Source organism: Microcaecilia unicolor, chromosome 6 (genome assembly GCF_901765095.1).
Source record: "Microcaecilia unicolor chromosome 6, aMicUni1.1, whole genome shotgun sequence".
Lineage (NCBI taxonomy): Eukaryota > Metazoa > Chordata > Amphibia > Gymnophiona > Siphonopidae > Microcaecilia > Microcaecilia unicolor.
The window spans coordinates 16,906,979-17,186,491 of NC_044036.1; the positions used below are offsets into that span (position 1 = coordinate 16,906,979).

Below are 279,513 nucleotides of genomic sequence, written 5' to 3' on the forward strand. Positions count from 1 at the left end.
TCTCTCTGCAGTTCAATCACATCTGATTACCACCAAAACACCCTGAGCATTTTATTGGCTCCCACATAGCCAATCACAGGACGCTAACCTCGGCACCAGCGCTTCATAAATACCAGCTGTTTCACAATAAACAGGAAATGAGGGGGTGGCCGATCTTGCCCACATTATCGCGCAGCAGATAAATCTGTGGCTTATTCTTGACTGTGTACATTTGGGGGTTTTTTGACAGTCATCTATTTCTTTAATATCCTTTTGCTTAAATGTCTGCAGAATAGAATCGATTGGCCTAGGTGGAATCCAATGAGATTTAGGTTTTATGAAGGTTCTATCAAAACCTTGTGCCTTTTCTCAAGTTAATTTGAGCGCTAGATCCCAGAATATATTGCTCATGTTAATAAGTCAGTGCTGAGAAAGGACTTTGATAAGGCTGAGTGGGCCCTCCTGCATCACTTATTGGCTCTTAAGGAGTTAGTATTAATTTTAGAAAGTGGATTTCTACTCTGTAGTCCTTGCCAAAAGCCAGAGAAAGGGTGAACGGAGGTTACTCTGATGTGTCTCCATTCTCGAGGGGAATGCATCAAGGATGCCCTTTATTCCCATTATTGTTTGCCCTGGTAATGGAACTGTTGGCAGATAGGATTCGGTCCTATGCAGGCATCAGGGGTTTTCAGGTAGGCCAAGAAGAATTTAAAGTTATCCCTGTTTGTGGATGACATTATTTTGCGGACAGCAAGTGTCCCAAGACCCTGTTTAGTACTTTTGGAAGTGTGCAGGGAATACGGTAAAATATCAGGATTTAAAATGAACGCATCAAAATATGAACTTCTGAATGCAAATCTTCACCCTACAATGGTGCAGGAGCTCATAACTAAGCTTCCTTTTGGGTGGACGAATGATTGAGCATAATATTTGGGAGTGAAATATCTGCAAACTCTCATCAGATTTCTGCATTGAATTTTGTAAAACTATTTGCAAACATTCCAGTTGATCCGTACTGAATTCAGGGGCGTAGCCAGACAACAGATTTTGGGTGGGCCTAGGCAAGGATTGGGTGGGCGTCAAGTGCTCTCCCCTTCACTCACCACCAAAAAAAATCTCAGCTGGTGGGAAATCGCTTCTATCCACCTTAGTCGTCTGCAGCAGGCATACGCTGAAAACTGAGCATGTGCAGGTGCCAGTATCCTGGAGAATAGCGTTTTCATTACCATCAGGGGGAAGTCTTAAGCTGGCGGAGCTTGGGATCCCCACCAGCTACCACTAAACGTTTGCTACTGTTGGGTGGGCCTGAGCCTTAATTGGGTGGGCCCTGGCCCACCCAGGCCCACCTGTGGCTACGCCACTGGTACTGATGGCACTACCTACATCTCTTCAGGTTAGGAAGAATGATGGTCCTTTTTAGATTTTTATTACTTTGTCAGACGTTGCTGATTGCTGTCCCCAATGCCACTTTTGTCTCCTATAGAGGAACGTTTTCTCCTTTATTTGGAAGAAACACCCACCAAGGGTATCTAAGATGGTGATGATGCAGAGACAGGACTTCAATGGGTTGGGAGTCCCAGATTTTAATAAATATTATTGGACTGCTCACATCAGACCTTTATTTCAGTGGTACGAAGATAAACCCAATGTATGGGTTTGCATTAAGAGACGGGATATGTCAGGTCCAGTCAGTGATCTAAGTTACAATGGACACCACTTATTTATACAATTCAACTGCAGCCTGGTAATCTTGATTAATGCATACAATGTTCTTATGTGCTAGAATATGACCACAGTAGCTGGGCCTGAAACAGTTATCTATGGTGGCCCCAATTCGAGCCTTTCTGGTGTTTGCCCCACACTGGGACACTGCATGTACGGCTCAGTGGGAGTTTTATGGATTGTTTAGAGTTGGCCAATTTTGCTCAAAGTGCTCCACTAGTTCTCACATCTGAGAGAAATGTTTGGAGTGCCGTCCTCTGACATTTATTTCTACTTAAAATTACGCCACCTACTTCATGATAAATTGGTTGGGAAATGGGCTGGAGGAAATTAGACTTCTACGGAAGAACTTTTCTATCATGTTGCATCCCAAGAGAAATTGATTTCTAATATTTATACTTTGCTGTTAGGAGGGGAATCTCTCAAATCCAGGTACCAGCAACAATGGCAAATTATTTGGCATATCTCTGCTAATTTTTTATATTATATTGATGGTATCTCCCTCCCACATGTTCTGGCCTCTGTTGGAGGGATTACGGCACTCCAGGCACTTATTTTCACATCTGGTGGGGAGAGCCTTATCTTTAAAATCTTTTTGAAGACCTGATAAAAGTTATATTGTCTCTAGACCCTAAAACTTTTCTGCAGCAGTGGCAGGCCACCTGGGCTTGATATGTCATAGCCTCCAAGCTTCCCAGCCTCACCCCTCGCATCTTCCATTCCCACGTTGGTTCCCTGCAGAAGGAGTGGGGGGGGGGGGGGGGGTCACATCTGTCACGCAGCCACCAGCAACTGACCCCGTCCAGAAACCCGCTTGATGGTGGGCCAAAGGTGCATGTTCAATCGCGTGCATTTCATGAAAAACAGAGGAAAGTGCCATGAATGATGCCACTACGGGGCTTCTATTTCAGACACCCGGTACCACAACTCATTGCCTACCACACCTTGTTGCCTTCACATCACTTCTCTCCTCTTCCCTGCCAAGCATCATCACATCCAAGTTCCATTTCCTACCAAGCTACAGCCAAGCCAGGTCCTGCCAAGCTCTAGTTCCTGCCAGGTTCCAGCCAAGTCACTTCCTGTCAAGCTCCAGTTCCTGCCAAGCTCCAGCCCTGCCGGGTCTTGTCAAGCTCCAGCCAAGCCAGATCCTGCCAAGCTCCAGCTCATCCCAAGCTCCAGCTAAACCAGTTACTGCCAAGCTTCAGTCAAGCCAGTTCCTGCCAAGCTCTAGCCAAATTTCAGTTCCTGCCAAACTCCAGATTCTGCCAAGCTCCAGCCAAGCCAGGTCCTGCCAAGCTTCAGGTCTTGCTAAGCTCCAGCCAAGCCAGATCCTGCAAATCTCCAGCCAAGCCAGGTCCTGTCAAGCTCCAGTTCCTGCCAATCTCCAGCCCTGCCAGATCTTGTCAAGCTCCAGCCAAGCCAGGTTCTGCCAAGCTAGGTCCTGCCAAGCTCCAATTCCTCCCAAGCTTGTGAAGCCAGTAACTGCCAAGCTCCAGTTCCTGCCAAGCTCCAGCCAAACTTCAGACCCTGTCAAGTTCAAGCCAAGCCAGTTCCTGCCAAAATCCAGATTCTGCCAAGCTCCAGCCAATCCAGGTTCAGGGCTTTCAAGATCTAGCAAAGCCAGGTCCTGCCAAGCTTCAGGTCTTGCCAAGCTCCAGCCAAGCCAGGTCCTGCAAATCTTCAGCCAGGCCAGCTCCTGCCAAGCAAAGTTCTGTCAAGCTTCAGGTCTTGGAAAGCTCCAGCCAAGCCAGGTCATACCAATCTCTAGTTCCTGCCAAGCTCCAGCCCTGCCAAGTTCCTTTTCCTGCCAAGCTCCAGCCAAACTTCAGTTCCTGTCAAGTTCAAGCCAAGTCAGTTCCTGCCAAACTCCAGATTCTGCCAAGCTGCAGCCAAGCCAGGTCCTGCCAATCTCTAGTTCCTGCCAAGCTCCAGCCAAGTTCTGCCAAGCTTCAGGTCTTGGGAAGCTCCAGCCAAGCTAGGTCCTGCCAAGCTCCTTCTACATCTTATATATTAAGGGGGTAATTTTATAAAGAAATTTTCAGGCTTATATGCCAGTATACATGAGTAAAATGCTTCTTATAAAATTAATCCCTCCTTCCATGTACAACTACACTTGGTGACACATAGGCCTATATGATCCAGATCTGGATGTGTTCAGAGGATTAGTTTGGGTGGAGTGATAAAAATACACTTGTAAGTTATAAAATGCACACCCAGTATAAAGGCTTCTGTACTTTGATCTATTGTCATGGCAAAGACCACCATACTTATGGAGTGGCTTTCCACTTACAGACCCTCTATACATCAATGGAGAGCACAAATGATATCCCTCTTGTGAACGGAAAGACACGGACTCAAAGATATTTCTTCCTCTATTTTGGGACATGTTGTCACCAATAGTACGCAATCGACTGCTGAATTTTTAATATGTAGAAATTAGTATGTTTTGCCTAGATAAGCTATAACTCAGTAGACTGAAAAGGACAGGGGAGTGGGAGGAGGAAGGTGGGGCACAGGTGTTGGGATGGATATTGGGAGATAGATCTTGGTTTGTTTAAAATGTGTGTTACCTATTAATGCATTGTCTCCTATGTTTCTGTTGAATAAAAATGAATTTAAACTTAAAATGCACTCCTATGCCTTTACTTCAACCAGACCCAGCTGCATTTTAACCATAATTTCATCTGCTTCTGTGGGGAAAATATTAAGAAGACACATGGAGGGGCATAATCAAACGGGGACGACCATCTCTAAGGGTGCCCATCTCTAAGGACGTCCCGGCGAAGGGGAGGGGAAACCGCTATTATCAAAACAAGATGGGCGTCCATCTTTTGTTTCGATAATATAGTCGGGGATGCCCAAATCTCAACATTTAGGTCAACCTTAGAGACGGTCGACCTAAATGATGAGATGGTTGACCTTAGAGATGGTCGTCCTCGGTTTTCGGCGATAATGGAAACCGAGGACACCCATCTGAAAAACGACCAAATCCAAGGCATTGGGTCATGGGAGGAGCCAGCATTCGTAGTGCACTGGTCCCCCTCACATGCCAGGACACCAACCGGGCACCCTAGGGGGCACTGCAGTGGACTTCAGAAATTGCTCTCAGGTGCATAGCTCCATTACCTTCGGTGGGAGGGGGTTGGTGTTCAGTGGGGGAGTAAGGGGAGGTCATCCCCAATTCCCTCCAGTGGTCATCTGGTCAGTTTGGGCACCTTTTTGAAGCTTGGACGTAAAAACAAATGGACCAAGTCGACCAAATGCTCGTCAGGGACACCCTTCTTTTTTCCATTATCGGTTGAGGACGCCCATCTCTTAAGCACGCCCCAGTCCCACCTTCACTACGCACGCCTTTGACACGTCCCCGTGAGCTTTGGTCATCCCCATGACGGACTGCAGTTGAGGACGGCCAAAATCAGCTTTCGATTATGCTGATTTGGGCGACCCTGAGAGAAGGACGCCCATCTCCCGATTTGTGTTGGAAGATGGCCGCCCTTCTTTTTCAAAAATGCCCCTGATAGAGGAGCATTTTCAAAAAAATGTCTAAATCGAGGTGTCCTGGCTCATACAAAAACATCTCTCTCACAACCATTTTCAAACAACAGAAATGTCCAGATTTTCAGTTTGAAAATGGCTGTGAGATGGATGTTTTTGTGCTGAGAACGTACAAAATGAATAGCCATTTTCCAAAATGAAACGTCTAACTTTTGAGCTGCAAAAGACCAGGGAAAGGGGATGGATATCTGGCATCATTTGGAGAAAAATAGCCATATGGATGTCGGGCAGAGCAGAGGGGTAGCCAAGGGACCTGGGTTCAAGTCCATTTTGTTTTGCATTTGTGAGCCCTCCAGGAACATAAAAATACCTACTGAACATACAGCACTTCAATAGTCTTCAAGCTTGCAGATAACTTATATAGGGGCCCTTTTACAATGCCGAGGTAGAGGTACTGCAGCACTGGCATACGGCAATCCTGTTCGATAGCAACAGAACAGGTAAACTGATTGTTTCAGTGGCTACCTCACCAGCATTTCTCAACCGTTAATTATTTATTTATTGCATTTGTATCCCACATTATCCCACCTCTTTGCAGGCTCAATGTGGCTAGTGGATAGTGGAAGATTTTTGAATTTTCCTGTCTCAGCATTTATCTCCCCAACGGAGCTGTTCAAGAAATATTTCTCACAAATTTTGGGTTTCACAAATGATAATTATCCACCAGTGACAAAAGTTTATTATATAAAAGGAAAAAGAGAGATTGAACAATTACCTAACATTTTCCCCGATTTATCACGGGAAACTCAGTTAAGGAGGAAAAAACCTCTGGCCTTTAAGCCCAGAGTTATAGCCCTAGGGGCATCTTTCTTTATTAAGTTCCCATGTAAATGTCTAATTTCTTATGAAACAAATAATTTTCTTTTTACTGACCCCATGAAACTTCAAGAGTTTGTAATTGCTAAAGAAAGTTTGAGAAACCCCCCTGGGGCAGTTAACCAGAACAATGCTGCTGTCTGATTGTATAGTTGGTTTAACCTCTGTTCTAAGATAATTTATTTACCTAATATGATATTGTGTTTAACTCAATTTCTGATTCTTGGATCCTACAGTTTGTGGGCTATGAAAAATGGATTATTTCTTTGTATTTCTTAATTTTTGAAATTACTTAATTTCTAAAGATTTCTCTTATTGCGTTCTTTTGTGAATGTTATAAACTAAAATCAATAAAGAAATAAATAACTAGTATCATGGATAGTGGAAATGAAAGGAGAATTGACATTTAGTGTTACAGAAGTATTTTGGGTCGCATGGTAATGGAAAACATGATAATGATATAACGTAAGGCATTCTTAACATTATTAGATATATGTGGGGATTTCACATGTTTTGGTCTTTGTGGTATGTCCTGTCGAAGAGATGGGTCTTCAGCAGTTTGCGGAAGTTGGTCAGTTCATAGGTCGCTTTTAGATTGCGTGGTAATGCGTTCCAGAATTGCGTGCTCTTATAGGAAAAGGTTGATGCGTGCATTAGTTTATATTTTAGGCCTTTGCAGTTGGGGAAATGAAGATTAAGGAATGTGCGAGATGATCTTTTGGCATTCCTGGGTGGTAGGTCAATCAGGTCAGACATGTAAGCTGGGGCCTCGCCGTGGATGATTTTATGTACTAGGGTACATACTTTGAACGTGATGCGTTCTTTGAGTGGTTGATGGGATGCATGTGGAGGAGTATGAGGGGGGTAAGGGAACGGAAGAGAGGGATGTTTCTAGAGTGGGTGAGGAAAATGGGGTATAAGGGTTGTGTACGGAGTAAAGTGAGATCACTGAGTCCAAGGGAGGAGTATGGCAATTCTTAGTATCACAATTAGTACTACCTTGTAATCGGTATATCCTGTCAGAATGGGGAATCGTTATTTCTTTAACTTGCAAAGCATACACACAATATACACAATGATTGCATCTCTTATGGCCACACTCCTCCACTACCGCATTCACCTGATTGCTACAATGGGTTAACTGCTCTCCCAAATTACTACCTCGTGAAAAAGCAAACCAAGACTTATTATTAAAAACATCATGTATCCCCAATATGGGCCAATGACGGTTTATAAGAATACTAAGAATTGCATAGATGGGATTACATGTCCCTGTGATTTATGGTACATAGGACTTACATCAAGAAAAATCAAAGGATTACTCAACATTTAAGCAATCTGCGCACTAGTCGCATGGAAGCACCTCTAGTGTCTCATTGGTTAGAATCTAAACATAACACACAAGATTTGCGATCTGTGGTTCTTAGTCAAATTAAATCAGACAGGGGAGGTAATATACCTTTGATGCTATTAAGAAAAGAGCAACGGCTAATATTTAAGTGGAACACAGTCCTGCTTATAATCAAAATAGAAAAACACCTATACTGTGACCCAAATCGAGAGATAGACATTTGTCTCACAAAAACGAATAAAGCGGTATAATCGGAAGCCGAATTTGGACGTTTTCAACTGCACTCCGTCGCGGATGCGGACAAAGTTGATGGGGGGCGTGTCGAAGGCGTGGTGAAGGCGGAACTGGGGCGTGGTTATCGGGCGATCAGAGATGGGCGCCTTTCGCCGATAATTGAAAAAAAATATGCGTTTTTAGCGAGAATTTAGGGCACTTTTCCTGGACCCTGTTTTTCCACTAATATGGCCCCAAAAAGTGCCCTAAATGACCAGATGACCACTGGAGGGAATCGGGGATGACCTCCCCTGACTCCCCCAGTGGTCACAAACCCCCTCCCACCACAAAATATGCCGTTTCACAACTTTTTATTTTCACCCTCAAATGTCATACCCACCTCCCTGGCAGCAGTATGCAGGTCACTGGAGCAGTGATTAGGGGGTGCAGTGGACTTCAGGCAGGTGGACCCAGGCCCATCCCCCCCACCTGTTACACTTGTGCTGGTAAATGGGAGCCCTCCAAACCGCCCCCCAAACCCACTGTACCCACATGTAGGTGCCCCCCTTCACCCCTTAGGGCTATAGTAATGGTGTAGACTTGTGGGCAGTGGGTTTTGAGGGGGATTTGGGGGGCTCAACACCCAAGGGAAGGGTGCTATGCACCTGGGAGCTGTTTTACCTTTTTTTTTTTTTGTAAAAGTGCCCCCTAGGGTGCCCGGTTGGTGTCCTGGCATGTGAGGGGGACCAGTGCACTATGAATCCTGGCCCCTCCCACGAATAAATGTCTTGGAGTTATTCGTTTTTGAGCTGGGCACTTTCGGTTTCCATTATCGCTGAAAAACAAAAACGCCCAGCTCAAAAAAAGATAAACGTCCATGTTTTTCGAAAATACGGTTCGGTCCGCCCCTTCACGGACCCGTTCTCGGAGATAAACGCCCATGGAGATAGACGTTTCCGTTCGATTATGCCCCTTAGTGAGTCCTAATGGGCTAAATAAAGAAATAGAGTGGTTAAAGGTGTAAAGTGGTATTTAAACCTCCGGTTTCCTACAGCACAGTATGCGCATGTGTGGGCGTCCTTTGTGACGTTACCACCAGCACATTGGAAGCTGTTGAGTGCCGGACCACCTGGCTGAGCTGGTAGGGATTTCTTACAGTTAGTTTTTAAGATGAAAGATGGGTTTGAAATAATTTGTGAGTGTAATGGTGTTGTCTATTGTAGATACTAGCCGTTGAGCCCGTAAAAACGGGCTGGTATAGAGGTTTTCCTCCCCCGCGGTCACCACCGCTCCCCTCCCCCCCGCAAAGTCGCCACCGCTCCCCCCCCTCGAAGTCGTCGCCGCCGCTACCCCTCCACCTGGTCCGGGCCCTCTCTTCACTTCTGAACTTACAGATCCATTCGCCGAACGCAGCAACGCACATCAGCTGAGCTGCCCCTTCCTTCTCTGCCTGTGTGTGTCCCGCCCTCGCTGACGTTACGTCACAGGAGGGCGGGGCCACAGGCAAAGAAGGAAGGGCTCACTGCAGCTCAGCTGATGTGCGTTGCTTCGTTCGGCGAATGGATCTGTAAGTTCAGAAGGGAAGAGAGGGCCCGGGCCGGGTGGAGGGGTGGCGGCGGCGACTCCGAGTGGGGGGGGGAGCAGTAGCAACGTCGGCGGTGCAGTTTCCCTCTCTGTCCCGCCCCCCCCCCCCCCCCGTCATCACGTATTGACGCGGGGGCGGGACAGAGAGGGAAGTCTCTACTGCGCATTTGCAGTGAGTACGGTCACTCGCCGTTTATATGTTTGATATGACCCCTGAAGACGCTTTGTGAAGCGAAACACGATCGTGTAGGGTCAGAGCTATACAGCCTCAATGGATAAGAGCAAGCTGGTTTAAGGGCGTGGATGTTGCCCGGTAAAATAAGCACAATATGGAACCTTGAATCCAAGATGAGTATGAATGCCTAAAGGGATTGCATTTCAAAGTCAAGGACTGAATTTTGTCACGCTTTGAAAGGATTGTGAAATAGATAAATACGAAGCAACAAAGAAGAAAAGAGAGAAGAGAAACGTGTTTATGAACTGTTAAGAACATTTTTGTTAAAGAGAAAACCGATATAGGATATGAAGAGATAATTGTGTAGGAGGAATTGCAAGATAGTATTTATAAATACCTTTGGGTGTACATGACCATTTGGAGCTATTAAGGTTGTTGCAATAGATGGTTAAGAGATTATGGTTTTATGGTATGAATACATGGTTGAATGGATTGATTGAATGAATGAATGGATATTGGGGATGTTTTAGATGACATATGGTAAATTGTTTATATTAAAAAGACTTGTTAAATAAAGATTTGTTATGCTCATAACAGTTGTTGAAGATTGAGTAGATATGTAGTACAACTATTTATAGATAGGAACTTGAATTAGGGTTGTGTTAATCCATAAAAGGATGATAAGGGGGGAGTATATACCATGGAGCCCGAAATCATGCAACAATTTGTTATTATAGTTCACTATATAAAGCCCGGGATTTTGATACAGATAAGTATGATGAGTTTTTTTCAAGGGTTAAGGATACAGCTGTTGACGAGGGAACAACTGGATACTCTAAATGGGCCTGTGACAGAAAAAGAGATAGGGCTAGGTATTAAAATGCTGAAACTTACTAAAGTGCCGGGACCGGATGGCTTTGAGCCTGAATACTATCATATTCTAAGCGATCTGGTGGCACCACCACTGGGGGCGTGGTTTAAATGGACTAGTGGAGGAGGGATTGACCATACAAAGCAATAAGGCCCATGTAGTGCTTCTGCCAAAACTAGGTAGAGACCCGGCACAGGTGGGTTCATACCGCTCCATATCTTTGTTAAATCAAGATGTCAAGCTACTTGCAGCTATATTGGCCAGACATATAAACCAGGTACTACTGGAGCTGATTCATGAGGACCAAGTAGGCTTTGTCCCAGGTCGCTACGGCTCCATGAATATCATGAGAGCTATGATTGCTATCCAAGAGTGTAAAGGAGAGGGGGGGGGGGCTAGAAGCCATTGTAGGGTTGGCTATGGAAAAGGCTTTTGACAGTATCTCGTGGCCCTACTTATTTGAGACCCTGGGAAGGTTTGGAATATCAGGAGCGGTGGTGTCCTGGATTGAAGCCCTCTACAGACTCCCTATGGCACGGATAATGGTAAATGGGAAACTCACCACTAGGTTTCCGTTGGGGAGGGGTACCAGACAGGGATGTCCCCTCTCTCCACTACTTTTTTATTGAGGATGGCATGAAAGGAGAGAAAATCAAGGCAGCGGGTGTGAACGGTGCGTTCAAGTATCTTGGAGAGGAAGGGTAGGAGGAGATGGGGTGGTAGTTGGAAGGGCAGGTAGGGTCTATTGATGGTTTTTTGAGGAGTGGTGTGAGTGGAGGAGTGGCCTAGTGGTTAGGGTGGTGGACTTTGGTCCTGGGGAACTGAGGAATGGAGTTCGATTCCCGGCACAGGCAGCTCCTTGTGACTCTGGGCAAGTCACTTAACCCTCCATTGCCTACCGCATTGAGCCTGCCATGAGTGGGAAAGCGCGGGGTACAAATGTAACAAAAATAAATAAATAAAAATACAGCATGCTTGAAGGTGTCAGGGACAGTGGAGAGAGAGAGGTTGAGGATATGACAGATGGGGGGGGTGACAGCAGGAGAGATGGTGTTTAGTAAGTTGGTGGGGATGGGATCAGAGGAACAGGTGGTGCATTTCGAGGAGGAGAGAAGGTGGGCGGTTTCCTCTTCGGTGATATCGGGAAAGGAGGAGAAGGAGGCCTGGGTTGGTTGGTTGAGGGAGTGGGTTAAAGGGTGAAGAGGAGGAGGTGGCTCGGTAGTGAATTCGAGGTTGATCTTCTGCACCTTGTCGTGGAAGTAGTCAGCCAGTAATAGAGGAGAGAGTGAGGGGGGGTGGGAGCGGAGGGCACTTTGAGGAGGGAGTTAAGGGTGGTGAAGAGACGACGAGGGTTGGAGCCGAGAGAATTAGTCAATTGGGTGTAATAGTCCTGTTTGGCAAGGAATAGGGAGGACTGGAAAGAGGATAGCTTGAATTTGTAATGAATGAAGTCGGTATGGGTGCGAGATTTCCTACAGAGACGTTCAGCAGATCGGGCGCAGGAGTGACGGTATCGGATGCAAGGGGTCAGCCAGGGCTAGGGATTAGTACGCCTTGTGGGACGGGAGACGAATGGTGCAAGGGTGTCCACAGCAGAGGAGAGAGTGGCATTGTAAGCAGAGACAGCCTTGTCGACAGATTCAGAGGACATGATGGAAGGGAGGAGATTAGAGATACTAGAGGATAAGGTGGAAGGGTCGACAGCCTGGAGATTCCTGAAAGTAGTGGTTAGTGTTGGGCGGGACTGAGGGGGAGGGTGACGGTGTGAAGGTGATCAGGTGGTGATCTGAGAGAGGAAGAGCTGAGACGCAGAAATTGGAAGTTGGGCAGGAAGAGGAGAGGACAAGGTCAAGACAATGGCCCATAATTCTAGGATATAGTTTATCAAGCTCTTCAAAACAAAAACCCTGTTAGTAAGTGTGAAAAAAAGGATACAAATTTGTCTGAATGTTTTCTTCATTCTTTCCTCTGATTTCTGTTAACAGGGACAAGCAAATTCTTGCAAGCAGAGCTGCTTGACTTCCTGTCCCCTGCTCCTGGTAATCTTTCTCATTTCAGTCTGATCACCAAAGGTTTACGAATCAAATTGTTGTCAGTGTAGGCTCACTTTAAAAGGTTATCTGTCTTTGTGCTCACTTGAAGCAATGCTCCCCGGCTGCAATAATGATATCCTACTGAGGGAATGGAGACCAAGATTAATGTGTTTTAAGAACGAAAGGGAAAGCATAACAAAGCAGAAACGCTGGAAGAAGCAAAAGCCTTTGACGTTCTTTCATGTGAGAGAGATGTGGCAGGAGCAGAAGGTTTTTGATCTGATGCATGAAACCAAACGCTTTAGTCAAAAACTCTGCTGTAAAAGTGAACTGATTTCATTCCAGTAATAAAGATTTCAGTGTTGCAATGCTAATGATCATCCAGGGAAAACACAGGCTGCACACCATGCAGCATGTTCCTTTAAGTAAAGTTGCTTTAGCCAAAATGAGAAGGATGCCAAAGTCTATGTGTAACTGATCGCAATGCCTGCCCAATGAAATAACAAGAAAACCCTTCTTTTTGTTGGGGGGGGGGGGGGGGGGGAGGGAAAAGAAGGAAGGCCTGAGGGTCTTTTCTTCAAGCAAAAAGGAAATGAGATAAACTTAGGACGTCTAAAACTGCTTTGGCAATGATCTTCGATCTCATGATTTCTTGGGATAGGTAAGGGTTGGGTATAGGGCGTTGGTGGTCAAGGATGCGGGAGTTCAGGTGTCGAGTGCTGCAAACAACTCAGGTTTTCAGGATACCCGCATCTCAAAAAAGATATAGTGGAATTAGAAAAGGTGCAGAGAAGGGCGACGAAAATGATAAAGGGGATGGGACGACTTCCCTATGAGGAAAGGCTAAAGCAGCTAGGACTCTTCAGCTTGAAGAAAAGGCGACTGAGGGGAGATATGATAGAGGTCTATAAAATAATGAGTGGAGTTAAACGGGTAGATGTGAAGTGTCTGTTCACGCTTTCCAAAAATACTAGGACTAGGGGGCATGTGATGAAACTATAATGTAGTAAATTTAAAACAAATTGGAGAAAATTACTACTACTACTACTACTACTATTTAGCATTTCTATAGCGCTACAAGGCATACGCAGCGCTGTACAAACATAGAAGAAAGACAGTCCCTGCTCAAAGAGCTTACAATCTTTCTTCACTCAACATGTAATTAAACTCTGGAATTTGTTGCCAGAGAATGTGGTAAAGGCGGTTAGCTTAGCAAAGTTTAAAAAAGGTTTGGACAGCTTCCTAAAGGAAAAGTCCATAGACCATTATTAAATGGACTTGGGGAAGATCCACTATTTCTGGGATAAGCAGTATAAAATGTTTTGTACATTTTTGGGATCTTGATGGGTATTTGTGACCTGGATTGGCCACTGTTGGAAACAGGATGCAGGGCTCGATGGACCTTTGGTCTTTCCCAGTATGGCAATACTTATGTACTTATGTAATATGCGTGAAATAGATCTGCATGGATGCTACCTTCATCGTATACAAATCTTTATCATGCATATTCATTAGGGATATCTCGAAAACCTGACCTGCTCGTGGCACCCAAATCCTGAACTCTTGCATCCCTGGCATAGGTGATGCTCACGGCTCCGGGCTTCATTGTCCAGCATACTCTAGTGGCCACCCAACAGCAGCATTATCACAGGTCCTGAATGATTCCATGCCACCTAGGGCAGGTTGCTTCAGTGCAAGTTTTCCCCATTTATGCACAAAGATGTACTTCTGATCTCTCTAGGACAGGGTTTCTCAACTCAGTCCTGGGGACACGCCCAGCCAGTCAGGTTTTCAGGACGCCCACAATGAACATGCATGTGAGAGATGTGTGTACGATCAAGGAGTGCATGCAAATTTGCCTCATAAATATTTATTGTGGGTATCTTAAAAAACTGACTGGCTAAAGAAATCTTTAAATTTAGTATAAGAGAAATTGTTTTCTCTATTTGAGACCAATATTCATCCAGTAATGGGCAATGATATATTAAATGGTCCAAGGGTTCCTATATTGTTGCAGCAGGACCAGCAACGATTGGAAGCATCTTTTGATATCTTAGATAGTTTATATGGTAATAGCAGGAGATTTCGGCATTAACAATACATTATCACCACATATAATTAAACTACTACGTATATTGATCCAAGTGGCTATAAAATTGATATGTCAAAACTGGAAAGATTTTACAAAGTTAACCTACGAAATGTGGTGGAACTCAGTATGTCTAACAGCTAAATACGAAAAAGTAGCAGCAGAGAAATGTGGTTCCTTTATGGCATATAATAAAATTTGGTCTCCGGTGATTAAATATTCATCCAGCTAAGTAATTAATGTACAGGTACTTTTCAAACATTGGCATTAATACTATAACATCTGATATGCATGCATACTTCATACGAATATACATATATGTATATATATATATAGTCAGAGTACATTGACCTTTCTGTTAACTGTTATTGTCATTGGTACTAAATTTACAATATGTTATAAAATCAATAAAATACTGATTGAACTAAAAAAAAAAAAACTGACTGGCTAAGTGTATCCCAAGCAGGGGAGTAGCTACGTGGGGCCACGGGGGCATGGGCCACCACAGATTATGCCCTGGCCCTCTCTACATTTGACCCCCCCCCCCCCCCCCCCCGCCGCCACATCATCAGGTACCTTTTTTGCTGGCGGGAGTCCCCAATCCCCGCCAGCCAGAGTCTTCTTCAGCGCCAGTCGACTCTGGCACGGGGCTACATGCACAGTGCAGGACGTAAGGCGCCAGAAACATATGATCACACAACGAAGGCGCCGGAGTCGACCGGCGCTGAAGAAGACTCTTCGGCTGGCGGGGATTGGGGACCCCTGCCTGCAAACAAGGTACCTGATGCGGCGGCGGGGCAGGAGGTGACGGCAGTGGCGGTGGGGGGGGGTTGCAGTTGTGGCAGCATGGGGGGGTCCAAAGTGGCGGGGGAGGTCGGTGGTGGGGGGAGGCGGCTAAACAGTGCCCCTCACCTCGGGCTCTGGCCCCCCTCCCACCGAGGTCTGGTTACACCCCTGACTGGGTTGAGAACCCCTGATTTAGGAAAAGCAGGACTCCAGCTCCAGGTATGCCATTGGCTATAACCAGGACTACATCAGCCTGGCCTGGGCCATTAGTGCTTAAACTAATCCTCAGCTTCCCCATGACTAGTCTGAGTTTTAGAATATCCCTAATGAATACACATAGTAGATGGCGTGGATGGGCAGACTGGATTTGCATACATTGGATATAAGACTAAATTAACATATGGAAGTATAATCATATTTGCTGGGGATATGTTAATTAACAGAAGCTCAAGGACTGGTGTGAGCACCACTGTCCTAGGTGAGAGACTTGATAACAGTAGATATTACTGTCGTAAATACCTGCAGCCTGTAGCAATCAATCTGAAATGGAAACATTAAGATGAACAAAAGTGATGGAATGTTCTGCATGGCCGGCTTCCATCCTCCCAGCTGGGCACATTCTGTGGAAAGAAATTCCCAAGGATGGTGGTGTGGACTTTGAGCGGTATTGGGGTGAAGTTAATACAGTTGATGTCAGTCAACTGTAAATAAAACAGAATATGGCTGTGAAATTGAGAACTGGATTAAAAAAATGTGATCACATAACCCCACTCCTAGTGGAACACCAGTGACTCATAGAGTTACTTTTCGAATCCTCACATTAGTGCATAAGATTTATCATTCTGGATTCCCTCTATATTTATTTCACCTATTCACACTTTACACTCCAATTAGAAATGTACTATCTTCTCAACAAATCTGCCTCACTATTTCTTCTTGATGTCATCAGGTCTAAACTATTCAGGGGAGAAGTTATCAATGTGGGCTACAATTAAGATAGGTTAGTTTATCACAAGTGCGCTGTAAGCAATGAGACCCTGTGCTAGAATAGCACAACTTGTGGAAGAATAAACCTATCTTCTGATAGCCCACGTTGATAAGTCCTCCCTCCGTGTATTACAGCCCTCCTTGTGGAATGCTCTTCCACTCCGCCCCTACTTGGAAGACTCCTTTGAGAGATTTAACACTGCATTAACCCATTAGTGCCCAATGTTCCCATATTGTTCCCATATTTGTTCCCAAGACCTTCCTTTTTCAGGGCGCTTTTAATTATTAATCTTTTGTTTCTGTGTTTTATTTCTGGTCCTGCCATCTAAAGGAGAACAGTTAGGGAGACACCGCATAAATATTGGTCTCAAGTGTTCTCTATCAATTGAGATTGTATTTCTTTCCCTTTTTTCCCATTTCCTTTTTAATTTGCTAGTACAGATTGTAAAAGCGCTCAGAAAGGTTTCTAATGAGCAGAGCATCAACTATGTAATAAATTTGAAACTTTAAACTTAATTGCATTCTGGAAGTACTTAGTATGAAGCTGAAATGATGAAGTCATTTATTTAATTTTCTTGAGCATCACAAACCTAGAGTCACATATATTGACGATGGGAAGTACAGCACTTGGGAGGAGTTCTCTAGACTTTGTAAAGTGCTGGAGATTTTTCACATTCTCTACAGGTCAGTCTGAAGAGAATCCAATCCATTATTTAATCAAATTGGCCTTGGCCTTTTCTTGCTGCCATTTTCTTTTGTGCATGAAAGAGGAGCAGGACTTAGACGTGATCGTATATGATGATCTTAAGGTGGCCAAACAGGAAGAAAAGGCGATGGTGAAAGCTAGAAGGATGCTTGGGTGCATTGGGAGAGGAATGGCCAGTAGGAAAAAGGAGGTGATGATGCCCCTGTATAAGACTCCGTTGAGACCTCTTTTAGAATATTGTGTACAATTCTGGAGATCGTACCTTCAAAAAGATATAAACAGGATAGAGTCGTTCCAGAGGGGAGCTACTAAAATGATCAGTGTTTTTCATCATAAAGCATACGGGAATAGATTTAAAGATATCAATATGTATGCTTTGGAAGAAAGGTGGGAAAGGGCAGTTGTCATGGTGACACTAAATGCACAGGAGATTAGTTTCAATTGAAAGGAAGCTCTGGAAAAAAAAGGGGGCTGTTGAACTATTGTTCTTCAGTTTTGTTCCTCTGTCCAGAAGTCAAGCCACAGTCCACTTTAGGAGGCCAGCTAAAAATTCAGTCAATAGCCTCTTAGTCTCCACATGATCAGCTCTCTCTCATCCAACCATCATCAGCAGATAGCCCTTCTACCTTCAGAAAGGGATAGATCTAGCTTCAAATCCTTAGATTCACATGCTGCAGGGTCCTTATTAGGGTCTCCCTTTTCAGTCAGGGTGAGGCTGTAACCTCCAACAATCAATCGTCTTTTAGTCCTTGCATCCCTGGGGTAAACAAGTATTCTCCCCTCCCCTTTTGGGCCTAACAGGGTCCTTTCCCACCCTCTCAGGGTTTTTATCAGCAAGTAATGTCCATTGTTCACATTTTTATGCACATAATATGTTAATGACTCAGGGAATAGTACCAATCAAACTCAGAAGAGTTAGTTCCCCCCCCCCCCCCACCACCACCACCACTTCCCACGTAGCCTTTCCTACTAAGCTACAACCTCCCAAACAGGGTCCCAATGTGTACGCTCTAACTAAACATGTGGGCCATGGGACTAACCTCAAACCTAGGTTATCATTTTAGAAGAATGAGTCCTGGTAGATCTCCCTTTGAGGGGGAAGTCAAGGTCTTCATGTGATGGGACATGTACCCCATCATCTCTCTCCACCCTTTTTTTTTAAGGACTATGTTTAACTCAGTCACGTTAGCCCCCTCACAGGACAAGAAGTCGTTAATCAAGTGATCTTTCCCTGCCTGATGCTTCACTGTGAAATCATAGGCCTGTAGGGCTAGATACCAATGTGTTAATCTGGTATTGTTGTTCTTCATGAGGCCTAATCATTTCCATGAGGCATGGTCTATTATTAAGATAAAACGTCTTCCTCAAACATAATATCTTAGGGTCTCTATGGCCTATTTTACTGCCAAACACTCTTTCTCAGTGGTGGAATATCACTGCTTGGTCTCAGTCAGCTTCCTGCTAAGATATAAAAAAGGTTGCTCCTCCTTCCCTATCCCTTGACTCAGTACTGTGCCCATCTCCCAGAGAAGTCCAAATCGGTATAATCAAAACCTGATTTTGAACATCTCCAACTGCAGTCTGTCGTAAGGACGTCCAAATTTGAAGGGGGCGTGTCGGAGGCGTAGTGAAGGCGGGACTTGGGCGTGCCTAACACTTGGACGTTTTTGACCCATAATCGAAAAAACCAAGGACGTCCAACTTGGACGTTTTCACCCGTATGTGTTTTTTTTTTTACAAATAAGGCACAAAAAGGTGCCCGAAATGACCAGATGACAACCAGAGGGAATCGGGGATGACCTCCCATTACTCCCACAGTGGTCACTAACCCCCTCCCACCCTCAAAAAACATCTTTAAAAATATTTCGTCTTTTGTTTCGAAAATCGCCGAAAGTCAAGGACATCCAAATCTAGGGACGTCCAAATTTAATGATGTCCTTGGATTTGGACGTCTCTGACGATATTTTTGAAACGAAAAACGGATGTCCATCTTGTTTCGAAAATACGGTTTTCCCCGCCCCCGGATTTGGACGTTTTACAAAGACGTCCAAATCGCAACTTGGACATTTCTTTCAAAAATGCCCCTCCATGTTACTATCAATAAGTGGCGGTAAGGGCTCAATCCCGAATCGCCGCGCAGTAAGGCTTCACTTGCCGCATGGCCATTGCTATAAAAAATGAAAGACCTACCTTTTACCCGCAGCAGTAAAAGGGGGCCTCAGCGTGCATCAAAAACATGCGCCAATGCCAGCGCAGGCCCCCTTTTGCCGCAGTTTGGTAAAAGGGACCCTTTGTTTTTTAGGCACACATTAGATCATGTAAGTATCGCACGCTTGCAGAAGTACGTAGTCAAGTGAAGTTCCATTTATTCATGCATTTTCCTGTAACCTCTGCTTCCAGTGCAACTGTCATTTTCAATCCAACAAGAATTTCCTTAGTGAATGATTGGTATCCTTGGAAACAGATACCATCTATAGATAAGAATTGCATGCAACTTCCATTTGCTTCATCATATGTTAATATGATTTATGTTAAATAATGTGGTAAAATTACATGTTATTATGTCTTTCCCATTTTTATCCTTATCTTGATTATCATAAATCCTCACAAAAATGTGGCTCACTTATCTATTTATTTTTGTATGTTGTGCCTTTTTTGAATGTTATGCCCATTTTTATAAATGTCATACCTTTTTTTAAATAATATTAACGGTTTTGATTAATTAATTTTATAACATCTATTGTTTATATTCATATGTTTATTATGTCCATTTTGTCTAGACCCTTGACGAAGGGGTTTTTAGCTGAAACACAGACGTGTCAGGTCTGATTAATAAAGTCAAGCTGAGATGCCCCTTTCTTGAAGGTTCCTTCTGCTTTTTGCTAATTGCTTGAACCTAACCTGTAGGCACATAAGTGACCCTGTTACACTAGTTTTCTGTCAATGAAAGAAAGGGGAAAGGGAATGGGACTTATATACTGCCTTTCTGTGGGTTTTCCAACTACATTCAAAGTGGCCTAGTGGTTAGGGTGGTGGACTTTGGTCCTGGGGAACAGAGTTCGATTCCCACTTCAGGCACAGGCAGCTCCTTGTGACTCTGGGCAAGTCACTTAACCCTCCATTGCCCCATGTAAGCCGCATTGAGCCTGCCATGAGTGGGAAAGCGTGAGGTACAAATGTAACAAAAAAAAAATTATACAGGCACTTATTTGTACCTGGGGCAATGGAAGGTTAAGTGACTTGCCCAGAGTCACAAGGAGCTGCAGTGGGAATTGAACTCAGTTCCCCAGGATCAAAGTCCACTGCACTAACCACTAGGCTACCCCTCCACTAGCAATATTCCATGTAGAAGCTTGCCCTTGCAGACAGCAATGCGCGGCTGCGCAGGCTTCTGTTTCTGTGAGTCTGACGTCCTGCACATAAATGCAGGACAACAGACTCATAGAAGCCTGCACGACCGCGTTGCTGATCTGCAAGGGCAGGCTTCTACATGGAATGTTGGAATGTTACTAGTGGAATAGCAATATTCCATCTAGAATCTCCAATAGTAGCAACATTCCATGTTCCACTGCACTAACCACTAGGCTACTCCTCCACTAGCAACATTCCATGGAGAATCTCAAATAGTAGCAACATTCCATCTAGAATCTCAAATAGGGAACTGGGACTTGACATACCACCTTTCTGTAGTTTTTGCAACCTACATTCAAAGTGGTTTACATAGTATATACAGGTACTTATTTATACCTGGGACAATGGAGGGTTAAGTGACTTGCCCAGAGCTGCAGAGCTACAGTGGGAATTGAATCCAGTTCCCCGGGATCAGAGTCCGCTGCACTAACCACTAGGCTACTCCTCCACTATAGGCGTGCTCTATAGGTGTCTATAGGCATGCTCTTCACACCTAAAACTAAGCTCACTTTATAGATTACCCTCTTGGGGGGGGGGGGGGGGGGATTTTATAACACACTGCCTGAATTGTTTTCAGAAACAATAAAGCAAATGGTCCATGATATCCAAGATAGAAACAAAAGAGAAGCAGATCTTATTTTGTTTTTTAAATGTCTTTATTAACTCTAAAACTCCCAGGTGTCAAACAGTGTTGCCCAACATGGCCATGTTTCACCACACGGCTGCGTCAGGGGCAATTAAAACCTGCTGGTGTAAAAACAGTTCCTCAACCTGGGTTCATTTGGAAAAGAGTCAGACAGACTTGGGACGACAGCCCAGCTTATATTTGTGTTGACAGTGTCATACATACAATTTCAAATGACAGAACAAAGAAAACAAAACATAAAAACAGATTTATAGATTGCAAAGCTTTAAAATTTCTGTTATAAACATCACTAAAATGTATAAAACATGAAAACTGCACGAATCTGATTCAAAGCAGTGCTGCCTTCATGACACATGGACAAAACATATATAAGCTGGGCTGTCACAGCAAGTCTGCCTGACTCTTTTCCAAATGAACTCAGGTTGAGGATCTGTTTTTACACCAGCAGGTTTTAATTGCCCCGGACGCAGCCGTGTGGTGAAACATGGCCATGTTGGCAGGGGCGTAGCTACTATGGGGCCACGGGGGCCTGAGCCCCCGTAGATTTGGCCCTGGACCCCCCCTGCCGACGACCCTCTCAACCCTCCCTCCCACCGCCAACCCACCATCGCCATCTGCTACCTTTGCTGGCGGGGGACCCCAACCCCCGCCAGCCGAACTCTTCTTTCTTCGTTTTGTTTCTGAGTCTAGGACGTCAGACTCAGAAACAGAACGAAGGAAGAAGAGGACCTCGGCTGGCGGGGGTTGGGGTCCCCCACCAGCAAAGGTAGGTGACGGCGGGCAGGCGGGGGGGGGGGGTCGAGAGGGTCGTTGGCAGGGGGGGGTCAAAGTTGTTGGTAGTGGTGCTGGCGGCGGCGGGGGATGTTGGTAATGGCGGCGGGAGGGGTCGGCGGCGCCGGGGGGGGGGCTAAAATGTGCCCTGTCACCTCGGGCTCTGGACCCTCCTCCCTCCGAAGTCTGGCTACACCCCTGCATGTTGGGCAACACTGTTTGACACCTGGAAGTTTTAGGGGTCCTTTTACTAAAGTGCACTGAAAAATGGCCTGCGATAGTGTAGACGTGTGTTCTGGGCACGTGCAGAATTATTTTTCAGTGCACCTACAAATATGCCTTATTTTTATTTTTTGTCAAAAATGGACATGCGGCAAAATGAAAATTGCCGCGCATCCATTTTGGGTCTGAGACCTTAACGCCAGCCATTGACCTAGCAGTAAAATTTCATGTGATAACCGGTCAATGATGACCTAAGCACATCAAATGCCACTTGGCATATGTCCGATACGTGCATCCAAAAATAAAAATTATTTTTCGGATGCACGCATTGGACGAGCACCAAAAATGAAATTACCGCAAGAGCCATGCGGCAGCCATGCCGTAACTCCATTTTGGCACGTACGCCTAGACACTTACGCGGCTTAGTAAAAAGGCAACTTAAAGAGTTAATAAAGACTATATTTATTTTCCATTTATAGCCCACCTATTAACTGGGTTGTTCACAATGTACAATACATAATAAAAACACATAAAAATGAAAGTGCACGGCAAATAAAAATTCTCTTAAACTATAAAGTCTCTTCCCTCAGTCAACACCAAAACACGATTGAGCAAATAAATGTGCTTTGAGATGTTTTTTTTAAACACAGTCAACTCTTTGAATAATCGCAATGGTTTCCGAAAATTAAGTATGTTCAGACTTTCCCTTTAAAAATTACCCCAGGGAAAATGCGTGTATACATTAACATCTGCTATTTAATATACGCCTTTGTCCTAATTTATTTTTCTATGCATCTTTCAGAAAGAATGTGTGTCAATACAACCCCACCACCAGGAATGCCTCCTCCCCTAATGCGCATGCATCGTATGCGCACTTTCTGCCGAATTCTACATAGCACCTAGACATGCTGAAATTCAGGCATATTCTATAATAACTAGTAAAAAAAAGGCCCGTTTCTGACACAAATGAAACGGGCGCTAGCAAGGTTTTCCTCGGAGTGCGTATGTTTGAGAGAGTGTATGTGAGAGTGACTGTGTGAGAGAGAGAGTGAATGTGCGAGTGTGTGTGAGAGAGAGTGAGTCTGGGTGAAAGTGTGTCTGTGAGAGAGAGAGTGTGTGTGAGAATAAGAGTGTGTGCAAGTGCGTATGTGAGACACAGTGTGAGAGAGAGAGAGTGTGTGAGACACAAATTCTCTGTGAGACTGAGTGTATGAGACCAAGAGACTGTGTGAGTGACTGTGTGACACACAGAGAGTGAATGTTACTATGAGATACAGTGTGAGGCATAGAGTGTGTGAGAGTGAGAGAGAGAGAGAGAGAGTGTGTGTGTGACAGAGATACCTCCCCCCCCTCTGGTGTCAGGCCCCCCCTCCCTCTCTCCCTCCCTCTCTCTGGTGTCTGAGCATTACTGTGCAGGACGCTGAGCTCTGGCTGTGCTTCAAGGAACTGACCAATCCTATTTAATAGAATGCACCTCCAACATTCTGAAGCCGAGAAACCTCGTGTGGTTGGTCACTTCTGCTTGTGACAAACCCGGAAGTACGTGATGTCAATTCAGGAGATGGATACAGAGAGCAGGAATGCCTCAGCCATGCAGTCAGCTTCAGAATGTTGGAGGTGCGTTTTATTATATAGGACAAGCTAATCAGCATTGATAACCATTTTTCCCTCGAGAGGTCTTTCGCAACCTCATACAGTCCGTCGTTCCATGTCATCTGGATTACTGTAATGGAGTTTATGCTGGATGTAAAGAGCAACTAATTAAGAAACTGCAGACTGCCCAACATACAGCGGCCAGATTGGTTTATGGAAAGTCAAAATTTGAAAGTGCCACGCCCCTCCGAGAGAAACTGCATTGGCTTCCTGTCAAGGAATCGAATCACCTTTAAACTCTGCTCTCTAGTTCACAAAATCCTATATGGTGAGGTACCTGGCTACATGATAGATCTCATCATCCTACCTCTCAGGAATACTTTCAGGCTCTCCCGTTTGTATCTTAACCTTCCTTATCCAAAATGCAACGGCATCAAGTACAAATCCACATGTGCTACATCCTTCTCTTTCATCAGCACTCAGCTTTGGAACTCTTTGCCAAAGACCATAAAAACCATCACCAACCATCTAACTTTCAGGAAATCACTAAAGACCATGTTATTCGGAAATGCTTATCCCATGGCCTCTGCATGTGTCTCCACTGTTGGATGCGCATTAATCTAGAGACATTTTGGACACACTCCCCTTCCCTCTTCCCTCCTGGTTTCCCTACTCCTTCCGTCCATGCCTCCTCTTCCCCATTATCTCTTGTAGGTGTTTCTGCTGTATTAGCTTCATTTTACTGCATTGGCGTCTGCCTCTGTGGTGCGCTGTATGCCACATTGAGCCTGACACTGTTGGGAAACTGTGGGGTACAAATGAGATAATAAATAAATAAATAACAGCAACTAACAAGCAATAATGAGCACTAATTGACAATAATTAGAATTTGCTTGCACAACTCGCTAGGAGTATTCTGTAATGAACTGCACCTAAATTCTACTGCGCGTAGTTCTAAAGGGGCTATAGGCAGGGAAATGGGTGTTCTGTGGGCGTTCCCAAATTTACACGTATAATTATAGAATATGGCCCAATATGCGTAAATCTACACGCAGGGATTGACGACTCATTTTTATTGGTGTAAATAGAGGTGCATAGTTTTAGGCATTGGGCTATCAACTAAGGATAATGGCAGGAACAAATTTAATAGGTCATGGGAAAGACATAGGCAGCAATTCTAGAACTGGGTGCCAAAGTTCGGACACATTGATGCCATCCGCTGAGCGTTAATTCTATATTGGCATCTGTGAACAGTTAAGTCGTGTCTACGACTTGCATAACTGTTGGCACCTAGATGCTGCATTTTAGCGCCAAACTAGGAGACCCGCCCATGGTTACCTATGAGCTAAGTGCCTTGTGTGTGTAAGTTATAGAATAGCGTCTACATGTAAGTACTACTACTACTACTTATCATTTCTATAGCACTACTAGACGTACGCAGCGCTGTACACTTGAACATGAAGAGACAGTCCCTGCTCGACAGAGCTTACAATCTAATTAAGACAGACAAACAGGACAAGTAAGGGATAAGGACAAAAAGTAGCAAGATTTCATGCAGAATCCCAAAGAGTAGCAAGATTCTGGAATCCCAAAGACTACTACTTATAATTTCTATAGTGCTACTAGACGTATGCAGCGCTGTACACTTGAACATGAAGAAACAGTCCCTGCTCGACAGAGCTTACAATCTAATTAGGACAGACAAACAGGACAAGTAAGGGATAAGGACAAAAAGTAGCAAGATTCCATGCAGAATCCCAAAGAGTAGCAAGATTCCGGAATCCCACAGCAGCAAGTCCATAAACCACTACTAAATGGACTTGGGAAAAATCCACAATTCCAGGAATAACATGTATAGAATGTTTGTACGTTTGGGAAGCTTGCCAGATGCCCTTGGCCTGGATTGGCCGCTGTCGTGGACAGGATGCTGGGCTCGATGGACCCTTGGTCTTTTCCCAGTGTGGCATTACTTATGTACTTAGCAAGATTCTGGAATCCCAAAGACTACTACTAGTACTTATAATTTCTATAGTGCTACTAGACGTACGTAGCGCTGTATACTTGAACATGAAGAGACAGTCTCTGCTCGACAGAGCTTACAATCCAATTAGGACAGACAAACAGGACAAACAAGAGATAAGGGAATATTAAAAATGAGGATCATAAAATAAGGGTTCTGAACAAGTGAATAAGGGTTAGTTGAGAGAGGTGGAGACCTCTTCGATACTGGTGCACTCCCACTGAGTTCAATGCTTCAGGTGCCGACGTCAATGGATCTGCCTTTGAGGAGCCAAAAAGTTTCTACTGATGGACCTGCCATGCCCTCAACTGCATTACACAGTATATCCATGTAAGTATCCTACAACGTACGTGCATAGAGGTAAATCCTATAAGCAGCATTTAAAAATCGGCGCCAAAACTTTAACACACTGAGCACTATTCTATAAAAGGTGCAGTTTATGCCCTAAGCGTTATTCTGTAAAGGACGCATACCCAACTTTAGTCTCTGGCAGATGTAAATTCTGGTGCCTACATTAGGCATGGTTCAGCCAAATTCTCTATTTCCATACGTAAAATCTTGTAATGCCCCCTCCCCCCTAGCCATGCTCCTCCCAAAATTTACATGTGTTAGGATTTACACACAGATCATTATAGAATACGATCTGCGCATAAATCCTAATTAAGGCCAATTAACACCAATAAGTGGTGGTTAGAAGCTAATGATTGGCGCTGATTGGCTTGTTGCGTGTGCAAATCGGCTATGTGTACTGATTTGCACACACGATTTTTGTTGTTGGTTATAGAATCTAGGCCTTAGTGCGTAATTTAAAGCACCAAGTTATAGACTGAGGCAGTTAGAAGGGTTCTCATGATGGTTTAAGTAAGAAAACCTATACGCTTGACAATCCAGCATGGTGGTGAACCAGAGAGAATGTCAGCTGGGCAGATTGGATGAATCAGTTGGTTTTTAGCTGCTGTCATCCAGTATGTTAGTATGTAAAAACACAGTAACAAGCAGTTAAGAAGTCCACATGAGTCACAAATGATGCCGTAGGTTTTATGTCTCATAAAGGATATTGTGACAATGAATGATGGAACAGTCTGTTCTAGTTTCCTGAACGTTATCCAAATACACCAGGCTGATATGTAACATAAGCTTATCTGTGTCTGTGTAAAGCCTACTGAGCTGCCAGGCACAATTTGAAGTTATGAATGTGTTCACACCATGCGCTCTCTCAGATCCCGAGCTGGCTCTTTTGTGCTGCCTGTTGGAGATAAGATCCGGGGTGCCAGATGATGGACTGCAAATAGAAAAGCAAATCAAAGCAATTCATTAACAAAACTATGTCGTAAATAAGGGCCATGTGCCTAATTTCAATTGAGGTACAAGCTGCTAATTTGGACTTAACTACCACCCAGAGGGGAAAGGGGTTGGCATAATGTTAGTTTTTCTTGATTGCTAATTCAGTGCCAAGGGAAAACAGAAACCAATGAAAATGCAGGACGCCATTTATACTCACCTGTTTGCACTGCCCCCCCCCCCCCTCAAATACCTGACAGATTAATTGTTAAGCAAAACTGGAAAATTTGTCTTCAAAGAAGGTAAAAGGGAGGGGTAACCTGCACGGAGAAACAAAGAAATGGGGAAGGGAGGTTTTTTTTTATTTTATTTTTTATTTTTTAACACATTTATACCCCACATTTTCCCACTAGTTGCAGGCTCAATGTGGCTTACACAATAACATGGGTAGGCTACAGTTCAGTAATATCATTAAACAATGACATAGTAAAAAATTAATCGTAAACGTATCATCTAAGACAACAAAGATAATAAAAGATAATGGAAAAACATTAGGGTCCATAAATTTTGCTGAACAGATAAGAAAGAAACTAAGTAAAGTCTGGATGGTACGCCTTCTTGAACAGGGTGGTCTTCAATAATTTCCTGAAGTTTAGATGATTCTGAGTTGATTTTAAGAGTTTAGGCAGTGCAGTGGCATAGCAGGGGGGCTGCCACCCGGGGCGGGGTGGTTCGCCATTGCACCCCCCCCCCCGGGTGCAGCACGATGACACCCCCCTCCCCCCCTGACCAGCTCCCGCACCCTACCTGTAAAAAGAATATCGGGAGGCGAGGCGCAGCGCCTTGCGCCTGCCCTGCACGTAAATGAAATGTGGACCGTCGGGCCTTCTCTCGCTCTGTCTGTCCCGCACTTGCGGAAATAGGAAGTTGCGTCAGCGGAGGGCGGGACAGATAGAGCGAGGGAAGACCCGACGGTCCACACTTCTTTTACGTGCAGGGCAGGCGTGAGGCGCTGTGCCTCGCCTCCCGATATTCTTTTTAAAGGTAGGGTGCGGGAGCTGGTCGGGGGGGTGTTGATTCGCTAAGGGGGGGAGCTGGCAGGGAGTACCCCCCCCCCCGAGCTGACACCCGGGGCGGAACGCCCCTCCCGCCCCCCCCCCCCCTTGCTACGCCACTGAGGCAGTGCAATCCATAGCTGAGTTCCTATAAAGGAGAGGCTTGGTGCATAGGTAGATTTGTATTTGAGGCCATTGCAATCTGGATAACGTAAAATTAAATAGGATCGGGAAAGACTGGAACTATTTCTGGGTGGTAGATCTATAAGATTTAACGTGTATCCAGGAACTTCACCATAAATGAGCCTATGAATCAAGGTGCAAATTTTAAAGGGAAGCCAATGTAATTTCTCTCGAAGGGGCTTGGCAGATTCGAATTTAGATTTTCCAAAGATCATTCTCGCTGCTGTATTCTGTGCGGCCTGAAGTTTCTTGATTAGTTGTCCTTTGCAGCCTGCATAGATGCCGTTGCAGTAATCTAAATGGCTTCTTACCATTGATTGTATTAGGTTGTGGAAAACATCTCGAGGAAAGAAAGGTTTTATATGCTTAAGTTTCCACTTTGAGTTATAACCCTAAACAAAATCATGGGGGAGGGGTAACTTTTTTTAGAGTGGCAGTTATAACCTTAAACAATGACATCAAGGGGGGGGTGGAGTAATCTGCATGGCGTGGCGGATACAACTTTAAACAAAGAAATGGGGAATAATAATAATATAGCTCTTATATCCTGATATAAGAGCAGTTCAAAGCAGGTAACAAAAGATAAACATAAACAAGAATAATAAAAATAACACATTTTTCCAAATAATAAAAAAAAGTGTTCAGATTTTTACGAAAACTGTAATATGAAGGGGAAGCACGTACATACAGTAGTTAAGAGAGCTAGGTATGGACTGCCTGATAACAAAACAAACCCTACAATATTTGCTTAAATCTCATGCCTGAAAAGGATGGATAAAACAGGAGATAAGGATCTCTATGTTTAGAAATTCGGTGAAATGAAACTGATCAGTGATTCTATCATTTCTCTTACAAAATCTGTTTTACATTCCTGGTCTCCCCATTCCTCGCCAAACGTGTATATATGCTTGTGATCCAGCCATAAACAAGTTACCTGCTTTGTTTTTCGATACAGCAGACTGGACACAGGATTGTACTCTCAGATGCAGCGTTGAAACCCCTGATGCAGCAGAAGCGAAACGGGGACTCCCTGTTGGGTTGATCAGCTGGTGATATTAGGGACAGCCGAACATTGCAGCGATTAGACTAAAAGCTAAGTTGTTTATGGCTAGATCACCAGTATTGAACTGATATAAACTGTACTAATAGAACTGAAAGCAATTGATTTGAACTACAATCTGTGTTCTATAAGCATATATACGCGTTTTGTTACCCCACCAGTTGACGTAAGTGAGGTGGTCAATATTTATTTATACACACTAAGGAGCATTAAGTGGAGGGGGGGTTTTTTGAGCCAGATGATGGTACGCCTGACTCACGCCTTATAGTCCGAAGTCTTGGGCTGGCTGGGTGGCGTTACTGAGGCTTTTTTTTCTCCACTGTCTGAATGTGTAGTTTTGTGTGGCTGGTTGAGTTACTATGGATCAGGGGCGTAGCCAGTATGGGGCCACGGGGGCCTGGGCCCCCGTAGATTTGCCCCTTGAAGCCCTGCCGATGACCCCCCCCCCCCTCTCCACCTACCCTTGCTGGTGGGGGACCCCAACCCCTGCCAGCCAAGCCGAGGTCCTCTCCTTCCCAATCTCGCGCAAGGCTTCGTTCTAGTCTGACATCCTGCACATACAACGTGCAGGACGTCAGACTAGAACGAAGCCTCGCCAGCAAAGGTAGGCGACGGCGGGAGGAGGGTCACCAGGTCGTTGGCAGGGGGGGGTCGGCAATGGCGGGGGGTGTCAAAGTTGGTGGGGGGGTAGCAATGGCGGGGGGGGGGGGTTCAGCAATGGTGGGGGGGTCAGCGGTGCCGGGGGGGGAGGGCTAAAATGTGCCCCCTCACCTCGGGCTCTGAACCCCCCCTCCTGCCGAAGTCTGGCTACGCCCCTGTTATGGATACTACCATAAAGAAGATTTCCTTAAGAACTGAGGGTCTACTGGTAAAGTTTCCACTTGGCGATGGTTCGTGCTGGCTTTTGAAGCTATTCTATATTTTGTCTAGAAAAGTACAGTGAAAAATCGTGGACACTACAGTAAAAAATCTCAGGGGGAGTGAAAAATTCTGGTCACTCAGTGGATTCTGCTGACAAAAGATTTTAGTGAGCATATGCATACAGAGTAACTGTAAATATTCCTTGATGTAAAAGAAAGAGCAGAGTTACAAGTGCATTGCTTAAAAGCTTCTAATGTGTGATCTCAAGTAAAAAAATTAATAATTCAGCAGAAGAACTGTACAGCGTGAAAACCCTACGCCTCAGCGCTATCTCTAGCACAGCAAATAAAAATTTGTTAAAGTAAATTGCATTGGTTAAAGTGCTTATGGTGTCAGTTTGAGGGGAAATCTGGACTGTTAAAGCAAAAAGCCTGAGAACACTTGCTGCTGGAGAGTTATACAGAAAAACTCACTCTAAGGAAGTTTAGCAAGGTGAAAAAAAATTGCATGGCTTGGAATTTTACTGTGTGAATTTCAGTGACAGACTGGTCTGGTTGAATAAACTGAGAATTGTGGGGCTTGCCACGATCCGCCCAGGCGGAAACAGGAAATTGCGTCAGAGGGGGGCGGATTACGACAGAGAGGGAAAGCTTTGGGGCAGCCGGAGGCAGCTTGTGAGGATGGTTGCTGCGCCGGGGCCCCTCTGAGAAAGGAAATTAATTTTTAAAGAAGACCGCAAGGTGAGGGAAACGGACTGTGGTGGGGAAGGTAATCTTGGGGTCATCTCCGACTCCTCTCTCTCTCCTTCTTTGCACATCAACAGACTGCTAAAAACCTGTTGTTTCTTTCTCTATAATATCACCAAAATTTGTCCTTTCCTTTCTGAGAACACCACCAGAACCCCCCCCCCCCCCCCCCCCCCCCCCCCTTATCCACACTCTTATCACCTCTCGCTTGGACTATTGCAACTTGCATCTCACAGGTCTCCCACTAACCTCTCTCTCTCCCCTTCAATCTGTTCAAAATTCTGCTGCATGACTTATATTCCGCCAGGGTCGTTATGCTCATATTAGCCCTCTCCTCAAGTCACTTCATTGGCTTCCTATCCATTTCCACATACAGTTCAAACTCCTCTTATTGACTTGCAAGTGCCTTCACTCTGCAGCTTCCCAGTACCTCTCCACTCTTATCTCTCCATACACTCCTCTCTAGGAACTCCATTCACTGGGTAAATCTCTCTTATCTGCATCTTTCTCCTCCGTTGCTAACTCCAGGCTCCTTTTATCTTGCTACACCATATGCCTGGAATAGACTGCCCCAGCCGGTACGTCAAGCTCCATCTCTGGCCGTCTTCAAATCTAGGCTAAAAGCCCACCCCTTTGATGCTCCTTTCAACTCCTAACCGTTACTTACTTGTTCAGTACCCATATTTTATCATTCCCACCTTAGTAATTCCCTTACCTCTTATTTGTCCTGTTTGTCTGTCCTAATTACATTGCAATCTCTGTCGAGCAGTGCTGCGTACGTCTAGTAGCGCTATAGAAATGATAAGTAGTAGTAAGAGATGCCTGGACCGCGGTGCCCCCTGGAGATGTGGAGCCCAGGGCATCTGCCCTGTTTGTCCCCCCAAACGCCGGCCTGGTCCTAGCCAACTCCTGTTCCCCTCTTCACCTCCTTAACCTCTTCCTCAATGCTTGCTGTACAGAGAGAGGCTCCCTCACACATCTAATGAACCAGATGTGTGCCCATCACAAAGGGCACATGTGGACTCCAGAAAACCACTCCGCTGTATGTTACGAAAGGTCGAGAGAGGATAGTCCTGGAGGGGACAGGCAGGGGATTGCAGTTGTTCTTCAAGCGCTGCCCAGATGATGGGCATTTTTTTTTCGAAGGCTGGCGTTTACTCTGCACCGCTCAGGGAATTAAATTCTATAAACCCTGTTACTATGGCAGCAGCAGCATGAATGTGGCAGACACACAGACGCTTATGGAGCTCGGTAGGTACCTTAATTTCTGAAAGTGATTTGTTAAACCACCTACTTCTTACAGAGGACATGACAGGGGCTCTATGATCGGCATTCACAGCAGTCTGCGGGAATACTTCCCTTTCAGTCTCCTTGCTGTTTAATGTACCATAACAGCTTACAGTGTCTATTCAACAGAAACCTTCTGAAATGGTTTCATTCTGCTTCTTACCTTAAATGCTTGATATTCTTAAAACAAATCAGCACTTCAAAATATATATTTAGAAAAGTCTGACACAGACACATGTAAGATTCCTTCATTTTTTGATGCAGATATTTTTTTTTGTTACATTTGTACCCCGCGCTTTCCCACTCATGGCAGGCTCAATGCGGCTGACATGGGGCAATGGAGGGTTAAGTGACTTGCCCAGAGTCACAAGGAGCTGCCTGTGCCTGAAGTGGGAATTGAACTCAGTTCCTCAGGACCAAAGTCCACCACCCTAACCACTAGGCCACTCCTCCACTGCTGCTACTATTTGAGATTCTACATGGAATGTTGCTATTCCACTAGAAGTCGGCCCTTGCAGATCACCAATGTGGCCGCGCAGGCTTCTGCTTCTGTGAGTCTGATGTCCTGCACGTACGTGCAGGACGTCAGACTCACAGAAACAGAAGCCTGTGCAGCCTTCTACATGGAATGTTGCTAGTGGAATAGCAACATTCCATGTTGAATCTCCAATAGTAGCAACATTCCATGTAGAATCTCCAATAGTATCTATTTTATTTTTGTTACATTTGTATCCTGCGCTTTCCCACTCAGGGCAGGCTCAATGCGGCTTACATGGGGCAATGGAGGGTTAAGTGACTTGCCCAGAGTCACAAGGAGCTGCCTGTGCCTGAAGTGGGAATTGAACTCAGTTCCTCAGGACCAAAGTCCACCACCCTAACCACTAGGCCACTCCTCCACTCCATTACATTAGTTCTTTCCCCCCATGGATACTAATGTTTTGGAGGCCCCGCCATTGTGAGTTAGGGGCGCTGCGTGTTCATCATCGGGTCAGGCAGATGCCACACAGAACATATAAATTACTCAAGACTGAACAGTGTGAAAGAGGAAACTAAAACCGAGGGGGGTGTGGGGAGGGAATGACCAACATAAAAGGTACTGAAAAAAGTTTGTTTAATTTCTTACGGGCTTACAGGATAACAAATCTTGCCAGGTACTTGCGACCTGCATTGGCCACTGTTGGAAACAGGATGCTGGGCTTGATGGACCTTCGGTCTGTCCCAGCATGGCAATACTTATATACATAAATATTAAAAAATGAAACCTCAAAGTCTCCCAGTAGGGGTACTTACAAAGCTGTCAACCCACTATATCAAACGGAGTATCAGTTCTATCATTGGTTTCTACTAAAAAGTCATGGAGAAAAATGATTGATCCCAATAAATCCCCACATAAATCCCAAGAAAAGTCTACAGCAGGAATTGGCAAAACAAGGCACCCTTGTTGAGGATTTTCGTTAGAAAAAGAGAAATGCAGAAGAAGAATGGTTTAAAATTCAAGAAGGAGAACCGGTCTTGAAGCGATTGGAATTTTCATCCCGCGTGTTCATTTGGTGCCATGGGGGAGTGGAGTGTTCGCCAAAGACTGGTAAGTACATTTTACTTCTCATTGCAATTCTTTGATAATATTTCTTTAGAACCACTTAAATTTAATACTTTCCACGATACAGCCACTGTGGGCTTCTCTTGGGATCTATGTGGGGATTTTATGGAATCAGTCATTTTTCTCCACGCCAAGAGTTTTTGATACTGATCTTTTTTCCTCCTCAACAGCTAGTTGGCTTGGGACATTGTCGTTCTGGACTCCTTTGTGACTCTCTCTGTCCTGTGATATGATGTTCTTCCTTTCCCACTGTATTATATATTTTGTAAACCGCTCTGAAGAGTACTTTACAGCTGGTATATCAAGTATTATTAAACTTGAAACTTGCATTGACTCGCCTATATTTAAGAGTGACCACCTATGCCAGGTCTACGACTGGCATACGTCGGTGCACTTAAGCGTGCCTTGCAGTGCTTGAAACTCACATTGCTCTGTCAGTTACATGCATAAGTTGGTGCCACATCCATGGCCCTCCTGTTCTCCGACCATATGTATTCCCCTCGCACTAATGTGTCATAGAAATTACGCGTTACCTTATTGAATAGTATGTAGTGCATTAGGGGGGGAAGTGGCACTAATTGGCAGGGCTGGCTCAAGGATTTATGGCGTCCTAAGCCAACTTGCTTCAGTGCACCCCCCAGTTCTGGCATTTCTCCCTCACTCACTTGAAACCAGCATCTCTCATTCCCACCATAGTAATTCCCTTATCTCTTATTTGTCCTGTTTGTCTGTCCTAATTAGATTGTAAGCTCTGTCGAGCAGGGACTGTCTGTTCATGTCCAGTGTACAGCGCTGCGTATGTCTAGTAGCGTTATAGAAATGATAAGTAGTGGTAGTCTTTGGGATTCTGGAATCTTGCTGCTCTTTGGGATTCTGCACAGAATGTTGCTAGTCTTTGGGATTCCAGAATGTTGTTACTCTTTGGGATTCCGGAATCTTGCTACTCTTTGTCCTTATCTCTTATTTGTCCTGTTTGTCCTAATTAGATTGTAAGCTCTGTTGAGCAGGGACTGTCTTGTCATGTCCAGTGTACAGCACTGCTTACATCTAGTAGCGCTATAGAAATGATAAGTAGTAGTAGCAGTAGTAGTCTTTTGGATTCCAGAATCTTGCTACTCTTTGGGATTCTGCACAGAATGTTGCTACTGTTTGTCCTTATCCCTTATTTGTCCTGTTTGTCTTGATCTGTCGAGCAGGGGCTGTCTCTTTATGTCCAGTGTACAGCGCTGCGTACATCTGGTAGCGTTATAGAAATGATAAGTAGTAGTAGTATTTCTCACCACTCCCCTGGTCCGATTTCTTTCTTCCTCCCTCTTCCACCACAGCCCTCTACACTTTACCTTGGGTTGCCAGCAGCAGCACCATGGACAGCAGGCAGCTTTGAGTCCACCCCTGAGTTTTCCCTCTGCTCTGTCCTACTGTCACGTTTTCAAAGCTGGAAACTGGGTTTGTGAGCCCTTGGACCACTGCCAAGGAGCGGCAGTGGCAGGCAAAACCACCCCAGGCTAGAGACAGGGCAGATCTCTGACAAACAGTTAGGCTTTACCTGCACCTGGCCACTTTTCACCAAGAGTTGAGCTCCAGGCTTCAGGTGGCCGGCAGGACTTACTGGACAGGGCAGAACTGGATAACAGCTAGGCAGCACAGGGACAGCAAGGCAGGGAAAGGATAGGCTAAAGGACAGGACTGAAAGCTGTGAGCAGCCACTGAAACAGGGAACAAACACAGCTAGACAGGAGACTGAACTGAAAGCTGCAAGCAGCCACTGAAGCAGGGAACAAACACAGATAAACCCAGAACTAGACAAAGACCTACAAACAAGACACAAGACTGGGAAACAAGCAATGCCCTAAACTAAACATAGACTAACTAGAACAGGCAAGACTTCAGGCAAGAACTAGAGCAAGGAAGCAAACTCAGACTGAAGTGCAAAAGCACCAACATACCAGGGCCTTAGACGCAATGCAAAGGCAAAGGCAGAGAGGTTCCAAATGGCTAATAAGCCCAGCAGCAGCTGAGCTTCAACTGCAGCAATCATCAGGCAGCTACGGGTGCAGTGCAGGGTCAAACAAAACAGACAAGTCTGGCAGCCTGGAAGATCCGGACTGGACTGTGTTAAAGTCTGGAATGGGTGATAGTCCATAGCAGCCACCGGTTCTGGCCACCAGAGGGCGAGGGGAGCACAGACGTAACACCTACCTCCTCTGATGCAATTTCCTGTGGGTGGGATGCGGCAGATGGAAGATTCAGGGGGTGGGCTGAAAGCCACCTGCTCTTCGTGCTGCTGCTGCCGGAAACCAAGGTAAAGTGTACAGGACCACGGTGGAAAAAAGGAGCGAGAGAAGGCTTAACCTTTAGACCAGGTGGCGCACTGGGCAGTGATGTCAGAGACTGGGGATTTTGGCTCCCTTTATCACACAGCATCCAGAACCAGTGCCTCACCCAGTCCAGTGGTTAAGCCGGCCCTGCTAACTGGAGGATTCACTTGCGCAAGGTGCGTGCCACTGTAACCACCCAGTTATTAGAAAGGGATCTGGGTGTCGTCGTCGATGATACGCTGAAACCTTCTGCTCAGTGTGCTGCTGCGGCTAGGAAAGCGAATAGAATGTTGGGTGTTATTAGGAAGGGTATGGAGTCCAGGTGTGCGGATGTTATAATGCCGTTGTATCGCTCCATGGTGCGACCGCACCTGGAGTATTGTGTTCAGTACTGGTCTCCGTATCTCAAAAAAGATATAGTAGAATTGGAAAAGGTACAGCGAAGGGCGACGAAAATGATAGTGGGGATGGGACGACTTTCCTATGAAGAGAGGCTGAGAAGGCTAGGGCTTTTCAGCTTGGAGAAGAGATGGCTGAGGGGAGATATGATAGAAGTGTATAAAATAATGAGTGGAATGGATCGGGTGGATGTGAAGCGACTGTTCACGCTATCCAAAAATACTAGGACTAGAGGGCATGAGTTGAAGCTACAGTGTGGTAAATTTAAAACCAATCGGAGAAAATTTTTCTTCACCCAACGTGTAATTAGACTCTGGAATTCGTTGCCGGAGAACGTGGTACGGGCGGTTAGCTTGACGGAGTTTAAAAAGGGGTTAGATAGATTCCTAAAGGACAAGTCCATAGACCGCTATTAAATGGACTTGGAAAAATTCCGCATTTTTAGGTATAACTTGTCTGGAATGTTTTTACGTTTGGGGAGCGTGCCAGGTGCCCTTGACCTGGATTGGCCACTGTCGGTGACAGGATGCTGGGCTAGATGGACCTTTGGTCTTTCCCAGTATGGCACTACTTATGTACTTATGTACTTATGAACTAAAATACCTAAAGGGAAATACTTACTGTACCTGAACGCAACTCATCTTGAACTACTACTGAGGAAGGAGTGAGCTAAATCCACACGTAGGACTAAAAAACAGGCACATCAGTGTTTCGAAACGTGAAGAGTCCGGGCAGTGCTGTTGCGCTTTATACCTGATGCATTTCTTAAGGCTGCAGACACCGGAGCTGGAACATAAGTTGAGAGCAGCGTCTACAGTATTGAGTAACTATTAGATTTTATACTCCGAGGGTAGAAGAGGTTCCCTTCGCCATCACACACCCACTCTGACACTGTCCTTCCTGAATTAACATTCTGGTATAATAGTATGAAAGAGGGATTCTTTAGGGAACTATTTTAAAGCCCCCTCGATCAGGCGAGAAGATGCGAATCACTGAAGCCGCTCAAGTCATAGTAAGACAGTAAGGGCCCTGTTTACTAAGCTGTGCTGTAGGCACACTAACGTTTTAGCACACGCTAAAAAATAGCGTGCGCTAACACTAGAGACACTCATAGAAATATATGGGTGTCTCTAGCATTAGCACGCGCTAAAAACGCTAGCGCACTGTAGTAAACAGAGCCCTAAATGTTGGCAGATAAAGACCTGCACAGTCCATCCAGAGAATGTGGTAAAGGTGGTTAGCTTAGCGGAGTTTTAAAAAGGTTTGGATGGCTTCCTAAAGGAAAAGTCCATAGACCATTATTAAATGGACTTGGGGAAAATCCACTATTTCTGGGATAAGCAGTATAAAATGTTTTGTACTTTTTTGGGGATCTTGCCAGGTATTTGTGACCTGGTTTGGCCACTGTTGGAAACAGGATGCTGGGCTCGATCGACCTTTGGTCTTTCCCAGTATGGCAATACTTATGTACCTGTGATTCTGAATAGAATCTTGCTACTCTTTGGGGTTCTATATGGATTGCTGCTACTCTTTGACATTCTGCATGGAATCTTGTTATTCTTTAGAATTCTAGAGTCTTGCTACTCTTTGGGGTTCTACATAGAATGTTGCTACTATTTAGGTTTCTGCCAGGTACTTGTGACCTGGATTGGCTACTGTTGGAAACAGGATGCTGGGCTTGATGGACCTTTGGTCTTTCCCAGTATGGCAACACTTATGTACTTATGTACAACAAGGTGGTCATATTTGAATCTGGCACTTTGCGCAGGTTCAACGTCTTCATGATTAAACACTGGTATACTTCATCTCTTTCTCTCCTTGACAGCTTTGGGACATAGACCATAGAACTCTGCTCAGCATCAGTCCTACCTCCAACTACTGGAGTTCCCGTCGAAGCCCACTCCCACCTCGATTCTGATTTGTTTATGCGGTTTACGGGACCCAGACCGTAAAAGTGCTTCCCAACCTCTGAAGCTGGCATCCTTCTTTGTTAATTTGTACAGCGCTACGTAACCCTAGTAGCGTTCTAGAAATGTTAAGTAGTAGTAGTAGTAAGCTCACTCCAGTTACAAGGTCTTTTAAGGTTAGCTTTAATTGGATTCCATCTTTTTTCTACATGTCGATCCTCTGTGTTTGTTCCATGCATTCTTGAATTCCGTCACTGTTTTTGTCTTCACAACCTCCCTCAGGAGGGAATTCCAGGCATCCACCACTAGCCGATTAGGTTACTAATAAAAAAACAAAAAGCTAAGTGATGGAGCTCCACTTACCTTGAACCTGTGGGATTCTTAGAGCTGGTTTGGTTTGGTAGCAGTCTGCCTGTGTTCTAAAGCTTTTCTTACTAAACTGTTTGAGGGACTGAGGCTGTTAGAGTCCTAAAACCTTTCTTCTATAACTGTTTTGAGTATATATCTTATCTAACACTTTAAGAGAGAGAAAAAAAAACCACTGTTCTTTCTTTTGCTGAGGGTCTATCCTATTCCTTAATCTAAAATTGTTAGTTTTACAACTTTGGGCTAGAAGGTTTTTCTTTAAATTGTATTGAATTGCTGTGCTGGTGATTTTCTATTCTTTGTGCTGAAATCGTGTGTGTGTGTGTGGGTGGGGGGGGTGTTCTCTGGGGCTGTGCTTTTCTCTACCCAGTGAAGTGAGCCATTTCATTTGCATTAACAGATAGAGTCTACCGGGCACTGCAGGATCTGGTTTTCATTGATTAGTGACTACCATATGGGGGTTTAAATCTCTGAGGATGCGCCTCTCTTTATTATTATCATCATTATATCATTAGGAACATTCTGCTGGTTGTGTTTGTTCTATGAGATTTGTTTACTAGTGAGGTAGGGGATCTTTCACGTTGAGGTTTGGTCTACTCTGATTTGGACATCCTTTTGAAAATACCCTTCTAAGGATACCAGTGTTGAAGAAGTGGAACCCGTACAGATAGATGTAAAAAGACTGTTTTCTGTTGATGGCTCTCTCATTCTCCCTGTCTCCTCAGCTCGAAACCTTGGGGTCATCTTTGACTCTTCTCTCTCCTTCTCTGCTCATATCCAGCAGACCGCCAAGACCTGTCGTTTCTTTCTTTACAACATCCGTAAAATCCGCCCCTTTCTTTCCGAGCACTCTACCAAAACCCTCGTCCACACCCTTGTCACCTCTCGTTTAGACTACTGCAATCTGCTTCTTGCTGGCCTCCCACTTAGTCACCTCTCCCCTCTCCAGTCGGTTCAAAACTCTGCTGCCCGTCTCATCTTCCGCCAGGGTCGCTTTACTCATACTACCCCTCTCCTCAAGACCCTTCACTGGCTCCCTATCCGTTTTCGCATCCTGTTCAAACTTCTTCTACTGACCTATAAATGTATTCACTCTGCTGCTCCCCAGTATCTCTCCACACTCGTCCTTCCCTACACCCCTTCCCGTGCACTCCGCTCCATGGATAAATCCTTCTTATCTGTTCCCTTCTCCACTACTGCCAACTCCAGACTTCGCGCCTTCTGTCTTGCTGCACCCTACGCCTGGAATAAACTTCCTGAGCCCCTACGTCTTGCCCCATCCTTGGCCACCTTTAAATCTAGACTAAAAGCCCACCTCTTTAACATTGCTTTTGACTCGTAACCACTTGTAACCACTCGCCTCCACCTACCCTCCTCTCTTCCTTCCCGTTCACAATTGATTTGATTACTTTATTTATTTTTTGTCTATTAGATTATAAGCTCTTTGAGCAGGGACTGTCATTCTTCTATGTTTGTGCAGCGCTGCGTACGCCTTGTAGCGCTATAGAAATACTAAATAGTAGTAGTAGTAGTAGTAGTAGTGGAAGCGGTGCAAAGAAAAGCTACAAAAATGGTATGGGATTTGCATTGCAAACCGTACGAAGAGAGACTTGCTGACCTGAACATGTATACCTTGGAGGAAAAGAGAAACAGGGGTGACATGATACAGAAGTTCAAATATTTGAAAGGTATTAATCCACAAATGAACCTTTTTCGTAGGCGGGAAGGCGGTAGAACTAGAGGACATGAACTGAGGTTGAAGGGGGGGCAGACTCAGGAATAATGTCAGGAAGTATTTTTTCATGGAGAGGATGGTGGATATGTGGAATGTCCTCCCGCGGGAGGTGATGGAGATGAAAACGGTAATGGAATTCAAACATGCTTGGGATAAACACAAAGGAATCCTGTTTAGAAGGAATGGTTCCGCGGAATCTTAGCGGAGATTGGGTGGCGACGCTGGTAATTGGGAAACAAAATGGGAGTTGGGAAGACTTCTACAGTCTATACCCTGATTGTGACTGATTAGATAGGGATGGGCTGCAGTGTAAATTTTAAGGGGCTTCAACATTAACTTCAGAACTTAGTACAAGAACAGTGCTGGGCAGACTTCTATGGTCTGTGCCCTGAGAAAGGCAAGGACAAATCAAACTCAGGTATACATATAAAGTATCACATACCATGTAAATGAGTTTATCTTGTTGGGCAGACTGGATGGACCGTAAGGTCTTTATCTGCCGTCATTTATATGTTCAACTCTGGCCACCTTGTTAGGCAGACTGGATGGACCATGCAGGTCTTTATCTGCTGACATTTTCTGTGGGCTCAATATTCAGCCGGCGGCAGGCAGTATTTTTGCTGTCCACCACTGACATTAAACCCAAATGTTCAATGCTGGGCAGTTTCCGGCAACTGACATTGAATATCTGGGGATTTTTAAACCGGTTATGCCGAGAATCAGTGTTAACCGGTTAACCTTTTAGCAGTTAAAGATAGGACAGCTATTTCTGCAGTCCTATTTGACCGCCATCTTGTCCAGTTAGGCCCTGAATATCGGCACCTAACCGGATAAGTCACGTGATTTTGCCAGTGCTCTAAGTGCTAACCGTCAATATTCAGCAGAGATAACTGGTTATCTCCCACTGAATATTAGCAGTTAGGTGCCAATATGCTATTTAACCGGTCAGCAGCCATGTCCAGCTGGTTAAATAGCTTTGAATACCTCAAAAAAGATATGACAGAATTAGAAAAGGTTAAAAAAAGAGAGACCAAAATGATAAAGTGGATGGAACTCCTCTCACACTTTTTGGGAGGGGGAGTCACATGGTTTTTTACAGAAATATTAGGCGAAGGGAATTTAGAGATAATTTATAAAACGTGTGACCTCACCTTGAGTATTGCATTCAGTTCTGGTTGCCGTACCTCAAAATAGATACAGCAGAATTAGAAAAGGTTCAAAAAAAGAGCAACCAAAATGATAAAGGGGATAGAACTCCTCTTGTATCAGGAAAGGCTAAAGAGGATAGGGCTCTTCAGCTTGGAAAAGAGACGGATGAGGGGAGATATGATTGAGGTCTACAAAATCCTGAGTGATGTAGAACGAGTAGAAGTAAATCAATTTTTAGTCGTTCCAAAAGTACTAAGACTAGGGGACACTCGAGGAAATTACATGGAAATACTTTTAAAACAAAGAGGAGGAAATATTTTTTCACTCAACGAATAGTTAAGCTCTTGAACTCGTTGCCGGAGGATGTGGTAACAGCGGTTAGCGTATCTGGGTTTAAAAAAGGTTTGGATATATTCCTGGAGGAAAAGTCCATAGTCTGCTATTGAGGCAGACATGGGAAGCAACTGCTTGCCCTGGGATTTGTAGTATGGAGTGTTGCCATGATTTGGGTTTCTGCCAGGTACTTGTGACCTGGCTTGGCCACTGTTTGGAAAACAGGATACTGGACTAGATGGACCACTGGTCAGACCCAGTATGGCTACTCTTATGTTCTTATGGTGGTAACATGCAGAAACTTCCAGAATTACAGTTTAAACATTATAATTCCACTTAACAGGCTGCAGATTGTTCTGAATGCTGCAGCTCGCACACTTTGGGGACTAAAAAGACTTGAGCATGTGCATGTTTTCCCCGTGTTGAAGTGTTTGCATTGGCTGCCAGTGAGATTTCATGTACAATATAAGATTTTGACTTTGATCCACAAACGTATTAAGTGGTAAGATCCCGCAATATTTTGTGGATTCTTTGCTCATTGTATGACCCGCAATGAGATTTACATTACAATTAGAAGTGTCTGTTCGTTGTTTATCAGAAACAAGGAATCATGCTTTTCCAGTAGCTGGGGGGAATTTGTGGAATCACCTCACGGGATATTCAAGACTTTGTACAGATCATTGGCAATTTAAGAAATTGTTGAAAACTTTTTATTTCGTTCAAGTGTTTATTGATGGGTGACGATTAGTCTGTCTTAGCAGCTGTTTCTAATATGTTTATGGTGCTTAAGATTTAAGAGTTTTTATGTTCGTTTAATGTCTGATGGACATGTTTTATATTTTGAATGTTTTTATTGTAACTCATTTTGATTTTAAAGTGAGATAAATGCATAAATGTCAGTGTTCAAGCAACTTATTCAATGATCTGCCCATCCAACGATGACCAGTGTTTCGTGGCCCAAATTACTGGTTAATGCAGCAGCCCCTCCTATTGAGGAGGAAGTAAGCGGTCCTATATTATCTTTCCATTAGGCAGTTAGGACTAAATTCTATATATGTTGACTAAAAAATCGTCACCAAAAAAAAAGCACTTAGCGGTATTCTATAAACTCTGCCTAAAGTTAGGCGTGGTTTATAAGAATACGCTCCTCGGCCGCTCCTGTAACTAAATTGAGCTAAGGCCACTTACGTCAAATAAAAGCGGGCGTAAATGCCCAAACCTAATTTAGGCACAGATAAAGTATAATCTATAACACTGTGCGTAAATTTGAGGAACGTCCACCAACCTGCCCGTGCTCCTCCCATGGCAACGCCCCTTTTTGAGATCCACATGGTAGAATTTATTCAGACTAAATTATAGAATATGCTTTGGGAGTAGTGCGCGTAAATTCTAATTAGTCCCAATTAATATTGATAATTGATTGTTAATACCCAATTATCAGCACTGATTGGCTCGCTAATCAATTATGTTATGAGTGCAAAGTGATTATGCATGACGATTTGCGTGCGTAACTCTAGTCACCGTATACAGTATCTGGGGATTAGCGTGCAGTGCTTTAACTTTTAAATGCCTTCTATACCCACTCTTTGCCCATTCCACCCCCCTCCCCCCCACGATACAAAAAGCTTTTAACGCCCAATTTACTGCATGCTAACTGTGAAAAAACCACAGAACCCCTTAGCATGGCTCTGGGCTGGCAGTTAATTTGGAGTAAATTGGGGTTAAGGGCTTAAGGCAGTTTAGTAAAAAAAAGCCCCATAGTAAACTTTTGAATTAGTCAATCTATATTAGGTAATTGTAAAACATTAGTAAAATAAACCTTTTACAGATTAGCAGAGATCATTCTATTAAAAGGAAAATTTAGAAACCTGAAATTATTATAACAATAGCTACTTTCAACATTATCTGATTTAGACATCAAAAAATATTATCTTTGATCAAAACCTGATTAACTTCCTCCAATTTCACAATCGTCTGTTTCTGCATAACTAAATCTCTAGCATTAGCATTAATCATCTCCTCCTGTGAGGCAGCAGCCTTACTACAGAAATTTCACAATGTGACAACCAACCCACTAATGTTCATTCAAATCTCACCATAGAAACAGAGAAAAATACAGGCAGACAAAAACTATATAGCCTATCCAGTCTGCCCATCATTGCCATCTACTCTCCCTATCACTCCCTTAGAGATCCTACGTACTTGTCCCAAGCTCTTTTGAATTCAGATGCTGTTTTCGTCTCCACCACTTCCACCGCGAGGCTGTTCCACGAATTCACCACCCTTTCCATGAAGAACTATTTCCTCAGGTTCCTCCTGAGTCAATCCCCTTTCTCTTTCATCCTATGCCCCCTTGTTCCAGAGCTTCCTTTCAATTGAAAGATTCTCACCTCCTGTGCATTTATGCCACGTAGGTATTTAAAGGTCTCTGTCCTATCTCCCCTCTCCCGCCTTTCTCCCAAAGTATACAATATTGAGATCTCTAAGTCTATCCCCATACACTTGAGGACCACTGATCATTTTAGTACCTGCCCTCTGGACCGACTCCATCCTGCTTATATCTTTTTGAAGGTGGGAGTCTCCACAATTGTACACAATATTCTAAATGGTGTCTCACCAGAGTCTTATACAGGGGCATCATCACCTCCTTTTTCCTACTGGTCATTCCTATCTCTATGTACCCAAGCATCCTTCTAACTTTTGCCATCGCCTTTCCTACCTGTTTGGCCACCTTAAGCTCATCACATATGGTCACACCCAAGTCCCATTCCTCTTTCATTCCACATTGTTCTAAATTGCAGAGCTCTTTAGGCAGGGTACATGAAAATCCACCTTGACCTATGCAAGCAGAAAAACTTGAAGATTTTTTCAGAAAATGTCCTAGTTGTCTCCATTCTAGAGCCGGAGGGAAGATTCTGGCAATACCTCAGAATCTATAGAACTAGAACAGGGGTTCTAGACCCAGTCCTAGGGACACACCTGGCCAGACAGGTTTTCAGGATATCTGCAGGGGTGACCTGACCATTAGGCCACCTGAGGCGGGAGCCTCAGGCAGCACTCTTCAGGAGCAGCATTCTCAGGGAGTGGCTTCGCAACATTTTACCTCATCACAGTAACGTTCGAAACCCGGCAGCGATTCCCATACGCTGCCCTGCCGTCACCGGCACCCACCTCTTCCCTTTACTGTGGCCGCCTCTCTGAAGTAACTTTCTGTTTTGTCAGTTGCTCAGGCAGCCAGTAAAGGGAAGAGGTGGTTGCCGGCGGCAGCAGGGCAGAATATGGGAATTGCCGCCGGGTTTGGAACATCACCGTAATGAGGTAAAACAACTGGAGGGGGGGGCGGCATCTCGGCCCAGGGGGATGGCATCTCAGCCCGGAGGGGGGCAGTATCTTGGCCTGATGGGGGAGGGGGTGCAGCATGTTAGCTCCGCCTCAGGTGGCATCTTGCATTTGGCCAGCCCTGGATACCTGCAATGAATATGCATGAGATAGATTTGCATAGAATGTAGGAAATGTATGTAAATATATATAAAAAGGAGAACAGTGAGGTTTCTGGAATCCAATGAATTACAAGTCCCTAGGAAGCATGGTTTTACCAGAAGCAGATCTTATCAGACAAATCTGATTAATTTCTTTGACTGAGTGACCAGAGAGTTAGATCAAGGGAAAGTGCTAGATGTGGTGCATCTAGACTTTAGAAAAGCCTTTGACACTGTTCTGCACAGATGACTTTTAAATAAACCGAGTACCCTCAGTATGGGCCTGTAGTGGCTGACTGGGTTAGGAACGGGTTGAGTGGAAGACGACAGAGTGTAGTGGTAAATGGAGCTCATGCTAAGGAAACGGTTGTTACCAGTGGTGTACTACAAAGTTTGGTTCTTGGGCCGGTTCTTTTTAACATTTTTGAAAGCGATATTACTAAAGAGCTGTCTGGTAAAGTTTGCCTCTTTGCGGATGAAACCAAAATCTGCAATGGCGAAGACAACCCTGATGATGTAGATAACATAAGGAGGGACCTAGCGAAGCTGAAAAATGGTCCAGAATTTGTCAGCTAAGATTAAATTCTCAAAATTGTAGGGACATGCAGTTGGGCTGCAAAAACCCAAAGGAGTGGTCCAGTTTCGAGGGTGAAGTACTTCTTTGCATGGAAGAGGAACAGCACTTGGGTGTGATCATATGTGATGATCTTAAGGTAGCCAAATAGAAAACGTGAAGGCAAAAGCCACAAGGATAATTGGGTCCATTGGGAGAAGAATAAGGAGGTGATAATGCCTCTGAATAAGACTCCAGTGAGACCTATTTAGCATATTGTGTTCAATTCTGGAGATGACACCTTCAAAAAGATAAAAACAGAGAGTGGTTACTAAAATGGTCAGTGATCTTTTCCGCTTTCCCCGATACTCTTTAACCTCATGATGATTCCCCTAGCCAGGTCACTAACCAAACATGGCCTTAATCCCTTTATCTACACTGATGACATCACCATATTTATTCCCTTTAAATCCAATTTATCTGAAATCTCCAATAAAATAAATACAGGCACAGCCACCCTAACCTCTTGGGCTAACACTTTCAAGATGAAATTAAACAAAGAGAAAACACAGTGTCTAGTCCTTTCATCTCAATACTCTCCACTCCTCCCGACTACTCTCAGCACCCTAGACGTCAAACTCCCCCTATCTGAAAACCTAAAAATTCTTGGAGTAACGATTGATAACCTTTTATCATTTGAAAACCATGCAAAATCCATCACAAAAAAAATGTTTAACATGATGTGGATTTTGAAACGAGTGAAATCATATCTTCCCTTGGACACCTTCCGGAACCTAGTGCAATCCACAGTACTCACACACGCAGACTACTGCAACAGTGTTTTCTTAGGATGTAAGACCCTAATCCTGAAAAAACTTCAGACTACCCAAAACACAGCAGCCAGACTTATCTTTGGCAAGTCAAAATTCGGTAGCGCAGCACCTCTTCGAGAGAAGCTTCATTGGCTCAGAAAGAATTAATTTTAAAGTCCACACATTGATTCATAAGATAATATATGGAGAATCCCCTGATTACATGAATGACCTCATCGACCTCCCAACCAGAAACAGATCGATGTCTTCTCGTACTTACCTCAATTTACACCTTCCCAACTGCAAAGGTATTAAGTACAACTCCTCCTATGCATCCAGTTTCTCCTTTCTGGGCAGCCAGCATTGGAACGCTCTACCAAGATCCATCCGAACAATCAACGACCATCTACCCTTCAGAAAAACGTTGAAGACCCATCTCTTCAAGAAAGCCTACCCTAATGACCCAACTTAACTTTAAGCCCACCCACGTGATTCCAGTCCTGACGATTACTATACCTTAGAACATATCTCCCAATCTCCTTATGCTCATCCTCAAGCTTTTCTTCTCTATCCTTCTTTTTTTTTTCCTTTTGTTTTTTGAGCTATTGTAAACCACTGAGAGCTGCGAGATAGTCATGGCGGTACAGCAAATTCAAATAAACCATAAACAATAAAGGTGCATAAGAATATAAGAAAATCAATACTGGGTCAGACCAATGGTTCATCTAGCCCAGTATCCTGTTTCCAACAGTGACCAAGCCAGGTCATAAGTACCTATCAGAAACCCAAATAGTGGCAACATTCCATGCTACCAATCCCAGGGCAAGCAGTAGCTTCCCCATGTCTGTCTCAATAACAGACAATGGACTTTTCCTCCAGGAACTTGTCCAAACCCTTTTTTAAACCCATTTACGTTAACTGCTTTTACTACATCCTCTGGCAAAGAGTTCCAGAGCTTAACTCTTTGTTGAATGAAAAAATATTTCCTCCTCTTTGTTTTAAAAGTATTTCCATATAACTTCCTTGAGTGTCCCCTAGTCTTTGTACTTTTGGAAGCAGTAAAAAATCGATTCACTTCTACTAGTTCTACACCACTCAGGATTTTATAGACCTCAATCATATTTATTTATTTATTTATTTATTGCATTTGTATCCCACATTTTCCCACCTTTTTGCGGGTTCAGTGTGGCTTACAATAAGAAATGAATGATGGAAGTACAACTCGTTACAGATTGGTTATGGATTACATTGTGCAGAATTATGCGAGACAATCGAAGTGTCGTTAAGGAGTGCAACAATGGAACACAAACATTGAACATTGGAAGGAGACAATGGGAGCTTGAAGGGCAATATTAAGGCGTAAAGACATATGGTATACATATTTCTGTGAATAAAGGTATAAGTGATGTGGGATTACGGGTATGAGAGTTCAGAAGTGGATTTATAGTGCATTACTAAACAGTAAGTGTGGATTTTATGTGCTTTGGCTCTTTCCGTAAATTTTTTCAAAAAGATGGGTCTTCAATGATCTGCGGAAGGAAGTTTGCTCGTGGATTGTTCTTAAGTTGCGCGGCAGTGTATTCCAAAACTGCGTACTCATGTGAGAAAAGGTTGACGCGTGTAGCGTTTTGTATTTCAAGCCCTTGCAATTGGGGAAGTGGAGGTTGAGGAAGGTTCGGGATGATCTTTTGGCGTTTCTGGGTGGTAAGTCTATTAGCTCAGACATGTAGGCTGGGGCTTCGCCGTGGATGATTTTGTGAACTAATGTGCATACTTTAAAAGTGACGCGTTCCTTGAGTGGAAGCCAGTGCAGTTTCTCTCGTAATGGTTTTGCGCTTTCGTATTTTGGCTTTCCAAAGATGAGTCTGGCTGCCGTATTTTGGGCTGTTTGAAGTTTCCTCAGTGTATGCTCTTTGCAACCTGCATAAAGTGAGTTGCAGTAGTCCAGGTGGCTGAGTACGAGGGATTGCACTAGGCTGCGAAAGACGGATCTTGGGAAGAATGGTCTTATCCTTTTCAATTTCCACATGCAGTAAAACATCTTTTTAGTTGTGTTGTTTGCATGAGTTTCGAGTGTTAGGTGGCGGTCGATAGTGACTCCAAGGATTTTGAGCGTTTCTGAGATTAGAAGGTTTAGGTTTAGTGTGTTTATACCGGTGAATTCCTTTGTGTTGTATTGGGAGGTGAATATCAGGCATTGAGTTTTTTCAGCATTTAATTTCAAACGGAATGCGTCTGCCCATGTGTTCATGATGTGTAGGCTTTTATTGATTTCGTTGAAGATTTCGTTAATGTCTTGTTTGAAAGGGATGTATATTGTCACGTCATCAGCATATATATAAGGGTTGAGGTTATGGTTTGATAGGAGTTTTGCCAGAGGGATCATCATTAGGTTGAAAATGGTTGGTGAAAGAGGTGATCCTTGTGGTACTCCACATTCAGGTGTCCATGCCTTAGATGTGGTTGAATTTGATGTGACTTGATACGAACGTTGGGTTAGGAACCCCTTGAACCAATTTAGGACATTTCCTCCAATGCCGAAGTATTCAAGTATGTGTAATAGGATTCCGTGGTCTACCATATCGAAGGCACTTGACATGTCAAATTGTAGGAGGAGTATATTGTTGCCAGTCGCAATTATTTGTTTAAATTTAGTCATAAGGGTGACTAATACTGTTTCTGTGCTATGGTTCGACCGGAATCCTGATTGGGCATCATGCAATATTGAGTGTTTGTTTAGATAGTTAGTGAGTTGTTTAGTTACCATTCCTTCGGTTATTTTGGTTATTAGTGGTATGGATGCTACTGGCCTGTAATTGGTTAATTCATTTGTGCTTTTCTTTGTATCTTTAGGTATTGGGGTGAGTAAGATTTTTCCTTTTTCTTTTGGGAAAAGTCCGTTTTGTAGCATGAAGTTTACATGGTTCGTTAGGTCTATTTTGAATTGTTGAGGAGCAGATTTCATGAGGTTGTTTGGGCATTTGTCTAGTTTGCAGTGGGATTTGGCATATCTTTTGAGAGTTTCAGAGAAGAGGTCTTCTGATAGTATTTCAAATTCGGTCCAGGTTCTGTCTGCTGGGTGTATTCCTTCTTCTGGATCTAGACATTCTAAGAGTGTGGCATACTCAATAGAGCTAGCGGGTATTTTGAGTTGTAGTTGTGTAATTTTCTCCTTGAAGTATTTCGCAAGGTTGTCAACATCTGGTAGATCTTTGCCACTGTTATCTCCCCTCATGTCTGTTTTCCATATAGGAGGAATTCTATCCCCTTTATCACTTTGGTCGCTTTTCTTTGAACCTTTCCTAATTCTGCTGTATCTTTTTTGAGATACGATGACCAGAACTGAACGCAATACTCAAAGTGAGGTCGCATCATGGAGTGATACAGAGGCATTATAGTATTTTCAATCTTATTTACCATCTCTTTCCTAATAATTCCTAGCATCCTGTTTGCTTTTTTGGCTGCCGCCACACACTGAGAAGATTTCAGCGTGTGGTCTACAATGACACCTAGATCTTTTTCTTGAGTGCTGACCCCCAAGGTGGACCCTAGCAACAGGAAACTATGATTTGGATTATTCTTCCCAATGTGCATCACTTTGCATTTGTCCACATTAAATTTCATCTGCCATTTGCATGTCCAGTCTTCCAATTCCCTAAGGTCTTCCTACAATTTTTCACTGTCCACATGTGCTTTAACAACCTTGAATAATTTTGTGTCATCTACAAATTTAATCGCCTCACTCGTCGTTCCGATTTCCTGATCATTTATAAATATGTTAAACAGCACCGGTCCCAATACAGATCCCTGTGGCATGTCACAATTCACCATCCTCCACTGAGAAAAATGGCCATTTAACCCTACTCTCTGTTTTCTGTCCAATAATCAATTCCTAATTGACAACAGAACATTGCCTCCTATCCCATGACTCTTTAATGTTCTCAACAGTCTCATTTGCGCACCCGGACTTACATCTGCTGAAACCAGTTGTAATTCCCAGTGCCCAAGTTAAGCACATCCCTGGTATTCTATAACATTGCACACAAATTTTAGGAACACCCCTGAACCATACACCTCCTATGGTCATGCTCCCTTTTGGGTTGTACGCTATGGGATTTAGGGTGCACATTGTTATAGAACAGTGCATAGCAAGATGTCCTTCAAATTCAAAATTGGTGTTAATTAGTGCCAGTTACCACCCAATTATTATTAGTAATTAATTTATTTATTTTAGAACATTTATATCCCACATATTCCCAACATAGCAGGCTCTATGTGACTAACAGCAGTTAGAGAAATTACATCATACTAATTCCAGGGCGGAACAGGGAATAAGGACCAACATGGGGGGGGGGGGGGGGGGGGAACAGGGGAAACAAGTGAGGGACAGCGGAGTAAGCTTTGTCACAGAGATAAGTCTTGAGGACTTTCTTGAACAGGGTGTGGTTGTTAGTCTCTTTTAATGAGGATGGTAGAGCATTCCAGTAGCGAGGGCTCACAAAGCAGAACGAGGAGGCAAAGAGCAATTTGTATCTGAGATGCCTGCAGTTAGGATAGTGGAGATTAAGATAAGTGCGAGACGGCTTTATGGAATCTCTAGGAGGGAGGTCAATCAGGCTAAACATATAAACTGGAGCATCTGGAGCATCCCCATATACGATCTTGTGGGTGAGAGCACAGATTTTGAATTCAATACGCTCTTGTATCGGGAGCCAGTGGAGCTTCTCTCTTAGAGGTTTTGCTGCCTCAAACCGAGATTTACCAAATAGTAGTCTCGCCGCCGTGTTTTGTGCCGTCTGGAGTTTCTTAAGGGTGCGTTCTTTGCATCCGATGTAAATCCCATTGCAGTAGTCAAAATGGCTCAACACTAGAGAGTGGATTAGAGTCCGGAAAAGGTCAAACGGAAGGAACTGTTTGATACGTTTGAGCGATCGCATGGAGAGGAACATTCTCTTCGTAATAGCTGATACCTGAAGGTCGAGGGACAGCTGGGAATCCAGAATGACACCAAGGAGCTTCAGTTTATCTGCGATAGCGATGGAGGAGCCCAGAGCAGAAATCGTGCCTGGGATAGATTTAGTGAACTGGGAGGAGAGAATGATGCGTTGGGTTTTTTCCTTGTTTAGCTTGAATTTAAATGCGCTCGCCCAACTGGCCATGATGGCAAAACTGTTCTGTATGGCGTCAGAGATTTCAGTTAAAGAAGATCGGAAGGGAATGTAGATAGTTACATCATCTGCATATATGTGCGGGTGCAGGCCATGGTTGGAAAGGGCCGTAGCAAGTGGAGACATCATAATATTAAATATTAATAGCCAATTTAGGGCTGAATGCAAAGAAGCCCATGGGAATAGAATAGGCCAGTGGTTCCCAAACCTGGTCCTGGAGGAACCCCAGTCAGTCAAGTTTTCAGGGTATGCACAATGAATATTCATGAGAGAGATTTGCATGGACTACCTCCACTGCATGCAAATCTCTCTCATGCAGTGGCGTACCAAGGGCAGGGTGGTGGGGGTGGTTTGCCCCAGGTGCACACTGCTGGAGGGTGCAGAGAGCAGCCGTGTGCCTGTCGGCTCTGCTGGTTCCCTGCTCCCTCTGCCCCGGAACAGGTTACTTCCTGTTCCAGGGCAGAGGGAGCCAGCGGAGCCAACAGGTGCGCGGCTGCTCTCCTCACCCTCCAGCAGCCAAGAATACACCCAGGAGGGGGGGGCTTGATGCGCCGGGGAGGGGGGTGTCATTGCGCTGGGGGGTCATGCTGCACCCTGGGGGGACAGATGCCGCTGCACCGGGGGGGGGGGGGTGCGCAGCGGCAATCCGCCCCGGGTGGCAACCAACCTAGGATCGCCATTGCTCTCATGCATATTCCTTGTGGATATCCTAAAATCCTGACTGGTTGGGGTGCCTCCAGGACCAGGTTTGGGAATCACTGGAATAGGTTTCTTCGCATGTAGCGTTCGGCTCATCAGTATCGCAGCTCTGTAAAAGAAGCCCTTAGCTGGGTACACACCTTGGATTGGCGCCCAAATATCGTGTCCGATTTTGGGTACCACATCTAGAATCCGGGGGTAGGCACACAAATTTCTGTTGTAGAATATTAGCTTAGCTCTTAGATTTTGGGTGTCTATTTTTAGCATCCTTTATAGATCTGCCAACTTTATGCATGTAAACAATGCACACCAGTTTGACTCTGCACACAAAACCTAGACAATAATGTGCATAAATTTGATTAATGTGCATTAATAATGTTTTAGCATATTAATCAAATTTTATTTGTATTCATTTCTGAAACAAACTGAAAAGATGTTTGGAAATTTCAACAAAAAAAATCTGAAAATGGCCTGAATATTTTTCCATGAAGAGATACTATTCTACTGCTGGCCTTACCTGGCTATTTATTTATTTATTTATTTATTCATTCATTCAATCAATCATTCTTATATCCCACATTATCCAAAAAGCAAATTTTCGTTCAATGTGACTTACAATTAAACAATGAGTAACAGTCTACATATAATTAGAATGAGGGTTTTAACATTAACTATTACATAGAGAAACATTTTTTAAAAAGATAAGTTTTTAAAGCTTTTCGGAATAGAAGGTAGGCACTTATGCTTCTGACTGTTTTTTAAAATGTTTTTTAAAAACGATCTGCAGGGAAAAGTGGGAAGTGGACCAATAACTTCAGAGACTGGGACAGTTACATAAGAAACTGATAACGTTTTATTGATGACTCGACACAGATCTGTGTTTCGGCCACAGGCCTGCCTCAGGAGTCTAAAAAAAATATATACATAAAGAATCTTTTATGTAAAACATACATATAATAAAATACTAAACAATATAAAATACAAATCAATAAAACATATAACAGACACTTAAAGAAAGCTACTTTAAAAAGTTAATAATTGTTAAAGTTCAAAACATGAATTAAAACAGTCATAATGTAAATCTAAAATGGTGTATTGATATAAATCTATATAAATAAAACCCCCCCTCAGACGTTCTGAAGCTCAGTCCATCTGTCCTGAACTCCTGTCCTCCTGGTAGGCTAGGCTATTCGGACTACTCACCCTCAGTCTCAGCCTCGCCCATCTGGGCCGTAGGCCACGCCCCATCTGCACATAAAAAGCACCCTCAACGTTCTAAAGCAGCATCCGACAGCATGGATGCGAAGGGGGGGAGAAGAGGGCGGGCCAGGCTGGGACATGGGAGAGAGAGGAGCATGGATGTGAGGGGGGGTCATGGAAGGGAGAGAGGGGACGCTGGAAAAGGATGAATGGAGGCGGCAGGGGACAGAGGAGCATGGATGGGCATGGATTGGGAGGGCAGGACTCAGGGAGAGAGGGAAATTGCTGGATAGGGATGAATGGAGGGGGCAGGGGACAGAGGAGCATGGATGGGCATGGATTGGGAGGGCAGGACTCAGGGAGAGAGGGAAATTGCTGGATAGGGATGAATAGAGGGGACAGATGGGCATGGATGGATATGGATTGCAGGGCAGGGCTCAGGCAGAGAGAGGAATTGCTGGATAGGGATGAATGGAGGGGGCAGGTGACAGAGTAACATGGATGGCCATGGATTGGGAGGGCAGGGCTCAGGGAGAGAGGGGAATTGCTGGAAAGGGATGAATGGAGGGGGCAGGGGACAGAGGAGCATGGATGGGCATGGATTGGGGGGCAGGGCTCAGGGAGAGAGGGGAATTGCTGGATAGGGATGAATGGAGGGGACAGGTGACAGAGGAGCATGGATGGGCATTGATTGGGAGGGCAGGGCTCAGGGAGAGAGGGGAATTGCTGGAAAAGGATGAATGGAGGGGGCAGGGGACAGATGGCCATGGATTGGGAGGGCAGGGCTCACACTCTCTCTCTCATATACAATGTCTTTCTGACTCTCACTCTCACACACTCTGTCTCACACTGTATCACATTCACTCTCTATGTGCCACACAGTCACTCACACACTCGCTTGGTCTCATACACTCACTCTCACAGAGAATCTGTGTCTCACACACACTCTCTCTCTCGCCCACACACACACACTCTCTCTCACACTGTGTCTCACATACACACTTGCACACACTCTCATTCTCACACACACACTCTCACAAACACACTCACACCCAGACTCACTCTCTCTCTCACACACTCACACTTTCACTCTGACTCTCAAACAGTCACTCTCACATACACTCTCCCAAACATACACACTCCGAGGAAAACCTTGCTAGCGCCCGTTTCATTTGTGTCAGAAACGGGCCTTTTTTACTAGTCTGCACATAAAAAGCACCCTCAACGTTCTAAAGCACACTCTGAGGCTTCAACAGTTCGTATGTTCGAAGCTCTGTAACCATTTTTAAGCACACTACATCTCTGCCCCGCCCTGACCTATCAGAGAAGGGAGGAGTGTCACAGCTGCACCGCTCTGACCTATCAAAGGGAACTGAAACAGGAAAAGGGAGGAGCGTCACACCGAATGACGGACTTATCAGAGGGAAGTCAAATAAAAGAAGGGAGGAGCGTCAGAGGCCAAGGGGACGGCCCTATCTACGTCTCATAGGTTTCCTTGCTTACTTTTCAGTGTATTGCAACTGCAGCCACTTAGGTAAGTCTAGCAAGCCTGTCAGCTACTGAATACAGAAAGCAAAAGATAGCATGTGGGAACTTGCTCCATTTTGTTCTCTGGAATGCAGTGATTATTATACAAATGGTCTCTTGCTTTCATTATTTTGGTAGGGGCTGCCTTCATGACTGTCCACAGTCCCCCCAGTCCTGACACCTGACAGGGGGGACCGGGAAGGACACTCACTGTCTCACATAAGCACTCGCACACACTCATTCTCACATACACACACGCTCTCTCACAGACACACTCACACCCACTCTCTGTCACACACACACACTTGCACATTCTCACTCTCACACAGTCACTCTCACAGACATTCTCTCAAACATACACACTCCGCGCAAAACCTTGCTAGCGCCCGTTTCATTTCAGCCAGAAACGGGCCTTTTTTACTAGTGACAAATAAAACATATATACTAGACATTTGCAATGTCAATACATATCGTGTTCTTATGTAACTGTCCCAGTCTCTGAAGTTCTTGGTCCACTTCCCACTTTTCCCTACATTGTTTGATTTCGTGGGACTTCGTTGTCCATCCACTTAGTTTTTAAAAGCAAGGAAGAAAAATCCACCTATCACCAGCCTTTTTTATGAACTCTGTTTCTCTCCCCCTCATTCCTACCCAACATCTCCCATCTCTCTCTCACCCTATCCAGTATATCCTCTCTCTCTCTCTCTCTTTTTCTTCTCTTTCCCAGGACCTCCCTATTCCCTCCTTTTGTCCAGGACATCCTCTCTCTCCCTATTTTTCCCGCTTACGCTGCATCACCCACCATGTCCATAATCTTCCCCCACTTCATGAAATAAAATGACGCCCACTTCTGTGGGATTGATGCACTGCATTTGCCACTTGGAAGACTTTTATTAAGTGAAATTAAAACATAAAAAAATGAACCAGGCTTTAGAGATTCTTTACTTTCCAACAACAGTCAGATCCCTGATAAAAGTATTAAGCTCCCTTTCAACACCTATGTTCACACATTCTTGCAGCTTGCAAAATGCTTTCTCTAGTTTAGTTCTAAGGAGCTTCAGATGAATCTTAAATACACCATTTATTTTGGCTCCAACACCACAGACTTTGATTCATAATGTTGAAAATTCAGAACAGGTCAGATCTTGGATTCAGCAAGGGCAAGTCATCTGTAGATCGTCTTAGGAAAGTCTCTATTTGGAAGGCTTATTCCTTTACTGAGAACTATAGCATTCTATCACTGGATGCTGGAAAGGCTTTTGCCAGAGCTGAGGGCACTTATTTGAACTACATTTTGATTCAATTAGGATTTGGAGAAGTATTTTGTGTAAAGTGGTAGGGTAGCCCTGTTGGTCCACTTTTATAGGTAATAAATAGAAATAAAACAAGACAAAGAAAAGGAAAGAAGATGATACCTTTTTTTTTTTAATTGGACTAACAATACATTTTTTTAAGAGCTTTGGAAGGTAGCACTTCTTCTTCAGAAAAGTATTTCTAAACTGGATTGAAGCATTTATAAATGTCCATTAGTCAAAGGATTATTTGTCAGTAGACCTAAGCGAACTATCCCCAAGGAATGCAAGCCCAGAAACCAGAGGGTACCTACTTTTCCACTTACACAACTGCAAAAACATAATCAACAAAACCATCTATATGGCCGGATTTAGCTACCTTGGCTCCGGGATCTTGGGGTGATAGTATCTGAGGATTTGAAGGCGACGAAACAGTGTGACAAGGCGGTGGCTGTATCTAGAAGGTTGTTGGGCTGTATAGAGAGAGGTGTGACCAGCAGAAGAAAGGGAGTGTTGATGCCCCTGTATAAGTCGTTGGTGAGGCCCCATCTGGAGTATTGTATTCAGTTTTGGAGGCCGTATCTTGCTAAGGATGTAAAAAGAATTGAAGCGGTGCAAAGGAAAGCTACGAGAATGGTATGGGATTTGCATTACAAGACGTATGAGGAGAGACTTGCGGACCTGAACATGTATACCCTGGAGGAAAGGAGAAACAGGGGTGATATGATACAGACGTTCAAATATTTGAAAGGTATTAATCCGCAAACGAATCTTTTCCGGAGATGCGAAGGCGGTAGAACAAGAGGACATGAAATGAGATTGAAGGGGGGCAGACTCAGGAAAAATGTCAGGAAGTACTTTTTCACGGAAAGAGTGGTGGATACTTGGAATGCCCTCCCACGGGAGGTGGTGGAGATGAAAACGGTAACGGAATTCAAACATGCGTGGGATAAACATAAAGGAATCCTGTTCAGAAGGAATGTATCCTTGGGAGCTTAGCCGAGTTTAGGTGGCAGAGCCGGTGGTGGGAAGCGGGGCTAGTGCTGGGCAGACTTATACGGTCTGTGCCAGAGCTGGTGGTGGGAGGCGGGACTGGTAGTTGGGAGGCGGGGATAGTGCTGGCCAGACTTATACGGTCTGTGCCAGAGCTGGTGGTGGGAGGTGGGGCTGGTAGTTGGGAGGCGGGGATAGTGCTGGCCAGACTTATACGGTCTATGCCCAGAAGAGGACAGGTACAAATAAAAAGTAGCACATATGAATCTATCTTGTTGGGCAGACTGTATGGACCATGCAGGTCTTTTTCTGCCGTCATCTACTATGTTACTATGTTAGAAATGGTGGACCTTAATACCCAAAGCCATAAGAAGCATCACTAATTACCTCCAGTTCAGAAAAGACCTGGAAACCTATGTTTCCAAAAAAATTCTATAACTAAATACATAAACCTAAAGCTGACAAAACTACCACAAGAGCCACGTGGTAGCCTCGAGGTAACGCCATTGTGGCCCGCGTTGGGTGCGCATAGACGCTTATGTGGCTTAGTAAAAGGGCCCACAGTGAAGTCTGCTCAATATTGGGAGTGTTAAAGTCCCCACACTGTTGGTACTTAATAGATCATTGCTGTATGCAGATGACCATCCTAATTTTAGAAGACCCCAAAGTGCTGAGAACAACAAATAAATATGTATTCTTCTTTATGGCGCATTTGAGGAAATAAGAGGTGAATGAGACCAAAGCAGAACGCTAAACTGTCTCTGGGAAGACAGATGGGGCACTCCCTCCATAATGTAGAGTTAATTTAGGGAGGTGATGGAGGGGAAAAAAAAAAAAGCTGTGACGGAATTCAAAAAGGCGTGGGATGAACACAGAGGATCTCTAATTAGAAAACGAATGGTATAAAACTTAGAGGTCTGCATGTGTGTTTGCATGTCAAGTGGTGCTCAGATGGCAACTGTGGCTGTATCAACTAACGGTGATGCTGGACTGGCTTGTACGGTCTGAGTCCCGAATATAGAGATCCGGTTGTAGGATGTGCTGGAAAGAGCTTCGACGGAAACGCCAGTAATTTTACAGTCTGTGTCCCGCAAATGAGAAGACAGATTCAGATAGGCTGGAGTGGACTTTGACGGCAACTCCAACGGTTGGAACATAAGGACAGAGCCGGGCGGACTTCTACGGTCTATGTCCCAGGAATAACAAAGAAAGACCATGATCAAGTATATAATCTCACATTCATGGTTGATTTAATCTTGAATTGATAATGAATGAGACTATTGGGCAGACTGGATGGACCATTCAGATCTTTATTTATTTATTCATTCATTCATTCTTGTACCCCACAATTATCCAAAAATGAGTTTCAGTTAGCCGGCTCTGGAAACCCAGAAATTCAATACTGAAGCCTTGACAAGGCCTGGCATTGAATTTCTGGGATGAGAGGAGATATGATTGAGGTCTACAAAATCATGAGTGGTGTAGAACAAGTAGATCGATTTTTTACTCATTTCACACTCGAGGAACTTACATGGAAATAATTTTAAAACAAATAGGATGAAATATTTTTTCACTCAACGAATAGTTAAGCTCTGGAACTCTTTGCCCAACGATGTGGTAACAGTGGTTAGCGTATCTGAGTTTAAAAAAGGTTTGGACAAATTCCCAGAGGAAAAGTCCATAGTCTGCTATTGAGACAGACATGGGAAGCAACTGCTTGCCCTGGGATTTGTAGTATTGAGTGTTGCCACTAGCTTGGCCACTGTTTGGAAAACAGGATGCTGGGCTAGATGGTCTGACCCAGTATGACTACTCTTATGTTCTTATGTAGCAGTCAGCAAAATGCTGAATATTGACCCCATAGGTACTTAATGTAGATACTTACGGAGAGTCTAAGTCAAGACTTTGCAAACCTGTCCTAGGCACCCAATAATTGGCCTGATTTTCAGGAAATCCACAATGAACATGCAGGAGATAAATTTACATTTGTTGGAGTGCCAGCATATACAAATTTATCTCTTGCATATTCATTAGCTTAGTTTAGTTTATTCATATACAGGCTGACATTGATCTGGCGGAGGTCAGCAATTACAAAGGCGCTGACCGCCATGGGCAGAAAATGATCCAGATATTCAATGCTTTGACTAATCCGAGAACCAGCTTTAAATATTTGGGTCTTCAGTGGTTGTAGGAAGTTATCTGGGGGCAAGGGCCCCTGCAGATTTAGCCCTGGCCCCCTGCTTTCACCCCCCCACGCCGCCAACCCCCGCCACATTCGACCCCCTCCCACCGCTGCCAACCCTCCCCTGCCACCGCTGTCAGGTACCTTTGCTGGCGGGGGTCCCCAACCCACGGCAGCCAAAGTCTTCTTCAGCGCCGGTCTCCGGCGCGTTGCTGATCTGGATTCTGTTTCTGTGAGTCCTGACGTCCTGCACGTAACATGCAGGATGTCAGGACTCACAGAAACAGAATCCAGATCAGCAACGCGCCAGAGACAGGCGCTGAAGAAGACTTCAGCTAGCTGGGGTTGGGGACCCCCGCCAGCAAAGGCACCTGGCAGTGGCGGGGGAGGGTTGGCGATGGCGGGAAAGGTGAGGGTCGAAAGGGACGGGGAGGGTGGCGGTGCCGGGAGGGGGTCAAAAGTGGCGGGGGAGTCGGCAGCGCCGGAGGGGGGGCTAAAATGTCCCCCCTCACCTTGGGCTCTGGAGCCCCTTCCCGCCAAAGTCTGGCTAAGCCGCTGTCTGGGGGCAGCCAATAGTCAGAATAAATTTTACCCCAACCCAGTAATACACTTTCCAGAAAGTGTGGGACAGTCGAGACATCAGCTTGGAGGTACTTATTTGTATATGCTATGACAATAGCCAGCTATTACTGGGTTTAGACATTGTATAGGGAATTTCAGTGCCTCAGACATCAGGTTTATTTTTATCAAATATGTATTGGAGAGGGATGAACATCCAGAAAGAACTCCATAACAAAAAGCATACAGGGTACGGCAAAAAAAAGATAACTCCTAAGAGTTTTTTGACATTTTCTCAGCAACCACTTTGAATTTCAATGAGAAATTTTACAAACTTATTTAGTCATCATACTTAAGAATTACTATTAGACAACATTTAATTATTACTAAGCGATTTTTGTGCATTAAAAATATTAAAGCTGAAACACAGTAAAATAAATCATTCAAATGATACAATTAACAATGTCATGTTATGATCATTTCACGTCACACCTCACTGGCTACCGGTTAATCACTGTATCACGTACAAAATTTTACTTCTAACTCATAAGATATTGGCCTCTGGAAAACCATTGTACCTTTTAAGCAATTTAATTCCATATAGTCCCTATAGAACTCTTCAGTCTGCTCAACTAAACCAGCTCATAATCCCGATTTATCGTGCTATAGTTCATGAACATCTCAGACACTTATCGTCTCTGTCCAAGGACCACTCTTCCAAGCTCCCTAAGACTGCAACCATCCCTAGCAAAGTAGATCTTAAAACCTAACTTTTTGACAATGCTTTTCTTTTGACATTTGTTGCATCCAGGATACTCACTGATCTTACAGAGCCCCCACCCCTTCCTTTTGTGTATCCATGAACGTTCCTATCATTATTGCAGTTCTACCCCCTCCTTCAACTCCGTCGTTAGTCTTATGTCTACTTTATTTTAGTCTTTCTAGATTTTAGATCTGAAGGCTGCCATAGGGCAGGATAGAAAATTCTAAATAAACTTGGCAACGTGGAAGCTTTAATGTGAAGAAATGTAGGATGATGCATTTGGGATGCAGAAATCCAAAGCAGCTGTATGCAATAGGAGGCCAGAGGCAAATGGTTATGGTTATGATTATGGGAATGTTGATTTGATATACTGCCTTTCCTGATTCAAAACCAAAGCAGTTTACGATCCAAAATAAAAAAGAATTTGGAAAGAAATGCCTTATTTAATAGTACAAAAGTATTGCCATACTGGGAAAGACCAAAGGTCCATCGAGCCCAGCATCCTGTTTCCAACAGTGGCCTATCCAGGTCACAAATACCTGGCAAGATCCCAAAAATGTACAAAACATTTTATACTGCTTATCCCAGAAATAGTGGATTTTCCCCAAGTCCATTTAATAACGGTCTATGGACTTTTCCTTTTGGAAGCCGTCCAAACCTTTTAAAAATTCCGCTAAGTTAACCACGTTTACCACATTCTCTGGCAACGAATTTCAGAGTTTAATTACATGTTGAGTGAAGAAAGATTTTCTCCGATTTGTTTTAAATTTACTACATTGTAGCTTCATCGCATGCCCCCTAGTCCTAGTATTTTTGGAAAGCGTGAACAGACGCTTCACATCTATGATATGAAAGAAAAGAGAGGAGAGGAAAATAATATCTCAAGAGCATTTATGTACAGGAAGTGAGTATTTTTCAACTGAAGGAGAGCTCTGGAACGAGGGGGCACACGATGAAGTTAAGAGGGAATAGGCTTAGGAGTAATCTAAGAAAATATTATTTCACGGAAAGGGTGGTGGAGGCATGGAATGGCCTCCTGGTGGAGGTTGTCTAGTTGAGGACTGTGTCAGAATTTAAAAAGGCACGGGAAAAGTATGTGGGATCGCTTAAGAAAAGAAAGAGAGTTAGGGGTTACAGAGGATGGGCAGACTGGATGGGTCATTTGGCCTTTATCTGCCGTCATGTTTCTATGGTCCCTCCCTGGGTCTACAGTTGACCAAAAGCACAGATTAGGAAGGATATCACGGGGTGATAGTGTCTGAGGATCTCAAGGTGGTGGGACAATAGGACAAGGCGATGCCGGAAGACCTAAGAGAAGAGACTTGAATATATATACCCTGGAGGAAAAGAGGGATAGGGGAGATATGTTGACAGACTTCCGCAAACGATTAAAGACCTATCTCTTTGAAAAAACATACCGCAAGGATTAAAACATATAAATCCCATATACATCATAATAATGCCTCAAGACATTACCTCACGTACTCCACTTCCCCGTACTCTCTCCCACTCAACAATCTACCCACAGATAAAAACTGTCTACCCATCACTCTCTTGCTATTATTCGATCACCGTAGTAATTCCCCAACGTCATATCCTATAGTTTCTACGCCCCAAAGGTGACCGACACAACTCTGTCTTCCTTAACTATTCACAATGTAAACCATAATCGTAATGTAACAAACTGTAATTCCATTATTTACAATGTATTGTAAGCCACACTGAGCCCGCAAATAGGTGGGAAAATGTGGGATACAAATGCAACTAAAATAAATAAAATAAAAATGATACTGATATTTAAATTCTTGAAAGATGTTAATAAACAAACTGGAGGACATGAAATGAAGCTGGAAGGAGGGATATTTAAAAGCAACGTCAGGAATTCCTTTTTCACAAAAGGGTGGTAGAGGCCTGGAAAGTTCTTCCTCAGGGGGTGGTGGGGAAAACTCAGCGACAGAATTCCAAAAAGGCATGGGATAAACCGAGGACCCCTATGTGGTGAGAGGATGGGATAAAAGTATAAAGTAATTCCACTGAAAGCAAAATTTAATTGACTTTCACACTTTAAAAAAAAGGCAGAGGGGGGGGGGGGGTATCCTGCATGGAGGGGAAGATACAACCCTAGGCAGTGGATGAGCCATGTTGATCTATATCTGTCATCATTTACTAAGTAATTAGAGGATTTAGACTGGAATGGTAACCTTCAAAAAGCCTGTTTAAAAGTGTCACAGATTCCAACCACTACCAAGCACGAGCTTGGTCTGAAATACTCAGCATGGAATTATCATCTCACTCCAAAAGTAATTTCACTTCCATTTACCAAATAGGGCCTGATTCACTTCACTTTATTCCTCATAGACACAGAGACTCAAAGGCTCCAATGAGTCGGGGTCATAATGAACTAAAGCAGAACAAGTGAGAGAGAGAAGTGTTTGATCTGAAATGAATGTAAATGGGAAACGGAGACACCCAATAGCCAGGATACAGCAGAATAACATCAGCCTGATCAACGAGGACTTTGTGGCAGCCTAAAACCATCAAAGCACATGAAAGGAAGCCAAACGTGGTCATGCTTTAATGTTATTTTGCTGATTATAGAGCAGTGAAAAATGAGCTAACAATTACAAAAATTAACGAACCATTCCTGTCCCACACCCCCTAATGAATGCATATGAGGCCATTAAGTATTTCAGAGCAATACAGGATAGGAAATAGTGATGTTTGACTTGCAATTACTGCAAGAAATTTTTAACCACATCCAGGAAAGTGTAGCCTGACCTGACCACCCTGCCCCGATAGCTTTCTCTACCACACCCTTTAACTCAACCTGACCACCCTCCATAGGCGTAGTTTGACTGTTTCATTTGGGGGGGGCAAAGAATGGGCGGAGCATATTAGCATATCATTTGCATATATACATATGCAAATGAATATGCTAATATGGAGGAAGGAAATGAAATTTACAGGCAAAATATCACAGATGCACATTTCAAAAAGCTGACACATTTCAATTAATAAATTATGAATAAAATACTTTTATTTACCTTTGTTGTCTGATCATTTAGTTTTTCTATTCGCTTTGATCCCAGTGTCTTCTGTTTTATGCAGTGTCTTCTTTCTAGTAGGCTTCCCTCTGCTCCCCACCCTCCCAGTCCCATCCATCTCTTGCTCCTTCCCTCTGCTCCCCACCCCTCCCAGTCCCATCCATCTTCTGTTCCTTCCCTCTGCTCACCATCCCTCCGTCCCATCCATCTTCTGCTCCTTCCCTCTGCTGTGCCTCACCTCTCCCAATCCCATCCATCTCCTGGTCCATCCCTCTGCTCCCCAGCCCTCGCAGTCCCATCCATCTCTTGCTCCTTCCCTCTGCTCCCCACCCCTCCCAGTCCCATCCATCTTCTGTTCCTTCCCTCTGCTCACCATCCCTCCGTCCCATCCATCTTCTGCTCCTTCCCTCTGCTGTGCCTGACCTCTCCCAATCCCATCCATCTCCTGGTCCATCCCTCTGCTCCCCACCCCTCGCAGTCCCATCCATCTCTTGCTCCTTCCCTCTGCTCACCTCCTCTCCCAGTCCCATCCATCTCCTGCTCCTTCCCTCTGCTTCCCACCCCACCCAGACCCATCCATCTCCTGCTCCTTCCCTCTGCTTCCCACCCCTCCCAGTCCCATCCATCTTCCCTCTGCTCCCCCCCCCGCGAGGTCCAAGATGGTGACTCCGTTTACCCCCTCTCTTCCTCCCTCCCTCCCTCCGGTGCAGGCAACAATCTTCAGCTTTTTCAGCGTTCCTGGCAGCGGTAGCGATGTACACGCTGCCTTCGGTCTGCCCCGGAAGCCTTCTCTTCAAGTTCCTGTTCCCACCTATGCGGGAACAGGAACTTGAAGAGAAGGCTTCGGGGCAGAGCCAAAGGCAGCGTGTACAACGCTACCGCTGCCAGGAACGCTGGAAAAGACTGCTGCCTGCGCCGGAGGGAGGGAGGAAGAGAGAGGGGCATAGGCGGTCGGTGGCCCAACTGTTTGGGGAGGCTAAAGGGGGCGGGGTTAGGGGTGGAGCCAGGGGCGGAGCTTATAGCCACAATTAACACAGAAAAAAAATAAGTAAAAATAAAATAGTCACAATACCTTTTGTTAAATTTAGATATTAGATATGTATCATATGTCAAAGAATAAAGTGGTTGCTCAAAGCATATACTAACCACAATCGCTCAACTGCAAAACACTATGCACATATTTGTGCAAAAACATACTCAAACCTTACTGTACCATAACACTAGGCAGACCCTAATACACCAATATACTACCCATATAGAAAATGCAGACCGTCAACAATATGAAACAAGGGATCATAATATCACAATTCTCATGTAGAGCCACAAAACACCCTTTTAGGGTGGATAGTGTTCACAATGAGCTCCTTTTATTAACAACTATATATAGATCCTTCAAGAGGTAGTGTGTCATGATTTAGGCTCTAAAACCCTTTCCGATGTTTTGGTGCCACCTCAGTAATGCCAACACACAATCTCTCCACTGCAAAACACTATACACAAACTTGTGCAAAAACACACTCATAACCTTAGCAAACCATAACAGCACTAATTCCAAGGACAGGATGAGCTACAACCTTATGCGTGGAAAAGCAGCACTGTAATTACACCGGGCTCTAAAACACCAGTACACAACCTATTGAAACAAACAAAAAAAAGGGCTGTAAATACTACACACTAGTAGAATACTGCACCTTGATTACACATGAAAAACACATGACACAACAGATATGAAGGCAAAACTGGAAAGTTACCTCAAGAAGTCAGACTCAGCATGCAGCAATACTAGAAAAATTGAAACTTACATGCAAAATATCACAGATGCACATTTCCAAAAGCTGACATATTCCAGTTAATAAATTCTGAATAAAATACTTTTTTCTACCTTTGTTGTCTGATCATTTAGTTTTTCTATTCTTTGGTCCCAGTGTCTTCTTTCCATTTGATATTTTTTCTCTCAACATGTCCACCATCCTCCTGTGTCCTTATGCGTCCTGTCTACCATCTGTAGCCCTGACCTTATCCTTTCTCCAGTTTCAGCATCTGCCCTCAAAGTGTTCCAATCCAGCCCTTAAATTCAGCAATTTCCCCTCCATCCAAATCCAGCATGTCTCCCCTCCATCCATGTGCATGAACTTCCTCTGTCTTTCCTCCCCTCCATCCATGTCCGGCATTTCTCCTCTCTCCCTTCCACTCCATCCGTGTGCATCTCCTTCTTCCCTCCCCTCCATCCATCCATGTCTTTCTCTTCTACCCTTCCATCCAGTGTCATCCCTCTTTCTCTCTCCATCCTTCTACCCATTACCCTCTCCCAATCCTTCCGTCTATTGTCTCCCTCTCCTTCCATCCATTGTCTCCCTCTATCTCCCTTCCTTCTAAACAGTTCTCTCTCTCGACCCTTTTCCATTCAGCATGTCCTCTCTATCCCCATCCTTCCAGTGTCTTTCCTCTTTCCCTCCCTACCCTTACGTTCAGTGTCTTCCCTCTTTCTGCCCCCTCCTTCCAGCATTTTCCCTCTTTCTCCCTCCTTTCATTCAGCATTTCTCCGTCTGACAGCTAGGGTCTGCCCCAGTTTATCCCCAGCAGCTTCTCTCTCTCTCTCCCCATCTTTCCACTAATCTCTCTCTCTCTCCTCTTCCATCCAGCATCTTCTCTCTGGCTCTCCCATGCTCTCTTCCATGTCCCCTCTTTCGCTCCCCATCTCTCTCTGGCTCTCTTCCATGTCCCCTCTTTCGCGCCCCATCTCTCTCTGGCTGTCCCCTGCTCTCTTCCATGTCCCCTCTTTCGCTCCCCATCTCTCTCTGCCTGTCCCCTGCTCTCTTCCATGTCCCCTCTTTCTCTCCCCATCTCTCTCTGACTCTCCCCTGCTCTTTTGCATGTCCCTGGCTCTCCCCTGCACTTTTCCACTTTCTCTCTCTCTCCTCCAGCGTCCTCATGCATCCCACCTTTCTCTTCCCTCCCCTTCTTGCTCCCATCACTCTCACTCCTTTCTCCACCCCCCTTTTCCTATTCCCTGCCATTGCTTTCCTTCCTCCCTCTTCCCCTTAGATGTGGCACCTCACATCCTCCTCTCTCCACCCCCTTTCCCTTTGGTCTAGCAGCTGGCTGGCATGATGCATCGCTCACCCCCCCCCCCCCCGGACTAGTTCGGTATCGCTTTCCCCCTCCGCTCCTGTCATGTCTTTGAACGTCGAGGATTCCTTCCGGTAGCAGCAGAATCGGCAATGATGTAAATCTTAGTTTCTTACCTGTAACGGTAGTTTTCCGTGGACAAAGGATCTTCTAGCCACACCCCTTGAATATACGCCACGATGACGTGCGTGACCCGGCCATCCAATAGCAACGCTTTAAAAAGAAAGCAAAGAATTAGCGGATTCCCGCCCATACATATGGTATAAATACCCTTGACAGCTCAGACCAGTCAGTTTAATAATATAGCTACGACAACCAGGGAGGGTAGGGAGGGATGGTGTGGCTAGAAGATCCTTTGTCCACGGAAAACTACCGTTACAGGTAAGAAACTAAGATTTTTCCATGGACAGGATCTTCTAGCCACACCCCTTGAAGACTCCCAAGCCAACACAGGTAACCAAAACATGCAATCATTAACATGAAGTATAAAGTAAATCCCATGTTGGAGATCTGTTACCTGTGATAGGAGGAGGAGGACAGTTGTCGGTTACATAGCCTCCCGCAGTATTGACAGTCCAAACAATGAATCTGCCCGTGAAGCTGCATCCAAACAGTAATGCTTTGAAAACGTATGCAGAGAGGACCAGGTAGCTGCTTTACAGATATCAATAAGAGGTGCTCTATGTAGAAATGCAGTAGAGGCCGCCATTGAACGTAATTTATGAGCAGTAACATGAGGATGTGATGAATGTTGTTTATAACAAAAATTTATACACTGAGTCACATATGATGATAAAGTTCGTTTTGATATTGGCTGTTGAGCCTTACTATTGTATGATAAAAAAAGCTGTGAAGGTCTATGAGTATTTGATGTACGTTGCAAATAAATGGATAATGCTCTGGTACAATCCAATGTGTGCAACCTACTGTGTTGAACAGATTGATGTGGAGGAGGAAAAAACACTGGTAAAACAATAGATTGATTTATATGAAACGAAGAAACTACCTTTGGCAGAAACTTCGGATGAGGACGTAGTATCGCTTTATCATGTAATACTTGAGTATAAGGACTGTAATATACCAGTGCATGTAATTCCCCAATTCTTCGAGCTGAAGTAATAGCTATAAGAAACAGGGTTTTCCAAGTAAGATATTGAAGGGTTGTTTCTTGAAGAGGTTCAAAAGGAGGTTCCATAAGTTTTTCTAAAACTAAATTCAAATCCCAAACTACTGGAGGTAATTGAATCGGAGGTTTAAGGTTAAATAACCCTTTCAAAAATCGTTTAGTGATGGGATGTGACATGACAGTGCAACCATCAATTGAATCATGAAAAACAGAAATCGCCGCAACATGTACCTTTACTGAAGATGCAGCTAGTTGTGAATTAGATAAAGAAAGGAAATATTCCAATAAGGAAGAAATTGAACAGGACACTGGGTCAAGTTGATGTGCTGTACACCAATGACAAAATCTTCTCCATTTTGAGGCATAAACCATTCGAGTCGAGTGCTTCCTGGAAGCCAACAAGACTGCAAGAACTGGTTGAGAAAAAACTAATGATTGATTTGAAGATACCACGCAGTGAGCTGGAGGTGGTTGAGATTTGGGTGTAGAAGCTGACCATTGTTCTGTGAAAGAAGGTCTGGAACTAGAGGCAGAAATTGTGGTGGTCGGATAGTTAACTGGGTTAGCACAGGAAACCACACCTGTCTCGGCCAATACGGCGCTATTAGAATGAGTGATGATTTGTCTTGGAGAACTTTCTGCAACACTCTTGGAATAAGAGGGATTGGAGGGAATGCATAAAACAGAGAATTTGTCCAACGGATAGCAAATGCGTCCTCTGCTATTCTGTTCTTTGCAGGCCACCTTGAACAAAATCTCTGACATTTGTTGTTCTGTGGGGAGGCAAAAAGATCTACTAGAGGCCAGCCCCACATCTGGAACAGATCGTGAATAATTATGGTCTTCAGTGACCATTCGTGAGGTTGAAGACTCCTGCTTAACACATCTGCAATCTGATTCTCCCGACCTGGTAGATAAATTGCTTGAATCACCGAATTGAGGGAGAGAACTAGGTTCCAGAGTGTGACAGCTTCTTGACATAGATGAAGAGAACCCATACCCCCTTGCTTGTTGATGTAAAACATTGCTACTTGATTGTCTATACGAACTTGTATCACTTGGGATCGAAGAAGATGGTGAAAAGTTTGAATAGCTAATCTGACTGCCCTCAATTCTAGAAGATTGATGGAATAACTCTTCTCTTGAGTGGTCCAGCAGCCTTGTGTCGAGAAGTGGTCGATATGCGCTCCCCATCCCACTTTGGATGCGTCTGTGGTAAGAACTTTTGTTGGAAGAGGTGACTGGAAAGGTGCTCCTACCAAGAGATTGTGTTGATGTGTCCACCAAGAGAGCTGACGTTTGATTCGGGAGGATAGAAGAATCCTTGAAGTAAGTGGATCTTGATACTGAATCCACCTGTTCTTTAAATACCACTGTAAAGGTCTCATGTGCAGACGTGCTAGTGGAAGTACTGCAACTGTTGATGCCATATGACCTAACAGAATGAGAAGAACCCGAGCTGTTATGATTTTCAGTGATTGAAGATAGTGAACTAATTGGATAAGCAATTGAGCTCGAAGGAGCGGTAACTTCGCTAGAGACTCGTATGACACCAGATCCGCTCCGATGAAAGTCAATCTTTGTGTTGGGATCAAATGTGATTTTTTGTAATTGATCACTAAACCTAACTTTTCGAGAAGCACAATGGTAGTTTGTAAATCTTGAAGATTCTGCTGAGAAGACTGTGCTACAATCAGCCAATCGTCGAGATATGGGAAAAGGACAATTCCTTGTCGATGTAATTGAGCTACTGGTGCTATGACACACTTCGAGAACACCCTTGGAGCTGATGTTAGACCAAAAGGCAGAACTTTGTACTGGTAATGTTGCTCTTGACAGACAAACCGAAGAAATCGTCTTGAAGAGGGATGAACAGGAATATGTAGGTAAGCATCCTGTAGGTCTATGGCTGAAAACCATGCTCCCTGATTCAATAGAGGGAGAATGAGTTGTAACGATGTCATTCGAAATCGTTGTTTTGGGAGAAACTTGTTGAGATGCCGGAGATCTAGTATCGCTCTTTGACCTCCATCTTTTTTGGGAATGAGAAAAAATCGGGAGTAAAAGCCCTTGTTTATGTCGTGAGCAGGTACAATCTCTATAGCATTGAGTTGAAGAAGTCTGCATACTTCTTGACGTAATTGAAACAGTTGAGAACTGGGGACATGGAGATGTGTAGATGATCGAAAAGGTGGGGTTTGTGAAAATACCAGACAATAACCATGTTGAACAATCTCCAGAATCCACTTGTCTGTTGTTATTGATCTCCAAGCAGGGAAAAAATGTTGAATCCTGCCCCCCACCGGATGTTGGGTCTGGGAAGGGTCAAAAAGATGGTGTAAGCTTTTGCGTCTGATGTGGTTGAATAGGCTTCTGAGAACGCCTTTCTCTAACCGGTCTAGGATGAAAATTGTATCGGTGATACTGAGATTTAAAATGAGAAGTTGACCGTTGAGGAGGAAAAGATTTCCTTTGAAAAAATCTATTCTTAGTATTAAAATAAGGCAAGCGTTTATAGTTTGATTTTGAAGGTTGTTGTTTATCCTGCTCTAACGTATCTAACGTTGTACAATCCTCTTTAAGACCCTCAATTAACTGTTTTACTTTATCTCCAAACAAAGAATCCCCAAGACAAGGAGCATCAGCTACCTTGTCATGAACATCTTCTCCTAATGCCGACGCTCTTAGCCATGACAAACGTCTGGATGCAATAGAAGTAGCCGCAGTTCTGACCGAAGTGTCAAACTGATCATGAATAGTTCGGATCATTTGTTTAGAACTGTCTTCTAAATTCAGCAGAATTTGCTGAAAAAGTGGCATGTTCTGTTGCTGAATCAATGATTGTAATTTAGATAAGTCTTCCATGATGGTATAAAGGTATTCAATCTGATGGAACATGTGAATCGCAATACGTGCTGACAACATGGAAGACTGAAAAGTTTTCCGTGCTAGAATGTCCATAAATTTCAAATCTTTTGGTGGTGGATGGTTGGTGATATCTTTCTGTAACTTACTTCGTCTCATGGCTGATTTGACTACCAAAGATGCATGAGGAAGTTGCAACTTTTCATGACCCAGAGAATCCTGAACCTTATATTTATTATCTAACGACCTTTGTGTAGGTCTAATTGAATAAGGTGTGGACCAAACTAATTTTTGATGATCTTGAAGCACCTGCGGTATAGGCAAGGCTATTGATTGCTTGACTAAATTTAAATATTTAGTGACAGATCTTTTACCTTCAGAAATCTCCCCTTGAGATGTAAGGGGTATATGCAAAGTAGTCACTAATTTGTGTAAAAATTTTGTATAAGACTCATCTTGAACAGGAAGAGTCTCTTCCTGAGACGTGGAAGGAATAGGTGGAAGCACAGGTAAATCTTGTCCTGTGGTAGTCTTGTGTGAATGATGCGAAGAATCCACTGAAGGAGGTGGTGAATTTACTAATGACTTCACTGACAATTCGTCTTGCACCAAAGGTGAAGGAGAAAAGGCACATAATTGCTGCCTCTGAGGTGAATGAGGTAGAGAAATTGAGTCAGAATGAACTGCAGGCTGCTGTATTTTTTGCTGGTTTTCTAACAACTTCGTTAGCAAATCCACTATTTTCAATTGTGTAGTGGAAGAAGTGGAAGAACGCCCTCTAGAGGAGGCATGAGAAATAGACCGAGTCGATCCCCTGCATCTAACAGAGCGGGAGGGTGATCGAGCCTGCCTTCTGCATCGCTTTTTGTGAGGAGAAGCAGATGAAGAAGAAGAAGAACTGGATTGGACAGTGCTTCTGCCTCGAGGAAAACACTCATATCTTGAGGAATGTCGATGGTGCCGTGCACTAACCTGCCTGGCATCGATCATGGATCCATTGCTCGAAGTCGAGCTGGCTGACCTTTTACGACGTCGAGGGTTGTCATGACGACGTCGAGCATCAGCTGATCTCGAAGATCTATGATGCCGACGTCGATCTCGAGAACTGACCTCGATGTCAGTGACTTCTCTCCTCGAAGTCTGCTGTCCATTTTGTATTGAAACAACCTGATCCCCGGGCACTGAGGCAAGGGGGAGAGCAGGAATGGACGCCTCCTGATCCCCGGGCACTAAGGCAAGGGGGAGAGCAGGGAGAATGGCCACATCCTGAAGCGTTGAAGCTGCTGCTGTTGTGGCCGCCATATGTGGTGAAGCTTTGTCAGAGGAGCTGACCGATCGAGTGTCAGACTGAGGCGCTGTTAGATACTGATGTAGTTTAAACGCCCTAATGTCCAAAGATTTCTGAGACATATTTTTACAAGCAAAACAGGACTTGGTATCGTGATGTTCACCTAAACACCTCAAACATCTAAAATGTGTATCTGTGAGAGATAATTTACGGGGGCATGTAGCGCAAGCCTTAAACCCCGTTTTCTTTTGAGACATAACGTGATAAATTTAAATTAATTGACTGACTAACTGAGTAAATAGAAAAAACCGGGTCGCTGTCAATCGCGGAAAAAATAAAACTGACTGGTCTGAGCTGTCAAGGGTATTTATACCATATGTATGGGCGGGAATCCGCTAATTCTTTGCTTTCTTTTTAAAGCGTTGCTATTGGATGGCCGGGTCACGCACGTCATCGTGGCGTATATTCAAGGGGTGTGGCTAGAAGATCCTGTCCATGGAAAAGCGCTGCTTTCAGCCTGCCCCGGAAGCACTCTCTGTACAGTTTCCCGCGTAGGAAGGACGCTGTCCAGAGAAGGCTTCTGGGGCAGGCTGAAAGCAGCGCTTACATCATTGCCAATTCTGCTACTACCGGAAGGAATCCTCGACGTTCAAAGACATGACAGGAGCGGAGGGGGAGAGCGATACTGCAGTAGTCGGGGGGGGGGGGGGGGGGGGGGGTAATGATCGCGCGGTCCACGGGAGGGAGGGAGGGAGATGTTCAAGGCAGCGGGAGCTGCACCCGGGGTGGTCCAGTCCGGTCCAGTCTGCCCTGCCCTTGCTGCACTTCTGGCTGGGGAGGCTTAGCCTCCCCAAGCCTCTTATACCGGGCGCCTATGGAGAGGGGTAGACGTACACGCTCCTCTCCGTCCGCTTGGCTTCCCTGCCCTCTCTGTCTGCGTCCCGCCCATAGGCGTAGTTTGACTGTTTCATTTGGGGGGGCAAAGAATGGGCGGAGCATATTAGCATATCATTTGCATATATACATATGCAAATGAATATGCTAATATGGAGGAAGGAAATGAAATTTACAGGCAAAATATCACAGATGCACATTTCAAAAAGCTGACACATTTCAATTAATAAATTATGAATAAAATACTTTTATTTACCTTTGTTGTCTGATCATTTAGTTTTTCTATTCGCTTTGATCCCAGTGTCTTCTGTTTTATGCAGTCTTCTTTCCAGTAGGCTTCCCTCTGCTCCCCACCCTCCCAGTCCCATCCATCTCTTGCTCCTTCCCTCTGCTCCCCACCCCTCCCAGTCCCATCCATCTTCTGTTCCTTCCCTCTGCTCACCATCCCTCCGTCCCATCCATCTTCTGCTCCTTCCCTCTGCTGTGCCTGACCTCTCCCAATCCCATCCATCTCCTGGTCCATCCCTCTGCTCCCCACCCCTCGCAGTCCCATCCATCTCTTGCTCCTTCCCTCTGCTCACCTCCTCTCCCAGTCCCATCCATCTCCTGCTCCTTCCCTCTGCTTCCCACCCCACCCAGACCCATCCATCTCCTGCTCCTTCCCTCTGCTTCCCACCCCTCCCAGTCCCATCCATCTTCCCTCTGCTCCCCCCCCCCGCGAGGTCCAAGATGGTGACTCCGTTTACCCCCTCTCTTCCTCCCTCCCTCCCTCCGGTGCAGGCAACAATCTTCAGCTTTTTCAGCGTTCCTGGCAGCGGTAGCGATGTACACGCTGCCTTCGGTCTGCCCCGGAAGCCTTCTCTTCAAGTTCCTGTTCCCACCTATGCGGGAACAGGAACTTGAAGAGAAGGCTTCAGGGCAGAGCCAAAGGCAGCGTGTACAACGCTACCGCTGCCAGGAACGCTGGAAAAGACTGCTGCCTGCGCCGGAGGGAGGGAGGAAGAGAGAGGGGCATAGGCGGTCGGCTTATAGCCACAATTAACACAGAAAAAAAATAAGTAAAAATAAAATAGTCACAATACCTTTTATTAAATTTAGATATTAGATATGTATCATATGTCAAAGAATAAAGTGGTTGCTCAAAGCATATACTAACCACAATCGCTCAACTGCAAAACACTATGCACAAATTTGTGCAAAAACATACTCAAACCTTACTGTACCATAACACTAGGCAGACTCTAATACACCAATATACTACCCATATAGAAAATGCAGACCGTCAACAATATGAAACAAGGGATCATAATATCACAATTCTCATGTAGAGCCACAAAACACCCTTTTAGGGTGGATAGTGTTCACAATGAGCTCCTTTTATTAACAACTATATATAGATCCTTCAAGAGGTAGTGTGTCATGATTTAGGCTCTAAAACCCTTTCCGATGTTTTGGTGCCACCTCAGTAATGCCAACACACAATCTCTCCACTGCAAAACACTATACACAAACTTGTGCAAAAACACACTCATAACCTTAGCAAACCATAACAGCACTAATTCCAAGGACAGGATGAGCTACAACCTTATGTGTGGAAAAGCAGCACTGTAATTACACCGGGCTCTAAAACACCAGTACACAACCTATTGAAACAAAAAAAAAAAGGGCTGTAAATACTACACACTAGTAGAATACTGCACCTTGATTACACATGAAAAACACATGACACAACAGATATGAAGGCAAAACTGGAAAGTTACCTCAAGAAGTCAGACTCAGCATGCAGCAATACTAGAAAAATTGAAACTTACATGCAAAATATCACAGATGCACATTTCCAAAAGCTGACATATTCCAGTTAATAAATTCTGAATAAAATACTTTTTTCTACCTTTGTTGTCTGATCATTTAGTTTTTCTATTCTTTGGTCCCAGTGTCTTCTTTCCATTTGATATTTTTTCTCTCAACATGTCCACCATCCTCCTGTGTCCTTATGCGTCCTGTCTACCATCTGTAGCCCTGTCCTTATCCTTTCTCCAGTTTCAGCATCTGCCCTCAAAGTGTTCCAATCCAGCCCTTAAATTCAGCAATTTCCCCTCCATCCAAATCCAGCATGTCTCCCCTCCCCATGTGCATGAACTTCCTCTGTCTTTCCTCCCCTGCATCCATGTCCGGCATTTCTCCTCTCTTCCCTCCCCTCCATCCATCCATGTCTTTCTCTTCTACCCTTCCATCCAGTGTCATCCCTCTTTCTCTCTCCATCCTTCTACCCATTACCCTCTCCCAATCCTTCCGTCTATTGTCTCCCTCTCCTTCCATCCATTGTCTCCCTCTATCTCCCTTCCTTCTAAACAGTTCTCTCTCTCGACCCTTTTCCATTCAGCATGTCCTCTCTATCCCCATCCTTCCAGTGTCTTTCCTCTTTCCCTCCCTACCCTTACGTTCAGTGTCTTCCCTCTTTCTGCCCCCTCCTTCCAGCATTTTCCCTCTTTCTCCCTCCTTTCATTCAGCATTTCTCTGTCTGACAGCTAGGGTCTGCCCCAGTTTCTCCCCAGCAGCTTCTCTCTCTCTCTCCTCTTCCATCCAGCATCTTCTCTCTGGCTCTCCCCTGCTCTCTTCCATGTCCCCTCTTTCGCTCCCCATCTCTCTCTGGCTCTCCCATGCTCCCTTTCTCTCCCCATCTCTCTCTGACTCTCTCCTGCTCTTTTGCATGTCCCTGGCTCTCCCCTGCACTTTTCCACTTTCTCTCTCTCTCCTCCAGCGTCCTCATGCATCCTACCTTTCTCTTCCCTCCCCTTCTTGCTCCCATCACTCTCACTCCTTTCTCCACCCCCCTTTTCCTATTCCCTGCCATTGCTTTCCTTCCTCCCTCTTCCCCTTAGATGTGGCACCTTCCACCCCCTTTCCCTTTGGTCTAGCAGCTGGCTGGCATGATGCATCGCTCTCCCCCCTCCGCTCCTGTCATGTCTTTGAACGTCGAGGATTCCTTCCGGTAGCAGCAGAATCGGCAATGATGTAAGCGCTGCTTTCAGCCTGCCCCAGAAGCCTTCTCTGGACAGCGTCCTTCCTACGCGGGAAACTGTACAGAGAGTGCTTCCGGGGCAGGCTGAAAGCAGCGCTTACATCATTGCCGATTCTGCTGCTACCGGAAGGAATCCTTGACATTCAAAGACGACGTGACAGGACAGGAGCGGAGGGGGAGGGAGGGAGATGTTCAAGGCAGCGGGAGCTGCACCCGGGGTGGTCCAGTCTGCCCTGCCCTTGCTGCACTTCTGGCTGCCTCCCCAAGCCTCTTATACCGGGCGCCTATGGAGAGGGGTAGACGTACACGCTCCTCTCCGTCCGCTTGGCTTCCCTGCCCTCTCTGTCTGCGTCCCGCCCGAAAGGAAATGACGTCAGAGGAAGGCGGGACGCAGATAGAGAGGGCAGGGAAGGCAAGCGGATGGAGAGGAGCGCGTGCTTGCATGTGCTTTTTTGTTTTTTTTTAACTAATGGCGCGGCGGCGCCTCGCGTCATTTGGGGGGGGCAATGCCCCCCCCAGTCTACGCCTATGCCACCCTCCCTCCCCACTCTGACTTTAAAATGCCCTTTTACTGGCTTCTCTCCTTCCCTAAATCAACCTCGGGGGGGGGGGGGGGGGGGGGGGAGGGTGGCAAAGTCCACTGTAAGCAAAGAAGCCCATTTGGTTAATCTATTTCCACTCCTCCCCTCCCCCCAATCCTCCCCCCGTACAGCTGTTATCTCAGGTCACTCAAAACAAAGCAAGCAAACTTAAAGGTGGAGGAGAAAGAAATAACAATTGAATATCACAAAAACAGCTTCAAAAATTATTGTAGCTGGTAGAAACTGCAATTATAAAGTCTATAGTTTGTGCTCATTTTTCTTCACTTCTTATATATAGATGCCCAGATTTCAGTGAGGCTATCCTGTTTCCTGATGGATTCATCTTAACTGTAGTTGTAATCTGCCTTCAGAACCCTGGTGTTATAAAGATGATAAAATATACTGAAATTAAATGGAAGTAGAATCAAACTCTCCTTTCATTGGGGCACCTGGAATCACATCTTCATCTGTTTTGTAGACGTTTTCCTTTTAGATACACAAAGGGATTATTCTGTTTTGAACGTGTTTCAGGGGCAAGCGGTTTTATAAGTCAAAATAAAAATAACTATCTTGTTTCATGCAGAGATCTCTTTTGTTTAAACATAAATGGACTATAAGGCCCTAATTCAGTCCACTGCTTTTCTTATATTTTGTTCTTGTGATGACTTATACTGTGCCAAAACTGAAAACTCTTATCTCTATCTGGTCAATAATAAAAGGAAAACTATCTGCCCTAAAAAGTTGTTTTGTGGCTCTACATGAGGAATTGTGATATTGAATAAATAAGTGTATGTTTGTGCCCCTAGTCATGCATCCTACACTTATATAATCCTTTCAAGAAATCCAGTTAATTCTTTAATATTAGTAAAGCATAGCCACAGAGGCTTGGTATGGTTGCATTTTAATATGGTAATATTAGGGCCCAGCTAAGAAGCAGGTTATTTTGAGTTAGTCTTCCCTGGACCAAACTTGCTTTCCTTGTGCCATCACTATCCAGCAGGATAGGCAGTGTCGTGGAGGATAAAGGATTGTTTTTTTTAACAATAAAGAGTGACAACGTAGATGCAGCAGCTCATAGGTTTGCTTGCTTTGTTTTGAGAGTACAGCAATGACAGTTGTGTGGGGAAGGGGAAAGTGAGATTGGCCTAATTGGTTTCAACATTTTGATGTCACTTGGTCTCCTGTCTATTAAACATCCTTGGAGCTGCCAGAGGATGGACCGTGGGAGCAGGCCAGGGAGATATGTGGTCCCAAGGAGGATAGGGAACGCTGAAAGAGACAGGGAAGAAGGCTAACATGGGGAGAGAGAAGGGTAAATGCTGGACAGGGAGGAAGGAGGACAGAGAGTCAATACTGAACAGGGAGAGGAGAGGGACATTGGAACACAAAGAGGCAGTGCTTGAAAATGAAGAAAAAGGGGACACAGGGGCACTACTGAAAAGGGGGGGGGGGAAGATAGGGGCTCTACTGAAAAGGAGGAGTATAGGGACACAGAGGGGCACTACTGAAAAGGGGAGGAGGAGATAGGGTCACAGAGGGGCGCCACTGGAAGGGAGAATGGAGATATGGGGACAATGGTGAAAAAGGGGCGAGATGGGGACAAAGAGGTAATGCTGGAAAAGGGAAAAGATGGTAACACAGGGGTAGTACTGGAAAATGGGGGGAAGATGGGGACACAGGGCAATGCTAGAAAAAGGGAGAGATGGGGACACATGGATGGCAGATGCTAGAAAAGGGGGAGATGAGGAGACCAGGTAGGCTTGTGCTGAAAAAAAGGGGGGAGATGGGGACACAGAAATGGCAGATGCTGAACTTGGGGATAGGATAGGGCCAAGGGACACAGAAGAGAGATGCTGGACAGGACAAATAGTGGTGTAGAGGAAAGAAGGATGGTGCACTTGGAGACAGAAGAAATGTCAGATGGACAAAAGACCCTGTAAAGGCAGAAGAAACAGAGAAAAACAGAAAAGAGACAGCGGGACCTAAGTAAATGAGAAAATAAATTGTTCAAACAACAGTAGAGGGGTCCGAGTGCATTTTCTTAAGTCATTTTGGATGTACTGCAGCACAGATTTTGATGGGTAGAATCAGGGACTGCAAATCCCATATGAATTAGGGATGTGAGTTCACACTAGGACTGATTGAAAAATCTCCCTTCTGGAACTGGATCACGTGGCAGCTCTATACACAGCTATTTGATAGTGGGGACATAAAATGAAAGATCAGTGCCAAACAGATGTAGAGAAGGAAAGGAAGAAGACAAGAGGCGAGAGAAGAAATGGAAAGGCCAACCTGGAAAAGAATTTGTAAGGCTGACTCATGGAACATGGAAAAAATAAAAGACTGGGACCAGCAAAATTCCAAGACAACAAAGGTAGAAATTTTTATTTAATACTTTGTAAGGACTGAGATGTACCTGCTTTGTAAACTGTACAGGAGAAAATGCATTTCTGTCTCTTTTTTACCAGCATTGTACTGTTTATAGAGTCTGGCTTCCTTGGACAGAGAGTGGGGGGTGGGGTTCTCTATTTCAATTCTGGGTTTTTTTTGTCGCTCCCTATTCTGTATTAGATTGGTAGAGTAGAATGTTGTCACAATTTGGGTTTCTGCCAGGTGCTTGTGGAAACAGGATACTGGGCTAGATGGACCATTGGTCTGACCCAGTATGGATAATCTTATGTTTATCTAGATGAGGGTCTGTCCATGTTCTGCATGTGTGACTGAGGTGAAGGATTCTGCTAGCATGTAGTGTCTGTGTAGGAATGTGTAACAGTGCAGTTTGTTCCAGTTTCCCAATAGTAGGTATATTGGTGCTCCACAGTCCAGTGTAATATATATAGCACTGTCTTCTGGTAGGTGGGTTAGGGCTGTTATGGTGTGGTAAGTTTTGTGTTCTAGGGCAGTCCTGGAGTACCCCCTTGCCACACAAACAAAAGCCCATCTGATTTAAACAAGGTGTGTAGCAGTGGAAGGAATGTGTGTGCTATTCCTGAATATTTTTACTTTGTAGTTAAGAAGACAGGTTGCCTGCTCTGCCCAGTCCAGGGACCTCTTCTGCGTCCTGCCTCCTGATGTAACTTACTGTTTCCTTGTAGGCAGGACGCAACAGAGACAGCCTGTATTAATCATTGCCCGCCATAGAACCTGAGCAACAACACAGACACTGCTGTCTAGCTGACACCAACCGGCGCCTATTTTATAAAAGTCTGCTCCCCCTGAGATCAAAACCTGGCTATGCCTCTGATTTCTGATTCCAAACTTTAGGTATGGCTTATAAAATACCGCTTAAGTGGGGGGGGGGGGGGGGGTCGGTCGGCGCCGATTTTCTTCGGCCATATTTAGGGACCCTTTTACTAAAGGGTTGGCGCACAGCAATGGCCTTCTCATGCGCCAATCCAGAATTACATAGGAGCCCAGCGGTACTTACCACCCCCCCCCCCCCAGCGTGTACCATTTCTGGAAGTACAGGAATTTTTTTTATTTTTATAGTGCTGGAACTTAACCGGCAGTAATCGGGGCAGTGGTTACCACTGGGTTAGCATGGGAACCCCTACCGCCATCTCAGTGGGTGGGGTTAAGGGCTCCCTACTGCAGTGGCCATGGTAAGTGGTTCACTTCCTGCACGACCATTTCTTTTTGTCAAAACTGGACAGCCTTTTACTCACTGTGGTAAAAGGGAGCCTCAGCACGCATCAAAAACACGTACTGATTCTAGCGCAGGCCCTCTTTTACAGCAGCTTAGTAAAATCTTGGTACAATCCACCGTACTCACCCACGTGGACTACTGCAACAGCATTTTCTTACGCTGTAAGGTCCAAATCCTGAAAAGTCTTCAGACTGCCCAAAACACGGCAGCCAGACTCATTTTTGGTAAACCACGATTTGAGAGTGCAACACCCCTTCGTGAAAAGCTTCATTGGCTCCCTACAAGAGAACGAATAAACTTCAAGGTCCATACATCGATTCACATGATCATCCATGGAGAATCCCCGAGCTACATGATCAAATTGATAGACATACCCACCAGAAACACTTGAAATCCTCTCCAAATTACCTCAACCTGCAGTACCCCAACTGCAAAGGACTCAAGTACAAATCCTCTTATGATTCCAACTTCTCCTTCAAAGGTAGTCAACACTGGAATGCCCTACCCAGACCCATTCGCTCTATCAAAGACTACCTACCTTTCAGGAAAATCGCTGAAACCCATCTATTCAGGAGGCTTATCCAAACGCCACGACCTAACTTTATGTACCCACCTATTCTTCATCTGACCCCTGTGACAATGTCAATGTCTCAGACCACGCCTCCTCCAATTTTTCCCTATGTTTACCCAACCCTATCACCGATTATCTCAATCTAGCCTAAAACTAGCTCCTCCTTCTACCTCTTATACCCTTCTCCCTTATAGTGTTACCTATCCACACATCTCCTTTACTCTGCTAAGCTTAGACTGTATTCTCTCCATTATACTTTTTAATACTACGTAAGCCGCATTGACCTGCTATGAGTGGGAAAGTGCGGGGTACAAATGTAACAAATAAATAAATAAATAAATAAAAGGACTCCTTATAGAATTCACCCCTATCTGCTGTGTGGGCTGTGTATTGTTAAACACATGCCGTTATCTGCAACGGATTTGAGCACATCTGCTTTTGAATATGCAACTCATTCCCTCTGGGCCCAGGCTATTTTTTTTCATCACTCCACAGAAGTAAACATATTATCAATAATTCAGCCGCCGGGCACATTCCTCAATAAATGCCTCACTGAGTTACAGTGATTTAACGTTATAATTTAAAACAAGCGAAAGGCCTTCTTAGCATTTCTCCTTCTGTGAACACATCTTTTCCATCACCTCTTTGCACTAAAGTTTGATTTGCTTTGATGTCAGTTCAAAAGTAGATTTGTTATTCTCATTTCATGGGGAAAAAAAATGAACATTCAGATTGGCTCTTTTTATCATATGAAATGTCACACCGAGGACCTATTATGGGCCTGAAGTACTAAACACGCATTTAAGTTATTGTTAAGTATAATACAATCACTGTTTATTAAGTTCGTCCTTTTCCTGCCCTCTAGGGGGGTAATTGTAGAGTCTGAGCAGCAAAGGCTGATGGAAGAAAGAACGCCACAGACCCCTTAACTCGTTAATGTTGCCCAAAAAAATCGTAAGCGGAAATGTAATTGAATTGCGAGCTAATTAGCGCCAATAATTTGCTTTTAACAACCAATTACTAGCATTAATTAGATTTAATTGCCATTTACGTGTGTAAATGCAGGCATGGGATACATGCCTAAATTTGCACATGATCTATAAAAGGGGCGGATAAACGGAAGGGTCATTGGTGTAACGGGGGCGCGTTCCTAAAATTAACACAGTGGCGTACCAAGGGGGGGCTGTGGGGGCGGTCCGCCCCGGGTGCCGCCACTGGGGGTGCTGCGGCGCGCGCCTGCTGCGAGAGTTCGCTAACTTCTCTCGTTCTCTGTAGCTCCCTCTGCCCCGGAACAGGTTACTTCCTGTTCTGGGGCAGAGGGAGCTGCAGCGAACGAGCAAAGTTAGTAAACTCGCAGCAGGCACGCACTGCGGCACCCCCCCCCAGCGGCATGTACCCGGGGGGGTCTTTCACCGTGGAGGGTCCGCGCTGCATCGGGGGGGACGCTGCACCTGGGGGGCGGGGCACCGCCCTGGGTGTCCGCCCCCCTAGGAACGCCACTGAATTAACATGCATGGTGATAGAATAACCGGGATATGCGCCTAATATAGGCACGAACATTCGCAAATGGCTGCATCTAAAGTTAGGAACAATTCCTGGGCATAAGCGTTATTCTATAAAGTACGCCTAACTTTAAGCGTAGCTTCTAGAATAGCGCTTTTTTGGCACTGATTTTTTTGGTGCCATATATAGAATCTAACAGGGACGGTCTTAGCAAGTGCGGGGCCCTGTGCAGACCCATTCGGCAGAGCCCCATCCTAGTCCCGCCCCACCCTAGCTTCACCCCATTGATAAGATTATTCCATGAACAGCGATTCTCCTCTACCTTGCCCTCCCATCCCATCCGTGTCCAGCTTCCAGTGATTCTCCTCTGCCCTGCCCTCCCATCCATGTCCAGCGATTGTCCTCTGCCCTGCCCTCTTCTCCTTCCTACCGCCCTACCTACTGAATTACGAGGTTATGCACTTAAAATGGTGGGACTAGGAATGTTGGAGAGAGGAAAGGGGTGGAGGGGGAAGGAGGAAAATAAGGGAAAAGGGGAAGAGGGTAATGAAGGAAAAGAGGATGAGGGAAAGGGGGGGAAGGGGAAGTGAACAAATGTAATGATAATAAACATTGCAAAACCAGCATTCACTGAGTAAAAAACATACATTACCACCAACCAAGCAACTCTTTACTCTTCTCCGGTCCATCTCAACTCAGGCTGGAACTCTCTGCCGCGCGGCCCGCCCTTGAGGAAGGAAGTTTGCATCACGTTGCGGGGGTGGGCAGGGCCGCGCGCCGCATCACACTAGTGGAGGCAGAGGAGAGACACACTCACAGTAGACCAGGTCACGGTGGGCGGGCCAAGCAGGCATCAGGAGGACGAGGAGCAACCACTGCGACCATTCACGGCCGGGGTCAGCGGTCAGGTGAGGTGACGTGGCCAGCCAGGAGACCAGGTCCAGGTGTGCGTCGTGGCGCTGGAGTGGGAGCGCTGCAGAAGTCTGGCTCACACACTCACTCACTACTTACTGGCTGGGAGGGTCTGGGACTCGGAGCCGACGCGATGGATGTCGGAGAGCACCCGGAGCGGGACGGAGGAGGCGGAGTTGAGGCGTGCCGTGGGGCCCCTTTGAGCGCGAGGCCCTGTGCGGTCGCACTGGTCGCCCCCTGCCTAAGACCGGCCCTGGAATCTAACTCTGAATGGCTAGGGATGGACATTCCTTTTGCAAATCTGAGGCCTTTTACCAAGCTGCAATAAGCAGTAACGTGTGATTAGTGCAACAAAAAATGGTATACCAGGAGTATGTTTTGTGGTAATCGGTTAGCACAGCTACATTGTCACGCTTGTGACCATTTCCGTGTCTGTGCTCACCTCGCCCTCTGGTGGCCAGACATGGTGGCTGCAATGGACTGTCTGTTTACTGTCACCCGTTCCAGACTTCAGCCCAGTCAGTCCAGATCTTCCGGGCTGCCAGAATTGCTTTCCCTTGTTTGTACCTGAACAGCACCCGTAGTTGCCTTGTGATTGCTGCAGCTGAGCTTTAGCAGCTGATGGGCTTTATTAATCACCTAGAAACTTCTGTGTTTGCCTCTGCATCATCTAAGGTCCCTGGTATGTGGGTGTGCTCTCTGCACTTCTGCCTAGTCCAGGTTTATTCTGAGTTCTTGCCTGGTTCTTGTTTGTTTGTGTGTAGTTAGCTTTTGGTTTTATTGTTTAGTTCCTAGTCTTGTTTCTGGTCTTGCATTTCCTTGTATTGTGTCTGTGTTCTTTATTAGTGGCTGCTTGGCAGCTTTTAGTCCTGACTTCCTCCTGTCTGTGTTTCTGTCTTAGTGGCTGCTGGCAGCTTGTAGTCTTGACTCTGTTGTGTGTTTTCTGCTGGTATCCAGTTCCTGCCCAGTCCGGTAAGTCCTGCCAGCCGCCTGCACCCAGGGGCTCCTGGGGAAGGGTGGGTGAAGTGCAGGTGAGCCTTGCTCCAGACCTGTGTTCCAGTCCAAGTGTGTTGTGTTGACTCTGGCCATGGTAATTTTTCACAATCCTCTTGTGATTTAACAACTTTGAATAACTTTGTGTTGTTAGCAAATTTAATTACCTCACTAGTTACTCCCCCTCCTGCCGCCAAACCCCCCCTGCCGTCACCTACCTTTGCTGGCGGGGGGACCCCAAGCCCCGTCAGCCGAGGTCCTCTTCTTCCTTCATTCCGTTTCTGAGTCTGACGTCCTGCATGTACAACGTGCAGGACGTCAGACTCAGAAACAGAAAGAAGGAAGAAGAGGACATTGGCTAGCGGGTGTTGTAGTCCCCCGCCAGCAAAGGTAGGCGACTGCGGGTTGGCGGCGGAGGGGGGATTGAGACGGTCGTCGGCATGGGGGGGTCTAAGGCCAAATCTACGGGGGCCCAGGCCCCCGTGGCCCCACGTAGCTGCGCCCCTGACTGGAATATCAGCTAAGTGCCAACTAAGCGCCAACTAAGAGTATTCTATAATTGGTGCCTAGTCTAAATCTAGGCACCAATTATAGAATACTCTAGTGGCGCTTATTTCAGCGCTGATTTTTTTTTAGTGCCATAATATCCCCCTTAGTGCACTGAAAATAATCGGTTAACACCGAACTTAAAACTGGCTACTTTGGGAGCGTTTCAGGGTTGGAGTTGGCACTTGACTGGTGAACTGCCGACATTCAGCACTAAACCATCCAGGGTAACCGCATAAATAGGACCAAATTAAAAGTCAGTTCTATCTTTATTTATTTATTTATTGGCATTTGTATCCCACATTTTCCCACCTCTTTGCAGGCTCAATGGGCTTTACAATACATCATGGGTAGTGGAAATAAGAAGAGAATCCTTAACCGGTTAAGTGCAGATATCCACTTAGGGCCCCTTTTACCAAGCTGCGGCAAAAGGGTGCCGGCACTGGGATTGGCGCGTGTTTTACATGCACGCTGAGGCCCCCTTTTGCCATAGCTGATCACAGGGAAGTCTCACCTTCCTGCAGGAAATGGCCGTGCGGCAAGTAAAGCACTTGCCACGCAGCTATTTTGGGGTTGGGGGGAGGGAAGAGCAGTAAGGGCTCCCGTGTTTAACCCGGCGGTAAGTGGGCAGCTCGCGGTACTGCACGATTACTGCCGGGTACAGTTCGGTGCTATAAAAATAAATACATTTGTGTAGCGCCTGAAATGACAGTACGCTAGGGGTGGGAAGTACTGCCGAGCTGCTGCAGTAGCCCACTGTTGGCATTACTGCCATTTAGTAAAAGGAGTCCTTAACTAGGGTTACCATATGTCCGGATTTACCCGGACATGTCCTCTTTTTGAGGACATGTCTGGGCAACCGGGCGGGTTTTGCCAATCTGCCTGTTTGTCCGGATTTCTGGACAAACAGGCAGATTGCTAGCCTCCCCTCCCCTTACTTACTACTGCCCTGGTGGTCTAGTGACCTCTTCCGCCTTAGGGGCAGGAAAGAGCCCCCTCTTTCCTGCCCAGAGCGCTGCCCTGCATGCATCCTTCCTGTTGGTGATCTCGGCGCCAATTCAAAATGGCCGCCGAGAGTTGAAGTGAGCTCGCAAGACTTCAACTCTCGGCGGCATTTTGAATGGGTTTTCTTCCTGTTCCGGGGCAGAGGGAGCATGGAACGAAGAGCTGGACAGGCGCGCGGCACCCCTCCCCCCAGCGGCGTGCACCCGGGGGGGTTCTTTCGCCGGGGGGTCGTGCTGCACCCGGGGTTATTTTCGCCGGGGGGGTTGCGCTGTTCTGGGGGGCGCTGCACCCGGGGGGCGGGGCGCATTGGCGATCCGCCCCAGGGTGTCAGCGCCCCTAGGAACGCCACTGCTCTCACTGATACACACATACAGACACTGTGTATCTCTGTCTTCCGCTTTCTGAAAACTCATTCTGCAGGTTGATAGTACTCATAATACGCCACCGAAAATTATTGATTACCATCAGAGCACATTTCTCCTAACACTTCCCTTAAAAACATTAATGGCAAAAGGTCATTACCTTGCTTGCGCCCGTTTTCATTTCAATGAGAAACGGGCTTTTTTTTTTCACTAGTATCTAATAAAACACACAATTAGAACATGAAAATAACATAGTTATAATACTAATACTAAAGTTATATAACTCCAAAGAGAAAAGTTACTAAACACTTCATTTCTCTGGAGGATCTTTTGCTCTGTCTCGCTTCTTCCTTCTCAATTAGAGGAAAAATGTACCAGCGAGCAGAAAAACGAAATTACAACCTTCGAAAGGTTAAAAGAAAACCTTTCAGACTTGGTGCATTTCAACAAACGGTCCCTGTACTAGTAAACAGTGCACTCTGACCACATCATTTAAATGCATCAGGAGATGGAGATATTTAATGGATTTTATGAGCGTAATTAGGGGCCTTTGATACTCAATCCACAGCAGAATCCCAGTCTTTTCATCTGATAACTAACAACACAATGAGGGCATTTTAATGGCAAATAATTAGAGTGGACACGATTAACACTGAAGCAATGACTAGTCCAGCTATAGAATAGAGATGAGAACTTCCAATGACTTTTATAGTAACAGAACAAGGCAAAATAAGACCAGCATGGACCGTCTAGTTTGGCCAGTAAGATGGCGAGAGTTGTACCTGCCACTCTGTACAGGTTATCCCCCTCTGTGCCTTTGATTAAGGTTGTATCTGCCACTCCATTTCAGGTTACCCCCCTCCCCAGTGCCTTTGAGTAGGCTTGTATATATATTTATTAAAACTGTATATACTCTCTTCTTGGCATCACAAAATGCCAATCAGATGGTGTGCAATCACGAAACATTCTTAAAACCCCGGTTAACATAACTCAAGGAAACAGCAGCACTTTCACTGCTTTCCTAAATCGTAAGCCCAAGTCCTCCACCCTAAGTTCCTCAGGCAACTATTCCGCTCCAAGATAACCTTGCCCAAAATGTTCGCTTTTCTCCATATCTCCTGTCTCATAACAGCTGCATTAGGAAGTGCCATAAGACCTCTATAGGGGGAACCAAAGAGGAAGCATAGGCATATACTTTGCTAATCGAGACGCCATTCTGTTGTATAAGTACATAAGCATCGCCATGCTGGCACAGACCAAGGGTCCATCGAGCCCAGCACCCTGTCACTGACAGCGGCCCAAAAGAACAAGCAATTTGTCCCGCCCATCCTAGAAATACTGTATTATTCCCTCCGCCCCTTTCTGCCTCGCCTCACCCCCATGCGTGGAACAAACTCCCTGAGCCCATACGCCAGGGCCCCCTCCTGCCCATCTTCAAATCATTGCTCAAAGCCCACCTCTTCAATGTCGCCTTCAGCACCTAACCACCACACCTCTACTTAAGAAATCTAGACTGGCATCAACTTGACATTTCGTCCCTTTAGATCGTAAGCTCCTTTGAGCAGGGACCATCCTTCTTTGTTGATTGTACAGCGCTGCGTAACCCTAGTAGCACTCTAGAAATGTTAAGTAGTAGTAGTAGTCGTCCATTCAATAACATTCTATGGCTTTTTTCCTCCAGGAAGCCGTCCAACCCTTATTTGAAGTCCGCTAAGTTAACTGCCTTAACCACCTTTTTCCGGCAGCGAATTCCAGAATTTAACTACGCGTTGATGTGACAAAACTTTCCCTCCGATTCGTTTTAATTTACCACACTGCAGCTTCATCGCATGCCCCCTTGTCCTAGTATGTTTGAAAAGTGTAAACAGACGCTCCACATCTACCTGTTCCATTCCACTCATTATCTTATAGACCTCTATCATATCTCTCCTCAGCCGCCTTTTTCTCCAAGCTGTCACTCCATTCAAGTGCCCCCCTCCCTCCGCCCTAGATGCCTTTTATTAGGAGGCATCTGCCACTCTACTCAGGTTACTCACCCCCCACACCTTTGATTAGGGCTGTATCTGCCACTCCACTCAGTTTACCCCCCACCCCCACCTCCGTGCCTTTGAAATGGAGCTATATCTGGCAATCCATTCAGGTTACTATCTCTGTACTCCCACTCCTGCTTTTATTCAGGGTCGTACCTGCTGCTCAGTGCAGTTCACACTCTTGTATGCCTTTCTTTAGAGTTGTACCTCCCCGCTCCTGTCCATCCTGGGCTGTGAGATACTTTATAAAGAGGAATATGCAGAAAGCAGATGAGAAACATGCTCTGACCCAGCTTGGAATCCTGTTCCGAAGGAATGGATCCTCAGGAGCTTAGTCAAGATCGGGAGGCGGGGCTGGTGGTAGGGAGGTGGGGATAGTGCTGGGCAGACTTGAACGGTCTGTGCCAGAGCCGGTGGTTGAGAGGCGGGGCTGGTGGTTGGGAGGTGAGGATAGTGCTGGGCAGACTTATACGGTCTGTGCCCTGAAAAGGACAGGTACAAATCAAGATAAGGTATACACAAAAGTAGCACATACGATTATCTTGTTGGGCAGACTGGATGGACCATGCAGGTCTTTTTCTGCTGTCATCTACTATGTTACTATGTTAATCAGAACCAGGCTTGACTCAGCTTAATCAGAAACCAGCCTTGACTAGGGCTGTAGCTTTGTAAGCCTTCATTTACAGCACTCAGGGCTCCCACCCATCCCCTATCGGACCCCAGCTTTTAAAAGCCCTCTCCTCTTTCCTTTCTACCTAGCCCAACCTATCAGTATGTTATTATTTCAATTGATGGCTAAGGTGATGTTTGTTTTGTATATTTTTTGTTATGATTAAGCTCTGTTTGATGCTTTAAGAGAATAATGCTCATTATGTTTTAGGTTTATTGATTAAGTATGTTTTATTGCAACCCACCTAGATTTAATTTAATTTTGGCATTTATAGTCTGATTAACCTTTAAGTTGTACGTGGAGAATGAATCCAGATGGAAGATCTTGAATATTGAAACTGGGAAAAAAAAAAAGAAACTCTAAATATCATTATATGAAACAAGAGGAGGAATGTCATTACAGTAACAGACGAGAACTTTGTTACAGATTGAAAGACAAGAGCAGAATATAAATCCATAAAATAAATAAATCCATAATAATCCTACAGCTAGGGAACACAGAGCAAAGCTCCTTTCAGAAGCCACTGTTTGCACCCTGAATCTGGCCTCTACATGGGTCATTTTTTGTACATGTATGTGACACTTATATATGGAAATGACCTCTTTGAAAATACTGACCACAGTTATAGTCCATGCCATGACGTGATTATATGTACCTTGCCAGGAGGCACGTACAGGGGTGGAGTTTGGGTAGAATGTGGGCAGAGTTTGTAAGTATGCCGTAGATTATAAAAATACTAGTAAAAAGGCCCGTTTCTGACACAAATGAAACGGGCGCTAGCAAGGTTTTCCTCGAGTGTGTATGAGAGAGTGTATGTGAGAGAGTGAATGTGCGTGTGTGTGTGTGTGTGTGTGTGTGTGTGTGAGAGAGAGAGAGTGAGTCTGGTGCGAGTGTGTCTGTGAGAGAGAGTGTGTGTGTGTGTGTGATGAGAATGAGAGTGTGTGCAAGTGCGTATGTGAGACAGTGTGCGAGAGATAGAGTGCGTTTCACACAGATACAGTGTGCGCAAGAGAGAGAGTGTGTGTGAGACACAGACTCTGTGAGACAGTGGCGTTCCTAGGGGGGGCTGACACCCAGGGCGGATCACTGATGCACCCCGCCCCCGGGTACAGCGCCCTCCCCCCCCCCCGGATGCAGCACGACCACCCCCCACGAAAGAACCCCCGCCCGGGTGCACGCCGCTTGGGGGGGGTGCTGCACGCGCCTGTCCGTCGTTCGTTCCATGTTCCCTCTGCCCCGGAACAACCTGTTTCGGGCAGAGGGAGCATGGAAACGAACGATGGACAGGTGCACGCAGTACCCCCCCAGCGGCGGCGTGCACACGGGGCAGACCGCCCCCCCTAGAAACGCCACTTCTGTGAGACTGAGTGTAAGAGACCAGAGAGTGTGTGAGTGACTGTGTGACACATAGAGAGTAAATGTGATACAGTGTGAGACATAAGAGTGTGCTGAGAGTGAGAGAGAGGAAAGACATTGACTGTGAGAAAAAGAGAGTGTGTGTGTGACAGAGATACCTCCCCCCCTCTCTGGTGTCAGGCCCCCCTCCCTCCCCTCTCTCTGGTGTCAGCCCCCCTCCCCCCTCTCTCTCTGGTGTCTGAGCTTTACTGTGCAGGACGCTGAGCTCTGGCTGTGCTTCAAGGAACTGACCAATCCTATTTCATAGAATGCACCTCCAACATTCTGAAGCCGAGAAACCTCGTGTGGTTGGTCACTTCTGCTGTGACAAACCCGGAAGTACGTGATGTCAATTCAGGAGATGGATACAGAGAGCAGGAATGCCTCAGCCATGCAGTCAGCTTCAGAATGTTGGAGGTGCGTTCTATTAAATAGGATGCTAATCTGCATGCCTACATGAATAATCTAGAGCAGGGGTTCTCACACCTAGCCGTCAGGTTTTCAGGATACTAAGCCACGTGCGAGGGGCATAATCAAACGGGGGCGCCCATCTCTAAGGGCACCCATCTCCGGGGACGGCCCCGGGAAGGGGCAGAGCCAACTATATTATCGAACAAGATGGGCGTCCATCTTTCATTTTGATAATACGGTACGGGACCACCCAAATCCCAAATTTAGGCCAACCATAGAGATGGCCGCCCTCAGTTTTTTGCCTATAAGGGGAACTGAGGGCGCCATCTCAAAATGACCAAATCCAAGGCATTTGGTCTTGGGACAAGCCGGCATTCGTAGTGCACTGGTCCCCTGATATGCCAGGACACCAACCTGGCCACCCCTAGGGGCACTGCAGTGGACATCACAAATTGCTCCCAGCTGCATAGCTCCCTTACCTTGGGTGCTGAGCTCCCCAAATCCCCCCCCAAAACCCACAACTGTACAACACTACCATAGCCCTAAGGGGTGAAGGGGGGCACCTACATGTCGGAACGGGGGGGTTTGGAGCGGCTCACATTTACTACCACAGGTGTAACAGGTAGGCGGGGGATGGGCCTGGGTCCGCCTGCCTGAAGTGCACTGCACCCACTAAAAACTGCTCCAGGGACCTGCATACTGCTGTCATGGAGCTGGGTATGACAATTTTGAGGCTGGCAAAAATGTTTTTTTTTTACTTTTTTTTAGGGTGGGAGGGGGTTGGTGACCACTGGGGGAGTAATGGGAGGTCATCCCCCATTCCCTACGGCTTGGTCGTGAAAACAATGGACCAAGTAAAGTCAGCCAAATGCTCGTCAGGGACGCCCTTCTTTTTTCCATTATCGGCAGAGGCCGGCCATCTCTTAACCACGCCCCATCCTGCCTTCGGTACACTGCCGACATGCCCCCTTGAACTTTCACAGGCTCCGCGACGGAAAGCAGTTGAGGGCGGCCAAAATCGGCTTTCGATTATGCCGATTTGGCCGGCCCTGAGAGAAGGCCGCCCATCTCCCGATTTGTGTCGGAAGATGGGCGCCGTTCTCTTTCCGAAAATGAGCTGGATAAGCATCTACGCATGCCCAACGCACGCCAAAATGGAGTTACCACCCGGCTACCGCGTGGCTCTTGTGGTAATTTCATTTTTGGTGCGTGTCCAATACACACGTCCGAAAATAATTTTTATTTTCGACACACATATTGGACGCTGGCCAAGTGGCATTTGATGCACGTAGGTCATTACCACCTGGTTATTGATCTAGCAGTAAAGTCTCACACGGTAACCAGATCCATAGTGGACGTGTGGCAATTTTCTTTTCATTTTGGCAAAAATTTTAAAAGGCATTTTTTTTTACACGTGCGCTGAAAAATGATTCTGCACGCACCCAAAACACATGTCTACACTACCGCAGGCCATTTTCAGTGCACCTTAGTAAAAGGGCCCTTATATTGTAAAGATACACAGATATCCATTTGCCCTCTTACATAGTAACATAGTAGATGACGTCAGAAAAAGACCTGCACGGTCCATCCACTCTGCCCAAGATAAACTCATATGTGCTACTTTTTGTGTATACCTGACCTTGATCTGTATCTGCCATTTTCAGGGCACAGACCGTAGAAGTCTGCCCAGTACTAGCCCCGCCTCCCAACCACAAGCCCCGCCTCCCATCACCAGCTCTGAGGATCCATTCCTTCTGAACAGGATTCCTTTGTTTATCCCACACATGTTTAAATTCCATTCTGTTAATCCAGGCACTGTTATAATATTATCCTCTCAATGTTACTGCCAGAGAGTGGCTGCAACTTCATCTCTGGCCCAGAAATCTATCGTTGAAGCATGCATACTGCTCTCCGATAGATTCAGCTGGGTGTATCATGATACACCAATGGGGGAAGTGAGGCACAAGTATTTCCCATGACCCTCACCAGATAATGTCAAACGATGAGGGAAATAACTTATTTTAAAAAAAGCAATTTTCTCTCTCTGAAGCAGGGGAAGGATATATTTTAATTCCATGCATTTCAGCTTGACTAAGTTTAGAGAGTCTGCCATCTGAAAACGTCACCTGCGTTCCTGGCTGTAAGCTTGGAGGCCCTTCTACCTTCCTCCTCTCTTTTCTATATTTCCTGTTTAATTGTTCCAGAGGTGAGGCCAGGAGGGAAAGAAATGGATCAATACCCTTGCTGTGGTATTAAAAAAAAAAGCATAGAAATTGATTTTCTTAGTTTCGAACAGTACCTGTGGCACATCTCACCCCTCCCGCTGATTGCCAAGTAAATTTAATTGATCCCCAAAATCATCCAGCTCTGCTTTTCTGAATAACTAAAAGATTGATCGGAGGGGGAGGGGCTGTGATATTGTCCACGTAATAAATTTTCAGCCTCATGGGACAATGTGGTCCAGTTTGTCAAAAATGACAGCACCAGTCAACCTATTTCTGCGTTTGCAATACTGACAGATTAAAATTAACTTTAATTTAATATTAACTTAAAACTATTTACAGTTTGCACTTTGTCTGTTGAGCATACAAAGCAGATTGCAAGGTTAAAATACAGAGTTACACAATGCATACTGTTGTCAAATAAAATTGAAAAATTAAAACAGACACACAAGAGACCTTCCCCGATTCACTTTTGTCCGCATTCAGACGAGTCTAAGGGTATGTGTGGAACAAAGTAAAATAAACCATATGTCTCTGTTTTTAGATTAATAGGTAGTTTGTTTCATGTAACCCCTGGTTCAAATGTTTGCCTAGGCAGCTGCCTGCCCCGTGGAGTTGAAACTGGGCACATAATCATATTTAGCAGGACCAAGGTCAGGACTGGATCACTCTGGGAAGCTGAACAAACACAGTTCAGGCTTTTAAAACTCTTCACTCAATAACTCAGTATCAACTCCAATATATTTACTCTGAACCAGAATTTACTAAGGGGTGCCAAACAAAATGGCCTGCGCTGTTGTAGGCACATGTATTGAACGTGCACAGGTCCAATTTTCAGCGCACCTGCAAAAACAGGCCTTTTTTTTTTTGGGGGGGGGGGGGGGTCGAAAATGGGCGTGCGGCAAATAAAAATCGGCGCACGTCCATTTTGGGGCTGAGACCTTACCACCACTCACTGACATAGCGGTAAGGTCTCACGCGTTAACCGGGCGGTAATTGTCAGTGCGCGTACGCTGCCGATTACCACCCGGTTAGCGCCACGTGGTAGAAAATAAACAATTTGGTAACTAGGTCTCATTAAAAGTGTTGGTGCAGAACAGGGGCGCAGCGGACCTCAACATTTGGGGGGGTCCGGAGCCCAATGTGGGGGGGGGGCACAGTTTGGTCCGCCTCCCTGCTGCAACCCCCTCCCCGTTGCAACTCCGCGTACCTTGGCTGGTGGGGATCCCCAACCCCCGCCTCTCTCCAGCGTTGTTTCTCTGCACATTGCCTGCCCTGCTTCCCCTCACGTTTTGTACGCGCTCAGTTTTAGTAACTCGAGCTGGTTATCAATAGAAATCAGACAAAATAAAACATGGAAAAGAAAATAAGATACCACCTTTGGACACAACTTAATACGTTTCTTGATTAGCTTTCGAAGGTTGCCCTTCTTATGTGGCAGCAGATAGTATATGTACGTGAGACGTCCAAGCATTACTTTGACAGTCTGGCAGGGTGGGAGGGCGGGGTTGGGTAGGGGGTATGCTCTAGCTGAAAGCCTGCAACACCAGTCATACAAGACAAGCATAAACTTATTCCTAAACATTTGCTCTCATTTGCCTTCAGGGGAACTGAAAAACAATTCTTACAGTGGGGAAACAGACATTGTTTTTGACCTGTGTATAATAAAACCCAGTACCTCTACTCCTATCACCAGATTGCTGTAACGCTCTCTTCGCTAAGCTACTCTAGTTAACAGGGATAGTGACTTCTGAAAAGTGTCTGCAATGCATTTGAGCTCTCTCCCTATCGATGATGCAGACATGTAGTCTGTTCTGTTTTTTCTTTGGTCACCCTTCTCTTCCAAGTGCATTGTGTTATTTTTAGTTTAAATACTGGCACAATGCGTGTATAATGGAAAAGCCTGCGACAGACACAAAAAAAAAAATACTGAAGCTGAAATGGGATGTCACATTATCTTAACTACCCATGAACACAGAAGAAAACATCCAATCAGAAACAAAGAAAATTTACATTACATGTGAATCACAAGTTTGCATTTCAAATCTCTCAGCCTTTGTTCCTCTGTCATGTTCTTTTTATTCCCTTTTAGCAGTCTTTTCCTTTCATTATCTCATTGCTATGCTAATCCTTTCTGTCTACTCTGGTTAATTCAATTGTTTCACCTAACACCTTTTCCATATTCTGTGGGTGAAGAGAAAAATCCTCGCCCTCATGACTTAACTGTCCAAGTAGTATTTCCTTTGAGTCACGGGGGCTCATATTTGCATACATGCGTCACCCCCCAACCTTCCCCCCCTCACCCCACTTTTGTTTTGCAAATGAGAGAACAAGCTCATCCCTTTACATTTTGCTCTAGGCACATCCAGAAGCTTGCTTTTTTTTTTTTTTTAATCCAGTTAAAAATAATAACTGAATTCACAGAACAGGGGAGGGTAGGGGGCAGAGACATTCTTTTGGAAGATAATATTTTCAAAATCCCTTATAATACGCTGTGTTTCAAAAAAAGAAACCCAACTAAACAAAGTTGTTGTTTTTTTTTTGTTACATTTGTACCCCGCGCTTGCCCACTCATGGCAGGCTCAATGCGGCTTAAATGGGGCAATGGAGGGTTAAGTGACTTGCCCAGAGTCACAAGGAGCTGCCTGTGCCTGAAGTGGGAAGCGAACTCAGTTCCTCAGGACCAAAGTCCACCACCCTAACCACTAGGCCACTCCTCCACTGTTGCTACTATTTGAGATTCTACATGGAATGTTGCTATTCCACTAGCAACATTCCATGTAGAAGTCGGCCCTTGCAGATCACCAATGTAGCCGCGCAGGCTTCTACATGGAATGTTGCTAGTGGAATAGCAACATTCCATGTAGAATCTCCAATAGTAGCAACATTCCATGTAGAATCTCCAATAGTATCTATTTTATTTTTGTTACATTTGTACCCCTCGCTTTCCCACTCATGGCAGGCTCAGTGCGGCTTATATGGGGCAATGGAGGGTTAAGTGACTTGCCCAGAGTCACAAGGAGCTGCCTGTGCCTGAAGTGGGAATCAAACTCAGTTCCTCAGGACCAAAGTCCACCACCCGAACCACTATGCCCTAACCACTAGGCCACTCCTCCACTGTTGCTACTATTTGAGATTCTACATGAAATGTTGCTATTCCACTAGCAACATTCCATGTAGAATCTCCAATAGTATCTATTTTCTTTTTGTTACATTTGCACCCCTCGCTTTCCCACTCATGGCAGGCTCAGTGCGGCTTATATGGGGCAATGGAGGGTTAAGTGACTTGCCCAGAGTCACAAGGAGCTGCCTGTGCCTGAAGTGGGAATCAAACTCAGTTCCTCAGGACCAAAGTCCACCACCCGAACCACTATGCCCTAACCACTAGGCCAACTCCTCCACTGTTGCTACTATTTGAGATTCTACATGAAATGTTGCTATTCCACTAGCAACATTCCATGTAGAATCTCCAATATAGCAACATTCCATGTAGAATCTCAAACAGTAGCAACATTCCATGTAGAATCTCCAATAGTATCTATTTTCTTTTTGTTACATTTGCACCCTGCACTTTCCCACTCATGGCAGGCTCAATGCGGCTTACATGGGGCAATGGAGGGTTAAGTGACTTGCCCAGAGTCACAAGGAGCTGCCTGTGCCTGAAGTGGGAATCGAACTCAGTTCCTCAGTTCCCCAGGACCAAAGTCCACCACCCTAACCACTAGGCCACTCCTCCACTTTCTGCATAATTCTGTCAGAACATGACCAATTTCAATAAAACGTGGGATATATCTTCCCGAATAAATTTGCAATACACCTACATTCACACCAGCCATCTCATCTAAACGACATCACCACCACCTAGCGATTATCGTCATGATACACACAGACTCAATTTTGATTTAAACATAAACAGTTACCATGATTTTCAGTAAGGAGAATCTGGTCCTTATTAAAAAATTTTTATCTGAAGAAAAGTTGTGGTTCTCATAGACTGGTTCAAAAGTTCCCAGAAAAGAGGGTAAGTTGAGAATATGTTTTGAAGAAATTGCAAGAAATGGGTTCAACTGATCAAGAGTGGAGGAGTGGCCTAGTGGTTAGGGTGGTGGACTTTGGTCCTGGGGAACTGAGGAACGGAGTTCAATTCCCACTTCAGGCACAGGCAGCTCCTTGTGACTCTGGGCAAGTCACTTAACCCTCCATTGCCCCATGTAAGCCGCACTGAGCCTGCCATGAGTGGGAAAGCGCGGGGTACAAATATAAAAAAAATAAAATAACCAGTCAGGAAGCAGCAGGGCCCGATCACTTCATACCGAAGAAAACATTGCAATGGTGGAAGAACAAGGAAGTGAAGTGATGTCGTTCAGGTGAGGTGGCTGGGGTGAGTACAGGCTTATTGCAAACTAGTAAAAAAGGCCCGTTTCTGACACAAATGAAACGGGCGCCAGCAAGGTTTTCCTCGGAGTGTGTATGTTTGAGAGACTGACTGTGTGTGTGTGAGAGAGAGTGAATGTGCAAGTGTGTGTGAGAGAGAGAGTCTGGTTGCGAGTGTGTCTGTGAGAGAGAGAGAGTGTGTGTGTGTGAGAATGAGAGTGTGTGCAAGTGCGTATGTGAGACACAGTGTGAGAGAGAGAGTGTGTGTTTCACACAGATACAGTGTGTGCGAGAGAGAGAGAGTGTGTGTGAGACACAGACTCTCTGTGAGACTATGAGACCAAGAGAGTGTATGAGTGACTGTGTGACACATAGAGAGTGAATGTGATACAGTGTGAGCATAGGCGCCCCATATAAGAGGCTTGGGGAAGCTAAGCCTCCCCAGCCCAATCGTGGACTTCCGACTTCCCTCACAAGCGCAGCGCTTTTGCGAGGCAGCTCTGGCTCTCCCTCCTTCCTTCCTTGGTTCCCGCTCTGGCTCCCCGATCAGCAGGCACCCCCCCTCCCCCCGCCCACGCGTTTTAACCTTTACTCTCCGACGTGGCAGCGATGTCAATCAATGAAAAAGGCACAACAGACTCGCTTCCAGCTTCTCTCTTCACACAGTGTCCCGCCCTCGCGGGAACAGGAAATGCATCATCGCTGACGCTGAAGGCGGGACACTGTGTGAAGAGAGAAGCTGGAAGCGAGCCTGTTGTGCCTTCTTCATTAATTGACATAGTTGCCACGTCGGAGAGTAAAGGTTAAAACGCGGGGGGGGGGGGGGGCTGCTGATCGGGGAGCCAGAGCGGAAACCAAGGAAGGAAGGAGGGAGAGCCAGAGCTGCCTCGCAAAAGCGCTGCAGCTTGCCACAGAGAGTAAAAGGGTTGGGGGGGGGAGAAAGGAACAGAGAGGAGGGCTGTTGGGGATCTGAGGGAGGCAGGGGGAATCGCTGGATGTGGAGAGAAGGCGACGGCAGGGGGAGAGAACAGACTGCTGTAGAGGAGAGGAGGGGAGAGAATTGCTGGGCATAGATGGAGGGGGCAGGGGAGAGAGGAAATTTTCTGGAGATGGATGGAGGAGAGGGCAGGGGATAACGGAGAGTTCCTGGACATGGATGGATGGATGGATGGAGGGGAGGGCAAGGGAGAGAGGAGAATTCTGGACATGGATGGATGAATGGGGACAGGGGAGAGAGGAAATTTGCAGGATATGGGTGGATGGAGGAGATGGCAGGGGTGAATGGAGAGTTCCTGAATATGGATGAAAGGGAGGGCAGGGGAGAGAGGAGAATTGCTGGGCATAGATGGAGGGGGCAGGGGAGAGAGGAAATTTTCTGGAGATGGATGGAGGAGAGGGCAGGGGAGAACGGAGAGTTCCTGGACATGGATGGATGGATGGATGGAGGAGAAGGCAAGGGAGAGAGGAGAATTCTGGACATGGATGGATGAATGGGGACAGGGGAGAGAGGAAATTTGCAGGATATGGGTGGATGGATGGAGGAGAGGGAAGGGGAGATCACTTCTGCTTGTGACGAACCCAGAAGTACGTGATGTCAATTCAGGAGATGGATACAGAGAGCAGGAATGCCTCAGCCATGCAGTCAGCTTCAGAATGTTGGAGGTGCGTTTTATTATATAGGATTAAGGAATCATGAGATAGGACAGAGATAATGTCCTTCTGAGGATTAAGAATTGGTCATTGGATAGAAAACAGAGGGTAGGGTTAAATGGTCATTTCTGTCAATTGAGAAGGGTGAACAGTGGAGTGCCACAAGGATCTGTACTGGAACCTGTGCTATTTAACATATTTATAAATGACCTAGAAATCAGGATGAGTGAGGTGATTAAATTTGCAGATGACACAAAACTATTCAAAGTTGTTAAAACGCATGTGGATTGTGAAAAATTGCAGAAAGGCCTTAGGAAACTGGAAGACTGGGCATCCAAATGGCAAATGAAATTTAAGGTGGACAAATGCAAAGTCATGCATATTGGGAAGAATAATCCAAATCATAGTAAGAATCGGCACTTAAGAGCAGTGACTATCCTTGGTAGGCTGCCACCTGGGGCGGATTGCCGCTGCGCACCCCCCCCCCCCCCCCCCCGGGTGCAGCAGCGTCTGTCCCCCCCTGCGCAACAACTCCCCCCCCCCCCCCCGGCGCATCAACCCCCCACCTCCCAGGTGCATTCTTAGCTGCTGGGAGCAGCCGCGCAGCTCCGCTGGTTCCCTGCTCCCTCTGTCCCGGAACAGCAAGTAACCTGTTCCGGGGCAGAGGTAGCAGGAAACCAGCGGAGCCAACAAGCGCGCAACTGCTCTTCACGGTTCACCGCTCCAGCAGTGTGCACCCGGGGCGGACCACCACCCCGCCCTCGGTACACCACTGCTCAAGAGAAAGATCTAGGTGTCATTGTAGACAATATGCGGAACTCTTCGGCTCAGTGTGTGGCGGTGGCCAAAAAAGCAAACAGGATTCTAGGAGTGGAGAGAAGTGAAGAGAAGGAAAAGATACCAGAGCGGGGCGGGGGGGGGGGGGGGGGGGGGAAGAGAGATACCATGCCAGACACACAGAACACCCTTGACAGCAGCTTCAGAAGTTGGGAAGACCAACCAAACTGGGCACACCTCAGCACCCGGAGGGCAGGGAAAGAAGGGTAAGAAGTGTTGTACCGTGAAGGAGTGGACAGAAGGGAACAGAAAGATATTGGACAAGGGGGGGGGGGGGGGGAAGAGATACTGTGCCATTCCAGAGACATAGAACACCTTGACAGCAGCTTCAGAAGTTGGAAGACCAACCAAACTGGGCACACCTCAGCACCCGGAGGGCAGGGAAAGAAGGGTAAGAAATGTTGTACCGTGAAGGAGTGGACAGAAGGGAACAGAAAGATATTGGACAAGGAGGGGGGGGGGGGGGAAAGAGATACTGTGCCATTCCAGAGACATAGAACACCTTGACAGCAGCTTCAGACGTTGGGAAGTAAGAACAAATTGGGCAGACTTCTATGGTCTGTGCTCTAAAATTGGCAGGGAGAGATCGAGGTTAAATCATACCAGTGTTTAATCATGAAGAATGTGCCAGGTGCAACTCCGGCCATCTTGTTGGGCAGACTGGATAGACTATGCAGGTGTTTATCTGCCGACATTTACTATGTTACTATGCCATATACACAACGCCTTTAGAAATACCCTTCCCCCCCCTTTGCTCTCTGCCTTAGGGACAAGGCTCCTGAAGCAGGGCTGGTAAAAGCACTGCAATCGGTCCTGCTACTGATGCCACCCTAACATTGTGACACTCCAGGCAGTTTCCTTATTAGTTTTTTCAGCAGCCCGGTGACGTGGCATGTAGAGGATTAGGGCTCTACTCCTAGGTCAGGTGCCCCACTTCCCAGATTGATCAGTGCTGGGAATGTTGCAGTAGCATCACTCATACCCCCAAGAGGAGGGAGGAGGAAGAAAGGTACAGAGACGGTGTAGCCACCCTTGCAACTACCGGCTAGACTTAGTACACTAGTGCAGGATTGCTGGAGGGAGTCGCAGTGCTTGGCTCCACCTGAGGAATGTTGCGACAATGTCCGAATTAAAGTAAAGCGAGAGGAGGAAAATATCTGAATAACTGCAAATGAAAGCTCACAGAACTATAGACCAGTAGAGGACGGAGGTAATGAAGCAGAAAATCTCAGGGAAGAATAAGCTGAAAGTGGGCAATCCAAAAAATAATTACATTTACAGTTATAAAAAAAAATCCAGAAGTCTCCTTTCCATAACATACATTTCATAGAAGTGCTGGCTCCTTTAAAGTAATTCTACCTAGACTGACAGAGTAAGATCTCGGGCTGAGGCTGAGAAAGATGAAGGCGAAGGCTCGGGGGGGGGGGGGGGGGGGGGGCAGCAGCCCCACAGAGCCCACAAGCCTTTGGTTGCCATAGAGCTTAGTTGCCATAGCAGCCAAACACAAGCGGCTTCATTCAGGATGCGCCAAAATGGGCCATCAGGAAGAGAAAGAACCAGGCTCGGAAAATAACTGCTTTGCTGGATTTCAGTGTAAATATTAGGAAAATCAAAAGAGAAAGCATTCCCATTTATCAATCACAGAAACAAGAGGAGTTATCATCAGACAAATGGTCCATCTAGCCCAGTATCCACCATTCAATGCAATGTTTATTTAGATTTTGCTCAGACCTTTTTCAGAAGTAGCTCAAGGTGAGTTACATTCAGGTACTCTGGATATTTCTCTGTCCCAGGAGGGCTCACAATCTAAGTTTGTACCTGAGGCAATGGAAGGTTAAGTGACTTGCCCAAGATCACAAGGAGCAGCAGTAGGATTTGAACCGGCCACCTCTGGATTACAAGACCAGTGCTCTAACCACTAGGCCACTCCTCCTCGCCTTTAAAGGGAACTTTTTGTGATCAGTCTTTCATGGGCAAGTACATGACTTTCCTGGATAAATCCATTGTCAGCCCCCCCCCCCCCCCCCCCCCCCCACAATCACGCATCTCCTTATAAAGGAGCCGACATTTAGCGGGAGAGTTCAAGCCACCCACATTTAGCAAAAATCACAACTAAATCACCCAGAAATGCATCAATCCAATTAGTGGACATAGAGGGGCATAATCGAAGGGGACGCCCAAGTTTTGCTGAGGACATCCTCGCAAAACATCTCGGTGGAGGGGCGGGGGAACCCGTATTATCGAAACAAGATAGATGTCCATCTTTCGTTTCAATAATGCAGTCGGGGACGCCTAAATCTTGACATTTAGGTTGTCCTTAGAGATGGTCGTCCCTAGACTTGGTCGTTTCTGATTTTCAGCAATAATGGAAACTAAGGTCGCCCATCTCAGAAACAACCAAATGCAAGCCCTTTGGTCATGGGAGGAGCCAGCATTCGTAGTGCACTGGTCCCCCCGACATGCCAGGACACCAACCAGGCACCCTAGGGGGCACTGCAGTGGACTTCAGAAAAAGCTCCCAGGTATATAGCTTCCTTACCTTATTTATAGTACATTTCTACCCCACATTTCCCCACGCATGCAGGCACAATGTGGCTAACCTAGGATAAGTAAAAATGACAATACAATAAGAGAAAATGGTAAGAGACAGAGTAGGCAAGGAAGGGGAAAGGGGCATAACAATTGCAGGGGTAAGTAAATGGGACTATTGATCGGTAAGAGTGTGGGGGGAGTAGACCAGACCAAATAGGTGGGTTTTCAGCATCCTCTTGAACAGTTGGTTATCATTTTGCAGTTTTAAGTACTTTGGCAAAACATTCCAATTCTTGGCACAGGAGTATTGGAAAGCCGGTGTGCTGAGCCCCCCAAACCCACTACCCACCACTGTACACCACTAGATAGCCCTTACGGGTGAAGGGGGGCAGCTACATGTGGGTACACAGTGGGTTTGTGGTGGGTTTTGGAGGGCTCACATTTACCACCACAAGTGTAACAGGTAGGGGGGGGATGGGCCTGGGTCCGCCTGCCTGAAGTGCACTGCACCCACTAAAACTGCTCCAGGGACCTGCATACTGCTGTCATGGACCTGAGTATGACATCTGAGGCTGGCAGGACATATTTTGAAAGTTGTTTTTTGAAGGTGGGAGGGGATTAGTGACCACTGGGGGAGTAAGAGGCGGTGATCCCCGGTTCTCTCCGGTGGTCATCTGGTCAGTTCAGGCACATTTTTGTGGCTTGGTCATAAGAAAAACAGGACCAGGTAAAGTCATCCAAGTGCTCGTCAGGGACGCCCTTTTTTTCCATTATGGATCGAGGACGCCCATGTGTTAGGCACGCCCAAGTCCTGCCTTCGCTACGCCTCTGACATGCCCCCATGAACTTTGGTCATCCCCACGACGGAAAAGTTGGGGACGCCCAAAATCAGCTTTCGATTATGCCAATTTGGGCGACCCTGTGAGGATGGCCATCTTCCGATTTGTGTCAAAAGATGGGCGTCCTTCTCTTTCGAAAATAAGCCTGTTAGTGAACTTCACGTCCAACAGACAAATTAGAAGAAAAGCCATACCAGCTCAGACCAATGGTCCACCTAGCCCAGTATCCTGCTTCCAGCAGTGGGCAATTAAGATCACAAGTACCTGGCAGAAGCCCAATTAGTAGCAACATTCCATGCTACCAATCCCAGGACAAGCAGTTGCTTCCCCTTTGTCCATCTCAAAAACAGACTACGGACTTTTCCTCCAGGAACCTGTCCAAACCTTTTTTAAACCCAGATACGCTAACCGCTGTTACCACATTCTCCAGCAGTGAGTTTCAGAGCTGAGGGGAGATATGACTGAGGTCTGAGTGGTGCAGAACAAGTAGAAGTGAATCAATTTTACTCTTTCAAAAAGTACAAAGACTAGGGGACACTCAATGAAGTTACATGGAAACACTTAAAACAAATAGGAGGAAACATTTTCTTACTGAAAGAGTTAAGCTTGGAACTCTTTGCCGGGGGGATGTAATAACAACAGTTAGTGTATCTGGGTTTTTAAAAAGGGGTTGGACAAGTTACTGGAGGAAAAGTCCATTACTATTGAGAGACATGGGGAAGCCACTGCTTACCCCAAGATTGGTAGCGTGGAATGTTGCAACTATTTGGGTTTGTGCCAGGTACTTGCTACCTGGATTGGCCACTGTTGGAAGACAGGATATTGGGCTAGATGGACCATTGGTCTGACCTGGTATGGCTATTCTTATGATTAGTCTACTGGATGTTAAGCTCACTAAGTCCACTAATTGGATTGATTGTCTGTTACATTTCTGGGTGATTTAGTTCTTTCTAGCTGTGAGATTGGGGGCTGACATTGAGTTTATCCAGGAAAGTCATCTACCACCTGCTCATGAAAAGCTAAATCACAAAAAGTTGCCTTTAAAGATACATTCCATCGAACCGTGTGCACGCCTTGGGGCATCTCCTGGGTTGTCATTTTTAGCTCATTAGCCTTGCTAGACCACTTCTTCCTTTTTGACAGGTGTAGTTCCATCTGTGTTGAAGCATGCTTTAGTTACACCGCTACTCAAGAAGCCCCATTTGGATCCTTCCCAAGTATCTAATTTCCATCCTATTCCAATCAGCCATTTTTTGGAAAAAAATCCTTGATCAACTAGTGTTGCATCAATTGACTGGCTTTCTGGAACAAACCAACGTTCTTCATCCATTCCAATCTGGCTTTTGCTCTTTTCACAGTACAGAAACCCTTCTTATATCCCTTTATAATACTCGAGTATCATTAGACCTTTCCTCAGCATTTTAGTTGAACACCATCTTTTTAGGTCTCATCTATTAGAATCTCAGGCACAGTCTCTCAGACTTATTCTGTTCTTTCCAGGGTACTTCAAGTTTCCATTCACCCACCCTCTTCAATATTTTTCTATCTCCTCTCCTGAACAACAAGGTTGCCAACCATATTGTTATGCAGATTATGATTTTCCACCATAGTCCATGTTCCTCTTCTACAGAGCTAGCATTATAAAACTCTTGTCTTGGTGAAATACTCACAATGTAGAATTTTTAACTGAATTTCATGGCAGCTGGCGTTGGGGGTTATTCTGTATGCCAGGTCAAAACCTTTTTGTATCTCAGCTACTGAGACCTCCACCCCCAGCATATCAGACCACTTGTTGGCCAGAGAGACAGTCGTTGCACTGGGCATTTTTGTTTTGCCTAGGTGATTGTGCGTATGTCACCAGGAGTAGAGGAAAGGCAATGGGCCTATGGGAATCAGCAGACTGTGATAAATGTGGAAATCACGAGAGTACACTGGTACATCACTTTCTCGAGTGTAAGGTGTTGCAGTCATTTTGGAGGGGAGTTCTGCAGCATTTGATAGAGGTAATTGGATTCCAAGTGGAATGGAGCTACAAAATATTACTGCTGGGTTTAGACTCCGAGTTGATGGGGCAGGGGATTCCGTTCTTGTGTGGTAGGTTTGTGTTATTATCCCTGGTGCTGGCCAAGAGAGTCATACTAAATCACTGGGTAGATAAAAAGCCACCACCAATTGCCCAATGGTACGCTGCTATGAAGCATATGGCAGTGTGGGAAGGAGGGAAGGAACCAGAGTTGGAGGGTGAAAGGGAGAGATTGTCTGCAGGGCATAAAATTTGGAAAAGAAGCTACGAGTATATCTCAAAGCTAACCAGCACGAGGACACTTGAACAATAACACCAGTTGGGTAATTGGTCATTCCATGTAGTAAGTCTCTGGAGGGAAGGGGGGGGAGGAAATGAAAATTGGTGCAAGAGAATAAGGCAAGTCGTGTTGGCAGCTGAGGTCTCATAGCTAACGTACTATGTTGTATAACCATTTATAGATGGGGGTTTGAGCTGGGAGACCTCTATGTTTGATGTTTGCTGATATGTTTTTGATGTAGTGTATTTTTATTGATACAGTTTGTTCATGGCTACACTTGTGTATTTCTCTTGCCAATAAAGACTATTAACAAAAAAAAAATAAAAAAAAAAAAAACTCTTGTCTTGCTGCTGTATCTACATGGTTAAAGGATTAATGGTTTATTTTTAAATACCCAAAATAAAACCATAACAGATCAGATTCACTAAACAACTGTGATGCTCACCCACAACACTCCGTGAATCAAAAAGCTGGCACTGATACACTAATTAAATTTAGTTAAAGGAAAGGGGGAGGGAAAAAAAACCTCATAGTACTGTGGCCGACCACGGTCTGGTATTTTTAAATACCAAACGTGAAGCAAATGTATTCTCCAATCCCATCTTACCATACTTGCACAAGCTCCTGGTTCCTTATGCCTTCCTGTACTCTCCAGACATCTTCGGATAACTTACTTTGTGTCCCCTCACTGCGAGCTTTACACTTTACTCTCTCAGGAGACTGCTTTTAGTTTTAGGACCTAGAACGTGGAATGATCTCCCCTTCTGCACTCAGAATCGCTATGTCCCAATCAATCATTTAAAAGTTCTTCTAAAAACTCTTTTTTTCTGAAGCTTTTCCTATTTTTCCTTTTCTTTTCCAGCCCATCAGCACCCACAGAATGCATTTATTTTTAATGGTTGTAAACCACCTAGTTGCCTGTATAGGCTTTGCTTACGGTATATCAAGTGTATGGAAATAAATGCTTATTTTCACATTCTCGGTCTTGGTGAGTTAAATCAGCAATTAGAGAACAGGAGGGAGATACTTTTTGGTTAAGATACAATTGGGAAATAGACTTTATACATTAGTCAACAGGTGAAGAGCCAAGCTTTCACCTGCTTCCTGAAGTCGAGAGTCTTGTGTTAAGCAGAGCCTTTCAGGGAGTGCATTCCAGAGTGTGGGGGCTACTCCAGAGAAGGTTTGCTTTAGTTATAACTTTACTATAACTGAACTTCGTAACCTAAAAGCGACCTATGAACTGACCAACTTCCGCAAACTGCTGAAGACCCATCTCTTCGACAAGATATACCACAAAGACCAAAACATGTGAAATCCCCACATATATCTAGTAATGTTAAGAATGCCTTATGTCATTGTCATTTCACTACCATGTATTCCATTACCATGCAACCAAAATACTTCTGTAACACTAAATGTCAATTCTCCTCTCATTTCCAATATCCATGATATATTGTAAGCCACATTGAGCCTGCAAAGAGGTGGGATAATGTGGGATACAAATGCAATAAATAAATAAATAAAAATAAATAACAGTTCCACGGGAGATTTACACCTATATGGTGGACTTGTGCAAAAAGTCAAGGTCTAATGGTCTATGGTGTTAGGCCTACTTCAGTAGACAGCTGAATGTCACTTATTCGACCACCAGGCATGAACCCAGTCAATTACAAATTAGCAACTTAAAGTTACATTGGCAGCAGAATGGAAACAGACCTTTACACCCCCCACCGACTAAAATGCTACAAAAAAAAAAATTTGACTTACGTTTATCAAATGTCACAATTAACTGCTATTATTCAAGACCTGGTTATATTCCGTAACATATGGGATATTTATAAGGAGTGGGAAATTTGCTCCTGAGGTGAGACATTAAGAGATACTTGAACAGGACTTTCAGTGAACTCTAGGGATGCGTTAGTTATACCAACCAATGCCAATTGAAAGAAGGGAGGGGGGTTGGGGAGGGCAGTTAGATAGTTAGCATTTTATTCTTATATTGTGCAAAAACCTCACAATAAGCTGGCAATAACCTGGGATTACAATAAAAAAAATTCCTCCCTTATCAATTCACTGCCCATGACAAATTTCCTAAATATGTCTTCAAATGTTTTCTAAAATCTAGATACCCTTTAGCAGTCAAAACCCACCCTGTAATGTTATTACTCCACCTAGCTTCCTGAAACGCCAATATTTGACATTTTGGTTTTCTCCTGCTTTTCACTGATGGATAAGTAAATGAACGGCAGACTCTCTGCAATCTAAGACATGACAGAAAAACCAAACCACCAAATACAGAAACACTGCCCCTAAAAAGGGACTTATACAATAAACAAAAGAAGCCTTAACGTACACATACAATAAAACAAAGAAGCAAAAAAAAAAAACCATACACACACTGTCATCAGCAGACAATGAGTTAATATAAAGAGCCATAATATGATCAATTTTTTTCTCTTAAAAAAAAAAAAAACAACCCACTGCAAGGCCAAGTTCTAGACTGATGCCTCTTCAGTGACTTAGGACAATTGAAATAAGTTACAATAGTCTAGCAAACTCAAACGCAATAGAGTTTGAACCACAAGACAACACTGCTGTTCTGGAAAATATTTCCAGATGCAACATACCTGTGCATCGACATAAAAGATCTTTGAACCAGCCTGTTCACCTGCGGAACCCATGATAAACTTGAGTCCCTGGAAAGACACCCAACGCATGCAGCAATTTCTCAAAATGGTATTCTTGATGATCGACAGTTGCCTCTTTAGGCCCCGAGGAGCAATCCATCAACAATTTGGTCTTGGTGGTATTTTAACTTCAATTTATAACAACTTGTAAGGCAAGTAATGTTGAAGTTTGCAGACAAATTGTTTCATTGTAACTAATATTTGAAAATTTAATAAACCTTGAAATAAAATGACTTACTTAGAGGAAACTGGAACTAGAGATAAACAAAGCTACAGTACAAGTACTAAACTGCATACTGGTTTAATTTCTCTATAGAAATGGTACAAGGACATCTAAAAACCTTAAAAAATTTAGCAAAGAAGATTGATTTAGATGGCTACTTTTTCTGCCAGAGTTCCTATGAAAGAAAAAAAATTGCCCACTCTCAATATTTATATATACAGCACTCTAATGATTCCCCAGTCTCTAATACTGTATATTATTTCTCATACATAATCATTATTATTTTAGTAGACCTCAGAGGTATTGTTGATGTTAAGCTTTCACTTTGATGTTATTAAACATCTAGAAATCAAACATATGCCTCTCGTCATTGGTCAGATATCAATAACTTTAAAAAAAAAAAAATTTTAACTTTTGAAATGGAAAGGAAAAATCCGTTGTACTTAGCTTTGTATCAACTAAAGCTTCAAGTCTTCAAGACTTCTGCCACTCGTTAACTAGGGCTCCACACCCAAGTCTTTATGACTTCTGCCAGTCATCATCTGGGGCTCCACACCGACACGTGTTTCGCCAACTAGGCTTTATCAAGGCTGAATGCCCCTAGAGAAAAACACTTATGATGTTTATGGCAGAAGTCATAAAGACTTGGGTGTGGAGCCCTAGTTAACGAGTGGCAGAAGTCTTGAAGACTTGAAGCTTTAGTTGATACAAAGCTAAGTACAACGGATTTTTCCTTTCCATTTCAAAAGTTAAAAATTAAAAAAAAAAAAAAAAGTTATTGATATCTGACCAATGACGAGAGGCATATAAGTTTGATTTCTAGATGTTTAATATCAAAGTGAAAGCTTAACATCAACAATACCTCTGAGGTCTACTAAAATAATAATGATTATGTATGAGAAATAATATACAGTATTATTAGTCAGAGACTGATTGAGAAAAAAAATTACAAACATTCAAATACCACTCACAAAAAGGTCCAGTTTAAGATTCTTAGAGGATCGTTTATTTCATTCACAGACATAATTAAAAGAATTCATAAGTGAGGTAAATGCATTTAGTACACAATACTGTATCACATTCAAGAAGACCATGTATATAAAATACCTGAGTTAGACAAAAGCAGCACTCAGCGAGGAATGTTCCCATATATTATTCTCCATTAAAAAAACATGACGACTAATGTTTCGCTTCATATAAAAATTAAATACAACCATTTTCTAAATATTAGTACATCAAGTGTTATATAAAAATACTGAAGTATTTAATTAAAATAAAGCATGCTGAACGTTCACAAACACATTAAACAAGGGCTCATGTCAAATCTCTACCTGGGACTATCAGCTCACAACTAAAGTCACCACAATCTCTTGATCAACAGCAGCACATTTCCAAATTGCATAGCATCAAACTAAAATACAACTTACAATGCTACTATGATTGTATCATTTATTATACCAACATGTCTGGCTGGACCAGTTTAGCACCGACTTAATTAGCTAAAAGAACACGTAAAGTCTCAAAACTCCAGCAATTCTAATGCCTTATAAAAATGTGATCCTTGGGTTTCTCCATATATGCCTGTTATGTAATTGATCCATCTTGTACTCATCTCATTCCACAATACACTTCTACCAGAGACAGATTTTACCCAAAGGTCACAATTTTCAGGTATCCACAGGGGTCTCAAGTTGTGAAGTTACCAAATACTACCTACTATAAAAAAAATAAAAAAAATAAAAAAAAAAAGACACCCACTAATTATAGCAAAATGACCACTGAGGAAATTCACCATTAATACAGATCTATACATAATTTTTTTTTTTTTAAAGCCAGTTAATATGGGTGCTTGATAAAGCTGTACGGGAAGTATCTACTTTTAACCAACTGTGCAAATATAAACTTTAAAAATACTAAATAAACCAGATTACTAGGATGGGACATCAGAAAAAAAAAAAAAAGCTCAAACTTCTTGAAGGTAAAAATATAGAATGACCTTCATTTCTCCTTCTATATTGTTGGCGAAATCTATATTTTAAAGACCTTCTCATCAAAATTAATTCCTTGCTTATGAATTCATAAAGCCGAGAGCCAATTTTATTCCACCTTATAAAATGAATAAAAAACAGGTTTGAACACAAACTCTGATTTAATGCTCTTAAAATGTTCACCTACGTTGTTGAATTTGCTAAAACCAACTGGTTTTCCAACGGTCACAGAATTACACATCTGTTCAAACATTCCCTTGAGATGTAATGGAATACCATAAAGTCTCATGGCCACGAGTGAATAGGAAAAGTTTGTTATCAAAGAGCTCCGTGACTAAACACGGTTGTTGGACTGGATGGCTGGAAGACGCTGTCCGAACTGGCGTGGGTCTTCGCTCTGCGCTTGGCAAGGCGGGACTTGGAAGGTGGAGAAAGCCGCATGGAACTGATAGCGTGGATGATTTTCTCTTGATCTTCATCAAGCTCGCTGTCATGTTGTGAGAGTTGGCGATTCAGGGCCATAACCTCCGCAGCAAAGAGCGTCAGATCCTTTGTACTGCTGTTCCTTTAGAGAAGGAAAGTCAACATTATCTACATGCCCAAGACATCTAAAATGCCACAGTACTAGACCACGTGCCCAAGTGACTGAATTCAAAGGGACGGGGGTGGGGGGAGCTATATTTCTGAAATATTTCCTTGCAGGGAACATCTGCTCATATAATGTCAGACAAACCTGCCTCAAAAACAAATATTTTACAGTCTGTTTAGAAGTTCAGTCTCATGAAACTGAAATGTGCCACAGCTAGCAGGCCACAGTGTCCTCCGAGGACTGGGATGGGAATGGCTGCTGTAGAAACCTATGTACAAACCTGTTCAACACCCTTCCCCTCTTATCCTATCACAAGTCCCAGCTCATTTCCTGCCACTGGCCTCAGCCCTCGTTTAGCCTCCATTTAGCTTCATATATATTCCCCGTCCTTTTTCCTTCCCAGTTACTCCACTTCACCTTCTCACTCCTTCACAGATCTGCCCATTTCCTTTATCTCAGTCTATCACCTCCACATCCTTAAGTTTCACCCATATTCCAACCCCAGTCCACCTTTCTATTCCCCATCTCAAGTACCACAAGCCCATCTAACACAACCCAAGCCAGTTGCCTTGCCTTATTACCACCCCCCCCAAATCAGACTCCTCTCAGCTACTACTCCCATCATCCAAGTCCTCAGCGGATTTCAATGAAAGCTATGGGGTCTACACGTTTTACAAAAAGGTAAGGGATTCTGCTAGCATATTAGTTTCCACATGAGGGTGTATAGCAATCTAACTTGTTCATTTTTTCCAATAGGTGGTGTATTATTCTAAAGTTTTAGTGCTGCATTTTCAAAGGAACAGTTTTTGCTATTTGCGGTCTGTTGGGTAGTACTGTTAAATGGAAGATTTGCTACATAGGTTCTCAGCAGTTTATCTGCAGGGATGTGTTACTTCAAAGTATCAGACAGTGCTGCTGTTAGAGGCAATACTAGAATATTAGAGGCGGGGCTGGTGGTTGGGAGGCGGAGCTAGTGCTGGGCAGACTTATACGGTCTGTGCCCTGAAAAAGAGATACAAATCAAGGTAAGGTATACACAAAAAGTAGCACATATGAGTTTATCTTGTTGGGCAGACTGGATGGACCGTGCAGGTCTTTTTCTGCCGTCATCTACTATGTCACTAGAATTTGAATTTTCCTTTTTTTGTATGGCAAGCTGTGAGGGGTGGGGGTTTACCTTAGATCAGAGTTGGCCAAACAAGGTCTAATGGCCACAACCCAGTCAGGTTTGAGACTTCCCTAATGAATATGCACAAAATGTATTTGCATACAATGGAAGCAAAACATGCAAAATCAATCTTATGCATATTCATTGTGGAAATCTTGAATGTCTGACTGGGTTGTGGCCCTCCAGGACCGATGCTGCCCATCACCATCTTAGATAAAATGAGACAAAACATATTGCCATCTTTTACCCATTGTGGATCTACCATCCCTCCCCCCCAGTCAGTCCCAGATTTTTAAAAGATGGAGAAACTTGTGAAAAATGTCATTTCAATATGTTATTTCCCTTGTATCATTATTAATTAGGGGTGGGCAACGACTACACATTTTACTGCGATTAATCGTGCAATTAAATGTTTTGATTGCACAGTTAAAAATGCATTCATTTTGGCCCGTAAAGTGTAATTCCAGCAAAACGTAACGAACGTCCAAAAGTATCATATGCCTTTACAACCTGTAATACTGAAACTGAAGTGAGAAGGAATACAAGTTTCTGCAACCTGAGAAGAAGTTTGATGCTGAATATACTTGCCATCGATTTTCAAATCTACCGATACAATTGTGGGAAAACGTGTTATGGGAGTGGGTTATAAAAAGATCCCACTTGGGAATGCTATATGACATTCCAGTACCTATGGGTAAAACAGGCATGCATGCAGATCTCAGCAAAGACAGAATTAGTTAGTGATACTTCAGCCACCATCAGATCAGAGAGCTATGCAGACAACAAGACAGCAATAAAGCCTGTCCTACCTTAAAATCTTCAAAGCTATCCAGAAAATCACCACTATTTGCTAGAACGTCATTCAAGTAATGCTCAGTCAGCATTCTCCCTCCCCCTACCCCCCTTTACAGCTGACCTCTGGATTTTTCTTCTTCCCCTGCATGGCAGATAGGTGAGCCGCAGCATGCAGGAAGTTGGGGAAATCTCACAATTTCAAGTCCCACCAGACTTCAAACTTCCTGCACTCTGCGGCTCAAGTATTTGCAGAGCCCAGCCATGCAGGGGAAAACACACTGAGGCAGCAAGGAAGGAGGAAAATCCAGAGCTCAGCTATAAAGGTAAATGTATGTATGTGTGTGTGTGTGGGGGGGGGGGGGGGCAGGTATGCATTAAAATGTTGTGGCGTTTAAATTAACTTGGCACATTAAAAATTAATCTGTTAATCACGTTACCTCTCCACCCCTATTTTTGATAAAATTATGTTTTGGATTATTTTTGTAAAGCCACAGATTGTACTGTAACAGTAGAACAGTGAGAACTGCTGGTTTAAAAAAAAAGTCTTAAGTACTTGCTTTAGGGATGCACAAAAGTGATCCATATTGGCAATACTGCCTCAAGAAGCCATCACAGATACTGAAGGAGTACAATTTTTGGTCTAAATGCCACGGAAATTCACGGATAACAAGGTTTCAAAGCAGACATTACCTCTGAAGAACCAGTGGTGTTGGTAAACCCCTTTCAGGAGCATCCTATAAATTATAGGAAAAATACATATTTTTTTAAAAGTTTAAAAATGAACATTTACATTTGCAAAGCACTGAAATGTGAAGCCAGATTTTTCATGTTGGAATGAAGCCACACAGCCTCTGATAAAGCTTAATGGTTTCCCTGAGGGGCTACTTTGTGCTTAAGTAAACATGTAGCTCACACCAGCCTTACAATCAGGTCCTGGTATAATGAAAGCTGACGTGATCAGATAAGCAGCAATTATGGGACAGAGCTGAAGGCACATATGCACCATGTTCAAAAATCCAGGTGTTTACTGGGTACTTTGTACTCTGAGGACAATTCTTAGTGCTCCAACTCATCTTTGTTAATTGCAGACCATTAAAAATCCATTTTTTATACAGTGGTCATTGCTACAAGGCAAGAATTGTTTCATATCGTATTTACCACAGAGAATGTGGCAAAAGCAGTTATTCAAACCTTTTTTAAACCCTAACTTAGAAGTTCATAAACCATTAAGATGGGAAAATCCACTAGTTATTTCTAGGATAAGCAGCATAAAATCTGTTTTACGCTTTTGGGATATCAGTATCAATTTATTGTTTATATATAGCTGTACCCCCTAACAAGGGTTCACTATGGTTAAAGCAATGAAAATCATTAAAAAAAAAATATATATATATACATATATTACTACTACTACTACTACTATTTAGCATTTCTATAGCGCTACAAGGCATACGCAGTGTAGCACAAACATAGAAGAAAGACAGTCCCTGCTCAAAGAGCTTACAATCTAATAGACAAAAAAAAAGTAAGCAAATCAAATCAATTAATGTGAACGGGAAGGAAGAGAGGAGGGTAGGTGGAGGCGAGTGGTTACAAGTCAAAAGCAATGTTAAAGAGGTGGGCTTTCAGTCTAGATTTAAAGGTGGCCAAGGATGGGGCAAGACATAGGGGCTCAGGAAGTTTACTCCAGGCGTAGGGTGCAGCGAGACAGAAGGCGCGAAGTCTGGAGTTGGCAGTAGTGGAGAAGGGAACGAAGGATTTATCCATGGAGCGGAGTGCACGGGAAGGGGTGTAGGGAAGGACGAGTGTGGAGAGATACTGGGGAGCAGCAGAGTGAGTACATTTACACATACATATACACACACAAGCCCAGCAATTACAGCAATGGAATCTCAAAAGTTTTCAGTTTCTTCCTAAATACAATAAGAAGATTCCAGACACACTATATGACATTTTTTGCACTTGGAGAGCAACGTACCAAAGATAGTTGTAACTCCCGAGTGACCAAATAAAATCTTTTGTTAACTCCAGAGTAAAATAAAGGAGAGGACAGTTATTGTGATACAGAAATTCAATTTACTCCTATTGAATGAAAGATTTAAAAAAAAAAAAAAAAAAATTTACTTAATGGGAGTAAATTGCCCTTCTTTACATATCTCCACAGTGTAATGGATCAGGTAGACAAAGAATGAAAAAAAAAATACTTGTCTACCTGATCCATTACACTGTGGAGGTATGTAAAGAGGGGGTGTAGCCATGGGCGAGTCTGGGCCCATCCAGCAGCAGCGCACCATTAATACTGTTGGTGGGCATCCCCAAAGCGCCACTAAGCTGAAGACACCAGCAGCCAACTGAAGTTGAAGACGGCAGCTGTCAGCATTCCTCCCCAACTTGACATTTCGTCCTTTAGATGGTAAGCTCCTTTGAGCAGGGACTGTCCTTCTTTGTTAAACTGTACAGCGCTGCGTAACCCTAGTAGCGCTCTAGAAATGTTAAGTAGTAGTAGTAGTACTATTAAGGTGTTTTTATGTCAATGTCCCCTTGAAGAATCCCCAGGGAGAGGTATTACCTGAATATGGAAGACAGATGAACTTGAACATTTCAGAAATATTGGAGGGATCTATTACAGAGTCTACTCAGAGGTCTACTTTGGTGGCCTTGTTCGTCTTTGAATAGGGCTTAAATAATGTGAAGAAGTTTTACTTTTGCAATTCACAGGTCCTTTTTCATAGATATAAAGTATGGATTTATCCGTATGTAACAAAAAGCTACACAAGATGACAGAAAAGATTTTCTAGCTTTTAGACAAGATATGTTTAATCTTGGAGCAACTTTTAAATTGGTTGGATTTCTGGCTTGGCAACTGTTGGAAACAGGATACTGGGCTAGATGGATTGGTCTGGCCAAGTATGGCTACTCTTATGTTCTTATGTAGTAAGGCTATAAATTACTTGGAATAAAAGGCAGTTTTCAATATACGCTTATATACAGGAAGGCAATGAATTGAGTGCAAACAAACAAGGAGTGATCTTATCAAACTTTAACCTGAAAATTAAACAAGATGTTATTGATATTAAAGATGGACTTGGGAAAATCCACTTATTTCCAGGATAAGCAGCATAAAAATCTGTTTCTCTTTTGGGATCTTGCCAGGTACTTGTTCGCCACATCCCAGTATGGCAACGCTTATGTGCTTACCTTCTTATGGGTTGTCCCAAAATCCAGTTCTGAACCTCCATATACATTGCTAATATTTTCCTTGGTGTTGAAATTAACCACTGTTCATTCTCCCTTTTCCCCAGATAACAGCAGGCCACTTTCACTTGCAACGCTACCTTTGAATTTTAGGCAATTATCTTCTTACAGTATCGTAAGACACTTTCATATCTTACTCAGGATTTAAGATTTTGGAATTTTTTTTGTTCATGTATTTTCTTCCCAGTTATCTGGTTCTCCATGTGATCCACCTTGGACCATTGAATGGGAGAAGGTGGAATAGAAATGTACAAGATGACAAATATCCTCTTGTTTTTAACTGCTGTAATTACAAGCTAGATAGGAGACCGAGTCAGAGGAAGTGGGTATATCACTGACTACTAGCTATAAACTCATTTTGACTGCATGAGCTATTGAACTGGGACCCACACACACAGAAAAATAAGTGTTATCCATGTGCATATGTTTCCAGACAGTCCAGAAAGACAAGTCTGAACACACCGAAAGACTTCCAAAAAATGTCATGTAGACTATCAAGTACTCACCCCCTGCACCCAGGGATGCTGCAGAACCTGGCTAGCACTCAGCCTTTTTTTGGCATCACGAACAAGCAGCTTCGAGATTAAATCTTTAGCCTCCATAGAGATGCGAGTCCAGTCCTTTTCAGGAAACTCGTACTTGCCTTCCTGGATACTCTCAAATAGCTTGTTCTGTGCAAAAGATTCATGAAAAAGCAGACTACGATGTAACCGACGTCTATATAACCAGGAAAACCCACGACACGCCACGCTGTCATTTGAGCAACATCTGTTACAATGGGAAACACTTCAAAATGAACCTTTTCCAAAGATTTAAATTAAATGGGATAGGATAGGAATGCAGAAATTTATACCGAGGCTTGTGTCTTGAATTGTACATATATTCATCAAACATATAAATGGCAAGAGGCGTACTCACTCGCAAATGCGCAGCAGATACCCTCTCTGTCCCGCCCCGCGTCAATACGTGATGACGGGGGTGTGACAGAGAGGGAACCTGCGCACCTGCGAGTGAGGGAACCGCCGTCGCCACCGCTCCCCCCCCCCCCAGGGTTGCCGCTACCGCTCCCCCCCACCCACCCTCCACCCGGCCCGGGTACCTGGCTTCACTATTCAAAACGCCGGAACGCAGCACACAGCTCATCTGAGCTGCCGTTGGCCTTCCATACCTGCCTGTGTCCCACCCTCGCCGACGTTACGTCACACGAGGGCGGAATACACGCAGAGAAGAAGGAAGGCCGACGGCAGCTCAGATGAGCTGCGTGCTGCGTTCCGGCGGTTTGAATAGTGAAGCCAGGTACCCGGCCCGTGTGGTGGAGGGGACTCCGGGGGGGAGGGGCGGCGGCGACCTATCCGGGGAGGGGGGGCTTTCAAACCCTCCCCCCCCCCCCCCCCCTTCCTTTACTAGCCCGTTTTTACGGGCTCAACGGCTAGTCTTAATATATACTTAGTAAAAGCAGAGATCTGATCGCTTAAGTCCCCCAGGTCTCGGTCTTGTTTTGAACACCAGGAGGCTGATTAAAAGTACCTTGGTCTCCTGTAGTTTACACTTGCTGAAGGGGCAGAATCTTATTTGAATATAAAGACTCCATCTATGTAGGACATATAGGACCCAATTAAAATATCCACTGCATAATTACTTTGTTCCTTTACAATATTATATTCTACCCTTTTTTTGAACAGTACAAGAAGCCGCATAATACTGGAAATTAATGCAGCAGCATGTACTAGAAAGAGAGACACCTGGGGATAAACACAGCTGCGGAACAGCAGCCTTGTGCAAATATAGAAATACCCTGATCCTCAAGAACACAGTCATTTAATGTGTTTCAGTATTTAGATCTAAACACAAACCTTTTCATTGACAGCTCAAAGTGAATTACATTCAGGTACAGCAAGTATTTCCTCGTCCCCAGGTGCCTTACTATCCAAGGGACTAATTTACTAGTATACAACCTCATTAAGGCACATTAACAATTAAGCTCAGTTAATACAATAGGCACATTGAGAATAGAGCCGTCTTAATGCACATTAGTAAACGAAGGCTTATGTCTCTACTTGAGGCAATGAAAAGCAAGGAGCAGATGCAGAAAGCCTCGCAGTACGGCTTGTTTACTGCCCAGCTCTACCGCAAAAAACTACCACTGGAAAACTGCAGCACGATATAAGCAAAGCGTATAACAAAATGTCACCTTTCCTGTCAATGTCACGAGTGGTGACTTGCTCGGGTACAGGAAGGGTGACATTTGAAAAGGTTGCTGTGGTCATCGGCCCCAATCTTCCTCCTTTCCAACGCCCCCATTTCCCCCCCAATACTAAAAAAAAAAAATAAAAAAGTCCTGATAGTCTAGTGACACTCCCCTATTCCAGAGACGTCCCTGGTGAAATGGCACCATTCCCCCACCCCACAGCCCCCAGACCTTAAATGAGGCAAGCAATGCCCACTTGCTCCTGCCTTAGGGGTAGTCATCCTCCAAGGGAATTTGGCAGACTGATGCCGCCTGCTGCATCCTAGGATGCACTGGGTGGTGTCAGATGCCACCATTTTCCAAGATGGCGGTCCAGAGGCAAGAGCAGGTGGGCATTGATCCAAGGTATGCTGGGGGGAGGGGAGGGTCGGAATGGAGTTGCTCGACTACTACAGTATGTTTGAGCCAATGCAAATGAGCAGCAACTAGTGTCCCCCCTTACTGTCAGTGTATGAGCCAATGACCGCTCAAATACTGACAGAATGGGGATATTTTGGCAATGTGCTATGCTGCACGTTTTTAATGCACCGGTAATTTTCATGCCATTTGCTTACTGCATGGTGTCACGGGACACCTAGCACACACCTGGAGGGTCTGTCCCCAGCACTTGCTCAGGCCCACCTGCCCCAGTGCTCTATACCAACACCCTCCTCCACTGACTAGGTCCCACTTGCCTCTGGGAGAGAGTTTCCCATTCTCAAGTTATTCCCCAGTGATTTCTAAGACACTGGGGCCACACTGCCAGGGGTCTCACAGTTCCTAGAAAGTACCCCCCAGACCTAAACCACAAGCCACCAGGATTCTCAGTCAGTCCAGGACAGCAAAGTTAATAAGCTAACAGGTTTATTATCAAAGTGGAACAGTGAACAAGGAAAAAATAAAGGTGAAATCAGAAAGGTAACTGAATAAGGATCAATATTAAAGCTATCTAAACACTTGTCTACCTGGGTAGCACCTGGGGAGTTTCAGGTAAATAACTGCTCACAGATCTTGAACAGGGTCTCAGGGCAGAGATGTTTTACCCTCTGCACTCCCCATCTGAGACTGGGGAAAATCCATTATCTCCTGGCTGGATTTGAACTCTAGGGCCAGAATCCTGAAAGTATCTGTCCAATGGCACTGCAGGTGGCCTTCCCATAGGGCTTAAACTGAAAAGGAAACAGTCTTTTCAGCAACAGAAAACAAACACCACCTGCTGGCCAAACAAGAGAAATACATTGCATGAAAAGACCTACAGTTCACAGGCTTGAAAACCCCGTTTCGCCACAGATGGTCATGGTATTTTTGAGCTAATTTCACAGGAGAAGACACACATTAAGTCATCAGCACGTAGCTCTATTGTATGGCTTTCTGCATCAGCCTCAAGGATCTTAGTAGCCCAGGAGCTGAACAGCAAAGGAAATGAGAATAGAAAGCCCAGGTAGATTTTACAGGTAAAAAGCCACTTGATTACTCTGCTGTTTCTGATCAATTTGATAGATTGAGTGGAGAAGTAACAGTTTGCTGAGGACCAGGGAAGCCAGGGTTCAAATCCTGCTTCTTATGATCTTAAGATACTGTCCTCCATTGCCTCAGGTCCTACTTAGACTGTAAGCCCCGATAGGCAGGTACCTGCAACTCAACTAGACCTCTGCTTGGAAAAGGTGCAGTCTGGGTTTGAATTTTTAACCCCTTAAGTGTTGCTTTAAAGGTTTATCTTATTCCAATATTTGCACCTTAACAGGCACGTGGTCTCCACGGATTAACTATACAACTTGGGGCCAAGCTGGCACTGGAGCATATACTTTGTGAGCATGCCGTGTGCCAACTACCATCTGCAAGGTGTTCTGGACCCTGCTGGTGCTGTTATGGAGAACAGGAAAAGGAAAAAGACTATTTGCTGCTTCCTTTATTATTTAATTTCCTTTCTAGATAGTTAAATGTTTGTCTAGTGGAATGCTATTTCCTGTGACCCCCCCCCCCTCCACCCTGTAATACTGTGGTTTAATTAACTTCCAGTATCCAAGTACGAGGCTTAGATTTAATTTTGAAAAATTCAAACTAAGTTAAACAGAACTTAAAAGTCCTTGCAATGAAGAATAAGTTCTAATAGCCATATTGGCAATGAAGGAAATGGGCGTTTTTGCCGGCTAGTAATTCTGCTGGGCCACCGAGGATATCCAGTAGCTTGTGCGTTCTCGAACACATGAAAAAACCTGCTGTAGTCTAGAAGGATTGTGTGCTGGAAAAAAAGAAAACCACAACCTGCAGAGGCTACAGGGGAGGACCACCTGCTCAGTAGAGGACAATGATTTATTGACCGAGTCAAGTACTTCCTGAAGGAAAGGCCACTGGGTTTGTTGAAAATGTAATTTGAAAGTGTTAAGACATTTGCTCAATTATGATGCAGCAGGCACAAAAATCTTCGAACTGAAGCCGTAAGGACTGGCCCACCCTGCAGAGCAGTTACTAAGCCACTGCTGCGTTTAATTTGCAGATCTCTGCTGCAATTAAGCCGACAGTAACAAGACAAGCATGGGGCATCATAACCCTTTTTCCCTTAGGGGAAAGAAAATCAAGACCAAAAGCTATTTTGGTAATACCGGGACAAGATTTTCCTTTAAAATTCACTCAGCTTCTTGTTAAAAATTCTCAATTTAAAATTTTTTACAGTACCACAAACAAAATAGCTAATTCAATACAAAAGCCCACCAGTGCCAGCCGCATGTTGATTAGGAAGGAGTGAACAACAGAAATAGATATGGACCGAAGGCCACGTCAGCTTCAGTTCCTGGTACTCCATCATAAACCTTTGATCTCTGGCCTGTCCCTCACTTAGGGCCCCTTTTACTAAGCCGCGTAGGCGCCTATGCACACCCAAATGGACTTATCACTCGATAACCGCGTGGCTCTTGCTGTAATTTCATTTTTGGTGAGCGTCTGAAAAATAATTTTTCTTCTCAGACATGCGTAGCGGATGTGCGCCAAGTGGCATCCGACGCACGTAGGTCCTTAGCGCCCAAATTCTTTATCGCTAGGTCTATGGCTGGCTGTAAGGTCAGAGACCCAAAATGGATGTGCAGCAATTTTGAATTTGCCACACATCCATTTTCAGGGGGGGGGGGGGGGGGGGGGGCTTTTTTTTTTTTTTTTTTAAACAGGCATGCTGAAAAATGATTTTCGGCGCACACCCAAAATCTGCGCCTACACTACCGCAAGCCACTTTTCAGCACGCCTTTGTAAAAGGACCCCCCCCCCCCCCCTTAGTGAGCCTCTCAATCTTGAGAAGACAACTAGCAAAAATTACAAAAGCAAGGAAAACAGAATATACCAAAATATGGGACAACTTGTGACCAAAACTAAAGCAAGAGAGAAATTAGCTGCCACCACACAGTCTGGCTGAGGAGCAGATTTCTAACAGGAGGCTGCGCTGCAGTGCTCTGCACGAGGCAGATGATTGATCACCTCTGGTATATAAAAGATCCATCTTGGAGTCAAAGCAGATAAGCTGTAAGGGAAGAAAGAGCTGAACTAGAAAAAAGAAGAAAAAAAAAAAAGGTAGGAACGGGCCATCAAAAAGTTTTAAAACAGCTGAAGGCTAAAAAGTTAGGGGCTCATTAAGCTGGAGATTACAAAAGGGATTTAGCGATTTATAAAAATCAAGAGTACTGGAACATGTAAAAGCGAATGTTTATTTACTCAGACGGAACCAACACATTGCCTAGTCAAGGTAGCAGACAAGCCTCCTGCTGTAGTTCTGGACTGGTGTGCCAAGGGGCGTATCTGGACTTCGGCGGGAGGAGGGGCCAAAGCCAGAGTGAGGTGGCACATTTTAGCCACCACCCCCACACCTTCATCCCTCCCCCACCGCCGTCGCCTACCTTCGCTGGCGGGGGACCCCAACCCCCGCCAGCCGAGGTCCTCTCTTCCGTTGCAGCAAAGCTTCCAGGGCCGTGCCAACACGGTAAGCGGGGTAAGCACCGCAGGGGGGGCGCCGACCTCTGGAGGGCGCCGCCGCGCCATGCTTACCCCAGTTCCCGACAGCAGCTCTTTTATTTAAATTTACCTCCGATGTCGCAGCAGCTGAGCAGCGTCAGTGAAAATGCTGCCGACCTCTCCAGCCTTCCCTTTGCGCTCGTTCGTTCCCTCAGTGTCCCGCCTTCTTCTGACATTATTTCCTTGCGAGGGCGGGACACTGAGGGAACGAACGAGCGCGAAGGGAAGGCTGGAGACGTCAGCAGCGCTTTCACTGACGCTGCTGCCACGATGGAGGTAAATTTAAATTAAATACAAGAAACCAGACTCAAGAGGGCGGGCAGGTGGACATGGGAGGGCAGGGGAGAGAGGAGAATTGCTGGATATGGATGGATGGAAGAGGGAAGGGCAGAGAGAAGCATCGATGGACAAGGATGGACATGGATGGGAGAGCAGGGTCCAGGGAGAGGAGAAAATGCTGGACATGGAGGGGAGGGGAGAGAGGAGAATTGCTGGATATGGATGGAGGGGAGGGAAGGGCAGAGAGGGACAAGGATGGACTTGGATGGAGGGAAAGGGAGAGAGAAGAAATGCTGGGCATGGACGGAGGGGAGGGAAGAGATAGGAAGGAGATGAAATGAGGGAAAAGGGAGAAAACCTGCACATGGATGGAGAAAATAGGCAGAAGCTGGATCCACTGGACAGTCTGCAGAGGACCCAGCTTTTACTTATGGATGTAAGGCAAGAAATGAAGAAGGAAGGAGGAAAGTCAAGAAATAAATGGAAAGGAAGCCCTTGAAAAGGAGTTAAGAGGACAGATAGCAGCAGAATCAGGTACTGGGCCAGCATGATCAAGTCACCAGACAACAAAGGTAGAAAAAAAATCATTTTATTTTCATTTTAGTGTTTGGAATATGTCCACTTTGAGAATTTACATCTGCTATCTTATTTTGCAATGTATAGCAATTTGTTTCTAAGAATATTGCTGACAATTCCTGTAAGTGTAGCAAGTGGTGAGTGATCATTTTCACGGTTAACAATCATAAAAAATTATTTGCGATGAAGTATTTCACAAGAAAGGCTTGTAAGCCTTGCCATGATTGCTATTGAGAATGATATATGTGCCCAGTTAGATATCAAAGATTTAATTACTAATTTCGTAAACATGAAAGCATGAAAAGCTAAGTGGTTGTAAACCCTCTATTTGTTCAGCAATCCCACAAAGATGCACCCCATCTTTCAGCTCCTATTTCCTTTGCATCTTGTGCCACATGGGGGGGGGGGGGGGGGCGCGCCAACTGATAGTCTGCAGGGGGGCACCAGAGACCCTAGGCACGGCCCTGAAAGCTTCCTTCAGTTTCAAATTCTGAGTCTGACGTCCTGCACGTTATTCGTTATTAATACATGATTAAACAAGTCGATAAAATTGTTAACTAAAATTTTACTTGTCAATTTCAACCTCAAGATCTTCCCTTCCCTATTGAGAGTCATAAGTACATAAGTATTGCCATACTGGGACAGACCAAAGGTCCATCAAGCCCAGCATCCCGTTTCCAACAGTTGCCAATCCAGGTCACAAATACCTGGCAAGATCTCAAAAAAAGTACAAAACATTTTATATTGCTTATCCCAGAAATAGTGGATTTTCCCAAAGTCCATTTAATATTGGTCTATGGACTTTTCCTTTAGGAAGCCGTCCAAACCTTTTTTAAACTCTGCTAAGCTAACCATCTTTACCACATTCTCTGGCAACCAATTCCAGAGTTTAATTACACATTGAGTGAAGAAAAACCAATTCGTTTTAAATTTACTACATTGTAGCTTCATCGCATGTCCCCTAGTCCTAGTATTTTTGGAAAGCATAAACAAGACGCTTCACATCTACCCGTTTAATTCCACTCATTTTATAGACCTCTATCATATCTCCTATCATAACTGAATGCAGGCGCTGTGTATGCGATATAAAATATGTTTACTTGACCCTGGTCTGCCATTTGTGACCATCTCTGGGAAAGTGACTAAGTCACCAGAAAAACGGAGGTTTTAATTGTTAGAGCAGTCCAAACACCATCCGTTTATGTGAAAATAAATTTAAAAAAAGAAAAAACAAAAGTTCAAACATGTAACTGACTGCCTATGAATCCACGACATAAAAAATGCCCAATTCTCTCAACATTTTGGATACGAGACTTCACATTTCTGGGACAAAACTCTAGAAGTCTTCCTTCCTGACACTGGCCTTACGTCCCAACTACTGAAGTTGAAAAGTACCACCCCTACATATAACACATTAAAAGTCATGAGGTCATTTCTGTTTTAATACTAGCCTTTTATTCCGGCATCCTCTGTCTATCCCATGCATTTTTGAATTCCATTACTATCTCCACCAGGACACCATTCCAGGCATCCACCACCCTTCTCTGTGAAAAAGAATTGTCTGATGTTACTCCCAAGTCTACCACTTCCCAGTCTCCTGAAAATATTGTTGTATATTAATACTATGCCAGTATTTAAAGGTCTTATCATATCTCTACCCCTCCTTTCTTCTAGGGAATAATATTCAGGTGTTCAAATCTCTGCTCGTATATCTTTTGGTGCAAACACTATTATTCCTAGACAGATTTGAATGCCAGAAGCAACACAGCCTACACAAAAAGCAAAATGGCATCAGAGCCCATGGCCGATTCAATCTGCTCACCAAACCAAACCAAAAAAAAACCCAGCCTACACAACTCCCTCAGATCCTCTGTGCTTGTCCCATAGCATTGCCTATATCCTTCACTGGGAGGATGTTCCATGCATTCACTAACCAACCACTTCTGTAAAGAAAGATTTCCTTAGATTATTCCTGCATCTAACCCCGTTCACCCTCTTTCTATGATCCCTGGTTCGAGCCTCCCTTTCCACTGCAGGCAGCCTATTTATGGAATAATTTATTGCAGGCTGGAGTAATACTGTCAACGGTTACAGCAGTGAGCTGAGAAGCAGTAAAGTCAGCCAGGGTTCAAATCCCTCTATGGGTCCCTTAGGATCTTGGGCAACTCACTTAACCCTCCATTGCTTTTTGCACAGACTAAGCCCTTGGGGACAGAAAATACCTCCCTATACCTAAACATAGCTCACCTTGAGTTACAACTGAAACCACCACCTTTCTGACGAGATTAAGCCAAGGGGGTTTGCAACAAGTATAGCTTAACAAAACGTCTACATTGCGTTAATATCATAACAAGATCAAAATGTCAGCATAGCATAATCGAGGTGGTTAACTGGAGATATGCAAAGTAAATCCTAGTGATGCCCATGACAGGATACAGTATCACATACCAATTAACAGCACAGCACAACATTCATAACAAGTGCACCATACTAAGGAGCAAGAAAGAACATCCACATTAACAGATATGATACTCAATGTCAGCACAATACAAATCAAACACCTTACAAGGCATCACAATGTCTGTACAATACGATGAAATATAACAGGCAGCTGAGAGGACAAGATAAGACAGGATCAGGTGCCTAAACTGAAGACGGATGACATGTACAATTGAATAAGGTTGTGTGGGAACTGGTCTTACCAGTGTGTGACAGGGAACTGCAAATGCAGACTGAGTGGATGCAGGTAGAGGCTGTCACGTATTAGTCACAGTCCCCTGGGAGTGAGTGTGTGGGGGCTACTCCTGAGAAGGCTCACTGGTGGGCATCAGACTGACAATTCCTTTGATGAGGGTACAGACCTGCGTTAACATATGGAAGGAGCTCTCCTAGTTAAGAGGAGAGGGCAGCAGTTTAAGCTGATTAAAATTTGCAGGATCAAAAATAAATCTACTCCCCTTCCCTGCCTCACCAACAGGGTATGTGCTTAAATTAAGTGTCTCCACTGTGCAGTACTCCTGGCCATTTTAGCAGCACCCTCTAGACAAACTACATCTGCTCTAAATCCAGGGCCACTAATCACCTACAGGGCCCCAGGCAAACTTGTGGACGTCTTCCCCTCCTCCCCCATCCCCAGGACTTTCATGAGCTGATCGGCTTGATTGTGCTGTGGCATTCACAGCTGGTACCACGTTGACTGCTGCTACAGGAAGGATTTGTTGGGGACCTGATGCAGGCTCAGAGGCACAGCAGTGACAGAGACTGTGTCGTGGGGGATCAATCTTGGCCCTGTCATCTGATGGTCCAACAGCTCTCCTTTTACTGATGGGCAACTGGGCTCCCCTTTATGAATGGGCCCAAGGAAGCTACCCCTTTTGCCCATTGGTAAAAGTGGCACTGTTTATATCCCTTTGAAGGTTTGGTCTTCAGAACTACATACAGTATAACAGTTTTTTTTTTTTGTTACATTTGTACCCCGCGCTTTCCCCACTCATGGCAGGCTCAATGCGGCTTACATGGGGCAATGGAGGGTTAAGTGACTTGCCCAGAGTCACAAGGAGCTGCCTGTGCCTGAAGTGGGAATCGAACTCAGTTCCTCAGGACCAAAGTCCACCACCCTAACCACTAGGCCACTCCTCCACTGTTGCTACTATTTGAGATTCTACATGGAATGTTGCTATTCCACTAGCAACATTCCATGTAGAAGTTGGCCCTTGCAGATCACCAATGTGGCCGCGCAGGCTTCTGCTTCTGTGAGTCTGACGTCCTGCACGTAGTCAGACTCACAGAAAAAGAAGCCTGCGCAGCCTTCTACATGGAATGTTGCTAGTGGAATAGCAACATTCCATGTAGAATCTCCAATAGTAGCAACATTCCATGTAGAATCTCCAATAGTATCTATTTTATTTTTGTTACATTTGTACCCTGCGCTTTCCCACTCATGGCAGGCTCAATGCGGCTTACATGGGGCAATGGAGGGTTAAGTGACTTGCCCAGAGTCACAAGGAGCGGCCTGTGCCAGGAATCGAACTCAGTTCCTCAGGACCAAAGACCACCACCCTAACCACTAGGCCACTCCTCCACATCCTGCTGGCCATTCCTCTCCTGATGCATACATGTCATTTTCTGGCTTTTGCCATTACCTCTACCCATCTGGAGACTAAAGAGCAAAGAATCACCCCCCCCCCCCCCCCCTCACCAGGTCTTGTTAGTCTTATGTGCAGAACTACTTCGCCTCTATTTGTTTTGCTGAGTTTGAAAGACTATACGAAAAGATAACGGCAGAGCACCGAGTCGTTAATATATACTGTATCCTTTCCCTGAATAGGATGTGGTAAATGGTATACCAACATACTTTTTTCACTTCACTTTGGTTTTAATATTTTTTTTTTAAATATGATCTCTTTAAAAGCAAGAATGTGTCTCCTGGTGTATTTCCACTAATTAATCTGAACCAATTTATTCCTCAGCAACCTGGGGAATCAAGTTGCACAGCATGAAAATGTGGCAGCCGTCAAGCTGCATCTTATGAGCTACCAGCACAGCAGCTAACCAGCAAGTGAAGTTAACAGGGAGGCTCCGTAGCTGTCCATAAATTTACCATACATAAAATGCCCATGCCGTTTCATTAACTAGCTTACAGCATGTGCAAGCAACACGGATCGGCATCACCACCATGAACACGCCAGTTTTACCAGGTACCGTCTATGAGTAATATGGGTAGAGCTCAGTGTAAAGAAATCAGATACAAACCAGCCACCATGAAGAGCTGGAACATGATCTCACAATAGGTAACCAGTAAACATTACTTGGATAAGTGAAAAAAATACTACTCTGTGAAACTTGCTAGTCACAGAAGCAAAAGTTACACTTGAAATTCTAGAATCAGTGTGACAATTGTAAGCGGCCTCATGAAAAAAAAAAAAAAAAAAAAGACTTGAGTAAGATTCCTCAGAGTTACATAACCATGTAGTAGTGGAAGATATTCCTCCGTAAGCAGACCTTTTACAGAGGAATACATGGCAGCCTGTCCTAGTACTGTAGTGGACATCTTTATTTGGTATTATAAAGCCAAGAAATAGGTAAGAGGAAACCTGTGTAAGCAGCAAGGAACATGAAAAAGGTTGGACCCAATGAAACCATCTATAGGGACAGAGGATGGGTCTCGATATACCACCTAATTATGGTTACAAAATTGTTGACATTATATACAGCTACTTATTTGTACCTGGGGCAATGGAGGGTTAAGTGGCTTGACCCGAGTCACAAGGACCTGCAATGGGAATCGAACCCAGTTTGCCAGGATCAAAGCCCGCTACACTAACCTCTAGGTTACTTCTCTATAGTTAACTTGTCAAAGATCAAAGATGTACTATAAACAGGGATTTATTGAACCCTTTATGTACATTACAAAGATGACAGAACTGTGTGGACACTGTGCTAACATCTAAAGACGCATGCAGACTGATGTGTGTTGAGAAAAACATAGAACCAAGAGAAAGGGCAGACAAAATGCAGAGCAAAACAGACTACCCTCCCTCTCCCCCCCCCCCCCCCCCCAGCAAAGTTCTTAATTCAGCAAAAATATGTATGAACAAAATGGAGACTGCAGGAAAACAGAATTGTAGCCCTTGTAGACTTACAAACCAAACAATCACAACAAGGTTGACGAATGAAAGAGCAGCAGATGATGTCCAAACGCCTTTATTGTATCACACAAGACTCGACACGAGTTGTGTTTTGGTCAACAAAGACCTTCCTCAGGAGTGTCTATTTTTTATTTTTGTTACATTTGTACCCCGCGCTTTCCCACTCATGGCAGACTCTAAGCGGCGGGCAATGGAGGGTTAAGTGACTTGCCCAGAATCACAAGGAGCTGCCTGTGCCGGGAATCGAACTCCGTTCCTCAGTTCCCCAGGATCAAAGTCCACCACCCTAACCACTAGGCCACTCCACTCCACTGTTATTAAGCTAAGCTTAATGTTATACAGGTGGTGTTCCTTTTTTCATGTTCCTTGCTACTTACACGGGTTTCCTCTTACCTACTTCTTGGCTTTATAATATCAAATAAAGAGGTCCATTACAGTACTAGGACAGGCTGCCATACATCCATATAAAGACTCCTGAGGAAGACCTTTGTGGCCCAAAACATGACTCGTGTCAAGTCTTGGATGATTGAGGTGTTAGTTCAGACATCATCTACTGCGCTTGTCACCCTTGTTGTGACTGGTTTGCTCTAAATGGAGACCACCCTCGAGAGGCAGAGGTGCAACTTGATCACTGGCAGTCAACTGGTTTCCAGGCTGAAGGTATCCTATACTCTGACAGAGGCAAGCACTTCTGCAAGACATATCGCAAAGGGTCAGAAACCCAGGATGAAATGGGGGGAAACCAATCACACCCTACTGCCAAGGACTAGGCCAGTCCTGGAGCAGCTGGTGGATCTTGTGAAGCAAAACTGATTCGGGGTTATACAGACCTAAAGTACAGAGCAGTGCCAATTGCCCCAAACCTGTTGGATCACAAATATACAATTGATACAGATCGCATGAACTGTTTCTATGTGTGCTGCTTAAAGTCAGAAAGGGCATTATGACTTCTTGCCATAATGAACTGCTTGTGAATTCTGCTTCAACAGGGTCTGACAATTGCAGGGGGAGACTGGGCCTGGGATAGGGATCTTCACTGTACATTTATGCTTTAAGCATTACTCATGAAAAGCCAGCCACCCAATAACCATATCTGCATAAAGTATGCAAACTCAGATGATCAATATTAACTCAGCATTGTAAGGGAGATATGAAGGCAAAAACAGAACTCTGCCTGGGATACGTACAGAGGATCATTAGCTGAAAAGGGAAAGTCAGGTGTCAACCATGTTTATAGTACTGTAAAGAAGCAAATCCATTAGAGTACACACGTCATGCGCTTCTCATCTACCAGCACAAGCATTTTTCCATATATTGGGTCATTTTAGTACATATGTAGCAACATAAACAAAATGGCTTTTATAGGTTAGGCGTAATGCATGTACTTTAACGGTAAGCACTGCCTGGGGTGTGCAGGTGGATATGAAGTACATGCGTGCCTGCACACTATGCTTGTCGTCAACATTGATGCCTGCACTGAAGGCATGGCATTATGCCTGTTCCAGTGGGCATGAGAGTTTCTGGATTCACACTAGCATTTTATGAAGGTCATAAAGACACCACCAACCTCCCTCATTATAAATTGTCCTCATGCTGTCATTAAAAATGTAACACAGACACTTCCTCATAAGAGGTTCACTTGCCTTGTTTGAACTATTGCTTCAAAGACTAAGCAGTTGTTAGAATAAGACCCACAGGAGGTACAAAACCATTAAAAAAAAAAAAAAAAAAGAGAGAGAACACTGGGCAGTTATCCAACACAACATTTACCTGACAGACGCTGCACACTTCTCCTCTGTCCCAGCCGCAGTCGGCCCCACAGTTGCCCACAAAAGGGGGATACCCACTGAGCATAATATAGAGAATGACTCCTAGACTCCAGAGGTCGCAGCGTTTATCGTAGAACGTGGCCTCCTCCGTGAACACTTCCACCACCTCCGGTGCCATATATTCCGCTGAGCCACACTGCGAGACAGATGTCAAATAGGGGAAAGTTTTAAATCGTTCTGAAAGTAGACCGGCCAAGGAATTTATATAGAGGCAATACAGAAGCACAAAACAGACCAATGCTGGAATGGAGGAAGAGGAAAAACAGGCTGTACAAACTGAAAACCTTTGCAATAAAGCATTTACTTATACAAGAGAACCTTGTTCTGTTTCCTATTACTCTCAACCACGGTTTTAATTTGGCATTTGTAGCCTGCTTTGCCTGCAAGCCAGTACGAAGATTACAGACTGAGAAATAAAAACTAAATACAAATACATCAATATGCAAAACGTAAAATCAAAAACAAATATAGAATACTAAAATACTAGATAATTATGATTAATCTTTTCCGCCATAATTAATCTAATTCTATGTTAAATGAAGAACTGTGGGAAAGCAAGGGGTACAAATGTAATAAAAATAAAATAAAAAATAAAAAGATTTGTTGCATTTGTATCCCACATGTTCCCCACCTATTTGCAGGCTCAATGTGGGTTACATAGTACCATGAGGCTATCACCTTTCCGATATGACAAATACAGAGTGATATTATGGTATAATAAAGTGCATGTGTGACAGACACATAAGGGAATAGAAAGGAGGAAGCTTTATGTCCAGTTCGAGTATTAGTATCATTGTGTTGCAGGATTCAGGCATTAAAGTTGGGTCGTTAGGGTATGCCTTTTTGAACAAGATAGTCTTTAGTGATTTCCGGAAGTTTGGTAGGTCATATGTTTTCACGGTGATTGGTAGTGCGTTCCAAAGTTGCGTGCTTATATAGGAGAAACTGGATGCATAGGTTGATTTTGTATTTGAGTCCTTTGCAGCTTGGGTGGTGAAGGTTTAGGTACGAGCGTGTTGATCTTGTTGCGTTTCTGGTTGGTAGGTCTATGAGGTTTAACATGTATCCCGGGGCTTCGCCGTAGATGATTTTATGAACCAGAGTGCAGATTTTGAACACAATACGTTCTTTGATTGGGAGCCAATGCAGTTTTTCTCGTAGGGATTTGGCGCTTTCGAATCTCGTTTTACCAAATATAAGCCTGGCTGCGGTGTTTTGAGCAGTTTGGAGTTTCTTTATGATTATTTCTTTGCATCCCACATAGATCCCATTACAGTAGTCTAGGTGGCTCAGTACCATTGATTGTACCAAGTTGCGAAATATTTTCCTTGGGAAGATAAACAAGTTTCCACATTGAGTGGAACATAATTAAAAAGTCATGCTTTCAAGTTTGCTGAAAATCAGCCCGTTTTAACGCCAAAGGGGCTTGCTGGCCAACAGGGAATGTCCCTGCATTGTGCTGTTCTAAATAAAGGTCTTAATCGGTCCAAATCAATTAGGAGTCAGAATCGGACAATCTGGATACAATAACATATTATAGGAAATAAATCTGAGAAAGATGTGTGCTAAATCCAAGTTATTGCGTCAGGTTATGCAAGATAATTAGGCCCTGTACATCCAAGTGAATTAAAACCAGTAGAGGAGTGGAGTGGAGGAGTGGCCTAGTGGTTAGGGTGGTGGACTTTGGTCCTGGGGAACTGAGGAACTGAGTTCGATTCCCGGCACAGGCAGCTCCTTGTGACTCTAGACAAGTCACTTAACCCTCCATTGCCTGCCGCACAGAGCCTGCCATGAGTGGGAAAGCACGGGGTACAAATGTAACAAAAAAAAATAAATAAATAAAACAAACAGAACTTTGCTCCACTGACAGTCTAACCATGGAGAGGGGAGTAGCCCTTTCCCACCTCCTACTGCCAACTATTGCAGTTGTAGTTTTAACCAGCTGAAAGAGAACTAGTGCCTTTAAGTAGCTCACGGTAAATGATGTTGCAGTGGTCTATGACACTACCAAGACCTAAATAGTTGCCTTAAATCTGATGAAATCATTTTTGTGCAAAGCTAACTAATCAGATTGTTACAGGTCCTCCTGATTGTGCTGACCTGGTCCCCCCAGAATGAAGGCAGAACCAATTCCTGAACTTGGAACCCTTTCCTTAAGGGAAGTATATTACCTACGATAACAAGGCAGCTGCTTGGCACTACTTTCCCCATCAACATTTACATTTATTGGATTTATACTCCACAATCCTCAGAGTACGAACTCAGTTCTTTGTGGCTAACAAAAGTTGGAAATATTGTACAATATAGGTCTATTATTATAGTAGGGGCCCTGGTGCCTAAGGTGAGGATTCCAAGGCTAAGCGGGGCCCGAGGGTGAGGAGGAATGTGTGGTCTAGACTTGGTTGTTAAGGAATGTCTATACAGGCCAGCTTAAACACTAGTGGTGAAGCTGGTAGCTTTCAAATGGTTAGACACTTCCATTTGGTAAAACCCTCAAACAGGCTAATCTGCTAGAAGTGTCCTGTGCAGAACTTTCACATGGGATATAAGTCTGAATATCATTAGCATAGAATAATGAAGCTGTAATAGAAGTGAATTTTAAAGACTGTTTTTTCAACTCTGCTTTGACCAGCAGTGCACTCGCTCATTAAAATGATTGTTTAACTTTGATTGTGTGAAAATAAGTTGGAATGTAGAAGACACGACAAAGCTTTAATTAATTTGATATGTGACTGGAGAGGTGGAGTCTGTTTCGAGTTCAGACTGGCCACCTGGACTGAGAAACATGTGACCACCTTCCCACAGTATGGCTTGTTTACCAAAACAGAGAAATTCTCAAGCATTCTGTAATTTTCTTTAGCTCTGAACATGAGTTCTAAGCCTAATAAAAAAGGGGGGCCTCTTACAGTGAAACTGAAAGCTCATCTATGGATGAACGCATTGCATAAAAACAGACTCCGGTCATGAGACTCTGGCTTCGCTGAAAAAGGGGCTTCTATCAGTTGATTTAAAAAGCCTGGATGATGTATATATAGTGTATGTATATTGCTTTTCCTGGTCTAGAAACTCCTAGCATTGCTTGGATGTAGGGACCGTTGATGTAATGATGGTTTCTTTTCAGTTATATGGCTTAATCATTGTACATATATCTTAATCATTGTGTATTTTAGAACTTCTAATAAAGAGTCTCATTTAACTAATACGAATCCAAAAGAATCCACAGTAATTACTGAGTAGTCTGTCAGTGAGGCAGGCTGTAAAACCAGGTGAGTACAGAAGCCTAATTCAAATTCAAATATATCTCCCCTTTCCCCATGCTTATCAATAAACTGTACACAGGCTCTGAATAGCTTAAGGGGGCCTACTAGGAAGCAAAGAGGGATCAGAGGCCTCAAGGTGGTCAGACTTGTGCGCCCAACTCTTATTGGTCAAAGCATGAGATGAGTACTTAAAAACATCTTTCCGAAATAAGTGAATTATCTATTCACAGTATTTGACTTATGAAAGATAACCCTAAAGACCATAGCTAGCATAGATGCCCTTGATACCACAGCTCATTAGTTTCGATTTTGTGCTCATTCAGCCCCTTTGGAGGAGTAGCCTAGTGGTTAGTGCAATGGACTTTGATCCTAGGGAACTGAGTTCGATTCCCACTGCAGCTCCTTGTGACTCTGGGCAAGTCACTTAACCCTCCATTGCCCCTGGTACAAAATAAGTACCTGAATATATGTAAACCGCTTTGAATGAAGTTGCAAAAAAACCTCAGAAAGGCGGTATATCAAGTCCCATTTCCCTTTGTGTGCATTCTCAACAGAAGAGAGTCTTTAGACACTGTCGTTAAGGTTTATTGGTTATTTTGTTTAATTTTTGACTTGCTGTACCACTTTCCATGAATATCAAAGTGTTTTACAGCCTAAAATATCACCATACAAAATTAGGAAAGCAAAAAGACAAAGAAAAATGCAAACGGCAGAGGGGAAGCAGACTAACACAACCTGTCAACTACCACCACCAAGGGACCAGTAAAAAAAAAAAAAAAAAAAAAAAAGATTGTTTTTAAACCTGTTTTTAGCACACACTTTCTATACTTACACCAAGATCTAAGCTGTTTACAAATGCAATATCATAGAAGAAAATAGACCACCATAAATAGAACTCAACCCCATCCATACAAGGCTCCATTAGCATCTATAAATATTAAATTCCCGATACACATTTGCAGCTACAGATCAAGGCAGTCAAAACCATTCCAAAAGAAAATAATTTTACTTTAGGGCTTGCCAAAAAAAGTACAAAGTACCGGTGAAGTGAGCTGTGGAAAAAGAGGGAATAATGACCTTACTATGAAATAGCAGCACATTCCATAAAAAGAGGGATACGAAAGCAGTAAAATGTCCTGTAGACTCAACTTCAGCATGGGAGGGAGCTGGCAGAGAAAGACTTTTCATTCAATGAATAGTTAAAGCTATGAAACTAGTTACCGGAGGATGTGATAACAGCAGTTTGCTTATCTGGGTTTAAAACCACTGGACCAGGTGAGGCTCTGGCCCAGGGTGCCCACAATTAAGGGCACCAAAATACCCAGCTTCTTACCTCACCTGATCTAGACTCGCCTCCTCTTCCTGCACTTCCAGCACTGCTCCCTCACCTCTCACTTCCCCATGGTCCTGTAAAGTTTATGTCAGTCTCCAGTGACAGCAGTACCACCAGGCATGATAAGTCTGCCTTTGGCCAGCCCCTGGGTCTTCCTCTGCTATGTCCTGCCTCCTCTGATGCAATTTCCTGTAGGAGGATGTAGCAGAGGGAAGACCAAGGGCTGGCCGAAGGCAGACTTATCATATAGCTACTGCTACCATAGGCAACCGATGTAAACTTTAGACTTGCTAGGCACAGAGAAGTGAGGGAGCAGTTCAGGACCTGCAGAAAAGGGGACAAAGGGGGAAAGAGATGCCAAACTCCCAGGGGATGGAGGAGGGCGAGGGCACCAGAAGGGATGGGAAGGGTGGGCGCCATCAAAGCAAGTTGGCTCAGGGCACCACTATCCCTTGAGCTGGCCCTGACTGGCAGCCTAGAATCTTGCTATTTGAATTCTGCCAGATTGCAGAGGTCTGCTCAGCCTGGTCTTATTTACCAGTTACTGAAGTTAGGTAGTCGAGCGTAGTTTTTATTGCTTTTGGCAATGCGTTCCATAGTTGTGCGCTTAGGTAGGAAAAGCTGGTTGCATAGGAGGATTTGTATTTGAGTCCTTTGCTGCTTGGGTAGTGGAGGTTTAGGTATGATCGTGCAGATTTTGTGGTGTTTCTGGTTGGCAGGTCGATGAGGTGTGTCATGTATCCCGGTGACTCGCCGTAAATAAATGGATGGCAAACACACTGGAGGCCTCCAATTTTCCTCTAAACACATTGCATTTTTTAAAAATTTCTCCAAGAAAGTTATTTGAATGCTGAACTGCACCTGTGTAGCTTCTGCAGTCTTTAAAAGCTTCAAGTCGTTTAGAAGGTAGGAATTCTGATAAACTGGCTGCATATTGCTGTTTTCTGTATTTGAAAACATTGGTACCCAAAGTTTTACAAATTTAATTGATGTTGGAAGTGTTGGCTCATCATGGCTGGCGTCCAGCCTGGTATTAAGTTGTCAGAATTGTGTGCGCACTTCAGTTGCTTAGCAACTGGTGCCTGGATTGCAGCATTTATACAAGAGAGCTTGGAACGTTTGTCATCCTATTACTGAAGATCTGGAGGCATAATCACTGAAGCCTTTTATTGCTTTATGTAATTTCTACATTTGACCGAGGTGCACACCGCAGTAGTAATTTTGGAACACGGCACCATGGGTGGGTACCTAGAGGCAGCCACTTAGGTGCTTTTATTAAACAGACAAGCAAAAAAAAACATCTACTTGCCTTTTTTTTCTTTTTTTTTTTAGGCTTTTTTCATTCTGCCTGCCCAGTCCAGATGTGGATTGTTGCTCAGCCATCTGTTGCAGGCGGAGAACACAGTTTCTGTGAAGTCTTCACAAGTATAAGTTGTGCAGTCCTGGAACCTGCCAGTATTCTCTGCCTCCAACAGATGGTTGAAGTGTGGACTGATGCAGCAGGATCCTTGTTGGTTTAGCTCCCTCCGGCACAGATTGAGGTCCATATCCCTAGGAAGGAGCCCCCAGTCCTGATGTGGTATAGGAACAGTCTGCAGATCTTTCCCCTAACTGATCCAAGAGGGAATCCCGTGCCAGCGTTTTATCTCTTGATCTTTAGTTCCAATGGGCAGCGACACCCAGGTGCAGAAAAGTACCACCAACTCTAAGACAGGCGCTTAAGTAGAGAGGCCCGTCGTTTGTCACCCTCAGGCAGGGTTGTGTGGGCTTCTTCTGTTCCTTGCATCTCTTCTCAACCCAAAAGGCTTTAAAAAAAAACCCTGAATAAGCACTAAAGGGAAATGGCCAGAGGGAAGCTTGTGTACAGGCTTTGGGGAAGCCCCTGACAGGATTTCCCGATCTCTGCAGGGGTGTGTATAGGAGTCCTGAGTTCTTTGTGAACACTGTGGTCAGCAGAGAGATGGTATAAGTGTCAGGCTACAGGCACATGGATAGCACTGCTGAAGCCTTTTGACCAGCTGGGGGAGTAAAGACACCACGGAACCAGTGTTTGGGCAGTTACTACTTTTGGGGAGGTTTAGCGTCACTTAAGATAATGACTGTCACCCTCAGTTTTCCCTGCCAGTGGGAATGGCGGCCATGTTTTTTTTGCTGCTACCCGCATGGCCTGCTTGGAGAATTTGAGTGCTGCTATTTAAGGATGTGTTATCAGCTTGGTCAGTGGGGCTTTATAGGGCACCAGCGGCAGCTACTGAAATTATTCAAAATGGCTTGAGAAAGCTTGGATAGAATTCAGCACTGCAGCCAGGATTGGTCTTTTGGTCAGGCCACACAGCATTATAATGGGGCTTGGGTCCATTGTGGCTGAATCTCAAGTGTTGCAGCACTCTAAGTTAACTGTTAGTTTCACTGGGTATGCTCGAGGCTTATCCCACCCTTGTTGGAATAATAGATGCTTGGTTAGAAGAGTTCTTCCCACTGGAAGCCTGCTCCCCAAAATGAGGAGCTATCACCCTTCAGAAGTTAAATCTGCTGTACTGTTTCATTGGAAGAGTTGGCAAACAACTCCAGGTAGAAGTATGAAGTCCGTGACCAAAGATGCTAGACAGATTCCTGCCTGCAGAAAGGAGGTCTTCCCAGGGCTCAACCTTACCACTCCCACTGGGCAGGAATTTGCTGAAAGTCAGCAGCCTCCCCTACCTCACTCCACACTTGAGAACTTGGGGTAGCTATTTTGCCTCCCCAAAATGAATGCCCCAACACCTGTGGTGGCAGCAAGGTGACCACCATTCTTGAGGAATGTGGCTTAGTCTGGAAGGACTCGCAGGACAGGAAACCGGAAGTCTGCAGCCTTTGCATCTGCTGGGTGATCAAGTGGCCAAATATGGATTTGGGGCAGCGTGATCCCTATTTGCTAGACCCAGAAGCTTCTGGAGATCCTGGAGGTGGCATATCTGGAATCTGAGACTGCATTTTTGGTTGTTATGCTGTATGACCAATTCCAAGTTAGTCCTAGGTCTGTAGCCTTTGGTCATGGCTAGATAGCTATGGCTCTGTTTTGGTCCACAGGCTTGACAAGGATATGGCACAGTAAGCTTCCTTGAGAGGAACAAAAAAAAAAAAAAAAAACAGCCAGCCAACTAGGGACAGAAAATACCTGTATAAGATAAGTAAATCACTTTGGTTGTACCATAGAAAGGTGGTATATCAAGTACCGATGACTGTGGGGAAGATCTCAAAAGTTGGTCAAGGATCTGAAGGAGGCAAAGCCTCAGGCTTCTAGAGGCTTGGGAACTACACAGAAAGGATAAAAGGGTCATGGGTTTCATATACCATCTTTGTGGTACAACCAAAGCAGTTTACATATATATTACATACAGAAAACTATAAGCCAGTAAGTTTCAAAGAGAATAAGCTTTTTGTGGTGCCTACATGAGCTGCAATAGAAGCAATGCCTCTGGAAGAGGCCAAGGGAATAAGACACACCCCAATGTACAACAGGTGGGTTGGATGCCTGTAGGAACATACCGCTCATACCTGTTTGCATGCATACGGCCTGCTTTAGTCTGAGACCTAGAAACCAAACTGAGGCCAAGATGCACTAAAGTCGTCATTAGAGCCGTTCCGTACCGAATTCCATAGCGAATCGGTAGGGAACGGCTATGCATCAAGGAAAGGGAATGCAAATGAGCTACTCGTTGCTCACTTGCATTCTCTATTCCTTCTTAAAACAGTCGGAGAATCGGCTGGTCAAGCATGCGCAGAGCAGCAAAGCGTTATGCTGGCTGCTCTGCACATGCCAAATATGCCTCCCTGTGCCACCCGAAGACACCGCGCCGCTCACCCCCCCCCCCCCCAATAATAAAAACAAAAGTGCAGTTGAGGCCGGCCATCGAAAAAAGCCGTCCGTTGTCGCCATCATTCACCTCCTCAATAATAAAAAAACGTCTTTTTTGGCCGTGCTTCACTCAGCTGAGAGACTTGGAAGTCTCTGAGCCAAACTAAACGCGCTGTGATTGGCTCAGAGACTTCCAGGTCTCTCAGCTGAGTGAAGCACGGCCAAAAAAGACTTTTTTTTTAAATTATTATTATTGCGGAGCTGAATGGCGGCGAAAACGCTTTTTTCGATGGCCGGCCTCAACTGCACTTGTTTTAATTATTGCGGCGGGGGGCGGAATGACTTTTATAGCGGTTTTTTTTAAATCAATTTTCAATTCCACGCAGCCCCAACGAGAGGTACAGACCTCTCGTTACAGTTTCCAGCATTAAGGCAATCGGAAAAGCTTAGTGCATCTCATTACAATAGGGTTGCTACACAATTTGCTCATCAACATTCCGTTTTCGTTAGCTGCTACCGCCGTCGTAAAATGGCTTTTAGTGCATGCCAGGGTTTACACTACTTCCTCGTTAATGGCTCGTTAGGTTTAGTGCATCTGGCCCTGAGTGCAACAACCATCCTGTCATGGATTCCTTTGTGCACTGCACCTAGGACACCGACATCATCATCCAATTAAAAGTGGTTTGTGAGAAAACTGTGAGAAGTTTTGAGGTAGAGTTACAGAGCTGAGAAAATCCTAGTTACCACCTCATTAGTGAGTCATCCTGTACCAATCTGATAGCTATCATCATGTGGCCAACTCAGCGGTCCTCATTAGCCAAGGCCTTACCTCATCTACTGTACATGTGCACACCTACTGCAAGCAAGACATCGTGGGCCCAGCTATTCCAGAGAGCTGATCATATTAAAAAAAAGACTCTGGCTGAAAGCTTGGGACAGAGAGAAGAGGGGAGTGAGCAAGCAAGGGAAGGAAGTAGATGTGAAACCAGAGAGACTAGCTACAGAGTTCCCAAGGCTCAGAGACACCTCTCTGATGGGTGCTACTTTACCATCAAACACGTAATTCATCAGAGTACCTTGCATGAACTACAAGGTGCTGTAGTGAGTAAGAACCAGTACTGTGTAGCATCTTAGCTACAACTAAGATTATATCAACAGAAAGGCTGTAGGCATTCTAGCTTCATTGCTGAGTCAGTCTTCCACCAAGAAAAGACCGACACCACGAAGCAGAGGAACCCTATCTACATGACCTTGTGCAGTTGACTATAGCTGATCCAGGAGCCAGCTGTGAAACATTAGCTTGGAGGCCCAGAAGGAGGGGTGAGACCTGCCATGCTGAGGGAGCCAAAGATTCTTCCATGTGAATCCCATAACTTTTGTGAGGACTGTTTTCCTTCCAATGGTCTAGGAGAATAGAAAGTGTTGTTAAGCTCCTAGTGTAATTCAGGACTTCTGGCATGTGGTTCTTAGGCTCTGTCTTAGGGAATACTAGGAATGCATCAGGAATAATTAGTATCACTACCTCACTGTTCTGACAAGTACCGATAAGTTTTGCAACTGCTTTGCCATACCAATATACATATTTTTATATTACTAATAAATTGCAATATACTTCCAAGGTGTAGCACTCCTATTGCCAGCAAAATCTTCATGAGAAACCTTTTGTTTTGGGACCACATAGATCACCCCCAGATCACACCCTTCCTATCTCAGACAGCTTGAAAATCCTTGACGTTACAATGGACTGTAACTTAACACTAGAGAGCCAAGTGGCATCCACAACAAAGAAAATGTTCCACTCAATGTGGAACGCGTGAAGCAATTCTTCCCGAGGGAAACATTTCGCAACCTGATACAATCAATGGTACTACTAAGCCACTTAGATTACTGCAATGGAATTTATGCGGGATGTAAAGAGCAAACCTTAAAGAAACTTCAGACCGCTCAAAACACGGCAGCTAGGCTTCTATTTGGTAAAACACGATTTGAAAGCGCAAAACCCCTCTGCGAAAAACTACACTGGCTCCCAAAGAACGCATCGCCTTCAAAATCTGCACCCTGGTTCACAAAATCATCTACGGAGAAGCCCCGAGTTACATGGCAGACTTGATCGACTTACCAATTAGAACTACATCCGAATCAACACGATCTCATCTAAATCTGAACTACCCAAGCTGCAAAGGACTTAAATACAAAACAACTTACGCATCTAGTTTTTCCTACATAAGCACACAACTGTGGAACGCATTACCAAAAGCCTTGAAAACGATGTACGACCACCTAAACTTCCTGAAAAAAACTAAAAACTAACCTGTTTAAAAAGGCAAACCCTACCGATCTAACATAAATGCCTGATCTCTGCAACACAACCAAACTAAAGCACGTAATGGACATAACACAACTCTTCCGTTCTCCGATTCCCTAATGTGGCTGTACCACATGAACTTGATCTTACCACAACATCACCCTGTATTTGTTCACACCGGAGCCTGCAAAAGGCCTCTCCGGTACTATGTAAGCCACATTGAGCTTACAAATAGGTGATTGCTTCCATGTCTTTTATCACCCCCATTTTCGTTTCCTCTCTCTCTTCTACTGTACCTTTTTCCTATCACACATTGTAGCTCCTTCTAGCTCCTCTGCTACTATATTTCTTACTCCTTTTCTTTTTAGTACTGTACACCACTTAAGATGGTTCCCGATATGTGGTATAGCAAGTTCTAAATAAACTTGAAACTTAAGCAGCCCTTCATGCCCAGTCTTTCAGCCTCTTAAGGTCCTCCTGCAATCATCTGCATACAATTTAACAACTCTGAATAGCGTCATCTGCAAATATCACTTCAGTCACTCATTTCTGGATCATTTATAAATGTTAAAAAAGCACTGGAAGCAAAGCAGAGGAGCCAAGATAGTGACTAAGTACACTGTGCTTGATGCTGCCACAATAAACTCCAACCTTACCTCGGCTAGGTAGTGAGCGAAAAAGGTGCAAGCTGCCTCCTACTTGCCAGCGACTCCTACACTGTGGCAGATGGATACCACCTGTGCACAGTTAGCATCATCTGGATGGGCTGCTGGAGAAGCTGTGAGGAATATTCATGACCTGGGGAGTAGTTTTTCCCATTGGGCCCCACCGGTCCTGCAGTTGAGGGACAGCGCTCCAGAAGGGGAAACATTGCGCTCTGTAGATGTGCGTGGACTGTCTCCGGATTCTCCCTCGTTGTTGCAATTAGTTGAAGCAGCAAAGTTAACCTCGACACCGGAGGAATATGACCGGAATTCAGAAATCAGATATGGATGTTACTGTGCTCTATTTAAACAAGGTAGTGACACTGGATTCCATCTGGCCTGCGCTTGAGGCCCTCACTCTGGCTGTGACTGAACTCTGGAGTCCAGAAATTGGAAGACTATACTGTCTTTTTACCTAGGGCAATGAAGGGTTTAAGTGACTTGCCTAGGGTCACAAGGAGCCTATTCCTTTAGTTGAGCCCACTGTGCTAACCATTACGCTACTCCATCAAAAAATTGCTAACTTTGAAAACGTATTTTTCCCCAGTTAACATCTACCCCAACATTTTTTTTTAATAGGTTCCCAAGAGAGATGTAAATATCCTGAACCTGGTCTATCACCATTGTAGATTTACTATGTCCCTGTTTCCAAGGCCCAGTCTGGTGAGGAAGAATGTTTGCTTGGGGAAACTTAAGATGCAAGTCTACTTGAAAAAATTATTTCAAGAAGCAAGAGCCAGAGCTTTGAAAAACCCGTTGGCTCCATCGAAAAAGCAAGTGAACTGGGGTAGGGCCGCACATGGTCAGTTGCGAATCTTCATAAAAAAAGTCTAAAGCTACTACTACTACTATTTAGCATTTCTATAGCGCTACAAGGCATACGCAGCGCTGCACAAACATAGAAGAAAGACAGTCCCTGCTCAAAGAGCTATGTAATAAAAGTAAGCCAAGTATAGGACAATCAAGCCATTGTGACATCACTGATGAGGTTGGCTCTTATTGGTGGCCTGAGGCATTATGACATCACAATATTAGCTCTGGTTACAAGAGACTACTACTACTACTACTATTTATCACTTCTATAGCACTACAAGGCATACGCAGCGCTGTACACCATACATGAAAAGACAGTCCCTGCTCAAAGAGCTTACAATCTAATAGACAAAAAATACAGTAAGCAAATCAAATCAATTAATGTGTACAGGAAGGAGGAGAGGAGGGTAGGTGGAGGCGAGTGGTTACAAGTGGTTACGAGTCAAAAGCAATGTTAAAGAGGTGGGCTTTCAGTCTAGATTTAAAGGTAGCCAAGGATGGGGCAAGACGTAGGGGCTCAGGAAGTTTATTCCAGGCGTAGGGTGCAGCGAGACAGAAGGCGCGAAGTCTGGAGTTGGCAGTAGTGGAGAAGGGAACAGATAAGAAGGATTTATCCATGGAGCGGAGTGCACGGGAAGGGGTGTATGGAAGGACGAGTGTGGAGAGATACTGGGGAGCAGTAGAGTGAATACATTTATAGGTTAGTAGAAGAAGTTTGAACAGGATGCGAAAACGGATAGGGAGCCAGTGAAGGGTCTTGAGGAGAGGGGTAGTACGAGTAAAGCGACCCTGGCGGAAGATGAGACGGGCAGCAGAGTTTTGAACCGACTGGAGAGGGGAGAGGTGACTAAGTGGGAGGCCAGCAAGAAGCAGATTGCAGTAGTCTAAACGAGAGGTGACAAGGGTGTGGATGAGGGTTTTGGTAGAGTGCTCGGAAAGAAAGGGGCGGATTTTACGGATGTTGTAAAGAAAGAAACGACAGGTCTTGGCGGTCTGCTGGATATGAGCAGAGAAGGAGAGAGAAGAGTCAAAGATGACCCCAAGGTTTCGAGCTGAGGAGACAGGGAGAATGAGAGAGCCATCAACAGAAATAGAAAACGGGGGGAGCGGGGAGGTGGGTTTGGGGGGGGAAAATGAGAAGCTCGGTTTTGGTCATATTTAATTTCAGGTGGTGTTGAGACATCCAGGCAGCAATGTCAGACAAGCACGCTGAAACTTTGGTTTCTGAATAAAAAGCTCCGGTCTGCACTCTGCTGGGTGATGCCACCCATGTGAGGGCTGTATTTTGCTTGTCCTGAGAAATCCTTTTGAAAATTGCTAATCATTTGTTACCACATAATATGCAAACGTGCTGCAGAGCCCATCGCTGAGCTGTTTCAAGAATGGAGAAACTTCCGTAGAAAAATGCAAGTGCTCACCGGCGTTGTTAGCTCAGGGGTTGTTATAGGTGTACATCTGCTGTTCAGCTTCACTCCACTCCCAAGGTCAAAGTCACATATTTTCACTGGTGACATCTGAAAAGAAAATCAAGAACACGGTTACTCAAGTAATGGACTATGTCGAGTCATGTGTGTTCCTGTTTTGGGTATCCATTTGTAGTTCAACACTTAAAAAAACAGCCCCAGAACTCTCCTCACAGCTATTAACATGGCTACGTTTAGCCAAATAGAAGCATTTGGTATGAGTTTCTTATACAAACATATGCTCCTACTAGCATGGTCCTCCATCATACTGAAAGAACATTGGACCCTAGGAATGCTGGGAAGAAAGATGGTGCCTAACTGCTATCATACTGCCTGCCCTGGGGGTTTTGACAGTACACAGAACGCTTTGCCTGTTAGTGAGTTACATCCTTAAAAGCTAAACACCTCCTACAACTCTTGAAGGGGAAAAAAAGGCCACTAATATTCAGTGGAAATGTGAAGTACAATGTAATGCTTTTTAACACTTGCAATAGACAGCCCTAGAAAGTTCTAGGTGTCCCTATGAGAATCTCTGCCCCACTTTGGTTCTGAAAGAAGTACCTGCCCACTATCTATGAACAGCCCATGGCAAAATTATCAAACTGGAACAGACCTGCAGCACAGGGAATTAAGCATAATATAAACAGCTGCATCCTGTCCTGCCCCCGCCCCCCCCCCCCCCCCATCACCACCAGACTCCTTCCCCAACAGAAGAATGCAGGGAGGAATCATGGAAACTAAGTGCAGTATTCCTACACCAGTAACCTACTGAAACAGCCTAGCACAACAAAGCAGAACATGAGGCTTCAAGCTGTCTCGTTAGCTCTTCATTTCATACGTACTTATGCCATCAGTTACATCATCAGACCTAAGCTCTGAACTCCCTTCCCGCCACCCTCTGCCTTAAACAGTCCTATGCCAATTTGTCCATTCTCCCACCAGTGGCGTAGCTACGTGGGGCCTGGACCCCCCTGCCGACAACCCCTCTCGACCCCCCTCCCCCGTCGGCTACCTTTGCTGGCGGGGGACCCCACCATCCGAGGTCCTCTTCTTCCGGCGCAAGGCTTCGTTCTGTTTCTGCGAGTCTGACGTCCTGCAAGTACAACGTGCAGGACATCAGACTCACAGAAATAGAACAAAGCCTTGCGCCGGAAGAGGCCCTCTGCTGGCGGCAGTTGGGGTCCCCCGCCAGCAAAGGTAGCCGACGGCGGGGGGGGGGGGGGTGTCAAAGTTGTTGTTGTTGGTGGTGGTGGTCTGCGGCGGGGGGGGGGGCTAAAATGTGCCCCCTCACCTCGGGCTTTGGACCCCCCCTCCCGCCGAACTCTGGCTACACCCCTGTCTCCCACCCTCTCCCTTTCTTCCCTCTATGCTGCATTTCATGCAGCTCTACTCTAGTTTTACTTTGTATAGTACATCGTAACCATTCACTGGCGTTTTGGTAAATAATTTGTCATCCCTAGATATAAATTCATACAGTAAAGGAAAGGCAGCCTGAGTAATACAGCACTACTTGGAAAGGGAAGGCAAAAAACAGATTCCCAATTTAAGACCCTGAACTTGCAGGATACTTGAAGAAATCAAGAGAAAGAAAAAAAAAACACAAGGGCACAGTAAATCTCCAGCATCAAGTTTCAACACGTCATTTGGTATTTTGAATACACTTACCGTCTCCTCAAACTCACACAATATATTTTCTGGTTTCAGGTCTCTATGAGCAATGCCTAGAATAGTAAGAAAAATGTTTGCAGACAAAAGCTTGGCACGTTACATTTCAACAAATTAATATATCAAATAAGAACTTGTACAACTAATCTACTCACACAGTACCTCAGATAGAAAGTCTTAAATGCCCTTGTACCTTTCACACTCTGCTGTGTAAAATAAAATTCAAAATGCATTAAAGTTTCACCGATCTAAAAAGACTCTACAATTTCAACGTGAAAGAACTAGAAATATTCCAAGAGCGATTATGAAAAAGCCTTGATTACCAAGTGTCTCACAGCCAACTCAAATTAGCTGTTTCCAAACACTGCCTTACTAAGGTCTATAAATTAGAGGCCACCTGTGTCCAAATACCCCTAGACTCAAAATGAAACCGTTGCATGAAATATCTGAAGCAAAGCCTAAAACATGCCAAACAGAGCTGCTGAGAATACTAGGCTAAGTTACTGGAAAGGAACAGATTCAGGGCGAGGATAAGAGCGTTTTAATGCTCAGATATCCTTTAGAGAACTGTCATTCTATCACTACAAGGATTATGCTCACTTTCAAATAGTTATATATGTTATATCCCCAATATTTGACTAATTTTGTTACCTTTTAACTATTTTTCAACATACATTTTACAACATATTATAATTTCAAAATTATAGTAACAAATGCCTTAAACCGCTTCATTAGAGTGTTAGGCACACCCAGGCTGCCCTCTGTATTTGACATGACAAATTCACGTTAGATTAGATAACCCTACGTTATGTTGAAAAATAGTTAAAAGGTAACAAAATTAGTCAAATTAGTGGAAACAGTTTGGCACCAGCAAGATACCATGTCAACCCAAGTCTCCAAAGTCAGTAGCTGTGGAGTTAAGGACCATCACAAAGATGCAAGATTATTTATTGCACTTGTATCCCACATTTTCCCACCTATTTGCAGGCTCAATGTGGCTTACAGAGACCTGTAATGGCATCGCCATTTCAGGGTAGAAGATACATTTGGTATTACAGTGAGCTCAAGGATGACATAGAAAAGATAAGCAAACAATCATAGAAAGGTGTCGTTCAGCGTAAGGTGGAGTGTTGAGGTGTTGTAATGACGCTATGGGTTCTCGTGATAGGCTTTGTTGAACAGATAGGTTTTCAGAGATTTGCTGAAGTTGGAGATTTCATTAGTTTTCAAATTTGTTGGTAGTGCATTCCACATCTTTGTGCTCAGGTAGGAAAAGCTAGTGCGTGTGTTAGTCTGTATTTTAATCCTTTGCAACTCGGGAAGTGTAGGTTGAGAAGTGTGCGGGAAGATCTTTTAGCATTTCTGGAAGGTAAGTCAACGAGGTCTGACATGTAAGTTGGGGCATCTCCGTAGATGATTTTATGGACAATCGTGCAGATCTTGAATGTTGTCCGTTCTTTAACTGAAAGCCAGTGTAGTTTCTCTCTTGGGGATTTTGCACTTTCATATTTTGTTTTTCTAAATACGAGTCTGGCTGCGGTATTTTGGGCTGTTAGGAGTTTCTTGATGTTCTGTTCTGTGCAGCCGGCATAAAGTGCGTTGCAATAGTCCAGGTGACTTAGTACCATTGACTGTACCAAGTTGCAAAAGATGGATCTCTGGAAGAAAGGTTTTACTCTTAAGTTTCCACATGGAGTGGAACATTTTCTTGGTTGTGTTCTTCACGTGGATATTACTCTAAAAGGGCTAGAGAAATGTTGACCATGCTGTCTTTATAGCTTGTGTTTGCATGTTTATACTATGCTCCTGTGAGCTGTACTGCTCAGAGTAACTTTGCTTGTTGCAAGGGTCACGTTAAATCCTTACTCTTACAGGAGTGGTACCTACAAATCATTCCCTCCAGCTTCACTGAAGTCTCCCTGCTTTTACGCCCTAGCTCCGGATTGACCCTAGTGTCAATTCAACACCCCCTCCCTCTGAGGCAGAGATAGCCCACTTTAGACACTGCCTTCCCTCCTTCTGACCCTGAAAGCCAAATTGGCTGAATTATCAGTCAACTAATATCAACAGGCAGGCTCCTCCTCATTGCCCCAGAATCAGTGTAGCACTCTTGATTTTACCTACAATAAGTCTGCTTGCTTGTTTGTAAAAACTGTTGGACAGATGTTTTCATCCTTCTTACACGGCAGAGCTTTTTCCGTATTATCTTCCATCCTTTCCGCTTCACTGTGGAGTCCCCTAGGGTTTCATGCTAGCCACCTGTGCTCTTCAAATTTCTTGTCTGCCAACTGTCCTTGTCCAAAATCATGGTGTCAGCGCCTCATGACGACGACATCTTCCTTTTTCTTATACCGACTCCCATTCTTCTGATCTTGCCCATATGCAATCCTGTTTGGATGCAGCAGCATTATGGTTAAGTAAAAATCGTCTTGTTCTCACTCCAAACTGAAGCCACTAGACTCAAGAGGTCCAATAACGACTCCACTGATTTGCAGGAAAAGTCTGCTCTCGAAGTACATTTCAAATATCAATATCAGAACCTCTCATTTGAGCTACAGATTTCCTCAATGGTGAGGAAATGCTTTTTTTTCCTCTGACAATTTAAGGCAGTATGTTACTTATGGTATGGGAATTGCGTTACAAGATGTATGAGGAGAGACTTGCTGACCTGAACGTGTATACCCTGGAGGAAAGGAGAAACAGGGGTGATATGATACAGACGTTCAACTATTTGAAAGGTATTAATCCGCAAACAAACCTTTTCCGGAGATGGGAAGGCGGTAGAACGAGAGGACATAAAAGGAGATTGAAGGGGGGCAGACTCAGGAAAAATGTCAGGAAGTATTTTTTCAGAGAGAGAGTGGTGGATACTTGGAATGCCCTCCCACGGGAGGTGGTGGAGATGAAAACGGTAACGGAATTCAAAAATGCGTGGGATAAACATAAAGGAATCCTGTTCGGAAGGAATGGATCCTCAGAAGCTTAGCCGAGATTGAGTGGCAGAGCCGGTGGGGGGAGGCAGGGCTAGTACTGGGCAGACTTCTACGGTCTGTGCCCTGAAAATGGCAGATACAAATCAAGGTAAGGTATACACAAAAAGTAGCACATATGAGTTTATCTTGTTGGGCAAACTGGATGAACCGTGCAGGTCTTTTTTCTGCTGTCATCTACTATGTTACTTAGATCAGTCCTCCCATTAGTGCAGGCGTGTCAAACATGCAGCACTGCAGCATCACTTATTCCAGTGTTCCCAAAACATTTGCAGACAGGGTTTGAGCAACTTATGTGGTGTCTGGCTTTTCATATGCCTTGCACCAAAGAGAGCTGGTATGACTTGGGCAGCGATTGATACTCTTGTATTTTGTTCTTTTTTTTACTATGTTCTGCTCACTTTTTTTGTTATGTCTTTAATAAAACAAAAAACATTTGCAGACTTACCAAAACACTGTTAGGATCCTCTGTGATGATTAAAATGTGACCACATTATACCACTTAGTTCAGCATCAATGGTCAAGTTCAATTTAAAACCCTCACCGACTCGAGATACTGCAAAAAGCAGCATCCCTTACCTTTCAGTGAGGACACTGCATTCTTCACATGCTCTAGCCGCTTATTCATCCCACTCGTTTCTCCTGCTCACTGGGATTCCCACTGGGTCCCAGCTCTCTCACACCTTCCTTATGGAATTCACTCCCAAGGGAGTTTGTGCCTTGAATCTTCCTTCAAGTTTAAATCTGCCTTTAAACCCACCTTTTCCATCTGGTTTTCCCTTCTGTAGTTGGCAGTGGACAGCTCTCCATGGCATGAGATCCAAGTTTGTTGCTATCTCTACATTCCATCTTTCTTTCCTATTTATTGATCGCATCTTCTGTTTTGGAAACTGCTTTGCTACATGTAACAAGGAAAGACAGTATAGTAGACTCTTTACTTATCTGACGTCCTGGATTATCCAACGTACCTCGGTGGATGTCACAGCAGAGTCACAGAGATGCACACAGGTTTCTTTCTTGGCACTCAGTATATAAAATAATGAGTGGAGTGGAACAGGTGGATGTGAAGCGTCTGTTCACGCTTTCCAAAAATACTAGGACTAGGGGGCATGCGATGAAACTACAGTGTAGTAAATTTAAAACAAATCGGAGAAAATGTTTCTTCACCCAACGCATAATTAAACTCTGGAATTCGTTGCCGGAGAACGTGGTGAAGGCGGTTAGCTTAGCAGAGTTTAAAAAGGGGTTAGACGGTTTCCTAAAGGACAGTCCATAAACCACTACTAAACGGACTTGGGAAAAATCCACAATTCCAGGAATAACACGTATAGAATATTTGTACGTTTGGGAAGCTTGCCAGGTGCCCTTGGCCTGGATTGGCCGCTGTCGTGGACAGGATGCTGGGCTCGATGGACCCTTGGTCTTTTCCCAATGTGGCATTACTTATGTAGTTAAAAAGGCAGAAGTGCTAGGTAAGATTCATGAGCACAATAAGTTTTAAACTTTCTGCTTCCTCTTTTCGAAAGATGTATTCAATATACCTTTTCTCTCATCCACTTTGTCGGTCCCGTTTACATCAGACAATCGAGTCTGTATATCACATTTAATAAACAGTATAAACCATGTTAATCTGGTTCACCTTATATCTAATACAGCTAATGTACGACTGTTCATGATTTCACCAACATGGCCTCTGTGGAAAAGTGGCAAGAGGGCACACGTAGCTTTTCAGGCGTGGCTGCCACAAGGCATTGCAAACATTTTAGGGGACACTACACACGCGGAAGTGTTTTGTGGCCCGAGGAGACCAAAGTGGAAATTTCCGTATCAACGTTAAGCAAGCTAAGTGTAAGACCAAACGACCTAACACTATCCACTTTAGTAAAGCATATTGTGGGAATGCTTTGCAGATATACAGGAAGGCTTGTGAAGATGGATGGTATAAAATGCAAGCAGAAAAAAAAAAAAAAAACTATTTTGTCCGCCACAGACCTAAGACTGGGGAAAAGGTGCACCTTTTAGCAGAACAATAATCATCAGCATGAAACAAAAGCAACAATGGAGCAGTTCCACGGGGTGAAATGTCAAAGTCCAGGCTTGAATCCAGTAGAAAATGTGGCAAAGATCTGACGATGGACGTCACCTTGAAAGAGCTTGAGCTATTCTGTCAAGAATGGGCACAAACTGCACCATCCCACTGTGCAAAACTCATAGGCACTTTGCTTAAATAACAGCTGTTACTGCAACAAAAGGAATTTTCACCAAGTGTTCAGTCGAGTCTGAAGACATTTTATTCTTACTTTTTGAATATTTCTATAATTTCACATTGACGTGTAGATCAGTGAAAAATGCTTGTTTTAATGCACTTTTTTTTTTAATCACAGAAAAACATACAAGGATGTGATTTTCAGACTCCAGAGGAAATTGGAGAGTCTTGGGATAGGAGGTAGTGTTCTATTGTGGATTAAAAACAGGTTAAAAGATAGAAAACAGAGAGTAGGGTTAAATGGTCAGGATTCTCAACGGAGAAGGGTAGTTAGTGGGGTTCCCCAGGGGTCTGTGCTGGGACCGCTGCTTTTTAACATATTTATAAATGACCTAGAGATGGGAGTAACTAGTGAGGTAATTACATTTGCTGGGGGCATGCAATGAAGCTACAATGTAGTAAATTTAAAACAAAATCGGAGAAAATTCTTCACTCCACGTGTAATTAAACTCTGGAATTAACTAAGCTAACCGCCTTTAGCACATTCTCTGGCAAAAAGGTTTGGACGGCTTCCTAAAGGAAAAGTCCACAGACCATTACTAAATGAACTTGGGGAAAATCCACTATTTCTGGGATCAGCAGTATAAAACGTTTTGTACTTTTTGGGGATCTTGCCAGGTATTTGTGACCTGGATTGGCCACTGTTGGAAACAGGATGCTGGGCTTGATCGACCTTTGGTCTGTCCCAGTATGGCAACACTTATGTACTTGGGATTCTGAATGGAATCTTGCTACTCTTTGGGGTTCTACATGGAATGTTGCTACACTTTGAAATCCTGCATGGAATCTTGTTATTCTTTAGAATTCTAGAATCTTGCTACTCTTTGGGGTTCTACATGGAATGTTGCTACTATTTGGGTTTCTGCCAGGTACTTGTGACCTGGATTGGCCACTGTTGGAAACAGGATGCTGGACTCGATGGACCTTTGGTCTTTCCCAGTATGGCAACACTTATGTACTTGGGATTCTGAATGGAATCTTGCTACTCTTTGGGGTTCTACATGGAATGTTGCTACACTTTGAAATCCTGCATGGAATCTTGTTATTCTTTAGAATTCTAGAATCTTGCTACTCTTTGGGGTTCTACATAGAATGTTGCTACTATTTAGGTTTCTGCCAGGTACTTGTGGATACTGGATTAGCCACTGTTAGAAGCAGGATGCTGGGCTTGATGGACCTTTGGTCTGTCCCAATATGGCAATACTTATGTACGACTTGCAAAGCACTGGCTGTTACAGCTTTAAAGATAATGGCTTCAGAATTCCTTATTATTCAGCTGGTCTCCTCTTGTGCCCCTTTCTGATCGCATTAGAAAACAATTCTAGAGCAGATAGGGAAAACCACAATTTGAAATTCATCCATATTTAGTATATGCAAAAGCCATAAAAAGCCAGTTAAGACTGTCCCTAAATTTGGAAAAAGGACAATCCTGAACATACTTAATCCTAGAAGAGACTAATACCAGATAAAGTACGTTTGCAGGGAATACATTGCTCACACCAACTATACGGACTTTAAACATCCCCAGAACGGGACTGGTTACTCTAAAATTAAAGCTGATCTCTTAGCATGAGAGAGAGAGAAAAATTAGGCCAACAACATTTATGGGATCACAAATCTCCCAGGAAAATGAGCTCCTATTACCAGACATCTACAACCTTTAAGACGAAAGGTGCATATGCCAATTACACCAGATATCATAGTAACATAGTAGATGACGGCAGAAAAAGACCTGCATGGTCCATCCAGTCTGCCCAAGACAAACTCATATGTGTATACCTTACCTTGAATTTGTACCTGTCCTTTTCAGGGCACAGACCATATAAGTCTGCCCAGCAGTATTTCCCGCCTCCCAACCACCAGTCCCGCCTCCCATCACCGGCTCTGGTACAGACCGTATAAGTCTGCCCTCCCCTATCCTCGCCTCCCAACCACCACCCCCCTCTTCCCCCCAACTGCTCCGCCACCCAATTTCAGCTAAGCTTCTGAGGATCCATTCCTTCTGCACAGGATTCCTCTATGCATATCCCACGCATGTTTGAACTCCGTTACCGTTTTCATCTCCACCACCTCCCACCAACAGGGCCAGCATCTTGCACGGTGTTAGATGTATAAGTGTACAGACTCTCATCTTTATCACCCTGAAACACAGAATACTCACTTCAAACTACATTAAGGCTGAAAAAGAAATCTTCGACCGTTTAGTTCCTGCAAAAATACCTTTTGTATGAAGAAAATCCAAAGCAGAAGCAATGTCCTTAACCACTTTGCTGGCCTCTTTTTCATTGAAGTGTTTCCTCCTTTGTATATGAGCCAGGATGGAACCTATGGCAAAAGAAAGGGAGATCTAGCTGGCAACTATCAAAATGCAGCTTCTCAGTGTTACTACTGATGGTGTAAGTAGCTAGATAGTGTCTAATCTGTCTGATCCCAGCATGCAGGGTATAAAGTGCAAAATAACTCAACAGAACCAGAGACTAGTCACCTGTAATAAATGTAAATGTTCAAGATCCTCTTATTTAAAGAGCACCTTCGCCTTCGGAGTGTATGTGATTTTTCAATCATATGGAACAACTTATGCAGCATTCATGCAGTCAGAACAAGAAGCTTTACACGCATGCTTCAGATAAGTGATCCTTTATGTTTTGATAGTAACTGCCTACGAGTGGAGGAGTGGCCTAGTGGTTAGGGTGGTGGACTTTGGTCCTGGGGAACTGAGGAACTGAGTTGGATTCCCACTTCAGGCACAGGCAGCTCCTTGTGACTCTGGGCAAGTCACTTAACCCTCCATTGCCCCATGTAAGCCGCATTGAGCCTGCCATGAGTGGGAAAGCGCGGGGTACAAATGTAACAAAAATAGATACCATTGGAGATTCTACATGGAATGTTGCTACTATTGGAGATTCTACATGGAATGTTGCTATTCCACTAGCAACATTCCATGTAGAAGGCTGCGCAGGCTTCTGTTTCTGTGAGTCTGACGTACGTGCAGGACGTCAGACTCACAGAAGCAGAAGCCTGCGCGGCCACACTGGTGATCTGCAAGGGCCGACTTCTACATGGAATGTTGTTAGTGGAATAGCAACATTCCATGTAGAATCTCAAATAGTAGCAACAGTGGAGGAGTGGCCTAGTGGTTAGGGTGGTGGACTTTGGTCCTGGGGAACTGAGGAACCGAGTTCGATTCCCACTTCAGGCACAGGCAGCTCCTTGTGACTCTGGGCAAGTCACTTAACCCTCCATTGCCCGCCGCATTGAGCCTGCCATGAGTGGGGAAAGCACGGGGTACAAATGTAACAAAAATAAAAATAAAATAAAATATTAGTATATACAGAGTGAGATACAAGTTACACGTGAAAGGCAACGATTATGCATGTATGACTGGTTGGGTGTATATATATATATATAAAAAAAAAAAATTTTTTTTTTAATTTTGACAATAGATTATACCAGTCTGATAGCACTTTTAGTGGATATTTTCAATTTAATAAAATAAAAGCATTAGAGCAACCCGATGAATGAGGTGCTACACCACTAAGCCACAGAACATTCTGTGTATTAAATTTAGTGGGAATATCTGAAGGTGCTCTTTAAATAAGAGGATCTTGAACATTTACATTTATTACAGGCGACTAGTCTCTGGTTCTGTTGAGTTACTTTGGATATTTTTACCAGAAGTATATGGATACATTGTGATTATACGACTCTGTGGGTATAAAGTGCAAACATTACCTGACCTAACCACCAGGAAGGCAGCAAATATGAGAAAAAAAAGCACAACTGTCACAGCAAAATATAGGGTCGAATATGTTAACCAGCAAAACTGGCACATTTGACACTAGTTCAAGATTGTACAAAAACCATGGTGAACATCCCGATACCTAGACTAGCACAGTAAGAGCATCAGTTCATGTGTGCACCAGCTAAGTGTGATGCAAATTAAAAAAGGCTGCCAGGAGTTTTTCGATTATATTACCAAAAGAAACTCAACCAAAATGACAACTTGGTTTTGGGGATTAAAGCCTCAAGTGAGCTTCCAAAAGCACCAGAATAAGAACAGATGCAAATATGCTTTCTACACAATGAAAGACCCAACTTAGGAAAACCGAGCAAAAAAAAAAAAGCATGCCATTTGTCAGTAACCAAGTTAACAAATTAGCTTAAGTAGTAATTTGGAAACCAAAGGAGAGACATCTGGTTTCACAGAAACCCACATTAACTTACCTGTAGCAGGTGTTCTGTGGACAGCAGGATAGGCAACATCTGGAACATATGTAGGAAATCCTTTCTAGCGGCCTTTGAAAGGCCCTCCCATACATGTGTGCAACTTCCATTTTGAGATGTTGTTGTGTGGGACATCCTCAATCTTTGTAGAAGACAACTATTGGGAAACAACTCCTAGCAGGTTATGTGAGGGCTTGTATCCTGCTGTCCAAAGAACACCTGCTTCAAGTAACCGACAACAAATATCAAGTCATACGTAATGGTCTCGGCAGCTACTGTCTGCCTTCAACAGAAGAAAGGAGAAAAATACAAAAGACACCACCAATGAGTGGAAATTAGCCCTATTCGGTTTTGATATTTGGAGGACACAATGGAAGTTAAGAAAATGGGCCGAAAAGGGAAGAAGTTGGAGTCTAAACTTCAATATTTTATTTATTTGGATTTATTTACTGCCTTTTGAAAGAATTCACTCAAGGTGGTTTACAGTAAGAATAAATCAAACATGAGCAATAGACAATTACAGCAGGAAAAAAACAAAATACGAAGTAAGGCATACTACTTACAATGCCAACACAATACCTCTCCCCTCTCCAGTCGGTTCAAAACTCTGCTGCCAGGGTCGCTTTACTCATACTACCCCTCTCCTCAAGTCGCTTCACTGGCTCCCAATCCGTTTTCGCATCCTGTTCAAACTTCTTCTACTAACCTATAAATGTATTCACTCTGCTGCTCCCCAGTATCTCTCCACACTCGTCCTTCCCTACACCCCTTCCCGTGCACTCCGCTCCATGGATAAATCCTTCTTATCTGTTCCCTTCTCCACTACTGCCAACTCCAGACTTCGCGCCTTCTGTCTCGCTGCACCCTACGCCTGGAATAAACTTCCTGAGCCCCTACGTCTTGCCCCATCCTTGGCCACCTTTAAATCTAGACTGAAAGCCCACCTCTTTAACATTGCTTTTGACTCGTAACCACTTGTAACCACTCGCCTCCACCTACCCTCCTCTCTTCCTTCCCGTTCACATTAATTGATTTGATTTGCTTACTTTATTTCTTGTCTATTAGATTGTAAGCTCTTTGAGCAGGGACTGTCTTTCTTCTATGTTTGTGCAGCGCTGTGTATGCCTTGTAGCGCTATAGAAATGCTAAATAGTAGTAGTAGTAGCAGGGTACAAGCAAAGATGGAACATATAGATGGGTTTGAGTAAAAGGAATTAGAAAATAAGGTGACTAATTTATCCAGAGCGGAGCACAAACACACAGAATAAAAAGCACAATCACAAACATACAATAAAAAAAAAAAATACAAATCAGATTACTATGCTGTGTCCTTACAACACTAAAGTCAGATCCTAGGCTGCATCAAAAAAAATGCTATTTTAACAGTTTTTTAAACAGTCCCAAATTCTTCTAGATTCTGAGGGAACCTGGGAACTCATTCTATCGGACCTGCTATAAAGAAAATCCTCCTCCTCGTGCATTCTAATCAGGAGAGTCGGAAATCAGGCACCTTAACGCAGTGCGACCCTCTAAGTGATGTATGAGGCTACCTGTAATACTCCAAAATACTCGTGTAGTGTTTTTGACCCTTGCAAACTAGAACAAGCTGCAGGGTGAATTTTAGAAGAAGTTGTGCACAGACAAAAAAAAAAAAAAAAGATTGCAACCCCCATTCCCTTCCTGTCAGTAAGGAAACAGACATGTTTATGTATTAACGTGTGATTAGTTGGGCAAGCAGAGGGAAAATGGGAATTGAGATTTTTCAAAGAGAGAGAAAACATCATGTGAAAGGAAGCTGTGCATTCATGTTTTCTGCCAATATGGCCAATGCAAAGGTCATGACTTAAGGCAAAATACTTTACAAAAAGCTTAGGCAGCCCTGTGTGAAGATACAACATTAAAAAAAAAAAAAAAACTATGAACGTGTAATGGGTTTTTAAGCCTGTAAAACTATTATTTCTTGACGTGTACTCTAGTTTGGTCAATAGGTGGTACATATTTAGGTTTAAAACTGTTACAGAGCACAGACTGTTCCTTCTTTAGTTAACAAAGATATGAGGTAACCTGCAGTGATGTGGCCAGTTACTTTTAAAACTTGTTGTTCTGGGCTCTGATTGGCCTGGAGCTCAATTAGCTAGGATGTACTGGCTTTTTCTCCAGTCTTAGCCATGGAGAAAAGAGAGAAGGATCTCTTTGCAGAGGCCCTGTGAAAAGTTATTTGATAACTTGTGAGCAGCTATATGCCCTAATCTCCCCAGGTACTATTTAGATATAGTTTAGTGTTACAATTGATCTATATTTGAGTAGAAAAGGTGCAAACAGTAACAGATAACTAAATGTTCTAATTTTTTCATGACAAACATTTTTAGTTTATTGCCTCTGCTTGTCTGGACTAAGAAACCTGGTGGCTTGTGTGTTGGGTCTGCGAGTGCTTTCTGGGAACTGTGGGACCACTGGGAGTGTGGCCTCCAGTAACCTAGAAATCACTGGGGATAACCTGAGAGCGGGAGACTTGCCCAGAGGCAGTTGGGACCTATTCGGTGGAAGGAGGGTGCTAGTGTAGAGCACAAGCGGCAGATGCAAGCGGACTAATAGCTTTAGCTGTAGAAATGCTTGGGGAGGGCTTTCCTCACATGCAAACTTAACATCTGCAAGGACATGCCATCCTGCTTATCCTCTTGAGTACACACCACATCCATGCATTAGTGAACAGTGATTTTCTACACAATCTATTAGAATGGGCCAGACAAGTAGCTTGATGTTAACAGCAGCAGGATAGGAACCAGAGGTCCCAGATTTAAATCCCTCAGCAGCTCCTTGTGGTACTGGACAAGCCAGCCAACCCTCCATTGCTATGGTATGAGCAGGGGTGGTGCTGGCAACCTCATCCCCATCTAGGGCCTGCTACTGAAAAGTCATGTTTGTGGAGTCTTAAGTCATTCTTGGCTTGAAGACAAGGATATAAGAGAGATTAGGGATGTGCAATCACTCAAAATGACATTTCCCATGTTTCATTCCATTTTTAACCTGAAACAGTTCAAACTGAAAAGACAGGAAAAAAACAAAAATTTTGGGTCCGCCATTAAGTCTGCACTATTAAAACAGTGCTCCAATATGAAAAAGACTGAATGAAATTCCATAACGAGACAGGAAAATAAAAATGAGTTTCTGTCCTGCACGCCTCTTATCTATAGATACTCGTAAATAAATCATTAATAAATTGTAACATTGATAGCTCCTTCTGCTTAGTTTCCTGGTCTTAAAAACGGCAGACATCTTTTGAAAAGGAATTGCTTTTCAAGCTTCTAGCCAGCATTACCAAAAAACACAGTGGAAAACTCAATTTAACTAGCTACGAAGGGTCTCAAGGTACAAGTCGAGTAACATTTTGTTTTCTCTGTCAAACAGAAGCATTATGACAAGAAGTAAAATGCTCAAGGCTCTCTGAAATCCTATGAGTAGGCTGCTTCAACCGTACAAAAGCGAGGGAAACTGCAAGTCTGGGAAGATCAAGGAAACGACAATACTATAATGTGCAGTATGGGCTGTATATCCACTTGGGTAACCTAATACTGAAAACACTGGAAAACAGCCGAACAGAAACTCAAAAGGGTCATATAAAAGACAAGTATCAGCAATGTCTTTTTCCTTTCTACTTATCAAATTTATTGGCAAAATAGGAGTGTACCCTCAGAAACCAAGGTCCCTGCCAAGGTCTATCAGAACACTTATCTATATTAGATTTTTGTGCCTGTGATCTTGTCTCTTTCATAGGGTACACTTCCCCCACAAATTTACAAAAAGGACTAATCATGTTGTAACTGATGTTTCAAAACATTACTGAGAATAAAATTTCCCAAGCTACAGCATAGCTTTAAAAAAAAAAAAAAAAAAAACTTAGCTTTTTTATAGCTGGCTTGGTACCCCACATTTCTACTTACTACTTAACATTTCTAGAGCGCTACTAGGGTTACGCAGCGCTGTACAATTTAACAAAGAGAGACAGTCCCTGCTCAAAGAGCTTACAATAGACAAGAGTGAGACAAATATAGGACAATCAAGCCATTGTGACATCACTGATTAGGCTGGCTCTTAGGCATTGGTGGAATGAGGCATTATGACATCACAATCTCAGCTCTGGTTAAATCACTGCTATATGTAATACTACTACTTAACATTTCTAGAGCGCTACTAGGGTTACGCAGCGCTGTACAATTTAACAGAGAGAGAGACAGTTCCTGCTCGAACAGCTTACAATCTAATAGACAAGTGAACGGTCGGTCCGATAGGGGCAGTCAAATTGGGGCAGTCTGGATTCACTGAACGATAAGGGTTAGGTGCCAAACGCAGCATTGAACAGGTGGGCTTTAAGCAAAGACTTGAAGACGGGCAGGGAGGGGGCTTGGCGTAAGGGCTCAGGAATGTTTCAAAACATTACTGAGAATAAAATTTCCCAAGCTTTTTTTTTTATAGCTGGCTTGGTACCCCCCTCCCTGCCCATCTTCAAGTCTTTGCTTAAAGCCCACCTCTTCAATGCTGCGTTCGGCACCTAATTCTTTCAGGAAATCCAGACTGCCCCAATCAGACTGACTGTTCACGTGTCCTTTAGATTGTAAGCTCTTTGAGCAGGGACTGTCCTTCCATGTTAAATTGTACAGCGCTGTGTAACCCTAGTAGCACTTTAGAAATGTTAAGTAGTAGTAGTATTTCAACTGGTGACTTTCAATCTTATTCAACGGGGCCCAGTTTTCCAGTGTTTTCAGTACAAGATCAAGGAAACCCAATGCAAATGATTTAGAATTGAATTTGTAATGTTTTTGATGCCTCACCAACTGATCAGTCTTCAACGAAGCAGAGGGGTAGCAGGAGATATTACAGCCGACATACAACTACACAGCCCAGTGGTTTAAGAGGGGAGCCCTATTCTGCGTCCATCCACCTACCTTTAAATGCCGAAGATGTATCTTTCACATAGGTGCTGCAGACTTGCTCCCTAGACCCTGACTTGGTAAGAACAGCATCGGACTTAATGCAACTGCTAAGCAAGATGGCCCACACCATCACAAGTTTATTAAAAAAAAAAAAAAAAAAAGGTGCAAAGCCTCCCTTGTCTCATATACACATTCCATGTGGGAAGATTATAGCCCTGCTATTAAGCCCAATTCTCCTTCAAGATGTTAAGTGCATATGTCCCAATCAGTCAGTACTGAAAAACTATTCACAAGTAATAGCGTCCTATTTCCATCCATCTTCCCAACTTTGTTTCCAGATATACAAGTGTCTTATAGGCCATCAGATTTGCTCATTGGCTATACTGTACCTCCTCGCAATTTCTCAAAGACGAGATAAAACCTTCTGTCATCTTCGAAAAATTCTATCAATTCCAGAATGTTCCTTGAGAAAAAAGAAAAGGCAAAATTTTAAAAAAAGGGACAAAAACTAGTCTACATGCTTGTAAGTACACATTTGTGGTAATTTTATCAAGTATTTTCTGCATGTAAAGCAAATTTTACACATGGAAAACATGGATGCTACTTACCTTTGGCTCGGAGGCAACTGCTCTAACCACTAGGCTACAGCTCCTTTTGTCTTGCTGCACCGTATGCCTGGAACAGACTTCCTGAGTCGGTACATCAAACTCCATCTCTGGCTGTATTCAAATCTAGGCTAAAAGCCTGCTTTTAACTCCTAATTCCTTGTCATAGTAACATACTAAATGACGGCAGAAAAAGACCTGCACGGTCCATCCAGTCTGCCCAAGAAGATAAACTCCTATGTGCTACTTTTTGTGTATATCTTACCATGATTTGTACCTGTCCTTTTCAGGGCACAGACCGTGTAACTCTGCCCAGCACTGTCCCCGCCTCCCACCACCGGCTCTGGCACAGACCGTATAAGTCTGCCCAGCACTATCCCCGCCTCCGGCTCTGCCACCAAATCTCGGCTAAGCTCCTTAGGATCCATTCCTTCTGAACAGGATTCCTTTATGTCACCTGTTCAGTATCCATGTCTGTTATCGTTCCCATCATAATTCCCTAATCACCTACCAGTTTTGTCTGTCTTGATTAGATAGTAAGCTCTATTGAGCAGGGACTTGTCTTACACGTTTAGTGTACAGCACTAGTAGTGCCATAGAAAGTGTTCAAGGACAGGAGGAATTGAATCCTCGTAGATGACCTCAGTGACAAAGTCCAGTGCAGGAAACGGTCCCCCAGCAACTCCTCTAGAAGCATTTGGGCTATCTTACCCTGCATGTTTACCATTCCCGCCAGCTGCTGTCGTACAGGACCTCCGTCTATTACTAGCTAAAGCAGAGGGCCATAACCCAGTCAGGTTCTCCAATGAATATACATGCGAATTGAATACAATGGAGGGGGTGGAATATCTTTCATTGATGCTTTTGTAGATGGGGATATTGAAGTTCTGTTTGATGTGATGCGCGCTGTATTCTTGACTTGAGATTCATAAAACTTTTTTTAAAATTGCATACAATGGAGGCAGTGTATGCAAATAATATCCTGCATATTCATTGGGGAAATCCTGAAAACTTGACACTGCAGAAGGTAAGTAGCAAGCCCTGTATAAAATGAACTAAAGGCTGTACATCCAGATGTGTTTTTATTCTATAAGATAAACTCCAAATGCACTAAGGTGATCCTTATTGAGTTGGTCTTGAGATCTGCTTTTGATCAATGTAGAAGGTATTCAAGCAGTTTGTATAGACCATGTGAAGGGATCTACAGCCTCACTTACACATCTGACAACCTCACCCGCACTTAGTAAAATCCTTCCCGGCAAATAGTGTCTGTGCAACTCTAGGGAAGACAATATCAACCTCAACATCCAAGTGCAAGAGCTGAAAACTATGCTGGGATCAATGTGCCCAATTCTTGCATGATCATTGCTGGAAAGCACTCCAGCCTTATAGAACTTCTGATGGAAAGAGACAGAAGTGGGAACCATAGCTGTCTTGGCCAATAAGAGCTACAAATCATGGTTCCTTAAATCTTGCTTTTGAGCTTCAGAATAGTCTTTGCTGTGGGGGTAAAGGAGGATAGATGTACAGAAGAACCTTGCCCCAATGCAGGAGGAAGGCATCCTGAGCTAATCTGCTACAAGACCCTAGTCTGGGGAAAAAATGAGAAACTTTGTTTAACAGCGTTGGAAATATCAAAGGGGAACACTGCTTCCATGAGATCCTGTAGACAATTTCTGTCCACTATCTACTAGTGGGGCCAAAGGACTCAATTCAGTTTGGCTGCCAGGACATTATCTTTGCCCACCAAATATGGGTTCTGAGGTACATCTTAAGGCATTGGTGTCAAGATGTCTTTCAGTCAGGATATATTGAGTATCAGCTGGATCATCCTTCTCAACATGGATGAAGCTGCAGCATAACATCAAGTGAAGCAGCGCTTCATCCATTCATTGAAGGCTACCATTGACAAAGGTATGGGAGCATCATAGTAAGAGTAGCCACATCATCCCGAATATTGGAACCAGGGACTCTGATCTGTGGAGGTTAATCACACCTTCTGATTGCATGGAGGACAACTGGTTCTCATGTTGAGGGTGCTTTGGGGACACTAATAACCTCAGAGCTGTGCTTTGGTAAGAAGCAAAATGTTGAAACCTCAGCCTCCATTGGATGGCCTGCACTGTGTTCCCTCCACTTGGAGATCTAATCCTTCCTCTTCTTCAGGTGGGAATCAGACAATTAACGCTCCCAATGCTGAAGCTTGATGTTGACATCCAGCATCTAATGCAGCTTCTGGACCCATAGAGACTGATGTATCAACATCAAGAAAAGCTTTCCTCCGCGTTTCTATATCAGGAATTCCTCCAACATCTGAGCAGATAATACAAGGAGGTACTCATGGCCAGCTACCAAGCACTGTAGGCACCATGAGTGGGCATCTATGAATATGGTCCTGTTGCACCGGGAACCCTTTGTGAAGTTCCTAGTCTCGGCTGAACATTCTAGGAAGACGTGCTTACTGTAGCTAAGAATTTTCAAGCACCATTATGACCTCATATACAAGTTTCTTTAAATTAGTCCCTATTTTATCAATATGTAACATCTTTGCTTACATCCTATATTAAAATGTTTTACTACATATTGCTGACACTAATGTAGCATACTATGCCATACTTTATATTGTAATATTTATATTTTTACTGCTAATTGTCTATTGCTTATATTTGACTTATTCTTGCTATACACTGCCTTGAGTGAATTCCTTCAAAAAAGGTGGTAAATAAATCCTAATAAAATTTAATTTCATCTGGAAATAGTGAAATCAAGTAACTATGGTAACAACCTGGCCACAAGCTAAAGCCAAAAAAAAGTGTCTTACACTGAGCTGCTTAAAAAATTCAGAAAAAAAAAAAACCTAATGAACTACTGGGTAGGATGTGAAAGACCACGTGACAGCAACAGAACTTAGATATTTCGTAAAAATAAGTTGAGGCAGCTAGGTAACAATGTGGGGGTGGAGGAGTGGCCTAGTGGTTAGGGTGGTGGACTTTGGTCCTGGGGAACTGAGGAACCGAGTTCGATTCGCGGCACAGGCAGCTCCTTGTGACTCTGGGCAAGTCACTTAACCCTCCACTGCCCGCCGCATTGAGCCTGCCATGAGTGGGGAAAGCACGGGGTACAAATGTAACAAAAAAAAAACAAAACAAAACAGGGCCAATCAGTTCTGTGGAAGATTAAACTACATAAGTACATAAGTATTGCCATACCGAGAAAGACCAAAGGTCCATCAAGCCCAGCATCCTGTTTCCAACAGTGACCAATCCAGGTCACAAATACCTGGCAAGATCCCAAAAATGTACAAAACATTTTATACTGCTTAGCCCAGAAAATGAAACTCATTCCAGAACTGGACAAAATCGAACTCTCGATACTTGATTGCTTAATTTACTCCGTCACTAATGAACTTTAATACAATACCATTTTGTATTTCTCAATCCGGAAATGGCAATCGCCATTACGGCATTATGTAAGCCGCATTGAGCCTGCAAATAGGTGGGAAAATGTGGGATACAAATGCAATAAATACATTTTATTTGCATTCACTCTTCCAAACTAATCTCCCCCTCACATCAGAATAAGCTTACAGTAAAAATTTGAGATTTCACCTCCATGTGCCATTCCCTCTCCCAGTACTGGATGATCTACTGTACTGCAAAGCACATTGTAATTGAACAAACAGAAACAGCTTTAAGTCCCTAGAATGCAACTATATCCTTGCAAAGGCTAAACAGCCCATTTCTCTAAACATATTTCCCCAAGGTCTCAGTAGTTAGTGCCAGAAGTAGTAAGCACAAAATTTAAGTTTATCAAGAATAACTATTTGCAGCTTTTGGTCTTAAGCTACAAGCACAGCCAGCTCTATCTCCACACAGTCTTAAAGGACACACAAAACCCAACATCTTACTGTCAGAGCCAGCAGCGTACAAGACTTGAGGTGGCAGAGTCAAGGTGTTAAAGAAGGGACGCTAAGTTTAAGAGCTGGGCTGAGGTCTGCTTCACCTTTGTTTCCTAAATTTAAAAAATGAAGTTTGTTCCTTTACTACCATCCTTCCCAGTTTTGGTTTTTTTGGATGCAAAAAGACCCTGCAACCTTTCCTTAAAAGTAATTGATCAAACAGATCTGAATAAATGAAAATTTGGACTACTGCAATAGTTTGTATTGTTTTGCATTGTCTACCTTGCTGTCCCCATTTACATGTTCTGCAGAATACCGCAGACAGATTTTTTTTTTTTTAAACTAAAAATCAAAAGATAGTCAAGCAACTCCTTGCCTGGTTCAACTGCATTGGCTTCCAGTAAAGGCCAGATTATGTTTTAAGCTAGACTGTCTGGTCTATAAAATATCGGGATGGCTGTAGTCCTGACTATTTAGTAAGATTTGCTTTTCCATCTGCTTCAGTTTTACTTTACATCAGGAATGACCTGTCTTCTCTATTTTCCTTTGTTAGTTTTGCCAATAGAACTTCCTTAAATCAAGCAGTTGTGTTCTTTACCTGTTTCTCTTAAAATGTCAGCAACATATTTGAGCTTTCGTAACCATTTGAAAACTTTTCCGAAATTCTACCTTTTATTTTAGTCAGCTTTCATTTATTAGTTTGTATCCTGCTTTGAACCACTAGTTTGGGAGTTTGCAGGTTTTAAGAATCACAATACTTAGAGAACTTTAAAGAGATTATGTAGCTACTAGTAAAAAAGGCCCGTTTCTGACACAAATGAAACGGGCGCTAGCAAGGTTTTCCTCGGAGTGTGTATGTTTGGGAGAGTGTATGTGAGAGTGACTGTTTGAGAGTCAGAGTGAAAGTGTGAGTGTGTGAGAGAGAGAGTGAGTCTGGGTGTGAGTGTGTTTGTGAGAGAGTGTGTGTGTGAGAATGAGAGTGTGTGCAAGTGTGTATGTGAGACACAGTGTGAGAGAGAGTGTGTGTGTGGGCGAGAGAGAGAGTGTGTGTGAGACACAGATTCTCTGTTTGAGTGAGTGTATGAGACCAAGCGAGTGTGTGAGTGACTGTGTGGCACATAGAGAGTGAATGTGATACAGTGTGAGACAGAGTGTGTGAGAGTGAGAGTCAGAAAGACATTGTATATCAGAGAGAGAGTGTGAGCCGTGCCCTCCCAATCCATGGCCATCTGTCCCCTGGCCCCTCCATTCATCCTTTTCCAGCAATTCCCCTCTCTCCCTGAGCCCTGCCCTCCCAATCAATGCCCATCCATGCTCCTCTGTCCCCTGCCCCCCTCCATTCATCCCTTTCCAGCAATTCCCCTCTCTCCCTGAGCCCTGCCCTCCCAATCCATGGCCATCCATATTTCTCTGTCACCTGGCCCCTCCATTCATCCCTATCCAGCAATTGCCCTCTCTCCCTGAGGCCTGCCCTGCAATCCATATCCATCCATGCCCATCTGTCCCCTCTATTCATCCCTAGCCAGCAATTTCCCTCTCTCCCTGAGTCCTGCCCTCCCAATCCATGGCCACCCATGCTCCTCTGTCCCCTGCCCCCTCCATTCATCCATTTCCAGCAATTCCCCTCTCTCCCTGAGCCCTGCCCTCGCAATCCATACCCATCCATGCTCCTCTATCCCCTGTCGCCTCCATTCATCCTTTTCCAGCAAGTCCCCTCTCTCCCTTCCATCCATGCTCCTCTCTATCCCATGTCCCAGCCTGGCCCGCCCTCTTCTCTCCCCCCCCCCCTTCGCATCCATGCATCGTTTTGTTTTTCTTCTTTTTCAATTTACCTCCGTGGCGTTTCCGGCAGCGAAGCGTCAGGGAAGGAGGCGGCGCTCCCGACGTCTAGCTTTCCCTTCGCTGTGTTCCGCCTTATTTTGAAGGCGGAACACAGCGAAGGGAAGGCTAGACGTCGGGAGCGCCGCCTCCTTCCCTGACGTTTCGCTTCCGGATTTGTTTGTTTTGTCGCGAGGGCGGGGCAGAGACGGCTGGCTGGCTTGAAGGGAGGCTTCACACCACGAATCCACGAACCCTTCAGCCTCAGCCTGGGAGTGACGTCAGATGGCTTCATAGAACGTTGTCCTCATTAGAACGTTCACGGTGCGTTTTATTATATTAGATTTAGTTTATTCAGTATGTCTTCATATAAAGTATGCTTTTTCCTTTTTATTCTTTTAAAGTATCACTTAAAGTATCGCTTATGTTTGAATTAATGTTTTTGCATTTAATTTACAACTATGAAGCTCTTCACAATATTTTAATACTAGGACCCCTGATGTAGGCACTTGCCGAAACATGGCCATGTTGGGTCAACAAAATTTGTTAACCAGTGTGGCTCTAGTGACATTATCCCCTTGGCAGTGTCTGCTGTTTGCTGAAAATGAAAAAGGAACCCATGACTACTAGTCACAGAGCACCTTTCTGTCTAAGAATCACAGAATTAAACCTTTACTGGGGCATACAGCACCAAGGACTTAAGGCTCCCATTGTGCAAATGAGACAAAGGAAAACCAGGCAATTGAAATATCTGAGAAAATGGAAGCTATGAAGCATAAAATACTATAGCTTTTGATTTTTTTTTTTAATTAACGAGGCTCAGGGACAATTAGTAAATGGGTTAGACACTGGCTGAAAAGGGACTATAGGGTCACTATCTTTCTAGGAGACAAACTGCAATTATAAACAGGACCGACATTATGTCGCCTTCTTGTATAAAAGCCCTTTCATAATCAAATCTCATCCGAGTTAAGAGGATAAATACTAGCCCCATTATACATAGTAATAGGCAGGTGCTATATTGCATCCCAGTCTCACGGATGTCAAAGAGAGGATGTCCAACTTAGGTCTTGAATGAGGTATTTGAGACTATTTAATCCCTGCAAATGACCATGGGAACAAGGAGCCTATTTCAAATGTTCTGGATATGATATGGGTCAATTTTTCAGCAGAGATCCAACAGATAGATAGATCAGCCTGGAGTTACGACTGTCAGTGAGTGAAGTGATAAAAGTGGCAGTTTACAGCCATCAGCTGAGGCATCTTCCACCTCCCACCCACCCCCCCCAATCAGTGCAGTTATTGAATTTCTGTACTTATCCATAACCACTAGGATATATCTTAAGAGTGGGCGTTACAGCACAGTGATCTGATAATAATCTGACAAGTGACAGAGGCATTTGATGCCCACTTTAATCCAGGGGAAAGCCTTTGGTGGGATCTAGATGAATGTCCAGTGGCAGAAATAGGCCTCCAACAGCAGCTCTTCAGATCTATGCATCAAGCGCAGTCACCGAGATGTGCATGGCAAGTCACATGATGCACAACCATAGTGCTAATACTGAGCACTTAGCCACTGCTGTGTGTCAGGGACACATGTGCTGCAGATAAATTTATTTGTATCCCACATTTTCCCACCTATTTGCAGGCTCAATGTGGCTTACATAGTACCGTAGTGGCGTTCACCAGTTCCGGTCTGAATACAAAGTGTGCACAAATACAAGGTGCGATTGTGGTAGAGTGGGGATCATATAGAGTAGATACATTGAGGGAACATTAGGTAGGAAGAGGGAGAGTTGAGGTGAATCCATTGCCTTCTTGGTGTTGTGTAGCTGGTACTCTTGTTACGTTGGGTCGGTGGGGTATGCTTTTTAGGAACAGGTTCGTTTTTAGTTTTTTCCGGAACTTTAGGTGGTCGTACGTTGTTTTTACTATTTTTGGTAGTGCGTTTCATTAGTTGTGCGCTTAAGTAGGAGAAGCTGGATGCATATGTTGATTTGTATTTGAGTCCTTTGTTGTTTGGTGGCCCAGTACAATGCTTCTGGTTGTTCAGTGTGACTGCATTGTTAGCCAACGACACCAAGACGTCACTGGCGGAAGAAGAGGGATCACGACGTGCGTCCTCCCTGCCCATTTTCAAGTCCTTACTCAAGGCCCATCTCTTCTCTCTTGCTTTTGGCGCCTACCCACATTCCCCATTCCCGATACATACACTGACTACATAGCTTATTACCTTTAGATTGTAAGCTCTCTTGAGCAGGGACTGTCCTTCCCCTTGTCTAAACTTGTACAGCGCTGCGTAACCCTGGCAGCGCTATAGAAATGCTAAGTAGTAGTAGTAGTAGTCTTTGGGGTTCTACATGGAATGTTGCTACTCTTTGAGATTCTGCATGCAATCTTGTCACTCTTTAGGATTCCAGAACCTTGCTGTTCTTTGGAGTTCTACATGGAATGTTGCTACTATTAGAGATTCTGCATGCAATCTTGTCACTCTTTAGGATTCCAGAACCTTGCTATTCTTTGGGGTTCTACATGGAACGTTGCTATTCTTTAGGATTCCAGAATCTTGCCCATTTTCAAGTCCTTACTCAAAGCCCATCTCTTCTCCCTTGCTTTTGGCGCCTAACCACCTTCCCCACTCATGATACCTACACTGACTACATAGCTTATTACCTTTAGATTGTAAGCTCTCTAGAGCAGGGACTGTCCTTCCCCTTGTCTAAACTTGTACAGCGCTGTGTAACCCTGGCAGCGCTATAGAAATGCTAAGTAGCAGTAGTAGTAGTCTTTGGGGTTCTACATGGAATGTTGCTACTCTTTGAGATTCTGCATGGAATCTTGTCACTCTTTAGGATTCCAGAATCTTGCTATTCTTTGGGGTTCTACATGGAACGTTGCTATTCTTTAGGATTCCAGAATCTTGCCCATTTTCAAGTCCTTACTCAAAGCCCATCTCTTCTCCCTTGCTTTTGGCGCCTAACCACCTTCCCCACTCATGATACCTACCCTGACTACATAGTTTGTTACCTTTAGATTGTAAGCTCTCTTGAGCAGGGACTGTCCTTCCCCATGTTTAAACTTGTACAGCGCTGCGTAACCCTGGCAGCGCTATAGAAATGCTAAGTAGTAGTAGTAGTAGTAGTCTTTGGGGTTCTACATGGAATGTTGCTACTCTTTGAGATTCTGCATGGAATCTTGTCCCTCTTTAGGATTCCAGAATCTTGCTATTCTTTGGGGTTCTACATGGAACGTTGCTATTCTTTAGGATTCCAGAATCTTGCCCATTTTCAAGTCCTTACTCAAAGCCCATCTCTTCTCCCTTGCTTTTGGCGCCTAACCACCTTCCCCACTCATGATACCTACACTGACTACATAGTTTGTTACCTTTAGATTGTAAGCTCTCTTGAGCAGGGACTGTCCTTCCCCATGTTTAAACTTGTACAGCGCTGCGTAACCCTGGCAGCGCTATAGAAATGCTAAGTAGTAGTAGGGATCAATTGTTGCTGTGCTTGTTTCACTGTAGTTACCGCAAGTCGGCTTTAATGACAATAAGGGCAGCAACTCATTCACAGCAGCTCCAGCAAACTGGAGACAGTTCAAGGTCAACAGGGCCTGCATCAGCTCAAGAGGGTACAGGACAAAGACACTGATCTCGACCCACAGAGCAACTCCTGCTTTCTGGTTTTCAGACAGCAGACACTCGACTTGCTCTGGTGCTTTTAGGATTGGACTCACCTGACAACGAAAGACTTTCAAGCCATCACTATAGATACAGCAAAAGTACCACACACGTATTTTTCAAGTAATCTGTTTATTGGAAAAGCTAACCATACAGAGACATCCATTAAGATAGGATACTTACACTTCACCTTCAGACAGAAAAGGTTCTTTTTTTCACTCAGACTGATGAAATTATGGACATTTTACCAGCAGCAGTAATGAACACTAAATCAATCCTAACGATATTAGCAAGTAGGTTATAGCTAAATAGTATAGCAAATTAACCCTTTTGCCTACCAATTGCTATACAAGTTTTGTTGTTATCTTGGGCAAGTCACTTAACCCTCCATTGCCTTAGGAAAAATACCTCTGTATCCGAATGTACACTGCTTTGATAGCTTTTGAGCTTGCAAGCGGTATATAAGAAATTGAAAAATAAGGTAGGCAACAAGACAATGGGACTTCTATACACCACTAGGAGTGGCCTAGTGGTTAGGGTGGTGGACTTTGGGCCTGAGGAACTGAGCTTGATTCCCACTTCAGGCACAGGCAGCTCCTTGTGACTCTGGGCAAGTCACTTAACCCTCCATTGCCCCATGTAAGCCGCATTGAGCCTGCCATGAGTGGGAAAGCGCAGGGTACAAATGTAACAAAAATAAAATAGATACTATTGGACATTCTACATGGAATGTTGCTACTATTGGAGATTCTACATGGAATGTTGCTATTCCACTAGCAACATTCCATGTAGAAGGCTGCGTAGGCTTCTGTTTCTGTGAGTCTGACGTGTCAGACTCACAGAAGCAGAAGCTTGCGCGGCCACATTGGTGATCTGCAAGGGCCGACTTCTACATGGAATGTTGCTAGTGGAATAGCAACATTCCATGTAGAATCTCAAATAGTAGCAACAGTGGAGGAGTGGCCTAGTGGTTAGGGTGGTGGACTTTGGTCCTGGGGAACTGAGTTGGATTCCCACTTCAGGCACAGGCAGCTCCTTGTGACTCTGGGCAAGTCACTTAACCCTCCATTGCCCCATGTAAGCCGCATTGAGCCTGCCATGAGTGGGAAAGCGCAGGGTACAAATGTAACAAAAATAAAATAGATACTATTGGACATTCTACATGGAATGTTGCTACTATTGGAGATTCTACATGGAATGTTGCTATTCCACTAGCAACATTCCATGTAGAAGGCTGCGTAGGCTTCTGTTTCTGTGAGTCTGACGTGTCAGACTCACAGAAGCAGAAGCTTGCGCGGCCACATTGGTGATCTGCAAGGGCCGACTTCTACATGGAATGTTGCTAGTGGAATAGCAACATTCCATGTAGAATCTCAAATAGTAGCAACAGTGGAGGAGTGGCCTAGTGGTTAGGGTGGTGGACTTTGGTCCTGGGGAACTGAGTTGGATTCCCACTTCAGGCACAGGCAGCTCCTTGTGACTCTGGGCAAGTCACTTAACCCTCCATTGCCCCATGTAAGCCGCATTGAGCCTGCCATGAGTGGGAAAGCACAGGGTACAAATGTAACAAAAAAAATAAAATAAAACTGCTAGGACTGAGGAGTTTTACAATATTCCCTGCATAAGCAGCTGATCATAAAGCAACTCCTCCCCTTACACATTAAGCTATTCATCTTTAGCATATCGTGACAAAACTCAAGGGCTGGCCAAAGCACTAGGTGAATAGGCAGTCGCCTAGGGCACACCCTAGCACCACAAGTGAGCAAGCTGACCATCCTCTAATGCTATTCTGCGGCGTGCCCAGTTACCAAGGTACAAAATGCAGTTGGCAGGAGGACATGTATGCCCCCCCCCTCTTCCCCATGTCCACTGTTACTAAGCTGCTGCTGGGTACCCAATATGTCTCTCTAGAGGAGGAAGATATTGACAGGAATGTGGAACTAGCCCTGACTGTGCGTGAGAGCTGCTAACAGTTTTCTATCAAGGGCAGCCTGGAAAGCAGAAGCAGGCAACAAAGCCGAGCCCCAAAACCTCAGGGCAGCCAGTAAGTAGCAGGGAAGAGACAGAAAATGTCTGGAAAAGAGGTGGCTGAGGAGCTGATGGCACCCAAGAGGGAGCTGCCAGGGCCTTCTGCAAATTACAAATTAAATCCATCCCTAATCGAGATACTGGGCAAGCAATCGGGCTGTAATTTGTAATAAACATCTGGATAACTTTTGGGAACAATGCAACTTAATGAACTGAGCGATATGCTTTTTTTGTAATGCATTTTTGGCTCTACTACTGAACTGAATGGTTAGGAAATCGTGTCAAACGAATCTCATTGAATTCTTTGACTGGATGACTGGAGAATTGAATCAAGGACGTGCTATGGACGTAATCTACTTAGATTTCAGCAAAGCTTTAGACACGGTTCCCCACAGGAGGCTCTTGAATAAACTGGACAGGCTGAAGATAGGACCTGAAGTGGTGAACTGGATTAGGAACTGGTTGACGGACAGAAACCAGAGGGTGGTGGTGAATGGAATTCGCTCGGAGGGGAAGGTGAGTAGTGGAGTGCCTCAGGGATCAGTGTTGAGACCAATTCTGTTCAATATATTTGTGAGTGACATTTTCTAAGAGTTAGATGGTAAAGTTTGCCTTTTTGCGGACAATATTAAGATTTGTAACAGAGTGGACACCGGGAAGGGAGTGGAAAACATGAAAAAGGATCTGCGGAAACTAGAAGAATGGTCTAAGGTTTGGCAATTAAAATTCAATGTGAAGAAATGCAAAGTGATGTACTTAGGGAGCAGAAATCCACGGGAGAAGTATGTGCTAGGTGGGGAGAGTCTGATAGTTACGGACGGGGAGAGGGATCTTGGGGTGATAGTATCTGAGGATCTGAAGGTGACGAAACAGTGTGACAAGGTGGTGGCCGTAGCCAGAAGGTTGTTAGGCTGTATAAAGAGAGGTGTGACCAGCAGAAGAAAGGGGGTGTTGATGCCCCTGTATAAGTCGTTGGTGAGGCCCCACCTGGAGTATTGTGTTCAGTTCTGGAGGCCGTACCTTGCTAAGGATGTAAAAAGAATTGAAGCGGTGCAAAGAAAAGCTACGAGAATGGTATGGGATTTGCGTTACAAGACGTATGAGGAAAGACTTGCTGAACTAAACATGTATACTCTGGAGGAAAGGAGAAACAGGGGTGATATGATACCGACGTTCAAATATTTGAAAGGTATTAATCCGCAAACTAACCTTTTCTGTAGATGGGAAGGCGGTAGAACTAGAGGACATGATATGAGAGTGAAGGGGGGCAGACTCAAGAAAAATGTCAGGAAGTATTTTTTCACGGAGAGAGTGGTCGATACTTGGAATGCCCTCCCGCGGGAGGTGGTGGAGATGAAAACAGTAACGGAATTCAAGCATGTGTGGGATAAACATAAAGGAATCCTGTGCAGAAGGAATGGATCCTCAGAAGCTTAGCCGAGATTGGGAGGCGGGGCAGGTGTTTGGGTGGTGGGGCTAGTTCTGGGCAAGACTTCTACGGTCTGTGTCCTGAAAATGGCAGATACAAATCAAGGTAAGGTATACACAAGTAGCAGCACATATGAGTTTATCTTGGGCAGACTAGATGGACTGTGCAGGTCTTTTTCTGCCATCATCTACTATGTTACTATGCCTACAGGAGCGGCTTCTGGGCTTACCAAAGAGCCACTGTAGTCAAAGGAAACTGGGCTCCGACAGCCACACACAAAGAATCAGCCAGCATTTAACTTTACCCAGGTAAATAGTCTATTTTCAAATGGGGTAGGCAAACAGCTTTTGGAAACTATGAGGAAAAAAAAGTTTTGAATACTGAATGGTATGATGCCATTTATCAAAATTGAACTATTCCACAAATTAGCTAAAACTAAAATAAAAAAAAGTTATAGAAACTGTACATACTCCCAATATATAGATAAATCAAGTGACTCAATGTTGTGTTTCAAAAATTTTTTTTTTAATTTTCTGGATTTTCAATTGTTTATTACAAGGAAGAAAAAGCCTCAGCCGTCAAAGGTAATGCCATAGGCTGGGCATAATTAATACGACCCACTTCAATTTCACAAGCCAGGCTCCTTATGACTAAAACCAAACATCGGCTAAAAAAAATCTCCAAAATTATTTTAATTTGAAACTTTAATCCTGATCAATATAAATGTTATTTCCAAAAGTGAATTCAGTCACTGTTCAAAATCTTTACTGCCAATCAATTGTTAAATCAGACAGAATATTTTAAAGAAGCACTTAAGCTTCCGTTCTACACGATCTCAACAAGGACCCGTTTCATCCGCACAGGCTTCTTCAGGGGATACTTCTCTTTAAACAAGAAGCACACTATCGTTCATCTGACATGCCATTTATGCAATTTTACAGAATCGTTCTGGGGCTATGGTGTTGGCATGACCCTGTGTTTAATAATCAGGTTGTGAATGTTATCCTAGTACCAGCCTTGAGCAACACTAGTGCAGCTCTAATAGCTGCTGGTTGTAAACGGTCTCCACATCAAGAAAGGAAGAAAGTTATTTAAAGCAGAGGGAAGAGATTTGATTTTCGCTCTAAATTTCTAGAAATATGTTTAAGTAGAGGAGTGTGGTAGCCGTGTTAGTCCTCTCTTAAGGTTATCAATAGAAATCAAACAAAATAAAACATGGAAAAGAAAATAAGATGATACCTTTTTTATTGGACATAACTTAATACATTTCTTGATTAGCTTTCGGAAATAAGCAAATGTGCTAGCTGACAGTGTATATAAGTGAAAACATTCAAGCATTACTATGACAGTCTGACAGGGTGGGAGGATGGGGGTGGGTAGGAGGTATGCATGGGAACATCAAAGCATATCATTGATATTCTAACAGGATGGGTGTGGATAGGTGAGGGGTGGGGTGATCAACAAAGAAATACAGCTTTATGGTTTATAATGGGCTAGGAACCCCAGATCCTTGTTAAGTCCTTTCTGTTGGGTGTTAAAATATTCAATCATTCTGACTTCAAAGGTCTTACGTTCTTGTATGGTTTTAAAGTTACCTTTATATACACTGTCAGCTAACACATTTGCTTATTTCCGATCTGAGGAAGAAGGGCAACCTTCGAAAGCTAATCAAGAAATGTATTAAGTTATGTCCAATAAAAAAAGGTATCATCTTATTTTCTTTTCCATGTTTTATTTTGTTTGATTTCTATTGATAGAAATATGTTTAAATTTTGCCAACCAAGTCAGCAGGAAAGTGGTCCTATTTAATGCTATCTAGAAATGAAGCAATTCAATCTCTATATACATCCACTAGACTACACTAATCAGCTCAAATGCATACAGTAGGTGCCCAAAGGAAGGCATATCGTCATGCTGCAAGATACGGTTGAAGATTCCCAGAACTTGAGGGTTCAGAACATGGAATGTAAATGAAATGGATTTACAGTCCACCAACTCCCAACAGGGAAGAAAGCGGAGTTCACTCAGAGAAAGAAACAGCAAATAAATTGCAAAACACTTTAAAAGTCTTCAACTCCTTTTGAAAAAGGAGTAAGAACTACTAAGTTTCCAAGCGGATTCAAAATACCACTTGGAGGAGAATCTGTCAAAGCAGTTTACAATTTCAAGAAAATAAGCTACAATAAAAATGGAAAAAGGTAAATCTTGGAGCGGTAGAGGTTAATTTTTTTTCAAAGCACTTACTTACAAAGTTACTTGGAGGGGTATTTTCTCTATGATGTCTAAGTCTGGGGCGTAAATGTGAGAAAAGATCCACCGGCAAGTGGAAAACTCAAGCACCCCACGGTAAAAACAAAAATGTATAAAGAGTGGGAGTACGACCAGATGGCCAGTTGTGGGTGGGCATGGAATTCACCCCCCCCCCCCCCCCACACGTTTGCTCCTCTCTCCACCCCTCCCCTGCCCACAAACCCCAAATATTAAATACTTAAGCTGGCAGGGATCTCCAAACCCTGCCAGCTGAAGATTTCCTCCTCCTCCTCATGCAGCCAGCACTCTTCCAAATGGCAGCCAGCAGCACTTGCTTCAAATTGATGCTGCTGCCCGCAGGCCGTGCATGCTCAGTGCTTTTGCATGTGCGAAAACTGAGCATGTGCAGAAGGGCCAGTCTCAGCCTCAGTTCAAGGCAAGTGCTGCTGGCTGACATTTGGAAGAGTGGGGACAACCCAAGGACAGAAAATCTTCAGCTGGCAAGGTTTGGGGATCCCCACCAGCAAGTGTCACAATTTTTGGTGGGCCTCAGTCCAAAATGGGTGGGCCCCAGCCCACCCAGGCCCACCTGTGGCTACGCCACTGGTCTGAGTCCAACTCTGGACATCCAAAATCAGACTAGCAAAGGTGGTCATTTCTGTAAAAAGGAAAACATTTTTTTTTAAATACTGTTTCCAACTAGGTTTTGTGCTTTTTCCTTTTAGGGGGGGGGGGGGGGGGGGGGGGTTGTGTTTTTACTATTTAAAAAAAAAAAAAAAAAAACAAGTGAAAAACGTAGAAAAATCAAGTCATGTAGGAGGGGCCAGCAGACTGGTCCCCCAGAAATCCTAGGCAAACAATGGGGCGCCCTAGGGGGCAATGCAATACTCTTCAAATAAATGCCCCCATGTACACATCTCACTGTTGCTCCCTTATCTCATCTGCTGAGCCCCCCCCCCCCCCAAAAAAAAAAAAAAAAAAACCATTACAATAGCCCTTATGGGTGAAATGAGAACCTATATGTGGGTAAAGTAGGGTTTGTGTGAGTTTGGGAGGGCTCACACTTTCCACAAGTGTTAACAGGTAGGGGGAGGTATGAGCCTGGGTCCACCTGACTACAATGCACTGCACCCACCACTAGATTACTCTAGGGACCTGATGCTGCTCTGAAAGACCAGAGTATAAACATCTGAGACTGACAGAGGCTGCTAAGTAATGTTTATCAAAAATTTTTTTTGGGGGGGTGGGAGGGGGTTATCCTCGATTACCTCAACTGGTTGTCTGGTCATTTAGGGCATTTTTTGTGCCTTGTTCTAAAAACATGTCTAGCTCAAAAAGTCCAAGCTTTAGTAGTGAACTGTTTTGTTCCATTATGGCTGAAAAACATGCAAGTGTTAGAAAAGCCAAAATCCCGCCCTTAACGCACACCCCCGACATGCCTCCTTGAGATATGGACACACTGCAAATGAACAGCACAGAAAAATGGGTTTCGAAAATACCCATTTGGCTGTTTTTGTGAGAAAAACACCCAAATGCTGCTTTATGCCACTTTTAGACTTTTTCTTTCAAAAACAAGCCCCATAGTAACCTATGGAACTTTAAGACTAAGTGCTTTGAAAATGAGCCCCAAAGGGTAGTATAGTTACCCCTTTGGTAAAGACCACCAGGCATTCACAGCCTGATAAACTGAACTGTTCAAATTTTTCTTTTGTAGTGAACTCCCTATAAAGAAAAAGTAAATTAAACATGTTCTCAAGTGGAGGAGTGGCCTAGTGGTTAGGGTGGTGGACTTTGGTCCTGGGGAACTGAGGAACTGAGCGCTACAAGGCGTACGCAGCGCTGCGTACGCCTTGTAGCGCTATAGAAATGCTAAATAGTAGTAGTAGTAGTAGATTCCCGGCACAGGCAGCTCCTTGTGACTCTGGGCAAGTCACTTAACCCTCCATTGCCCACCGCATTGAGCCTGCCATGAGTGGGAAAGCGCGGGGTACAAATGTAACAAAAATAAATAAAATAGTTCCTCAAGACCGAATATGGGAAATGAGAACAAAATCAACTAAAAATGCTGGACTTGTGCCTTCAAAAAAAGGGTCACACAAACTTGAACAGGCTACCAATACAGTGATTAAAGCACTCTTCCTCCAGCCAGGCTCAAGCTCGTTCCTCTTCCTCTCTAATGTCCCGCCCTCATGGAAACAGGAAATTGCATCTAAGGGAGGTAGGACACTGGAATGGGAGGAGAGGAAGAGGAAGGGGCTTGAGCCTGGCCAGAGGCAGAGTGCTTTAATCAATTCCTCTCAGCAGCTGATGCACACAATTTGGAGGACCCAGGTAGGGAGTGTGGAGGAAAAGCTGGACCTGCCTAGGAGGGAGGGGGAAGGAAGCTGGAGATATAATGGACCTATACGATGGGGAGTGGAATAGAGACATGCTGAAACTGGGATTTAGGGAGGAATGGAGATAGAAGCGGGACCTGCGATATACTACATTCCTCCCAAACTGTAAATACCTCATCTTCCAATGTATACAATTAAGTGTTCCCCACTTCAAGAAGAGTAATTGTCAGTTGATTCAAAATCAGATCTACATAAGTGTCCCAAAATGTTTGTTATGCAAAGATTTTGGAGTAATCCAGATTTAGTGGTACATTGTTAAGTCTGAGTATTATCATCATATAGACTACTTGAAAATATAGACTTGCATGGGAATGGGGTCCACAGGAATCCCTCTGGTGCTGCAGGGTTCCCGTGGGGATGGAAGCTGCACCTGTACCAGCCTCTCACCTACCCAAGTACCAAGTTCTTTGAGTGCCTCCTCCTCCTCCTCGCTTTAACAGCACATCAGCCTTCCAGGCTGATGTGCAGGCCTCAGCTCTGACACAGGCACACGCAGTGCCAGCAAATCAGACGAGTCTCCCATGTGCACACCAGATTGTTCCAACTTATGTCCCTTCAACTGCAGTGCTGTGGCTCGAACCCAGAGAGCCGATCAGACTTTTTTTTTTTTTTTTTTAAAGGTACTATTAAATTCTTGCAGGGATGGGTGGGGACGAGTTAGATTAGTCCCTGTGCAACTCTACTTGAAAGCTTATTCATTTCCAGTTCAGTACAAACTATCTCGTTCTACCCAAGTTGTCATTACTCAGTTCTGAATTCTTTAACTCTTGTACGTCTCTGTCCTTTCCTTACAGAAGCACAAAAAGCAAGATAAATTCAGCAGGCACAGGAAAGCACATACGACATTTTCCCTATGCTTTTCCCGTGTCCCGTTCCCCTTCCTCCAATGTTCATCTACCCCTTGCTCATACCTCTCCTATTCCCCTCACTCTTCCCATCTCTACCTATCTCTTCTATTTTTCTAATACGATTAACCTATATTTTCTCTTTCAATATTCTGTAAGCCGCATTGAACCTGCTTTGAGTGGGAAAGTGCGGGGTACAAATGTAATAATAAATAGAATAAATTACAGCATCAACTTACTTGTTGCCTTGGCACTGGTACAAAGTTTCTACTTCTCTAAACACTCGAAATCGGCTATAGCTGGTTTTCTTCTCAATTATCTATTCAATAAAGTAAGAAAAGGAAAAAAAAAATAAGTGAAACCTGTATTGAGTAGAGAAGTATTTTCATTTAAAAAAAAACAAAAAAAAACTTATGTCAAATCACAGAAGCAATACTGGAGTGCCAAGCCATGAGAAGTTATATAGAAAATGGATGTTTAATTTTAACTTAAAATATATTGATACAACAAAATTGCTTCTGTTAGATAATCTTGACACTTTACAATCGGCCACCATATGTATAAGTTATCTGAAATTAGAATTCTGGGTATACTTATCAATCTAACATTTGATTCCCAGATTAATAGTTTGGTCGGGAAATTTGTTTGAGAAACCAGACCTATACACTTTTTTTTTTTTTAACCAAAAATTTAGACTATTGGTTCAGGCACTTGTGTTGTCGCATTGTTTGCAGGGGCTGTTCTAAGCAGTTGGTGAAGAAATTACAATCAGTGCAGAACACTGCACTTTGATCTTCTTACTGAAAATACGATAGCATCTGTTACTACAAATCATTGCAGTGGTTGCCAGTTGAAGCTAGGACACAAAACAAGCTTTAATGTATCCTTTATTTGGATTGGCCCCAGACTATATGAAAGGACAGGTTATGAGTGGAGGAGTGGCCTAGTGGTTAGAGCGCCGGTCTTGCAATCCAGAGGTGGCCGGTTCAAATCCCACTGTTGCTCCTTGTGATCTTGGGCAAGTCACTTAACCCTCCATTGCCTCAGGTACAAACTTAGATTGTGAGCCCTCCTGGGACAGAGAAATAGCCAGTGTACCTGAATGTAACTCACCTTGAGCTACAGCTGAAAAAGGTGTGAGCAAAATCCAACAAAAATACTGGTTTACTAGTCTTACTGCGGAGAATTAGACATGTGTCAAAGTTTTACAGACTGCAGTCAATTACACGGCTTTTAGGAGAAGGATTAAAACTCTTATTCTACAAGTGTGACTCATCCAGTTCAGGGATACGCCAGTTGGGATGCTTTAATTATGAAAATGATTTTCTTCACCAAGCTCTATTTTAGGTATGTTTATCAGATTATGTAATTCCCAAACTTGTTCTGGTTATCTTTCATTGTAACCTGCTTGGAACTGAATAGGTACAAGCGGGTAAATTATTTTTTATTATTAAATCAATATTTAGCTACATCTGACTAGACGACTGAAGAGAAACTTGTGGGTCTCAAAAAGATACTTACCTGTAGCTGGTGTTCTACGAGGACAGCCATTTACTGTCACATCTGGCCAACTGTCATCCACATCGCCCAATGTGGAGCTTAAGAACATGTACAGCGTCCCCTCCTGCCCACCGTGAGAGCACAGGACCATCAGTACAATAGTATAGCATGCCAAATATAATAATTCCTAGTATACTGTTTGCTTACCACCACACATCTTTTAAGTTCAGAGAGCATAGCCAATCGTTTTCCTGAATCATGGGGAGATGGGTGTGTCCAGGAACGCCATCCTGAACTTTTCTTTGACCAGGAATTCGTTCAGGGCCTTTAGGTCAAGGATGGGACACATGCCCGCTGTTTTCTTGGGCACAAGGAAGTACCTGGAATAGAATCCCAGTCCTTCTTCCCCTGGTGGAACAGCTCAACTGCATGGGCCTCTAGAAGGGCAAGAGTTCCTCTACAAGTACCTGCTTGTGCCGAGAACTGAAGATGCTCTTGGTGAGCAATTTGGTGATGGGTGCCAATGCAGGGCATAAAACAATTTGAAGAACCCACTGGTCAGAAGTTACAAGGGGCCATCTTTCTTGAAAAAAATTTTTTTCAACCTCTCCCGACCAGAAGGTCATCCAGGACTGTTACCTTTACTGTGGCTATGCTCTACTGGAACCAATCAAAAGCTCATCCCCAGCTTTCCCCAGCACGTGGCATCCACCAACCTCTGCTGGACTGCTAGGTCCAAGTCAGAAACAAACACAGCCATGAGAGTCTGCACATCACAATACTCTGGGCAGAGATCCTGGATACCACACCAAAGGTGTCATAGGCATTCCTGGCCAAGAACTTTCTACACACCTTCTGCTGCTTGACCAACTGGCAGATTTGGTCTGCTCCTATGGGAGTCACAAGTTCCTCTAGCATAGGCTCACGTAGAGCTGGTAAGATTGAATACAAGAGATGAGCATAGAGGCTTGATATTTCTTCCACCCAAAAGAATCCAGGGTCTTAGCTTCTCTACCAGGGGGTGCCAAAGTATAGTCCATAGAACTCCTGGCTCTCTTCAGCGTGGATTTCACCGCCAAGGAATGAGGCAACTGAAGCTTGTCAAACCCTGGAGAAGTCTGGATCCAAAACATGGTATACCTTCTTAGGCAAGACAGGGACCAAAAGAGAACCTTTCAGGATATGATGAAAAGGGACCATCACAGCCTCTCTAGGAGGAGATTCGTAGTCCAGGACCTCAAACATCTCATCCCTGGGCTCGTCCTCTGTCTCCAAATGGATGGGAATAGCAGCTTCCATTCCCCTAACAAAACCTGGGAAGGAAAGGCACTCAGATGGAGACTTCTTACTTTCCTTTGGAGGGGAGGGGTCAGCTAGGATATCATAGGACTCCTCCTCCAAGAAGTACCACAGATTCCTCAGACTCCCATGAGCACTCATCTGTGTCGGCAAAACATGGAGGGCAGAGACCGAGCATGCCTTGAAACAGATAAGCTGTCCTTGAGAAGGGAGTCAAGGCGTCTATCCTTACTCCAGCAAAGCTTCCTCCACTGAGGTTGAGGGAGTGCCAACACAGGTGGCTGTCAACACTGGCGTTGGCAGAGGGCCTTGCAGAGCAGCAGCGACATGGCTGGTGAAAGCATCCTAGATGCCAATGAACACTTACTGTAGAAACCCCGTCAAGAGCTCAGATAGCACGACCCTGCACTCAGAGATGCAACTGGGGAAGGCTGGGGTTGTTCAGAGAGACTGTTGAACTGGAGGGGTTGAAATGGGGGCCTTGTCCTGGCTGCATAGAGACACGCACCTCCTGCATGAAGGGGAAGTGTCCTCCCGGCACAAATGGGGACCAAATCCCCTTGGTGTCAGGTCCAATGCCAACTGGTTCCAGGGGCCCTGCACAGCTGTCGGTGTCTAGGCAGATGGAGACCCACTTGATGCACATCCACTCCCAGTGTCAGACTGGCCTCTCAGCCATACAGACTGATGCACCCGACAGTAATACAGATGCAGATGTTTTGGACTTGGCTCCAAAAACTGAGCCCCTCTAGTCAGTTGGGTTCTTTTCTTCATACGAAGGCAAAGAACACAGCTGGAAGGGGTATGTCACCAAATGCCTAACACCCACCTGGGGCTAACCCTGTGGCCACCTAAAAGGTCTGGCTCAGCATACCCTTCACCGCACGTTTTTTCTTGCCTCCAGCCAAGTCTCCCACCCACAAGTTAATTCCCCACTGGTTTCTATGGACACTAGGGCCACAACCTCAGGGGTCCCACAGCTCCTAGAAAAAACACCGACAAACCAAGAACACAAAAAACACCAGGATTCTTAGTCAGTCCAGGGCAACAGAGCTAATAAACTAACAGGTTTATTATCAGAAAAATGGAACAGATGAAAACGGCTAACAGGTTATCAACAGTAAAATGAAACATTTTCTTACTACCCGAGTAGTACCTGGGGAGTTCAGGACAATAACTGCTCACAGATTTTTGAACAGGGTCTCAGTGCAGAGATCCTTACTCTCCACACTCCCTTTCTGAGGCTGGGGAAATCCAGCATATTCTGGCTGGATTTTGAACTTCAGGGCCAATCAGAGCCCAGAGCATTAACACTGAGGGGATATTTGGCCAATAATTGCAGATTACTTTCCCTCAAGGCTCAAGCTGAAAACAAGTCACCTCTACAACAGCTTTAAAGCAGAGGACAGACACCACCTGCTGACGAAACAAGAGAAATGCACTGAGGAAAAATAGGTCATACAGCCACAGGATAAAATCAGACATGTCCCCTGTTTCAACACAGACACCAAGAATGAGCGTCTTTGCCAGCAATGGTCCTATTGCACTTGCTACAGTGCTTAAAGCCCCTGGGAACTTTCAATAACATGGAAGGGAAAACAGCTGTAGCCAAATCAAATGGCTCAATGGTAGCTAAAAAAAAAGGGCAAGCATCGTGGGGGGGGGGGGGGGGGGGGGGGAGGGAAATACCTGACCAGAGCTAAGAGGACCTATAGAGCAGCCCAAAAAATAAAGGAAAAAAGTGGGGGGGGGGGGGGGGGGGACTGTATAGGAAGGAGGAAAGAACTTTTCCTAAGGAGAAAAGAAAAACCCAAAATGGAGGGCACTAACCCCCACCCCCCCCCCATAAATAATGCTCATATACCAGATGCTGAAAGGAGGGCAGGACAATCATGTTCTTTTCTCACTGAAGAGGAGACTGCTGGTCCCGCGCACTTGCGCTGGGTTGGAGGGCACTCAAGCATGCGTGGTGGGGAGCACTGAAGGTGACGTGGATAAGTGTGAGAATATGGCCTGCTTGTCCTTGGAAAATGGAATATACACACCAACACCTTAATTGATGGCAGAATGGTGGGGATGTCCAAGCAGGTCTGCACCAGTGGCACAGCCATGGAAGGGGGCCTGCCCCCCCACCACCAGTTTGGTCTCAAGCCCCCTACAGAACTGCAGCACCCCTTTACCTTTGCTGGCAGGGATACCTAAGCCCTGCCAGCCAAATACAGTGCCCCTGCTCCTCTCCTTCCTGCAAAGGTAGACAGCATGTCATTAGCCACCGACAGGACTTCTCGTGCATGCTTGTCTGCAGGAAGGAAGCAGAGGCACTGTATTTGGCTAGCGGGGACTCTACATCCCTGCCAGCAAAGGTATGTTCGTGCATGGGGGGGGGGGGGGGATGTGTTGCCCTCCAAGTCCACTCCCCAAATTATAGGGCTGGCTATGCCACTGGTCTGCACTGAAGCAGTTGTGTCAATTCTTGCCCCCTAAATCCAACAGATTAAGCATAGACTGAATGGATCCCACAAAGGCCACAACACAGCAAAGCATGAGTGGAAGCAGAATTGGTCTAGGTGTCGCCACAGAGGCAAGAGGAAGTAAAGAATTTCAGGACCATCTTTATTCTCTTGCCCTCTCACAGCACAAGGCACACAAGTTCATAAATCCCTCCCCAATTACAGTGACCCCAGTTCACTTTTTTCCCCACATAAATAAGACACCTATACTTGATTAACATCAATTTGCTTTTCTTGGTTCTGTACATCTTAGCCCTTGCTATGTTTTTATTTTCCTAGGGGGGAGGGTCAGGAAAGGAACAGGTACCATGTGTTCTGCCATTACAGAATTGCATCTTGGCCTCCCCATCCCCTCAGTGATGAATCCCTGGCACTGCCAGGAATACAAAGCCAATGGGCAATACTTAAGTTGTATTAGCTGCAGGTGCTGCCGACACCCATAAGGCTCTAAAGAGCTTTAAGCCTCTGAACAGTTGCTCTTAAAAATGCACAATAAATCCAACATACTCCTGGGCATTATGCAACACAATTACAGGGTCAAATTGGTACTTGTCATAAAATGATCCCTCAGTTATACTGTGGTTTTATTGCTGGCAAGCACCCTTGCTGGTCTTGAAGATTACTGCTATTACAGTAAAATAGCTTCCATTTTTGACTGTGCAACATGGTTTCTCCCCCCCCCCCCCCCCCCCCCAGTAAAACTGGATTGCAGGTGCTTACCAAAATATTAAAATGTATTACTTGCACAAAACCAACAGAATATGCCAACTTCACTTAGGAGCCCGAGCATCCATGTATCGTTACCCCAGGCTTCAGATGCAAATTATGTCCTTTATCTCTGCATGCCATTTGTAGCTTTCAAAAACCACTCTAAACTGAAGTTAAAACTGTGCATAAGGTTTAGGGCAGGCAATTAATCCCCAATATACAATCTTCTGTTACTGATAGTACAAGTTGTCTCAATGGACTCTAGAATCACAGCCCCACCTGAGTTTGGGTTCTGCTGACGGTACCACTTGTGTTACATTTCCTGATGCTAGGCCTCTATAACCTCACTCTTTGCAGTAAGTCCACTGTACCCATCTACTGATTGTACCGTTCAGATTAATTGATTTGATTACTTTATTTATTTTTTGTCTATTAGATTGTAAGCTCTTTGAGCAGGGACTGTCTTTCTTCTATGTTTGTGCAGCGCTGCGTATGCCTTGTAGCGCTATAGAAATGCTAAATAGTAGTAGTAGTAAGACCGTTGTAATTATGGGAGCCAGTAATTAAGTTATTCTGCTGGCATGGGAACTGGTAACTATGGGGAAAGATGGCTGATGCTGCTAGTTGTATAATTTTTATAATTGGATATTTATGTTTACTCTTGTAACCTGCCTTGAGCGTGTATGGTAAAGGTGGACTAGAGCAGCCAAGATCCAGATGGTCAAAAGCTTTAAAAGCACCTATGATCAGAGATAATTGCACGCAAATTTAAGCAAGAAATTCTCTGTGTATCCTGGGATGCACTGGGTGGGCCTTCACACCATATAAGGGACTTCTTGCCAATGCTTTGGGTGGGGGGCAGGGGGGGAGGTTAAGGGGGGGGGGGCTGGAGACCCACCGGATCAACAGCCCCCCCCCCCGAACCTGGGGGGGCGGGGGGTCGTCAGTTCCTGCAGGGGGTTGCTTCACCATTCCTCTCCCAATGGTCTGCAAACCCTAACACCAGCTCCAAGCTGGCGTACAGTTTGCCACAACCAGCGAGCCAATCTTTGGGGATGAATAGATTTAGCATGCATTTGCATGCTACTTGCGCTAAGAGCCCTGTTTTGCATACTAACTGCGTTCAGAGCCCGCAAGTGCGTTGTTTCACACGCTCGGGGGCTCTGATCATGGGGCGGCAGCAGACGCAGGTGCTCGTATGGCGCTAACAGCCTCTAGCACCTGCATTTGCTTCTGATCATCAGCCCACAAAATTCCTCACCTCAGGAGGAAAGGATTAAGGGGACCCTAGGTATGTGCCCAAGTGTTTAGGAGGGGCCTTCCCAGATGTGCCAACTCATTGGCTCCCAAACTATTTTTGTCCTGGTAAGTTAACTGCTGACAAAAGTCAGGGTGGGGCAGGTCCAGAGCAGGCACTGCTCATAGAGGGCTTATCCTCCTTATGCCATGAAGCAAGGATACCATCATCTGAAACCTTCCACCTGATTACGGGGCCCTGTGTGTTTCTAATTACATAGGAAAGCTAACATGAGGAGGCCACTGGTTTTACTCTGAGAATGGTATGTACGGGTATACTATGATGTAGCTGAGGGCTATTGATAATGACTAGTTGTCTATATATGACTAGAAAACCAAGGCTGGGCAAAATAGGAGAAACCAACCAGTGCAATGGTGTACTGCTGATGCCAGAGGAGGTGCATGGTCAACAGGATCTTTGGAGCAGGAATCATGGGGCAGATGAATGTTAAGCTTGGGGGGGGGGGGGGGCGAGGGTACAGGGGAAGGGGGGAGAAAAGGTTTAAAAACTGTTTGATGAGGACAAGAATCACAGTGTTTAATTAGATGTTTATGTTATGTTTACAATGCACTGTAAAACGACTGTGTGCTGTTGTCATGTTGTGGAATCATCAATAAAAATGTTGAAATATATGACTAGAAAACCCAGGGGTGGGTGCATGGGACTACAAGTCCTACACTGATTCAGCCAAGTAGCACAATTAATATGTTCTCTGGGAGGGGCAAGCAATGAGATAATGTGAAAAAGTCCAGGTTTTGCTAGAAATTTACTCTCTCCTTTAAACCAAATGAATTCCAACAAATATTGCAGGTTTTTGTAATCCCAATGTGCAGGGTCCCAATAATATTGCAGTTTCTTTAATGTAATCTCTAATGTTAACACTGCAGGTGAGTTTTCCTCATTAGGGTGTTTGCCCTGCCCAGGGACCTTTGAGGTTCCGTTTTTTAATATATTACATTTATTGCACACAGTCCACTAAACGATGTTTTATAGCAAAAGATGTCTGTGATTGATGGGTTAAAGTGATTTGCCATTAGGCTACACCTCCAAATTCAAAATTTCAAAAATTCATGCCGACCTCCTTTTATTCTGATATTGCTCCAAGACTGCCCCACTTGACAAATTCCTGTTTTATGTCACTTACCTTCCTCCTCAAACTGCCTCGAGAGTCATGACTAAACATTGGAAAAGATGAAATGGTTTTGTAATTATACAAGAGCAGTTTAGATTCTCTCAACTGGCCTGACTTCTTTAACAGGGAAAAACAAAGATGGCAAAATATTAAAGATACACAGGATGGCACCTGACAAAGACTGCTTACCTTCACTGCGTACTCCTTCCCACTCTGCAGACTGACACAGCCTTGAACCTTTGCATATGCCCCCTCTCCAAGCAGCTCTTCGGTCAGCTTGTACAGATCTGCCAAATAATCCCAGAAGTAAACAAACAAATGCAAGCAAAAAATTGGAAGTGGCTTGTTCTATGACCCTCCATAAGCCAATGGCTTATCAAAAGTTACATATTTAGTTAAGGCCTCTCCCCAGGTTTGGAAATAAAACCTCCACTCATCTTGCCCCATCCTTGGCCACCTTTAAATCTAGACTGAAAGCCCACCTCTTTAACATTGCTTTTGACTCGTAACCACTCGCCTCCACCTACCCTCCTCTCCTCCTTCCTGTACACATTAATTGATTTGATTTGCTTACTTTATTTATTTTTTTGTCTATTAGATTGTAAGCTCTTTGAGCAGGGACTGTCTTTCTTCTATGTTTCTGCAGCGCTGCGTACGCCTTGTAGCGCTATAGAAATGCTAAATAGTAGTAGTAGTAGTAAGTGGTGTCGATCTGTACCTGAACATTGAAGTTCCATATTTAAGCATTAATAAATCTGGGTGAAAATAAGCGTGATTTCAAGTTCTTTACCAAACGATTATTGCTCATGACCACTACAATCTGTTATCAAAGTATCCTTTTTGATAAGTTACTTCAGTTCTGCCCTGCAATAGCTCAGTTTATTGATGTTTCACCTACAGCAAAAGGTCCAAGACCAGGCTGAAGAGACATCCTAACTTAGATATTGGTTAGAAGGAAAAGTTTTCGGTTCTTCTGAAAGGATACCATGAAGGTATTTCTGCTACAGCTTAAAGTGATCTGCTTATCCAGCTGCTCACTAGTCACCTAAGAATCCTTTCAGAAGCTGTTCCTGGAAGTAGGGCTCCTGGTACATTTAAAGTACAATAAGCTAAAGCAGCTACTCACTAGTCCATCTCTCTCACACTCCCCCAAGCCCTCATCCACTCAGATCCTGCCACCATTTTCCTTCACCTTTCTAGCTGCAAAGGAACCACCACTTTACTTGCACACAGCAATTTGGCTCACTAAGTTTGAGCCACATGGTACCTGAACTTCCTGCACCATGCCACGCAGTGAGCTGAATTGCTACGGGCAAGTAGGAAACATTTTCTGTGGCAGCACCAAAAAATAAAAGTTGGGAAGGGGGGGGGGGGGGGGGGGGGGGGGGGGAGTTAAAAAAAATCTCAGGTGCCAGCCTGGGATTTGTCAAGCCTTGTGTTAAAGGGAATTAAGTTAGCCCTCCTAATTTACGGCATTCTCTTATCTTTGTGGTTATCATGAAGAGAAGTATATCAACAAATCTGAGACTTCTCCCCTCCCACTCAAAGCATCCAGCATTTCTCTCCGTTTCCCTCCTCTTCCCCCCCCCCCCCCCATCCAGGTGTCCAGCATCTCCTCCTACCACCTGCAAATATCACCATAGAAGCACAAAGGAAAATAAAAATGTGCCTTTGTGAGGGGAAGTACGGTGCTGGCACAGCCAAAACAGCAGCAAAAGAAGTCCTTTAAAAGCTGCTGTGAGGTTGGCCCTTCAGTATCTCACCCCCTCCTACATACTGTCAGAGGAGGGACCTAGCAGGCCTTGCATAGGTGCCAGATCTGAAAGGCCTGCTGTTGTCCATGGCTTTTAAAAGAGTTTCCCCGGCACTGCTGCTTCCCTCCCCCTACCCCCAAGCCTGATGCTGTAGACAGCTACCATGGTAGTCTGCCCTCCGCCTGGTTTTTCAAGAAGGACCCTAACTAGCCTCCCATCATCAGGGTAGGTCATCCACATTCAGCCTATGAGAGCTTACAAATCACTACATACAGGCTGGAATGACAGCAGGCCCGCCGAGAGACTGGGGCGGGCCCAGGCCACCCCCTGTACCCAGCCCCCACTGCCACCCCCCAGGTTGTCGCCACCCCCCCTCCCCCCCCGAGCGGGGCCCGGCGCCACAGTCCCACCCACCTCCGCCATCGGGCCGGGCCCCTTCCACCCGAACCCCCGCCACACAGACGCACTCCTCTCAGCTGATCTTCGCTGTACTCTGCAGGACTTCTGTGCCGGAGGCAGAAGACAGCACTTCTGCAGGCGGGGGTTCGGGTGGAAGGGGCCCGGTGGCGGGTAGGACTGCGGCGCCGGGCCCCCCTTGGAGGCCCAGGCCCCGGGAATTTTGTCCCCCCTGTCCCCCCCTCTCGGCAGCCCTGAATGATAGCATAAAGAGGGGAGAGTGGAGATGCTTCTCACTCCCCCCCCCCCCCCCCCAAGGAATGCTTTATTAGTATCTACATACTGCCAATTGTACCTGGTGTTTTTTTTAGTCAAAGTTCAAACTGACAACTAACGTACTACAGTCAGCTGTAGGCTGGCTCATTCTGAATCAGAAACTAAGATACAGAAACGTAAGCAAGACCAAATTTTAATTTGGAACTACCAACCTTCAAATTTCCCAAAGTTATCTGTAGCTCTGGTTTTCCGTTTTTTCTTTTTCTTCTTATTACTGTCTTCAGTCACAAGTGACTGGGTAATGACCATCTCTGTCAGAGAAACAAAGATTACAAGAAAGCCCCTGTAAGAAATTAATTGCAATGAATTAAACATTTAAGAGACGCAGTGATTGCATTTAATCAAGTCACTAATGGCTTAAGACTGAAGCATACCTTAAACTCCTACCATTACCCCAAATTAGAAAGTGGCTCCCCTGAGTAACTTAGTTAATGGAATGATGTCTGGCAACCCAAATGCTCTTAGAGATGGCACCATGGGGAGTGGTGGGGGGGGGGTGAGACAGTTTTCTGAAAAAGCAGTTACTGGATAATACTTGAATTTATTTAAAGAAACCCTGAGGTAAAAAGGTTCCTTCTCTTTAAAAGTTACAATCCAGGTTACTCTCTTTATGCAATCCTACTATAACAGACCTGATTAGAAGAGTACATCAAGCATCAAATGGGGTAAATGCAGCATGGAAAGATTCATCAAGTGATCAGAGATTAGCTTATGCAGCAATCAGACATGGAGAGATTGCCCTCTATACAGTGAAATGGCCAGATCTGGTTTTCCTGTAGAGCCGTCAATTGCTTGGTAGTGATATAGAGGGCAGACAACTTGGGGGGGGGGGGGGGGGGGGGGGGGTAGGTAGGGAATAAAAACATGACAACAGGTGTCTTCACAAGAATATCATCCAAAGTCTACTGTCTACAACATGCTTTTGCATGAGATTTCTTCCACTGCCAGACATGTCAAACCAGTAAGCACTAACAAGGCACAGATTTTAAAATACTACACTTCAATCTCAAATGTTGTGAAGCTAAATAAAAAGCTGCAATTGATTCTGACATGGTCACAAATCGATAGAAATGTCAACAGTGACTGAACGTTCAATTTTAGGGCACATGTTTAATTCTTTTAGGACAAGTACCTGGTCTATGCTGCATTAATTTTTCAGAAAAGGTTTCACTGGAAAGGATGCTGGTTCTTAATCACAAGGCTTGTGGAATGGAAGTGTTCTGCCTGTAACAAAAAAACAAAAGCGTTCTCTAGAACAGGGGATCTGAAAAACACAAGTTTTAGAGAACGTGGAGGGAGAAGGATGTACACACTTGGCAATGGTGCTCACCTGTAACACGTTTTGCTTAGATAACTGGAATGATAAGGCACTCGTAGGTGACATTCAACAGCACCAAGACAAACACTTCTCCTAGACCTTCGGTGTTTTATCAATTGTCTACAAAAAGACACCTAACAGGTAAGCAATATATTTCTATTTTTTTTAAAACAAGTTTGCTTCCCTGTTTTAACAAGTGTCTTCTGTAGACAAGTGTCATAAAGCACCAAAGGACTAAGTCACACACACAAGTGATATAAAGCACCAAAGGACTAAGTCACACACACAAGTGACTCCCAAGCTTAGGGCTACTGAATTGTCTAAGCCTCTGGAGCAGCCCAGTGTGTCAAATTTAAGAGTTGCTGTTTCAGAAGGACACTGTCCAGTAGCACTAAACCATCCCGTGAAGTCAAGTATTAAGAGGACTAGCTGCCTCGCATCTAATATTGACAGATAAGTTTAAAAAGTTTTCGAGTTGCAATAGCTCCAATTTGATGAGACTTGATTTAGAGCCCAGAGAAATAGCTGCTTGTACACGAGAGGCTAACCCATTTGCCAGAGTTTTTCGTAACTGGTATCAAAAGAAACCGAGTTGAGTTGACTTTCAAGGATACAGCTCTAAGTAAAAGGTTAGAGCCCATTGCCTCTGGGGTAGCCCTTATTCTAGCTTTTCTGCCATGCTCTGCCTCTCTACACAAGCTCACAACAGAAAGGGAAACGTGGATAGGAGAAGAGCCACATGCTTAGAGACCAGATATTTCTCAATGGACAAAGGATGGATTTGGAAATGCCCACCTCCTTGAGGATACACACAATACAAAGTCTGATGGAAGGCTGGTGAGGGTGGGGGGATGTCATTGCTATATACTGGTAAGGGGAGATAGTTGGTGCTCTCCTTCAGCTCATTTGGATTCAAAGTAGCCCTGACTTATGAATTAGTGAAGATCACCAATCTAGAGTATAAAGGGGATTAGACAAAATATAGATTTAGATAAATAAATAAAGTACAAGTTTTTGTACCTGGGACAATGGAGTGTTGTGGCTAGCCCAGAGTTACAAAGATCTGCAGTGGGAATCAACTCTAGTTCCCCAGGTTCTCAGCCCACTGCCCTAACCATTAGGGTACTCCTCCACTCCAAAGGATTTATTAATGAAGGTTAGTAATCTCCCCCTTTAGCATCTGGTATCTTCCTGCTACTGCCCAGACTACCTCACCACCAACACAGGAGCCCCCCCCCCCAAAAAAAAAAAAAGTCAGGGGGGGGAGGCAAAAACAGCTGCAGGAAAGCCTTTTAAAAGCTGCCATGAGGACCCTTTCAGCATTCCAACACACCCTCAAGACCTGCTACATCCCACTCCCTCCTACATGTCAGAAGGGAGGGACCTAGCAGACCATGAGTGAGTATGTGCACTGTAAGAACTCAGAGGAAAGGTATGTTACCAGTGGTGTGCCACAAGATCAGTTCTTGGTCAAGTTCTGCAATATCGCTTACAAAAATTTGTTTTAATGGCTGTCTGGTAAGGTTCGTCTCTCTGCAGATGATTTCAAAGTCTAATGGTATGGAAAACCTGAAGATGGTTCTAGTGAAGTCTAAAGAATGGTGAAGAATTTGGCAGCTAAGATTTAACACTAAAAAAATTGCAGGGTCATGCATTTGGCCTGCATAATCCTAAGGGAGAGGTAAAGGAGGAGGAGGCCATACTTCTGTGCAGGAAAGAGCAGGACGAGTTAATCATACCATGATAACCTTAAGGTGGCCTAACAAGCGGAAAGCTTGACAGCATAGGGAGAGGAATGGCCAGCAGGAAAGAGTTGATGGTGCCTCTATATAAAAGTCTCATGCAACCTCATTTAGAGTACTGTGTGCAATTCTGGAGACCATCTTCACATTAAACAGGATGGAGAAAGATAACTTATAAAGCTGCAGCAACTGAGGCTAAGAAGATCAGAATACACTACAAAACATTTAAAATCTTTAGATCTCTTACGAACTATTTTTAACTCAAACATTTGAAGAATTACAACCTTCAGTTGAGGAGTTGGCTAGATTTTTTTTTTTTTTAAGATAAATATAAGAACTACATTATTACATACAGGTCCTAACATTAGATATGACAATTTGTTATGAAATTGGGACCGAAGTAGATCTTGTTTGATCTGAATTTACTGCAGTTACTTCAAGAGAGGTGGAACCTTAATTATTAAAAACAAAGGTTCGCTGGCAAGTTTTGTATGCTTGATCACTGACCTTCATATTTGCTAAGAAAAGCACCCCCTCTCCCCACACAACTTGGATAACACAGTTAGTAAATGTATTGGCAGAAGGAACATTTCCTTGGGATTCTGGTAGCACAGTTTTGACTCCAATTCCCAAGTCTGGCAATACTAATTTGACCAAAAGCTCGTTTTCGACCAGGCGCCAGTATCCCTTGATTTGCTAAATTAGTAGAATTATTAGCTACAAAACTACAGTACGATATAGATTGTCTTCATGAGTCCCAATTTGGATTTAGAGCAAGGCACAGTACCGAGGCATTACCAGTGAATTTGGTTACTAAAGGTTAAGAACTTGCTTAGTCAAACATCCCCTCAGTTCTATTACAATTTGACATCTTGGGCGCTTTTGATGCCGTTGATCTGTTATTACTAACTAGGTTGAGTGATTTGGGCTTGACTGGCACTGCTTTGGAATAGTTTTAAGGGTTTCCTTGAAAAGAGAGACAATACAGTGTGAGAAAGAATAGGAAACTGTCTAAATCATGGAGCTCTGTATTTGGAGTGCCTTGAGGGCTCCCTTATTTTGCCCTTATCCTATATAATAAAAAGCACCTCCAACGTTCTGAAGCTGACTCCGTGGCAGTGAAAGGTTGAAGAATTCGTGCTGCCTCTAATGATGTATCCATCTCCCGAATTGACATCACGTATTTCTGGGTTCATCACAAACAACACTGACCAACCACAGGATACGAGGCACAACCTCAACGTCTATAGCCTTCCCTTCAACTTCATTCCCTCAGAGTCCTGCCCTCGCGGAAAGAGGAAATGACGTCAGCAGGCGGGACAAAGACGTGGCCACTTCGACGGAGGGAACAAAGTCGAAGGGAAGGCTACAGATGAGCAGGGCTTTCAAAGACACAGCCACTTCGACGGAGGTAAACGGGAGCTAGGAGAATCGCTGGGTGGCTGGAGGGGGGCGGCAGGAGACAAAGGAGATGCTCACACCCAGCGGTCTCACTCTCTCTCTCACATACAGTCACTCTCACACAAACATACACACTCCGAGAAAAACCTTGCTAGCGCCCGTTTCATGTGTGTCAGAAACGGGCCTGTTTTACTAGTTGTTCAATGTTTTTATGAGTTCATTAGGAAATTTTTTAAGTTCTTCATTCTTTTTATGTAGCTTCCTATGTAGATATTTTTATTTTGTTACCACTCTCTACTGAAATATTAGATTTTCAGACCACTATTTCAGACTACTTTCAGAACTCAAAAATGGGCTTCTGCAAATTAGTGTTAAATATAGCAAAACTAGGTTATTATTTTCATAACTGACTAGAATTCCACAAAATTTGACCCTTAAAACTGGGGTGAGTTTGGCTTTCAAAAGAGTTTGGCTTTCAAAAGATCATCAAGAGTATTAGGTTTCACTCTAGATATACAATTAACATTCAAGAATCAAAGTTAATAATTTACGTAAAAGGTGAGATGGCTTAGAGCTATACGTTCCTCATTTTTCCCAGCACAATTTAAACTGCTTGTTCAGGCAACCATCTTGTCGCAGTTGGATTACTTCAACTCTTTGTATGCAGGGATCAATCAGATATATCCAAAAGGCTTCAAATGTTGCAGCATTGTGCTTTAATTTTTAGCAAGAAAGTTTGATCGTGTAACACCACCATTGCTTAGGGAACTGCACTGGTTACTAGTCAACTTGAGGACTGAATATGTTGGTCTGCTTGGTCCGTAAGATTTTTCTAAGGTTCCTGTTCAGCTGATCATGTTTCTTTAATTTCATATCCTACTTCATTACTTTCTATGCGTAAATGTTATGCATTAAATCTAGCTTTTCCTGCAGTTAAGATTCGATCTAAGTGGTATTTTGATAGCTCATTTATTTTTGTTACATTTGTACCCTGCGCTTTCCCACTCATGGCAGGCTCACTGCGGCTTACATGGGGCAATGGAGGGTTAAGTGACTTGCCCAGAGTCACAAGGAACTGCCTGTGCCTGAAGTGGGAATTGAACTCAGTTCCTCAGGACCAAAGTCCACCACCCTAACCACTAGGCCACTCCTCCACTGTTGCTACTATTTGAGATTCTACATGGAATGTTGCTATTCCACTAGCAACATTCCATGTAGAAGTCGGCCCTTGCAGATCACCAATGTGGCCGCGCAGGCTTCTGCTTCTGCGAGTCTGACACAGAAACAGAAGCCTGCGCAGCCTTGTACATGGAATGTGGCTAGTGGAATAGCAACATTCCATGTAGAATCTCCAATAGTATCTATTTTCTTTTTGTTACATTTGTACCCTGCGCTTTCCCACTCATGGCAGGCTCAATGCGGCTTACATGGGGCAATGGAGGGTTAAATGACTTGCCCAGAGTCACAAGGAGCTGCCTGTGCCTGAAGTGGGAATCAAACTCAGTTCCTCAGGACCAAAGTCCACCACCCTAACCACTAGGCCACTCCTCCACTGTTTTATATCAGTCATATGGCATTCCTTCACATTTTTGTGAAATTATAGATTATGCATTATTTAGGAAGCTTTTGAAAACATTGAGAGATATTTTCATGTCTGACATCTCACTATGTAATTGATGTTCTTGTTACTCGCTATGATTCCTAAGGGAAATTAGAAGGTTAGAAATGCCAGGAATAGATTAGAAGGAGTTCATCCAGAGGGCAGCTACTAAAAAAAAAAAAAAAACGTCAGTGTTCATCAATATAAAACATATGGAACAAAGATCTCAATACTTATGCTTTGAAAGTCCAGAGAAGGGAGATATGATAGAGATTTAAATACTTCTGTGTCAAAAGCACAGGTAAATCTTGAAAGGAAGTTCTGGAACGAGGTGGCATAGGATGAAGGTGAAGAGGGGACAGACTTCAGGAGTAATCTAAGGAAAGGGCGGTGGATGCGCAGAAAGGTCTCCCGGTGGAAGTGGAGATAAAGACTACCTAAAATTCAAGAGATCTTATATGCCTGTCTCACCCTAAGAGGAAGGGATAGACAGTACAGTTGGGAAGGCTTGTGGGCCATGTGGTCTGCTATACTTTCTCCCCCCCCAATACTCAGCCAGCGATGGACAACTTTGTCCGCTGCTGGCACTAAAATCGGAAATTCAATGCTGGGTCCTGTGCGAGCTTCAGCGCTGAATTTGGCTTTTGTTTTTAAGCTGTATCATTATTCAGACTTAACTGGCCATGGGCTAGTGCATAAAGAAAGGACAGCTATTTATGCGGTCCTATTTATGTGCTAAATAAGGCTGGTCAGCTCTGAATGGAAAGATATCAAGAAAATATTCAGGGGTAGAACCAGTTTAAATACTACGCAGGCTAATTTAACAAAAACAAAATAAAGATGCAAAGGGAGCCAATGAAGGCTTATCAGAGTCAAAGTGGCTATAGCAAATTTGAAATACAAGTTTACTGGTGGTATTCTGTACAATTTGGAACGTACAACGTAATTTAACTACAAGATGAATAAAGGCTATTTATAGTAATCCAAATGAGGTTAAAAAAAAAAAATAAATAAAAAAGCCTGCACAAAAACAGAAAAATGCTTTTCATCAAAAAAAAAAAAAAAAGTTCAGAAGAGTGGTGTGTAGAATAAAGCCCAGGACTTCTGAAATCTGTTCAACCTTCAAAGACAGGTCATTAGTTAATGGCATAACATCTGGAACTAAGCCAGTCAGCGATCGAACCAAAGGGTGATCCAACCAAAGCAATTTAGTCTTGTTAAACTGAAACCATGTTGAGCTATAATGCTCTAACAGAAAATACAGGTTACAATTTAATTGCATGATCCTTATTCACAGGAATTAAAAGAAAGTCATTGGTGTAAACTTTAATATCAAACATATAAATGGCAAGTGACCGACTCACCTGCAAATGCGCAGTAGAGACTTCCCTCTCCGTCCCGCCCTCGCGTCAAGACGTGATGACGTCAGAGGGCGGAACAGAGAGGGAAACGGAGTTGGAGTCACTGTCGGATGCTGCCGCCTGGAAACGAACATCGTGCGCACCAACCTCCACCCTTCCCCCCCCCCATACCTGCCGCCGCTCCTGCCCTCCTCCGCATCGGGCCCCCTGCACTGACCTGACAGCGCCTCTCACCTCCGTATGGAAGCACTGCAGACAGCAGCAGAGCGATCTGCTGCTGCCTGCAGCGCTTTCACACGGAGGTGAGAGGCACTGTCAGGTCAGTGCAGGGGGCCAGGCACGGATGGGGGAGGGATCGGCAGCGGTGAGGAGGGTAGCTGGAAATCTCGCTCGTTTTTACGGGCTTAACGGCTAGTCTAAAAAGAGAAAAAACAATAGAAAAAAAACTGCACACACACATGTAAACATTAAATATAGATGAGTGACCCCTGAAATGCCCCCAACATAGCCTGCTTCCACTTCAGCGCTAATCATTTTCAATGGCACTAGGCTGCTGAAAATGGCCAGATAGCCACATAAAAGCATGCTAACCAGTCACTCTGTTTCTATGTTATGATGGAATTGGGTATATGGCTCATACATTACTAATGCCTGAAGTTTGTCACCTCTCCTAGCTGAAGTGAAAGCTATTAAGACCACTTTCCAAATTAGTAACTTGAGAAGCTTTATCTAGATGCTCAAATCAAGAACTAAATTTAGGTCGCGAGGCAGGGGACTTCAGTAACAGAGGCTTTATATGAACTAAGCCTTTTATAAAAAGGGCAACCAGCTGCAATTAAATCAGAAGGCTACTTACTGGAACATGGTATGCATACAGTGCACTAAGATATCAGGAAAAATTCTGTTTCATGGAGAGAGTGGTTGATACCTGGAATGCCCTCCAGAGGGAGATGATAGAGAACAACTGTGACAAAATTCAAAAAGGAATGGGATGAACACAGAGGAACTATTTAGAAAATAGATGGTATAAAACATAGTATGGAAAGGGCTTCTCAATGGCAACTTCAGTAACTGGAACCGAGGACAGTGCCAGGCAGACTTTAATAGTCTGGGCACCACAAATGACAAGACATATTCAGATAGGCTGGAGTGGGCTTAGGCAGCAACTCCAGTAGGTGGAACATAAGAACAGAGTTGGGTGGACTATGTCCCAGAAACACCAAAGAAAGATTTGGTGATAATCACATTCATTGTTGATTTAATCATGAGTGGAAGAGTGGCCTAGTGGTTAGGATGGTGGACTTTGGTCCTGAGGAACTGAGTTTGATTCCCACTTCAGGCACAGGCAGCTCCTTGTGACTCTGGGCAAGTCACTTAACCCTCCATTGCCCCATGTAAGCTGCATTGAGCCTGCCATGAGTGGGAAAGCGCGGGGTACAAATGTAACAAAAATAAAAAAAAATAAATTGATAATGAGCGTGACTGTTGGGCAGACTGGATGGACTGCTCAGGTCATTTTTTTATTTATTTATTTTATTGCATTTGTATCCCACATTCCCCCACCTATTTGCAGGCTCAATGTGGCTTACATAGATTTGTTAACTGTCATTTCAGGATATCAGATACAGTTCGTAATGTGAGGCAATTAAGGAAGGGAAGAGAGTGATTAGGGTAGTTATAGACGGTGGGTGTTCCTGATTGAGTTGATTGTTGAGGTGACTTAGTGAGGCAATAGGTTCTCATTGTAGGCCTTGTTGAAGAAGAATGTCTTCAGAGATTTTCAAAAGATAGTTATTTCGTTGATTGCTTTCAAGAATGGGGCATAAACCTGTCCTTTTGGAATGAGGAAGCATCTTGAGAAAAGCCCTCAACTCTTATGTGATAGGACAGGTTCTGTGGCTCTGGCTTGGAAAAGTAGATTGAAGTTGGTTTGGTGGATGAAGAAGTTTATACAAAAGATGGCTGCTGAATCAGACATGAAACTCCTCCCAGATAAAGGAAAGGACAAGTGTCTGGTGTTCTACCAAGCTGACAGAATAACTGAACTACCTCCCACAGGCAGGGCAGGATGAATGCTTTGTAATGACAAAATATTGAAAAGAATATGGAAAGGGAACAGGATTCAATATACCAGCTTTCTGTGGTTACAATCAAAGCAGTTTACATATCATATACAGAAGGAGCTGCAGTTTACCAGGAATCCCCGGTTTACCAGGATCAAAGCCTGCTGCACTAACCACTAGTGGAGTGGAGGAGTGGCCTAGTGGGTTAGGGTGGTGGACTTTGGTCCTGAGGAACTGAGTTTGATTCCCACTTCAGGCACAGGCAGCTCCTTGTGACTCTGGCCAAGTCACTTAACCCTCCATTGCCCCATGTAAGCCGCATTGAGCCTGCCATGAGTGGGAAAGCGCAGGGTACAAATGTAACAAAAATAAAATAGATACTATTGGAGATTCTACATGGAATGTTGCTACTATTGGAGATTCTACATGGAATGTTGCTATTCCACTAGCAACATTCCATGTAGAAGGCTGCGCGGCCACATTGGTGATCTGCAAGGGCCAACTTCTACTAGTGGAATAGCAACATTCCATGTAGAATCTCAAATAGTAGCAACAGTGGAGGAGTGGCCTAGTGGTTAGGGTGGTGGACTTTGGTCCTGAGGAACTGAGTTGGATTCCCACTTCAGGCACAGGCAGCTCCTTGTGACTCTGGGCAAGTCACTTAACCCTCCATTGCCCCATGTAAGCCACATTGAGCCTGCCATGAGTGGGAAAGTGCGGTGTACAAATGTAACAATCACTAGGCTACTCCCCCACTCAAAAAAAGGGCTGTTTTGGTTGGGCAGGAATCACATGCTTTGGCCACGTTCTCTCCCTTCGTCTTACTTTAGAAGCAACTGAATCTTGTACGTATTGGTTGAAAGTGCCCTGGCAGAGTGGCCGATGGGGGAAGGTTGAACTGCTGATAGATGTTAAAGTGTTAAATAATTGTCTTTAATCATGTTCCCCATTTCTTTCACTCTCCAAAGAGGTCTCCATACAAAATTGTCTGACAACTGTAAAAATGGTGACACGCCGAGGTTTTGAAGGCATCTACCACATTCATCAGCCTGTGCCAGAATGGAAGCTAGCCACTGCTGAGCTTGTGTAGAAAGAACAAGTGAGAAATTGTATGCATGTACTTAACCATACGGAGCTGGCATGGCGCTGGTGGAGATTCATTCCTCTGTGATGAGACGACGAATTCCTGTAGGTCTTTCCTCCTCACATTCTATAGAAGGTAGTTGAATATCAAAAAGATCCAGGCCACCCATATTAAGACCAAAGCCCAGAGAAGATGGAGGAAGGGGGATGAGGGCATTTGTATCTCATTGCTGTTGTCTTCAGACTGAGCAATCTGATCAGGTTTCTCTGTCAAACTAGGACCAGAAGAATGGGCTGTTGGTTATGTTAAAGAGGAATCTCCAGGTGCATTTCTCAGACAGCCCATCTGAACATCTTTTGCACAACAGAACAGGAATGCTCAGGCAGCAGAGATGAAGAGGAAGATTCATCTGTTGCTATGACCAATACCAGTGGTAACAGGTGTAGGCCATTATACAGAGCAATGGTCTATGCTAAACAGTCTTTCACTGTGTCAGGCAGATCCACAGAAGATAATGGCACTGGGCTGATGTTCAGATTGTGTTTAAGCGTCTCCTTTTATTGGTATGCGAGTGTGCTGGCCTGCTTACACTTCATCAGTTCTTTAACTGGAGTTTATACAAGCAGCCTCTGCAGGTGTTCCAGAAGCAGATGCGCTTTGAGCCTAGATACTGAAGGATCTCTGCCCTTTGGGTGAATGGACTAAAGTCACTGCTTCTCAATGGAAGATTCTGTGCCGTGGTAAATAAGCTTCTTCACAGAAGCCTTTTTGTAAGATTAGATGTTAAAGAAGCTCCAAGTCCGGTAGACAAACAAATACAAGGTGATGTTGTGGTTGAATAGAGGTACATGTGTTTCAGGTACAATGGGGAATCGAAGAGAGGAAAGGTTATATAGTGTCCACTACGAGCTTTGGTTTTGCTGTCTTGCAGAGTGTAGGCATTTATGTTGGGTCGGTAGGGTATGCCTTTTTGAACAGGTTGGTTTTTAGTGATTTCCTGAAGTTTAGGTAGTCGTAGGTTGTTTTCACAGCTTTGGGCAGTGTGTTCCATAGTTGAGTGCTTATATAGAAGCTAGATGCATAGGTTGCTTTGTGTTTAAGTCCTTTGCAGTTTGGGTAGTGGAGGTTTAGGAATGTTCGAGATGATCTGGTTATGTTTCCGATTGATAGGTCTATGAGGTCTGTCATGTATCCTGGGACTTGGCCGTAGATAATTTTGTGGACCAGGGTGCAGATTTTGAAGATATGTTCTTTGATTGGAAGCCAGTGCAGTTTTTCTGAGGGGTTTGCCTCTTTCGAATCGTGAATTACCAAATATCGGCCTGGCTGCTATATTTTGAGAAACCTGGAGTTTCTTTGCAAGTTGTTCTTTGCATCCCGCATAGATTCCGTTGCAGTAGTCTGCACAGCTTAGTACCATTGATTGTATTAGGGTGCGAAATAGTTCCCTCAGGAAGAAAAAGTTTCCACATTAAGTTATGTGACCCGACAAATATTAACATGCAAGCCCCTTCCACAGCAACGAGTTCAGCTACTACGGCCATTAGAGAACATTTGTTCAGTTCGGACGAAAGTACTAGCTCTACCCCTGCAGGGCAACGTTTAACGAGGAAATCGGGGAGGCAGTCAGTGCAACAGAGGACAACGCAGACGGGCACAACAGTTCATCCCACAACAATATTGGGCAGGACCAGTGACGCGGTCCGGAGTACAAGGTCATCAAATGTGATTAATTTGTCATCAGTAAATCTCTCTCCCATTCAGCTTCAGGTGTTAAAACTATGGACTGTCTTTTGTTCCAACCAATTTCCATCATAAATTTAACGCTAGAGTAGAGCTGGCACGATTTTTTGTAATCTTCAAGTGTGGTTGTATTTTTCTTAACAGGGTAGCCCAGAAGAGGGTTTTAACACCATCAATAGTACCATAGTTCGTCCAAAATCATTGTGGGCCCCTCCGGGCCCAATGGACTCATACATTTCTACCTTTAAGGCTTTAGTCCTTAGAGATGTAGAAGGTTTGGAACAAGCCCAGACCTGTCCTTTAACAAGAACAAAAACATTTGTTAATTTTTCAAAGAAAGAACATAAAGCAGTTTAGCAACTCGCTTTCAATTTTGCCATTGTGATACACCCAGCAGATAAAGGAGGGTCTGTGGTTGTTCAAGACTTCTCTACCACCGCTAACTCCAGACTCCGCCCCTTCTGCCTCGCATCACCTTATGCCTGGAACAGACTTCCCGAGCCCATACGCCATGCGCCCTCCCTGCCCATCTTCAAGTCCTTACTCAAAGCCCATCTCTTCTCCCTTGCTTTTGGCGCCTAACCACCTTCCCCATTCATGTCACCTCCACTGACTACATAGCTTATAATTAGATTGTAAGCTCTCTTGAGCAGGGACTGTCCTTCCCCATGCTAAACTTGTACAGCGCTGCGTAACCCTAGCAGCGCTATAGAAATGCTAAGTAGTAGTAGTACTTCAGTCAATATCATAGGGAAGTCATGAGACAACTAGCAGATACCACATACTATTTAGCTTTGGACCATAACCCGACTCCTACACTAATAAAAGAAATAACAGAAATTATTCAATCTGCAGTCTCGGGAGGGTATTATTATGAAAGTGGAAGCGAGATCTCTCTTTAAAAATCCGAAGATACCTGTATTCTACAACATTCCTAAGGTACATAAAAGCCTTGAAAATCCTACTGGGCATCCTATAGTGTCCCTTAGAGAGATACTGTGCTAGAACCTTTGTCTCGTTTTTTGGACTTACTTACAACCACTTGTTACCTCTGCAAGATCATATATTAAAGGACACTTCTCATTTCCTACGAGATTTGACACAAGTAGGGTCCATAACATCAGAAATGATTTTTGTGACCCTTGAGGTTGAATCTTTGTATTTGAACATCCCTCAGGCTGCAGCATTGGATATTGTGCATAGAACATTAGTGCAAAGATCTACTTCAGTTCGAGTGACTACTTTTTTGATGCACTTGGCAAAAATGACTCTCTTGAATTATTTTGTTTGAATTCACATATGCTCAAATACACGGAGTCGCTATGGGTACAGCAGCGGCCCCAAGCATAGCGAATTTGTATGCGAGTACTTTTGAAGAAACTCATCTATATATTTCAGAGTGGCTCCAATATATTAGGATTTGGCATCGTTTTATTGATGACATTTTCTTTAAATGACATCATCTCAACATTCTCTTCAGAAATTTATAGCATGGTTGAATTCCCTTGATAAAAATCTTAAGTTCACCATGCAATGTAGTTATGAAAGTATATCATTTTTTGATACTCTACTGTATAAACAGGAGAGAAGAGAGCTATGACGGTGTTTCAGAAAACTACAGACCGCAACTCTTCACCAGTATAACAGTCATCATCCTTCTCGTATGAAAGACTGTCTACCTGTGGGACAGTTCTTGCGTTTACATCACATTTGTTCATCGGATGAGACATTGACAACAAGCTGCACATTTATTTGGACGCTTAAAAGAAAGGGGATATCCAGACCGGAGCATATATTGCACTTACAAACGAGCATGGTTTGCCCAAAGTCCATTACTATTATTGGACAAGCCAGAAGAAACAATAGATAAATTTGTATGTGCCTTGACATACACTGATCTTGCCCCTCAAATAGCACAAACTATTAACCATCATTGGGATGTTCTTTCATTCCATCCAGTTTTTCAACGCCGCCCCTGCACAGCATATCACAGAGGACAAAATTTGCAAGACAAATTGGTACGCTCTGTTCAATGTACATCTATTCCTCCTCAACACGTGCCATTAGGACATACAGAGTGTGGCCATTGTCAGTTCTGTGCACAAACAATTGAAGGTTCCCAATGGCGCCACCCTAAGAGAATCAGCAAAAGTTACAATCATAGGACCAATACCACATGCGAGCCTATCTATGTATGTGATATGTCACCATATGTCCTTGTCAGAAATGGTATGTGGGACGTACCAAAGACAGGTAAAGACCCGCTTGATGGATCGTAAAAGCAGATTTCACAAGCAGGTATTAACTGCCCCCCTTTGGTGACACACTGTATAGAGGAGAACCATCAATTTGTACAACTCAAATGGCTTGTCAATGATCAGGTCATGTGCTCTGTCAGGGGAGGAGATATGGACAAAGTATTTTTAAACAAAACAAAAAAAAAAAAAAAAAAAAAGAACAATTTTGGATCTTTGAGTTGGACACAATAGTTCCTAATTCATTGAATGGAACACATCTGATTTTTTTTCTTTATTTACCGTAATATTTGACAAGTGGAAGGGTCGGTGGGTTTTTCCTTCATGAAAAAGTATGCTTGTCTTTTGGTACTAAAAGTATATTTCGTTTCATTTTATTTATTCATTTCTGATTATTATTTACATTTGTTATAATCTGTTGTAATTAATTTACGGACTTAGGAGATTTCATAGTATGGTGCTCTGCATTACCTTTTGAAAAAGTCTATACGCAATTGATACGTGATGACATTTCCTGCCAGGGAACATAAAAAGCCTTTGCTTCTAGAGAGTCATGCACTATCAGAATAGGGGCACTTTTCTTTTCTCTTGTTCTGTGAACCTTTAGCATCTAACATGCCGAGTTCCTGAAGATTTACCGAAACCCTGCAGAGAAGAACTCGTTATGACTGCTAAAGAAGGCAGCTCACTGAGTCACGTCGAGCAGTGCTGAGACATCGAGATATTGTAACACTGAACCGCTGTGCTGCCAAAAGACGCTGAAAGAGTTGTAACTGGTCGGGGTGCGGTGCATACATCCAGCAAGATTAAGTGCATCAGTTTATTGTTTAAGCTACTGAAAAATAATATAAGAGTTTGGCACGCATAGAGTGCAAATATTTTGGTCTAGGAGTGTATATTACGTCGTCATATCTGCAAATACATTTGAAAAAGCTTGGAGGTCAGTTGCTTGTTTAGGGATTAGTTATAAATTTGCACTCATGTATGAAAGTTACCTATAACATAAGAGTGTATTAGCATAATAGTATATGAGAACAAGTGGACATGTTATTCAAGTATCTCTAAAAGAGCTCTGATAACGTTTAGAACAAATTAGATTAGACTCGAAGAGAGTATTGAGCTCTTCTCCTATGATTTACACCTGAATACTTACAATCCTAGAATTGAAAAATAGTGGCAAGATTGAGCTAGTGAGTGTTGTGAATTGTGTACATGAGGTTGATGGAGAATGTGGCAGGATTCACCTTGTAACTAAATACTTATATTTTCCCTTAGGTGTAGGGTTATCACCATTTAAATGAGAGCACTGGTTTTGGTTTGCTCATGTGAAAATTAAAAATCTTTTGGAGATGTTCAATGATCAAGAAACTTGTCCACCCTTAGGAGGTGGAATCTACTTGGTAGTCTCGCTTCGCTTGGGTGAGTTAACACTCAAGAACCTCTCCTTCAGAGTTTTCGGTGGTCAATCCTTTCACATGTCTCCATAAGACTGTACTCTGGCTTTTTGAGATTTTTTATGCAGTAATGCCGACACAGACCATTCAAAGAAAAATCGACTGTCGGCATTGCCGTGCAGCTTTGTAAAGAAGGGGTAAAGTTTGTGGTTAAATCAGACAGATGTGTTAAAATTTGAGAAGTACCTGTTTAATATTCACCTAAAGGCTCTGGGCAAGGTACAGTATCATAAAAATATTTTAAGTTCTAAATGACTGAAATAAAGAATAAAGAAAAACAGCAAGGGAATAAAACCAATGAAATGCTTCAGTAAACCAAAATTTACATTCCTTCCTAATTAGTTGGTCAATCTGACCTTAGAAATGGAATTCCCAAGGCATAAGGAACACACAAAAACTCAATTGCAACAACTAAACAATTCACTCCACATGAAAAGCAAGCAGGATCAGAGCCACTGATTATAGCTGCCATCTGTTGCTCATAACATACTACAGAATCCTAGCTATCGATCAGTTCTACTGCAGATATAATCCCAACACAACTCAAGGCATGCGCTACAGGACAGCATGTTCTACTGAATTTGTAGGCAGATGCTCGTTTTTTTTTTTTTAATTATCAGGGGACCTTCCATGAAGGATGCAGTTTCTCTTCCTTCCCTTCCTCCCCCCCCCCCCCCCCAAATTCAATTTTCTTCCCTTCCCTGTTCTACACACACACACCAGATTTCTTATTCAATTATTATTTTTTTTACTCATTTGGTTTATCTCTTTTTGCATATTTGATATTTTACCCCCCCCCCCCCCCCAAATATTAGCTATGGTTTTTAAGGCAGTTGCATTTTCATGGCCTTTTTTTCTATGTCCTCTTTGGGGTATCAGGTTATTTAACGTTGGTAATCCTTCCCAATAGGCATAGCATGGTTCACTGGTATTTTTGTTCATAGCAAAGGTGCTATGCTTATTGACAGACACCATCTGTGCTTTATCTGTAGCAAAATAATTTATTCCTATCAGCAAACAGCTCTAACTGTGTTTTTGTTGCTCTACATATATACTAACCGTTGAGCCTGTAAAAACGGGCTAGTATAGGACGGGGGGGTTGAAAGGCCCCCCCGCCCCGCCGCTGCCCCTCCGAGGTCACCGCTACGCCTCCCCTCCACCCGGGCCCTCGCTTCGCTATTGAAACAGCGTGGGAACGCAGCACACAGCTCAGATGAGCTGCCGTCCTTCTCTGCCTGTGTCCCACCCTCGCCCACAGGCAGGGAAGGAAGGCCAACGGCAGGTCAGCTGAGCTGTGTGCTCCGTTCCCGCGCTGTTTCTATAGAGGAGCGAATGCCCGGCCCAGGTGGAGAGTGGGTGGCGGCAGCGGCGACCCTGGGGGGGGGGAAGCGGTAGCGACGGCGGTTTCGTCCCTCCCCTTGCGCAGTAGAGACCCTCTCTGTCCCGCCCCCGTCATCACATATTGACGCAGGGGCGGGACAGAGAGGGTCTTTACTGCGCATTTGCGAGCGAGTTCGGTCATTCGCCGTTTATATGTTTGATATACATATATATACACACACACACATATATATATATATATATATATATATATATATATATATAAATAAAACTTACATTTATACCTTGTCAAGAATGGCCAAGTAAAACAAAATGTAAATTGCAAAATTAAACCGACATTATTGCTTTGGAGTTCAAGACCACAACTTGAGAATGCATATTTCCACACTGCAGAAATGCAGGTTAAAAACATAGTTCTGGTCTGCTCTACGATCACCCCTCCTCCCCCAGCAGAGGGCCTTTTGCCCCGGGACACATAGAAACTAAGCCAACCCTACAATCTCCCAGTATAATTCACAAGTACATAAGTATTGCCATACTGGGAAAGACCAAAGGTCCATCGAGTCCAGCATCCTGCTTCCAACAGTGGCCAATCCAGGTCACAGATACCCGGCAAGATCCCAAAAATGTACAAAACATTTTATACTGCTTATCCCAGAAATAGTGGATTTTCACTTTTCTAGGAGAGCTATTGATCTTCCCCATAGACGTTTTGAAATGACAGTGGGTCAGTTAAGATCACAGACATCAGCTGAACTGGCACCAGTTTTAAGACATGGTAAGACAAGGAGGTGGTCCTCAACCCAGGAGGCAAGTGTATACAGAGTTTTGTAGAGTGGGGGGAACAGCAAGTGTATGAAAGTCCTGGCCATACAGACCCCCCCCCCCCCCCCCAGTTAATGCTCCTGTGCCACTCCCTCCCCCCCCCTTCAAAAAATACTCGAGGAATTGTACTCCTGGGTCAGCAATGAAGAAACTTAACCTAACAAGTTATGGAACTACACCAGCCCAGTCTAAGCGAGTTAAGCTAACTTTATCCCAGCCTCCAGAAGAATGGGAACAAGCATAAGCTATGGTATAAACTTGACTGGCATTTCTAATAATGCCACCTATGAAAACACAAACACAGCCATCTTTGCAGCTGTCACAGTCAGAGGATAAGTTCAGTACTGCTGCTATTTAGCCAACAAACTATAAGGAATTATCTGTTTAGGAGCTGAATCACTGCTAAGCAGGTCAGGGGCACCATTTTTTCTCCTCCATTAACCTGAGCCACCATTATACGGATATCAGGACATTCAGATAATTAAATGGCCCAAAAACTAAATTACTAAAATTTTATGGATATGGAAATTATGCACTGAGTACCCAGTAATCAACATTGGCACAATATTCAAAGCAAGCCATCTCTGCTTGATTTGTGAGGTCTAATGAATTATCATACACAGAAAGATGAGTCTTTTTTGTTTAAAGTTAATTGGATCACAGAATATCTAGCAAGCAAGAACGCAAAACTGACCTGGGACTGCCAAGAGCTTTAAAAAGGTTAAAGGCAAGACTGATGACTGCAGACATCTTAGTTGGAAAATGAACAGAGCAGATCGTGGCGGGGGGAAGAGGGGTTGGTGGTTGAGAGGCTAGGATAGGGGAGGGCAGACTTATACGGGGTCTGTGCCAGAGCCGGTGATGGGAGACGGGACTGGTGGTTGGGAGGCGGGAAATACTGCTGGACAGACTTATACGGTCTGTGCCCTGAAAAAGACAGGTACAAATCAAGGTAAGGTATACACATATGAGTTTATCGTGGGCAGACTAGATGGACCGTGCAGGTCTTTTTCTGCCGTCATCTACTATGTTACTATGTTAACAAGCAAGAGAGTTTATTAATAGGAACCAAATTGCACAATATGTATACACACAAACAGCCCGACACAGGCCGTGTTTCGCCCAACAGGGCTGCTTCAGGGGCTATACGATAGCCCTTCACTATCAAATGTAAGGACAAATATGAAATGTCCAACCTATAAAATATAAGGAGGACCTCTTTATTCTGAAAAAAAAAAAACAGCTGGATCAGAGATGCCAGAACATTAACTGCTGACCTGGGAAGATTAGGACATATCTGCTCACAGAGCTTCAGCAGAGAGATCTCTCTCTCTTCTCCTAGGCTGGAAGTAACAGCCAGCGTCTGCTGGGTAATTTCAAACTCCAGGCTAATCAGAGCCCAGAACAGTCATCTTAGTGGCAGGATATGAAAGTGAAACAACTTACAGGGAGATGAACATAAGCATCATCATACTGGGCCAGACCATGAAGCCCAGCATCCCATTTACAACGGTAGCCAATCTAGGTCACTAGTACCTGGCAAGATCCAGGAACAGCAAAACAGATTTTATTCTGCTTATCCTAGAATATGTTGGGGATTTTCCCAAGTCCATCTAAGGCTTATGGACTTTTTTTTTTTTTAGAAAATTATCCAAACTTTTTTTAAACCCTGCTAAGGTAACTGCTTTTACATTCTCTGGCAACCAATTCCACAGTTTAATTGCTAGTTGAGTGAAGAAATATTTTCTCAGATTCGTTTCAAATTTACTTAGCAGCTTGTTTACATGGTCCCTAGTCATAGTAATTTTGGAAAAAGAGTAAATAAGCGAGTCACATCTAACCTGTTCCACTCCACTCAACAGTCTTTTCCAAGCTGAAGAGCCCTAGTCACTTTGGCCTTTCCTCATGGGGAAGTTGTCCCATCCCCTTTACCATTTTCAGTGCCCTTCTCTGTACCTTTTCTAATTCCACTATATCTTTGAGATGTGGTAACCAGAATTGTGCACAGTAGTCAAGGTGTGGTCGCACCATGAAGCAATACAAAGGCATTATAACATTCTCATTTTTGTTTTCCATTCCTTTCCTAATAATTCCTAACATTCTATTTGCTTTCTTAGCTGCCTCACATTGACCCTCTAAGTGGCCATGGGGTAGCCCCAGGTGGATGACAAGCGCTAGTCTATAAACAGCTCTCCGAGTTAAGCACTGTTACACTTACAGACAATTGCCATGACAAACTTTGGGTGTAAGATTTAGACCAACCGAAACCTGGTGTAAATCCTGGCATTCAGCAATACGCGCACGTGTTTAATGAAAGTCCATGACCTGCCCATGCACCATGGTCACACCCCCTTTTGAGCCGCATGCCATTATAGTATAGTACTTAAGATGCACATGAAATCCCAATTGTTGGCACCCGATTGGTGCTAATTAGCTCATTAGCTAATTTAGTTGGCATGCGCATCTCAGGGTAGCGTGCAATTTTGCAAATGGAAGTTTGTGCAACCTTTATAGAATCCGGGCAATAGTTTATAGTAAAATTAAGTTCCATATGTCACTTGGTGCAGTTAAGCGCCTACCATCGGACATGTAAAAAAAAAAAAAAAAAAAGGGCAGACCAATCCCATCATACGCCAGTCTTCTGCACCAAGATTGCTGTTATAGGATTGGCATTAAGTGTATAGCATGGGGGGGGGGGGGGGGGGAGCTAAAAGGTAACAAAATTGTAGACAATACTACTACTACTAATCATTTCAGAGCTTAGGACAGACAAACAGGACAAATAAGGGATAAGGACAAAGGGTAGCAAGATTCTGTGCAGAATCCTAAGAGTAGCAACATTCCGGAACCCAAAGAATAGCAAGATTCCGGAATCCTAAAGACTACTACTATCATTTCTATAGCGCTACTGGATGTACGCAGAGCTGTACACTTGAACATGAAGAGACAGTCCCTGCTCGACAGAGCTTACAATCTAATTATACTCGGTGTGGTACCACTGTAAAGAGCAATACAGATATACACTGCCTTTTGTTGGACAATGTATTAAAGGGATGTGCTAATTAAGTAATGATAGCACTTTCGTATTAGGATTTCTAGGTCATGTCACTCTCTCCCCCCCCCCCCCCCACCATGTGAATGAGCTGTTAGCTCCCGAGAGAACTGACCAGCAAATGACACAAGGTCCAAAGATTACAAAAATAAAAGGCAATTATTTACAAGTAAGAACAGCCAAAGAGGTAATTAGAATACGAGAATAAAAGTAGTTCAGAGAAAACTTGAGCAAGAAAAAAAAACCTCGTCTTTAAATGAAAATACTTATCAGGAACAGTTTCAGAGTAAACACACACTCCCTAGGCCCATTATTAGGACCCCCTGTACAACACTACAGAGCCTATATACAATCGCTTTACCTTCAGGATGAAGGTGCAAGTCAGCAGGTGAACAGGCTGGCAGGGGAGCTCTGAAGTGTCCCAGCAGTGGAGAAGTTCAGCGCAATTTTACAACCTGGTGAGCACACAAGTGACACCACCAGATAATGTTTGGTTCCCGAGGATGCCCCTTATAGCCAGGGGCAGTGCCCCTAATGAGGTAAACCATTTTAGACCCTCAGCATTTCCTTAATGTTCCTAAGGAGGAGGTGGCTTCTCATCTGCCTAGAAATCTTCAACACCTAGAAAATTCATTTGCTCTCCATTCTGTCTCCCCAGCACCAGGCAGCTGAACTCGGGAAGCCATGAGCCAGCCGAAGGCCCCTTTTTCCACAGTCTTCAGGTAGGCAGAGTCCTCTGATCCTACTTTTCCCTTTCTGCTAGGGAGGTGACCCAACACCTGGTCTGCCTTATGTCTCTGCTACCAAAAAAAAGACTCTTTGCAGACCTGACTACTGGACAAGATAGTTTTGTAAAACCACTCAGGTACTGGTCAGCAGCGGACTGTAATACAAACTCTTTTCATGCTATTTACCTATTTATTGGTTTAAGATGGACACTATGGGCCTGTGGGGATAGGTGCAGCTGTGAATGTCATGGACACACCTACTTGTGGCTGCCCTAGAATGGGTGTGTGCACCATGTTATCAACAGGCCTGAGGTTCACACCTGGTGGCTTCTCTCCAGCCTTGCCCTTCACATCTCTTTAGCTGTCTTGTTTAATGCCAGTCCTCAACACAACCATTTGTGTGGTAAACTCCATTCAACTTTGCCCACGTGCCCATTCATTCCAGGTTATTTTAACCTTATCCCTGTCTTGCCCCTGCAGGAGGCTCATGGCTGGTGCCTACCCTAATCACCTGCCCTCTGGCCTGCTGAACAGATTAAACTCTAGTCTCCGCTATGGCCAAGGCCACCTGCTAGTTACTTCCTGACTGGTTGTTATTGTGAGAGAACAGACGTTTATAATAGGTTCTTTCCCTCACGTATTATATCCCCCATAGTTATATCTAGTTTCCCTTCCCTCCCCTCCTCCAGTGTCCACCATGACAGGGTTTGGATGCTATCAGTATGTTAATGAGGTCAGCAACCTTCTACTACCTTTATCTCCAAACAGATTATCACTTGACATGGGACATCCCGTCAACCTCTCCTGAACCACTGCCATGAGAGTCTGTGCATCTCCACACCCATGGCAGAGATTCTGGACACCATGTCAAAATAATTATGTACCCCTGCCCAGATCATTTTTGCACTCCAGCTGCTTACTGGCCAACTGGGAAAGCTCTACAGCCTACTCCTGTAGTACAGAATCCGCAAAAGTTACTGCAGACAAAAGACTGCAAGTAAAGGCTTGTGTAGAGCTGGTAGGACTGGATGAAGGCAATGAGCATCAAGCCCTGAAAAACTTTCCTCCCAAATGAGTTTATAGTGTCCGAGCCTCTCTACCCAAGGATGCTGAAGCACAAGTCCTGGAGCTCCTGGCTCATGTGAGGGCGGATTGGACCAGAAGAGTGGTGAGGCAGTTGGGCCCTCAAATCCAGGAGTCTTCTGGATACTGAATATCCACCTTCTTAGGTGCAACCTGCACTAAAAAAAAAGACGAGAAAGTACCAGAGTCTATGGGGTAGGATGCTGCAAAACCCACGTCTCCTCTTCCTCCACTTTCTATCTCAGTTGATAACACCCTCATCCTCCCCGTCTCATCTGCCCGCAACCTCGGAGTCATCTTTGACTCCTCCCTCTCCTTCTCTGCGCATATCCAGCAGATAGCCAAGACCTGCCGCTTCTTCCTCTTTAACATCAGCAAAATTCGCCCTTTCCTCTCTGAACACACCACCCGAACTCTCGTCCACGCTCTCATTACCTCTCGCCTGGACTACTGCAACTTACTTCTCACCGGCCTCCCACTTAGCCACCTATCCCCCCTTCAACCTGTTCAGAACCGATATACTCATATCACCCCTCTCCTCAGGTCACTTCACTGGCTTCTAATCAGATACCGCATTCAATTCAAGCTTCTCCTTCTTACCTACAAATGCACTCAGTCTGCGGCCCCTCACTACCTCTCTACCCTCATCTCCCCTTACGTTCCCGCCCGTAACCTCCATTCACAGGACAAATCCCTCCTCTCTGTACCTTTCTCCACCACCGTCAACTCCAGGCTCCGCTCATTCTGCCTCGCCTCACCCTATGCTTGGAACAACCTTCCCGAGCCCTTACGCCAAGCCCCCTCCCTGCCCATCTTCAAGTCTTTGCTTAAAGCCCACCTCTTCAATGCTGCATTCGGCACCTAACTCTTACCGTTCAGTAAATCCAGACTGCCCCAATTTGACCGCCCCTATCGGACTGACCGTTCACTTGTCTCTTAGATTGTAAGCTCTTTGAGCAGGGACCGTCCCTCTATGTTAAATTGTACAGCGCTGCGTAACCCTAGTAGTGCTTTAGAAATGTTAAGTAGTAGTAGTAGAGCTAGAAGGTTCCGAGTTAATGCCGCTAGTCGGCTTCCACACTGAGCTCCGCTGGATGACGTCTCCAAGCTAGGAGAATACAACAACAGCCTGCTTGTCCTCAGAGAAAGCCACGTATGCTAAATTTGAAAAACTTACTACTATATTACACCAAGCTAGAGATACCCAAGAGTTGCATCAGCCAAAGCAATATACCAAGCTTGTTCCCATGGTTATTTAACTGCTAAAATATTGAGCAAAACAAAAAAAACAGACCTGAACGCCTACTGATGTAATACCACAATTAATGAACATATCACAGGATAAAACAAGTCTACTGTGTGACAGTATTTGCTTGAAGACAGTTAACAAGAAAAATGACAGGTTCCACTGGAGCACGGACCCAACATGGTCCGTGTTTCCCCATCAGCCTTCTTCAGGAGTCCAACTCGGAGCAAATTAGAAAACAGTGCTGAGTAAGGCAGGTAGCCACACTAAAAAAATCAATATGGATTCTAGTGAATGCATTCGAGTCACGGAACACACAATTAAGGCATATTTAGATAAGAAAAAGATAAGGCTCTCTTTCAGAGTGTGAAAACTTGGAAGTAGAAATTTATGTAACCAGTGGTTCTTGCAATATAAATCTCAACTAGAAAAAAAAAAAAAAAACTTAATATATTAAGGACAGTACAGCTTTCATGTCAGAAGTGAATGAAGTTCCTCAATTGCACATTTACGTTACCTTTACATTGGTCACCAAGACATGACAAAATTCCAGACAAGTTCACTACAGCCACTAAGAACCACAAAGAACCTGCAACACCGCAATTAAATGTTTTTAAGGTACATGTCAAGGTGGACAAATTACAGCAGATTAAGCAAACCCAGACCAACCCCAATGCCAATTTTCAATTGACTGCAGCCTGACATCATTCAGAACCCAAAATGCCCACTTTAATGAGGAAGGTAGAGCAAGATGGCCGACAGAGGATGCATGTGAATCTGCTCTATGTCCTTTTGCGTTTCCTGGTGCTATTATGCCTTTCAAGCATAAGGGGAAGGTGATGCTTTATTTCCTCCCTCCCCCCCCCCCCCCGAGCTAGATGGTGTAGCAGAATGTGGCTGTTTGTACCACTGTGCACTACTAATGGCAAGCTGCAGTGGCACTTGAACCAGCAACCTCTGTGTTCTCTCGGCTGGTTGCCTTAACCATTAAGCTATTCATTGAAATAGCCCGGTAATATCGCTAGCTGTCCAATATAAAGAAAAGGTACAAAACTGCAATAGAAACATTCAGAGGCACTACAGTATACAGCAGCTAGTGGTGCAGCTGATACACTGGTGGCTGGAGCTGGTATGCAATAGTTTTGGTTAGTGTGCAATATCAAGGGAGAAGAGCTGCTGTGGAAAACCAACAAAGCTAACCTTTAGCACGTGTTAGCTGTTCCTGCCATGCAATGAACTGCTTATCAAGCCAAGCAATACAGGAGAGGGGAGGAGGGACCTGGTCAGCTGTACCCCCTAAAGCCAGCACTAGTCAGTCGCACACCCCAAATTTCTGCTGAACTGAGAGACCCAGGACAGGAGCCACCATCAGATGAGACAAGGAGCTTGTGAAAGACCATCCATCCGCCTGCTGGAGATAGAGAATACTGACTGACCAAGGAACATCCCATCCTATAAGACACTGAAGTTCAGCGCTCTCTCTCCACCTGCTGGTAGATGGTCCCACAAGTCTCTGGATTCGTCTGCTGCCAATGCTAAGGGAAATCCAGTTAGAAATTTTAATCTTTGTGTCTTAAGTTCTCCTATAATAAGTGCGGTTTCACCATTGGAAACTTTTAAAAGATATCTTACAGAAGTGTTGGAAAATGTCTCTTACCCAGAGGAAGGCGGAATCGGTATCAGTGGGAACTATGGGAAAAATCTGGATGCTTCTCTAGACATCTCAGGAGTTATTCAGTCTTCAAGAGCCGATGTGGAAAGAGCTACTTTACTCGTTTCTTTGGTGTTCAAACAAGTCTTGAGAACTCATTGATACAGATTTTAAGAAAGCTTCAAAGTTGTTTAAGGGTCAAAAAATTTTAATTTTTCCAGACCTCTCCAGGGCTACCCAGGCGAGGCTAAGTTATTTCTTGCGAAGGGAACAGTTTTTCAGTTGAGGTTTCCTTGCAAACATGTGGTTAAGTATAATAATGAACAGTGTTTTCTTTATCCCTCAACAACCGATATTGTTTCTTAATGTGAAGAAGTTTGCCTCTGGTGCATCACAGTTTTAATCTAAGAGTCCCTTATGTGATTCTTTGGACGTTAACGTCTGGTCAAGTCTGTTAATGCCCACTGTCAATCAGCTTGTACTTTGGTTTCTTATTAAGCTCCCTGCTGTTTTCTTCAATTCCACCCCCCCCCCTCCTTTTGTGGGCTAAGAGTAGAAGTGTATACATAAGTACGTAAGTAATGCCGCACTGGGAAAAGGCCAAAGGTCCATCGAGCCCAGCATCCTGTCCACGACAGCGGCCAATCCAGGCCAAGGGCACCTGGCGAGCTTCCCAAACGTACAAACATTCTATACTTCTTATTCCTGGAATTGTGGATTTTTCCCCAAGTCCATTTAGTAGTGGTTTATGGACTTGTCCTTTAGGAAACCGTCTAACCCCTTTTTAAACTCTGCTAAGCTAACTGCCTTCACCACATTCTCCGGCAACAAATTCCAGAGTTTAATTATGTGTTGGGTGAAGAAAAAGTTTCTCCGATTTGTTTTAAATTTACTACACTGTAGTTTCATCGCATGCCCCCTAGTGAACAGACGCTTCACATCCACCTGTTCCACTCCTCTCATTATTTTATATACCTCTATCATGTCTCCCCTCAGCCGTCTCTTCTCCAAGCTGAAAAGCCCTAGCCTCCTTAGTCTTTCTTCATAGGGAAGTCGTCCCATCCCCGCTATCATTTTAGTCGCCCTTCGCTGCACCTTTTCCAATTCTACTATATCTTTATTGAGATGCGGCGACCAGAATTGAACACAGTACTCAAGGTGCGGTCGCACCATGGAGCGATACAACGGCATTATAACATCCTCACACCTGTTTTCCATACCTTTTGTTTCCATATTGTTGCATAAGGAAATACAGGAATGTAATGCAAGAGTGATCCGTATTAGTATGCAAATTATTTTTTTTTAAAGCCCATTTTAATGATGCATAGGAGTTGGTTGGTTGGCAGGAATGAATCACTAAACTCTAAAAGAAGAAGCAGCTGAAAATGACTAGCAGGTGTATTACACAATAATGTTGGCCCTTTGCTAATGTGAGGTGCTCCAAGGTGAGATCATTTACATAAGTCACCGGAAGCTGTGGTTAAGGGAGTGCCCATCAAGATGTTTTTCCTTTATACTTTGAGCTTTAACGTAAAGTCAGCTCCAAGATACACTGCACTTTTTCTCTCTAAAGATCATGCCCTCGGGACCTTTATTTCTGAACAGCTGCCAAATAGTCTAGTAGTTCCATAAAGTGTATTAGAAACACTCCAAGAATTCAACAGATGACGTTTGAATTGTGTTTCATATGTATAAATATACAGAAGTTCTACTGTATAACAGATACTATGGTTTATCACTCATTGTTTATATTTTTGGATCTATGAATTCACGGTCAAGACCATCATTAATCAGCAGCACAACGTGACAGCGTTTATTTTTAAACTCTCACCCAACTCGCTTGAGAATCCCTGGGTGTTAAAGTCACCTAAAAATGTGCACACCCACAAACATCACATCCAAATGTTAATCCTTCACAGCTAAAGGAAAAAAATGGGACCTTTCTATCCTTTTACTTCTCCAAATACAGCCCCCACCAGCACCCCTCTTCTCCCTCCCCCCCCCCCGAGGCTACTGATGCTGTGGGAGGCAAAACTTTGGTGGGCCCAAGCTCCCCTATGACTCACAAACCAAACAAATAAGATAAAGAGTCAATTTAAACACCACAGTAGACACAATAAAGGCAAAATTCCCGCTTCGCTGTTCCCCTTAAATACGTCAGGTGTGGTACCCATGTCAGTCCACGTTTAAAGGTAATCAACAGAAATAAAACGTGGAAAAGAAAATAAGATGATACCTTTTTTTATTGGACATAACTTAATACATTTCTTGATTAGCTTTCGAAGGTTGCCCTTCTTCCTCAGATCGGAAATAAGCAAATGTGGTAGATGACAGTGTATATAAGTGAAAACATTCAAGCATTACTATGACAGTAAAATAGATACCATTGGAGATTCTACATGGAATGTTGCTACTATTGGAGATTCTACATGGAATGTTGCTATTCCACTAGCAACATTCCATGTAGAAGGCTGCGCAGGCTTCTGTTTCTGTGAGTCTGACGTCCTGCACGTACGTGCAGGACGTCAGACTCACAGAAGCAGAAGCCTGCGCGGCCACATTGGTGATCTACAAGGGCCGACTTCTACATGGAATGTTGCTAGTGGAATAGCAACATTCCATGTAGAATCTATAGAAATCAAACAAAATAAAACATGGAAAAGAAAATAAGATACCTTTTTTATTGGACATAACTTAATACATTTCTTGATTAGCTTTCGAAGGTTGCCCTTCTTCCTCAGATTGGAAATAAGCAAATGTGGTAGATGACAGTATATATTTTCTTTTCCATGTTTTAGTTTATTATTATTATTAGCATTTGTATAGCGCTACCAGACGCACGCAGCGCTGAACACAAAGAAACAGTCCCTGCTCAAAAGAGCTTACAATCTAAATATTTGCTTTATTTCTATTGGAGTACCTTAAATACGTGAAGGCCACTAAACATAGCATTAGGCAAGAGAACTACTACTACTACTACTTATTTCTATAGCGCTACCGGACGTACGCAGCACTTCACACTACAGTCCCTGCTCAATAGAGCTTACCAGTGTGTTTATTCTACGAAAAAAGGTGCCAGTACTCAAATGCTAGGCCACTCTTCAGGAGTGGGGTGATCACTGAGGGACCCACCCCACAATAGCCAGTCACAGAATCTATGAAAAAGCAGAATTGGTGTGTAGAGCCTGAGCTCTTTCATTAAAACTTTGGGTCCATGGGTCAATTTTAACAGACAATGGAAAAGGTGCCGGTACTCAGTACCCCCAAGTACCCCCTCAAAAAAGCCCTGGAGCTTACAATCTAATTATACGAAAAACCCTCTCAATGGGCCGAAATGCTATGCTTTCGGAAGAAAAGCTCCTCGTAAGAAATTGCTCCGCCTTCTACGGTTCCCCGTGGGCGACCAGGCTCGCATCCCTCCCACCGGGGCCCAAGGACAACATACCTGCTGCTACGCCTCAGCCCGACCGCCCCGGCATAGCGTTAAGGGGAAAAAGCAACCATCGAGCGAACAACACCCAACAGACCTTACGCCTCTTCTGCTGCGTTTCAAGCCTCGCTCTGGGACCCGGGACGCTGCTGATTGGCTGGCTAATCTGCGTTTGCAGGTTCGATTGGTTAAGGTCACATAAAAGGAGCGTGCGAGGAGGTTATTGAAGGGCTCGGCACATGGAGGTTTCGTTAAGCCTCCTGGGCTTCACAGGGACCCGCCCTTTTGGGGTTTTACTCGCGCCCTTTGTTGACTATAAACCAATCGCAGGCGGGAAGGGTCCTGGAGTAGGCCGGACTGGATGGGCTACTACCAATGAGAAGGCGCCGGGGGGGCGGAATTTGCTGGAATACAAGGAAGAGTGACAGGAAGGCAGTGGTTTAGGGACTGGAGATTGTGATAATAACCTTTATAGGTGGTTCCTTCTTCAATGAGCAAATGTTTAGTGTTCCGTCTTTTAAAGTATAGATCCTCCATATTCTACATAGTGGGTCCTTTATGGAATAGTTTACTTGCTAATGAGAGGTTTGAACGATTTTAAAAACACCCTTAAAACTATGTTTGTTTGTTTGTTTGTTTATTTATTTATTGCATTTGTATCCCACATTTTCCCACCTATTTGCAGGCTCAATGTGGCTTACAGAGTTTTGTTATGACATAGTCATTCCAGGATATCAGATACAATTAGTAATATACAGAGATTAAGAAAGGGAAGAGAGAATGAAGGTGTTGGGCAGGATAGTATAGATGGTGGATTTTAATATCATAATATTTTAATAATATTTATCTATATATATAAAAGGCAACACTGAAGCCTCCAGCCGGAAGTGTGAAGCGCCAGAGATATCCGGTTTCCCCATGAGTGAAGGAAAACAGCACAGCAGGAAATCCCAGGAAACTGTGAAGGACTCAGAGGGGGGAGGGGAGAGAGATGCCCTCACTCTCTCTGTAACAAAAACACAGAACAGCAGGAAACAACACTGAAGGACTGGACTCGGGAGGGGGAGGGAGAGAGGGCAGAGGGCAGGACACACACACTCCCACATGCACACTCTGAAGAAAACCTTGCTAGCCCCCGTTTCATTTGCATCAGAAACGGGTTTTTTTTTACTAGTTATTAATAATTATTAACATACATCTTAATAATTAATAATATACATCTTGAGATGTATAGATCCTCAACAATATTCTACATAGCGGGCCCTTTATGGAATAGTTTACTTGCTAATGAGAGGTTTGAACGATTTTAAAAACACCCTTAAAACTATGTTTGTTTGTTTGTTTGTTTGTTTATTTATTTATTGCATTTGTATCCCACATTTTCCCACCTATTTGCAGGCTCAATGTGGCTTACAGAGTTTTGTTATGACATAGTCATTCCAGGATATCAGATACAATTAGTAATATACAGAGATTAAGAAAGGGAAGAGAGAATGAAGGTGTTGGGCAGGATAGTATAGATGGTGGATTTTAATATCATCATAATATTTTAATAATATGTATTATTAATAATTATTAACATACAGCTTAATAATTAATAATATACATCTTGAGATGTATAGATCCTCAACAATATTCTACATAGTGGGCCCTTTATGGAATAGTTTACTTGCAAATATGCGAGAAATGAGAGGTTTGAACGATTTGTTTAATTAAGTTTTCATATTTGATCAATGAGAGAGATTTTAAGGACCTCCCAAGGTGGCCCTTAAAACTATGCTGTTTAATGACATTTTCAGTCAATGATAATTGTTTTGGGATTGCTTTAGAATTTTTATTGGATTTAATGGAGGAGTGGCCTAGTGGTTAGAGCCCCTGTCTTACAATCCAGAGGTGGCCGGTTCAAATCCCACTGCTGCTCCTTGTCATCTTGGGCAAGTCACTTAACCCTCCATTGCCTCAGGTACAAACTTAGATTGTGAGCCCTCCAGGGACAGGAAAATACCCAGTATACCTGAATGTAACTCACCTTAAGCTACTACTGAAAAAGGTTTGAGCAAAATATAGAATAAATAAATATATGGAATGTTGCTACTATTGAAGATTCTACATGGAATGTTGCTACTATTGAGATTCTGTTGCTACTATTTGAGATTCTACATGGAATGTTAGTGTTGCTATTCCACTAGCAACATTCCATGTAGAAGCCTGCCCTTGCAGATCAGCAAGGCGGCTGCGCAGGCTTCTGTTTCTGTGAGTCTGATGTCCTGCACGTACGTGCAGGACGTCAGACTCACAGAAACAGAAGCCTGCGCAGCCGCATCGCTGATCTGCAAGGGCAGGCTTCTACGTGGAACATTGCTAGTGGAGGAGTGGCCTAGTGGTTAGAGCACCAGTGTTGCAATCCAGAGGTGGCCGGTTCAAATCCCACTGCTGCTCCTTGTCATCTTGGGCAAGTCACTTGACCCTCCATTGCCTCAGGTGCAAAATTAGATTGTGAGTCCTCCTGGGACACAGAAATAAATATTTTACTTTTGTTTATCATATTTTATGTATTTTTATTCAGTGTTCTATGTTTTGTGTTTTGTTAAATGTTTGATTTTGATATTCTGTATATTTGATTTGTACTTCACTAGTGCAAACTATAAATATTGTAAATACATAATTAAATATCAGAATATATAAGTGAAACATAAAAGCTTTCCAATGACAGTCTCAAAGGAAAGAGTTGGGTGAGAAGCAGGGAGAGATGGATGAATGATCAGAGGGTGACACAGCAGTATAATTTTATGGTTTATAATGTGATGGGAAACCCGGGACTTTGTTAAGTTCTGTCTGGTGAGTATCAAAATATTTCATTATTTTGACTTCAAAGATTTTATGTTCCTAGATTATCTTAAAATGTCCCCTTTTAGTATTCTCACTAGGGGCTTCATTCTGAAGTAGGCTGTGAAAACTCTAAGGTTGTTTACAGCAATTCTGCATGCTATTTTTGATTCTTTAATTTGTAATTTGTCAATGTGATGAAAGACATGTTATTTATTTTTTTCCTACTGCAACTCTGGGCATTGGAGGGTTAAGAGCTTCTTGTACACGTAGCAAATGCACCACAGCCCATTCAATTTGAATAGGCTACATCATATGTGCCTCATGGAAATCACCACTAGTGCGGTTTAGTAAAAGAGGCCCTAAGTAACTTGCCCTGAGTCACAAGGAGCTGCAGTGGGGAAAATAAATGTAACCTTGGTCTCATCAGTCCAGGCACCAGCTAGCTCATCACGGGTCAGGGGCACCTGAGACCAGGGTCACAAAGAAGGACCAATCCTTTCCTCCTTTTCTTGAACACGGTTCCTAGCCCATTATAAACCATAAAGCTGTATGTCTCTGTTGATCACCCTCCCCTCACCTATCCACACCCATCCTGTTAGAATATCAATGATATGCTTTGATGTCCCCATGCATACCTCCGACCCACCCCCATCCTCCCACCCTGTCAGACTGTCATAGTAATGCTTGAATGTTTTCACTTATATACACTGTCAGCTAACACATTTGCTCATTTCCGATCTGAGGAAGAAGGGCAACCTTCGAAAGCTAATCAAGAAATGTATTAAGTTATGTCCAATAAAAAAGGTATCATCTTATTTTCTTTTCCATGTTTTATTTTGTTTGATTTCTATTGATAACCTTAAGAGTGGACTAACACGGCTACCACACTCCTCTCCTTTTCTTCAAACACTGCAGTCTCTCTGTTCACACACACTGAGCAGAGCGCAGGCAGGCCGTGGCCAGACAAGGATCCAGAAGACTATAGGGTATTAAGCCAGAGCTTGTTACTGTTTATTCTACACACTCTGCTTACTTTTCTCTGATAGTTCAGAAAGCAAGTAGATTCCCAGTCTCATGCAAAGAAAAGGCTCCAGTCCAGAATTTATACAAACAAACCAAAATTTTACTGAAGATTCTGCAACAGGCAGTTCAAATCCTCTTTAAAACAGACAGTCGATGTGGAGTCCAGCTTGGTATCAAATGCAAACTATAAATCCAGAGCAAATTTAGGGATATGGAGGGGCTTTTTTGATATGACATCTAAGCTGGACTTTGGACGTTTTGCGTTAAACGTCCCAAATCCGAGTAGGAAATATGGCCATTGCAGTGTAGGAGGAGTCAGCATTCTTAGTAGACTGGCCACACAGACACCCCAGCAGAGCAGTGGGGCACCCTAGGGCAGTGATGGGCAACCTTTTGAGCTTGGTGTGTCAAAATTCACCAAAAAACCGAGCATAACTCGGGTGGTGTGTCACTTCAAGAAAAATCACTGCTACTAGGACAGCCCCCGGGCCCCCCCTACCCAAGATCGCTGCCCACCCGAGGTCGCCGGGCCCCCCCTCCACCCGCTACCGGGCCCGGAACTAACCTTTAAAGCCTCCTTTCACGTCGCAGCAAGCAGCAGCAGGGCAGACCTCTCCTCCTTCCTTCTGTGCTCCGCCCTCGCGGACGTTACGTCAGGCGAGGTCAGGACACGGAAGGAAGGAGTGGCCTGCCCTGCTGCTGCTTGCTGCGACGTGAAAGGAGGCTTTAAGGTTAGTTTCCGGGAGCGAGGAGGGAGGGCGGACCACGCTGCGGCGGCGCCGCGTGTCAGTGCTGACACACGTGTCATAGGTTCGCCATCAGGGCCCTAGGGGGCACTGCAGTGGACTTCAAATAAATGCTCCCAAGTACACATCTCACTGCTGCTCCCTTATATTGTGTGCTGAGCTCTTCCAAAACCCACCGCCCCCCACTGTACACCACTACAATAGTCCTTATAGATGAAGGGGTCACCCATATGTGGGTACAGTAGATTTTTGGCAAGTGTGGGAGGGCTCACACTTTCCACCATAAGTGTAACAAGTAGAGTGGGATATGGGCCTGGACCCTCCTCTCTGTAGTGTACTACACTGACCGCTACACTACTCCTGGGACCTGCTTGCTGCTCAGTACTAGCTATAACATCTGAAACTGTCATAGAGGCTGGTAAGTACTATTTTTAATCAGATCTTTGGGGGGGGGGGTCATCCTTGATTCCCTTCAGTGGTCATCTGGTCATTTAGGGCACCTTTTTGTGCCTTATTCGTTCTAAAAACATGTCTTATTATTATTATTATTATTAATATTTATTGCATTTGTACCCCACATTATCCCACCTATTTGCAGGCTCAATGTGGCTTACAGAGTGTTGTTATGACAAAGTCATGACAGGATATTGGATACAATCAAAAGTAAGCAGAAGATGGATGAGGAATTAGAGAAGATGGTGTTAGAATAGGATAGTTTAGGAGGTGATTTGTGTCTTTAAGGGGTCTTTTTTGTAAGCTCTATTAAAGAGATGTGTCTTCAGAGATTTGCGAAAGTTGCTTAGATTGTCCATAGTTTTTAGGGCTGGGGGTAACCCATTCCATATCTGTGTATTTCTGTAGGAGAAGGTAGTGGCGTATGCCTGCTTATATTTAAGTCCTTTACAACTGGGGAAGTTCAGATTGAGGAATTTGCGGGCTGATCTCTTGGCATTTCTGGGCGGTAGGTCCACAAGGTTAAACATGTACAGTGGGGCATCTGCGTGAATGATCTTGTGTACGATCGTGCAGATCTTGAATTCGATACGCTCCTTGAGTGGAAGCCAGTGGAGTTTCTCTCTTAAGGGTTTCACACTTTCGTATTTAGTCTTTCCAAATATGAGTCTGGCTGCGGTATTTTGGGCTGTTTGGAGGTCAAAACATTGATGTTTTAGCTCTAGACTTTAAAATGTCCAAGTGTTAGGAACACCCTAATCCCGCCCTAGACACTCTCTCTTGTGATTTGGACGCACTGCAGGTGAATTGCATAGATAAAGATCTGCTGAATAGGTTTCAAAAGTACAGATTTAGTTGTTTTGAGAAGAAATCCTTCCAAATGCTACTGAATGACACTTTTTGGACGTCTTTCTGTGTTGAAGATGAGCCCCACGGTGTATCTTCTTAGGTGCAATTTAGAATCCTACAGTATGTACATATTTTACAGCTCCTCCTGTCCATATTCATCCCTTCTGGGTGTAACAACCTAACGCTGTGCCTGCAGCACTTGTGTAACAAGCAGATCTTCCTTTGGATCAGACCTCCCTGTCCACACTCTCCTCAAAAGAAGCACCTCTTCGGCAGCGGCGTACCAAGGGCTAGGTGGTGGGGGCGGTCTGCCCCGAGTGCACGCCGCTGGAGGGGTGCAGAGAGCAGCCACGTGCCTGTCGGCTCCACTGGTTCCCTGCTCCCTCTGCCCCGGAAAAGGTTACTTCCTGTTCCAGGGCAGAGGGAGCCGAGAGCCGCGTGGCTGCTCCCAGCAGCCAAGAATGCACCCCGGGGGGGGGGGGGGGTTGATGTGCCAGAGGGGGTGTCATTGCGTTGGGGGGTGGGGTGCTCATCAGCGATCCGCCCCGGGTGGCAGCCGACCTAGGATTGTCACTGCTATCCGGGCTACTCCCTTTGGCTTCAAACAGCTCTTCACTGTTTCTGCTTCCATGCTGGGATCCCCTACTTCCCACCTGGAGCACTCCTCCACTTCACTGTTAATGCCCCCACATGTCTCAAACCACCTTTCTCAAGTGCAGGGCCGTGCCAACACAGTAAGCAGGGTAAGCACCGCAGGGGGGCGCCGACCTCTGGAGGGCGCCGCTGTGGTGCTTACCCTCACGCTTACCCCAGCTCCGCACCGCCCTGGGGGCTTTAAATCTGTGAAAGCGCTGCCAATGTCTTCAGCCTTCCCTTCGCGCTCATTCGTTCCCTCAGTGTCCCGCCCTCGCAAGGAAATGACATCAGAAGAAGGCGGAACACTGAGGGAACGAACGAGCGTGAAGGGAAGGCTGGAGGTAAATTTAAATGAAAGATGGACATGGATGGCAGGACCCAGGGAGAGAGGAGAAATTGCTGGAAATGGAGGGGAGGGGAGAGAGGAGAATTGCTGGATATGGATGGAGGGAAGGGAAGGGAAGACAGAGGAAGGAGATGCACATGGATGGAGGGGAAGGGAGAGAGAGGAAGGAGATGAGATGAGGGAAAAGGAAGAGAGGAGAAAAACTGCACATGGATGGAGAAAATAGGCAGAAGCTGGATCCACTTTTGGATATAGAGCAAGAAATGAAGAAGAAAGGAGGAAATAAATTGAAAGGAAGCCCTGGAAACGGAGTTAAGAGGACAGATAGCAGCAGAATCAGATACTGGGCCAGCATGATCAGAAAAAGAAAGTCACCAGACAACAAAGGTAGAAAAAAAACATTTTATTTTCATTTTAGTGTTTGGAATATGTCCACTTTGAGAATTTACATCTGCTATCTTATTTTGCAATGTATAGCAACTTGTTTCTAAGAATATTGCTGACAATTCCTGTCAGTGTGGCAAGTGGTGCGCGATCATTTTCAGGGTTAAAAATCATAAAAATTTATTTGCGATCAAGTATTTCGCAAGAAAGGCTTGTAAGCCTTGCCATGATTGCTATTGAGAATGATATATGTGCCCAGTTAGATGTCAAAGATTTAATTACTAATTTTGTGAACATGAAAGCACGAAAAGCTAAGTGGTTGTAAACCCTCTATTTGTTCAGCAATCCCACAAAGATGCACTCCATCTTTCAGCTCCTATTTCCTTTGTGCCACACGGGGGGGCACCAGAGACCCTAGGCACGGCCCTGCTCAAGTGTCTACTCACTCTGCTCAGCTTGGGGGAACTTATTGCCTCCCACTTTCCCATGGTCCAATCTAGAGTTCCTCTGGTAGTTCTTTTGGCACTGGGTATCCTAACCAACAGCCAGCCACATCCTCAGGTCACAGGATATTCATCCCTTCTCCACCAGCAGGACCTGTGCAGATGTGAAGGCTTCTGAGCAAGTGGTCGACCTCAGACTCCTTACCACCCACTCAGACGCCAACGGCACAGAGATGTCCAGGTCTACTTTCCCCATGGCCAAACCCAATTATTCCAACATGGTGGTGGGTTTTGCACTGCCCATCTGCAAGTATTTTTGGCATCATCCAAACAACACAATGTTTCTTCTCGCATAGATGTAGTCCACCACCCGGCTTTCTCACCAGGGTCCCCCAGAGGGACTCTGGCACTGGGGTTGCTGCTGTCACCTCCGATGGCACCCTCCAAGGTTATTACCAGCTCTTTCTTGACTGATCTCCGACGACGATCTTGTCCTCACATCCACTCCCAGATGCCCTCCGAGCTGCTCTCGGTTACAGATGATGATGTCTGGGGAGTGCTGGCCATCGACTCTTGTTCGCCATCACTTCCCCAGCTCTTTTTCAGTGTTTTCAACAGGCTCGGGCCTCCAGATCCCAAACAAATCTTCAGGCTTGCTGGTTTAGGCGGTTAGAGTGAGGAAAGAGAAGGGAAGCTTGCCCTTGGCCTGGATTGGCCACTGTCATGGACAGGGTGCTGGGCTCGATGGACCCTTGGTCTTTTCCCAGTGTGGCATTACTTATGTACTTATGTCCTCTACGTGGCTCACTTTTATGTTTAATCTTTTTTTATTGAATAAAGAATCATTGCAAATACAAAACCATAATGTGCAAATACTTATTTCTTTAAACATTCCTTCCCAACTTCCCTCTGTCTCCCATCCCTCCCTTCCCTCCCTCCCTCAATCCCTCAATCCCTTCCCCCCTCCCCAAATTCTGAGTCCAGCTATGTGTCTCATTAAAAATTCAACAGTCTACTTCTAGCATGTGAGGACAACGTGTTAAGGAATGGGCTCCAAATGTTCTGAAATTGCAGTCCTGTTTGAGCTTTAAAGTCTGTCACTGCCATCCTTTCAACTCGCACTAGTGCAATCATGCGGGCTCTCCATCGTGAACATGTAGGGTAATGTCGGGTAATCCATTCAGATAGGATCACCTGTTTAGCCACTATGATAGATTTGTTCACAAAAGCTGTTAGTCCTGCTGGGATGGGGTGAATTAGTATCAGATGTCCCAATAGTAACCCTGGATCATACTTCCACCCTGCTGACCATATTTTTGAAACACATTGTATTATATCCTTCCAGTATTGAGTTATACCTCTGCAGGACCACAACATATGCCCCAAAGTAGCCTCCGGCTCCCGACACTTAGGGCACTCTCCCCAAGGGGAGAGCCCCATGTGAAAGGCCCTTCGGGGAGATATATACAGCCGTAGCGCCACTTTATATTGAGTCTCCCAGTGAGATATCATCATTGTCTGCTTTCGCATCGTGATTATATGTGACTTAAACTGAGATAGAGTAAGATTCATTGGTATATCTTGTTGCCACATGAGTAGCAATTTCTTGTAGTCCAGCTCCTCTGCCGTATCACGAATGTGCCTATGATGAAATTTGAGAGGCACCTTCTGCTGTGCTGTCAGTGAGAAAGCTGAGGCCAATTCCTCTTGAACATCTTCAGCCAGATCTTCCCATGGTAAAGATTGTATATAATGCCTTAACTGAAAGTAATGAAACTTGTCCGAGGGAAGCATTGCAAACTCGGCTTTTAATTCTTGGAAGGGTTTTATCTTACCCTCTTGAGTGAGTGCCTGCGTCAGGTATACCATTCCATTCCGTTTCCAACGGGCAAAAACTGGATATAGGAGCCCTGGTTCAAAAGCCGGGTTTCCACAGATCGACAGATATGGAGTAACTTTAGCTGAAAACCTATGGAGTTTGCAAATCCATTTCCACACCGCCTTCGCGGATCCCATTATTCCAGATTTTTGCAGTATGTATGGAGGCGAAGGTCCTCTAGTATGCAAATAATTACTGAAGTGTAGCCCAGAATATAATTGTAATTCCATTGATGTATTGGTATAATCTTGTGTGCCTCTAAACCAATCATTCAGATGACGCATTCCGCTGGCAATAGTCATATATTTTACATTTAACAGGCCCAGTCCACCATACTCTGTCGGAACACATATTGTGGAGAAAGGGAGGCGTGGTTTCCTTCCCTTCCATAAAAAGGATTGTACTATCTTTATCAGTTTATGTTCATCAATCTTTGTTAGAGATAGCGGTAGTGTTTGAAATGTGTATAGCCATTTGGGAGCGATAACCATGTTAAACAAAGCGATTCTCCCCATCAAGGAGAGTGGTAATGGAGTCCAAGCTTGCAGTTGTTTATTTGTATCCTGCATCAGTCGCTGCACATTTTGTTCATAAAGTGTGGTCAAGTTCATAGGGATATTCACTCCCAGGTATTTTATGGAGGTTTGTGCCCACTGCAGAGGAAATGTCCCAGTCCACCCTGCTCGCATCTCTGGAAATGCCGGGAGTGCCACTGATTTGTGCAAATTTAAACAGAAACCTGAATATCCCCCATATTCTTCTATTGTCTGGACTAAGGGTCCCAATGTTTCAGTAGGCTCTCTCAAGACCACCAGCAGGTCATCAGCATATGCTAAAATTTTAATTTCCTGGCCTGCCAGCCTGACCCCCCGGATGTCCGGAGCCGAGGAGACTTTCCTTATCAAAGGTTCCAGGGATATCAAGAACAGCAAAGGCGACAGGGGACAACCCTGTCTTGTACCTCGACAAATTTGAAATTCTGGTTCCTTTATCCCATTTACTACCACCCCTGCTCTAGGTCCTCTATACAGTGCCTGTACTGCTTGCATAAACCAGCCCTCTATGCCCATCTCTGATAATGTTGAAAACATGAAGTCCCATCCTACCTTATCAAAGGCCTTCTCCGCTTCTAAGCTCAAGATCAGGGTGGGCTTTCCAATCTGTTGACTTGCTGCTAGGGCCATCAGGGTTTTTCGAACATTATGGACCGATTGACGACCTCGCACAAATCCCACCTGTTCTTCCCCAATCAGTGATGGTAAGCATTGTGCCAATCGTTCCGCCATCATCTTTGCCAATATTTTGGTATCAACATTGAGCAGAGATATCGGCCTATAGGATTCCACCTTATCAAGAGGTTTCCCTGGCTTCGGTATTAGTGTGATCAATGCCGAATTGGCATATCTTGGGAAACTTTTTTTTTCCACTACTTCCCGATGGTAGTCTAACAACGCTGCTAAAGCTTCTCCCGGTAACAATTTGAAATACTCCCCGGACAGCCCATCTGGGCCAGGCGCTGACCATAATTTTAATGTTTTAATCACCCCTTGTAATTCCTGCATTGTTAATGGTTTATTTAGACATTCTACTTGCTCTACTGATAATCTTGGGAGCCCCAACTGCTGCAAGTAATTCCGTGTTGCCTGCTCTGTAGAAGGTGGTCCCGCCTGATATAAAGTAGTGAAGTAATTTGTAAATGCCTGTCCTATGTCTCTATTATTAGTAAGAATGTTCCCCTTGGAATCTTTAATTACTGTTATCGTCCTTGGGACTCCCGCATTTTTAATTAAGCGCCCTAGCATTTTGCCTGTTCTGTTACCAAATCTCTGTAGTTTAAATTTGTAGGACAGTGCTGATTTAAGTTCATTTTCATGCAATAAGCTATTTAATGCTACCTGGGTGGCCTTTAAGAGTTCTAGGTTGTCTACTGTGGGGTGATGTAGGTGGACTCTCTTAGCTTTTTGCAATTGTCGTTCTAACCTTAAAATACCTGTGGCCCTTTTCTTATTTTTAATGTGACAATATGCTATGATGGCACCTCGCAATACCGCTTTGGAAGCGGACCAAAATAGCTCCGGCTGTGATTCAAGATGTACTTGATTATGTTCTGTGTATTGGGCCCAGGTCTTTTGTATATGTATTCGTAAATGTTGGTCTTGATATAGTTGTGCAGGGAATCTCCACCCCCTCCCCCCCCATCAGCATTTGTAAATGCAAAATCCACCCATACTAATGAGTGGTCAGTTATCTCCTCAGGCCCAATAGTTGCCGATTTTACTGTGTAAAAAAGTGAGCGAGCCACCATTATATAATCAATCCGGGCAAATGTCCCGTGTGCTCTTGATCTGTGTGTGTAATCTTTATCTCCCGGATGGTGGATTCTCCATGGATCCACCAGATCAAGAGTCTGATTAAACCCCTGAAACTCTTTAGCACGTGTTCCCCTGTAGTGTGAGGCTAGTATATTTGAGCAGTCTTGGCGCGGGTCAATTACTGCGTCAAAATCTCCCACAACCACCAGATCTCTTCTTCCATTATGCAAACATTTCCTAGCTAGCGATTTAAAGAATGTGGCTTCGTAGTTATTGGGCCCATATAAGACTAGTAGTGTAAATTCTTTCCCTGAGAGCCACACGTTTAATAAAATATATTCTCCTTTGACCCCTCTTTCTAATATAGTTGCTTTATATGGGAGCCCCTTTCTAAACAGGACTGCAACTCCTCCTTTTCTACTCTGGGACGAGGCCGCAAATACCTCATTAACCCATAGTTTTTGCAATTTAGAATGTTCTTTATCTGTTAGGCGTGTCTCTTGTAAACACGCTATGTCTGCTTTGTGTCTTTTTAGCGCTGTGAGAATCTTGGCCCTCTTAATCGGGGAGCTAATACCTCCAACATTCCACGTTATTATCCTAGTAGTCATTATTTCCTATCTTTTCTATGCTTGGTGGGTTTACTTTCTGTATGATCATGCTGTTCCACCTCTGCAACACCGATAAGTCTCCCCAGCTCCAAGATTGGGCATTATTCCTCATAATTGTTCCATGAGTTAATTCTGACCATTCCCAATTTGTACTACATCTTGCCTCATGACACATAGCTAACCCCATGCTGTATATATTCAGAGTTCCTATTCTGTCCCCGAAACCCTCCCTCCCTCCCTTCCTCCCCCCCTTCATTACCATCCCTTCAGCCATCTTTCCAGGCCCAAACCTGGAATTTAGCACGAGATCACCTGGGTTACTGAGAGCTTCCCGCCCCTTTAAGTGAAAGTTATACTTACTGCCACTATAATGTTCTATTCATCCATCCCCCGATGTTACTGTAATGTTCTCATTCTCCCTTTATTATGCCTTGTTCTGTTAATTTGGACCTCGCTTCTTCAGGGGACTGAAAAGTTTCCCATCGTCCTTGGCTTAGTATTTTTAGTGATGCAGGATATTGGAGAATAAAACGAACTTGTTTTTGAGCCAGCAAAGAGCACAAAGGGTGGTATTTTCGTCGTTGTTCCTGGACTCCCGCGGAGTAATCCTGAAACATTAACACTTGCCGCCCGTCATGTTTTAGTTCCCCTCTGCGTATCTTGAATCCGTTTAAAATTTCTATTTTTTGACGGTAGTTCAACAGGCGCATTACTATTACCCGTGGTCTAGTTTGATTTTCTCTGGGGCGTCCCACGCGGTGTGCCCGTTCTATAATTAAAGGTCCCATGGAATCTGACAAGGCCAGCTCTTTTGCCAACCAAGTGGAAAGCCATTCCGACAAGTTCTTATCTGGGATGTTCTCAGAAAGGCCTACAATCCGAAGATTGTTTCTTCGTGAGCGGTTCTCAAGGTCCTCAAGTTTTTCCATGTGCTCTTGGAGCTGTTGTTTAACGTCACGGAGGTCTGTACTATAGCCCTGGGAGTCGTCTTCAAGAGCCGAAACCCGAGTCTCCAGATCTTCCGTGCGGGTCTCCAGTCCCTCTAATTTCATGTGGATTGCATCCAACTTTTGTTCCATCGCGTCCCACTTCGGCTGCCAGGCCCTCGCGACTGCCAAGGTGATTTGTTCTAATTGAGAGCTTGTGAAAATTTGGTCCGCCTGCTCTGGGACCGCTGCCATCTTGGAATCGGGGGTAAGCGTTTTGGTCTTTTCTTTCTCTTTTTTCCCCGTTCGCAAAGCCATTCCAGCTGGGGATTTAGTAACAAATCTGTCCATACAAAGATTTAAGACCACCAAGTCAAATTTTCAATCGTTTGCGGCGCCGATTTTTAAATGATGGGGCGGGAGCTCTCGAGCCGAAGCGAAACACGACCGCTCAGCTCATCGCACCACGTGATCTCCTCCGTGGCTCACTTTTATTACATAGAGCAGTGATTTAACCTATTGTGATGTCATAGTGGCTCATTCCACCAATAAGAGCCAACCTCATTAGTGATGTCACAATGGCTTGATTGTATAGAATGTTTGTACGTTTGGGAAGCTTGCCAGGTGCCCTTGGCCTGGATTGGCCGCTGTCGTGGACAGGATGCTGGGCTCGATGGACCCTTGGTCTTTTCCCAGTGTGGCATTACTTATGTACTTATGTCCTCTACTTGGCTCACTTTTATTACATAGAGCAGTGATTTAACCTATTGTGATGTCATAGTGGCTCATTCCACCAATAAGAGCCAACCTCATTAGTGATGTCACAATGGCTTGATTGTATAGAATGTTTGTACGTTTGGGAAGCTTGCCAGGTGCCCTTGGCCTGGATTGGCCGCTGTCGTGGACAGGATGCTGGGCTCGATGGACCCTTGGTCTTTTCCCAGTGTGGCATTACTTATGTACTTATGTCCTCTACTTGGCTCACTTTTATTACATAGAGCAGTGATTTAACCTATTGTGATGTCATAGTGGCTCATTCCACCAATAAGAGCCAACCTCATTAGTGATGTCACAATGGCTTGATTGTATAGAATGTTGGTACGTTTGGGAAGCTTGCCAGGTGCCCTTGGCCTGGATTGGCCACTGTCATGGACAGGATGCTGGGCTCGATGGACCCTTGGTCTTTTCCCAGTGTGGCATTACTTATGTACTTATGTCCTCTACTTGGCTCACTTTTATTACATAGAGCAGTGATTTAACCTATTGTGATGTCATAGTGGCTCATTCCACCAATAAGAGCCAACCTCATTAGTGATGTCACAATGGCTTGATTGTATAGAATGTTTGTACGTTTGGGAAGCTCGCCAGGTGCCCTTGGCCTGGATTGGCCGCTGTCGTGGACAGGATGCTGGGCTGGATGGACCCTTGGTCTTTTCCCAGTGTGGCATTACTTATGTACTTAAGGTGCTAGAAGAAAACGGAGGAATAATAGGATTTATTTATTTTATTTATTTGTTACATTTGTATCCCACATTACCCACCTATTTGCAGGCTCAGTGTGGCTTACATAGTACCGTAAAGGCGTTCGCCAATTCCGGTATGAACAAATATAAAGTGATGTTGTGGTAGAATAAAGTTCTCCGAGGACAAGCAGGCTGCTTGTTCTCACTGATGGGTGACGTCCACGGCAGCCCCTCCAATCGGAAACTTCACTAGCAAAGTCCTTTGCTAGCCCTCGCGCGCCCGCGCGCACCGCGCATGCGCGGCCGTCTTCCCGCCCGAAACCGGCTCGAGCCGGCCAGTCTTCTTTTGTCCGCACTCGGTACGGTCGTGTTTTCGCCGTGTCGAGCCCCGGAAAGTCGACCTCGCGCGTCCAATTTGTTTTGAACGTGTTTTTTTCCTTCGGGAAAGCTTGTCCTAGTCGGGAAGTGCTCCGGAAACCCCCCGCCGGGTTTCGTGTAAATCCTCCCCGTACTTCCAGCTTTTTTGCCCCGGTAAGTTTTCTTTCGTCGTCGGGGTAGGCCTCTTTTCGGCCTCGGTCGAGATTTTTTCTCCCTCTAAATTTGGTGCTTCAAATTTCGCCATTTCGGCTTTTGATTTCGCCGGCGTGATTTTTCCGCCCATGACATCGAAGCCTTCCAGCGGCTTCAAGAAGTGCACCCAGTGCGCCCGGGTTATCTCGCTCACTGATCGACACTCGTCGTGTCTTCAGTGTCTGGGGGCCGAGCACCGCCCTCAGAACTGCAGTCTGTGTTCCCTGCTTCAAAGGCGGACTCAGGTAGCGAGACTAGCCCAGTGGAACGTGTTGTTCTCGGGCTCTTCGTCGGCATCGGCACCGGGATCTTCGAGTGCATCGACGTCGTCAGCGTCCAGACCTCCTTCCTCGGCCGCCCCTGCATCGAGTGCATCGAGGCATCGGGCCTCTGCATCGGCGCCGAGACATCGGATAGCTGCATCGACGTCGGTGGTACCAGGACCTCGTCTGCTGATGTCGTCGGACGGTGGTGCATCGGGTGGAGTGCAGGTGAGGGCTGTCCATTCCCCTGCTGGTGGCGGTGAGCCCTCGGGTGGGTCTCCGCCTACCCTGAGGGCTCCTGCGGTACAGCCCCCCCGAGATCGACCTTCTTCAGTCTCGGCCCCGAGGAAGCGACGGATGGATTCGACGTCCTCCTCGTCGGTGCCGGGGAGCTCCGGTGACATGCTTCGGAAGAAATCGAAGAAGCATCGACACCGGTCTCCTCCCCGTGTCGGCACCGAGAGCTCTGGGTCGCCGAGGGATTCGGCACCCAGCAGGCATCGGCACCGAGAGGACCGCTCACCCTCTGTTCAGGAGGTGTCGATGCGCTCCGCTCTGGACAGCCCGGAACAGCCTCCACGCCCGGAACAGGTACTGACGTCGACGCCTGCATCGACCTCTCAGCCTTTCTCTGCAGCCGCTCTAAACGAGAGCCTCCGGGCCGTTCTCCCAGAGATTCTGGGAGAGCTGTTGCGCCCTACCCCTCCGGTACCGGCGGTGCTTGCGCCACCGGTACCGTCGAGCGTGGCGCCGGCTGGCCCATCGCCCAGGTTGAGGTCCCCGACGTCGGTACCGCGTGCGGTACCGACCGCGGCCACCTCCCAGGAAGGCTCCCCGACTACGTCGGCGGAGGGAGCTTCGCCGATGCGGGCGAGGGAGTCTACCTCTCGACGCCCCCATCGTGGACGGGGTTCCACGGAGTCGAGCAGGGCGAGGTTGCAGACACAGGTCCGTGAACTTGTGTCTGACACCGAGGGTGAGGCCTCGTGGGAGGAAGAGGAAGATCCCAGATATTTCTCTGACGAGGAGTCTGAGGGTCTTCCGTCTGATCCCACTCCCTCTCCTGAGAGACAGCTTTCTCCTCCCGAGAGTCTGTCTTTTGCCTCCTTTGTCCGGGAGATGTCTACGGCCATCCCCTTCCCGGTGGTTGTGGAGGACGAGCCCAGGGCTGAAATGTTTGAGCTCCTGGACTATCCTTCTCCACCTAAGGAAGCGTCCACTGTTCCCTTGCACCATGTCCTGAAGAAGACATTGCTTGCGAACTGGACCAAGCCATTAACTAATCCCCACATTCCCAAGAAGATCGAGTCCCAGTACCGGATCCATGGGGACCCAGAGCTGATGCGCACTCAGTTGCCTCATGACTCTGGAGTTGTGGATTTGGCCCTAAAGAAGGCTAAGAGTTCTAGGGAACATGCTTCGGCGCCCCCGGGCAAGGACGCTAGAACCTTAGACTCCTTTGGGAGGAAGGCCTACCATTCCTCTATGCTCGTGTCCAAGATCCAGTCTTACCAGCTCTACACGAGCATACACATGCGGAATAATGTGCGGCAGTTGGCGGGCTTGGTTGATGCTCTTCCCCCTGAGCAAGCCAAGCCTTTTCAGGAGGTGGTCAGGCAGCTGAAGGCGTGCAGAAAATTCCTGGCCAGAGGAGTTTATGACACTTTTGATGTTGCGTCCAGGGCCGCTGCTCAAGGTGTGGTGATGCGCAGGCTCTCATGGCTGCGTGCCGCCGACCTGGAGAATAGAATCCAGCAGCGGATTGCGGACTCGCCTTGCCGTGCGGATAACATTTTTGGCGAAAAAGTCGAGCAGGTGGTAGAGTCTCTCCACCAGCGGGACACCGCATTCGACAAGTTCGCCCGCCGGCAGCCTTCAGCTTCTACCTCTACAGGTAGACGATTTTTCGGGGGAAGGAAGACTGTTCCCTATACTTCTGGCAAGCGTAGGTACAATCCTCCTTCCCGACAGCCTGCGGCCCAGGCTAAGCCCCAGCGCGCTCGCTCTCGTCAGCAGCGTGCGAATCAGCAAGGCCCCGCGGCTCCCCAGCAAAAGCAAGGGGCGAGCTTTTGACTGGCTCCAGCAGAGCATAGCCGACATCCAAGTGTCAGTGCCGGGCGACCTGCCTGTCGGAGGGAGGTTGAAAGCTTTTCACCAAAGGTGGCCTCTCATAACCTCCGATCAGTGGGTTCTCCAAATAGTCCGGCAAGGATACACCCTCAATTTGGCCTCACAACCTCCAAATTGTCCACCGGGAGCTCAGTCCTACAGCTTCCAGCACAAGCAGGTACTTGCAGAGGAACTCTCCGCCCTTCTCAGCGCCAATGCGGTCGAGCCCGTGCCATCCGGGCAAGAAGGGCTGGGGTTCTATTCCAGGTACTTCCTTGTGGAAAAGAAAACAGGGGGGATGCGTCCCATCCTAGACCTAAGGGCCCTGAACAAATATCTCGTAAAAGAAAAGTTCAGGATGCTTTCCCTGGGCACCCTTCTCCCCATGATTCAGCAAAACGATTGGCTATGCTCTCTGGACTTGAAGGATGCCTACACACACATCCCGATACTGCCAGCTCACAGACAGTATCTGCGATTTCAGCTGGGCGCACGCCACTTCCAGTACTGTGTGCTACCCTTTGGGCTCGCCTCTGCGCCCAGGGTATTCACAAAGTGCCTAGCTGTGGTAGCAGCGGCGCTTCGCAGGCTGGGGGTGCACGTGTTCCCATATCTCGACGATTGGCTGGTGAAGAACACATCCGAGGCAGGAGCCCTGCAGTCCATGCAGATGACTATTCGCCTCCTGGAGCTACTGGGGTTTGTGATAAATTACCCAAAGTCCCATCTTCTCCCAGTGCAGAAACTCGAATTCATCGGAGCCCTGCTGGATTCTCGGACGGCTCGCGCCTATCTCCCAGAGGCGAGGGCCAACAACTTGTTGTCCCTCGTCTCGCGGGTGCGAGCGTCCCAGCAGATCACAGCTCGGCAGATGTTGAGATTGCTGGGCCACATGGCTTCCACAGTTCATGTGACTCCCATGGCCCGCCTTCACATGAGATCTGCTCAATGGACCCTAGCCTCCCAGTGGTATCAGGCCGCCGGGGGTCTAGAGGACGTGATCCACCTGTCCACGAGTTTTCTCGAATCCCTGTATTGGTGGACGATTTGCTCCAATTTGACTCTGGGACGTCCCTTCCAAATTCCTCAGCCTCAAAAAGTGCTGACCACGGATGCGTCTCTCCTGGGATGGGGAGCTCATGTCGATGGGCTTCACACCCAAGGAAGGTGGTCCCTCCAAGAAAGCGATCTACAGATCAATCTTCTGGAGTTGCGAGCGATCTGGAACGCTCTGAAGGCTTTCAGAGATCGGCTGTCCCACCAAATTATCCAAATTCAGACAGACAATCAGGTTGCCATGTACTATGTCAACAAGCAGGGGGGCACCGGATCTCGCCCCCTGTGTCAGGAAGCCGTCAGCATGTGGCTCTGGGCTCGCCGTCAAGGCATGGTGCTCCAAGCCACATATCTGGCAGGCGTAAACAACAGTCTGGCCGACAGGTTGAGCAGGATTATGCAACCTCACGAGTGGTCGCTCAATTCCCGTGTGGTGCGACAGATCTTCCAGGCGTGGGGCACCCCCCTGGTGGATCTCTTCGCATCTCAAGTGAACCACAAGGTCCCTCAGTTCTGTTCCAGGCTTCAGGCCCACGGCAGACTGGCGTCGGATGCCTTCCTCCTGGATTGGGGGGAAGGTCTGCTGTATGCTTATCCTCCCATTCCTCTGGTGGGGAAGACTTTGTTGAAACTCAAGCAAGACCGAGGCACCATGATTCTGATTGCTCCCTTTTGGCCGCGTCAGATCTGGTTCCCTCTTCTTCTGGAGTTATCCTCCGAAGAACCGTGGAGATTGGAGTGTTTTCCGACCCTCATCACGCAGGACGAAGGGGCTCTTCTGCATCCCAACCTCCAGTCCCTGGCTCTCACGGCCTGGATGTTGAGGGCGTAGACTTTGCCTCTTTGGGTCTGCCAGAGGGTGTCTCCCGCATCTTGCTTGCTTCCAGGAAAGACTCCACTAAGAGAAGTTACTTCTTTCATTGGAGGAGGTTTGCCGTCTGGTGTGACAGCAAGGCCCTAGATCCTCGCTCTTGTCCTACACAGACCCTGCTTGAATACCTTCTCCACTTGTCTGAGTCTGGTCTGAAGACCAACTCCGTAAGGGTTCACCTTAGTGCAATCAGTGCATACCATTACCAAGTGGAAGGTAAGCCGATCTCAGGACAGCCTTTAGTTGTTCGCTTCATGAGAGGTTTGCTTTTGTCAAAGCCCCCTGTCAAGCCTCCTACAGTGTCATGGGATCTCAATGTCGTTCTCACCCAGCTGATGAAACCTCCTTTCGAGCCACTGAATTCCTGCCATCCGAAGTACTTGACCTGGAAGGTCATTTTCTTGGTGGCAGTTACCTCGGCTCGTAGAGTCAGTGAGCTTCAGGCCCTGGTAGCCCAGGCCCCTTACACCAAATTTCATCACAACAGAGTAGTCCTCCGCACTCACCCTAAGTTTCTGCCAAAGGTTGTGTCGGAGTTCCATCTGAACCAGTCAATTGTCTTGCCAACATTCTTTCCCCGTCCTCATTCCTGCCCTGCTGAACGTCAGCTGCACACATTGGACTGCAAGAGAGCATTGGCCTTCTATCTGGAGCGGACACAGCCCCACAGACAGTCCGCCCAATTGTTTGTTTCTTTTGATCCCAACAAGAGGGGAGTGGCTGTAGGGAAACGCACCATATCCAATTGGCTAGCAGATTGCATTTCCTTCACTTACGCCCAGGCTGGGCTGGCTCTTGAGGGTCATGTCACGGCTCATAATGTTAGAGCCATGGCAGCGTCGGTAGCCCACTTGAAGTCAGCCACCATGGAGGAAATTTGCAAAGCTGCGACGTGGTCATCTGTCCACACATTCACATCTCATTACTGCCTGCAGCAGGATACCCGACGTGACAGTCGGTTCGGGCAGTCAGTTCTTCAGAACCTGTTTGGGCTTTAGGATCCAACTCCACCCCCCGAGGGCCCTGTTTGTTCTGTTCCAGGCTACACTCTCAGTTAGTTGGTAAATTTTTTAGGTCAATCTCAGTTATGTCCTCGCCGTTGCGAGGCCCAATTGACCAATGTTGTTGTTTTGAGTGAGCCTGGGGGCTAGGGATACCCCATCAGTGAGAACAAGCAGCCTGCTTGTCCTCGGAGAAAGCGAATGCTACATACCTGTAGAAGGTATTCTCCGAGGACAGCAGGCTGATTGTTCTCACAAACCCGCCCGCCTCCCCTTTGGAGTTGTGTCTTCCCTTGAAGTGTATTGTCTTGCTACATACTGGACTGGCCGGCTCGAGCCGGTTTCGGGCGGGAAGACGGCCGCGCATGCGCGGTGCGCGCGGGCGCGCGAGGGCTAGCAAAGGACTTTGCTAGTGAAGTTTCCGATTGGAGGGGCTGCCGTGGACGTCACCCATCAGTGAGAACAATCAGCCTGCTGTCCTCGGAGAATACCTTCTACAGGTATGTAGCATTCGCTATATGTGTAACAGACACATTAGGGAATCGTAGGGAGGAAGAGTTGAGTTATGTCCAGTTCGAGCTTTGGTTTCGTTGTGTTGCGGGGTTCAGGCATTTAAGTTGGATCGGTAGGCTATGCCTTTTTGAACAGGTTAGTTTTTAGTGATTTCCGGAAGTTTAGGTGGTCATACGTTGTTTTCACGGCGTTTGGTAATGCATTCCATAGTTGTGTGCTTGTATAGGATGAAGAATGGGAGTCTGGGTGAGGGAGATGAAAAACTATAGTTAGATGTGGTAAAAAAAAAAAGAAGAAGATTGAAGACTAAATAGTAAGAATGAATGAAGTCTGAGTGGATAGAGAGACAGCAAAATAAATGAAGGAAAGCTAAAAGGAAAAGATCAAAGTCAAAGGTGGATATAGGAGAGGAAGTAAAGAAAACAGGAAGGGAGAGAAGTGGCAGATGGACTGGAAATCTTGTAATGAAAGTTAATGGTGGTTAGCTTAGCAGAGTTTAAAAAAGGTTTGGACGGCTTCCTAAAGGAAACGTCCATAGACCATTATTAAATTGGACTTGGGGGAAAATATTTCTGGGATAAGCAGCATAAAATGTTTTGTACTTTTTTGGGGATCTTGCCAGGTATTTGTGACCTGGATTGGCCACTGTTGAAAACAGGATGCTGGACTTGATGGACCTTTGGTCTGTCCCAGTATGGCAATATTTACGTACTATGTACTACCAGGGAGTATATACGTGCTCGTACCATTTCCTATGGTTTCCAACTTGACTACCACTAGTCCACTTGTGTGATCATTGCCGGTGCCAGTCTGTTCTCCCTGACCTTAAAACCTAGCTACACCTCTTCCAAGACTGTGCTGGTCATATGCTTTTTGATCTGGGAGAGGGGGAGGAAAGAACAGGCAGGAAGAGAGTTTCTGCTGGACCTGGGGAGGGGGAGGAGGAAATGGAAGTGGAAAGGATGGACAGGGAGAGGTACTGTTTGACCTAGGGAGGAAGGTGGAAGGAAGGGACAGAGAGAAGTGCTGCTGGACATGGGAGAGAGGAAGGAATAGACAGGGAAAGGTGCTCCCAGGGGAAGGAAGCAGGGACAAATAGGGAGAGGTACTGCTGTACAGTGTGGTGGGGGGAGATAAGGAGGAAGAAGGAAGAAATGGTCAGGAAAAGGTGCTGCTGAACCCACGAAGGATGAGGAAGGGATGGACAGGAAGAGGTGCTGCTAGACCCAAGGGGGGAGGAAAGGACAGATGGGGCAAGGTGTTGGACCCATAGTGAGGGAGATGGAGATATGCTGGACCAGTGGGGAGGACAGGATTGAAGGGAGGAGAGAGTGAGAAATAGGACCAGGGGAAGAGATGCTGGATGGGATAGGGGGAGACAGAGACTGGATCATGGGGGAAAGAGGTGGCTGTAGGGAGAGATACTGGCTAAGGGTGGAAAATGTGAGAGAAATGGAACAGAGGGGCAGGATAAGGGAGATAGAGGGAGCATAGGGACAGAGAGGGGCAGTGTTAGATGGAGAAAGGATAGGGACATAGGGAACAATGCTGGACATTGGGGGAGAGAGATAGGGGCAATGCTGATCACAGGGGGAAGGAAGAGGACAGAGGGACAGATATAGGACAGGGCAAAATAGGAAAACAGATGGAAGATGCTGAACATAGGGGAAGGATAGAGACAGGGGCCCAGAGGGGAGATGTTGAACAGGATGGATAGGGACATGGAGAGAAGATGGATGGTGGACAAGAAGAGAGAAGAAATGTCACATGGACAGGAGACCCTGGAAAGAGTGGGAAAAAAAACAGAGAAAAGCAGAAAGAGACACAGGAGCTAAAGCGAATGAAAATAAAATGTACAGACCACAAAAGGTAGAAAAGTATTTTATTCAAAATATATTAATTTGGAATATATCAGTTTTGGGAGGTGTGCATCTCTGAGATCTTGTATTTCAGTTTCTTTTTCTCTAGTGTTCCAAGTGGAATGTGAAGTATTACTGTACATGAACAGTCTGACTTCTTGAGGTTCCCAGTTCAGTTTTTTGCCTTCATTTCTCTATTAGAACCTCTGCCGCAGCCTGGCCTCCTTACTGGGTCAAACCAATAGTCCATCTAGCCCAGTATCCTGCTTCCAGCAGTGGCCAAGCCAGGTCACAAGTACCTGGCAAAAACCCAGTTAGTAGCAACATTCCAGGTACTACTACTACTACTACTTAACATTTCTAGAGCGCTACTAGGGTTACGCAGCGCTGTACAAATTAATAACTAAGGATGGTCCCTGCTCAGAAGAGCTTACAATCTAAAGGACGAAATGTCAAGTTGGGGTAGCCTAGTTTTCCTGAATAGAGGTGTTGTGATTAGGTGCCAAAGAGTAGCAAGAGTCCATTCAGAATCTCAAATAGTAGTAACATTCCATGCTACCAATCCCAGGGCAAGTAGTTGCTCCCTCATGTCTGTCTCAATAGCAGACTCTGGACTTTTCCTCCAGGAACATGTCCAAACCTTTTTTTTAAACCCAGATAGGCTAACTGCAACTACATTTTCCCACAAAGAGTCCCAGGGTTTTACTATTGTTGAGTGAATAGTTAAGCTCTGGAACTCTTTGGAAGATGTAGCCCTGAAATGTCTCAGACCAATCTTGGTGCTGATTTTTATTTGTTTTCCAGGTTATGAACAAGAACCAGCACACTGGCTTTACCTCCCTATATCTTAAAACCCCACTTGATTCATGGCACACTCCATAATTCAATTACCAGGAACCTCGATGGCTTTACGAGACACACGTTATATAATTCCTGTCACTCACTGCTCCATAACACCCAAAATGACTGAGCACAACACAAAAGCCTTATATAACAGCCGTCCAACGTATTTCATCTAATCTGATTTTTGGTCCATGTGCTTTTCAGGACCCACTGTTTTTCACCAGTTATATACCACGCTGAAAAGAATTGTACTGCAGCAAAATGAGCCACATTCCCAGCAAAGTGGATGTTTCCATTGTTCACCTAAAGCAGGGAAACCTTTTCCCACACTAGAGGGCTGAACAGCTGATTACAACCAGCTAGGAAAAGGTGCTGCCTTGATTGCTTGTCAGAGAGATACTGATGTCAGGCTGCGTTTTCTTCATTCAGTAGCTTTCCATGACGCTGGGTTATAATGGAGAAAGATTTTTCAATTCACAAATCTTCCTCTTGAAAATCGAAGCATTTAAATGCCACAGTATAATGTATAATTTCCTAACAGCTGTATTTATGTGTTTCCACAAGAACTGCATATTTTGTTCAGCAAATATTTTTGGAGGTGCTAATGTATTCTGATGGAGCACAACAAAACATCTTTTTACCGGATATTCCCTTTGATACTCATTTAGCAAGCTTCATGTTTTGATTTTGGGTACTGATAAATAATTCAGATGGCCTTTTACAAAGATATTGAACTTAAACCAAGACTAATTGCTGCTAAGCAAAAAAATGGCTAACAGCAATACAGCAACTGGTATATCTGTTTTATATATTAACTAGACGTTAAGCCCGTAAAAACGGGCGAGTATTGCAGCCCTCCTTTCTCCCCTGGCCTCACCATGTCCACCGATTTCCCCCCCCCCCCCCATATCCAGCGACCCTCCTCTTTCCCTTGGCCTCCCCTCCTCCCCCCATGTCCAGCAACCCTCCTCTGTGCCCTGCTCTCCCCCCTGCCCTCACCCCATGTCCAGCTACCCTCATCGCCGCCGCTCTGCTGCTGCCTGCAGCGCTTCCACACAGAGGTGAGAGGCGCTGTCAGGTCAGTGCAGGGGGCCCGATACAGAGGGGGGCGGGAGCAGCGGCGGGGATGGGGGGAGGGTGGAGGTTGTTTCGTGCGATGGTCCTTTCCAGGCGGCGTAGTACGACAATTCGACTCCGTTTCCCTCTCTGTTCCGCCCTCTGACGTCATGACGTCTTGACGCAAGGGCAGGACAGAGAGGGAAGTCTGTACTGCGCATTTGCAAGTGAGTACAGTCACTTGCCATTTATATGTTTGATCTTCTCTGTTTTTTCTTTTTTCTTATTAAAGAGTGCCCTCAGCAAAAACCACTTTTTTCAGGCAAGTACATTTCTTTGCCAAGTGGCATAGCACTTCTTTCATCGGGCTTCTCTTTTCAGTTTGTGTATGTGCTGTTGCCAACCTAAACAGTGCTACAACATACAGTAGTGATAAATCAAAAACGTGAACTTATCTCTGAACGTTTTTTTTTCACTGTGCACATTACATTCCACTCTCCACAGCCGCTTTCTCCGACTGACTGACTGGCTTCCCCTGAAAACACCCATGTGCTAAAGATGCACTCGCATTTTTAGCACATGCTAAAAACTAGCGTATGCTAACCACGTAGACGCCCATAATATAAGCATCTACACGATTGGCGCACGCTAATTTTTAGAGGTATGTTTACTAAGGCGCGTTAGTGTTTCTTACACACCTATACATTCCTATAGGCGCGTTACTGTTTGATGCACGTTAGCATTTAACGTGCATTAAAATTAACGCGCTTATTGCGCACCTTTGTAAACGCAGGCGTTAGTGCGCTAAAAATGCTAGCGCACCTTTGTAAAAGGGGCCTTCATTGAACTGAATGTCATTTATATTCTGCATAGCCAGAAATTTCAGTCCAAGGCGGATCACTACACAAACATAATCATTTCATTTCAAAAATATAAGAAAAAATAATATAAATATAAAACACTCTAATACAATCATCAAAACACAAACTGAAATAGCCAACATAAAATACAAAAAATAAAAGTTAACCAGCAATATCAACCTAACAGCTTAAAAACAAAACATATAAAAAGAATGTAAAATAAAATAAGAATTATAAAAATTAGCAGTTGCCTAAAAAAACTCACAGGGCCATCAGCCTGTTTTTCAACACTGGCTGCCAGGGGATTTTATACTCTGATAGTCAGTGCTAGGCTTAAAACAGATATTGGCATTGAATATTACTACTACTACTTTCATTTCTATAGCGCTACTGGATGTACGCAGCGCTTCACACTTGAACATGGAGAGACAGTCCCTGCTCAATAGAGCTTACAATCTAATTATGACAGACAGACAGGACAAGTAAGGGAAAAGGGTTAGGACATATCAGGGATAGGGGACAGTCGAAGGTTTAGGAGTTAAAAGCAGCATCAAAGAGGTGGGTTTTTAGCCTAGATTTGAAGATAGAGATGAGGCTTGGCTTACCAGCTCAGGAAGTTTATTCCAGGCATACGGTGCAGCAAGATAGAAGGAATGGAGTCTGGAGTTAGCGGTGGAGGACAAGGGTGCAGATAAGAGAGATTTGCCCAGTGAGCGGAGTTCCCGGGGAGGAGTGTAGGGAGAGATGAGAGTGGAGAGGTACTGAGGAGCTGCAGAGTGAATGCATTTATAAGTCAGTAAGTGGAGTTTGAACTGTATGCGAAAACGGATAGGGAGCCAGTGAAGTGACTTGAGGAGAGGGCTAATATGAGCATAACGACACTGGCGGAATATTAGTCATGCAGCAGAATTTTGAACAGATTGAAGAGGAGAGAGATGGCTCAGTGGGAGACCTGTGAGAAGCAAGTTGCAGTAGTCTAAGCGGGAGGTGATAAGAGTGTGGATGAGGGTTCTGGTTGCATACTCAGAAAGGAAAGGGCGAATTTTGGTGATGTTATAGAGGAAGAAACGACAGGTTTTAGCAGTCTGTTGAATATGTGAAGCGAAGGAGAGGGAGGAGTCGAAGATGGCCCCAAGGTTACGTGCTGATGAGACGGGAAGGATGAGCGTATTATCCACAGAAATAGAGAAAGGGGGGAGAGGAGAGGTCAGTTTAGGTGGAAAGATAAGAAGCTCAGTCTTGGTCATGTTTAGCTTCAGATGGTGGTGAAACATCCAGGCAGCAATGTCAGACAGGCATGCTGAAACTCTAGGTATTTATTTATTTCATTTGTACCCCACATTTTCCCACCTATTTGCAGGCTCAATGTGGCTTACTTGATACCGGAGAGGTGTTAATAGACTCCAGAGTAAAGCAAATACAGATAATGGTTAAGTTGGGGTAGGAAGGGTAGGGACCACATGAAGGAACGTGTGGTGGGGCCGTATAGAGGACAGTAAGAACAGATGAGATTGTTTGGTGATCAATATGAACTGTGGTGGTGTAGTGTCGCTGATTTCAGGCATTTAAGTTGGGTCGGGGGGGGGTAAGCCTTTTGGAACAGGTGGGTTTTTAGATTCACCACCTGGTATTTTAAGCCCCTGACACATTCCAGAATGGCGAAACTTAGCTAAGTATGGTGCAGTTTTTACCCCTCTGCTGCTGTTATTCAATAAAATTGCAGGTATGACTGATGAGGGCAGCTTTTTTGCTTTCCTAACTTTCCGGCCATTTTACTAAGCGGCGGTAAGCCCACTGTGGGCATACCGCATGCCAATCTGGAGCTATCACTAGCCGAATGCAGGCACCAGCAGTAGTTCCAGTGCACAGCATTTCCAGCGCTAGTGGAAATATTCAAATAATATTTCCGCAGGGGGTTACCTGGTGGTAACTGGGCAGCACTTTGCGCTACCCGGTTACCACCGGGTTTGTGCGGGAGCTGTTACTGCCCCCCCCCCCCCCCCCACATGGCTATATAGTAAGAGCAATCTTATCACATGGCCATGTCTTTTTTTGGCCTTTTTACCCGCTGCGGTAAAAAGGGCCTCAGCACAGGGCAAAAACGTCTCCTGCTAGCACAGGGCCCTTTTTTACTGCAGCTTAGTAAAAGGGCCTCTTTATCTGGATAGATACCTGGTTACGGCTGGATTCTATACAGTGGCGTACCAAGGGGGGGGGGCGGTGGGTGCGGTCCGCCCTGGGTGCACGCCGCTGGGGAGGTGCCGCGTGCCTGTCCGCTACGTTCGTTCTGTGCTCCCTCTGCCCAGCACTATCCCTGCCTCCCAACCACCAGCCCCGGCACAGACCGTATAAGTCTGCTCAGCACTAGCCCCGCCTCCCAACTACCAGTCCCGCCTCCCACCACCAGCTCTGGCACAGACCGTATAAGTCTGCCCAGCACTATCCCTGCCTCCCACCACCAGCTGTGGCACAGACCGTATAAGTCTGCCCAGCACTATCCCCGCCTCCCAACTACCAGTCCCGCCTCCCACCACCAGCTCTGGCACAGACCGTATAAGTCTGCCCAGCATTTTCCCCGCCTCCCAACCACCAGCCCCGGCACAGACCGTATAAGTCTGCTCAGCACTAGCCCCGCCTCCCAACCACCAGCTCTGGCACAGACCGTATAAGTCTGCCCAGCACTATCCCTGCCACCCACCACCGGCTCTGGCACAGACCGTATAAGTCTGCCCAGCACTAGTCCCGCCTCCCAACCACCAGCCCCAGCACAGACCGTATATGTCTGCCCACACTAGCCCCGCCTCCCAACCACCAGCTCTGCCACCCATTCTAGGCTAAGCTCCTGAGGATCCCTTCCTTCTGCACAGGATTCCTTTATGTTTATCCCACGCATGTTTGAATTCCGTTACCGTTTTCATCTCCACCACCTCCCGCGGGAGGGCATTCCAAGTATCCACCACCCTCCGTTATGAAAGGAACTAAGAAGTTGCAATTAGATACATGTTTAAAAACTATTTAAAAACTAAAAAAAGAAAAAAGGATATAGGTAGGTGGGGGACGAGTCTATGATTAAAATACATACATGAGCAAAGATTCACCGGAGAGTGAAATAAAAACAGCCGGGTTAGTCATATGAGACTCCACCCCGCATAGTCAATTCACCAAGCTGACTCGTCTAAAATCCTCTGCTATTGTATGTTTGTTTGGACTATTTGTAAAGAGAGCAGAGATTGGCCAAAGAGTTTTGACAGTATTTCTAGGATAAGCAGCATAAAATGTATTGTACTGTTTTGGGATTTTGCCAGGTACTTGTACTTCAGTCTTTCCCAGTATGGCAACATGGTGCAGGGGACTTATCTGAGTAGGAGCCATTCCTACCTGGATACGTCAGGTAGAATATCAACCCCCCCCCCCCCCTAAATCTTCAGTTTCTTTCATTTAGATTCATCTATTTCTTTACAAGATATTTTATTGCTATGTTAAGTAGAGGAGTGTGGTAGCCGTGTTAGTCCACTCTTAAGGTTATCAATAGAAATCAAACAAAATAAAACATGGAAAAGAAAATAAGATGATACCTTTTTTATTGGACATAACTTAATACATTTCTTGATTAGCTTTCGAAGGTTGCCCTTCTGTCCTAATTAGATTGTAAGCTCTGTCGAGCAGGGACTGTCTCTTCATGTTCAAGTGTACAGCGCTGCGTAAGCCTACTATAGAAATGATAAGTAGTAGTAGTAGTCTTTGGAATTCCGGAATCTTGCTATTATTTGTGTTCCGGAATCTTGCTACTCTTTGGGACTCTGCACAGAAGCTTGCTACTCTTTGGGATTCCGGAATCTTGCTACCCTTTGTCCTTATCCCTTATTTGTCCTGTTTCTCTGTCCTAATTAGAGAGGTGTGGTAGCCATGTTAGTCCACTCTTAAGGTTATCAATAGAAATCAAACCAAATAAAACATGGAAAAGAAAATAAGATGATACCTTTTTTATTGGACATAACTTAATACATTTCTTGATTAGCTTTCGAAGGTTGCCCTTCTTCGTCAGATTGGAAATAAGCAAATGTTTTCCATGTTTTATTTTCCATGTTTTATTTTGTTTGATTTCTATTGCTATGTTAGAAATGGGGACTTTATATACCACTTGCATGCCAAAGGCACGACTGGTCTATTAAAGATGCAATACCTTTTGGAAGTAGTTTGCAATCAGCTGGGAAGGAAATTGCCAACACATTTCTGAGACCAAGATTGCTTGACAGCTATGAAAAGGGAGAGAGAGGCTTTTCTGATGCCTCACTGCTCTGTGCTGACTCAGTGTGTTATTACAGCACATTTTCAGCCTGACTCACTAAAGCTTTTCACCCATTCCCTAGGAGAAAAAAAAACGCTCGGTGAATCAGAGGATATATGGATATATTATTTCTGCTTGAGCTGGTGCATATAAAGTCCTATGACTTCATTGCTTAAAGGATAATCTCTGATGCCCTTTAAAATATTTCTGATAGATGTTTAGTAAGTTGGTAAGTTAGAAGTGTGTTAACAGTGATATATTCAGAGAGACTATGATCAATATAAATGCCGTACACTTACAGCTGACAGAAATGCTGATGCCTAAAATCAACAGTTGGGCACCACTCCTCAAAAAACCATCACTGGACCCTAGCTGTCCTTCCAACTACCGCCCCATCTCCCTCCTACCCTTCCTCTCCAAAATACTTGAACGTGCTGTTCACAGCCGCTGCCTTGATTTTCTCTCCTCTCAGCCCAACCTCAATCCGCTTCAATCCGGTTTTCGCCCTCTACACTCAACAGAAACAGCACTCACTAAAGTCTGTAATGACCTGTTCCTTGCCAAATCCAAAGGTCACTACTCCATCCTCATCCTCCTCGACCTATCCGCCGCTTTTGACACTGTCAATCATAATCTACTCCTTGCCGCACTATCCTCATTTGGATTCCAAGGCTCTGTCCTCTCCTGGTTCTCCTCTTATCTCTCCCACCGTACCTTCAGAGTACATTCTCATGGATCTTCCTCCACCCCCATCCCGCTCTCTGTTAGAGTTCCTCAGGGATCTGTCCTTAGACCCCTTCTTTTTTCAATCTACACCTCTTCCCTGGGCTCGCTGATCTCATCTCATGGTTTCCGATATCATCTTTATGCTGACGACACCCAGCTTTATCTCTCCACACCTGACATCACTGCGGAAACCCAGGCCAAAGTATCGGCCTGCTTATCCGACATTGCTGCCTGGATATCCAACCGCCACCTGAAACTGAACATGGCCAAGACCGAGCTCATTGTCTTTCCACCCAAACCCACTTCTCCTCTCCCCCCACACTCTATTTCAGTCGACAACACCCTCATCCTCCCCGTCTCATCTGCCCGCAACCTCGGGGTCATCTTCGACTCCTCCCTCTCCTTCTCTGCGCATATCCAGCAGACAGCCAAGACCTGTCGCTTCTTCCTCTATAACATCAGCAATATTCGCCCCTTTCTCTCTGAGCACACCACCCGAACTCTCATCCACTCTCTCATTACCTCTCGCCTTGACTACTGCAACCTACTCCTCACTGGCCTCCCACTTAACCATCTATCCCCCCTTCAATCCGTTCAAAACTCTGCCGCACGCCTTATCTTCCGCCTGGACCGATTTACTCATATCACTCCTCTCCTCAAGTCTCTTCACTGGCTTCCGATCAGGTACCGCATACAATTCAAGCTTCTCCTACTAACCTACAAATGCACACGATCTGCAGCCCCTCAATACCTCTCTACCCTCATCTCCCCTTACACTCCTACCCGTAACCTCCGCTCACAGGACAAATCCCTCCTCTCAGTATCCTTCTCCACCACCGCCAACTCCAGGCTCCGCTCTTTCTGCCTCGCCTCACCCTATGCTTGGAATAAACTCCTTGAGCCCATTCGCCAAGCCCCCTCCCTACCCATCTTCAAATCCTTACTCAAAGCCCACCTCTTCAATGTCGCCTTCGGCACCTAACCATTATACCTCCATTCAGGAAATCTAGTCTGCCCCAATTTGATTGACTGCACTTTTTGTCCTTTAGATTGTAAGCTCCTTTGAGCAGGGACTGTCCTTTGTTAAATTGTACAGCGCTGCGTAACCCGGGCAGCGCTTTAGAAATGTTAAGTAGAAGTATTTTATAAAGTACACGTGGGAATAGTCGCAACGCCCTAATATGCCCCTGCCCCTCCCACATTAACACCCCCTTTGCAGTTGCACGAAAGAGAAGTTAGGCACTGTGTTTACAGAATAGGGGTGTAGGTCAGTTACATGCAAAACTGCTAATTCAAATTTGTGTTTGTAACGCTAATTGCCTGATGCTAGAGTCCACCTTGGGGATCAGCACCTAAGAAAAAGATCTAAGTGTCATTGTAGATAACACACTGAAGTCTTCTACCCAGTTTGCAACGGCAGCCAAAAAAGCAAACTGGATGCTAGGAATTATTAGGAAAGGGGATGGATCTCCTCTCATATGAGGAAAGGCTAAAGAGGTTAAGGTTCTTCGGCTTGGAAAAGAAACGGATGAGGGGGAGATATGATTGAGGTCTACAAAATCCTGAGTAGTGTAGAACAAGTAGAAGTGAATTGATTTTTTTTTTTACGCGTTCCAAAACTAAAAAGACTAGGGGACAGACACAAGGAAGTTACATGGAAATACTTTTCAAATAAGAGGGAATATTTTTTCACTCAGGAACTCTTTGCCGGAGAATGTGGTAACAGCGGTTAGAATATTTGGGTTTAAAAAAAGGCTTGGACTAGTTCTTGGAGGAAAAGTCCATAGGCTGTTTTTGAGATGGACATGGGGGAAGCTACTGCTTGCCCTGGGATTGGTAGCATGCAATGGTGCTACTATTTGGGTCTCTGTGACCTGGATTGGCCACTGTTGGAAGCAGGATTCTGGGCTAGATGGACCATGGGTCTAACCCAGTATGGCTATTTTTATGTGCTGGTACATTTCACCTATTAAGTTCCCATTAGCTAATTAAATTATGCACTCAGCTGACCCTAATTCTATAATTGGGCACACATTTGTGGGTCTAGTTCTAGGCACCATTTATAGGATTGGCCTCCAGATGGCAGTATGCCTTATTTCTTTTATATCACATACCAAAGTATAATTTTTTATTATATCACTAGTAAAAAAAGGCCCGTTTCTGACACAAATGAAACAGGCGCTAGCAAGGTTTTCCTCAGAGTGTGTATGTTTGAGAGAGTGTGTATGAGAGTGACTGTGTGTGAGAGAGAGAGTGAATGTGCGAGTGTGTGTGTGTGACAGAGAGAGTGAGACTGGGTGCGAGTGTGTCTGTGAGAGAGAGAGAGTGTGTGTGTGAGCATGAGAGTGTGTGCCAGGGTCCTCCCGCCCTCTGAGTTCCAGGGACGCCCCCCCCCCCTCCCTCCCTCCCTCCGAGTTCCAGGTTCGTCCCCTCCCTGCCTCCCTCCGAGTTTCAGGGTCCCCTCCCTCCCCTGCATTATGCTCTCTCCCCTGCATTCATCCATATGCAGGCAATGTCCTCTGTGCCCTGCCCCCTTCATCCATCCATGTGCAGCATCTCTCCCCTGCCCCCTCCACCTCCCTGCAAATTCCAGGCCCCCCTCCCTCCCTCCCTCCCTCCCTCCTCCGAGTTCCAGTGTCCCCCTCCCTCCCTCCATACCCAGGGTCCCCCCTCCCTCTGTCCCTCCCTCCCAGTTCCAAGGTCCCATGGAACTGGGAGGGAGGGGGGACGGAGAACGTTGGAGGAGTGACATAAGCAGGTGGTTACAATCCCAGTGACACACATTGGAACGTTGGAGGAGCAAATTATTATATTAGATGTTTCAGGTACTCTTAATCTGTTAACAGTGTTTTAATGGCAGTATTATTATAAAGTTGTTTTGCTTCAACCATTTTATCTAATTAGAATTTAAAAATATGCCTCAGTTTTGGAATTCAGACCTGCAGCTTGGTTTACTAAAGATGCCGGACAAAACAGATACGATCTTGGTAGGATACATAAATTAAAAATTCCAGTGTGTATCCTTGAATATGACCTGTATACCAAGAGAATGGGACACTACAGTAGTTGTCATTAAGGAGGAGGAGCTTTAACAAAAATTGGGAACATTTATTTCTCCTCAGGGATTAAAGAAGAATCTGAAGTTTAACTAAGTGCATTTTACTAATATGCTTAATTTCAGCCCTCGCTGGAACCATCCAGGCACATTTTTTCCATTGAGCCTCAGACTTTTCATAAGAACATAAGAATAGCCATACTGGGTCAGACCAATGGTTCATCTAGCCCAGTATCCTGATTCCAACAATGGCCAATCCAGGTCACAGGTAGCTGGCAGAATCCCAAAGTAACAAGATTCCAGAATCCCAAAGAGTAACAAGATTCCGGAACCCCAAAGACTAGCAAGATTCTAGAATCCCAAAGACTAACAAGATTCTGGAATCCCAGAAAGTAGCAACATTCCATGCTACCAATCCCAGGGCAAGCAGTGACTTCTCCGTGTCTATCTCAACAGCAAACTATGGACTTTTCCTCCAGGAACTTGTCTAAACCTTTTTTTAAACCCAGATACACTAACTGCTGATACCACATCCTCTGGCAAGGAGCTCCAGAGCTTAACTATTTGTTGAGGGGAAAAAACATTTCCACCTACTTGTTTTAAAAGTATTTCCGTGTAACTTCATTCAATGTTCTTGATAGTGTCAATGATAGGAAACATTGATGCTTGGATTGTTACGTATGTATGATCTTGAGTGATTGTGCCTTTCCTACATATTATTGGAGTTCTTTTAAGTTTTCTTTATATTTTAATATTGTAAACTGCTTTTGGTTTGTTCAAGATTTTTAGTATATCAAATTTATTAAAAAAAAAAACCATAAACTGTTTAGGATCTTCATCCTGCTAGCTTTATTATTTTTTGCATCACAGCCATGTTTCCTCTCTTTGCAGGCTGGCATGGTGGAGACGGCATAGGCGCCGACTCCATGGGTGCTGTGGGGTGCTTGAGCACCCCCAATATTTTCACCCACCGGAAGTTGGAACCGGAAATTCTCTTCCCAGCCAACCTGATCTGCCCGGTGCCCGCCCTCTTCTCCCTCAACAGTCCTCCGCTGGTCCACCCTCGCCTTCCTGCGTGCCGCCCAGAATTTTAAAAGTCATCTTACCTCGGGGTTGCGGCGGCAGCAGCGAAAGGCAAGCAGGCTCGGCGCTTCAGCCTTCCCTTTTCTCTCAGCTCTGGTCCCGCCCTTGCAGAAACAGGAAATGAGGGCAGGACCAGAGCTGAGAGAGAAGGGAAAGCTGAAGCACCGAGTCTGCTCGCCTCTCACTGCTGTCACCGGGACCCCGAGGTAAGATGACTTTTAAAATTCTGGGCGGCACGCAGGAAGGCGATGGCGGACCAGCGGAGGACTGTTGTGGGAGAAGAGGTCGGGTTGGGACTGGCACTCGGAGGGAGTGAGGGGGGCCTGGAACTCGGAGGAGAGGGAGGGGGAATGCACCACCAGTTAAAAAAAAAATTCAGCAGCCCCATTTTGAAAAGTTGGCTCCTATGGGAGACGGGTCTTGTCAGGACATGAGAATGCCTGCAATACATAGATCTCTTCTCAGTACAGGCAGTGCTGTGAAGGCTCAGACCACGCTTGAGCAGTTCCAGTACTCAGCTGCGCTCTCCTTGCTGTCAGGCCAGAAGTTCAGGGTCATGCCCGAAGAATGATAGGCATCGGCATGCGGAAGAACTGATAGGGCAGCCTTCATCTGCAGTGCCACCCTGGTCTTCCCTTGCCAATGTGTATGAACCAACAAGATGTTCCCCGGCCCACTTCTCCCTCAGATAATGAAATGAAGCCCTTTTCAAGTTTCCTTTCAATTATCCCTTCTGCCAGAATTATGACAGCGATCAACCATATAATTACTGGCACTCAATGTTTGATTACTTTTCAATAAAGGTGAATGCTAACTCTGAAAGGGTGTATAAGATTCTCTAATCTCAGGGGCAATGGCTTCAAATGGGTTAATTTTGTACATATCATGATAGTAATGAACCTCACTCCCAAGCCAGGGTGTGTGGACTATGATGTCAGTCTCTTGAATTTATTGCTAACACTCACTGTAGTCCTTGCATTGTGAGAAACAGAGCTTCCTTCGGGAGTTATACTACTACTATTAAACATTTCTATAGCGCTACTAGACTTACGCAGCACTGTACAAATTAACATGAAAAGACAGTCCCTGCTCAACAGAGCTTACAATCTAAATTGGACAGACGAACAGACAGCTAGGGGTGGGGAAATTGCAGTGGTACCCAACAGTCTATTCGCTTTCCGAGCCGCAGCAGCACACTGAGCAGAAGGTTTCAGTGTATTATCGACGACGACACCCAGATCCCCCTCCTGGTCTGTAACTCCCAACGTGGAACCCTGCATGATGCAGCCACAATTCGGGTTCCTCTTTCCCACATGCATCACCCTGCACCTGCTCACATCAAACGTCATCTAAAGATGTAAAGTACAGGGTGAGGTTAAAAAAAAAAAGTAACACCCCTAGGGGTTTTTTGTCATTTTCTCAGCAACCGCTTTGAATTTCAGCAAGAAATTTTATGTACATATTTAGTCACCGTACATACGTCTTACTATTACACAACATTTAATTATCTTAAGCGATGTTGATGTTACTGGCATTTAAGCGTTACTACAAAGCGATTTTTGCACATTAAAAATGTTCAGGCTAAACCACAGTAAAATAACATCATTCAAATTATGCAATTAATAATGTATCAGAATGTCACTGTCACTGTGAATGCTCAAAGCGTCCACCCCCAGGTTTAACACAGGTCTTCAGTCACTTTGGGAAGTTCTTAACAGCCTTGTCCATCGGTCCCTGTGCCAGGCCGTCCCAGGTCATCTGCAGCGCTTCTTTGAGTTCAGTGATTGTTTGCGGCTTTGGGTGGAGCTTGTAATAGGCCTCCGGCATTGCTCCCCAGGCACTGTGATGTCATTAACAGTAAGCCAGTACCCTGGGGGGGGTTTCCAAATAATGGCAATTTTACAGTGCACTTAGTATAGATACAGCAAACAAGTCTCTAAGTAAGCAAAGAGAATAAATTCTCAGGAGGAAAAAGCCTCAAGAAGCACCTTTTCCATTGACAAGGCGGAAAGAGGGCTAGGACTTCTTCATCATGGGCAAAACACCTCCTGGTGTAAATCGCTTGCCTTCTTATAAGAACTCTGCTTAATTCTACTCCTCTTGATGTCACCCGCCGAAGCTTACCACCAATCAGAACTCTGATTGGTGGTAAACTTCGGCGGGTGACGTGAAGAGGAGTAGAAATAGCTGCCATGTTTGATTTGCTTTGCTGCCCTTCCTGCTTCCGTCGGCATACTGAACGGAACATAAGCTATTTTCTGTGCTTGCTGTCTGTTAAGCATGATGAGTTCAAAGGTTTCCTAACCACACGATCATACCAAGTAACATCTAATTCAACTACATCAGCTACATGGATACCTGAATGTGGTGTTCCACAAGGATCCCCCCTCTCACCGACCCTATTCAACTTAATGATGATACCATTGGCGAAACTACTATCAAATCAAAACCTTAACCCATACATATACGCAGATGACGTAACGATCTACATTCCATTTAAACAAGATCTAAAGGAAATTTCCAATGACATCAACCAAAGCCTCAACATCATGCACACATGGGTGGACGCATTCAAGTTGAAACTCAATGCAGAAAAAACCCAATGCCTAATACTCACCTCACAATACAACACGAACAAATTCACCACCATTGATACACCAAAATTGAATCTTCCAGTTTCGGACACCCTAAAAATTCTTGGGGTTACCATTGACTGACACCTCACACTTGAGAGTCACGTGAAAAACATAACCAAGAAGATGTTCTACTCAATGTGGAAACTAAAAAGAGTAAGACCTTTTTTCCCAAGAACTGTCTTCCACAACCTGGTACAATCAATGGTACTCAGTCATCTAGACTACTGCAATGCACTCTACGCTGGCTGCAAAGAACAAATAACCAAGAAACTTCAGACAGCCCAGAATACGGCAGCTAGACTCATATTCGGTAAAACAAAATATGAAAGCGTCAAACCTCTACGAGAAAAACTGCACTGGCTCCCAGTCAAAGAACGTATCACGTTCAAAATTTGCACCTTAGTTCACAAAATCATTCACGGAGAAGCACCAGCCTACATGACAGATCTGATAGACTTACCACCCAGGAATGCTAAAAAATCATCCCGTACATTCCTTAATCTTCACTTCCCAAATTGTAAAGGTCTTAAATACAAACTAATGCATGCGTCAACCTTTTCCTACCTGAGCACACAATTCTGGAATGCGTTGCCGTGAAACCTAAAAACGACCTATGAACAAGTTAACTTCCGAAGTCTACTGAAGACCCACCTCTTCAACAAGGCATACAACAATGATCAACAAACATGAACTCTATACATATATCCAGAAATGCCCCAATTATATTTGCTTGTCAAACTACTATCATCTTTTTTGTTCTCAGTATCATGTCACCCCCAAAAAATCTTTTGTTATTACTAAATGTACATTCTCCTTAATTCTTATACTTCTCCTACATATCTCTTATTATGGTTGTTTGTTAAGATACTACCATGTTATATCATTATCATGTACCTAAACACTTCTGCCATTACTAAATGTACACTTCCTCATGTATTCCTACTATTCATGATGTATTGTAAGCCACATTGAGCCTGCAAAGAAGTGGGATAATGTGGGATAAAAATGTAACAAATAAATAAATAAATAAATGTTCATAGCTCGTGTTGTTTTTTGGCAGAATAACTTACCAGTGGTTCTGATGCAGCTGTAGCGAAACGGAGGCCAACGTTGACCACGGTCAGAAACACGGAGGAACATTGAAGAAAGACACGCTTCCTTAAGCTAAGTACCTTTCATAAAAGATTAACATAGAGGAAGATTTGCATGTTATTAGGAAGGGTATGGAGTCCAGGTGTGCGGATGTTATAATGCCGTTGTATCGCTCCATGGTGCGACCGCACCTGGAGTATTGTGTTCAGTACTGGTCTCCGTATCTCAAAAAAGATATAGTAGAATTGGAAAAGGTACAGCGAAGGGCGACGAAAATGATAGTGGGGATGGGACGACTTTCCTATGAAGAGAGGCTGAGAAGGCTAGGGCTTTTCAGCTTGGAGAAGAGACGGCTGAGGGGAGATATGATAGAAGTGTATAAAATAATGAGTGGAATGGATCGGGTGGATGTGAAGCGACTGTTCACGCTATCCAAAAATACTAGGACTAGAGGGCATGAGTTGAAGCTACAGTGTGGTAAATTTAAAACGAATCGGAGAAAACTTTTCTTCACCCAACGTGTAATTAGACTCTGGAATTCGTTGCCGGAGAACGTGGTACGGGCGGTTAGCTTGACGGAGTTTAAAAAGGGGTTAGATAGATTCCTAAAGGACAAGTCCATAGACCGCTATTAAATGGACTTGGAAAAATTCCGCATTTTTAGGTATAACTTGTCTGGAATGTTTTTACGTTTGGGGAGCGTGCCAGGTGCCCTTGACCTGGATTGGCCACTGTCGGTGACAGGATGCTGGGCTAGATGGACCTTTGGTCTTTCCCAGTATGGCACTACTTATGTACTTATGTACTTATGTCTCTTTATGCTAAGTTCCATTTATGATAAGAAGGCAAGCGATTTACTGCAGGAGGTTTTTTGCCCATGATGAAGAAGTCCTAGCCCTCTTTCCGCCTTGTCAGTGGAAAAGGTGCTTCTTGAGGCTTTTCCCTCCTGAGGATTTATTCTTTTTGCTTACTTAGTATAGATACAGCAAACAAGTCTCTAAGTGGAATCCGTTAGAGCGGAGACTCGTTCCCCTGTAGAAATATAGTTCAATTTTACAGTGCAAACATTCGTGAACATGTGAAAAATCGCTGGGTGTTCTCACTAAAAAGTTTGTAACTTTCACCGTGTTTAAAGATAATCTCATTCCACTGGACACATTACCTTATTTGCATTACATTATACTAGGCTTGTATCCCACCAGTACCATGAATAGTTCAAAGCAGGTTAGTGAACCAAATCTGCAGATGTTACATATCAATCAGTTAATAAGTATGGTAAAGATAAGGAAACATCAACTAAAACCAATTTCTGTAAAAAAAAGTCTTAAGTAATTTCCTATCAACCTAAGTTCTAATGGTAAGGAAAAGGGAATGGGACTTGATATATGCCTTTCTGTGGTTTCTGCAGCTACATTCAAGGCAGTTTACATAGTATATACAGGTACTCATTTGTACCTGGGGCAATGGAGGGTTAAGTGACTTGCCCAGAGTCAAAAGGAGCTACAGTGGGAATTGAACCCAGTTCCCCAGAATCAAAGTCCACTGTACCAACCACTAGGCTACTTCTCCACTAGCAACATTCCATCTAGAATCTCAACTAGGGAAAGGGAACTTGATATACAGCCTTTCTGTGGTTTTTGCAACTACAGGGGCGTAGCCAGACCTCGGTGGGAGGGGGGGGGGGGTCCAGAGCCCGAGGTGAGGGGGCACATTTTAGCTCCCTGTACCACTGACCCCTCCCCTGCCACTTTCAACCACCTCCGCCGCTGCCCCTCCCCCGCCACCACTGCCGCCAGGTACCTTTGCTGGCAGGGTTCCTGACGTCAGGAGTCAAGACTCACAGAAACAGATCAGCGAACGCGCCAGATACCGGTGCTGAATGGGGTTGGGGAACCCTGCCAGCAAAGGTACCTGGCGGCAGCGGCAGCAAAGGAGGGTCGGCGGCGATGGCAGGAGGGAGGGGTTGAAAGTAGAGGGGGGCCAGGGCTAAATCTGTGGGAGCCATGCCCCCATGGCCCCACCTGGCTATGCCCCTGTATTCAAAGAGGTGTCTATGGTATATGCAGGTACTTATTTGTACCTGGGCAGTGGAGGGTTAAGTGACTTACCCAGAGTCACAAGGAGCTGCAGTGGGGAATCAAACCCAGCTCTCCAGGAGCAAAGTCTGCTGTACTAACCACTAGGCTACTCCTCCACTCAGCTCCAAAATGATACGGCCTTATAAAAAATGGAAGTAGACAATCTCTTAAATCTAACATTACACACACGATCAGACTTACAACTGGTGGAAATATTAATCATTTTTACAAGATAATAAGGGGCCTCACCATGTAATATACTAGTTACAAGAATCCCAAGTTTAAACTGCACCCTCACCTCCACCAGCATCCAATGCATTTCTAAGACTGAATCAAATCGATTCAGGGAATAAATCAGCCTGGTGGCTGTATTTTGTATTATTTGCAAACTATGCTTTGGTTCAGACTGAAAAAAAACTATTACAATAATCTATCCTAGATAGAATTAAAGATTGAACCACTATTCTAAAGGTGGCGAAATATTTCTTAACTAGGAAAAAATGGCCGTTTCTGAGTGCAACGAAACGGGTGCTAGCAAGGGGCCCCCTCCCTCCGTCCCTGGAGCTACTTGCGTTACTTGTTCGGGCCGGGGTTCGCGTTCGCCTCATGTTTCGGCCCTCGAGTGTTATAGCTCCGCCCTCGACGTCATGACGTTTTGACGTGAGGGCGGTGCAGACACTCCAGGGCACACCGGATATCTTGGGCGCCTCAACTTCTGTGGCGCCTCAACTTCCGTGGAGGCTTCAGAACGTTGGGGTTGCCTTTTATATAGAGAGATATGCCGCAATCTTTTTAGCAAGAAAACAGACTTCTTAACAACTGAGTTAATAGGAGATCGCATATTAAGCGTATTATCTAACTCTACACCAAGTACCCTTGTTGCCTTATCAAAAAGCAGTCTCCAATTATTAAATTGCAAACAACGAAAAGGATGATCCACAGATCCCAGACAGAGAAATTTTGGTTTTCCTTATTCAATTTAAGCCTATGACCAGTGATCCAAATTTCTATTATGACTGACCATTTCATAATACCCAAGGTCACATGAAGTTAGTTCACCAGGATCAAAGCTTGGTGCACTAACTGAGCATCCAAAGATAAAGCTGTAAAAGCAGTTACTGAGAAAACGGGGGGGGGGGGGGGGGGGGGGGGAACCTCTAGGGGTTACTGTTTTTTTGCTTCACCCCGTGTAGACAATTTATTGTTTTTAATCAAGCCTGTGGCCAGGGTTGGCCCAGGGGTTTTGGATACCCTGGGTAAACCTTGAGCTGCCCCCACCTTTTGCAGGCAGCCTGTATCTCCCTTTCCCCTCTCTGCCACCCCCCCCCCCCCCTTCAGTTGGCATCTTGCCTTCCTCTCTAGCCCCCCTCCCCCCTCAGTTGGCCTGCTTCTCTTCTCCCCTACCCTACCCCCCCTCTGCCCTGCATCTCCCGCCCCCTTCCCTTAATGCTGAGAAACCAGCTCTTACAAACATTCTAATCATTTCCTTTAAATACACATGTTTGTCCAGCATAATATCAAGGCTGCGAACAATGGGAAGAAAAGGCACAGCTGTATCAGCCACCAAGGATATCAGAGCAGGCAGGGGAAGTGCAGGTTTTCTAATACACAATAATTGGCTGGGTTTTTTTTTTTTTAATTCAATGTCAACTTATTCTCCCTCAACTAATCCCCAGTTGTTCCCTGTATAAAATTCATGAATGGACTCCTATCCAATTGTTCTCCACTAGAGAACAATAGCTCAATGTTGTCGACATAAATACAAAAATCCCAATTAAAAGTATGAAATAACACCGTCAGAGGCTCTAGATAAATAGCAAAACTGAAGGTATGAAAGAGGCTCTTTGTGAAGACTGCCCCATGGTACATGAAGCTAGGTAGTCCATTTAAAACAAATTAGAGAAAATATTTCTTCACTCAATGTGTAATTAAACTCTGGAATTCATTGCCAGAGAATGTGGTAAAAGCAATTAGCTTAGCAGGATTTTAAAAAGGTTTGGATAATTTCCTAAAAGTCCATAAGCCGTAATTAAAATGAACTTAGGAAAAGCCACTGTTTATTTCTAGGATAAGCAACATAATACCTGTTTTACTGTTCTGGGATCTTGGCCAAATTCTTGTGACCTGGATTGGCCACTGTTGGAAACAGGATACTGGGCTTGATGGACATTTGCCTGAAACCAGTATGGCAATGCTTATGTTCTTAAGTAACCTTATATGTACACCCAGTTTAAAAAAAAAATGTGAACCAACTGCCTTTAATCAAGAAATCACAATCTGATGATCACCTGTATCAAAGGTAACTGAAATATCCAACAAAATCAAAATGAACTGTTCACCTTTATCCATTCAAGTGCACCTAGAAGGTAGGGTACTTTACAACTTAAACACAAACGTACGTAATGAATCCGTTCCCCAGACAGTATGTGATATAAAGGGGTACTTGTGGCAAAGGGACATCCAGAGGATGATGTTTAAAAGCTTTGTCTAACTTCGGGAATTTTCCACTTCACAGACTGGTTAACTCGAGCTTGCTGGAGATTTATTTATTGGGAAACTAGTGGAACCATGCACGTTTCCTCAACAATTAAACGGGCCCTAGGTAGGCTGTCCTGTAAGCTTTTTTTTTTCTCTCTCCCCTGCCCTCCCTTCCATGTCCAGCGATTCTCCTCTTCCCTGCCCTCCCATCCATGTCCCATGATTCTCTCCTCTACTGTCCTCCCATCCCATCCATGTCATAGTAGCATAGTAGATGACGGCAGAAAAAGACCTGCACGGTCCATCCAGTCTGCCCAACAAGATAAGTCATATGTGCTACTTTTTGTGTATACCTTGATTTGTATCTGTCTTTTTCAGGGCACAGACCATAGAAGCCTGCCCAGCACTAGCCCCGCCTCCCAACCACCAGCCCTGCCTCCCACCACCGGCTCTGCCACCCAATCTTGGCTAAGCTCCTGAGGATCTATTCCTTCTGAACAGGATTCCTTTATGTTTATCCCACGCGTGTTTGAATTCTGTTACCGTTTTCATTTCCACCACCTCCCGTGGGAGGGCATTCCAAGCGTCCACCACCCTCTCCGTGAAAAAATACTTCCTGACATCTTTCCTGAGTCTGCCCCCCTTCAATCTCATTTCATGTCCTCTCATTTTACCGCCTTCCCATCTCCGGAAAAGTTTTGTTTGCGGATTAATACCTTTCATGCAACATCGGAACAAGTTCAAAAATTTTTGAACTTGTTCCGATGTTGCATGCTATACCAAATCTGTACCAAGAGTTTAAAACGCTTCACTATCAATTGATACACAACTGAGCACTCATCAATTGGACCCCTGAGGAAGGCTGTTATAGCCGAAACACGGGCCGTGTTGGGTCTTAATAAAATTTCATTGGAGCATCTTATCCTGGTGTGGTGACTGATCACTTGGAATTGGTTCCTTTCCACCCTGTTACTGCTGTGCCACACCTCTCGCTATACAGCCTAGCAACCTTCTAGCTACGGCCACCGCCTTGTCACACAGTTTCGTCGCCTTTAGATCCTCAGATACTATCACCCCAAGATCCCTCTCCCCGTCCGTACCTATCAGATTCTCACCACCTAACACATACGTCTCCCGTGGATTTCTACTCCCTAAGTGCATCACTTTGCATTTCTTCGCATTGAATTTTAATTGCCAAACCTTAGACCATTCTTCTAGCTTCCTCAGATCCTTTTTCATGTGTTCCACTCCCTCCCGGGTGTCCACTCTGTTACAGATCTTAGTATCATCCGCAAAAAGGCAAACTTTACCTTCTAACCCCTCGGCAATGTCACTCACAAATATATTGAACAGAATCGAGGCGTCCCACAGTAAAATCCCAATGTGTGCTTGCTACCTATGTGCTAAAAAATACAGCCATATTGCCACACCCTGATTAGTGCATGAGTCCTTACTGAATGGGCTTCCTCTCGTTTGCTGCACCAATCGATAGCGCGGCTTTGTAAAAGAGGCCCTGAGACTCAGAACTCCAGGCTCCGCTCATTCTGCCTCGCCTCACCCTATGCTTGGAATAAACTTCCTGAGCCCTTATGCCAAGCCCCCTCCCTACCCATCTTCAAATCTTTGCTCAAAGCCCACCTCTTCAATGTTGCTTTCGGCACCTAACCTTTATACCTTTCAGGAAATCTAGACAGCCCCAATTTGACTGCCCCTATTTGACTGACTGTACATTTGTCCTTTAGATTGTAAGCTCCTTGAGCAGGGACTGTCCTTCTCCGTTAAATTGTACAGCGCTGCGTAACCCTAGTAGCGCTTTAGAAATGTCAAGTAGTAGTAGTAGTAGAAGTGGAGCCAGGTTGATGGCACGGGGGGAGCGAAAGCGGCGCTAGAGTGGACTTCCGTCGGCGCCGGCACACATTTTCAATGCAACACATTGAGAAAAGAATGGGCGCCAGCAGAACTCCAGTTGGGGGAATGGCCGCTCCCCTGGCGCCCCCCCCCCTCTAGCTACGCCACTGCTGAGACTCTTAAGGGCAGGGAAAACATTTTCTTGGGTTTCAAGACACAACTGTTTCCAGATGTTTCAAAGGAAACTCAACGTCGCCGTAAACTATTTTTGTTAATGAAACCACATGTCCTCGAGATTGGGGCTACTTTCTTTCTAAGATTTCCCTGTAAATGTGTTATCAGATACCAATCAATTAAACATGTATTTTTTTGATCCATTACACCTGACAATATTTTTGGCCACTGAACGTACATCTGGGGAACATGATATGCTCCCTAGTGGTATAAGATCTCAGTGTAATGTTTTTTTTTTTTTGTCCTGGTCATGTCAATATTTTCTTCTTGTTTAGTTTGATTCTCCTTATATTTTCTCCCCCTGTTGAAAAAAAACAACAACAAAAAACCCTAGAAAATCTTTCCAATGTAAGAGCTGCTTTTAAAGGGCAAATGTCATTTTCCCTTCAGGGATGTCAATGCTTTGCCACTTAAATTTTGTTACATTTGTACCCCGCGCTTTCTCACTCATGGCAGGCTCAATGCGGCAATGGAGGGTTAAGTGACTTGCCCAGAGTCACAAGGAGCTGCCTGTGCCTGAAGTGGGAATTGAACTCAGTTCCCCAGGACCAAAGTCCACCACCCTAACCACTAGGCCACTCCTCCACTGTTGCTACTATTTGAGATTCTACATGTTGCAACATTCCATGTAGAAGTCGGCCCTTGCAGATCACCAATGTGGCTGCGCAGGCTTCTGCTTCTGTGAGTCTGACGTCCTGCATGTACGTGCAGGACGTCAGACTCACAGAAACAGAAGCCTGCGCAGCCTTCTACATGGAATGTTGCTAGTGGAATAGCAACATTCCATGTAGAATCTCCAATAGTAGCAACAGAATCTCAATAGTAACAACATTCCATGTGGAATCTCCAATAGTAGCAACATTCCATGTAGAACCTCCAATAGTATCTATTTTATTTTTGTTACATTTGTACCCTGCGCTTTCCCACTTATGGCAGGCTCAATGCAGCTTACATGGGGCAATGGAGGGTTAAGTGACTTGCCCAGAGTCACAAGGAGCTGCCTGTGCCGGGAATCGAACTCAGTTCCTCAGGACCAAAGTCCACCACCCTAACCACTAGGCCACTGCTCCACTACCAGCTACTTTAGTCACGTTAAGTGCCATTTATACCATAAAAACAAGATTTCTGAGTTCCTTATGTGCAACTGCTCTGGTCTGATCATTTCACATTGCTGAAAACATTCCTCTTCCACAAGGCCTACAATGAGCACCCACAACCTCATTAAGTCACCTCACCAACCCTCTCAACTATGAAAGCTCACCTTATACAACAATCCTATTCACTCCCTCCCTTCTTCCCTTTCCCTTCCTTGATCGCTACACACTACTAACTGTATCGGATATCCTGATATGAGAATGTCAACAAATCTATGTAAGCCACACTGAGCCTGCAAATAGCTGGGGGAATGTGGGATACAAATGCAATCCTATATAATAATTCTCACCTCCAACGTTCTATGCTTGGGACCGTGGCTCCCTGGCTGCAAGTGGTCTGCGAGGCAGACACGCACGGACATCACTGACGTCAACACAGCTGATTCCAAGGCAAGGGGAGGAGCTACGCGTGTTTCCCTACTCCTCCTACTGCCTCGGAATCAGCTGTCCCCCCCCCCCCCCCGTTATGGCCCCCTCAAAATCCACCCCCTCCCGCGAACCTGTCGATCCCCCCCCGGAACGCCGAAAACCGCACCCCCTCCCGCCGCTGTTGTTCACTACCTTCGGGTGGGTTCCTCAATCATCTTCTTAGAAAGTTTAACTCCGTGCGTCTGACGTCAGACGCACAGAGTTAAACTTTCTAAGAAGATGATTGAAGAACCTACGGGAAGGGAAGGTAGCACAACAGCAGCGGTGGCGGCAGTTTTCGCTGGCACGAGGGGGGGTTTGAGGGGGCCGTAGCGCGGGGGGGGAGGGGAATTGCCTGCCTAAGGCCCGTTTCCTTGCCTACAGAAACGGGCCTTTTTTACTAGTAAATATATAAATACTAGTAAACAAAGGCCCGTTTCTGAGCGCAATGAAACGGGCGCTAGCAAGGGTTTCATGGCTGCATGGCTCGTCGCTGTTTTACCTGGTTCGTGGCATCCACCGCTGCTGTTTCCATTGTAGCTCTGTGTGGGTGGCGGTTTCCGTGCCCCGCCCTCGACGTCATGGCGTTGTTGACGCGAGGGCGGAGCAAAGCTACAGTGTGGAAATCCGGAGTTTGTGGCCTGAGTAGATCGTTGGAGGTGAGAATCTGCTCCGCCCTCAACGTCATAACGTTTGACGCGAGGGCGGGGCCCAGAGACTGTGATTTTCGTGGCTTCAGAGCTTCGAACATACGAACCTTGGCTTCAGTGACGTCAGCAGACAATAGAACGTTGAGGGTGAGTTTTATATATATAGATAAATAAATATTTCATAAGGTAATCTTAGAACTCCTACTTATTGTTGTACTGCCAGTAGATATGGTCAGGATCGTACGAATACATAAAAGAGATGATTCGTGAAATGTAAGGTTTGCAATCTCTTTTACAGAAAACACTGGGGGAAGAGGAGATTTCAGGTATTAAAAGCGGTACAAAGCAAAATAAGGCCAGTTTGAGTGTTTCGGACAACATTTAATGGAATGATTCAAATAGCTGAGGGAATTGGGGTTTATAGGATGTGATATTTTTGCTTAATGAAAAATGGGGCGGAAAAAGAGGCAATAGTGCAAACCAAGAAGATTGTAACCAGAAGAAACCCGTTGAGATGTAAAAGCAATGTAAAAACAAAAACAAGGTTTAAAAAAAATATATATATTTTTTAGACTGGATTTGAATAAGGCTAGAGAATGAGCAAGAAAAATGGGTCCGATATTCAGCCAGCAGCGCTCACCCGGCCAGGTCACGTCTGGGCACTTGCACTTGCATTGAATTTCCAGGGTTTTGGAGCCGGCTAAAGCACGGCCGGTTAAATGCAATATTCAGCACTTAACTGGCTAGGGTTACCTGACTTTTATGCAGTTAACCTGTCCAGTTACGTGCTGAACATCAGAACTTAACCGGCCAAGTGCTGACTCTGACCCCCAAAACGGCCATTTCTTAGTTTGGTGCTAACCAGTTATCTTCAGCAGCACTAACCGGGTTAAGTGCCGCTGAAAATTAGTGTTTAGTTACTAACAGGTGATTTAACCAGCTGTATCTGTCTGGTTAAATTGTATTGAATGTTAGGCCCAATAACTCTGGGACTACACTCGAGCAACTTGCAAAAGCATACAGCAGTTGAGCATATACCTACAATGTACATTTTATAGAAGAGACCATATCATCTCTCTTCTTGTGGCTGTACACTCTCTCCTTCTGCATGAAGTTCAAACCACTGCTCACTTACCAGTGCATTCACTTTGCAGCTCCAGAGCTTTTCCTCTCTTATTCCCCCCCCCCCAATATTTTTATTTATTTATTTTGTTACATTTGTACCCTGCGCTTTTTTTCTCACTCATGGCAGGCTTAATGCGGCTTACATGGGGCAATGGAGGGTTAAGTGACTTGCCCAGAGTCACAAGGAGCTGCCTGTGCCTGAAGTGGGAAGCGAACTCAGTTCCTCAGGACCAAAGTCCACCACCCTAACCACTAGGCCACTGCTCCACTGTTGCTACTATTTGAGATTCTACATGGAATGTTGCTATTCCACTAGCAACATTCCATGTAGAAGTCGGCCCTTGCAGATCACCAATGTGGCCGCGCAGGCTTCTGCTTCTGTGAGTCTGACGTCCTGCACATACGTGCAGGACGTCAGACTCACAGAAACAGAAGCCTGCGCAGCCTTCTACATGGAATGTTGCTAGTGGAATAGCAACATTCCATGTAGAATCTCCAATAGTAGCAACATTCCATGTAGAAGTCGGCCCTTGCAGGTCACCAATGTGGCCGCGCAGGCTTCTGCTTCTGTGAATCTGACGTCCTGCATGTACGTGCAGGACATCAGACTCACAGAAACAGAAGCCTGCGCAGCCTTCTATATGGAATGTTGCTAGTTGAATAGGAACATTCCATGTAGAATCTCCAATAGTATCTTTTTTATTTTTGTTACATTTGTACCCCGCACTTTCCCACTCATGGCAGGCTCAATGCGGTGTGCAATGGAGGGTTAAGTGACTTGCCCAGAGTCACAAGGAGCTGCCTGTGCCGGGAATTGAACTCAGTTCCTCAGGACCAAAGTCCACCACCCTAACCACTAGGCCACTCCTCTTCAGGACCTAATAGAAAATTGTCTGTTGTGAATTAGAGAGTTGCTCACCCCCAATGGAATCTAACCCATCCCCAGAATTTCTCTCCTCCATGCCCACCCGTCGACACTATATAATTTACTTGCTTGCAGCCCTCTGTTTCCTCCCATCCCCAACAGTCTCCTGTGGTTTTGTGGATGGTATTCACTATTCAACCAATGAATGTTCCAAGCCTCATTCTGCTGCTCCAATTGCCTCTCTAGGTAGATTCCAAGCCTCATCCTGGAGTCACCAGAGATTTTGACTACAGCCCTGCAGGAATCCCATGGCAACTTCTTTCATTCCTGCGGGAATCCCATCCCATGGCAACTTCTTCCATACATGCAGGATCCACGCAATCCCCATTCCCGTACAGCTTTCTATTGTGTATCTCAAGTAGATTGCAAATTCTATGGAGCAGAGACCATCTCTTATGTATTTGTATAGCACTGCATGCACATGGTAGCACTAGAGAAATCTTAAGACGCAGTGGAAGTCATATGACAGCAATGACATTTAGGGTTGGAAGTAGGATTTTATCTGAGGGTATGAGAAAATTACGTGTCATGTGTTTCCAGTAGAAAGAACAACTGTACACTGCAATGGCCTCCTTTCCCAATAACCAGTTTCAAATAGTGGCCTAAGCCCAAAGTGGGGGGGGGGGGGGGCACAAGAACCCCACCCGGTATCTTTCCCCCTCCCGCACCCACAGGCAATCCAGCGTCTCTGTGTCCTCCCTCTCCTCCCTATGTACCTTTTCAACACTTCAGTTCTTCGCCACCAGCAACCAGCGACTTGACACATACTGCTCATGCCAGCCCCAAAACTTTCCCCGTGATACAACTTCCTGTTTCCACATAGGTGGGACCACATCAGAGGGAAGGCTTGGGGGCCAGCATGAGCAGTGTGTATGAGTTGCAATTGAAGTGTTTATAAAGTATACAGGGAAGGGGTTGAGAGACACTAGTTCAATTGTTGGGGGGGGGGGGGGGTGATGCCAGGAGTCTTCAGTTGGCAGGGCTTGTTGATCCCTGCCAGTCACATCACATCAAAGGTACAACTATGCTGGGTGGGCCTATTCCCACTCAGGCCTACCCATGGCTATGTTACTCAAGGATTAATCTTGGATGAGGCTTCACATTTTCACCCAACAAGGAAGACTCAATCTCCTCATACAATTGTCCAGGCAGACCCTACCCTACCATTGAGTGTCTGTGTTTTTCACTCACAGCCCTGTATCCCTTCGTAACCCGCACAAGATGCCCCTGTGTCCAGGAGATGAAAGGAGAGCAGTACATTTGAAAAAGTTTTTTAAAACTTCATTACAATAGAATATTCAGGAATGGATTTTACAAAGCTTTACCCCAATGCTCTTCCCATTCAACACACCAGGATGTTTTCACTGTTTGGCCTACAGAAATTTGTGCACTGGAGTAATCATCTGATGAACTGGGGAGAAGAGGCATGTGTACGTAGGTATTTTATTTAAAACATTTATATCCCACATTTTCCCACTTAGTTGCAGGCTCAAAGTGGCTTACACAATACCGTAGCGGTAGGCTCCGGTTCAATAATATAAATACACTAGTAAAAGAGGCCCGTTTCTGAGCAAATGAAACGGGCGCTAGCAAGGTTTTCGTCGCCAACATCCCCCCTCCCTGCCCAACCCCTTCGTTGTTCTGCCATTGCCCTGCCCTCAACGTCATGACGTTTGACACGAGGGCGGGGCCGAGCGATTTCGCAACCCCCCCGCCTCCCTCCCTGTGAACCCCTTCGTTGTTCTGCCATCAAGGTTTTCGTCGGCAACACCCCCCCTCCCTGCTTCCCTCCCTCCCTGCCAACCCCTTCATTGTTCTGGCATTGCTCCTCCCTCAACGTCATGACGTTTGACGCAAGGGCGGGGCCCGGAGCGATTTCCCCCCCCCCCCCGCCTCCCTTCCTGCCAACCCCTTCGTTGTTCTGCCATTGCTCCGCCCTCGAGGGCGGGGCCCAGAGCAATTTTGGTGGCTTCACCACCACGAACCTTTGAACCTTTTTGAAGGAAGTCAGGGCTTGGCTTCACCGACATCACTGTCTTCAGAATGTTGAGGGTGAGTTTTATATATATAGACAGTAAATTCATAGGCATGTAAGATCATTAGTATAAAGCAGCAAAGAGATAATGAGGGGGTGGTGATAGAAGTCTAGTACAGCCCATATTTTCCTGTGTCGCAGGAAGTAGAGGATTAGTTTGGGTCTTGGGGGTAGGCCTTCTTAAACAAGCCGCATTGAGCCTGCCATGCGTGGGAAAGCGCGGGGTACAAATGTAACAAAAATAAAGTTGGTTTTCAGTGATTTCCTGAAGTTAAGATGGTTGTGGATAGAGCTCACGGTTTTGGGCAAAGCGTTCCACAGTTGTGTACTTATGTACGTAAAGCTGGATGCATAAGTTGATTTGTATCTAAGTCCATTGCAATCTGGGTCATGCAGATTTAAATAAGTTCGGGATAGGCTGGTACTGTTTCTGGGTGGAAGTTTTATGAGGTCCAACATGTATCCAGGAACTTCACCGTAAATAATCCTGTGTACAAGAGTGCAAACCTTGAAGGCAATTCGTTCTTTGGTGGGAAGCCAATGCAGTTTTTCGCAAAGAGGTTTGGCACTTTCAAATTTCGGTTTTCCGAATATCAGTCTGGCTGCTGTGTTCTGTGCAGTCTGAAGTTTCTTTGTTAGTTGTTCTTTACAACCTGCATAGATTCCATTGCAGTAATCTAACTGGCTTAGTACCAGCGATTGTATTAGGTTGCAAAACCAGAACATCACTTTTCAACACCTGCAGGATGTTTGTAATCTTTTTATATTTATTACTGAAAGGTAATTTTAAAACAATACAGGAACGTAAGCCCTTTGAAATAAGAATGATTGAATATTTTGACACCCAACAAACAGGACTTAATAAGAATCTGGGTTTTCTAACCCATTATAAACCATAAAGCTGTATTTCTCTGTTTATTTCTCTGTTTATTACGCTCCTGTCACCTACCAACACCCATCCTGTTAGAATATCAATGAAATGCTTTGATGTCCCCATGCATACCCCCACCCTCCCACTCTGTCAGACTGTCAAAGTAATGCTTTGATGTTTCTCTTATATATACTATCTGCTAACACATTTGCTTATTTCCGATCTGACGAAGAAGGGCAACCTTCGAAAGCTAATCAAGAAATGTATTAAGTTATGTCCAATAAAAAAGGTATCATCTTATTTTCTTTTCCATGTTTTATTTTGTTTGATTTCTATTGATAACCTTTAAGAGTGGACTAACAGGGCAACCACACCTCTCTACTTTCAGAGTGTGAAAAGTACCCAGCTGATAAAAGGACAGGAAAAACTGATCAGCATTTTAGAAAAGGAAGTCCAACCGAGAACACGGACATCAATCTCACATGTGTTTTAGAACAGGATCTGCCAACATACAGCCTGTTGTAAAATACATGAGAAATGGATATCCAAGTGCTGGTGATGTCCAGTATAATCATCCGTTTTACAAACTGAAATGTCCAAATTATGAATGAAGTAAAACAAGAGACATGGACATCTTTGTGGCTGCCGAGGAACATCCATGTTATAAAATAGGCACAGACAAGTCCATGTGGAACTGAGGAGTACTGAGAAACGTGGACCCTAGTTCAAATCTCACTTCTGCTCTTTGTGGATTTTTTTTTTTTTTAATCGTGAGCCCTCCAAGAACAGAACAAATACCTATTGTACCTGAATGTACACCGCTTAGTCTTTGGCTTGGCAGGTTTCCTCTACATTCAGGTACAGTAGACATTTTCTGTCCCTGAAGGTCTCATAATTTTTTTTAAAAATCACAAAGAGCTGAAGTGGGATTTGAACCTGAGTCCCTTGGGTCTCAGTGCACTGACCTTTAGGCTACTCATGTTATGAAGTCTATTAAGAAGTTAATTTTAAAAAGATATTAGTACCATGAATGTCCATATTTCCTGCATGTCATGTCCCCTACCTCAAAGCAAGCGGCGGCGGCCTCGGGTTGCGCGGGGTCCCGTCGACACACATACTTGACTGGCACTGCCTGAGCCATGTGTATGTAGTCCTCTCTGGGTTTGTTCAGAGAGTGGTGGTTGCAGGTTCCTTAATTGCTTTGCTTCCATGCACCTGTTTCTGCTCTCTCTCTTTGCCTGGCTTCCAGGTTCCTTGATTGCTTTGCTTCCACCCACCTGTGTCTGCTCTTCCTCTGCCTGGCTTCCCTTGCTTCTCTCCTATTGGTCTTCCGGTTCCTCCTTCCCCTGCTCTTGTCCTATGGCTGTGCTCCTTCTCCCTGCTGATGTCAGACGCCAGCACTTTATCAGCTGAGCTCTCCCTGGACTCCTTGCTTCGGCTTCTACTTTGGTAGGCGTTTCTAACTCTGTAGTCTGCTTCTTATCTACTGGTCCCTCGTTGCTGACTTTGCCTGTACCTGGATTACCCTTCTGCCTGCCGCCTGCCTACTGACTTTCGCCTGCATCTGGATTACTCTCTTGCCTGCCTACTGACTTTCGCCTGTACCTGGATTACTCTCGACCTGCTGCCTGCCTGGCCGATACATTCATCACCCCGCTTCCAGTAAGTCCTGCAGGCCGCCTGCACCTAGAGGCTCAACCTCTGGGGAACAGCGGTCAGTGCAGGTGAAACCCGGGGTTGTCCAGGCGCCAAGCTGAACCTGGTCCGAGTACCGGGCTCAGCAGTGCTCTACTTGGTACAAGAACTCACAAGTCTGACACTGCAGCTGTCACAGAGCCCTTTATCCCTTGCTGGTTTCACAATTATATCTGTTTGTTAGACTACTATCTTGTCTTATAATCATGTCACCCAAGATATGTCTGTAATATTAAATATTTATTTTATCATGTATTTCCATTATTAATGATGTATTGTAAGCCACATTGAGCCTGCAAAGAGGTGGGAAAATGTGGGATACAAATGCAATAAATAAATAAAATTATGGGAGGGAGGAGGACAGCAACCACTGGAGAATTAAGGAAGTGATTTCCCTTACTCCCTGCAGTGGAGAACCGCTCAACCGGAGCACCGTTCTCTAACCAGGGCTTGCCAAGTATCAGGTCTAAATAACAACGCCCATCTTTTTGGACACAGACATCCCCTTCCCCTTCTGAAATTGGAGTTGGACATTTATATTTTGGTCCCCCTCTAGTCCCACCTAAAACACACCCAGACCACACCCCCTTGCAATAAGGACAAACCACAATTTTCGCCTTCCAGCTTTATAAAATCAGGACTTGGACATCCAAGCTACGTAGAGCTTCTAAAAAAGGGCCTTCATGAACAAATAAGTGTTTTAAGAATGAAACATTCGCGTGAAGTGTGAACAATGATACAGGATTTAATGTTGGAAGTCTGCTGCAACATGTTTCAAAGCCAGAGGTATGGACTCTTAAGCGAGAGCAGCTTCAATGAGACAAACTCTTTCACTGTAAATATGCAAAAGACGTAGCGAGAAAAAACAATAGCAACATTACATGATGGCTCAGTTCATTTTATTCGTCCTAGGGTGCAGAAAGGAGGGCCTGGAAGTTTCCATGATGGCAGCATCACTGAAAAGCTGGCACAGATGGATTACGTTAAGTCTGATAAAAACAGTTACCAGCTACAACTCATTTCTACACACTTGTTACAACAATATATTTTTCCAGCTGGAACGTGTCATGATTTTGAATTAATGAATGGTTAAGGAGGAGATCCAGATGTGCTACAATCTGGTCAGTTATTTCTTCCTGAGCTTGCTAATGTCCGAGTGCTGCTGGGCTTCATCATCTTAGTCCCACTTCTGAGGGGAGGGTGGGGGGAAGGAGGATAAGGCAAGGTAGTCCAATGGGACCTAAGACATCTTGGAAGCTCAAATATAAAAAAACATTTTTGAATAATACTTATGTATCAGAATTGGCAACAGTCCTGTTTTTCCGTGGGACCACTTCACCCCTGCACTACCTCAAAATAGGCCTGTACCCTTAAGAAAGTCATCTGGAAAAGTAAGAAATGACCTTCGGGCCAACAGCTGGCCAACTGCTCCCAGGAGCGTTACACGTTCCAAAATAAATAAATGGTGGGAATGCTGTAGAAAAAAAAAATTTTTCAGAACATTTCGGGGCTCAGATCAGTATGTCTCACGGTACAAGGCATAAACATCACGTGACACGAAGACTTTTCTCTCTCATGCATTCCCATTTCACAGACTGAACCGTGTGCTCTTGCTAGGGCTGAGGAAGGACACAAATCTATAAAGCTGTAGCTCTCTGGGAATGCTTCCAGTAACCTAATCATGGAAAAGTGTCACAAATAAAACAGTTTTCCACGACTTTTCACAGAAATGAAGCACTGCTCATCAAGACCACAATTTAAGAGCAGTAAAGGTAGCGAGATCCCCGCTGGTCTGCCTCTTGCAGTTCCTGATTCTCCCTTTGGGTGGAGCCCTACATCTTGGATATGGCCAGTATTCTCAGTGCAGAAGGGTAGATAGTGGGGTTCCCCAGGGGTCTGTGCTTGGACTGCTGCTTAACATATTTATAAATGATCTAGAGATTGGAATAACTACTGAGGTAATTACATTTGTTGATGACACAAAGGTATTCAAAGTTAGATCACAAGAGGATTTTGAACAATTAAAACAGGACCTTGCGAGACTGGGCATTCAAATGGCAGATGACGTTTTAATGTGAGCAAGTGCAAGGTGATGCATATGGGGAAGAGGAATGTGCTGCAAGGTTCCACATTAGCAGTCATCACCCAGGAAAAAGGATCTAGGTGTCATCGTTGATGATATATTGAAACCCTCTGCTCAGTGTGCAGCGGCGGCTAAGAAAAAAAGATTGTTGGGAATGATTTGGAAAGGAACGGAGAACACAACTAAGAATGTTATAATTCCTTTGTATTGCTCCATGGTGCGACCACACCTCAAATACTGCGTGCAGTTCCGGTCACCACACCTCAAAAAAAGATACAGCAGAATTAGAAAAGATACAGCAAAGGGCAACAAAAATGATAAAGGGGATAGGACGACTTCCCTATGAGGAAAGACTAAAGCAGCTCGGGCTCTTGAGCTTGGAAACAAGACGGCTGATGGGGAGACATGACGGAGGTCTATAAAATAATGAGTGGAATGGGTAGACGTGAATCGCTTGTTTACGATTTCCCTAGGGGGCACGCAATGTAGCTACCAAGTAGTATGGTTATGGTTAACTTTATTTGATATACCACTCTTCCTTCAAATAATAACAGAGTGGTTTACAATAAAAAAAACAGATCAAAAGTACAGAAAGGATGCCAGCATCAGTTCAAAGACAGGCATAGAGAATGCAAACAGCCAGAGCAGAAAAAGAAAAGCCAACCTAAAATCTTATAAAAAAGGAAAGAAAATACAGCAAATGACTTGCACATTTAGGAGGTTTATTTATTTAGTTATTTATTGCATTTGTACCCCACATTTTCCCACCTATTTGCAGGCTCAATGTGGCTTACATAGTACCGTCAAAGGCGTTTGCCCAGTCGGTGGATAACAAATACAAAGTTGTATAGTGATCGTATGAGGTCTAAGTGGAGGGTCGGAATGGATGAAGATTGCGTGATGTCCTGTTCGATCATAGTCATGCTGTGTTGGTAGGTGAAGAGGATTACGTGGGGTCGTTGGGGTAGGCCTTTTTGAAGAGGTTGGTTTTTAGTGATTTCCTGAAGTTCAAGTGGTCGTGGACTGTTTTCACAGCTTTTGGGAGGCCATTCCATAGTTGTGCGCTTATGTAGGAGAAGCCGGCTGCGTACGTTGTTTTGTATTTCAGTCCTTTGCAATTTGGGTAGTGTAGGTTTAGGTAGGATCTTGATGATCTGACTTTGTTTCTTATTGGTAAGTCTATGAGGTCTGTCATGTATTCTGGGACTACGCCGTAGTCCCAGAATACATACACATTGAGGGGGGTCTTTTACTAAGCTATGGTAGCATTTTTAGCTCATGGTAGAAATTTGCTGGCGTTAAATGCTGAGACACCCATTATATTCCTATGGGCGTCTCACAGTTTACCGCCAGCTGATTTCTACCCCGAGCTAAAAATGCTACCATAGTTTAGTAAAAGACCCCCCCCCCCCCTCAATAAATTCCAGGAGGGACCGATCCATCAGTGAATACTGAAGGCCTTCTCAAACAAACAAGTCTTGAGAACAGTATGAAAGCTTAAATAGGACGGCTCTAGGCGTAAGTAGGAATGGAACGAATTCCATAAGGAGGGGGCTATGTAGAAAAATGCCCTAGATCTGGTGGTATGATAGCGCACTTGTTGTAGAGATGGAAGTTTAAGGCGCAGATCGTTGAGGGAGCGAAGAGTTCTAGAAGGTGTGTAACATTGGATTAGCAAAGAAAGATAGGAAGAGGGTATCGGTATGGATAGCCTTGCGCGCAACAGTAATGATCTTAAACTGGATACAAGAGGAAATGGGGAGCCAGTGATGACGAATGAGTAGGAGACAAACCCTATCAAATCTATTTGCTGTCCAGAGAAAGTGAACAGCCGTACTTTGAATGCATTGAAGATGGCGTAACACATAATGGGGAAGACCAGAGTAAATTATAATCAAAACGAGAGATTAAAAGAGCATAGAATAGTCTTTTGTGAGGAAGGATTTTTTTTAAAAAAGCAAATAGTTCTGAACTGGCGAAGGGAAGTAAAAGATGCTTTCGTTAGAGCTGTAATATGAGGAGTGAATGAAAGTTCTTGATCAATAATTGATGTCAAGATAGCAAAAGTGAGAGACTAAAGAAATCGAAGTGCCATTCAAAGAAGGGGTAAGTGATGGGGGTGAGAGATCGCAAGCTATTGTTTTTGATGGATTCAGGATAACATAATTCTCTTTCAGCCATACTGCAATTTGTAAGAGAGGTGAATTGAATTTATACAAGTCTGGGGAAGGAGAGCTTGTACAATGGACAAGAAGAATGTCATCAGCATAATAAAAAGTGTGAATAACTGCATCCTGGATGGCTGTGGCTAAAGGGCTTAAGAAAATATCAATGATGCAAGCACAGAGCCCTGTGGAACACCACAAACTGCAGAAACCAAACAAACTGGCGAAAATATTTCTTCACTCAATGTGTAATTGAAGTCTGGAATTCAATGCCAGAAATAGTGGTAAAAGCAGTTAGCTTAGCAGGGTTTAAAAAAGGTTTGGATAACTTTCTAAAAGAAAAGTCCATAAGTCATTATTAAGATGGACTTGGGAAAATCTACTGCTTATTTCTCAGATAAGTAGTATAAAATCTGTTTTACTGTTCTGGGATCTCACCAGGTACCTGTGACCTGGATTGGCCACTGTTAGAAACAGGATACTGGGCTTGAAAAAGGTGTGCAGTCAAACCCATTACTTTTGAAATCTCTTTGGCAAAGTTTGCTTTTCAGGTGTTTGGGCTGCATTCATCCATACCCTGCATGTATCGCCATGATGTTTACTACTACTACTTATTTCTATAGCGCTACTAGACGTACGCAGAGCTGTACACTTGAACATGAAGAGACAGTCCCTGCTCGACAGAGCTTACAATTTAATTAGGAAAGACAAACAGGACAAATAAGGGATAAGGACAAAGGGTAGCAAGATTCCGGAACCCCAAAGAGTAGCAAGATTCCGGAACCCCAAAGAGTAGCAAGATTCCAGAATCCCAAAGACTACTACTACTACTTATTTCTAAAGCGCTACTAGACGTACGCAGCGCTGTACACTTGAACATGAACAGAC

The 279,513-nt window shown here is 44.6% G+C and overlaps 1 protein-coding gene across 3 annotated transcripts; it reads right to left on the reverse strand.

Moving 5' to 3' along the window:
• Nucleotides 1–26,738: 26,738 nt before the first annotated feature.
• Nucleotides 26,739–220,294, reverse strand: MKNK1 (MAPK interacting serine/threonine kinase 1). 3 transcript variants are annotated; one of them, XM_030207027.1, is made up of 13 exons: nt 220,111–220,294; nt 191,851–191,942; nt 190,871–190,969; nt 188,422–188,519; nt 180,026–180,105; nt 161,228–161,301; nt 153,904–154,008; nt 146,428–146,483; nt 144,718–144,813; nt 130,988–131,182; nt 116,998–117,162; nt 113,927–113,970; nt 109,675–111,249 (listed from the first exon to the last, which is right to left on the reverse strand). In XM_030207027.1, the coding sequence occupies exons 2-13, from the start codon at nt 191,864–191,866 to the stop codon at nt 111,003–111,005; spliced, it is 1,275 nt and encodes a 424-aa protein (XP_030062887.1). In that variant the 5' UTR covers nt 191,867–191,942; nt 220,111–220,294; the 3' UTR covers nt 109,675–111,002. The 3 variants fall into 3 exon arrangements, with proteins under 3 accessions (XP_030062889.1, XP_030062887.1, XP_030062888.1); XM_030207028.1 differs by having other exon boundaries at nt 190,871–191,001; XM_030207029.1 differs by lacking the exons at nt 109,675–111,249; nt 113,927–113,970 and adding an exon at nt 26,739–26,812.
• Nucleotides 220,295–279,513: the final 59,219 nt, after the last annotated feature.

What these genes read in the sequence shown, in the direction of transcription:
- MKNK1 (XM_030207027.1), bottom strand. An exon ending in CTTTGAGAAATTGCGAGGAG is followed by an intron (nt 154,009 to 161,227) that starts GTACAGTATAGC and finishes CTTTTGCCATAG; the next exon opens with GTTCCATCCTGGCTCATATA. An exon ending in CCCCTGAGCTAACAACGCCG is followed by an intron (nt 131,183 to 144,717) that starts GTGAGCACTTGC and finishes TCTGTCTCGCAG; the next exon opens with TGTGGCTCAGCGGAATATAT.